General features: G+C 43.4%; 3 protein-coding genes across 3 annotated transcripts; 2 read left to right on the top strand and 1 right to left on the bottom strand.

Moving 5' to 3' along the window:
- Positions 1–72,268: 72,268 nt before the first annotated feature.
- Usp31 (ubiquitin specific peptidase 31) lies at positions 72,269–139,367 on the bottom strand. The gene is made up of 16 exons (XM_052199943.1): positions 138,572–139,367; positions 107,271–107,408; positions 106,201–106,289; positions 106,024–106,116; positions 105,144–105,279; positions 102,798–102,942; positions 97,946–98,123; positions 95,009–95,120; positions 94,453–94,547; positions 92,566–92,643; positions 91,673–91,802; positions 86,038–86,157; positions 83,610–83,835; positions 77,896–78,054; positions 76,346–76,498; positions 72,269–74,342 (listed from the first exon to the last, which is right to left on the bottom strand). The coding sequence occupies exons 1-16, from the start codon at positions 139,187–139,189 to the stop codon at positions 72,769–72,771; spliced, it is 4,044 nt and encodes a 1,347-aa protein (XP_052055903.1). The 5' UTR covers positions 139,190–139,367; the 3' UTR covers positions 72,269–72,768.
- Positions 139,368–167,099: 27,732 nt separating this feature from the next.
- Scnn1g (sodium channel epithelial 1 subunit gamma) lies at positions 167,100–196,878 on the top strand. The gene is made up of 12 exons (XM_052174849.1): positions 167,100–167,416; positions 169,169–169,487; positions 171,364–171,554; positions 172,747–172,850; positions 175,680–175,843; positions 189,453–189,551; positions 191,405–191,522; positions 192,332–192,410; positions 192,498–192,555; positions 192,741–192,802; positions 196,066–196,141; positions 196,498–196,878. Exons 1-12 carry the CDS (start codon positions 167,100–167,102, stop codon positions 196,876–196,878), a joined length of 1,968 nt encoding a protein of 655 aa, XP_052030809.1.
- Positions 196,879–235,138: 38,260 nt separating this feature from the next.
- On the top strand, positions 235,139–235,447 carry LOC127680207 (cytochrome c oxidase subunit 6C-2-like). Its single transcript, XM_052175786.1, has one exon. The coding sequence runs from the start codon at positions 235,139–235,141 to the stop codon at positions 235,445–235,447; it is 309 nt and encodes a 102-aa protein (XP_052031746.1).
- The last annotated feature ends 52,911 nt before the right edge of the window (positions 235,448–288,358 follow it).

The raw sequence follows: 288,358 nt of genomic DNA, 5'->3' as shown, positions 1-288,358 counted from the left end.
TTCTAGCACTCACATAAAAAGACAGGCATGGTTGCATCTACCTCTAATCCTAGTACTGGGAAGGCTGAGACAGGGGGATGCCTGGGGCTTGCCATCCAGCCACTCCAGCTGAACTGGTACGTTCCAAGTATAGGCAGACCCTGGGTTAAAAATGAAGGCAGAGAGGAATAGAGGAAGACACATGACTTCAACTCATGGCCTCTGCATCTATGTGTACACCTTATGTATGGGTGGGGAGGAGGAGGAAGAAGAGGAAAAGGGGAAAGAGGAGGAAGAGGAAGAAGATGAAGAGAGGAGGAAAAAGAACCAGGTAGCTTCAGATATTAAATGTCTTGAGGGCAATAACAGTGGAGAAGGATAAAGGAGTACCCGGGAGGGAGAAAGAAGGAGGCTTCACGTGGGACTTCTAAGGGAATGTGTCATCTCTAAAAACCAGAAGAATAATTTCATGAGAATCCCCAGGAAAGGGATAGAAAAGTAGACCAGAAAGAGCTTGGTCTGCTCCAAAATAGGAAAGAAGCTGGCTCCATTGTGGTGAGTGGGAGTTAGGGAAGATATCACTAAAGAAATAAGCAAGGGTCAGACTGTGTAGAACCTTTGTAACCATGGAAACAAGGACTTGTAAGAAGGGGAATGACATGATCTGATTTATGTTCTTTAAAATCCATTCAGGATGCTCAGTTCAAAACAGATTTGGGGAATGTCAGCATGAAAACAAAGACCAGTGAGCCGTGGTTGTGGTCCAGGCTTACAGACCAGGCTGCAGTCCAGGATGAAGTCCAGGCTTGCAGTACAGGCTGAAGACCAGGCTGCAGACCAGGCTTGTAGTCCAGTCTGAAGTCTCGGCTGCAGTCCAGACTTGCAGTCAGGCTGTAGTCCAGGCTGAAGTCCCGGCTGAAGTCCAGGCTGTGGTTAGACTGCAGTCCAGGCTGCGATCCAGCAGACACGAGAAGTGGGCAGACTCTTACATTTGTTTTGGGTGCTAGGGCATGCTAGATAATTAAGTTTGGGGCATAAATTTAAAAAAACAGATACAAGGCTTAGACTAGACTTTGACCACTGTGCCATGACCCGAATGAACATTCTCTGGGCTTGTATTCATGAGGCAAGAGTGTATGGTGAGAGATAGGGGCCAGAGGAGGAAAAGGTGAGTCAGGATAAAAGAAGCAAAGTCAATAAGTCAATCAGAAGGATGCCTCAGATTTCTAAGAGCATTATATGTACATTTGAAATGTGCAGTCATGGGGTTGAGACAAAGCCAAGCAGCCCAGGTGTGAGATGCTCTCCTGAAATGTCCCATTGTGTGGGGCACATGATGGCCTGGCCTAGCCACTGAGAGGGGTCTTTGTAGATAAATGAAGCAGGAAAGACAAAAGGGCAGGAACATTTGAAGTTGTATAATGAGTCACAAGATATGGGATTTACACAGGCTCAGACAATAATGGAAGAGAGAGAAGAAGCTGGTGGATGATTTAAATAGGACAATAGACAGGAGAGGCTCTACCCAATATGGAAGCTACTAGCTACATTGGCCATAGGACCCTTGACAGAGGGAGATCTGAACTGAAAGGGGTCTAGTATAAATTATACATGGTTTCTAAAGGCAGCATGAAACATGAGGACACATAACAGCTCATCAATAATTTTTTTATTGATTATGTGTCAACACAATTATATTTCCTATTTACTGGATTCAATAAAATAGATAATGAAAAATAACTGTAATGGATCATTTTAAACACCTTACTGTTCTTGGAACCTTGTAAAACTGACAATGGTCTCTTCTGCTCTATTTCTGCCAAGCAAGGCCAAGCAACAGGTATCCCAGAGTTAGGAAAATGTTGAACAGGGTAGATGGTGACGGGAAGTCCTGGGGTGTTTGATGGTTGAAGAATGGAAGCTTGCCACTTTGAAGAGGCATAACGGGCACTGTCGCTCACCAGGCCAGTCAGGCCACACATAGAACCTGAGCACTTGAGGTGTGGCTGATCTGAACTGAGACACACACACCCCAACCCCCCACCCCCCCCTGAGGTTCTTCTTTGAAAAGACTCCAGGGTCATTTAAAGTTAAAAAAAAAAAAAATAAGAATGAATGGGCAGCCCTAAGGTGCACGAGATGGAAGGAAAAAGCACTTTATACCTAGAGAGTCTGGTCAGGAGGCTAGAGGCCCTCTGGCTAAAAGAGCAAATGAAAGCCCATGCATCAAGGAGAAAGAGTGGAAAGTTTGAGGGAGTTTGAAGTGGGAATTCCAGGGGGCACTGAGAGAATGATGGAAGTCAGATCTGAGAGAGACAGACGGAATGAGGTAGCCAGTAATGTGGACAGCTGCATCCAGGCTGATGGCAAGTGTTCTAGAAGACTGTCTCCCGGACATGAGCAGTGACATCACCTGTGTGGCCTGAGAGGCCAGGCCCTTGGAAGCCAGGAGCCCACAACAGATGCCACCACTTGACCTCAGTGTGCTGGTGCAAAGGAGGGGGGGGCGTTTCTGCTGTTCTCACTGACTCTGGGAGTTATTATAAAGCCAACGGTCATTAATATTTATTTTTTAAAGGATGGCCGCATAATGAGAAGTACTGGGAGTAATTAGAACCTAGGATGCTGCTGCTGCTGTTGTGAAGGCTGAAGAGCTTCTCATTAAACAGATCAGGGAGAGGAGAGATTGGATCGGATGGGTAAGGATGCCTGTGGGCGTGTCGGGAAATGCTGCTGACAGGAAGCTTTAGGAATGCTTACTCGGGACAATTTGCTCACACAGAGCTCCGGTTCCTCTATGATATGGCTCTAATGATGTACGCAGGAGAGTTGACACACCCAAAAGAACTTGGAGAGATCTAGGAGTTAAGTACCTCACAAGGCCACCAATAAAAATGAAACACACTTTTATATCTCTTTATTTGCTAGTGTTTGGGGTTTGTGTGTTTTTGAGAGATGATCTCATTTGGCTCAGGCTAGCCTCCAACTTCCCACGTAGCTAAGGATGACTTGGAACTCCTGATCTTCCTTGCCGCCACCTCCTGAGTTCTGGGGTTTCAGGGGAGTACCACTGTGCCTGGTTTATGTGGTACTGGAGATTGAAGACAAGGTACTGTCTGCACTAGACAGGCACTCCACCAATCGAGTCACGTGCCCAGCCCATCACCCCATGCTTCTATGATTTTATCATTTCTATTATGTGCACATATTACTTTTATAGGCAGAAATATACATAGTATGTAATTTGAAGTTATACGTTTCTCAAATAGAAAAAATATGTGTTATATTTGAAACTATGCATACATTCTTTAAAACTCAACATAAAAGAGGTTTGAGTTCTGAAATACATGGCAAGGGTTGGCAAACTCTCTGTAAAGTCTAGAGTATCAGTCAGGGTTCTCTAGAGGAACAAAGCCAATAGAATATACACAATTACAGAAGGGGATTTATTGCATTGGCTTCCCCAGGCAGAATCTAGATAGTCCCACAGTGGCCCTCGGCAGACTGAAAAGCTAGGAAAGCCAGGATCTGCTCAGACAAAGCTGGAAGCTAGAAACTAGAGCTTAAGCTGGAAGCTAGAAACTAAGCAAAAGTATGACTTACTGCAAAGCTGAAAAGGCCTGGAGAGGAGTACTGTGTATAGTCACCAGTGTCTGCTGTCTGCATCTGGTGGCCACAGTAAGGACACCTACTCTAGACCAGTAAACTTGTATGTGTCAGTGAGGGTCCTGCTTCTATCTGATCCACGCAGGCTCCCCAGTCTCACAAACACCAGGAGGTATGCTTATCTGTTTCCTAGCCTTCTCTGAATATGGTAGTTACTAGTTTACTAGTAGTAACTAGGATAGTCACTAGGAGTAACCTAGTGACACCAGCAAGTGAGTATCTGAGTCTTTCCTGGCTACACAGTCAGTGCTGAAACAATTCAACTCCAACACTGAAATGGAAGCAGCCATGGACAAACATGAATTCATGAGCATGGCTGTAAACTGACCTGTAATGTGGGAGGTGGCAGCAAGGAAGACCAAGCTAAGTCATTCTTAGCTACAAAGGCAGTTCATTAGTTTTTTTTTTTTTTTTTTCAAAAAGAGGCAGCAAGCTCAAGTAATCTCTAAGTAATGAACATGCAACATGTAACAGTAGCCAGGCAAAGACAACACCACAGGCTTTCTCTCCTATGCTCCAATTGCTTTCATAAACCCTGGCTGCAGTTGTGCTATAAACTACAGTTTTAAAGAACACAAAGATGATAAAATGAAACATGGGGTGGGGGCTGAAGAGATGGCTTGGCAAGTTTAAAGCAGTGGCTGTTCCTACAGGGAACCCCATTTCTGTTCTCAGCACCCAGATGGCGGTTCTCAACAATCTGTAACTCTAGTTCAGGAGATCTGACCCTCTCTTATGGCCTCTGAGGACACCTAGCACACACATGGTACATATATGTACATGCAAGAAAACACTCATACACAGCAACAATAAATAGGTGGATTTGTAATCAATGAAACAATTATTTTGAACAGCCCGGAGTGACAGACACTACCTACATTATCCATAAAATTAGCTTTGGAGCTCCCTAAAGAGTTTTCCAACCTCCCATGAGCATGACCCATCACTTTTAATAACAACCCTAGAGGCTATATCAAGCCTGGGGCTATCTCTATTCCTTCTCTAATGGATTCCTAGCACTGGTACCACAAGTTCTCCATAGATGTGACTGGATGAACGAATGAAGTCCACACTTTGTCTAAGACTGATTCATCCTCCTGGGCTTTTTAAAGGGGCTGAGAGCTGGGGGTGCAACCCAGAGCATTGTGCTGAACCACTGAGTTCCAGCCCCAGCCCCAGCCCCAGCCCCAGCCCCAGCCCCAGCCCCAGCCCCAGCCCCAGCCCCAGCCCCAGCCCCAGTCCCAGCCCCAGCCCCAGCCCCAGCCCCAGCCCCAGCCCCAGCCCCTAACCTCTTAATCCCATGCCATCCTAGCACTCTCAAACATTTGGACACAGTGAGTCTTTCCTCAAATCTAGCACCAACAAAGCAATACATCTATACTTTATTGCTCCCCAGGTGTCCTAGAGTTGCTATTGCTGTGCTGAAACACCATGACCAAAGCAGCTGGAGGGGGAAAGGGCTTACTTAGCTTACACTTTCATATTACTCTCATCACCGAAGGAAGTCAGAACATGAACTTCAACAGAGCAGGAGCCTGGAAGCAGGAGCTGATGCAAATGTCATAGATAGATACTTCCCACTAGATTGTTCCCCATGACTTGCTCAGTCTGTTTTCTTATAGAACCCCAGACCACCAGCCCAGGAATGGCACCACCCACAATGGACTGGGTCCTCCTCCATCAATCACTAATTAAAAAAATGCCCTACATCTTAGGAAGACATTTTCTCAATGGAGATTCCCTCCTTTCAGATAACTCTAGCTTGTGTCAAGATGACACAAAACCAGCCACATGAGGAAGAAGGAAAGGAGAAGTTTAGAAGTTCGAAGATAAAGAGTTCATAAAGATAGAAAACAAAATTCTAAGATCCCAAGATTCCCTCTGTTCAAAATGCGAGGACCATCAAGGTGACACAGCATTCTCATGATTGTAGCTCCTGCATAAAGAGATCTTTGTCACAGACTTAGAATGAATCAAAAGGAAGGTTACTTTGGGATCTGATATAATCATATCACATAATCACACTAAGAACCAAGTGTTTTCTCAAGCTGGTAAAAGGATAAGCCATAGGTTCAAAGAATAAGAAAGACTTAGGGTACCTCCAGTGGCTTTGCAGGTGGAACATCTAAGCATAGGGACCACAACCTGGCAACCTGGAGGTAACAAGGACCCTGGCTGGCAGGCAGCAAGAGAATTGGGACCTCAGTCTTACACTCAAAAGCAACTAAATTCTCCCAACAATGTGAGTAAGCTTAGAACTGAATTTTTCCCTAACACCTCTCTAGAGGTGAGCCCAGAGTAATCTTGTGAGACCCTAAGTGGGGAATGTAGCTGAGTGCACCCCAAATTTCAATCTGCCAAGCTGTAAGGTTGTAGCTTGGTGTTTTCATGAAGTTTGTGATAGCATGTTCCACAACAACTAAAGTTGCTGCCATCAAACCCTATCTAATAGACAGGAAAACACAGGATTTCCACAAGGTCAAAGTTACCCACTCCAGAACACAATAATGAGATCTCCCAAGACAGAGCATGTCTGCCCCAGACCCTATGTTCACTTGTAAACTCGAATCCCTAAAGGAGGATTCACTCCTTTTTAAGACACCTTCACATGAGACAAACCGAGAGCCAATCAATCTGTACCCATGCCGGGAGGAGAAGACTTGGGAAGGAAGGACACAGAGATAGACAACATTATCAGACAGGGAATAAAGGCTAAGAAACGAGCCACCGGAGTCTTTAATAAGCCAGAGAGGAGCCTGGGCGCCAGCAGTGATGCTGACTCTCTCCAAACTCCCAGCTACTCTGCAGTACTTAGCACACCACAGGGTAATTACACAGACTAAATGTCCCCGGGCCTCGCCAGCCTCATGGCACAAATGAGGTCGCATCAGCATTTATACCCATAATTAGCTCACTCAAATCCCTTCTTATTGACTGAGTTAGTTTAGAGCTTGAGATACATTGCTGGAACAGAGAGACACAAATACGCAGTAGTTCAAACAAAAATGAATAGGAATTCATTTCTCTCTCATATCACATCACAAGGATGGATGGTGGTCCTGGGAAACTCCTCTCTACTCAGTCCCTCAGGGTTTTAGGTTTCTATTACCTTGTCCCACTGTCCTGTATGATACTGCTCTCACCTATATCAGGGCTCATGCACCACCACCACCAAGTTCACTTTCAGCTCCCAGAGAAGGAGAGTAGAGAAACTCGAAACCAATCAGTTTATTTTGAAATGAGTGATCTGTCCTGCTCACATTCCATTTGCAAAACTATGACCACACTAGCTGCAAGGGAAGCTGGGAAATGTAGTCAACTCTAGATAATCTGCAGAGCTCTCGTTCTAGTTTAGATATGAGGTATCCCTCAAAGGGGCCTATGTAATGAAGGGTTGGCTCTCCAACTTGTGCCGTGGGAGATAATACAAATTTTTAAAAGGAGAAGCCTAGCCAGAGGAAGTGGATCACGAAGAGGTGTTTCTATGGGGGCCCCTTCTCTTTCTGTATCCTGGCCATGGAATTATGACCTCCTCTCATAATGGACTTAAGTATCTCACTCTAAGATAAATTCTTCATTGCCATTCTTTTTGTCATATGTTCTGGTCACTTCGGCAAAAACCTAACTAATGTGGTCCTATTACTCAGAAAAAGGAAAGAGCACATTTTAGAGCAATAAGGGCACTCTGCTGTGGTGCACAGCAAGGCAGGCTCTTGAAATGGGATGCTGTCTGCTGACATAAGGACTGCCCACCATTGCTGCCACTAAGCCTGACAAGGGCCAGAAGGAAGCGCCGAGAGCAACATCAAGACTCATGCAGGAACCAAAATGATTAGAAATGAAAGAGTGTCTCTCACCTTCACACCTCCTCAGTCTATGGGCTGAGCCTGGGATGAATCATCTTTTCTCTAATCCTGGATATGAATCCTTAAGATGATTTCATCAGGACCAATGGGGTGGCTCAGTGGGTGAGGGTGTTTGCCGCCAAGCTTGACAACCTGAGTTTACATGAAGGCGAGAGCCAACTCCCACAAATTGTCTTCTGAGCCCCACGCTCACTGTCATGGTCTATGCACACATGCACACACCCCTACATAAACACACAAATGTAGGGGAAATGACCTCTTGCTCTCTTACTCTCATGCAACCCACTCACATAAAAAATGTGGAGTGGGGTGGTCCCAGACTCTGTGTCTAATCTTAACTGAACACTTACTTCGCAACCTCAAAGTTATTCACTAAAGTGTCTTGTGGAGACTAAGCAAATTAAGCGAAAAGTAACAATATAGACTCTTGATAAATATTAACTAGAATTATTTTTCACTCACAGTTTTATGATTACTGTTGGCTACCACGAAGCAAGGAGTGTGTAGCAAAAAAGCTACTGTTGGGGGGCTGCAGATGTAGCTCAGTGGTAGAACATGTGCTTAGTAGGTACAAGGCCTGGGTTTCAATTCATGTCGCACACATAGAAAAAGAAATTAGCGTTATTTTTGACTTGGAGACCCAAGATTTCACTTCTCAAATGGTGGCGCCAAGAGTTAACCCCAAATTCAGGCAAACAGATTCCCAGCTGGCAGTCGAAACTGGCATGGCCACACCCCTCTAGGGCTGTTTGCTGGTGGTTTTTATCTTATCATAGCAGAATTATGGTTATAACCAGGATGTGAAGGACCAGGAAAGAATGCTTGGGGGTGATAGGGTCCCTGCAGGCGTCCACAACCAAAAATGCCTTCTGGGGTAACCCATTAGCCCCTACCTCAAGCCAGACTAGATCGTGAACCTTGGAGGCACCTCAGCCAAATGCTCCCAACAGATGGGAAGTATTGAGTGGCAGGGATGCAGCTAGGCCTCTGCAAACCCTGAATAATAGTGCCTGAGTTTGAGAGCCTTGGAATGAGCTATTTCAGCTTGGTTAGCTTTTTAGGCCATTGCAAAGAAATTAGATGTGGAGGGGGCAGGTGCCGGGAGCAGCCGCTGGGCCTGGAACAGTGCCATACCACCTGCGACGGGAGAGAGTCGAGGCGGAAGCTCATTAACCGTCCCCGGATCATTACCTCCTGCTCCCCAGGGACACAATCACTGAGTGTGGACTTTCAGTTCTAGAGGTCTCTCTTCAAGGGTCCCTGTGGGCCGGAAGCAGGGCTCTCTTCCCAAGAACCGGTGGTGCAAGCAAATCTTCCAGAGACAGCCACCGGTAATTACTGTTTGGCAGAATATCGAAGCCTGCTGCTTATTGAAAGCATTGCCTGCCCAGCTGGGGGAAACTGAGGCTGGGGCTCAGAGAGGTAAATGGACTTACCTAGGGCATACAGTTTGAAAGCGGCCAAGGCAGAGATTTAAGAAATCTTTCTGGCTCCCCGATCCATAGTCTCAACTGTTACACTGACTGGAGTCTTGCAGCATAGATTACGATAGTTCCTATAGCCAGTGAGGGCTTACAAGAGTGAACAGATCGGCCCTCCATCGTGGGCAGAATCGAAGGGGGAGTGGCCCGGGAAAGCTGGTCAGGGCGTGGGACTTTATTCCAGGGGGCATCAATGCTCCTTGTTCAGTACATAGTCCATTCACGTTTATTCACGGAGCGTCTGGGCCTGGGCCTGGAGATGGAAAGCTGAATGAGATCTCGTGGACAAGGCAGGAGACGCACAGAGTTAACTCCTGGGCCAATAACCTCAGAGGATGCTGGGAAGGAAACAGACAAGCAAGATGATTACCCTAGGTCATTCCTGAGGATAGGTGACAATTGTCTGCAGGTTGTATGGCGAGCAGTTACCCCAGGGAAGACCCGGGAACCTGGACATCAAGACAGGAACCATCCAGAGTTCCAGAGTAAGAAAAACTGAATACTTTGAGATCTGATAGAAGCCATGGAGTGGGAACTTTAACAGGATAGGAAGATGGATGAGAACACAAACAGACGGGAAGGTCCCTTGTCCCTCCCCACCCCAAGACCAGATGTCCCTTCTGTCTCCTCTGCCCCCACCACCCCCAAAGGAGGGGAACCCAGGGCTCTGTGAGGCAATCACTCTACCACTGAGCTACATCCCAGTCCTGTTTCTGAGTTTTTATTTTGAGTCAGAGTCCCTGGATTTCCCAGGCTTTGAACTCACTGCAGAACAGGAAGTGCTTGTACTTCCTGCTGCCTCTGTCTCCAGAGTGGCTAGGGTTGCATGCCTGAGCCAGGAGGTCTGGCAGCACTCCTGGGTTTCTTCAACAGGTTTGCTGAGCAGTCTCTGAGCTTCAGATGCTTGTACAGGCCTGGACACAAAACTGTTGCGTAACCAATGTTCTCTGAACAATCTTTTATGTGCCCACTCCATAGGCAGTATAGCGATTGCTGACAGAGTTTGACTGTCAGCCCATCTGGCCATCTTGCAGTCAAAAAGTTTCTCTTAGCTTCTACTGAGATTACAGCCACGGTTTAGCTGGCCTTTGTGGTGGATAGGGGGTTGTTGGCGTCTTCTAGCTGCCTACAGCTCCAGAAATCAGCACAATTCTGGACCCTCGTCTGCCTAGACTCTTCTCCCAGAGCTCTTATGTGCCTCTAACTCTCCTAAATCTTGTGCTCCAGCAACTTCTATTCCCTCCTGCTTTATTTGTCTGAAGGGTTCATTCCATCACACTGCTCCACACTGTTTACATATTTGCCTTGCTCATTACCTACTACCCCTGCATCACAAGAACACAGCTCCACAGGCAAACGATATTTGTTGCAGAAACTAATGATCAAATGAATGAATGAATGAGTGAGTGAGTGAGTGAATGATATCAGAGCAACTTAAATTCTCATGGGACAAGAACTGAACCATAATGTGTCTGCCAAACAAACCGGTTTTCATTTCAATTATCATATCCACCATTTGCTAGCTAGCACTTCTAGAAGGAAGCCATTTCGAGGAGTATATTAACTGTTTAAGCTTTGGCCTTGTTATCATTTTTAATTCCTGTTGGCAGGTCTGGAGACATGCTGATCTTTCAGAGTTTACAGCCTTAATCACTGCTGTAGCTTTCTGTGCTACTTGGCTTCATCTATGGAACAGAGCCATCTAGCGAAAACCTCAACTTCCAACGCCTAGGTATTTGTAGCTTCCCTTTTCAAAGGCTGAGTTTAAATTAGTAAATCTCAGTCTTTTGTGTGAATGTGACTGGAGTGTGTGTACATTCCTGGGCTCAGGGAATCTTGGATCCTGGGCTACAGACCCCCACAGTGGGAAGCATTTTAAGAAGGATCAAATGATTTATACTATGCGGATGTGAGGGACTGGAGGACCACATGAATAGTATCTTTCCAATTTTCTCAGCAGGGGGTTAAAATCCTAAAATGGTGGGTAATTGAGTATAAGAAGATGGGGGACGCCCCACACGAGCAGTATCCTGACTGTTCCTTCACTCGACAGTGCCCTACCCCACCTCCTCCCTCCTGGTTGGTACCCAGTCAGGGAGAAGAGGGGGAGGGAAGAGAGAAGGGGGTGGATGAGTGGGGCCAGGAGGAGAAGAGGGAGAAGGGCTGCAATCAAGATGTAAAGAGAATTAATTAATTACAAAGTAAATGAGGATAATAGTAAAAAAAATTAAATTATTCTGACAATGATCTGACAAGTAGAGTAAGAAGCAGACCCAGGCCAGGAGGCAGCGGCACATCCCTTTAATCCCAGCTCTCAGGAGGCAGAGGCAGACAATCTCTGTGAGTTGATGCTGAAAGAGGAATTCTTCTGACCTAGAGGTTCTCTTTAGTGGAGCTATCGGGTAGACAGCCTGGTCTACAGAGTGAGCTACAGGGCAGACAGAGCTGTTACTCATGGAAAGCTTGTCTCAGAAGAAGAGGAAGAGGAGGAGGTGGAGGAGGAAGAGAGGAAAAAGAAGACAAAGAAGACTCAAAAGCAGAAGCCTCTGAAGGAAAGCATACCTGTAGACAAGAGCTTGCTACTCATTAGAGCCATCTCAGGTCACACAGCCCATTCCTTCTTCCTACCCAGGGATCAAGATATCCAGGGTAAAGCCTAGATTAGCTTCCTTGGGTCTCTGGTAATCTTTAGAGCTGTGGGTTACTATTGACTCCTGCAGCTGAGCAGAGCTGTGACTGGTAGGAAAGTGGGACACACAGCAAGCAGGGCCCTTTCCTACTGGGTCTACTACAAGTAACCAAAGTGATCCTACAACATAAGTAGATGTAACAAGAAATAGATCTAAGCAGACCAGGGGAGGATGCTTCAGCCTTAACACAGAGAGAGGCTACGGGTATAGAGAAGAAGAGATGGTACCCCTTTGTCATCCTGCTTCTGCCCCTCTCTCCAGCCATCGCTTCTGATTTTCTGTACTTGTTTCATTCTAAGACACTCTATCTTGATGTGGTAGGAAAAAGAAAAGTCAGAAATGTTTTTGTTGGTGGTCCTTTCAGAACTAAGAGTCTCTCTTTCTTAATATATATGTTCATTGTTCTAAAAGGATTTTGAAGGACTGAAGAGATACTTCAGTCAGTAAAAGTCATGTAAGCATGAGGATCTGAGTTCAAATCCCCAGCTACCCTGTGAAGTCCTCGGGCAGCTCTCCGTACTCTCCCTCCCCTGACCCTGGGTGTCCCCTCAGCAAGTGAAGAAAAGCATACAGGCAGCTTGCTTTCCCCAGTCTCTGCCCCATGCAGCAAATGTGGGGAGTCCCCTCCCCTCTCTCCTTCCCCTAGCCCCTCTGAGAAGCCTCAAGGAGCCATGAGTGCCAGCTCGAGTAAGACAAATGGTGAGAACTCCCCAGCTGCGATGGTGCCTAGACCAGCACTTCCCAGATAACCAGGTATAGCTGGCATCTGTCCTTGGGAAAAAGAGATTGGGGTCCCATGCTTAAATCATAGAGAAAAAAAGGCAATTAGAGGCCACAGACAGTTATGGCCAGCCATAAAACTAGTACCCAATAGCTTCACTGAAGAGAACCTCTAGGTCAGAAGAATCCCTCTTTCAGCATCACAGTTTCTACCCTGTCAAATGGTATCATGTCTGAATTACGACTCCCCTAACCCGCCTTCCCTCCCCCTTTGCCCTGAACATTCAAAGAATTCCTAACTATTCTGACTATTCTGTATATAAAGTGCCTGACACCCAAACTCGGGGTCGCACTCCTGGCCTACATTGTGGCACGGTTTGCGAACTGGATCGAGACTCAGGAGACTCTAATGTTACATTACAGCGGACAGGGCAGTTCTTGAGCTCCCCTGGGTTTCCCGCAGAGCCGGGTCATAACAGCTGTTAAAAAAAAAAAAAAAAAAAAAAAAAAAAAACAGATGTAGTAGCACGTGACCATACTCTCAGCTCTGTGGAGAAACTAAGACATGAGAATCCCTGGAGATCACTGACCAGCCAATCTGGCTCAACTAATGATCTCTAGGTTTAGTGAGAAACATTATCTCAAAACTAAGGTAGAGAGCAAACTGAGACATTGACCTCTGACCTCCATGTGCATGCACACATGAACACATATATATGCCACACATGTTACACACACACACACAGGTACACACATGCATGAGCACTCACAGATACTCTCTAAAAGGATTTGGGCTCAGCTCGGCTTCCAGCTCTCCTGGACTTGTGGAACTGGTGGGCACTCACGTGATTACATGCCCCACTGTACGTGTGAGCTGCAACATGGATTAGTAGTATTGTATTGAATGCTCCTGGTTAACACGCTAGACCATTCCACCATAGTCATCCAAGATGCCTGAGCTCCAGAAGTCAAGGTCATAGAGTTTTCTCTCAGCCAGGTGGAAACAAGGGTCAACGTGTGATCTTAGGCAAAAGCCTTGCCTTCTCCCCTCTTCTCCCTCCACTGTCCCCCAGCACAGACACTCAAAAGAACCTTTCACACATGCTTGAGAATTAACAGAGTTCAGCCTGTTTGCCCCAGTGATAACACTGCACAAATAGTCCTGGACACTGGCACAATTCTCCATTCTTTGTAGACTCCATATGTATGTGTTCTGGTGTGTTCTATGCATGCAAGCCTATGACATACGTTGATTTGTGTGACCACCAATACAGCCAAGACCCTTCACCACAGAGCCCCAGTGCGGCCTTTTGCATCTAGGGTCACCTGTCTCCTCCTGAATTCTCCATGCAGTAGCCACTATTCTTCCTGTTGGTATCAGCAAGTGGTGGCTGCTCCAGAAAGACTACACCAGGCCAAACAGTTCCACATGAGGTTCATTGAGAGGAGAAAGGGCAAAGGTGGCAGTGGAAAGAGAAGAAGGGAAGAGAGAGAGAGAGGGAGGGATGTTCCCCTTATAAATGGATGGTGATGTGGTCACAGGTAGAGGTGAACCCAATGGATTCTGGGAATACAGTGGCTGTTGTCTTGGCAACGGGTGTGTAGATGGCATTATTGCCTACATGATGTCACAGGTTTCAGAGGTCCTGGTACCCGCATTCCTCCCTTATTATTATAAAGAGAAGAAAAAAGGGAGGGGAAGCCAATGGTGAAAAGGGAATGAGGGCACTGTGTCTCTTAAGCTGCTTCCTGCTGTCTAGGGGCGTCATCAATTTTGAGGTGTAGCTGACTTTCATCATTGGGATCTACTTGGTAAAAGTTCTCATCAGGTACCTCTGTGGACAGTGGTCCTTCTGTGGGCACTGACTGGTAGGCCTGTAACAGGAACTGATTAATAGTTTGGTTAACCATTGAAGGAATGTAGAAACAAGATTAATGAGGCAGAGAACAAACAATAACACTAGGAGATGATTAGAAAAGGCGTTAAAAAAGGGAGTATCCACTTCCATATAGGGTTTTCAAAAATCCCAGAACTGGAGGTCTCATGATCCCTGAAATTCTTTATGTCTAACTGTAGCTCCTGGATTTTATTTCTCACTATCCCAGATTAATTGACGTAGAAAAAGCATTCTTCTTGAAGGAACAGGCAAAGACCACCTTCTTTAGCTCTTAGGACATCTAGGCCCCATCAGTTCTTATGCACCACGGATGCCAAAGAATTGATCTGTTTCTGGATAGTAAGCACAGTTTCAGTCATTTCTTGGAGACTGCTTTTAAACTGGGAAGTGAATGTATCATATTGGGTGGTGGAAGTCATTATCCCTGCAATTCCAATACCAATACCTACAGCTATTCCCATAGCAACCAAGAGTGGCACAATCTGAACTCTTATGTCGGGCAGCTATCCTTTGCCTGGATTATTCTCAGTTCAGAGAAAAGGAGTACCAACGTGCAAACTACTGACCAGCTGGTGGTGACAGCACCACAATGAATTAATGTGTTCTGGACTGCAGGGCATTGTGGCAGAGATAAGTTCAGGCCCCTGCAGCTCTAGCTGCCTCATCAGTTGGCTGTTTCTCTCGGAGACAATAGAGTCATCTGTCTTGTGAGATCTGCAGTGGACAATCCCAATAGCTGTGGGGAAATGGGAGGCCTTTAGCATGGCCATAATGTGGTTTGTGTTGGTACCAGGACCTCCGAAACCTGTGACATCACATAGGCAACAACGCGACCTACACACCCGTTGCCAAGACAACGGCCACCATATTCCCAGAATCCATTGGGCTTACTTTTACTTGTGACCATGTCACCATCCATATATAAGGGGAACGTCCCTCCCTCTCTCTCTCTCTCTTTCTCTTTTTCCCTCTTCTCTTTCCGACATCACCTTTGCCTTTTCCCCTTTCAATAAACCTCATGTGGAACTGTTTGGCCTGGTGTCTTTCCGGAGCTGCCACCGCCTGATGATCCCAACACCTCCGTCCTCCATTTCTGACATGTCAAGGATGTTGTATAGTAAGAACAATGTACCTGGAGCCTCCCTGGATTGACATGGGGAATTTGCACTCAGCATAACTTCTTTGGGACTCAGCCTAGTGGCTAACTATAGTGACACCTTGTTCCTTATGTGTTTAGATTGCTGACTTGGAATTCACAGTACAGATGAAGTATGGATGGTCCACAATCTGTTTAACTATTTGCCTATAGAGACCATTTGGAATGTTTCCAATTAGGATCTTTATAAATGGGACTGCTATGAACATTCATGGACAGGCTTCTGTGAGCATTGGTCTACACCTCTCTGGGACAAATAGGACATTGGCTTTGTAGGAAATTGTCATCCTATTCACCACCAGCAATGACTAAGGCTCCTTGGCCCTCTATACCCTCAGCAGCATTTGATGTTATCACTGTTTTGTATTCTGACCCATAGCAGTAGATGAGCAGTGTCATCTCATTGAGGTCTAATTTGCATTTCCCAATGGCTAATGATATTGACTATCTTCTCACAAACTTTTGCAAGGGATTCAATCTTGAGATAATTTTCTCACCTAATAGATGAAGAGTTGAAAACTAGGACAGTAATATTTACTGTTGGGGGGGGGGCGGGTTGAGTTCCAGAGAAGATTCCATTGTATGACTCTCCGAGAAACACTGGGAGCTGGGGAGACGGGGATCGGGTAAAGCGCTGGCAGCGCATGCACGATGACCTACATTCAAATCCTCAGAACCCACAGGAGAGCAATGTGCAGCTGTGCATGCCAGTAACTGCAGTGCTGGGGAGCAGGGACACCGGGATCCTGGGAGCTCACGAGCAAGCCAGCCTAGCAGAAACAGCGAGCTTCCTGCTCAGAGAGAGCAAAGGACCAAACACAAGATGGGGAGAGATGAAGGAAAACATCCTGACATCACCCTCTGGTCTCTACATGCACCTACACATGAGGACAGGGGGTGTGTGAATAGCTATAAACTATCAGTAGTTTGGGCATGGTGGGCACACCAATCATCTCAGCAGTAACAAGAAGATTGTGGGTAACTGGTGTCAAGGGCATTTCCTATTAAAAACATTAACTGTCAGTTACAATTCTTGTGGAGAAAACTAAAAGAGAAAGGCCACAGAATCTAATAGAACCCCGCTGGGCTACTGTTGAGAATCCTCTCCCCATCCTCCCTTTATTCTCACTATACTATAGGAATAAGAGCATCATTTAACATTACAAGATACCACAAGGGTGAGATGGGTAAGGTTTGGGAGGAATTAACACCAGTGGGCGCTCAGTTCTCTTTTTCCTGGAGTTTGTCTTTTTGGTGGCTCCGATTAATCCTTTTTCTCTGAATTAGTTTCTTTTCAAAACTCCTGAGAAAGAGTTTATACAAGGAAGCACTTACTTTGGCTCTTGCTCCAGGGGATATGGCCCACTATGGCAGGATGGGTGTGGCATGGGTGTGGCACCAGGTGGCTGAGTGTACACCAATGATAAGATTCTCCTGCTGTGCTTGCTTAAGCCTTTTCAAATCAGGAAATAGTGAACCTGGGGCAGTCACGCTTCCCACCTAAAGTTTCCATCTACAACTCCCCGGAACACTACCAGCTGGGGACCAAGTGTCAAAGCACACAAGTCACTTTCATGTGAACTATAATGTCACCCCGCTGACCTTTTCTGCCTCTCCACCCATCACCCTCCAGTCACCAGAGCCTCTGCTGGGACAGAGCGTGGAAGGAATCCCAGCGAGGACTCTTCCTTCGAGGGTCACGTTCCATAAGGGTCCCCACTGTTCCCAGAGAAGAAATGAAGGGCTTGGCTGTGGAGCACGATGAGATCACATTTATCTGAGAAGCTTCCAAATGAAAACTAGCATTTGTAGTTATTGCATTTCACCTCCAAATTTGATTACATTTCTCCCCGCTGTAAATCTGCCTTCCCTTCTGCCAGCTTATTATTAAATCCGGGATAGGGTTGGTGGATACGTAAAAATCTCCATCTTGGCTTTGACATCCCAGGAAGTCAGGAACCAATTACAGCTGCTGAGCTCAGGCCCTGATGAATCACAGAGCAAGGGATGGAGGAAGCCAGGACCTGGAGGGAGGAAGCTGTGAGTTAAGAAACAAGGGCCAATTAAACAAGATCATCCATTTTAATCTGCATGTTTTGTTTCATATTCACTATAAACAGAAATGTGAATGAGGCTTGCTCATTTGTTTGTGAGTGGTGTGGGGGTTTTGAAGACAATGCAGACATTTTAAATGGTTTCAGACTCTGTCCCAGGAAAGAAATGACAATATGATGACCTGTCCAGTGGTCGGCAGCTCTCTTACAGATGTCAACAAAGGCCACTGACCCATACTTTGGGGTATCTGGGTCTAATGAAACCAGCTCCAGCTCTGGGAACAGACACCTCTCTGGTTGAGTCCTGGCGTCACCCTTCAGTAGGTGCTTTACCTTAGCCAACGTGTGAGAAGCTTTGCCATGCCTCTACTCCCTCGTGAGACAACAGCACAGCAGCCTGCCTGTGCTGGCTAAAGACTGAAATGCATAATGTAGCCAAGATGCCAAGTCCAGGGCCCAGCCAGATATTCAGTGGTGTTTGGACAGGGACTTCCAATTGGATAGATGACCCTAGATACCTAGTTCAAATAGATCCCAACTTAATCACTCCTGCCTTCTGGAGAGAGCTTAGCTTCCAAGACAGTTGAATTTTACTTTTTTTTTTTTTGATATTTTTTTATTTACATTTCAAATGTTATCACCTTTCCTGGTTCCCCCTTCTGAAAACCCCCTATCCCATTCTCCCTCCTCCTGCTTCTATGAGGATCACAGAAGCTCCTTATAGCTTCCACCCCATTCCCATCCCCCCACCCTCGATTCCCCTATACTGGGGCATCTATGGAGCCTTCATAGGACCAAGGTCTTCTCCTCCCATTGATGCCTGACAAGGCTGTCCTCTGCCACATATGCAGCTGGAGCCTTAGTTGATGGCTTAGTCCCTGGGAGCCCTGGGGGGTCTAGTTGGTTGACATTGTTTTTCTTTCTATGAGGTTCCTTCAGCTCCTTCAGTCTTTTCTCTAACTCCTCCATTGGGGATCCTGTGCTCAGTCAAGTGGTTGGCTGCAAGCACCCACCTCTGTATTTGTAAGGCTCTGGCAGGGCCTCTCAGGAGTGACCGTATCAGGCTCCTGTCAGCAGGCATTTCTTACTTTCTATGGTGGGCTTGCTCTTGTTCCTCTCCTATGGGTAAACAGGTAATAAAATTCAGCACCTCGGACAGCGGGGATGCTGCTGCCTCCTTACCGACATCGATGGAGGTCTGTCCCTTCCAGACCATCTGCAACTGCTGCTATTCAGCTCATGATTCAAAGACATCCTTGCAAACTATAAATTTGATTGAGTGCCAAGTCACAGTCCTATAGCTCTGACTCTCGTCAATGGAGGTCCTTTAATTCCAAGTTCTTATTTCATTTTTCCAGGTTGGGACAGAACCTAGGAGAAATTCCTAATTATCTGCTTTGAGGTCTGTTCTATAGGTGAGATATTGGATTAGGAAGAGTGAAGCAAGAGTGCCATGGATGACCCCTACACGCATGTCACAGATGTACAGCTTGGTCCTCACGTGGGAACCCTAACAACTGGAGCAGGTGCTGTCCTTGATTCCTTTGCCTTTGGACCTCTTTCCACTAACTGGGCTGCCTTGTCCAGCCCCAATAGGAGAAGATGCACCTAGTCCCAATGCAACTTGATATTCCAAAAGTGGATTGATATCCATGGGAGGTCTCGTCTTTTCTGAAGAGAAAGAGAGAAGGGATGGGGGAGGGGAGATGAGCGGGAAGAACTGAGAGGAGAAGATGGAAGGGAAGCTGTGATCGGGATATAAAGTAAATTAACTAACAACTAATTAATTAATTAACTAATTAACAAAAAGAGTACCATGGGTGGAGAACTAAGATAATTTCTGACAGTGGTCATGTTGGATGAGGCAAAGAGACAAGTGGGAGAACGCCTACCACATTCAATAGCCAGGAGAGTCAGGAGCAGAAAGGAGCAACATGCAATGACTGAATCAGTGTGGTTCAGACAAAGACCATAAGCAGTGAGTGGACACAGCACAGCCTCACCTGGGCCAGCCCACCGAGATGCTCACCTAGGAAGCAGGGGCCAGAAACAGAACAAGGCTCAGACTAGTAGCTGAGAAGGAGTGTGACAAAAGCTAAACATTTGTCTACATTCCATCCCTCCACCGCCATCACTGTCACCTAGGATGTGGGAGGAGAGGTAGTGGTGGCCATGAGCATCATGGGGGTTCCCACGAGAGGAAAACCTCAGGCTGCTCTCTCACTTCATTCTTGGATTCCTCATACTACGACAATGACTGGGCGGACAAGACAAAACTTGTGAGAGATCTCTAAGTCACAGGATACACCTGAGAGAGTCTCAAGAGATGTGCTAGCTTTGGGGTAAGTGGGGGTGGAGGAATGTCTTGGCCTTCAATCCAAAAACCGGCAGAAAGCAATAGCCAGGCACAGCACACCTCTGCTTGGCAGCAATCAACACCTGCAAATTCATTTGCAACATTTGACTCCTAGGAACACCTGATCCTCTGGTCCCTGCATAGCTGATGTTGTCCTTGAAACTAGAATGCCAGCTTCCCAGGGAGAAGCTGAGACACCAACAAAAGCAGCTGGCAGAAGTCCCCAATTGGCCCTCCCTCTGTCTTTTGCTGAAGAGGGCCAGTTTATAGGCTGCTTCCTCCTTCCCTCCACACCTGAGGTTCTCTGTGGCACACAGAACACATCTGAGTAACCAAACTGAAGCTTCAGGTCAAAGGAAGGAACTGATGCCTGATTATCTCTGATTCTTTACACTACTGCTTCTAGATCTTAGCTAAGTCATACTGGAAAAGGTTTCCTAATTACCGCTCTCTCAATATTTCTCACAATATGACTTGGAAGAAATAGCCCCTGTGATCTTCCTTGAAATGCCAGCTCTTAGGGCCCATCCGTACCCTATGGAAACTGAGGCTGGAGTTAGGGCCAGCCTCTGAGCAAGCCCTTGTTGATAGAAACTCCATGAAGCTCCATGAAAAAGCTCTAGCTGTGTGGAAGTTTCTCCAGGCTGATTGATGATTGATTGATTGATTGATTGATCAATTGACTAGAACTTAATGGGGTGAAGACTGAGGAGATGGCTCAGCAAAGTGCTTACCATGCAAGTATGAGCACCTGAGTTCAAAACCCAGAACATACATCAAAAATCAGATGTAATAGTCAGTCTTGCTGGCAGGATCATGCCTTCACCGGCACTAGAGTGTACTTCTTCAGGATTCCAGCATATACTGTAGAAGTGGATACATTCAGCCTTGCAATCATTGGAATAGTTGGACCATAACTTACAAGCCACTCTGATAAATTCTGTTTCTGTAGAGAGATTCATCCTATGGGCTCCATTTCTCTAGAGAACCCTAATATATTCCTATAGTAGTAGATTTCCATACGATTTTTGAAAGATCTTTAGGGTTAGTCATCCCTCTCCTTCCTCCTTCCTCTGTCCTGCTCTCCAGTCCTCCCCTCACTTAACCCTTCCTATGCCATTATTTCCTTTGCCTATTCATACTACTGAATTCTATCTCCCTTGCCTTGAAAGCCGTGGCCCCTATGTCTCCTGACTAATTTCCTGACCTCTATGGGATTCCCAAATGAAGCACACATATATCATGATGCACAGCTAACATCTAAAAATGGGAGAGAACTTGTGACATCTGTCTTTCCGGATTTGGGTAACCTCACCCAGAATGATTGTTTATCAACTCCATCCATTTACCTGTTCTACTGACTGATTTTGTGTGTCAACTTGACACAGGCTGGAGTTATCACAGAGAAAGGAGCTTCGGTTGAGGAAATGTCTCCATGAGATTCAGTTGTAAGGCATTTTCTCAATTAGTGATCAAGGGAGGAGGGCCCATTGTGGGTGGTGCCATCCCTGGGCTGGGAGTCTTGGGTTCTCTAAGAAAGCAAACTGAGCAAGCCAGAGGAAGTAAGCCAGTAAATCGCATCCCTCCATGGACTCTGTATCAGCTCCTGCTTCCTGACCTGTGTGAGTTCCAGTCCTGACTTCCTTTGGTGATGAAAAACAATGTGAATGTGTAAGCTGAATAAACCCTTTCCTCCCCAACTTGCTTCTTGGTCATCTTTGTGCAGGAATAGAAACTCTGACTAAAACACCTGTGAATTGCAAGTTTTCACTTTTCTCAACAGCTGAATACTCTATTGTGTGAATGTAGCACATTTTCATTATTCATTTATCAGTTGATTGACATCCAAGCTGTTTACATTTCCTACCTGTTACAGATACAGCAGAATGAACATGGATAAACAGACATCTCTGTGCTAGGATATAGAGCCCTTGAGTATATGCCCAAGAGTAATAGAAGTAGACCACATGGAATGTCTATTTCTAGCTTTCTGAGACACCGCCACACTGATTTCCATAGTGGCTACACCGGTCTGCAATCCCACTAGCAGCTAATAAATGTTCCCCTTTCTCCACATCCACACAAGCATTGTCATTTGGGTTTGTTGTTTATCTTCATTTTGAGTGGGGCAAGATGAAATCTCAGAATAGTTTTAATTTGCATTTCCCTGATGGCTAAGGATGTGGAGCATCTTAACAGTATTGTCCAGCCATTTGCTCTGTACCTTTTGAAAACTCCCTATTTGGTTCCATGCCTCCATTTTTAACTATGTTCTTTGTTTTCTTGGTGTTTAGCTTTCTTTTGGGCTATCAGGTAAAAACCTTTTCAATGTATTTATTTAACAAACAAAAAGTAAGAATCTCTTCAGATAGCATCTGAGACCCACACAGAAATCTCCCTGCTTGGCTGTGACTTGACTGCCTAATGTTCTCACTGAGGGTTTCTGGCAAATGTGTGGATGTATAACTTTATTTTCTTCTATGACCAAGGAAATTTCATGTAATCTCCCACGGTGGAACAGGTCATGAGGGCAAATTGAATCCATTTCCTGTGCCATGGTCATTCTATATGTGGCTCAAAATAAACTCTCTTCTTTCCTTTAGAGCAACAACTGTATTTGGAAGGACATCCTCTACAGATGATTTGGGAAGCATGCTACAGTATGAGAACATCTTTCTACAGGAGTCTCAGAAAGAGGAGAGAGAGCTAAAGCTCCACTCAGATGTTACCCTCTTTGGTAGGCTCCATCCTAGAACAGTGGTCCTCCAACCTAGAACAGTGGTCCTCAGCCTAGAACAGTGCTCCTCAGCCTAGAACAGTGCTCCTCATCCTAGAACAGTGGTCCTCAGCCTAGAACAGTGCTCCTCAGCCTAGAACAGTGGGCCTCAACCTAGAACAGTGGGCCTCAGCCTAGAACAGTGGGCCTCAACCTAGAACAGTGGGCCTCAACCTAGAACAGTGGGCCTCAGCCTAGAACAGTGGTCCTAAGCCTAGAACAGTGGTCCTCAGCCTAGAACAGTGGTCCTCAGCCTAGAACAGTGGGCCTCAACCTAGAACAGTGGGCCTCAGCCTAGAACAGTGGTCCTAAGCCTAGAACAGTGGGCTTCAACCTTCCTAAGGCCGCAGCCCCTTAAGACAGTTCCTCATGGAACCCCACCCATAAAATTACTTTTGTTGCTACCTCATAACTATAATTTTGCTACTGTTATGAATTATAATGCAAATAACTGTTATGCAGATAGATGGTCTTAGGCAGCCCCTGTAAAAGGGTCTTTCCACCCACCAAAGCGGTCACAACCCACAGGTTGAGAACCACTGCCCTAGAAGATTGTCCAATGGTCACCTGGCCCGTAGTCTCCTAGATTAGGTTCGTATTTTCACTACAACAAAGAATGTATATTGAACAGTCTTTCACCTGCATCTTCATAGACCAACACAAGAATTTCTCCAGAACACATTGTTAGAAATAGAATTGCTAGAGTGGATAATGTACACTGTGAGATGTTAATATATATGCAAAATGGACTTACTGAAGGGGCGCATAAGCTCCCATTCCCAGCATAGTAGAGGAAGACCCGTGCTGCCCCCCCCCCCTTTCCCCAGGACTCTCTCACGTAAAGGAAGTATCTCATTTGCCCTTCCATCCGAAAGGTAGAGAGGATGCTGTGTTCTGATTTGCATTTCTTTCAGCAGGAGGCTGAGCACCTTTTCTTATGGATATCAGCTGTTTCAGTGCTGCTGCTTCCTGGTTATCTCTGTTTGCAACAATCAAGATGCCTGACTCTATAATTCAGAAAAGAGGAAAGGGGAGAAGAAAACACTAGCCAAAACCTCTTCTGTGAAATACAATCTCTCTAAGGACACAGAAGTGTAGGGTCAGGTGTAGGGTGAGAGTTTTGCGTAGGGCAATGACATTCCAGAACAGGGGACATTTTACAGGGAATGCTATAGCCGTGGAAGTCCCAGACAAACCCTAGTGAGGTGCCACTACACTGAGTGGTTTGCTCAGGGCACAAAACAAGGCCATGCCATCCTTGTGTTGGGGCTCCCAAACCACTGACCCCAACCCAGGCTTCCCTCTTTGTCTGAGGCACCTGTCCTACAAAACCCAAAGATAGCCAGCAACACTAAGTTTGCGTAATTGCTGTCTCTCAGTCTGCCCAACTAGATAAGAAGCCTCTTTGCTTGTGGCCTTTAGCACACAGCCTTATCACTGATGCAGGCAGAGTTGGTACCTAGATTTGGACCAAATATGTAATCACAGGGCTAAGGAAGGAGCAGAGCTAACACTGCAGCAGCCATGGGTTCCTAATCTACAGGAAATGGGAATTTATAACCCTCCATATGCAAACCTGACATACCCACTCATTACACATCTCAGACCACATGTACAAGCATCCACTCATCCCATGCCAATAACTTTTCCAGTGCAATCTACTTTTAACTTCCATGAATTTTGGAGTGGGCAAGCTGAACTCTAATCCCCTTGTCTCATTACATTTCAGCCCTATTACTTCAAAAAATAGGTCTTTCCAATCAATGTTCTCGTGTGTGTGTGTGTGTGTGTGTGTGTGTGTGTGTGTGTGTGTGTGTGTGTGTGTAAATGCATGGGAGTATACAGGTACACACACCATATTGAAACCAGAGGATGGTGGATATCTTTCTTCTATCACTCTCCATCTTATTCCCTTAAGAAAGGGTTTCTCCCTGAACTGGAAGTCACCTAGTTTACCTAGGCTAGCTAGCCAGCAAGTATCTAAGATCTGTCTCCACTGTCTAACTGCTGGGGTTACAGTCATTCTCAGCCATGCCTGGCTTTTTTTGCATGGGTTCTGGGATCTGAGCTCAGTTCTCATGGTTACACAGGAGTACTCTTACCCACTGAACTATCTCCCTAGCCCTATTCACATCTCGTAAATGGAGCCAATACCACAGCAGATCAGTTGGGTATGACAAGAGCATAACAAAGGAAGACAAACAGGTTGGCCATTCTTTCTCTAGTGAGGATAAGAGCCAGAACCTGAGCAGAATACACAGTTGCCACAAGATACCAAATGACATCCACTTCTGGGCTGAGGACCATCAGCATGGCATTCAATGGGAGCTCAAATGTGCTGCATACTCCCTTCTCCTAAGCCTCTGTCCATAGTTTAATGCTGAATGTACTGAAACAGAATCCCATGTTGTGTGGTAATGGCTGTGTCTACCTCCATTGGGCAAATTCACATGAAGACACTATACTGGCTACTTGTAAGTCCTAGTGTTACTGTGGCTCTTCTGGTCTCTCCTGTCCCTTAGGACATAGAGATTAGAGACTTTGTATGGGCTTACTCCAACAGGGCATCTGAAGAGCAGATCTTTTACTCTATGAATCATAAATCACTCACAAAATTCAAAGCTGATTCTCGTTGGCATGAGGTCTCTCTAAATCCAAATACAATGCAGATGAACTGCCAATTAAGAAAGTGCTTGACCATCACTGTGGATTCAGGAACACCCAGATTCAGTTACTCACAAGCCCAGTTTCTACCCTGAAACTGAAACACCTTTGCCCTGCTCTGGCCTCCTGCTTTGAGAGATCCCCAGGATCTCAGCTGTGAGTGCTCAGGGAGGTCCCCAGGCCAGGCTCTAATCCTCTCTCACCACACTTCTGCTCAATTAAAAGAAAAATAAAAGATGACTCCAAAGTGCCCACTGTACTCCCAACCCTACAAATATCCAACCCAAGGGAGAACAGGTCTAATATATTCTGAAATGATTTGCATTTATTTGAATTTTAAAATAATAATAATTCTGCAGCATTGAGCTGCAGAGAGAAATGAGGTGTGAATGCCTCCATAGAAGAAACCAAAGCCATAAATCGGGAAAGAAAGGACAGCAACAAGGGGACCTGTATTCTAAATGCTCAGATGGCTGGATAACCGCCAAATGGGTAAGGACCATAAGGACTCTGAGCTCATGTGGTCAGGATGGATGGCTCTTATTTGGATCTTTGGTGTTAAACTGGACAAGTGGTTCTGGAAGAAAGGGAACTGCTAATAATTAAACTGCAACATGTCTGCACAGAGCTGTGTTAGGTTGGTGAGACTGCTCTGAGGGAGAGACACTTACCAATAAGCCTGAATTCAACCCCTGGGAGATAACTGACCCCCTTAAGTTGTCTCCTGGCCTATCCATGTACCACCCCCCCACACACATACATATATACATACACACAGGCATCTACATGCACATGTACATACATACACACTCCATTGACTACCTGACACATGAGACTCTGGAGTAATTCTATAGCTCTGATAATATGGACTATTCTCAGAAAGATATCATCCCTGATAGCCCTATGTGGTCCCTTTAACCTGGCTTATGATGCCACAAATATAGCTCTACCCCACTCCCCAGAATGTAAAGGTCATATGGGCTCCTGGAGCCCCAGGTTATCCATCCTGCAAGGCAGTACCTGGGATCGCTCCTAAACCAGGAGATCCAGGGATGATCTACCTACTTCTGTCCTCTGGAAATCCCATTTGTTTTGTTCCTTAAAACAGCAGGTCAGAAACATAAGAGGAACCAAGAGGCAGACTCCAGAAACCAACAGAGGCGATTAGCTTGGGGGCTCTGGTGAGGGAAAGACCACCAAGTCTTCAATTTCAAAGAAACAGATAATTTCCGAGTCCTAGATTTAAAAAGAAAAGCTAGGGGTGTCAGAGGTAATGTTCAGTCTTTAATAATAAGGGCCTGGGTTCAAATTCCCACATAAAAAGCTCACATAAGTAACCAAATCAAGCAGACCATTGGAGAACTCTGACCAGGTAGCCTAGCAGAAGTGATACGCTTCAGATTCAAGGAAAGACGGTCTCAAAAAGATAGGTAGAGAGTCTTAGGAAGATGACATCAACCTCTGGCCTCCGTATATGAACACATACACACACACACACACACACACACACACACACACACACACACGAGAGAGAGAGAGAGAGAGAGAGAGAGACTAGAAATGAATTTTCGCACAAACTCTCTCACTATAAAAATGCTGTCTGAATTGTTTTGAATTATTGCTATGTGTGAAATTTGGTGTGTCAGCTTTATATGCACAGCGATGTTCCTGATGGGAATTTTTCCACATGTGACAACTGTCTCAGACCAAGGCATACCATCCATTACCCACTTACTTTGGTTCCTGTTACTGTGATAAACAACATCACCAACAGTAACTTGGGGAGGAAAGTGTTTATTTGGCTTACATGTCCTGATTACAGTTCATCAGGAAATGAAGCCTGGCCAGGGACTCCAGGCAGGTACTTGGAGGCATGAACTGAAGCAGAAGCCACGGAGGAAAACAGCGTACTGGCGTTCTCTCCATGGCTTGCTCAGACCGCTCTCACTTATACAGCCTAGGACCAGCTGCCTAGGGTGGCACTGCCCACAGTGGGTTGGACCTCCACATCAATCATTAATTAAGAAAATTCCCCCACAAACTTGCCTACAGGCCAATCTGATGAAATCATTTTCTCAATTGAGGTTCCCTCTTCCCAGGTCCAGAGCATATTTTTTTCTTTCCAACTTCTATCAAGTTGGGAAAAACAAAACAACAACAAACACTAACCAGGACAGGACAGTCACCTGTTTCTTGTGACATCTTTTCCTCCACTTCCATGGTAGCCCCTATACTTCATTCACAATGGAGCTAGCCTCCCTGCTGCTTGGAGACTCAGACATTTTGAAGACACTTTATGCTGCTGCAAAGCAGGGTTTTATGATCATTGTTCAATAACACTGGTCCATAGCAGAACAGCAGACAATGCTGTACTCCCAGTGGAGATGGCTTCAATGCAGAAGAGTGTTACCCACATAAGCAGAAAGGTTGTGTAACCGCAGGCTTTTCTTACCTGTGCCCACATTCCTGAAATAACAACTCTGAGACTGAATTATTATAAAATAAATACCTAGGCCTAAAGCTTCAGTTCATTCCTGCTATCTCATAACTTAATTAACCCCTTTATTGGTTTTTGGCTCATTCTAGAGCAATGGTTTTCAGCCTTCTAACCCACCACCCACCAGAAGTAGTGGAAAAGAAAGGATACAGGGGATATTGTCCTGTTTAAAAATTGTTCTTTGCAGAAAATCCCATCTGCATTGTTGGGCAATCAGCAGTTCAGTTCACAGGTCCGCAGCAGCAGCTCGATCCACTCATGAAGACTTCATGGACACACCAGCAGCCCGGTTGGGTAGAGTTGGGATAGCAAACACAAATCAGCAGTGGTGGCATGACCTAGCAGAGACAGCCAGGCCTCAGCCAAATTGGCACGAGTCAGCAGGAGGAATCAGGACCAACAGGGACACTAGGAGAAGTTCTCTGTGGTGCCTCTTTCAACAAAGCCAAGGCCAGCAAAGATGGGCAACCAAGAAGCACTGCAAAGCCAGCCAAGTCCCCCTCACGGTCCACTGAGTCCTATTTATACTCCCTCCAAACATCACGTGTCCTCCCCAGATCTTATCTCACCATGTGTCCTGCCTCAGCACATGAGTCTGTCTTAGCAAAACACCCCATGAGTCAGTATTGACTGACATCACTCTGCCAACCGGCTAGTCTGTGGAAGCAGCAAGAAATAGCAGCACACCACCAGAAGTTTTTTGGTTTGTTTCTCTCTATGGAGTCCCAACAAATGGAGCTCAACTACTCAGTGTGAGGCAGACCAATTCATGCGTGTTGTTATCAAAGTATCCTTCATCACATGTCCTTTCATATGCTTGCTTTAGTGAAACATCCTTCCACCTGTCTGCTTCAGCTAAATGTTCCTTCACTAGTCTACCTTAGTCTTTCACCTGTGTCTGCTTCAAGAAAACACTTTTCCATGTTTGCCCCAGCAAAACATCTGACACACCTAATTTTCCAAAGAACCCTTAAGTTTCCACTTCAGGATGGCATACACATGTGGTACCTCTAAGAGTTTTCAGGGAGTGAGGCCAACACACAGGAAAACCTAGTTGAGGGTGAATGTGACAAATTCTCTGCATACTATTTCAGCACCTCGATGTAGCCGAATCTTACACTGAACCCAGCCAGTACTTTTCTATTGCCTAAGCCTCATGATTCTCATTTTGTTCAGTTCAAACTGAGTTGGGTGTTCTGATCCTTGAAACTCCCAAGACCTGCTTACAGTGGGACCCTGTCCAGACCCTAGCCCACAACACTGCACGGTCCATGCCTGGCTGGCTACATTTGTTGTTGCTGTTGTTGTTTATTTTAGATAGAATCTTGCTATACCCAGACAGGTTCAAAATCCCAATCTTCCTGCCTCATGCTCTTCAGTGATGCCAGGCATGTGCCACACTTCTTGGCTACACTGTTCCAGAGAGCAGGAGAGGTCGCTTCAAACAGAGGAGGAGATGCCAAGAGGGAATAAAGGAAAAGAGAGCTGGGTTGACACCTGTGAATCCTGAGGGGCCTGGGTAGGAGCCTGGCTGCAGGGATTCAGCAAAAGATGGTATCTTTATCCCTGAGTGTGACTACGGTGCCCCAGGAGGTATTTAAACAGTTGCAGCAAAATGACGCCTTCCCAAAAGAGTCTGAAGTTATTTCTAAATCCTCAAAGCTGAGCTGGCAAGGGAATTTTGTTAGACATATTTATTTTATAATCCAACATCTCACAAGACATCCTGAAGTTTCATCTAAGCTGCTTTTCCCTCCCAGCTGAATTCTCATGTTGGCTCTTAGACTAAATAAATAAATAACCCCCACAATTCCCTGTCACTCTTGTCCAAACCAGCTTAGTCAACAGCCTCATGTCTGGGCTCCATCTCACCCTCCTTATCTAGTGATGGATGTACCTGCCTTCTGTTCCCTTCCTCCCGGTCTGAGCTGAGTCTTCTTGGGACTGAGCCTTCATCTGCCGCAGTCAAACCATCTATAGATCATCACAGCCCCAGGTCTTCATTGCAGTGCAAAAGTTCAGTCCTTACATTTCCATTTTTATGCTCTCTTTGTACTGGTTCCTTACTGGACAGCAGCGTAAATGGCTGAGTATCCAATCACAATAGGACATTTAGTTGATGGCTTGTCTAACTCTCTCAGTTATACCGTTATATATGTATGTTACACAGTGATGCTTTGTAGCTGTCACTGAGGAGACAAGGCAAGGGGACTAGGGTAGGATTCAGATGAGCCTGGTTTTACTTCCTGCTGTTGTCCCCTTTGCTTTGGGTTGAGCACAGAGGCAGAACCTCTGAAGCAGTGTTGGGGAAAAGCTTAGAGAGATGATGTCACTCAGGACCTTGGAGAGGGAGGGGTTTGAACTATGACTTACTGGAAATGACTCCGCCTTTTTAGCTGTCCCATAGAAGGTGCTGGCTCTCAATGTTAAATGCTATTTTATGGCCTAGAGAGATAGCTCAGCAATTAAGAATGTTTGTTGCTTTCTAAAGGACCTGAGTTAGGTTTCCAGCATCCACCCTGAGTGACTCACAACTACCTGTAACTTTAGCTCCAGGAGGATACAACACCTGGTGTCTGCGGGCACACAGACACACATAGATAACAATAATAAAACTGAGTCTTTAAAGTTAAGTTAAAAGCTGTATTAGCTGGACAGGGTGGCACCTGCCTGTAATCCCAGCACTTGGGAGGTTGAGGCAGGAGGGCCATAAGTCTGAGCCCAGTCTGGGCTCCATAGCAAGCCATGTCTGAAAATTAGAGCAGGGATAGAATCTGGCTCCTCTCTTTCTCTCCAAGGCCCCTCCCTGTAGTACGCCCTTCAGTCTCCCTGATATATGGCCACGTCCATCAGCTCCACATGGTCCTTGCCTCCCATTTAGTTCACTGATAAACCCCCTCATTAGTCTTTGGCATTTGTCTGAGCTCTCCAGACTCTGGTTCCTACAGCAGCCTCCAGACTATCACATCCCTCCTTTTCCAGATGCTTCTGTAGCTCTCAGGTCTCCCAGCAAACAGCAATGGTTCTGTCAGACAATGCCATCCACGCTGTCTTCTGACCTCATCTCTGGGTACCTTCCCCTTCACTGCTTCCTGTACTAACTACTCTGCTCTCCTAACCATTCTTTCAATTTCTCCCATGCTTTCTCCAAGATTTCCCATTAGCTCTTCTCTTCCACAATGGTCTCTAAGCCTTGATGTGTGTGTGTGCGTATTTGTCTGTGTGTGTGTGTGTGTCTGTGTGTGTGTGTGTGTGTGTCTGTGTGTATCTCTCTGCGTGTGTGTGTGTGTGTGTATGTGTTAGATGTCCTTTTTGTAGCTGAGCATTCCACTGACAATCTACTCTCTGCACTTTAACCAGCTATGAGTTTCTTCATTAACTGTCATCTATTACACAAAAAGACTTCTCTGATTAGATCTGAGAGCTAATCTGTGGGTATAAAGATATAAATTTTGAAAGCAGTTTGACACTATGTCCAGTTAGCAGAATAATCGCAGTAGATTCACCCTTTGGGACCTGTGAGCTCATCGGTGATTTGTCTTGGACAGATTTACAGTACCAAGTATCTATTTCTTTCTGTGGAGCAAGACTCAAGTCCAATCAGAAACCAGTTGGTTATCACCATGCCATGTGTGCCACTGTTGCACCTGTGGGCATATATAGGCATACTGGTCATTACTATAATTCACAGGGCTCACAGATGAGGGAAACTATTAATGACTTTTCCCCAGCACCCCACCTCTGGCAGGCCCTACGAACAGCACAAATTGGACTCAGTGGGTTATTTTGCTTTTTAAAGAGAGAGCACAAACTTGGGAAGATGTGTGGGATTGGGAGGAGAGGATCTGAGAGGAATTAGGGAGAGGAGCTGGGGGAAGTAAAGATAATAAAAATCTTTGTAAGAAATCCTCAAAGAATTAATAAAAATATATCTTCAAAAAACTGACCTAGCCAGGTATGGAGGTACAATCCCAGCACCCAGGACGTGGGGGCAGAAAGGTCATGACTTGGAAACCAGTCTGAGCTATGGAGTGAGTCCATCTCAACAAACTGTAAGTGTTGTGTGGTTTTTTCTTTTATTTTTCTCTCTTTTTTTATTTGATATTTTTTATTTACATTTCAAATGATTTCCCCTTTTCTAGACCCCCACTCCCTGAAAGTCACATAAGCCCCCTTCCCTCCCCCTGTTCTCCCATCCACCCCTTCCCACTTCCCTGTTCTGGTTTTGCCCTATACTGCTACACTGAGTCTTTCCAGAACCAGGGGCCACTCCTCCGTTCTTCTTGTACCTCATTTGATGTGTGGATTATGTTTTGGGTATTCCAATTTTCTAGGCTAATATCCACTTATTAGTGAGTGCATACCATGATTGATCTTTTGAGACTGAGTTATCTTACTTAGTATGATGTTCTACAACTCCATCCATTTGTCTAAGAATTTCATGAATTCATTGTTTCTAATGGCTGAATAGTACTCCATTGTGTATATATACCACATTTTTTGCATCCATTCTTCCATTGAGGGATACCTGGGTTCTTTCCAGCTCTAAGATCAAGAATTGACAAATGGGACCTCATAAAATTACAAAGTTTCTGTAAGGCAAAGGACACCATCAAAAGGACAAATCGGCAACCAACAAATTGGGAAAAGATCTTCACCAACCCTACATCAGATAAAGGGCTAATATCCAATATATACAAAGAACTCAAGAAGTTTTAGACCCCAGAAAACCAAATAACCCTATTAAAAATTGGGGTACAGAGTTAAACAAAGAATTTTCACCTGAAGAACTTCGGATGGCTGAGAAGCATCTTAAAAAATGCTCAACTTCATTAGGCATTAGGGAAATGCAAAACAACCCTGAGATTTCACCTTTCACCAGTCAGAATGGCTAAGTGTTGTGTTTTATAGAAATAAAGAGAAAAGGAATATGTTTAGTGGATGTGCAGTCAGGTGTTGGGGAATGGGTGCCTCTGCGGGCCCATGCTGAGACATCCCTTCCCGAGGACCAGTCATATGCCGGTATAGTATAGAATAGAGTTTATTCAGGGCATGGGGAAGGAAGATGAGAGAGTAGTAGGGACAGAGAAAGGCAGAGAGACAGAGAGAGACAGAGACAGAAAGAGACAGAGTAGAGGAATAGAGGGGTAGAGGAGTAGAGGCTGGCCATGAGCATGTGGAGAGAGAAGGAGGAAAGGAATGGGGAGAGAGGGAGAGCAGGAAAAGAGGACAGAGTGAGAGCAAGAAGGTAAGAGAGATAGGGAGGGGCCAAGTAACCCCCTTTATAGTGAATCAGGCATACATGGCTCTTGCCAGCTAACTGTGGGGCAGAGCCTAGACAAAAAGCTAACAGAAATCATACCACACATCCCATCCCCATGCTTGCTTTTTATTTTCTCCAAAGATGACTGCTATCCAACATGCCTTTTAGTTTGTTTTGATTATTATGTCCCTTTCCCAAATGTTAGTTCCATGATAGCAAGGGTCCTTGTATTTGGTTTCACTGCCAAAGCTCAGAATTCTAACAAAATCCCCAGCACTAAGTAAGTGTGCAAAGGAATATTTTGTAGTGAATATGCGAATGCTTGTAAGCACACATAGATGGATGGTCTGCTGTTCATTGCTGTCTATACATTCCAATGGACAAGCTTAAGTCTAGACTAGGAGGCTTGAATACACTTTTACTTTGTGGTTAAAGACTCTAGGCATTAAAGAAGAAATATTCCTATCTTCCCAGCACTTGGGAGACTGGTGTAAGAGACTCATGAGTTCAAGGCCCTACACCATGTAGAAAGTCTCTGCCTAAAGAAAATGAGGTGGAGGAGGCAGGAAGACGAGGAAGAAAAGGAGGAGGAGAAGGAGGAAGAGGAGATGGAGTTGGTTAAAGGCAGAAGAGAGAATGAGCCTTAGCTTTGGGCTCCTGAGGGCCCTGCTTCAGAGCATCAGCAGAGAACGCTGAGCCAGGGTGGTCTCTGACAGCAGTAGCAACAGAGAGACACCTCAGGAAGTGACCAGGGAGCCACTGGCCCCAACCAGCTTGGAGGTACTCTAGGATTCTGAGGGTGCCCTTGGCAACAATCCAGGAGACATTCCTGGAGAAGAAGAGGGAAGCTAGGTCAGAATGGATTACGACATTCGTGTGGTCACACAGTTGGTTTATCACTGGCCAGGGTGACCAGGGTGACCCTCCGGCAAGGTCCACTGAACAACACCCACTTGTGCCTTTTCAGTCACCCAAGTTTCTCACGGGAAAGCTTCCTTTTTATTATTTTATCTTTTCATTAGCTTCATGTTCTGGAGCCTCCCTTGATTCTAACGTTGATTCATTCGTCAAAATTTGAAAGTCCACACATTTTATGTCTTGACGGCTGTGTCAAGCCACCCGCTAGAAGCCGATTTACACTGCCCCTTCTCATACCTGATATCGAATCCCCCCTCCCCCGCAGGGGAGCTAAACTTTCCAGAGACGCATCTATTTTATTTTATTGATTTAAAGTTCTGCTTCTTGATTTGATTAATCAATCCCGCTGGCTTTTTGCTCCGTGATTAATGTGTGCCTCTTATCTGCATTAATTGCTTTCCCCCTCTGTACTTTCCCTCTGCTGTTTCATTTTCTACTTATTTTGACTTCTTAATTCAATTATTTCCCATTTTTAAACATGTAAGTGTGTTTATTTTAGTAACAGCAGCTTTAGATTACATTTTTTTGCTAAAAATAAAAACATTTTTTTCTAAAAATCATATAAATTTGTATACAGGGTCCTATTGTCTTGAATATCTAGTCTACCATAGGAGTATCGATTTCCACTTTAATAAAAAGCATATTTTATGTTATTTAATTTCCAAGCAGCTCTCATCTGTCTTTAGCCATGCTCTTGCTATTAATGTGATCAGAATGAACATTTGTGCATTCTTTCTCTGGACTTTTATTTTTCAGATAATAGTATAATTACATCATTTCTCCCTCCCTTTTCCTCCCTACACAGCCTCCCATATATCCTGCCTGTTCTCTTTCAAATTCATGGCCTCTCTTGGCATTGTGATGATATATGTGCATGTATCCTCACTCTCACCTGCTCCATCTCTGTAATGTTACTCATGCGCAGGCTCTCAGGGCTGACCATTAGGTCCCAGATAACCAGCTGGTGCACTCTTCTCTGAAGACCATTTCTCCCACTGTCACGACTTCCCAGTTCCCCGTAGTTCTTTAACCTGCATTGCAGCCAGGTATGTCTATTGTTATCCTGTTCGGCTCACCTTTGGGCAGTCATGATAGTGGGATTATGGGTGTAGCTCCTGATATAACTAGAAGACACAATCTCACAGATCCTCTGTCTCTTCTAATCTTCCCACCCTCTCTTCTGCAATGATCCCTGAACCTCAGCTCAGGGACAGGAGTTGTTTTGTACACATATCCATGAAGAGTGGGCGTTTGCAAAAATTCCTGATTGGGAAAATTGTTATGGAATTCTCCATAAACTGGTACAGATACTGTGTTAGTCAGAGGAGGGCAAGTACAGCTGCAATAACAACCAACTTAGAAAAAGACAGTGACTTAGAGAGCAAGGGTTAGTCCTGCTGTGGACCATGTTCACAGAGGATAACGGAGATTCTCATCACCTGGAGCTGACCCGATGGTCTGCCTCAGCGAGTCCCTCCATGTTCAAAGAAAGAGCCTGACATTTAAAGACTTCCATGTCCATCTCACTGATCCAAGAAAACTCAGACGCATGAACCCAGCAGACACAGAGGCCTTATCCTGGGAAAGTAGGTTCCCTGAATCTTTGTGCCCAGCAGACGTTTCTGCAGGACTGTGGAGATGCATCCTACTGAACCCCAGGACTGTCTGGCAGTGTTCGCTGTGATCCTCTCCACCCAATTTCCAATCCCTCACCTCCCATCCACAAGTAGCCAATGGGACTCAAATGTAAGTGGAAGCCGGGGCTAGCCACACACCCCAGTGGGCTGAGGTGCTTGCCACCAAGCCTGACAACCGGAGTTTGAGCCTCAGGATCCATATGGTGGAAGAACTGATTCCTGCCAGCTGCCCTCCAACATTCACACATGTACTGTAGAACATGTGTCCTCATACACCTACATGAAACATGTAAAGTGTCCCTTTAAAACATTTTCAGTAAGTGGAAATGAATTGGGGGTCCCGGGGACACTTAACTCTTGATACTGAGATTATTTTGCCTCCCTATGGGAAGAAAGCCAAGAGAAAAGTTCAACTATTGACCTGCTGAGCTTCAAAACCAATACCAAGTGTCTACCCCCAGATTCTCATAGGAAGAAAAACTAAACTCTTGCTTGCACAAAGCACCTTGCTTGGCTGTTCGCTTTCATCTGAAAGCATTTCTGCCTGATAAAAGAACTCAGTGTGTAAACAAGATGTCCAATTCCCATCTTCAGTGACTAACAATCCTTTGAACGAATTCTGGGGATGACTTAGAGAATGCTAAATACACCTGCAGCCTCAGAGCGGATTGCCTAAGTTTCCAGCCTCTACTGGTGTACAAAACTGTGAAATAAGATTCCTAAAATATGGAGTTGCCAAACTGAGTGACTGGCAAATGATGACCTGTTGTACTTTCTATTTAAATATGAGATTTTCTGTAAAAATACATCATTTTCATTACAAAATATATTTTTCAAAGAATGTATTTCATCAAAGTTGTATTCATACCAACTCTATTTTAGCCACCTTTCTGTGGTATTATTGATTCATTATTGTTTCTTAAATTCCTTTTGAACAATTGAGATATAATTTGCACATAATATAATTTGTCCACTTAAAGTGTCTAATTTGTTATGGTTTCTAATACATTCGCAAAGTTGTGAAGACACCACTTGTGTTAGTTAAGATTCTATTACAGTGATGAAACCAAAGGATCCTGAGGAGGAAAGGGCTTGTTTAGCTTATGTTTTAGCACCACAGTTTACCATCCAAGGAAGTCAGGACATGACTCAAGCAGAGCGGGAATCTGGAAGCAGGAGCTGGTGCAGACGCCATGGAGGAGTGCTGCTCACTGGCTTGCTCCTCATGGCTTGCTCAGCCCTCTTTTTTATAGGACCTGAACCAGCAGCCCAGGGATGGCACCGCCCACAATGACCTGGACCCTCCCCTATAAATCACTAATTAAGAATATAGCAGCCGGGCGGTGGTGGTGCACGCCTGTAATCCCAGCACTCTGGGAGGCAGAGGCAGGCGGATTTCTGAGTTCGAGGCCAGCCTGGTCTACAGAGTGAGTTCCAGGACAGCCAGGGCTATACAGAGAAACCCTGTCTCGAAAGAAAACCAAAAAAAAAAAAAAAAAAAAAAAAAATCAAAAAAAGAAAATGTTGGAAACCCTGCCCTAATCCCAAACCAATACATTTCGCTAGAAAAGGGGAAACCATTGGAAATGTAAATAAAAAATATATCGAATAAAAAAAATAAATTTTTTTTTAAAAAAAGTTAAAAAAAAAAAGAAAAAGAATATGTCCTATCTTATGAAGGCATTTTCTCAACTGAGGCTCTCTCCTCTCTGATGACTCTAGTGTCATGTTGACATAAAACTGTCCAGTACAGTACTCCAGTCTAGTTTTAAGGGTTTTTTTCTTTTTTTTTTCCGATGTATTTTTTATTTACATTTCAAAATGATTTCCCCTTTTCTAGCCCTCCCACTCCCCGAAAGTCACATAAGCCCCCTTCCCTCCCCCTGTTCTCCCATCCACCCCTTCCCACTTCCCTGTTCTGGTTTTGCCCTATACTGCTACACTGAATCTTTCCAGAACTAGGGGCCACTCCTCCGTTCTTCTTGTACCTCATTTGATGTGTGGATTATGTTTTGGGTATTCCAGTTTTCCAGGCTAGTATCCACTTATTAGTGAGTGCATACCATGATTCATCTTTGAGACTGGGTTACCTCACTTAGTATGATGTTCTCCAGCTCCATCCATTTGCCTAAGAATTTCATGAATTCATTGTTTCTAATGGCTGACTAGTCCTCCATTGTGTAAATATACCACATTTTTTGCATCCATTCTTCTGTTGAGGGTTGTAGCCTACAGGAAGCCCTCTGTGCCTTGAGGATGGAGAGACAGCTCAGTGAGTAAGAACTCATACTGCTCTTGCAGAGGAGGAAGTTTGTTCCCAGCACCCACAGGGCAACTCACAACCATCCGTAACTGCAGTTCCAGGCAGTCTGACACCCTCTTCTGGTCTCCTCACACCCTTGCACTCACATACCAGCATATGCACATGGACACACCTAATTTCCCTACATATTGCTCTTTTCCCTCCATATTGGATGAAAGGTTGTCATTTTGATACAAGTTCTGTTTTCTTTTTTTTTATTAGATATTTTCTTTACTTACATTTCACATGTTATCTCCTTTCCTGGCTTCCCCTCTGAAAACCCCCTTTCCCATCCCCCCCTCCCTGTTCACCAATATACTGGGGCATCAAGGCCTCTCCTCCCTTTGATGTACAAGGCCATCCTCTGCTACATATGCAGCTGGGGCCATGGGTCCCCCAACTCTTTGGTTGGTGATTTAGTCCCTGAGAGCTGGGGGCAGGGGGAGAGTACTGGTTGGTTCATATTGTTGTTCCCTCCTATGGGGCTGCAAGCTCCTTCAGCTCCTTTGGTCCATTCTCTAGCTCCTCTTTTGGGGAGCTTGTGCTCAGTACAGTGGTTGGCTGAGAGCATCCACCTCTGTATTTTTCAAGTACTGGCAGAACCTCTCAGGAGACAGCTATGTCAGGCTCCTGTCAGCACATGCTTGTTGGCATTTCTTATACTTGTATTTGACTGCTTATTTTTGTTGTTGCTACTGATGGTAATTTGGGACAGGACCTCATTCTAACCCACAGAAGTCCTCCTGCCTTAGCCTCATAAGTGCTAGGATGAAGATGTGAGCCACCGGACACAAGCTTTCTTCTTTTGAAAACATGGGTGTTTGTGGGCAAAGTTTTCTGTTTTAGCTACATCTCATATAGTTTGTATGTGGCACCAAATACTCATCTCCAAGTATGTTGCAACTTCTTTGCGGTCTTGTCACTTGCTACTTAATCCCCACAGATCTGTGAGTTCTCCAAATTTCTGTTATTGATTTGGAACTTTTAAAATTACACTTGTGGGCAGAGAGGAGGGAGTGCACAGGTCACAGCGTGTCTACAGAGAGGACACCTTTCAGGAGTCAGTTCTCTCCTTCTACCACATGGGCCCCAGGATAGAACTGGGCTGTAAGATTTCAAAGCAAAACCTTTTGTGCGCTGACCTATCCACTCACCAGCTAAATTTATTTGATTGGTTGGTTTTGGCCAGGGTCTCACTGACAAAGCTCATGCTATCCTTGAAGTCCCAGTCTCCTATCTTGATCTCTCAAGAGTTCAGAGATTATAGCTGTGTACCAACTCACCCCACTATTACCAACTTCTAATCACTCCATTACGAGAATATATCATATGTGTCTAATCCCTTTAAGTACACTATGGTTTGCTTTATGGGGTGCTGTATGGTCTCCATTACCAAACTTCCTAGGTGGTTGGGAGAAGAACATGTACCCTGCTATTGCTGGGTAGAGCGTTTCATAGCTGCCTTCTAGAGTCTAACTCCAGGGACTAGTTCTAAATCTAGCAATCAAGAACTACAGTGTTGTCAGACTTCAGTTTCCATATTAATCTTCTACCTAGTTGTTCCATCCTAGTTGAACCCACCGAAAGTGAGGTATCAGTGGTGTCCTTGCTACCTTCATGTGGACAATACATGATACATACCTATATTGTAATGTCATGCTGGACTCCAGAAAAAAAGTGCACAACTCAATGTCAATCAAAATAAAACTTTTTAAAAGACAGGGTAGTAAAGTCTCCAAATCATTTTTGTCAAATTACCTATTTCTTTCTCAGTTTGGTCCACGTCTACTTCATGCATTTGGAGGCTCTGCGGCCAGATGAATACATGATTGGCATGCCTTCCAGCAGGGTCAGCCCTTCCAAAGCCTCGCCTCCCAGACTCTGGCTTTTGATTGAAAGTCTTCAGCAAATCTGTCAGTGTCCTCGCTCCAGCTTTCTTATCTTCTTCCTGTGCGTTGACTTCCGCCTTACAACCCATCTTTGTGTCCAAAGTGCATCTCTGTCAACAGCATACAGCACCGCGTTTCCCAATCCAGCCTGTCAGAGCTGCTTTGTTCTTATTGGGTTACTTACTTAATCCATTAACATTTATGAATACAGCTGAAACCACAGATTCCTGAATGCTAACTTCTTTGTTTTGTTTTGTTTTCTGGAAAAGGCGCCTCAAAAAAGCTACTTATATGGAGGTGCCATTTGCTTTTCACTGGGAACGTTTGTCTTTTATCTTTATGCAAAAAATAATAATTTGGAAGATATATGCCCTTGGGTCATCATCCTTCCTCCTCAAAACCCTGAGAGCCTTCAGTATTCAGCATTGCTGGGAGCAATGCAGTCCCACATTATTTGTTCTTGTAACTGCCACATATTATGTAATTGGGTTTGGTTTGGTTTGGTTTGGTTTGGTTTGGTTTGGTTTGGTTTGGTTTGGTTTGGTTTGGTTTGGTTTGGTTTGGTTTTTGAGGCAGAGTCCGGTTTGGTTTTTGAGGCAGAGTCTCTCATAGCCCAGACTGGCTTCATATTTGCTATGTAATTGAAAATGACCAAGATTTTCTGAGCCCCTCCCTTCTTCCTCACAAGTACTGGAGTTATAGACACATGTATAAACCATCTGTTTTGTGCAATTCTGAGGACAAAAATGCCTGCTAGGCAAGTACTCTACCAACTGATCCACATCACTAGTCACTCATTTTTTTTTTTTTTTTTTTTGATACAGGGTCTTGGTGTGAACCTCATTCTGTCCTGGAGCCTGAGATGTTCCTGCTTCCAGCATCTATATACTAGGATCACGGGCTATGCTCTGTTTCTCTAACTAAATGCTTGTATCAAACATGGTAAACTTAATACTAACAGTGGTTACCTGACTAATGCTCTCCTGGTTTAATGGCTGTGGGGGCTGAGGGACTATGGTGGTTTAAATAACTCATATTTAAATGCTTATGGAGTGGCATTAGGAGGTGTGGCCCTGTTGAATAAAGTGTGACACTGGGGTGGTCTTTGGGGTTTCAAATCCCCAGCCAAAAGAGAGTAGGTCTCTCTTTTCCTACTGCGTTTGGATGCAGATACAGAACTCTCAGCTCTTCTCCAGCACCATGTCTGCCTGCATGCTGCTACGCTTCCCACTGTGATGCTAGTGGATTAAATCTTCAGAAAGAAGCAGAAATCCTGAGCCTTAACTGTAGACTGGAAGCACAGCATCGTCCAGGCTTCACTTAAGACTAATTTCATCAGAATCTCCTAATAAAAGTTCTGTTACTTTAAATCTGTACTTATTTTTATTTAAGTATATGTATGTGTGTGCCTGTTTCCCTGTTTGTGCACCACACACATGCAGGTGCCCTGGGAAGTCAGAAGAGGGTGTTGGATCTCCTTAGATTGGACTGACAGGATTGTGAGACACTGATGTGGGTGCTGGGAACTGAACCTGGGACTTCTGAAAGTACATAAATGTTAAGATAACTACTTAACCTCTTCTTCAGCCCCAAGATTCTGTCAGTTTTCATCCCTAAGGGGATTCTGGTGTGTCAGAGGAAAGATACTTGGGGTATTCACACTAAATAAAATACAACCACATTTCCACAAAGGGAATAAAGGGTTGTTCCTTTCTGCCCCATCAGTTATTCCTGCTAAGATTAAAGGTGTATACCACAATCCAGCTGCAGCCATCCTCATAAAGGAAAACATTTCATTGTGGCTGGCTCTCAGTTCAGAGATTTAGTCCACTATCATCACAGTGGGAAGCATGGCAGCCTGCAGACAGACATGGTGCTGGAGGAAGAGTGAGAGTCCTACATCTGAATCCAAAGGCAGCAGGAAAAGAGAGACCCACAGGGCCTTGGTTTGCATTGGTGGGGATGAGGGCCAATTCATCTAATAAATTTTGTACTACACATAATGTGCTCATCCTTGATAAGGAGATGGGATGGTGTGTGTGTGTGTGTGTGTGTGTGTGTGTGTGTGTGTGTGTGTATGCACGCACGCCAGAGGTCAATTTCAGGTGTCCTCAATCTATCTCTACTTTGTTTTCCAAGGCAGGTCCCTTACTGAACCTGAAGCTCCCTGTTCAGCTAGATGGCTTGCCAGCTAAGCCCTGGGTTTCCTCCTGCCTCTACCTCCCAGCACTGGGATTACAGGTGTGTGTCCATGCTGGTTGGTTTGTTTATTTGTTAATGTGGGTGCCAGACAAACTCAGGTCCCCAGGCTTGCATGGCAAGCACTTTGATACCTGACCCATCTCCCCAAACCTTTCCCAAGTCAACAAGGCCCCAACTCTCTCCTCAAAGCTCTAGCCTTATGACTTTTTCAACACGGCACTAAGCTAAATCTGTGTTCTATGCCTTCTTTAGCCACTCACCTTGGAAAAAGACAAATGGTGACAGCTAATGCAATTAATACATTTGTCTTGGTATTCTACATAATGAAACAGAGCCACAACTAAGAAACAATTCGCATGAAATCACCAGGTGACCTCTGGCGTGCATACACACACACACACACACCATCCCATCTCCTTATCAAGGATGAGCACATTATGTGTAGTACAAAATTTATTAGATGAATTGGCCCTCATCCCCACCAATGCAAACCAAGGCCCTGTGGGTCTCTCTTTTCCTGCTGCCTTTGGATTCAGATGTAGGACTCTCACTCTTCCTCCAGCACCATGTCAGTCTGCAGGCTGCCATGCTTCCCAACAATTTGCTCTAGGTCAGAAAATGCTAAGGTTGGGATATGAACACAGAGCACCAGGCTTCAAACTTCAGCCACTGTGCCAGAGCGTTCCTGCTGCAAAAAATGGGGTTGATTCCTTCATCTTCTATAAGTCTAGAAGAGGAGCTGGGTACAAAATGGCATCATCCAGGACAATGGTTTGTGCAGCGTCTAAAGATGCTGAGAAACTTGAACTCTACATCCCAAGGTCTAAAGCCACAGAAGATGCTTCACGCCACCAAGTCCACTCACCCGTTTCCCCAGGTGATTCTACTCTGGAGCCTCCAAAACATCCCCGCCCTAGTCTGAGTTCTCAGACGGGGTTTCCTTCCTTCTCTGTACCCAGGCATCTCAGCAGACACAAGCCGCTCATCTGTGACCACAGTGGCTTTGGCTCCCACCTGGCAGGTGGACATAGAGTGGGACACGGGTGGAGTTGCTGCTCTGGGCAGACTCTCTGCCCTCAGCCCACAGGGAAAGGCTGGCTACTGAGGCCCATTATCCTGGGCAAGAGGGCTTGGGAGGGGCTCATTCAGGGAACACAGAGGAGCTGTTTAGTAGAAAGCACTGGTGAGCGTCACCCTTTTGTTATTCCCTCTCTGCACTGTCACTCCAACAAGCTCTGCCTGACACAGGGCATTAATTTTTCATGGTGCCCTACTGCAGACACACAGATTGGATTGGGGCGATGATGAATGGAACTCGGATACAACTGGGAGTCCAGAGATGCCAGGCTACAGTAGGTCACATCATGCTCCACCTCAGCCCCACGACACTGCGGCCCGGCTGCTGCTTACATGCAGTCCTGTGACTCCACAGAGCCAGAGTTGACTGCTGAGGGGAGGGAATACAATATCCTCAGCTGGTAACAGGAAAGTTGATTAAGAAAAATTCACTCCCTCTATCTGGTTACTGATCTCCTGTTTATCTTCATTTGAACCATCCTGGGTAGATGTGTTTTAATTGCAGGCCACTTCCATTCTTTTTCCGGAACCAGGCAGGGCATACATTATAAAATAAATAAATGATTAAGAAACATCTAATTATTGTTATTAGTTTCTTACTTGGAGGGACTTCCAAGCTGTTGCTTATTAAAGTCATTCATCAAGGAACCACCGTGCCCTTTCCGGAGGCATTGCTCCCAGGACCGACTTGGGACTGGCTGTCTCACGCTGTACGTGGGGCTTAATAAACATGGGCAATATTGATGGCTGTGAATTCCTCCCTTAGCCTAAGCGCCAGTATGATGGATTGATGCTTCCTAAACATGGAGACTATTTCTCTGGCCATTCATCAGCCCTACCACAAATACAGGTGTCAGCCTGAGCCGACGTCAGACTCTAACTGCCTCCCCCAGAGCACAGGAAAAGAAGCCTGCATTTCCCACCCAGGGACCTCATCAATTTTGCATGCACTGCAGTCCCTTGACTTGTTAAATATTTATAACAATGTCATTATTTACCAAACAAGCTACCCAGCTGCGTCAGTGCCCCCCAGAGAAAAACTCGGAGTGTAGAGCAGGGCCCTCCCTCTGAAGAACCTTCAGGATAAGGGTGGTTGGCTCTGGCAGGCAGGTCTCTCTGCCTTCCTTCTAATGTGTGTCCTAAGGAATCTCTAAAGCTTTGGGACAGGTGGTTGCAGGGTTGCAAGTCAGCCCCCAACTGAAGATCACAGCACTATGAGAGTGAGAACAGTTGAGCCGTGGTTGGTCCTGGCTATTGGGGTAGTCACAATGACCTTCCTCCCCAGATCTAGCCTTCATCTATTCTTTTCTGTGACACCAGACAAGAGCTGTGTGAATCTTCCTGGCCTTGGAAGATGATAAGCCTTTAGACAGCAAAGACCTGACTCATTCTGCCAGGGTTTCCTGAGCACTGACAGAGGCAGGACCCGGAATGACTGGAATGAGGGCATGTGCTTGTTTCCCCAATGTGTCCCTCCAGGAGCCTCCCTGACAAAGCCCATCTGCCTGGCCCTAGTTGGAATGCCACTTCAGCTTCCTTGCCGCTCTGGTATGGGTTCTAGACCAGTGGTTCTCAACCTGTGGGTTGCAACGCCTTCGGGTGAATGTTGGGGGTAGAATATCAGAATGTTGGGGGTAAATATCCTGCATACCGGATATTTACATTACAATTCACAACATTAGCAAAATTATAGTTATGAAGTGTCAACAAAAATAACCTTATGGTTGGGAGTCACCACAAAGTGAGGAACTGTATTAAAGGGTGGTAACAGTAGAAAGGCTGAGAACTGCTGATCTAGAGCCAGCTCCTGCTCAGTGGGAAGGGACAGAAGATTCTGAGAGCAGATGGGATTCTGAGATTCATTTACTTCCTGATGGGTGGGGAGGCAGGGAGGAGTTAGGGAAGGAAAATAGTGATCAGTATATATTATATGGGAAAAAGGCAAGCAAGCAAAGAAAAGAAAGGAGGAGAAGAAAAGAGAGGAGAGGAGAGGAGAGGAGAGAAGAGAAGAGAAAAGAAGAGAAGAGAAACCTAGGTGGGAAAAGGTCCTATTTTTTTTCATCTAGATGTCACATTTTCAGAACTATGACAGTCACTAAGGACAAATTTGGAGACAAAGCCTGATGTACTAAGAAGAGCATAAATACATACATACATACATACATACATACATACATACATACACACACATACATGTATACACACACATACATACACACACACATACATACATACATATACACATATATACACATATGCACATGTACATACACACATACATACATACACACATACACACACATATATACACACATACATACACACATACACACATACACACATACACACACACACATATATATACACACATACATATACACACATACATACATACATACATACATAATACACCCATACATACATACACATATACATACATCCCCCCAGACCTTGATGACACAGGTGAGGGACCAAGCTTCCTGGCACCTGCCATGCCTCTGGACTTCCAATGTAGAGTTTTTGTTTTGTTTTGCCTCTTTTATTGAAAATAGATTTTTGTCATACAATATATTCTTATTATGGTCCCCCCTTACTCCTCTCAGTTCCTCCCCACCACCTCTTAGCCTGATCCACACCCTTTCTGTATCTCCTTAGGAAAAGAACAAGCATTTAAGGAAAAATAAATGGAATATAAAAAGATAAATAAAACACCAACAAACCAGAACAGGACAAAACTATCAAACAAGGAAAAAGAGCCAAAGAAAAGGCACAAGAAACGTATAAAGATTCAGAATCATACTCAGGGTTCAAATACACAGGCTTCCCTTAACAACACAAAGCCAGAAGACATCAGATAGTGCAAAGGACCTGTAAGATGTGAACAGGAAAACAATAAAAAATAATAATAATAACAGCCCTGCTTAGCATTATGAGACAAAGAAGCTCCAGAGATACCACTGAGCTCATTTCGTGTTAGCCATCTAATGCTGGGCATGCGCCTGCCCTTAAGAGCGGTTTGTTTCCAGACTGAGACCAGACTCCTATGGAGAAAAGTAGTATTTCATTTTTGAGTGACTACTAATTGGAGATAGCTTCTGGGCTAGGGATGGGGCGTCACTCTCCTATCAGCTCCAGGACCCCACCTTGTGCAGAGCACAGCAGGCCCTGTGCATGCCGCCTCAGTCTCTGTGAGTTCTTATGTGCACAACAGCCCTGTCGTGTCTAGAAGCCTTGCTTGACTTCTTGGTCCTCTATTCCCTCTGGCTCTTTCCGACTTTTCTGCAGTTTCCTGAGAGCCCAGAGAGGAGAAATTTGATGGAGACTTCCATTTTAGGGCTGAGTGTTCCAAGATTGAAGAGAGGTTTTTAAGCTTGTCCTTTACCCTTAGAATTTCATGGTAATATTAAAAAAAAAAAAGCCTCATAGGCAAGACCCACCTGGATGGATGATGACTCCACAATCTGAGGAGAAATGGGATGCTTCCATGGCCAAGATATATGCTGATGAAAGTGAGGCTAGCCACTTCATAAAGGAATCACCAAGTAGTAAAGGTCATGATCAATGCCTTGTTAAGCCTTCAGAGGCACTAAGCAAAGTACTCTACTGTTTTGGGATCTCCCCTCTCCCCAAATGCAGAACCTTAATCATTTCATGAAAAGATATGCGACAAGCCCTAATTTGAAAGACATCCTGTACAAGTGGCTCAGACACTTCAAGTGTCAATGTCATGAAAAGTCGAGAAACCACAAGATAACCAGATGTGATCTGTATCAGAGATGGGTCCTCAGATGGCAAAAAGAAAACAACAAAAACAAAAGTAAAACATTAGAAAGACAAGCAGGTGAGATCCAGCTGGAGTCTGCATGACAGCAATGGTGATAACATCTGTCTTTGACCTTTGCACTGTGGATACACAGGCTGCCCCGGGGGAAGCATAGCAAAGAACATGAGGGAAATCACTGAGTAATTTTCACAACTGTTCTATAAATCTGAATGCTTCTTCACTATTAACAAAATATATGCCCAAGAGCACACTCTAAATTCTGTTAGTAAACTGTACAAATTTTATTAACTTCTGAATTTGATGTAGTAAAAATTCCTCAGGGATCACACAGAAAAGGACTGTATCGAGTCTCCAGGAGTACCCTTCTGGAAACCATATCACCATAAGCACTTGTATATGTTACTACATTTTCCTGTTTAATTGTTGAGTATTGGCATGATAGATGAGTAAAACCATGAGCTCAGACATAAAGCCACTCAAGTTCAGTTCCTAGCCGAGATCTACCATACATTGTCTCCGTGGCTTACCATTATTTACATTATCAGGACCTCTGCATAAAATTAAAATAATGGTGCCTCCTTTGGTTGGACAGTCAGTTACCTATTGCTAAAACATCTGCAATAGCAATTATCAGGGACAAAATAAGAAGACAAAAGATGTACTTTCATGGTAAGCACATCCCACTGTTAAGGTCAGTGGACAAATCAGCAATTTCCAAGTACACAAAATGCTCTAAAGTAAAATGCAGCAATGAGCTGGAAAACACCAAAGGAAGAGGCTGGATGCACTGGACTTGGAGACCCAAAGACTTAGAGGTTTCATTTGAGAAGAGGAAGCACTTGCCAGGTGAACATCAGAGGGAAAGGTTCCTGGCAGAGAACACATCTAGGCCCGAGCCCAGAACAAAAAGAGCAGCTCCTATCAGGACTGATGAAAAGGGTTTTTAGCATCTGAATTTTGGTGCTCTCCTATCTTCCCCAACCCCCATGGTAAAATCTAGCTCTTCATGTCGTGCTATTAAGAGGTGGTGCCTTGAGGGAGTGACCATCTCAAGAAAGGATAGTCCTTGTTAATGAGATACTGATGTTATCAATGATTGGGGTGGTTTCAATAGGTTTGGCCTCCGTAGACTCATGCGTTTGAATGATTGGCCCACGGGAAGCAGCACTATTAGAAGGTGTGACCTTGTTAGATAGGTGAGGCCTTGCAGAAGGAGGTATGCAAGGAGTACTGGGGGTGGGCTCTAAGGTCTCTCTATACCTAAGCTCAATGTAGTGTGGAATTCCAAGTCTCCTCCTGGCTGCATTTGGATCAAGGTGTAGAACTCTCAGCTCCTCAAGCACCAAGTCTACCTGAATACTGCCATGCTTCTAACCATGATGATAATGGACTGAACCTCTGAAACTGTAAGCCAGTCCCAATTAAGTGTTGTCCTTTATAAGAGTTGCCTTGGTCACAGTGTTTCTTCACAGCAATGGAAACCCTAAGTAAGACATCAATTACTTTATAACTAATATGTTTAAGGAAACTGTCCTTATAAAAGTGATGCAGTAGCCTGGGCACACATCTTAAAGACACTAAGAGACCACAGATGTCAACCTAGACTACTATACCCAGCAAAACTTTTAGTCACCAGAGATGGAGAAAGCAAGATATTCGACAATAAAACCAAATTTAAGCAATATATATCTACAAGTCCAGCCCTACAGAAAATACTAGAAGGAAAACTCTAAACCAAAGAGGCTAACCCAAGAAAACACAGGAAATAAATAATCCCATACCAGTGGAAACTTAAAGAAGGAAAGCTCTCTCTTCTCTTCTCTTCTCTTCTCTTCTCTTCTCTTCTCTTCTCTTCTCTTCTCTTTTCTTCTCTTTTCTCTTCCTCCCACTCTCCCTCTCCCTGCCCTCTCACCACAACCACCACCACCACCACCACCACCATGAAAATAATAGGAATTAACAATCATTGGTCATTAATATGTCTCAACATCAACGGACTCAATCCCCTAATAAAAAGACACAGCCTAAAGGTTCAGACACTAGGATTTATATCCTAGTAAATAAGGATCTATCATTTTGCTTCATACAAGAAACAAACCTCAGCAATTAAGATAGACATTTCCTCTGGTTAAAGAGCAGGAAAAAAGGGTTTCCCAAGCAAATGGACCCTAGAATCAAGCTGAAGTAGCCATTGTAATATCTAATAAAATAGACTTTCACCCAAAATTAATTCAAAAAATGAGAAAGGACACCTCACACTCAAAGGAAAAAGCCACCAAGTAGACATCTTAATTCTGAATATCTATACCCCAGATGCAAGGGCACCTACATTTGTAAAAGAAACTTTACTAAAGCTTAAATCACACAATGAATACCACACATTAATAGTGGGAGACTTCAACACCTTACTCTCACCAATGCACAGATCATTGAGACAGAAACTAAAGTTAAGAAATAGTGAAACTAACAGATGTTATGAATCAAATGGACCAAACAGATATCTACAGAACATTTCACCCAAGCACAGAAGAATTTACCTTCTTAGCACCTCACAGAACAAAACTGACTATATACTCAGTCACAAAGCAAGCCTCAACAGATAGAAAAAGACTGAATAACCCCTTATATCTTATCAGACCACCATAGATAAAAGCTGGACTTCAACAACAAGAGAAAGCCTATAAACTTATGGAAACTGAAAAACTCTCTACTCAATGGCCACTGTGTCAAGGATGAAATGAAGATATTGAAAACTTTCTAGAAGTCAATGAAAATGAAAGCATAACATACCCAGACTTATGAGACATAATGAAATCAGTGCTAAGAGGAAAGTTCATAGCAATGAGTGTATTCATAAAGAAATTGCAGAGATCTCATAATAGCAATTTTAAAGCACACCTAAAAGCTCTAGAACAAAAAGAAACAAACACACCCAAGAAGAGTAGATGGCAGGAAATAATCAAAATTGGGACTAAAATCAATAAATTAGAAACAAAGAGAACAATACAAAGAGTTGGCTCATTGAGAAAATCAGCAAAATAACCATACACTTAGTCAAATTAAATAAAAGGCAGAGAGATAGCACCCAAATTAACAAAATTAGAAATGAAAAGGGAGACATAACAATAAACACTGAGGAAATCCAAAGAATCATTAGGTCTTTCTTCAAAAGCCTGTACTCCACAAAATGAAAATCTAAACAAAATGGACAATTTTCTTGATGGATTCTAGTTATCAACGTTAAATCAAGATCAGGTAAATAATTTAAATAATTCCTCAGAAATTAGAAGCAGCCCTCAAGTCTCCCAACCAACAAAAAACCAGGGCCAGATGGTTTTAGTGTAGAATTCCACCAGACTTTCAAAAAAGAGCTAATGCTAATACTTCTCAAGAAAATCTCACAAAACAGAAACAGAAACAGAAGGAACATTGCCAAACTCATGCCATATGTGGCCTTTTATGAGGCCACAGTCACACTGATCCCTAAATCACAGAAAGACTCAACAAAGAGAATTTCAGACCAATTTCCCTTATGAACATTGATGCAAAAGTACTCAATTAAATATTCATGATGAGCTAGAGAGATGGCTCAGTGGTTAAGAACACCAACTGTTCTTCCAGAGGTCCTAGTTCAATTCCTAGCAACCACATGGTGGCTCACAACAATCTGTAATGGGATCCATTTTCCTCTTCTAGTGTATCTGAAGATAGCTAAAATGTAATAATATAAATTAAATAAATATATCTTTTTAAAAAATACAAACTGAAGTTAAGAACAACACATCAAAAAAAAAAAATCATCCACCATGATAAAGTAGGCTTCCTCCAGGGATGCAGAGATGATTCAACCCACAGAAATCTATGAATGTAATCTACCATACAAACAAACTGAAGAAAAAAAACATGATCATCTCAGTAGATGCTGAAAAACCTTTTGAGAAAATCCGACACCCTGTCATGATAAAAGTCGTGGAGAGTTCAGAGATAAAAGGCCCATATGTAAACACAATAAAAGCAATACACAGCAAACCTACAGCCAATATCAAATTAAATGGAGAGAAACTTTAAGCAATTCCACTAAAACCAAAGATAAGACAAAGCTGTCTACTCTCTCTGTATTGATTCAATATAGACTTGAAGTTTTACTAAGAGCCATCAGACAACTAAAGGAAATGAAGGGGACACAAATTGGAAAGATAGAAGTCAAGGTATTGCTATTCACAGATGGCATACATAAGTGACACCCAAAACTCTACTCATAAACTCCTACAGCTAATAAACGCCTACAGCAAAGTAGCCGAGTGCAAAAATTAACTCAAAATATTTAGAAGCCCTCTTTTCTATAAATGATAAATGGGCTAAGAAAAAAATAGGTAAACAATATTCTCCACAACAGCCACAAATAATATAAAATACCTTGATGTAAAATCTAACCAAGCAAATGAAATGCCTGTATGACAAGAACTTCAGGTCTCTGAAGAAAGAAACTGAAGAAGATACCAGATGATGGAGAGATCTCCCATGCTCATGGATCAGTAGGATTAACAAATGGCCATCTTACTAAAAGCAGTGTACAGATTCAATGTAATTCCCATCAAAATTCTAACATAATTCTTTACAGACCTTGAAAAAAACACTTCTCAACTTCATATGGAAAAAAAAAACCCAGAATAGCTAAAACAAAGAACTTCTGGAGGTATCACCATCCCTATTTCAAACTGTACTATAGAGCAATAGCAATAAAAACTACATGGTATAGGCATAAAAACAGAATGGTTGATCAAAGGAATCAGATTGAAGACTCATATATAAACCCACACATCTACAGCTACTAGATTTTTGACAAAGAATACAAAACCATAAAATGAAAAACAGAAAGCATTTTCAACAAATAGTGCTGGTCTAACTAGATGTTTTCATGTAGAAGAAGGCAAATAGATTCACATTTATCACCCTGTACAAAACTCAAGTCCAAGCAGGTCAAAGACCTTAACATAAACTGGATATACTAAATCTAATAGAAAAGAAAGTGGGGAATAGCCTTGAGCTCACTGGTACTGGAGACAACTTCCTGAACCAACAGCTTAGACACTAAGATTAACAATTAATAAATGGGACCTAATGAAACTGCTTCTGTAAGGCAAAGGATACTGTCAATAGGACAAAATGGCAGCCCACAGAATGGGAAAAGATCTTCACCAACCCTACATCTAACAAGGGCTAATATCTAAAATATATAATGAATCAAGAAGTTAGACTCCAACAACCCAAATAACCCAATTTAAAAATGGGATACAGAGCTAAACAGAATTCTCAACAGAGGAATCTCTAAAGGCTCAGAGGCACTTAAATAAATAAATGTTTGACATCATTCATCAACAGGGAAATGCAAATCAAAACAACTCTAAGATCCCATCTCACACCAGTCAGAATGGCTAAGATCAAACACTCAGGTGACAGCAATGCTGTGAGGACCAAGGGGGACACTCCTCCATTCCTGGCAGGACTGAAAACTTGTACAACTTCTTTGGAAACCAATCTGATGGTTTCTTAGAAAGTCAGGGATAGTTGTACCTCAAGACTCAGGCTATACCACTCCTGGGCATACATTCAAAAGATGTTCCACCATCCCACAAGAACATTTGTTCAACTATGTTCATAGAAGCTTTATTTGTAAAAGCCAGAAACTGGAAACAACTTAGATGTCCTTCAACAGAAGAATGGATAAAGAAAATGTGGTACAGTTACACAATGGAATACTACTCTACTATTAAAAACAAGGACATCATGAAATTTGCAGGCAAATGGATAGAACTAGAAACTATCATCCTGAGGTAACCCAGACAGAGAAAGGCACACATGGTGTGTACTCTAAGTGGATAGTAGCCGCAAAGTACAGGATAACCATGCTACAATCCACAGACCCAAAGAAGTTAAAAAACAAGGAAAGCCCAAGGGAGGATGTTTGAATCTCACTCAGAAGAGGAAATAAAATAGACACCAGAGGTGGATAGAAAGAGTGAGAGCTGAGTGAGAGAGGGGGTAGAGAAGGGAATGGGGTGGAGATCAGGTGTGGGGAGAGCAGAGATGGGGGTGAGGGGGCTGGGAAAGAGAAGGGGAACTGGTGGGGAGGGGCATCTCTGGGACAAACCAGAGACCTGGACTAGGGAAGCTCCTGGTAGGATATGGGGTGGCGCTAGCTGAAGACTTCTAGCAGTGGGGTATATGGAACCTGAAGCGGCCACCCTCTGTAGCTAGGCAAGACTTCCCGTAAAAGGAGTGTTACACCAACCCACCCCCAAAACCTTCAACTCAAAATTTGCCCTGCCTATAAGATGTGCAGGGATAACGATGGAACAGAAATTGAGGGAATGACCAACCAATGGCTCACCCAACTTGTGTCCAATCTTTCGGGCAAGAACCAATCTCTAACACTATTAACGATTCTCTGTTTTGCTTGCAGAGAGGAGCCTGACATAACTGTCCTCTGAGAGGCTCCACCCGGCATCTGACTGAAACAGCTGCAGAGACCCACAGTTAAACATTAGCTGGGTGGAGCTCGGGGAGCCTTGTGGAAGAGGAAGGACTGAGGAAGCTGGAGAGGTCGAGAACACCATAAGAAGGACCTACAGAGCCAAGGAACCTGGGCCCAAGGGGGCTGACAGACTGAACCACCAACCAAAGAGCATGCATGGACTGGACCTAGGGCCCCTACTCACATGTAGCAGATGTGTAGCTTGGTCTTCATGGGGGTTCCCCAACAATTGGAGTGGGGGCTATCTGACTTGGAACTCTGTTGCCTGCCTTTGGATCCCTTTCTCCTAGCTGAGCTGCCTTGTCTGGCTTCAGTGGGAGAGGATGCACTAGCCCTAAGGAGATTTAATGTGCCAGGATGGTTTGGTACTAGAGGGGGTGTGCTGTTCTGAGGAGAATTGGAAGGGGAAATGGGAAGAGATAGAGGGTGTAACTGGGAGGAGAGGAGAGAGAGGAGCTACAATGGAGATATAAAGTGAATGAATGAATGAATGAAAATGAATAAATAGAAAAAAACGAGTGATATAGCTTCTTTACTCTTTTTATCATGAGAGGGCATGAGACAGGTATTACCTATAAAAATGGGCTCTTATCACTGTATCTACTGATGCTTTTATCTTCCCAATCTCTAGAACTGAAAGTGAAATATTTCTATTATTTACAAATTACTCAGCCAAAGGCATTTTGTTGTAGCATTGGGATGGACTTATCCATATAGAGTTGGGTAAGTAGACAGATGTACATGGTGATACAAGAACTTGGACTGGAGACCATGGTAATTGAAATATAGTTTCATCAGTGGAGACAGAGGGTAGACTTAGCACATAACTAGGAAAGAAGAGTTGAATAGAGCCCACATGGGCTCTAGCCCATGGTCTAGCTATAAAGAAAAGATTTTGTGGAAGAGAAGCATCAAGGACTGTCAGGATGGACGATGTTACTTACTGAGGCAGAAATCCTGGGCTCTAGAAGTGTATGGAGTGTGTGGGTGTATACATCTATACTTTTAAAATACTAATTCCAAGCCAATTATTAGCATTCCTTATGTCTTTTGGGCACTTAGGAAAGGTTTTATTTTGTTGTGTGTTTCTGGCTTGATCATTGATATACTTGGCAATGTTCCACACATTCCTGCTGAAAGGCCAATGGAATGAATGTCTAGTCTAGGTTCAATGACCTGGAAGGACGTGGAATCTTTAAAGGCTCCTACCTGCTTTCAGTCATATTAGCTCCCATCTGCCAGCCCAGAAACGGGGTAAGTTTTCTTTAGAGGGAACCATCAACACCATCCAGAGCCTCCATGGTATTTTCTAATACACTCGTTAGCATTAAATCAAAAGACATATCTCACTGAGTAAAGTTCTTGCCACCAAGCCTGACAACCTGAGAGAACATACACCTGAAATATGTCCTCTGACCTCCATACGCATGTAGGGGCATGTCCCTGCCACAAAAAATTAAATATGAGAACAAATTAAAGCATGCCAAGAAGTGGAACAAATGGGTTATGGAAGGAATGCTCATGGGACTGAATACTAGTGCCATAGGCACAAGCTTTCAGGCAACTGCATCGCCTGTGATCACTAGCAGCCACCTGGGGAACAGCGCCAGACACCCAAATCTATAAATAACCCATGGAAATTCTAGATCTGAAAACATAATCACCTAAGTGAAGATGAAAATACAACGAGACAGGTCTCAGAACAGACTGGACACAGTTAGGAGTTGACAGATTTGCAAATGAAATAGAGGATGCCCAGTTTAATTTTAATTTCAGACAAACAACAGAAGCTTGGAATAAATATGCCCCACTTGAAATTTTAGACATTCTAAAATGTATCCACTGTTTATGTGATGTTCCTATTTAATGAGATACTCCTTATTTTACTGAGAAAGATCAGACACAGCTGAAGACTCATTCTGCTAGAGATATCCGGAATAAAGAATATTTTTAAAAGGATGAAAAAATCCTAGGAAGAAAACAAGTAAAAACAAATGAGACACCTGAGACTTGGTGAACTGTCTAAATCACATGAAGCTGAGTCCTAGAATGCAAACATGTGCCAGAAGTGATATTTAAAGCAACAAATGGCTAGAATGTTTCCATGTCAGATTCACTTCCTGAGGAATAAAAACAAGAAACACACAGCTTAGCCCATCAGAAGAAAGCTAATGGAAAATGAATCCCTTCAAAGCATCCAGGAGGAACTGCTCCACCCATATTGTCCGAGGATGAGAAATAAGACTGATCACAGACTCACCAACGGAAGCAGCCCATGGAATGAAGATCAAAGAATATAATCTCCAACCTAGAGTTCTATCCTTGGTGAAAATACCCTTCAAAACTGAAAATAGGGTCCAGGTTAGTTGACTCTGGTGGTCTTCCGTGGAACCCCTATTCTCTTCAGGGCCCACAATCCTTCCTCCCATTCTTGCGAAAGAGTTCCCAACATCTATCCATTGTTTGGCTGTATCTGAGTCAGCTGCTGGATGGAGCCTCTCAGAGGACAACATGCTCTTATTTACAAGCATAACAGAATATAATTAATAGTGTCAGGGATTGGTGCTTGCCTGTGGGATAGGTCTCATATTGGGCCAGTTATTGGTTGGCCATTCCTTCAGTCTCTGCTCCATCCCTCATGACTGTATTTCTTGTAGACAGGATAAGTTTTGGGTAGAAAGTTTTGTGGGTGGGCTGATGTTTCTATTGCTCCAATGGGATTCCTGTCTGGCTACAGGAGGAAGCCTCTTGACGCTCTGAGTCTGACCACCAACCAAAGACCATATATGGGCTGGGCCTAGGCCTCCCTGCACATATGTACCAGATGTACAGCTCGATCTTCACTGGAGCTGAGCTATCCCAAAAGCTCTTGCCTGTTTGTGGGATATGTTCTTCTAGCTGGGCTGCCTTGTCTGGCCTCAGTGGGAGAGGACTTGCCTAGTCCTGCAAAGACTTGATGTGCCAGGGTAGGGTAATACCAGGGTGCGGGGGAAATCCACTCAGAGGAGAAGTGAAGAGGGAAGAATTGTGGGAAGGAGTGACTGGAAAGGGTGCAGCAAATGGAATATAAAGTAGATAAGAAATAAAAATAAATAAAATAAAAACTGAAAATAGGGTGAGGATGTAGCTTAAAGGTAGAGTGATTACCTCATTCCTGCATATCTGGGAGACTCATCCCAGATACACTGGGGGTGGGGCAAGGGCTGAAACACAAAGGCTACACATATATAAACCAACCAAGCAGAGAGTGAGAAGAGCAGATAGGAATGACGAACAGCGGCGGAGCCTGGTGTTCTGGAAGATGCAAAGATGAGTAATGCTGTGGAGATGATGGCCAGGATGGGAGAGGACAGAAGAGGTGAGGATCAACTCCCAGCAAGGAGAGCGTTGGGGTGAACAGAGATGGTTCTGCTGAGGACAAGCAGGGCTACAGCACATTTGCATGTTGTCTTAGTGTTTCTACTGCTGTGCTAAACACCATGACCAAAGCAGCTTGAGGAACTAACTATAGGTGTATTTCATCTTGTGGCCCAGGGAAATTATGGAACTCAAAGCAGGAACCTGGAACTGGTGCAGAGGTCATGGAGGAGTTTGATCAGCCTGCTTTCTTAGACAACCCTGGACCATCAGCCCGGAAGGTGGCACTGCCCACAATGAACTTGGCCCTCCAGCATTAATCACTAATTAAAGAAATGTTTTACAGAGATGCCTAAAGGCCAATATGGTGGGAACATGTTCTCAGATGACATTCTCTCCTCCAGTATGACTCAGCCTGTATTAAGTTGACAAAATCTAGCCAGAGTATGTCAGTAATCAGGAAATATATCCAATATCCAACTAACCTCTCTCTCTCTCCCTCTCCCTCTCCCTCTCCCTCTCTCTCTCTCTCTCTCTCTCTCTCTCTCTCTCTCTCTCTCTCTCTCTCTCTCTCTCTCGTGTGTGTGTGTACGCACACACGTGTGTTTGGGGTTAAATCTACAGCTTTGAACATGCTAGTAACACACTCTACAACTGAACTACATCCTTAATCTCTGGACTGAAAGATTTACCTCCCAGAATAAAGATTTTTGTTCCAGTTCCTTCCTTCCTTTCTTTCTTTTTCTTTCTCTTTCTTTCTAGTCCCTTTCTTTTCTTCTTCCTTTATTTCTTCCTCTCTCCTTCCCACTCCCTCACTCTCTTCTTTCCTTCCTTCCTTCCTTCCTCTTCTCTCTCTCTCTCTCTCTCTCTCTCTCTCTCTCTCTCTCTCTCTCTCTCTCCTTCTTCTTCTTTTAACTATAAAGAAACTTTTTAAATTAGAAAATAGAAGATCCTTGCTGCTATTTGGTTCTTGGTAATGCCTAAAGCAGATACCCCTCAGTCAAAAAGGTTAACCATCTTTTAATGACAAAATATACAGTGATCAATAAACACAAATGATTTCCTCTTTAAAAATATAAAGACATTTCTAATTAAATAAGAACTGAGCAAATGCACCATTAACAGAAGCCTAAAAGTAAAATGCTAACAGGAATTCTTCAAGCAAACCGATCCCAGGGTGAGCTACAGACAGGCTTGAGAAGCAACGAGAGCAAACATCCCGTCAATCTAGGTGAATACTGACTGTGATGTTAGTAGTGTTAAATGTAGATGAAGCGAGAATCTGTGCACATAGCAAATGGTCAGAAAAGGCAAGAGAATCCAAGTGCTGCCCAGCCCTGAGGGTGAGAATACAGCGTTATCTCAGCATATAGGGTGGGGGTAGGTAAGCTAGGAGTCAGCATGAAGTACATGGTGACACTGTCTTTAAAAACAAAATGACAACTAAAATCAGAGATGGGAGCAAGGTTTGAATATGAGGTCAGTTTGACAAAGAGTAAGAACACGGCCAGGCTAGGTATCTTTGGTGCAAACCAGAGGACTCAAGTTTTTATCCAGCCTCCAAGTGAAAATCCAAGTGGGGTGTCATATATAACTGCACAGGCTCCCCAGCACTGGACAGAGACAGAGATAGAGACATCCCTAGAGCCTAGTGGCCAGCTAACTCAGTGAAACCAATAAGAGACCATCTCAAAAAGAACGGACCGGGGAGCAGCTGGGACTGGAGTTTTGGTCGCCATTTGCATCAGGGAACCAACCTCCTGCACACAGCCCGCCAGGAGATAGCGATCTCCCAGCAGTGACTTCACTTCTGAGCCCAGAGGGGAGATCTCCACCTTCTCTCCAATATCTCTCTGGAGAGAAACAGCTAGGAGCACACAGGGCATATGAGCAGTGGAGCAGCTGGCACAAGAGCCTTCCAAGCCCCATTTACATCAGGGATCCAGGCAGCTCCACAGCCTTCTGTGCACAAACCTGTGCAGAAGAGAGTTGGTCTCCCAGGAGTATGGACACAGGCTTACAGGCCCACAGGAAGGGCAAACTCCAGCCAGAGACAGTAAGACCAACTAACACCAGAGATAACCAGATGGTGAAAGGCAAGCACAAGAACTCTACCAACAGAAACCAAGGCTACATAGTAACATCAGAACCCAGTTCTCTCACCACCGCAAGTCCAGGATACCCCAACACACCGGAAAAGCAAGAGTTAAATTTAAAACTGTATCTCATGATGCTGATAGAGGACTTCAAGAAAGACACAAATAACTCCCTTAAAGAAATACAGGAGATCATGGGTCAACAGGTAAAAGCCCTTAAAGAGGAAACACAAAAATCCCTTAAAGAATTACAGGAAAACACAAACAAACAAGCGAAGGAGCTGAACAAATCCGTCCAGGATCTAAAAATGGAAGTATAAACAATGAAGAATCACAAACAGAGACAACTCTGGAGATACAAAACCTTGGAAAGAAATCAGGAGTCAGAGATGCAAGCATCAACAACAGAATACAAGAGATAAAAGAAAGAATCTCAGGTGTTGAAGATATCATAGAAAAACATTGACTCAACAGTCAAAGAAAATGCAAAATACAAAAAGCTCCTAACCCAAAATATTCAGGAAATCCAGGACACAATGAGAAGACCAACGCTAAGGATTATAGGTATAGAAGAAAGCGAAGATTTACAACTTAAAGTGCCAGTAAATATCTTCAACAAAATTATAGAAGAAAACTTCCATAACCTAAAGAAAAAGATACCCATGAACATACAAGAAGCCTACAGAACTCCAAACAGACTGGACCAGAACAGAAAGTCCTCCCAGCACATAATAATCAAAACACCAAATGCACTAAACAAAGAAAGAATATTAAAAGCAGTAAGGGGAAAAGGTCAAGTAACTTATAAAGGCAGGTCTATCAGAATTACACCAGACTTCTCACCAAAGACAATGAAAGCTAGAAGATCCTGGGTATATCTCATACAGACCCTAAGAGAACACAAATGTCAGTCCAGACCCAGCAAAACTCTCAATCATAACAGATGGAGAAACCAAGATATTCCATGATAAAACCAAATTTACACAGTATCTTTCCACAAACCCAGCCCTATAAAGGATAACAGATGGAAAACACCAACACAAGAAGGAAGGGAAACTACACCCTAGAAAAAGCAAGAAAGTAATCTTCCAACAAACCCAATAGAAGGTAACCACGCAAACATAAAAATAACAGGAAGCAACAATCACTATTCCTTAATATCTCTTAATATCAATGGACTCAATTCCCCAATAAAAAGACATAGACTAACAGACTGGATACATAAACAGGACCCAGCATTTTGTTGCATACAGGAAACGCACCTCAGTGTCAAAGACAAACACTACCTCCAATTAAAACAATTTTCCAAGCAAATGGTCCCAGGAAACAAGCTGGAGTAACCATTCTAATATTGGATAAAATTGACTTTCAACCAAAAGTCATCAAAAAAGACACAGAAAGTCACTTCATACTCAACAATAGAAATTTTTTCTATGTCTATAATTTATTTGTATTATTTTTGTTGAATTTTTAATTTTAACACTTTTCCTATATATTTCTTCCATTTTATCAGAAATATTTTACATGTAATTCTTCAGTTTTTTTTTTTTACAAAATGTTTCTACTTCCCTCAATTAGTTTAGAAATGTTCTCTATTTCTATAGGTTTACCTATAATTTTCCATGAAAATCTTCAATTCTAACACTTTTTCCCACATATTCCTTCAATTCTATCTGAAATATTTTTCATGAAAATCTACAATTTTATCAGAAAATATTTCCACTTCCTTCATGAATTATTTTAGCAATATTTTCTATGTCTACCATTTTATTTGTAACATTTTCCATGAATATCTTCAAATTTAACCTTTCCTATACATTAATTCAATTTTCTCAGAAATATTTTCCATGTAATTCTTTAGTTTTTTCACAAAATATTTATACTTCCCCTCTTCAATTAACTGAGAAATGATCTCTAGTACTGCCTTTTTAGCTATATTATATGAAATCTTCAATTTTAACACTTCTTTATATTTCAATTTTTTTCAGAAATATTTTAAATTAATTCTTCAGTTTTTTTCACAAAATGCTTCTACTTCCCTCTTCAGTTAGTTTAGAAATGTTCTGTTTCTCCATTTTATCTATAATTTTCCACGAAAACCTTCAATTTTAGCATATTTTTCTATATTTCTTCAATATTGTCAGAAATATTTTTGTGTATATATTCAATTTTATCAGAAAATATTTCTACTTACCTCTTTAGTAAGTTTAGATATTTTTCCTATGTCTATCATTACCATTAATTTTTCCATGAAAATGTTCAATTTGCACTTTTTCATGTTCCTTCAATTTTATCTGTATTATTTTCCATGAAAATCTTCAATTTTATCAGAAAATGTTACTACTTAACTCTTTAACTAGTTTAGAAATTTTTTCTACCATTTTATCCCTATTATTTTCCATGTAAATCTTCATTTTTAACACATTTTCTATATATTTCTTCAATTTTATCAGAAACATATTAATCAAAATCTTCAAATTTATGAGGAAATTTTTTATGTGCTTAGTCATTTTGTAATGATAAATTGCTGTTTACCTTTTTACTATTACTATTTTCCAACAAATTTTCAATCTTAACACCTTTTTTCCCTATATTTCTTTAATTTTATCAGAAATATTTTTCATGAAATTCTTAAATTTGATCAGAAAAATTTTCAACTTGCTTTGTCAATTAGTTTAGAAATGTTTTCCATGTTTCCCTTTTTATCTGTAATAATTTCCATCAAATATTTCAATACTTTTTCTATATATTTATTCAATTTTATTCAGAAATATTTTCCATGTAAATCTTCAATTTTATCAGAAAATATTTCTACTTACCTCTTCAATTAGTTTAGAAATGTTTTCTATGTTTACCATTTTATCTGTATTATTTTCTTTTTTTCTTTTTTTTATTCGATATATTTTTTATTTACATTTCAAATGATTTCCCCTTTTCTAACCCCCCACTCCTGAAAGTCCCGAAAGCCCCCTTCTCTCCCCCTGTCCTCCCACCCACCCCTTCCCACTTCCCCGTTCTGGTTTTGCCGAATACTGCTTCACTGAGTCTTTCCAGAACAGGGGGCCACTCTTCCTTTCTTCTTGTACCTCATTTGATGTGTGGATTATGCTTTGGGTATTCCAGTTTTCTAGGTTAATACCCACTTATTAGTGAGTGCATACCATGATTCACCTTTTGAGTCAGGGTTACCTCACTTAGTGTGATGTTCTCTAGCTCCATCCATTTGCCTAAGAATTTCATGAATTCATTGTTTCTAATGGCTGAATAGTACTCCATTGTGTAGATATACCACATTTTTTGCATCCACTCTAACATCAAAAATGACAGGAAGTAACAATCACTATTCCTTAATATCTCTTAACATCAATGGACTCAATGCCCCAATAAAAAGACATAGACTAACTGACTGGATACGTAAACAGGACCCTACATTTTGCTGCTTACAGGAAACACACCTAAGGGTCAAAGACAAACACTACCTTAGAGTAAAAGGCTGGAAGACAATTTTACAAGCAAATGGTCTCAGGAAACAAGCTGGAGTAGCCATTTTAATATCAGATAAAATTGACTTTCAACCCAAAGTCATCAAAAGAGACCCTGAGGGACACTTCTTGCTGGTCAAAGGAAAAATACAACAAAAAGAACTCTCAATCCTGAACATCTATGCTCCAAATGCAAGGGCACCCTCTTTCGTAAAAGAAACTTTACTAAAACTCAAAGCACACATTGCACCTAACACAATAATTGTGGGTGACTTCAACACTGCACTTTCCTCAATGGACCGATCAGGAAAACAGAAACTAAACAGGGACACAATGAAACTAACTGAAGCTTTGGACCAATTAGATTTAACAGATATATATAGAACATTCTATCCTAAAGCAAAAGAATATACCTTTTTCTCAGCACCTCATGGTACCTTCTCCAAAATCAACCATATAATTGGTCACAAGACAGACCTCAACAAATATAAGATCGAACTAATCCCATGCCTCCTATCAGATCACTATGGAGTAAAAGTGGTCTTCAATAGCAACAAAAACAACAGAAAACCCACATACATGTGGAAACTGAGCAATATTCTATCTGTATTATTTTCAATGAAATCTTCAATTTTCAAACTTTTTTCTCTATATATTCTATTTTGTCAGAATTATTGTCCTTGAAAATCTTCAGTTGTGTCAGAAATTTTTTATATGTGCTTGGTCAATTAGTATAGATATATTTTCTATGTTTACCAACTTATATTATTTTCCATAAAATTCTCCTTATTTTAACAATTTTCTATATATTTCTTCAATTTTATCAGATCACTGTGTGTGGACCCTCTATATTTTCTAACAGCGGACTTTAATGTAATAATCACATGCACAGTTAGCTTTTATATAATAATCATTTTACTTTAGTTGTCATATAAATAAAATGATTTTTAGTATTAAAAAAAAAGGTGGGGCAACTGAGGACCTCTGCTGCCAACCTCCAGCCCTTCATGCAAGCACACACATCCAACCACATGCACATGTACACTGACACATGAACACACACATACATACCTATATATGCACAAGTGCTTAGTGTTTTAAAAGAATAAAAAAAGCAGATATAAAGCAGATGAGAAGGTGGAAGGGTGGAAAGAAGGTAGCAGTCATATTAAAAACTAAAAAGCCAGGTGTGGTAGTTCACACCTTTAATCCCAGCACTTTTTTTTAAAGATTTATTTATTATATGTAAGTACACTGTAGCTGTCTTCAGATACTCCAGAATTTTATAGTAAGTGTAAGTATATCCAACACCCCATTAATGAATAGCTCCTCGTGAAGACACCTTACCTACATCCCACAGGTGAAGACTCCCAGGCACAGAAAAGTTGAGTAACGTGTTCAGACTGTCCAACCATCCAGTCACAGTAGCAGGCCTCAAATCTAGCTGCGAGCCGCCTCTGCATAGGTCGCCCCTCCTGCAGACTGTACCTGGGTGCTCACAGCAAGCTCCTAACTCACCTCTCAGGTGCCACATTGCTGTCATGGTGACTAGAAAATGGCTTAAATTGGATCTCATCTCTTCTCCCAAATTAAACTCTCCCTAATTGTCATTTACTTGAGAACAAAGGAGGCAGGTCCTATGAGGTTCCTTTAGAATGATCACACATTCCTTTGTTCGGTTGCTTCTTACCCTGGCCAGGAAGGGCTTCCTGTGGCTTCTAAAAGTAGTTTCCCTTGTGTGGAATGAGAGCTATCCTGCCAAGTCCTCCAGGGTTAGCACTTCTTCCATCACTATGGTTACAGTGATAGCTACCACTCACTGAACATTTTCTCTCCATGCCCAGTACTTAAAAAGCAGGCTCAGGCTTAAAAGACATCATTCCCCTTTAACCTTCATGATTCTACCCCACAGACAGGATGGTTGACTCAGACAAGTCAGTCAGCCAGTAGTTCAGGAAGTTACCATGGGCCATCCTTTAAGAGGAAGAAGAGGAACCCATCTCCCTCAAACAGGTATGGCAGCAGCTGATTGAGTGACATGCAGAACATATGATAAGGAAGTAGACTGTGACATGGACTATAAGTCTGAGAGGGTGATCCAGGAGGACTTTGAAGAAAGACTTGGGGAGATGATGTGAGGAGGGTGAAAAAGTGGACTGTTGCTTTGTCTCAGAGCTGGCAGGCAGAACGCTTTGAGGGACAGTGTGGAGGGCAGGGCTGAAATGTCACGTGGCTACTTTGACCCTGAGACTAGACAGACCCTATTGCTGGGCCACAGAAGATGGTGCTACAAGGGGCCTGGCTCTGCCTTGGGGTGATCTTCCCCCATGTGGTGATGCATGACTCAGAGGCCAATGAGGCCCATCCACATTTTACACAATCTCTTGAGGCTTATTCTAGGAGACAGACCAAGTCCTAGAATTGGATCTGAGTCTCTATTTTTCCCTTAAACACAGGGAAGGCCTAGGAAATATGACATGTCTAGCCCTAACTAAGTATTGAAGTCTCATATAATCTTCAACTCAGGAAAAAATAGAGGAGCTGGAGAACTGACTCAAAGGTTAAGTGCACTTGTTGCTCTTGCAGAGGACCAGGTTCAATTCCCTGTCCCGACAGGGTGGCTCACAACCACCTGCAACTCCAGTTCCAAAGGGATCTTCATATCTCAATTGGCACCCAGGCATATACATGAAGCAGTAGGCCAGGCATTCATACACATAAACAAACAAACAAATAACAAATTTAGAAAAGAATGGAGCCGTTTAAACCAAAAGAGCATGTTAATGACATAGCCCTGAAAACTATAAAGAACGGGGTGATGTTCATTGGGCTAAATATGTAAAAATTGTCTCCAAGAGAGAAGATCCCTTGTTCTTCCTGTATAGTGAATGTTGACAGGGAGAGAAAAATGTGGTGAGCTATGATCTAGGGAAGACAGAATCTCAAAGCGCTCTGCAGGAGATAAGTCCCACCCACCAGATCAGTAAAAGTCCTGGACAACTTGGAGTCACAGGTTTTCAACCTCTTTCTATGGGCTTAGGCCTCAAGTCTCTCACGGGGCTTTAACACAAAGGATAAGTAGACCAGGCCAAGGGGCTCTGCCATGCCTTTGCTTTCTTCAGGAAGACTTAAGAGGCTAAACATGTTGTGGAGACTCTAAGCATTCAAGTATTTGAAAATAATCCTCCAAATACAGCAGACAAAGCGGTCCTTAAATATTTGTGCAAATATTAGATTTATATATTATAGATGAACACTTATACTCACGATGAAACCTCTTTAGTAAACAGTGTGCTGTGGTTAAGCTAAAGGAAAAATTTTACCACTCCAAACTAGAGGGGGAACCAAGTGCTATTTTGGGTCACCCTGCATGTGGTCTACCCCAACCCAGCCATGATGCTGTGCTTTGGAATGGAAAAATACCTGCTCTATGGTTCTTACTGGGAGCGGTGGCTGGCTGGAGTATTACCAGATGAGGAATCCCTGCTCAGAGAGGTTATTCTCAATTCACCTCAGGCAATTCTACTCTCAGATGAGAAGTTTAAAATCGGTAAACTGGACTTAAAATACATCAGAGAATGCCAAGCTCTATTGCCCCCAAGTGGTCATAAGTGATATAACAGCCCCACTAGAGAGAGCTGCTGGCAAGATAGTTAGGGGAAAACAAAAAACAAAACCAAACAAAAACAACTAAGAAGTCAGCTACTGGGGTGCTGGAGAGATGGCTTGGTGGTTAAGAACACTGGCTACTCTTTCAGAGGGCCTCGGTCCAGCTCCCACATAGTGGAGCGCAGCCATCATTAATTCCAGTTCCAGGGGATCAGAGTTACCTCTAGCCTCCCCACCCCTCCACACACACACCCTCCCTCCCGGCCCTACACACCAGCACACAAGTGGTGCACTTACATACATGCAAGCAAAACATTCATACACATAAAAAAATAATAAAGTAGGTACTGTGTATAAGGGTGAGAGAAGGCTGAGGAAAGGATGTTTTTATGTTACAGCTTCCTCTTACAACCAAAGAACAATGGGAGTCTGCTGGAAATGGGGCGGAATGTGAGCTCTTCCACGCTAGCTCTGTGGCCCAGGACAAACAGTCTCTTATCTCATATAATCGACGTCTGGGAACACTGAACAAGTATAGATGTGACCTTTTTACACAGTAATTGCATGGAGAGTTGCCCAAACTGCATGGTAGCATCTTATAACTTGATGTTTTACCTGAAACATTGCAATTTTAAAGCATTTTGTTAGAGAAACCTATGTAGTACAAATACTAGTCGACATTTAAAAAAACTGGTTTGGCAAGGGGGAAAAAAAGGAATATGTCTTGAAGGCATCATGTAATAAATTTATTATGTTTTGTTACATTTTCCAGTTTTCTCTTAAATCCAACTGTATACTATACAACCAACTGCTGTCTCAGAAATAAAATGTTTTCAACATAAAAATATAAATTCTGCTTCTTAAAAGTGCGTACACCTCGAATAATAAAATATACAAATAAATAACAGAAGGCAGTGACACACCTCATGCACTTGGCCTAACATAATTTAAAATGTAGGATACACTTTCTTCCAGCCTGCAGGAAGGGTACTCTGCCGTCCTTTTACTGCAAAATTAAACTTAATATAGAGCTCACTAGTGGTGGCTCATGAGTGATACCAAAGCACTTTGTGTACAGTGACATGACATGCAGCTTTTAAGACAACTGGAGAAATACACGCCGGTGCAAACACAAGAGAATCAAAACAAAAAACAAAACAAAAACAAAAAACACATTTTGGTAATGGGGCCTGAACTCAATTTTAACCAGTGGTGAGAGGCACAGTTGGTAAGCAGACCTACAGAACACAAATGCCTACATGAAAATCCAACAGAACCGCAAGCACAGAAACACAGCCCCCCAGTCTGGAATAGCACCTAGCAAAGTTCACGCTGCAGAGTTCATAGCAGCAGAGAGCTCGACTCTGGGAGGCTGTGCCAAAGCTGTCCCAGCGCTGATGTTTTCCTGGTAGCCTTAAAATATGAAGCATGTCAGATAAACTTTTTGTAGGCAGCCTGATGCTTAGTGGGATGAGGACACACAGCACAGTGGATTATTTGGAAGATGGTACAGTGCACCTGGCTCACCACAGATTAAAACCAAATTTCATGTGCCTCTGTAGGTAACATATAGTACCACATTTCTGGTGAAGTATTACATGATTTTTTTAATTACATGAAAAAAAACAAGGGCTCCAAAATAATTTGAATTAAGTGTTTCACATTTGTTTCAAACTAAAAAGAATTCCGGAACAAAATTCCGAGTAGGGAAGACCTAGAGGCCCAGTGCTGCCTGTGGTTGACAAGGGTGCTGTCAGAAGCTGGGCAGGGTCTGCAAGGCTAGGCAACTTTCTACTGTCTTCTATCACATTTTTTAACCTGGAGCGACTTCCCTCTGCTGCATGGCTTGGTGTCTGGAGAGAGGCCCTGTGAATTAACTCAGACCCCTCAGGGCACTTTGCCTGCCACCAGCAAGTAAGAACAATCCCTAGACACACCAAGCATAAAACACATCATACTTCCAAACTGGGCCTTGAAGTCAGAAAGACCTCCAACACGCACACCGATTCTAAGCCAAGAATTGACACCTTTTACTTTTCTTGTCCAGAGCAACTGGGGTTCTTCCTGAGTACCCTGCATGGCAGTGATGATTCTCACCATAAACTGTTGGCAAAAAGATGGTATACCACATCCTTCAATTCTGACCACAAACAAGAGAAAGTCACAGAACCCAGGCAGTGCTAATTGGCATCAAAAGCCTGGGAGTTGCCCAGGCATTCCAAGTCCCTTGGTGATACTAGTGACCTCAGGCAAATCCTCCAGAATAGGCCTGGAGAGAGTCTATATATGAGATCTGAAGACACCTTACATATGCTATGAAACTCCTGTCCCTGCCTCTGTCCCAAGGGAAACAATGGTTTTAAATAAACGCGAGTTGGATCTAGACCCGAATCCACTGTACAACACTATCATATATTCCACACGCTTTATCTTACTGACACCAGTAGGTGGGATGCTCCCAAATCTTCTTTAGCAGCTCCAAGTCTCTACAAAAGCACTTAAAAATAGTTAGCACTATGTAAAGCCACACCACTCCATGTGATGACAAAATAATACTAGAAGATATAAAAATTAAAATCTATAGAAAATGGCAGGTTATTTCTTAGAACAAAATACTTTAGGAAAGTCTTTAGGCTAAATACAGTATATACACCAGTGTATGTTCAACATGTCCAATCCACTCCTGCTTGCAAAATACTATTTTATAACACAATCTTACCAATGGCCAAAGAGATTGGCAAAGAAACAGATGCAAAGCAACCTAAACTCACATTCATGTTCACCCGCACTGATGATTAAGCCACATTTTAAAAATTACAAATTCAAAAATAGAACTCTAGAATCTAAGAGTTGTCCCTTTTCTAAGACTCGGTGTTTAGTGTAGTTTCTCTGTATGCTTTTGAATCAGTTGCTTGCATAGGTAGTATGAACGTGCTTTCTGAGCTAGATGATGGGCGTGCACAATTGTTTTCTTTACTCAAGGATAAAAATGATTGGTCATGCTCAAAAGGCAGCTGCAAAAACAGCTTGGGGTCTGATCAAAAGGTAGCATGGGACACTGAGCAGTCACTGAAATAAAAGTGTCATGTCCCACCTGAAAGGAGCAGTCAGGTTAAACACCAATGAAGCCTTTTTAAAACTAAAGCAAACGCAGCCTGCATACTAGCAGCTGGATTGTTTTTATAGTAGGCACTGGTTTGTCAGTAAATTTTGCCTTTTTCAACTCCAAAATATAAGCATCAATGTACCTCCAAAATGTGTTTTAAGGAAACTGTGCTTATGATTTTCAACCTAGCTCAAAATCCAACCCAGAACACTATCTTCATATTCAATGACAAGCTACAGAAGAAACTGTAACTTCAGCTAATTAGTAATCTGTCAAAATGTATTGTGATGTCACATGTCCATTAAAAAAGGATATTTGGAATGAGCTTTGTTCATAACTTTAATTCACATTCCCTTAAGCTGCCACTACTGCTCCCTTTACACACCAATCCTATTAGTTTTATTATAGTAAATTTAGAGGGACTGACAATGCCTCCCATCCCTCAATAATGTCCACATCCATCTCATACAAATACAGAGGGTTATTGCATTTTAACCACTACGCAGTACAGACAGTTCAGTGTGAAGCAGTGATGAACAAGGACACTTTAGATTTCCAGATTTTAGCTGGCCAGAATTTACCAGCTTGTTTCTGCTGGTAACTATCGCTCCTTGACACTAATTTGGTGTCTTCCAGGATGCCACTGCTGAAGCTTTCTATTTGCCTCTATATGCAAAGCGGACCCAAATGAATGATTAAAGAAGGATTCCATGTGTTCAAGGCAACCTGACTGCTGCACAACTGTGGCGCTGCACAGGTCTATAGGTCTGGCACAGCACTACTTACTCTCAAGCTGCTTTTCATTCCAGCATGAAAAAACACAAATGCGGTTGGCCAGGGTCTTAAGTGACAGGAGTGCATGAGCTTCGTGCTTCCACATAATCTGAAGAGTTGTGAAGGCAAGGTGGAAGGGTGATTTGAGGAATGGTGTAGCCTCGTGTACACAATGTTTACAGGAAAAGAGAGCAAGAATAAAAAGGATTTTTATTTAACAGCAAAACAACATTACCAATGCATCACACTGTTGGTTAGTGCTGTGTGCCTCGTGTGCCCTAAAAGACTAAGCGGAAACTCTGGCCTACCATCTGAGTTTGACCCCAAAGTACACATGCTCACTATGCCCAAATCACTGGGAGAAAGATTTTAATAACCAAGTTCCTAACCCTGCCACAGAACTGAATGAACTAAGTGATATTATTCTCATATGCTATTTCACTGCAGACAGCACCTTCAAAGTAGTATTTTCTATGTCTTAAATATATCCCAGTAGTTGGGAATTAGATTTTACCATTTACCAACCTCACAAGCATTAACAGCTTCACAGCCTAGACAATGCCATGACACTTCCTGATTTTTTTTAATTGAACTAAATATGAAATAAGCACTAAACTCCATATGCATGTAGCTTTTAGATTTTATTATATTATAGAAAATGTATTTCTAGATCCCATGGAAAAGTAAAGACTAGTAGAGGATTTTCCTGTTTTGTTTTATTTTTAAAAACAAAATATGCAGGGAAGGGAGGATCTATTCCTACTGCATTCAAGAATAAAACAATATAGTACTATGAAAATTAAACTAGTTTCTATTCATCTTAATTATGGCAAAACAGCTTGTTATTAAAATTCTTTGTCTTATCACACTAAATTCTAAGACTGTTTCAGAGGCTCAAATCACATAAATGCCCAATTCCTGATACTGATGGTCTCAACATTTGGTGCTTTTTCAGAAAATAAAAATAAAACAAGATTGGTGACTAAATACTGACAGGGCTCACCTTGTGCCACTGAAAAAATGATGACACGCAAGGCAGCTGTCACCTCAGTCACACTAAGGCAGGACAGAGAGCTTCAATGCTCTGGGAAGCTACAATGGGGCATGGGAGCAGGAGGAGTATAAAAGCAGCCAGTACAGGACCGAGTGTCGTGGGTACTGGCTTACACACACTGGATTGGGTAGAGAGCATTGTGGTTATATGCACAAGGCTGAACAACTAAGCTTCAAATACCACAAGAACTGAAAGTCCCAGCCACCCTCAACCTGCAAGCTACCAGCTAATGTCCACATTAGCAGCAAAATAAACTTAAGCAACCTACTGGAAATATTTCCTAAGAGGTATTCCTAAAAAGAACAATAGGACAGTGTAGAAATCAAAACTGCATGCACATATGCACTGCAGTCACTTCACAGAAATACTGAGGAGGGAGGCCTGGGAGCCATGAGCCTTAGAATGTAATAACTACAAACTCAACATGCTGTATCTAATGACAAAATGATAAATGCTATTTTGAGAATCACAACCATGATTCTCTTGATATTAAAAGATAAATAAATAAATAAAGGGGATACTAAAAAACTGAGCTGCAAAGTATTTCTAAGAGATTTCTACAAGTCTTAGAAAACTGTGTTTTATCTCTGAGAATTCAGTGAGGTTCCCCTTCTCATATAAGAATGTAATTTGTAACTACATGCCGGGGGAAACATACCAGACTGCTTCTGAACTCTGGATCAGAGATTCCCTCTTCAGAACACAGTGGACATAACTAAGCTACTGAAACGCAATCAAAAGGAAGACTGACTCCAGATCCATACTGCATGTACAGCGCTCAGCCTCACCTACCATCAGCATATCATTAGTGACTCTTGGCAAGAGGCAACTTCTTTCTTTTCCAACCAATAAGACAAGGCAGTGAACATGCACACAAGAGGCAGTATGAGATCCTCAATTTCTAACAGAAACAAGCAGCATCAGGGAAGGAAAATGGTACCAATTCAGGCTTCAGCTTGGATTAAAATTTTTTTCTCTGTGACTCTTTCAAAGGCATTCTGCTACAGTTCAAAATTCCAATGGCCTTACCTAGCAAATTGAGAATAAAAAAATTAGTGACTGGCTGACTATTCAAAATTTGTTAGATCTTAGAACATATACAAGGAGTCAAGACAGGCTATCTATAACTTTAGATATGAAAGTAGCAAAGATTTTATGCCTACCTGTAAAGCTTCTACCTGTGGCAGTAGGACACAGTTACTACTCCATGTTGCCTTCCTCTCTAATCCATTTATTAGTAATGTGCATCCATCCTAGACTAGCTGAGTATGTATACCTGAGAAACATTAGTGTTAAGATATTGCCCTTACAAAGACTGGCAGATGGGGCCAAAGTGCAGAAAGCAAGTTTTCCCTCAGTTTATTTTGTTGTTAGCATCAGTTTTGTTTTTTTTTTTTTTTTTTTTTGTTGGTTTCTTTAAGCTCCTGATGCTACTCAACAATCCACATGAAGATAAATTCTGCTCACAGGAAACCCAAGGCTGACAGTTCATCTGTCTATACACTGATAGCTTAATTGGTTCACAGGCTTCCAAACCCTAGTGTCCAACAAAGTCATCTGAGTTCTCTAGAAAGAAATAAGTATGATTGCTAATGGGACTATCCAGATTATTTTCTATAATTATTCCAGTTAGCTTGGTATCAATGCTTTGCCTATGGCTGTTATTTGGTTCAATGGCAGAATAAGGCGACACTTTTTTAACAATTTGAATTACACACACACACACACACACACACACACACACACACTCATACTCTCACATAGTCAGGCACATGACCCCAAAAAAATACAAAATAAAAGCATAGAGGGCTTTGGTGTGGGAGAGGAGGGGTTCTAAATAAATAAACATCTGTACAGATAAAACACCCGATTGCAGAAGATCACTGAGGTTTTTGAGAAGGCCGTGCAGAGGTTTGCATGCTAGAAGACAGCTTTTTGGAGCCTTTCTCAGTGGTCGACCTGCTACTGGGAGACAAGGGAGCTCCGGAATCTAGCTGGGAAGACTTGGATCTGCGAGCAGATAGCAAGGAATGTTTAGCAGAAGCAGGGTCCTTAGAGACAAGCTGTTCCTTTCCAACTGCATTTGTGTTTGGCTGCTGTGAGCCTGGGGGCTGATGGCCTTTCTCTGCCTTGTCATCTGCAGTGTTCTTACTGACTGACTTGACAGAGCTTCCACCAGCCTTTTTGGATAGCAAGGTTGTCTTGCCAAGATCAGTTGACCGCCGGGTTTCTTTCTGTCTCAAAGCAGACTTAAAGAAGGACAGTCCCTTATCCTCAGACTTGCTGTCCCTCTTCAACCCAGAGCGCACACTTGTGCTAGGTGAACGTAGGCTGGCCATGGAGGAGCTCCGGACGTGTTTGCCATCAACTCTGCTGTCTCCTGCTCTGGCCTGATTCACCCGAGGAGAGTTGGGTTTGGAGGTGGAGGTGGAGGTGATGCTGGCTCTGTCAGAGCCTAAGCTTTGTCTGGAACCCTCTCTACTCAAGCTCCGATCAGAAGTCCTGTTCTTCCCAGAAGGGAAGGGGCCCCTGGTAGCAGGGACTGGGGCTTTTTTGGCAGATATGGATGAGGAAGAATAAGTAAAGGCGGAAGCAGACTTTTGCTTCTGCGGTGAAGGAGATGACATGGATTCCTGGGACCTGGGGGATGATTCTTTTTTAGGTTGGGTAGAGGAGGAGGACGAATGCCGTCCACTTGTCCTGGAAGAATCTGCTTTGCTCCGACAGCGGGCAGGTTTCATGGAAACCTTCACAGGAACAGGAGAAGAAGGGGATGGACTTGAAAGAGAAGATTCCTGGCTAGCCAAGGCTGGTCTCCCCTTCCGCGTGCTCTTCTCTGGCTCAGAAGTGCCTTTGGAACTAGGGGATCTCTTGGTTGTGCTCTCTGGCTTCTTAGTGAAGGAATCTGAGTGGCTTGGAGGTTTCACCTCTTTGACTGGAGAGCTGTCCACAGAATCACTCTGGTCCACATAAGCAATCTGGTTATTATTATCAAAAGGATCAGAGACGGGGGGCAAGTGATCCCCTTGTGCTCGGTTTTTGCTTGGTGTGTCTACAACACTGGAGTTCAATTTTCCAGAGTCTGAGTCATCTTTGAACACACCTTCCATGACAGCCAGTGGGGCCCGGCCCACAGCCTTGTGCTCTCGTCTATTGTGACTGTCACTTGGTTCCTGGTGGCTACCAGAAAGGTTCCGCAGACTACCGAAGCAAGAAATGGAGACTTTGTCATCACCTGCCTCACCAATCCTTTCGAGGGTGGAGGCAGATCCATGGATTGGAGAGTCCCCTGAGAAGCGGGAAGGAGAATTGGAGCGCATCTGCAGCTTGGCAGACAGGGACCAAGAGGGCCGCATGCAATTTTCATTGACAGCTAAGGGGCTGGTGACGGAAGATCTGGATGACAAGCTTTGCCGCTGCACACTTCTCACGAACGGTCGAGTAGAAAAGCCTCCTGCATGGCAGAGAAAATTCTGTCAGGCTAAACCAACAAAAACATTTAGTAAGACACTGAAGACAGGGCAAGGACAAGCCTGGTATAATGACAGGACCGCAGCCTTCAAAGCCAATCTATGTGCTAGAGTCAAGGACAGCTGAGTGCTTTCAACCTTTTGCAGATTAGTTCCCTTATCCACAAAAAAGGATCATGCTAACTCTGAAGGCAGCAAAATGTTCTCCATGTATGTCATCCTACATTAGAGGCAGCAAACTCTGTCAGAATGTCAGGCAATTGCTCAGCTATGGCTTATTAACATGAAAACAGCCACGGGTGGCACACAACCAAGCATGAATGATCGTGTTCTAAAAACTTTGGGAAAACCAGCCAACCACATGTGATCTGCAGACTGCTGGTCTAATTAGAGAATTAAATAAAATCTTAGAATTTTGTGTCCAGCAAAGATCCTGGCACTTCCAGGTGTTCACTAAACATGGGCTGCTAATCCAACTTCTTCGTCTTCCTGAAGGACACCTGGGGCTCACAAAATAAACTCCTTGAACAAAATGACACAAGAACCCATGACCCCCATTGTATTCCTTATAGAAGTAAGTCTGTAACAGGTAACAGTAAAAGGATATCAATGGAAAAAATTATAGCCTTGGATAGTGTACTGGCTGGTTTTGTATGTCAACTTGACACAGGATGGAGCTATCACAGAGAAAGGAGCTTCAGTTGAGGAAGTGCCTCCATGAGATCCAACTGTGAGCATTTTCTCAACTAGTGATAATATGGGGAGGGCCCCCTTGTGGGTGGTGCCATCCCTGGGTTCTATAAGAGAGCAGACTGAGCAAGCCAGGAGAAGCAAGTCAGTAAGAAACATTCCTCCATGGCCTCTGCATCAGCTCCTGCTTCCTGACCTGCTTGAGTTCCAGTCCTGACTTCCTTTAGTGATGAACAGCAGCATGGAAGTGGAAGCTCAATAAACCCTTTCCTCCCCAGCTTGCTTCTTGGTCATGATGTTTGTGCAGGAATAGAAACCCTGACTAAGACAGATAGATATAATACATGCTACCTTGAGTGACTGGCAAGTGGTATTTCCAATGACTTAAACCTTCCCAAGACAATTCCAAGCTGAATTCTGTATGTACCTGTTACTGTAGCTATGGTCTTTGAGACTCCTAAGAGTCACGTTCCATTCTAGGTGACCACTGAGCATAACTAAATGATTATGCTTAAGAAGATATTGATTTTACCAAATGGACTGTTTATCTCCTTGTTTCACAAGGAAAAGAAATAAAATGTCAAAACAGATAGAGCCAGAGCCATGCCACAGCTCTCCTAGTTTGGTTTAATTTTGGCTCCATTTCATTTTCTCAGAATTATCCACCCCTAGAAGTTAAAAGCAACTCAAAAATTGGCAGCAGAGTGAGCCTCCTTGGAAGGTGAGTCACTGTCTTCATTACAGAGGCTGAGCTCACCCTTCTCTCCTCTCCCTCTACAAGCTCTAAGTGCTTTGGCTACACAATCCATCCCATGCCACATGGGGTTCCTTAGAATACTAAGGGCTACCCTGTCAATACTCAAGCACTAAGTGAAAGGTACCAAGAAAATAACCAAAAGCAAAACCCACTTCAATACTTAATCAGATTTTGCCCAAAGCTGACATTGTGACTGTGTTTAGAGCCAAGTCGAGCCAAGGGTGTCCTCACTAAGCAGAGAACACACTCTACAGGAGACAGACCCAGGCACGGGAGAACACCTGATTCCTTACAACCAAATTTAACAAAAAGTCTGTGTTACTAAGAGTTAAAGCTCTAATCTGTATGCCAGAATATAAAAGTGGGAAATAATAAAGTGAAAGAAAAAAGCCCTGAGTCACAGAGAAGCCACAACCCAGCCCTGCACCCCATCTCTTTTGAGTTCCCCAGTCTCCTTGGGAAGATGCTGCTCCGCCTTTGGACCTGTGCTTTGTCTGTGCAGTGCCACTTTGGAAATCTGATACCAAGACCCACACCTACCATCGTCTTCACTCCTCTCCCCTGTCATCTCCACAGACTCAGACAGTGACGCCAAGGACGTGCGTCTGGAGGAGGCTGCAGAAGTCACACTGGCTTGCTTGCTTCCTGGGAGCCGGCTCACCCAGTGCTCACACAGAGAAGAACTTGTGGAACCTGCAGAAGAGGAGACAGTCCTGAGGTCAGCTAGGGTCCTGTACTGCACTCATCCTGTCATGGTACTGACAGTCAGGCCAGAGACTTATCTCCTTGCCCCAGAGTTAAGACATACCCCGGAGCTGAGTATCCCTAGCAAAGATGAAGAAACTTCAGGCAACTCCTGCATAGAGAAAGGTTGTGAAAACAAAATGCAAGTAAAGAATAAATGTTTCCAAAAGCAACACCTAATCCTGGCAAGGACATACATCCACTCACTCTACAAGGATTCACCAAGTACACAGCTCTGAACACTAGCAGTACTACTGAACCACCCAGAGGAAGAAGAATGACAATACATTGTTTTTCTTAGCTTCGATGTCCTTTGGACATTTTTAAGACACACACACACACACACACACACACACACACACACACACACACACACGGTAGCAATATAAATTTAGTGATTGTCCTGTCAATTCCAGGAGTAACCTTATATTAGAGCAATACGAAGCAGCCTGCCTCAAACAGACCTCAAGAGGCTGTTATTTTTGAGTACATTTGAGACACTGGAGAGGCCCAAGAGTATAAGAGTTCCCTCATCTAGTCAAGTGAGCAGCCTACCCACTGGGTAGAGCTTGCTTCCTGCAGGGGTGAGTCTGCTAGAGTGAAGCTTCCTTCAGCTGTTTTGAGCATACCCCTGTAGAGCCTTGGAAAGGGACATAGGTCACCACTTCCTGCCTTCCCTAATGATATTTATTATTAGGACAATTCAAGCTACCCTATTTTTCTCCATATTCTGCAGTAGGAAGCATGCATCCATGTTGTGTGGGGGTTCATTTCTACACTTACTAACATAATATATTCCATCTCATCTGTAAAACTAACTCCTTAATCAGTTAACAGTCATCAGTGTATACCCTAACAGAAGAGATTACTCTCACTGTAGAGAAAGAACTCTTTCTTTCTAATGGTCCTTTACTGTTTACAGAATGCTTTCACAAACTTTCACAATGTTAAAACAGCCCCACTGAGTAGGTGCTATGACCACATTCACATTAGATATGATCGAGTGGCTCAGATGGGACATGCTCCAAGATAAACTAAACAGATGTCAGAACAGCACTCAGGCTGTTAACACTATTCCTCCAGGTACTTACCCAACACATAAGCACTATGAATGGTTTGGCTAGGCTCTGCCCCACCTCTGTGTGAACTCTGAACTGCTGCTGGTTCATGGCAGTTTAGAGTCCACCGAAACTTCCTTGACTGAAATTATATCAGAGCCCAGATTAAGTGAAATTGTAAAAATTAATCTTGTTAAGCTTTTAATAATAAAGCTTTCTGAGACATCTTCTGGACCACGAATTACAACCTCCTGCTCAATGAAAAAAAACATCCAAGAACTAGGTTACCTGCCACCGAGCTGTTGGCTGACCATGATGGGATAGCTGTCCGCCTCTGGTAGAAAAGGATGTAAGCTGTCTGTGTGCACACCTCATCTTCTGACAGCTGCTGTACGTCGCTATCATCGAAGCAATACCAGAGACCATCCACGGAGTTCTTACAGTACGCTGCCAAGAAGAGCTCACTGTCAGCACCAGGAATGCTGTACCAGGTACTCTATCTACAAATACCATCCTTTATATTTTATTTATATAATTAATTCAACAACATTTTAAATTGCCCACAGTAACAGAAAAAACAAATCCAAATGTTAATTTATACCCAGGCAGAATGTTCTAAGAAATCCCTAAGTATTCCAATTTTATAACAGTTTCATCTCAAAAAACTCGTGCTTCTAAGTATAAGTAGGTCTCACCGGGAACCTTTTTTTTTTCCTGCTAGAGACACTTAACAATGAATGAAAACACTTTGTCACAAATGGGTGGGGTGGGGCCAACAACATCTAGTGAGTAGAGGCCAGGTATGTCCTCAATGCATACAAAGCATTATACAACAGAATTATCCAATCTCATTGTCAAAAGGCAGGGTAAAGAACTTTGACTTTTGTTTTTGTATTACTTTAGTGTTTATTAGGGATATAAAATAATATGAAAGGCCCACTGGCTGATATCTAAGATCTATCATAATCTAAACATCTCATTTAATCCTGAGATTTGTTATTACTACAAATTACTCCACAATAATTTGTACATTATTACATAGGCTCAAAAGACTACTTATGGTGCTGGAGACAGATCTCAGCTGGTAAAAGATCAGACAAAGAGGAGGCTGTGAGTTTGATCCCTAGCACCCAGCCTAGTCAAATTAGCAAAACAGAAACAAAAAAGCCCCAAAAAGACATGTAGTGGGTGCGCCCAAGGAGAACCCCTGGCCTCCACAGACAAACTCCACAAATACACCCATATTACCCTCATACAAAGCCTGCCTAGCTCATGGCCATGCAACAGGTGGAGGATGAGGATAAGGCATTTGTATATGGCATATGAGGACATGGCATCTAATCCTTTGGCTTGTACTTACAGCCCTACCATACCCCACCATTTTCCTTCAGGGATAGCCTAAACAATTTCTATAAGTTCCCTGGAAAACCTGAGAACAGAGAAATTAAGAATACATACATGGAGTCTTCTCTATAGTTGCAACTCTAAGCCTGAGATAAAAATAAAGGCAATTCAAGTATCATCGAGAAAAACAAAAAGAACCCTCAAAAGCCAATAAAAATATAAAGTCCGGGGCTGAGAGTACAGCTCAATAACAGACTATGTGCCCAAGAACCTGGGTTCAATCACAAACACCACAGCTACCCCAAAACTAGGAGGGCATGGCGCCAAGTCATGCTATCAGACTAGATCGAGGAGGCTCAGGAAGCTTGACCTGGAAAAGTGCATTACTACCACATTTCTAAAATATCCATTGACTGAACACAGAGAAGTGCTGAAATATTCAGACTTAGGACGGCCTTCAAGGACAAGGCACATACAATTCTGAGGACACATTAGGCCACTTCACTTTTGCAAGTATGGAACCACAAAGATGAAAGGGACCCAGGTGAGGAATTGCTGCTAGCTAGACAGATCCCAAAAGAGAAGCAAAGGCTACAAATGTTGGAGGGAGGTCATGTGCAGCTACCAGAAGCAGAGAGAATGAAGTGGAGACATCACAGCAACAGCACTGGCTGGGCGAATGGTGTCAGACTAGGCGGACACACAAGCAGCCCATCTGGGAGGAGGCTGCTATTCTGGAGAGGTGAATGGGAGCAGAGCTGCACACTGGGCACACCCACCAGGAGACAGAGTAACCTTGTTCTAGTTCAGTGTGGTCTGTTCTTGATTGTGGCATTGAAAGGCCACATGATAACTAACAAATAAGCTAACTATTTATTTTATAATTCTACTTGCTTTTCTACCTACCACTACCTTCCATCGGGTTTTCAAGGACAGAGCTACTCAAGTTCTGGCTCAGGCACTGGCATCTCTCCACAAAAGGACGCAACAAAACAAAGATAAACATTCAAAAACATCTAGCAATATGATATGGTGGTAACATTTATGTTGTATTTTTATAAAATTGGCTTATGAAAGATTGAAATGCTAAAATAGAAAATAGCAAGGCCTTTGTCTAAGAAAACTGAAAGACTCTGTTCTAAAATCCTTGCAAAAGTTAGCCATACATGTACCATGTAATTACAGAAAAAATACACCAAAAATATTCTAGTAAAAACTTAAAAAACAGTATCTTCAGCTAAAAAATGCCATGAGGTAGCTCACAGGTAAAGGTACTTACAGACTATTTGATCTCTGAGCCCCACATGATGGAAAAAGAACAACTCCCTCACACAAGCTGTCTTCTGACACCCACATGAATTGCCATCCCTCAACACAAATAAATGTAACCAAATAATAATAATAATAATATAATAATGCCAAGGATTGTTTTCTATAAACTGGAACTGTAAACATTTAGAGATGAGACAAGCAATGGTTTACTTTAAGAACAAAGAAAAAAAGGAGAGGCTTGGGGAGACCCATCCATGTGTGGCACATGGTGGTACCCTCCCCCCAGCCCCCACTGCTGAGGAGGCAGAGTCAGGCAGATACCTTAGGCTCAATGGCCATCCTAGCCTACTGGCAAGCTTCAAGAGACTATCTCAGAACAAGTTAGACAAAGCTAAGGAAGAACACCCAAGGTTGTCCTCTAGTCTTCAAACATACACCCACATACACACATAGAACAGGAAAAAGAGAAATAATATAGTCCAGCAGTTCTCAACCACAGGGTCATGACCCCTTTGAAGGTCAAACAACCCTTTCATGGGAGTCACCTAAAACCTTTGGAAAACACAGATATTTACATTATGACTCGTATCAGTAGCAAAATTACAGTCATGAAATAGCAATGAAAATAATTGTGAGTGGGGGTCGCCACAATGTGAGGAACTGTATTAAAGGGTGGCAGCACTAGGAAGGTTGAGAACCACTGATACAGACTATGTGAGCACATCCTAGGTAAGGGGCAATGAGCAGATACACTCACTAATGTGCTTCACAGACCCAAGTAAAGTTATCTTAACCAAGTTCTCAGAGCTAGGAAGATAGGTCTATAATCTCAGCCAAACTCCTTTCACTTTTCACTAAGTTACACGGCTTCCAAGGGTATTCATGAGGTTTCCAAAGTCTGTTCTAAATAAAGAACAACACAATATTCTGAAATCTTACACTGTCCTATTTTCCCCTAACAATTTCTTGCCTATACAGTATGTAATAATAGGGATATATTTTGCAAAATGATTTCTTTACCAAAGCTGAAGCAGAGTAAGCAGCAACCAGGAATGCTGTACCAGGTACTCTATGCTGGTGAAGGCGTTAATACAGCAAGTACTTAGTAAATTTCAATTACTTTTAAGTCCTTCCATTTTAAGAGTAAAGAATATATAATCCCATGACTATCCCATGTCTATGTATCTAAGAACATAGACATTACTAGCAATGTCAGAAAACCAAATATCCAACTAGGCATACAATCATTATACAAGTGGCTGCTGTAAAAATAGATAAAACAACAAACGTTGCATTGCCATCTAAATAGTGTTTAAACACAAGTACAAGACTAAACATATTTAAGTTATTAATGTCTTCTGTGACGTGGAAGCACTGAGGGAGCCTCTTTTTTCCTTGCAATTGCTTCCCAAACAAGTGAAGCCAAACTGTTTTGTCAAGAACACACCCAGAGGCTGTGTTGCTCCTCTCAGAAATAACTGCTGCCAGCTGAGTTAAACTCTAAGGGTTTCAAGAATGAGCAGTTATTATAGCTGGCTGTCTCCCTGCCCTCCTGCCCTCCTGCCCTCCTGCCCTCCTGCTCTCCTGCCCTCCTGCCCTCCTGCCCTCCGAGAGTGGAAGAGAGCAGGTTGAGAGAGCATGCATGGCAGGGAAGGCCAACAATCACCACTACTTTGCCAATACACAAGGGAGTCAGTTGCTAACTGCTAGAAGAATCTCAAGGATTTTAAAATACCATCTCGCAGATATCCCCACCCCACTTCATCTCCATCTACCATTAAATGTCACTGGCCAGGATTAGAGTGCCAGGGTCTTGTTAGAAAAGCCATTGCACCGATAAATTAAGTTCATGAGAAGCATGTTCATCAAATATATTTAAGATAAAGGATACACAATATGAGTCAACTAATGGTATTTCCCCATCAATCCTTATGTAAACAGAAGTCTAAGTGAGAAACCCTAAAATCTGCCTTTACATGGTTCATACATGGTCATGGTTCATATATGCCCTTAATTCAAGACTCAATCTCAAAGAAATAAACAATCAAATTTCAGAAAAAAAAGTACGTACAAGAAGAGTCATCAACATAGATTAAAAGTTTAAAAACAGAAACTAAAGGGCAATGATTAGTAGTCATGTCACTTAAAGAGAAATACATTCTGAGAAATGCAATGTTAGGTAATTTGTCATTAGAATATCAGTGTAACTACCCAAGCTAAGAGGTTACTGTATCATTAAGTAACATCATCATTACTGCACCACCATAAAGGTATGGCTCTCACTGAGAGCACAAACAGGTTTTCAGTCTCAGGTAGCTTCTCCTGCCACACCCTCACTCCACCCTGGATTATTTCCACTACCAACTATTACACACACTGCACTGCCCTTGAATTTTATTTGTATCTACATCTCTGCCTACTTGTTTCTACTCCTAGAAGATACATGATGGAATTTAGTCACCTCTGATCTGAGTCCACTGCAAGCTAACTACAAAGTGTTTAATATTTATGAGTAAAATTCACCAGTATAGTCAGTGTAAAATAGCAAAAAACTATGAAAAACATTAAACATATATCTCATGTATTGACACATTACTATGGTTGAACCTTAAAGACACTATGCTCAACAAAATATTGCAGTTACAAAGAACTACTAGTAATATGTGGTCCCACATACAAGAGGCACTTTGAGTAATAAGTTCACTGAGACAGACTGTGATGGCTGTCAGAGGCTGGAAGAGAGGAGCATGAAAATTACTCTTTAATAAGTTTCTGCTTGAAAAGATGAAAAGGTTCTGGAAATGGATAGTGATGGCCAACAATATGGTCTCAATGCCACCAAATTAGACACTAACACTAACTAAAATGCTAAGTTTAATCATGTGTATTTAACCATGATTTTTTTTTAAATGTTAGTAACTTTTATCTTGATAGGCCTGATAAGCCTATTTCACAATGACATTGTTTCCACCTTTTTCTCCATCACATGCTGAACAGAGGTGCTTTTATAATACAAAGTAAATCTACCCTTAAAAGAATAGATGCCATGAAAGGGGCTCATGATCACTCTAAGTTAGGGAGATGCTAGAACCTCAAAAGCATTGCATAGTTATGATGGGGAGGCAGCCAGGTAAACAAGAGAGGCTCCTCAGCTGTCTGTACAAACATTCTCCAGTCAGGTCTGCTTACTACTAGATGAATGAACTCGGAAAAAGAAGAAGCAGAGTCATGCATTTGATCTTGGACAGAGATCTGGAGGATGAAGCTGTTCTCGGAGCTGGCAAAAGGCACACTGGAAGACAAAGGGAGGATGGAGGTTCAAAAGCTACAAGCAAACAGCTTGAAAGAAGCGTCAGTACAGACACGCAGCCTCTCGCACTGCAGACCTGTGTAGTGCCCCCCTTGCATGGTGCCATGATGATTGCACACAGCATACAGGTCATAGATGTAGTCCTCAGGGTCCCTCCCGAGTCCATAGGGCCGTCTCCATGGGGACCAATGAGATGGCAAGCTCCAGCTGCTCTGGCTTCTCTTAACCACATGAGGTGTCATGTCCAGGCCAGTCAAGGGGAACTTGACCATGTTCTGAAGTTTCATACGCCTGTCTCCTTCCTGTTGCAAGAAGAAAAACAAATTCTGATGACATTTTAATGCAGGCAGATGGAAGATCAGTTTAGCATGAAATGTGGGCCCTGCCAGTTAAAACACTTTAAATCACCTATCTGATATTTCTCAAGACACATAACAGAGAAACAGACTAATAGTGTGAACTACAGGACAAGCTTTAGTACAACTTAAGTAGGACCAGTGAGGGCCAACCTGAGGGGAAAGGAACTCTAGATTTTCATTTATCTGTCAAGGCTTTGGGGGAGGGATAGAAGCAGGGAGCATGCAACTTAGAAGCAAAGAGACAATTTCAGGTGGTTCATCCTGACACCCCTGTCAGATGTCTGAAAGTTTAACTATGTAAAGGGAAAACCCTAATACCTAGCATGGGAGAGGCATTCAATTAACAATGACCCTTTCCACTCTACTTTTCCAGCATGTACATCTACTTAGATAAACTTAGTTATTTAGTCAACAATCTGAAATAATCTGTATTTTCCACTAAACCCTATAGAATATCCTTGAAATATAAAAATCTGTTGAATGAATATTGTCCCTGTTTTCTATGTCCAGGAGAACATTTAAAAACTAATCAGATATGGATGTGACCATCCTAAGGCTTTATGAATCTATTATAGGAAAATACACATTCATAGGAGAAATGCTTCTAAATGAGGGTCAGGCTAAAGACCAGGGACCTTTCTTTGTAGTGTAGAGAGAAACACTTAAGTCTGTAGGGAGGAAGTGATATCACTAGAATTGTGAGTGAAGAACTGTAAGCAGTGTGTAAAACACATAGGAAGGACAGAGTTGTAGCGACTCAGAAATCAATTAAAAGACTGCAACTGCATCAGTCTGAACAATAAGAGAAAACCATTTAGTGGCAGGGTGACTGGAAGCAGGAGAAACACACAAGAAATCCATGGAAAAGCCAAATCAACTTGAACAAGTGGCTATCTAGATTAGAGTGACAAGAAGGAATGCCCAAGATGACACTGGAGTTTTGAGCCTAGGATTCTGGAAGGAAAAGGTGAAGGAAATCAGTTAGCATTAGGAGAAAACAGAGAAGGCTCAGGCTAGACTGGAAACCTCAGTCAATCTCCACCTGCAGAGCCCATGCGGGATGCCCAAGGCAAATGACACGTTTCATTACCACAGAAGCCCAATTCTGAATCTAGAAAGGTTTCGGAATTTGGGATAGTCCCCTAAGTTCCACCTTAGTGCTTAGGAAAACCCAGGACTGAGGACAAGGTGTGTATCATCCGTGCCACTCCTTCTCTATCTTAGGTCTTCACATCTCTCCATCCCCATTGCTATAATTCTGTCTTAAACCAATAGTAGCCTCTATAATGCCCACAAAACTTGCAACTTTTCATCTGCTAACCACCCAGCAGCTGAAATGATCACTTCAGAACATGTATTTGGCAATTGCTACTTCTATTCAAAGCTCTTCACTAAAACCTGACTCTGCCTACAAGGGTTTGCTTGAACAGCTGCTCTCTACCCAACTCAGCTCCCACCACCACCCCATCTTCTGGAACGTGTTATGCCACTGCAGGCCCCAGGCTCAGTATAACTGCTTCCTGTCACATGAAGACACAGACCTGCTTCTCATCTAGCAAACATGTACTCATTTTTCAGGCACAAATTCTCTTAAATCTAGGCCACAAAGACTCGCTAAGCTTACCTCTCAATCTCTCTTACAATGTGGCTGTATAAGACATTCATCACCTCAAGTCACAGATAGACTTTTGGGGAAGTGACTCATAAAGCAGTTTAACAAAAAGCACATGTTTGTATTTATGACTCACCTCCCCAACTACATAACAACTGCTTAGAGCAGGACAACACTGCTTATTACATTAGGTAGAAATACAATTCTACCTCTTTCACAAAGGATCACTTCACAATCCTAAAGTAAACACACTAAAATGTAAGCAAAACATTTACAAGTCTAAAGCAAACCCTCAAGAATAAAGTAAAACATGTGCATGGACTACAATGTTCAAGACTTAAAGGATGACAAGATACTCAAAATTTTCTTTAGAAAACATGACCGTGGATAGGGTCAGTCAAACAAGTATGGACACATTCAGACAGCATCAGTGGGTGAATACAACAGGGCCAACCAAGAACCTACACGAGCCACTAAGAGAGGTCAAGAAAAACAAGGTCACGTTAGCTTTTCCAGGGACAGGGTTTTCTCACCTGGCGGAATCTCTTGAGGTGTATAATAAGCACATCAGGCAGAGTCCACAGGCTTAATGTGATGCTCCCCTGCTGCAGCTGCTTGCAGTGTGGGCACCGCCAGGCATCATCTGGAGCAAGCTGGAAACAAGGAGCAGGACTTCCATTAGGCATCACATAATGAAAGCCTTTGTCACAGCAGACAGCTGGACTACTTTCTTGCCAGGGCCTGGTATCACCTCAGCATCTTTCTGGAAACTGCACAGGAGGACAGCCAGTTGGATAACACAATCACAAGTAGCACCTGGCTGGTGTGGACACTGGATGAATGCTAAACAAACCTCCCTCAAAGAAGAATGACTAAATGCCCTTTTACAGATGCACCCTACAGTGGCTATTCCTGGTTGTCAACTTGACTATATCTGGAATGAACTACAATCAAGAATTGTGAGGCTCACCTATGATCCTAATCTGGAGGCTCAGAGAAACAAGTTTCTGACCTGGATCCTTGAAGCATAGTAGCTATGAATTCCAGAAGATTAAGACAAGGAGATCTCTGAGGTCATCTGGGATTAAAGGCATCTCTGAGTTCAAGGTCAACTGGGATTAAAGGCGAGGTGGCACACGCTTTTAATCTGGGACACACCCTCTACTGGAGACCTACAAAAGGACATTGGAAGAAGACTCTCACACACACACTTCCTTGCCTGCTTGCCTCGTGGGACTGAGCAACTGCTAGATCCTTGGACCTCCATCCACAGCTGCCTCATGGGACTGAACAGCTCCTAGATCCTTGGACTTCCATCCACAGCTGCTGCTGACTATTGTTGGGGAGTTGGACTACAGGCTGTAAGTCATGGACAAATTCCCTAACTATATAGAGACTACCCATACATTCTGTGACTCTAGAGAACCCTAACACACCACAAGCCCAGCATTGCCTCAAACTGTAACTTATCACCTTTGGATCAATACGGACTTTCTTGGTCTAGACCATCTTACCTTAGCAAAACATACTATTGCCCACCAAGGTGGAACATAGGAGTCTATGCCAAGACCCAGGTCCCTCCCATTTTCTTCTTCCTTTCACCCCACGTCCCTCTTCTCCACACTAACCTCCATGAACACCACGGTACTTCAAGTTCTTACTCATTCTTAGCCACACTTCCTGTGTCCTAACCCTTCTCTCCTCTGGCAGCCCTGAACTGCTCTAGGCAGTCTTTCCCATATGCTCTCAATTAGCTCTTCCAAATATTAGTCCAATACTTTATAACCAAATATAGCATCTCTAAATGGGAAAGTTAGGGAACGTGTCAACTTAGAGGTGTCAACTGCATGAGAAATTCAGCCTAGAAAGACAACATCTAACCTGGGGTCACGCATGGGAAGTAAGGAAATCCTGGAAATGGAAGACAATTCCCACCAGAATAGAAGAGAAAGGGTCAAAGTCACAATCTTGCAAAAAATGTCTGTTTTAAGAGAAATACCCAGGGCTGGAGAGATGGTTCAAAGGTTAAGAGCACTGACTGCTCTTCCAGAGGTCCTGACTTCAATTCCCAGCAACCGCATGGAAGCTCACAACCATCTGTAATGGGATCCAATGCCCTCTTCTGGTGTGTCTCAAGACAGCTATAGTATATTCATCATATAAATAAAATAAATAAAATCTGAGAGAGAGAGAGAGAGAGAGAGAGAGAGAGAGAGAATACCCAACCTTAGAAGTCACGAAGTTCTAAAGATACAGCCAAAAAAACTGGAAACCAGAAGCATTCCCTTTGTGTAAAGCCGGAAAAAGTGATGAGAAATGTAGTCATTAGTTTCATGCATGGTAAGGTGCTCAAATGAAGCCTGAGCAGAGGCCACTGAAGAAACCAGTATCCACACTTCAAGTCAGATAAACAAGGAAAGCCTTTGAGGGGCAAAGGGGCTACCAATAGTAAATTTGAATCAAACAGAGGAGAAAGACCAGTCTGTTAACTTAAAAAGTGAAACACATTTGATAAGATCTGTTTTCATGATGATGCAACTCAATCATGTTCACAGAAAAGATTGGTAGACAAAAGGGCAGAAACTTAGATAAATAGGAGTGATCAGAAGGCCAGATGAAAGGAACCAAAATTATCATCTAGTAAGCCCACATCTCATGTGGCATATCAATACTCCCCCTCATGTGGCTATACAGTCTCACATGTGTGTCAAAAGTAGATTTCTGTCTGTTTAATCCTAATATATTATAAACAGATACTTTCATGAAGTGTAGTATTGGTGTCATAATATCTAATCACTGATAGATTCTAAGACATTTCTCTGGTTTCTGTACTGACTATAAACTGCTGGAAAGCCCCTAGGCCTTGTGATTGCACTCTGAGAATCCTTGGCCTATGAAGTCTTCCTGGCAATGAAGGTACTTGCTCTACATCTACAGATGTCCAGTCAGTCTTACATAGGTCTTCCTCATGGCAAGATAAGATCACTCTCTTCGGCTTTTCCAACCTTTAGATTATGTTCCTTGTATTAGTCAGGGTTCTCTAGAGTTACAGAACTTATGGAATGTCTTTCTATATTGAGGGAATTTATTGTGATGACTTCCAGTCTATAGTCCGGCTAACCAACTAACCTGGACAGGTTAGTCTGTCCAGCAGAGAAGTGGCCTAGGTTAAAGGTGTGTACCACCATGCCTGGATCTGGAACTTGCTTTGTCCCAGGCTGACCTTGACCTCAGAGATCTCCTTGCTCAGTGTCCTGGGATTAAAGACCTGTACTACCTTGCCTGGGCCTAAGCCTTTTCATTGCTACTATGCCTCAAGATCTCCATCCCAAGATCCAGGTCAGACACTTGTATCTTCCAGCCTTAAGAGCTGGATCACAGGTGAGCTCTTCAATTTTGGATTGTAGTTCATCCCAGATATAGTCAAGATGACAACCAGGAATAGCCATTATATTCCTTACATAAAATTAAGACCAACAAACCTCAGTCCAAGAGTCCCCAATTAATTATCATATTCCACCCCCTCAATGCTTCCTTCATCAAAATCTTCTCGGTGTCTCATCAGATGTACCATCCCCTGTCTCTCACCTGAGTCCTAATGTGCTGTCCTCATTAACAGTACACACCTGAGGTGACGAGACAGAGAGACCAGCACCAGCACCAACACAGTTTTAGCACTGTTTCTAAAGCCTCCCTGGACAGAACAATGACTCACACCCACATGATGCTGCTCATCAATACTGAGCCTGAAGACAGCTGGACCCCAAACTATTGTTACACAACCACCTGCTAAGTTCCACCTCCTCCTCTATATCTCTACTATTATTTTTGGCCCCAAACTGAATTCCCCAAGTACCACATACACATTTCTGTACAAATGTATTGAGCACATCCTATGGGCCAAGCACCTCTCTCAGATACAAGGATATTTAGTGAGAGACAGATAAGTCACAGCTCTAACTGGGGCTCAAACTACCCTAACTCTCTCCCTCAGCTCTTGTGCTCCTGCCACACTGGTTGCACTTGTTTTCAACTATGCTAAGCTCCTTCCTATCCTAGAACCTTATATACTTGTTTTCTTGTTCTAAGGTATGAACAACCTGAAGGCAAAGCTACTGTCTTGCCTTAAGTGTCAGACTACCTTGTGCAGGACCCAGTACACTCTAGGTACTTGACAAACCTTTAAATGAATGAGCCTCTAGAGTAACCTCTCCTGCCATCACAAACTCCTCAATCCAGGCCAGCGAGTTGTTTTGCAGATCCAATACTGCCATTGGCACATCTGCTAACCCCAAAGCTTTGTATTGGTTTCAAACGCCTCTCAAGTCAATTTTTAAACACAAATAGTAAAAAAGATAGGATGAACCAAGAATCTTCAATCAACTAGTTCCAAAGCCAACTGGCTGCTTTTAAATTAAGCTAAAAAGTGATAAACATATGTCTTTTGATAAACTATTTTTGAAGTAACATGCTACAAACGGGTTGGGGGGAGAATTCAGTGATATTCTAAAAATTATTTCCCAATATTTGAAGAAAATTAATATTTGTTATTTCTAATTATTTGTAACTAGAAATTTTGTAATTTCTAATCCTAAGGTGCCTAATTCCATATGTACAAAAGCAAAGGGTGAAATAATGGTCAAAATTAAGATCCTACTACAGCTTAATACAAGTGCTCCCCAAAAGCTTATGCATTTAATATTTGGCCCCTACCTGGTTACACTATTTTTGTAGGTACTGGAACCCTTGAGATGGATCTAGCTGGAGGTAGTAGGTCACCCATCATAGAGCTTTGGGAGTATCTTTTTCTTGGTCCCTTTTGATCTTTTTCGTTGTTTCCTACCAACCACGGAGGCAAGTAGCCTTCTCCTCCACATACTCCCCATCTCCAGGATACTCTGTCTCATGACAGACCCAGAATCAACAGAACAAAGGACTATGGCCTGAAACCGGTAACTAAAATAGATCTTTCTTTCCCTCTTAAGTTGTTTATCTTGAATGTATCAGGCGTTCGTTCTGTCACAGCTATACAAAGACTAACACAAATCATGAACAGCAACAAAAGACTGGATGAACTCTACACACACTCTGGTCAAGATTTCCTATAGGCCTGGGCCCCACTGAGATGTATCTATCCATCTACCTGTCCATTTAACATTTAAATACTTACTGAATCCCTTCTGTATGCAAACCATTCTGCCAAGTGGCCAGCACACAGAACATGATATATCTGTTGCTCTGCACTAGAGCCACAGTAGTTGAGGCATTTTCGATGGAGTTTACACAACTAAGAAACTTAATTTTTCATCTTATCTTAATTACTCAATCTAAATTTCATTTAGATACTGACACCTGTGATTACTGTACATGTGTACTAAATTAAGAAAAGCTGAGTGTGTTGGCAGCCACGCCTGTAATCCCAGCATCCAGGAGGGAAAGGGAGAGAGAGGACTGCCTTGAGCATGAGACCATCGTGGTCTACATATCAAGTTTCAAAGAAGCTGGGACTACATAGTGAGACCCTGTCTCAAAAACAAAAACAAAAAATAAAATGAAAAAAGAAAAAAAAAAGAGAAAAGTTTTCATTATTAAGGAAAAATAATTAAAGAATTCCAAACTGAAATGAACAAAATATATGTTATTTAAAAAAAAAATAATTACAAAGGTTCATTTCTAGAGCACTCTGTGATGGTTTATATATGTTTGGGCCCGGGAGTGGCACTCTTAGGAAGTGTGGTCTTGTTGGAGTAGGTGTGCCACTCTAGGTGTGGGCGTTAAGACCCTAGCCCTAGCTGCCTGGAAGAGAGTATTCTGCTAGCAGCCTTCAGATGAAGATGTAGAAGAACTCTCAGCTCCTCCTGCACCATGCCTGCCTGGATGTTGCCATGTTCCTGCCTTGATAATAATGAACTGAACCTCTGAACCTGTAAGCCAGCCCCAATTAAAGGTTGTCCTTAGAAGAGTTGCCTTGGTCATGGTATCTGTTCACAGCAGTAAAACCCTAAGACAAACTCCAAATACTCAAACATTTAAGTTACTCCTTATAAAAGTTCTAAAGGGACTAACACTAAAAATGCCCACTTAAATATGTGGAGCCTGTGGGACTGAAAATTCCTGGGGCATGATGAATCTCCTCACTGTCCTCTTGTAGGCAGGCCTACATCTTACCCGTTCCTCTTTGGTGTAGAGTTGGAAACACTGTGATAAAGTGCAGGTCTGTGGCTGATGATGCTGCTCCTTCTGCAGACGAACACTCTCTGCATCAGGGATATACTCATCTTCGGTGTTTACAAACAAGCTGCAATTCAGGGGAAAGCACCTTTCAAAGAATGTCTTATAAGAACATTCACAGACACAACAACAGTTTTTTAAAGTAGCTATAAATTTATAACCCAATAGATCAAATAGGAGTCATTCAACTCTTCGACATTCCAAAAAGTTCTTGGAAATGTCTCCATCAGCAAAGTTATTTCAAAAGATGACTTAGAGTTAGCTTGTTAATTGTTTTAAATTAAATTATGTGTATGTACATCTATCTGTGTGGATATGCACATGTGAGTGTAAGTCCTCATGGAGGTGAGGTGTCAGATCTAAGCTGGACTTACAGGCTGTTGTTAGCCACTTGACACAGGTGCTAGGAACTGAACTTGGTTCCTCTGCAAGAGTAGCATGTGCTCTTAATCAGAACTACCTCTCTGTCAGCGCTGCCTAAACCATTCATTCTTGTCCATGTATCTAAGGACATGTATTTGATACAGGTTTACTAGTTTACAGCCATACAGTCCTGGACACACCTGATCCTGTCTGATATAAGCTACAAGAGCTGATGAATCTTTAACAAAAAAATTAAATAGACTAACCTATATGGCAGTTAATGAACATATGGCTTTCCCCTCAGCAGCAATAAGTTTTCTAAAGTTTTCAGCCTTGGACAAAAGTTGGGAAAAGAATAATAAACGGCTTCAATTAAAACACACTTCAGATACTCAGCTAATGGTAAGACTTGTATACTCCAGAGCAGGAGAAGGGGAGGGGGAAAAGGAGGAGGAGAAGTAACTTACAAATCTTTTGTCTCCTTGTCCCATTCTACTACCAGTTTCACATGAGCTGTGCCACCTGGTCCACAGGACTTTAATGCCCTAAAGAATGAGAGTGGAGCCACATATTATTTCTAAATGAAAGCGTTTACTTAAATATGACTATATTCTATCTAGAATTATAGGAAATCTTTATAGTTCCCCCATCAGAAAGTCTTTAATGAAACCAATGTAGCCTGATTTTCTAACTAGTTTACAAACAGAATGAAAATCCATAAAATATGCAATACAGAAATAAAGAGTATAAGAAATGTAGTATCACCCTATAGGTTTTCTTGTTATGTGTTATCTTCCTAACGTCTGTCCAGGTCTGACCCATACAGACTAGATGCAGTTTCTTATGATCAGGCTGCTCTCACACTTGCTCAAGCCCACCCCACTATGCCTAATTTATGCCCACGTCAACTCTTCTGTGCCTTCCTTCTCTGTAAATGCACACTAGCCAATTCACCGGTAATCACCATTTTTTGAGACACTCATCACTAATGTCTAAAACCAAACAAGACAATGTTTGTTTAAAAAAAAAAAAAGAGGGGGTGGGGTGAGACAGGATCTCATATATCCCAGGTCTCAAATCACTATGTTGCCAAGAACAGCCTTCAAATTCTGACCTTCCTGTGCTGGAATTATAGGCATGCATCATCATACAGAGTCCTGTGCTTTTCAACAGTATGTGCTGAAAAGAATCTTCACAATAAAAACAGTACAATTTTTCCATATTTGTGTAGCCACATACGGACAGTCTATAGAAATATCTGCTAGTACAATAGATAGTATAAAAGTAATAGAATAATATTATGTATAAAAGCACAGGGGTAGCAAAGTAGAACAATTAATTCCATCAGAGGAGTAGGACCAAGTAAGTGTTTTCTTAATAAAGAAATTATGGACAGCAGAAACCATCCATGCAAAGTATATATATAAGACAATGTTATGTGTTCAAGCACTCACCAGTACAATGACAACAAAGACAGGTTTGCTATAGTGGAGAAAGACACCTGACCAAAGATGAGTAGAGTCCAAACTGTGGAGCATGGGCTTTACCTTCTAGACCACAGTTACCAGGTAATGACTACAGCATGCCTAGAACATTACCCCGGAACACTTCCATCTTGGTGAATTAAGAGTGTAATTTCTTTATTTATATTTATGAATACATGCACATATATACATACACATATACATACATACACAAACATGTAAATGAATGTCTGTGTGTGTGTGTGTGTGTGTGTGTGTGTGTGTACCCCCTTCCTATCATGAGCTACTCTACTTTCAAGGAAGAGAATACTTCTGTGCTGGCTAGTTTTATGTCAACTTGACATAAGCTAGAGTCACTGGAGAGAAAGGAAGCTCAATTGAGAAAATGCCGCAATAAGATTGGGCTGTAGGCAAGCTTACAGGGCATTTTCTTAAATTAGTGATTGATGTAAGAGGGCTGAGGCCACTGTGGGTGGGGCCACCCTGGACAAGTGGTCCTGGGTTGTGTAAGAAAGCAGACTGAGCATACATTAGGAGCAAGCCAGTAAGCAGCACTCCTTAGGGCCTCTGCATCAGTTCCTGCCTTCAGGTTCCTGACCTATTAGTTCCTGTCCTGAATTCCTTTAATAATGAACATAATGCAGAAGTATAAGCCCTCCCAACTTACTTTTGGTCATGGTGTTTCATCACAATAATAGTAACCCTGACTAGGACAACTTTGTACCTACCATGAATCAAAAGCAACACAAGTACTTAATTTCTACATGAGCTTAAAGAACTTGAGACACATGGAAACCATAGCAGACATCAGCTATTACTTTACGTAGCACATGTAAGTTTCTTGAAGGTAGTTTTATGTTTGTCTATTACCTTTCTACTGTTGGGTGGCACAAGGGCTGTTCTTCCTGAGGCAGCAAGTAAGTTATTCCCACGACACTGACCACACGCAAACTGAATGGGCACACCTGTATCAAATGTCAAATGAGAATTAAACTGGAGCATTATTAGTCAGGAGCATGTTTCCAAGCGGAATTTTCAAAACAGATCAGACAGGCAGCAAACAGCTCACCTTGCAAAATACTTTTCCACTTTGAATATAAGGCACTCAAATACAACTTATTTATCAAGTATGTGAGCATTCCATTGCTTTCACTGGACACTGATTTAATGGCTTTCTATGAATACCTTAATACAGCAATAGTAATTTTTAAAATTACAGAAGTTCTATAGTGTCTTCACGCTGATCATATGGACTAGATTGGCACCATAAGGAAACACAGCAATTCAAGGGGAACTTCTGAAACTCCTTTCAGAAACTGGAGATAAATTCTCATTTTTGAAATCCTAACCAAAGCAATTTCACTGCCCTAGTTGCTGCTGTTGAGTGAAAACCATGCTCTATGGGGACATCTGAGCGCTTACAAACCTGAGTGCTGACAGCAGGCCTCAAGAAGTACTTCATCTTCTCCAGGATCTCCTTCTGCAGAAGGTCCCATGCTACTGTCTTCTCTAGGTGTAGGACGAAGGGCAGGCCAAACCTACAACATAAACAATGGGGTCACCTTAAAATACAGTAATCCCCTTAGAGTTGCAATCCCCTAGACTTAGTCTTTTTAGATTGGATCACAATCTAACTGGTTTTAGGACAGTTCTTGAACAGAGGAAAAAAAAAAACTAACATGGTCATTCTCAAAAGGAGAAAATAAAGTCAAAAGAACTGCTTAGATCTCTCAGGTTAACAAATGGCTTCTGTGGAGCAACAAGGAGGCAGAGACCATGAACAAGAGGCATGAAAGTGGACAGGAGCATAACCAACTGTGTAAATCAAGACATAAGGTATCAAGAACAGGTAAGACCAGAGGGTCCAAGAAGCATGCAGCCATACTCTGGTACTGACAAGAGGGGCACTGGCAAGCAAGTGGTACTTGAAGGCAGCTCCTAACTAGGGTAGAAGCCAGCAGGGCTCTGCCAGATTCCTACACCACATAAAACCAGAGACCATTACCTAGTTCTCAGGCTCAGCTACATCTGAAACCACCAAAGAAACACCAGAAATGAATGTTGCCCAAGCCAGCTCCAGAGATTCTGGAGAAGTATGTCTGCAATGAGACCTAGCACTGAGGCCTTTCTGAGGAGGCCCCAGGTAGTTCTAACATGCAATTAGAAGTTGAAGACCGGGAAAGGGGCTTATGTGACTTTCAGGGAGCGGGGACCAAGAAAGGGGAAATCATTTGAAATGTAAATAAAAAATATATCGAATAAAATAAAAATACATGGGGGGGGGGAGCTGAAGACCATTCTGGTTCAGCTTTCTGAATGTCTCCTCTATATATCCAGATCAGTTGCAGACCACACTCCCTCAGTATGGAATTCCCTCCCCACCTTTCTATATTCTCTCCTGCTTATCTGCATGAAACTCTCATTCCCCATGAACCACAGCACTAGCTACTGGTTATAAACATGGCCTGATGTTCCATCTGCCTCCATGTGCTGTCTAGGTTGATGTCAACCAGATACAAGCTACAGTCATTTTGGAAGAAGGAAATTCAATTGAGAAAACGCTCCCATCACACTGGCCTGAGGGGCATCTTCCTGATTAATGACTGCAGTGGGAAAGCCCAGCTCATTATGTGATCTGGTAGTCCTAGGAGGTGCCACAAGAAAGCAGCTTCAGCAAGCCATGGTGAGCACATCAGTAAGCAGCATTCCTTCATGGCTTCTTTCTGCTCCCGACCCTGACTCCAGGTTCCTGCTCTGGCTTCCCTCAGTGATGAAATGTAACTTGTGAGTTGTATGATGAAATTAACCCTTCACTCCCCAAGTTGCTCATGGTTATGGTAGTTTACCACAGCAACAGAAACCCTAACTAAAACAGCAAAAGACTGATGGCAAGAAAGAAATTTACTACCTTTGTGGCCTAAACAGCCAATTACGTAGAAAACCGAAGCAGTCAATGCAATAATGACAAATCTAGCTAAAAGATGAACTCTAATGAAGACTCAGGAAGATGCAGAGTGGTAAAAATACCATGAAAATCATTGCTAATGACCATCTATGGGTTTACACACCACAGTAGCACTGAAGCTATTTGCCTGTAAGCCCCCATGAATCAAACAACTTCCTATCACAAAGTAATGACTCTACTCTTAAGAGCCTGGTGCCACAAAGGGGTTTTCATTGGTATAAATGCAATGAAATTACCATATGCTCCCTTCCATTCTGTACCTTAAACACATCATATTTCTAATATGCACTGGGCCCCATACACATGACCTCTCCCCAGATGCTACACAGCTCACTCCTCCTCCCTGGGGCACCATCCATACTCTGGTTCACACGCAGACCCAGAGCCTTTACTCATTCACACCTTATCATTTTAGTCAGTGCCAGTGTCTTCAACATGGTGATAACTACTTGAGGTTAAATGTATTTACTTGTTTTGGGTTAGCCTGTCCTAACTAGGATACCAGCTTCATGAAAACAGGGAACCTGTCTATATCCCCAGAGACTATAAGCATCAGCATTTTTGTTGATATCATTAATAGATGTGAAATAACATTAATAGATCTTTTATGTTTATGTTACCACCCAAGGAACTTATATCAAAGTGAAATTAATGGCTATCTTGACTAGTTTTTTAAAAACCAACCAACCAAACAAACAAACAAAAAACAAGTCCTTCTCCTGAAACACATTCATCTGTTATCACTCAGGTGACACTTCTATGATAAAGCTATTTTGAAAGATATTCTATAGTTCCCATAAATTCTTAAAGAAGGCAACAGAGAAATCTGAGAGAGATTTTTGACTCCCAGATTTCTGACCTACAGTGCTCAATGAACGATGGTACTATTTGCCAAGACAGGAAATATTGGAAGAGAAAGATAATGAGTTTGGTTTGGGACATAAGTCTGAGGAGGGTGTACCATCCAAACAGACATAGTAAGATATAGTTTTAAGATACAGGTTCAGAATAGCTTTATACACATAGAATATAAGCTCTCAAAAGCTACGAAAGTCTTACAATATGCACCTTTTATTCAGATTCTAACTGTAATTTTGTAGTCTCTCCATTCCCAACCCAATAAATTAAATCAACATATATGAAGATTACTTCTGAATATAAGAACCAAAAATTAACTGCAAGTGGGCATGATGGCACGTGCCTGTACCTCCAGCATTTGGGAACTGAGTTAGAGGATCGGGAGTTCATAGGTAACCTGGAATACACTGTGAGTCCCTACCTCAAAAACAAAGCAAAATTACCATTAAAAGTAGATTTTTCATCCCTGCTTTCAAAAACTATTTTAAAGCATTTAGCCTCAAAAATGTCAGTACTTATTGGGTAAGAGCTGGTTCTTACCTTTTCCCTTGTTGTCCAGTGCAGGCCCGGTTACATACAAGCAGAACAATCTTGTCGCTTGCCACTCTTGTGGGCAAGTCCACTCGCCCTTGTTTTGCTGCTGTTGGTGCTGGGGAAGACAGTCTGTGATGATCCAAGCCAAATTTCAAGTGGTTTAGATTGTTGTTTAAGTGAATGCCTGAAACAAAATAAAAACAGCTCAACTTAGCTCTTCAAGATTCTTCTTATTCATTTATTACAAAGACTAGAAATAAAAATAATTAAAAAAAAAAAAAACTGTCATTTCGGTGTGCGCCCAGAGCTGATCCTGTACCCAACAGGAAAGAGCTAGTCTCCCAGGAGTGCCAACACACCTGTGAGCAAAGCTAAGACCACCACTCCTGCTCAAATTCCTGGCTCAAGAGTAATCTGCCCGGAGCCATCAGGCCACAGGAACTAGGGAACAGCTGGGGACAGGAGATTTCCATCCACACCCCAGAGCTGACCCTGTGCCACAGCTCTCCACACCCAAATAGATTGGACCAGAAAATAAATTCCTCCTGTCACATAATAGTCAAAACACCAAATGCACAAAACAAAGAAAGAATATTAGGAGCAGTAAGGGGAAAAGGTCAAGGAACATATAAAGGCAGACCTATCAGAATTACAACAGACTTCTCACCAGAGACTATGAAAGCTAGAAGATACTGGGCAGATGTCATACAAACCCTAAGAAAACACAAATGCCACCACATACCCAGCAAAGCTCTCAATTACCATAGATGGAGAAACCAAGATATTCCATGACAAAAACAAATTTACACAATATCTTTCCACAAGTCCAGCACTACAAGGGATAATAGATGGAAAACTCCCACTTAAGGAGGTAAACTACACCCTAGAAAAAGCAAGAAAGTAATCTTTCAAACCCAAAAGAAGATAGTCACACAAACATAATTCCACCTATAGTAACAAAAATAACAGGAAGCAACAATCATTATTCCTTACTATCTCTTAACACAATAGATTCAATTCCCCAATAAAAAGATATAGAGTAACAGACTGGATACCTAAACAGGAGTCTGCACTTTGCTATATACAGGAAATGCACCTCAGTGTCAAAGACAGACACTACCTCAGAGTAAAGGGCTGGAAAACAATTTTCCAAGCAAACAGTCCTAAGAAACAAGCTGGAGTAGCCATTCTAATATTGAATAAAATCGACTTTCAATCAAATGTTATCAAAAAAGATAAGGAGGGACACTTCATACTCATCAAAGGAAAAAATCTACCAAGACAAACTCTCAATTCTGAACATCTATACTCCAAATGCAAGGGCACTCACATTCATAAAAGAAACTTCACTAAAGTTCAAAGCACACATTGTACTTCATATAATACTAGAAGACTTCAGCACCCCATTCTCATCAATGGACAGATCATGGAAACACAAACTAAACAGAAACACATTGAAACTATCAGAAGTTATGAACCAAATGGACTTAACAGATATCTATAAAACATTACATCCTAAAACAAAAGAATATACCTTCTTCATAGCACCTCATGGTACCTTCTCCAAAACTGACTATATAAGCGGTCACAAAACAGGCCTCAACAGATACAAGAAAACTGAAATAATTCCATGCACTCTGTCAGATGACCATGGACTACGGCCTGTCTTCAACAGCAACAAAAACAACAGAAAGCCCACATACACATAAAAGCTGGACAACACCCTACTAAATGATAACTTGGTCAAGGAAGAAATAAAGAAAGAAATTAAAGACTCTTTAGAATTGAATGAAAATGAAAGCACAATATACCCAAGCTTATGGGACACAATGAAGTACTTAAGAGGAAAACTCATAGCTCTGAGTGCCTCCAAAAAGAACTGGAGAGAGCACACACTAACAGCTTTACAGCACACATGAAAGCTATAGAACAAAAAGAAGCAAATACACCCAAGAGGAGTAGATGGCAGGAAATACTCAAACTGAGGGCTGAAATCAACCATGTAGAAACAAAAAGAACTATACAAATGTGGGGTGGTGAGCTGAGCTCAGGCTTAAAACCAGCAGGTTAGTGTCTAAGGCAAGGGATGGCAGGTGTTTGGCCACGCCCTCTAGGCCCCTGGCTCCTGTTAAGTAGCTACAGCCTCCTACAAGCCCCCAGGAACTGGTTCTTTGAGAAAATCAACAAGATTGATAAACCCTTAGCCAGACTTACCGGAGGGCACAGAAACAGTATCCAAACTAACAAAATCAGAAATAAAAATGGAGATAAAACAATAGAAACTGAGGACATTCAAAAAACTCAGCAGATCCTACTACAAAAGCCTATATTCAACAAAAATGGAAAATCTGGATGAAATGGACAATTTTCTAGACAGATACTAAATACCTAAGTTAAATCAGGATCAGATAAACCATTGAAACAGTCCCATAACCCCTAAAGAAGTAGAAGCAGTCATTAAAAGTCTCCCAACAAAAAAAAGTCCAGAACCAGACGGGTTTAGTGCAGAATTCTATCAGACCTTCGAAGAAGACCTAATACCAATACTCTTCAAACTATTTCACAAAATAGAAATAGAAAGAACATTACCCAATTCATTCTATGAAGTCACAGTTATGCTGCATATTCTCTCTTGGAGATGGAAGGGTTTCTGTCTAATCAGGAACCTGTCACAATTTCTTTCAAAGAGGACTTCATAAGAGATTTGTTTTTCTACTTCTATCATGTTTAATGTTCCAAATAGATTTTAAAAACTGGTTGAGTGCATATTACTTTTAGCTTCAAAAGACATCATATATATTTAGGAGGCATTTAACTATTATAAATTATTTTGATGACTTAAAAAATGTCAATACTGAGTTGTATATTTTAAAATAAATTTTATTAGTTTAATAAAAAATTCAAAAAAACCCCTGTCATTTATAATTTAAACTACAATTTAAAATAAGGACACTCTCTCTATAAGATCACTCATTTAGCCAATAGGCTAGGTATCAGCATCCATTGTTTCCTTTAAAGTAGGCTTCCCTATCTTTTAAAACTGGAAATTAGAACTCTCCATGATTCTAAGTCAGACATAATTTTGAAGAGCAAGTTTACTAGAATGATCCACAAATACAATTTAAAGTTAGATCCAGTAACCAGTAATCAAACGCATTCCAGAAAAAAATACAGACAACATTTAGAATCATCTACGAGGTTTCACTAGCAGGTTTTTTTTTTTTTTTTTTTTTTTTTTTTTTTTTTTTTTTGTCCCTGACTATTATAGCAAGAGATGAAACTGTACTTACTAATCAGGAGCTATTGTGAGAACATAAGTACAATAGATCAACCCATATTAACAAGAACAAAAATGCCTGACAGCACAAATCTTCAGTGTCTTATAGCAGAACTTCCTGTTATTTAGGGCCATCAAGTTCTTCATATCACAAGGCTCTGTAGCTAATCAATGGCAGTATCTGTCAATTTCTTTACTCTTTCCAAAGAATGTCAGCTAATGAAAGGCACCCCCATAAGGAGAAGAGGCTTTTCTGCCAACACCACCAATAATAGTAACACTAGAAGAAAAAAATAGAACAGCTTACAAACAAACATTCACAGCAAAGTTCTGGCAATACATAAGCAGCCAGCAACATAAGGCTTGCTGTTAAGATGCAGTAGCATTATAACAATTTGAATGACAAATACAAAGCTAATATCAAAATAAATTTCTGATAGTTTAAAAAAAGCAATCACTAGAAATACAAAACCTGAACTTTACTTAAGCTGCTAGAGGGTACACATTTTAGCATAAATACGACAAAGAAATTCCAAAGGAAGAGTAGGTATCACTTTATAACCAACAGAACAGAAGCAATGACTGGAGTTCTGCAAACCAGAGGAGCTAGGTAGCCAACAAGTCCTTTAAAGGCCGATGTACTAAGTTTTGGTCCCCAGCTAAAAGTACTACTAAGAAGCAGAACCCACTCAGGACATAAGGCTTCACTAGAGGAAGCAGTCGCTGGGAACATATTTCTACTCATTCACTTGTCTGTCTTTGTTGGTACCTGACCCTGTCCAAATGTGTTTTTTATTTAGTTACAAAAGAAGTTGGGGCTATACTTTCAGTTATGTATTTTTTATTTTTAATAATTAGTTTTGAGATTTCTCTCTTCTGCTTTTGTCTTAAATTTATATTTTTATTTATTATTGAGCACAGGAACACAAATTCATGTGGCAATAAGATAAACAGAAAAACAACAAAAAGAGAATAAAATAAGGAACAGTGATTTATTAAAAATAATGGTATAAAAAGAAAAAAATTCACTTGACTGAATGGGAAGAAGGGCATCTAAGGATCTAAGTGCAAATTCATGTCCAAAATAGAAGTCAAATAAAAAAGCTGTTATTAACACTTAACAAAAGAAATTAGCCTTGTTCTCTGAGTAATGTGAGGAAGGATGGCTTTACAACATGTTCAGTAGTTTCCAGTAAATTAGGAAAGGAAACAGAACAGAGATATTAAAACCCAAACACACATATGTGACTAGAGTATTCAAGTAGCTTAAAGCAAATAAGGAGAAAAGCTGCTGAGATGGGCCTCTACATAATGTGAAGGCATGTAAAGAACTGTGTATAACAGGCAGGTAAAGAGCCAGATGTTCAATATAGAGGAATCAGATTTGGTGTTCAGAAGGATCACTAGTAGCAATAAAATATATTTTATTGAAAACAAACTAAAGATAATAAAAAACTAAAAAACACAACAGTATGTGCACTTAATCACAATTTTTAAACTTGTATACTATCACATAACACATCAATGTCCACAGTGGTCAAATCTGTAAGCTAAGGTGCATTCTATAACACGACCATTTACCTCTTTGACTGAGAATTCCTTCGGGCCTAAATATTTCTGGAGTCTCAAAGGCAAAAATGCAATCACTTTCATGAACCGTCTCCAGGTCATCTGTGTCACTAAAGGAACGATGGAACCCATCATAGTACATTTCTGTTAACACGATCTAAAAAAAAAAAAAGGGAAAATGTGAACAGCTGTGTAACTGGAAATTCAATATAAAATGATCTTCTAATCCTACGCTGACCCTCAGAAGACCTTCATGTTGGAAATGTTCAGTTAGGGTTATTAGATAGCTTCTAGGGTCATATTAGTTTCTGGTAATGAAAGACTCTTAGAAGTATATAGAAGTATAATAACCTTTGCAACTGTCTAACAATACACTCTAAAACCAGACCACTTATGGCACTAAATCCAGAGTTCCTCCAAGTTTGGAGATAGGTGATGATAATAACAGAATTACTTATTCTTCTGTTTCACAGAAGGAAGACGGCAACAGAGACCTGCCTAAGGTTTCTTACAATCCATATGATTTCAGTCTAGAAAAGAACAATCTATATCTGAATCTAAGACATTCTTTCATATCATTAAATTCACCTCTTTTCAGATTAAAAAAAAAAGTCAAATGACCATGGTTACCTATATTGGAATATGTAAAATCAATCAATTCAAATGTCCAATGCTAGAAACTAGTTAAATGCAGCCCTACTTACTTGGAAAGCTACTAGAAAGGATGACCCACATAGTGTCTGTATTATGAAGCCAAACCCTAAGTAGACAAAAAGCTAAGAACAATGTGTGCAAATAATTCTGTTAGAAAAGACTGTAGGATACTCTCAGGTAAAAAAAAAAAATCTAAATACTACATAACACAGCACTAAAGTTAGTAACCTTGTTTGCTTGCATTGATGCTTAAAGATACTTTTAATTTCTAAGTTGTATTTTTATGATGAAACAGAAAAACAAAAGGCAGGAAAGAAACCATGGCTACATTTATAGCTTCTACTACATGTTCAGCAGTGTTGTCCAGGGCAAAAGTACTAGACTGGACAGAGCTAGAGAAGGTTCCAGGTATCAGCTGCCATCAACCAGTCTTGTGACCTTGAATGGGGCCTTCTTCAATGGGGTGAAGAGGCACCATTGGGCACCAACTGCCAGTCTGCCCCACTACCACCCCACTAGTACCAACCAAGTCCATGAGGTGGAAAGACCTATGATCTGTTTCACAAATGGCCCTGGGGAGCTCCTCCCACATTTCTTTCTAAGGAATTTAACGCTTATGCTACTTTTCTCCTGGTACACATGGAAGTATAATTCACCTTCCAGAAAGCTGAGCGCTAAAGCAAAGTAGTAATTATATTATCAATTTATACCACATGTGAAAATAGTGAGACAGCTCTGAGGCTTTAAAGACACAGCTGCATCTGCCTTGGATGCCAAGACCTCTCCTCTCTCTGCTCTCCCCTCATCCTGGACAGAAAAGGAATCAAACAGCAATTTAAAGAAAGTCTATTTAAACACAGTCTATGAAAATAGAAGAGATCTGCTACATTAAAGCAACATAGCTTTAAATGTAATTGCCCAAATGGGGCCAAATGAGGCCAAAGAATACCATTATTATTCAAGTGATTAATTATATAGAAGTTTCCAAAAGCTATCTAGGGAAAAGCTATTTCATTGGTAAGTCATCCTTCCTTATAAATCCCAAGAAATGTTTCCTGTGATATTTTTCCAGTAAAAACTACGTGTGAAATATATTAAGTCACTGCAAGCCAAAAGTCAACTTAAACATAACTATTTATCAAAGATATGTCCCTCTCCCAAAAGCGGAAACCCAATTTTCCCCTATCTAAACAAAAGACTCTGATCTTTAAGTAAGGAAACAAAACAGGCTGGCAGATGTACCTCAGGTACAGTGCACTTGCTTGCAGGAGTAAGGCCCTAGGTCCAAACCCCACAACAGGGATAGAGAAGAAGTACAACAATCATATGCTTCAGACAGAACACCATCCTAGAGAGATGCCCATTCTCACCACCAAACCAGGCAGAAGGGATTGATTCCTAAGCCTCTCTGTTAAATGCTACAGCAGTGTGAAAAGCTAAGTAATCACACTTTACAAACAAAGCCACAAGATCTTACATAAAGCAGTTTTTCCTTTTATATATACAATTAATTGAGGCAGGAAACAATTTTCTATACACTCTATTTATTCTTTGAGTCTGGATTTCCTCCATCCATCTGCCCCTCAACACTAAATGCAACTGGTTTTAAATTTCAAACATGGTTAGCAACTGGGGCAAAAAAAAATCCATATAAGCAGAATGCAACACTTGACTCAGGTGTAGTTTGGGCTAGCAGGTTATTACCTGATCAGTGGGGATCTTTGTCTCTATAGATACAGCTTCCCGAAGTCTGGCAACAGTCCCAGAGAGAGGCACAGCCACACCGATCCTCATGCAATGGGAACATTTCCCTTGATACACTACAGTGACATAGAGAGGCCTGTACAGATCAAAGTCAGATCTTCCCATTAGTTACTTATTTTAGCTCAAATATAGAATAGGTGAAACAAACCTGACCTGAAATTAACACAAAAACTAAAATGAGGCCTGAGACATAGCTCAGTTCCCTAGCATGCACACACGGCCCCGCCTTCCCGCAATATGACATAGAGCATATGCCTGCCCCTGCAGCACTTGGAACCTGAAGGCAGGAGAATGAGAGTTCAAGGTCACTCTCAACTATACAAGTTTGAGGCCAGCCTATGATAAACAGGAGGATTCTATCTAAAAGGGGGGAGGAAGGACTTCCCCTTTATCTGGAAGCCAAATGAGAATAGTTCATTTAAACCTAACTAAAAACTACTAAACAAGTTGAAAGAACTTTGAAAAAGCTATTGTCATAAAAATATTTTCAAAAATAACATAGTCATAATTGGTTCTGTCTTTTCCTTCAAAACTGTCTAACTTCTGCAAACTCTTTAAGGTCTAAAATAAGTACAAGCAGGGTCTCCAGAGAATCTAGGACAACCAGTTTTAAAAAAACTATGGCATGGGCTTGCCTCTCTCATGTGCCTGCTCAGCTTGCACACTCCAACAGGCACTTAGCTTCAAGAATTTAACAAGGCTTGTGTTCATTACTATTACACCTAGTACTTAACTAAATACGTGAAGAGCCTTAACTGAGGCTACAGAGGAAGAAGTACCCTATCACAGCAAGCTGTTAATTTTACACATATATTCTTACCTTGTATGGGGTAAAGGAATAGGCAACGAAATGCACAGGAAAGGGTCAAAAGTGTTGCTCTGTTTCTGACAATGAGGACATGTCAAAGAAGATCTTTGAAAACAAAAATGTAAAACATTCACATTAAGATCACACAGAACTACGTCAGGAAGTCAAAACCTGTCATTTGCTCCTTACCTGTACTGGGCTTGAAAAAGTTCTTGTACAAAAGTGCTACACACAGGAAAAGATGGTCCCTCAGGCATCATATCTGTCTCTGATGGTGGCTTAAAAAAAAAAAAAAAGTAAAATTCACAGGCCGAAAGCTGATCATAATATGTCACAAATACTCGAAATACTCAATGTCCTTTCTAAGCTGAATATGGAACCAAGATGCTCTGTAAAATACTGTGTTAAAGTACACAGAACCCAGTTCACATGGAATCATTCCTTCAAACAGGCTACTGAACATCATGTTTATCACTCTCTATCTGTTGAGAAACTGGCCAGCTCTTCCCTAGGTTGTTTCAATCTTTATCTTGATGCTTAATCCACAGTTTGCTTCATATTCAACTTTCTAATGTCCCTAACTACTAAACATCTGTTACCATATGTAGAGAACATTGTATAGGATGTTAGGATACAAGGACGAGTAACACAGTGCCTGGCCTTGAGGCTGTTCCCATATAGTAAGTCAGCCATATCTACCAGTTATATGACAATACATTGTTCAGGAACAAAAGGACCTTAAATCAGAAGAATCCACCAAGTTTCTAAAACTAGAAATTTTGAAATACATAAGAGACATCACAAACTCAAAAGTTTCCTGGGGAAATAATCTTCCCATGATATGAGCCACTTTATCATATTAAGGACACACGTAGAGAAGTTGAGTAAGAAATGCTGTGTCTCAGTAGGACCATCTGGACTCAGTGCCTAGGCTCAAATCCAAGTCTAACGGTAAAGACACTCATACATTTCCTTTCTGGCTGTGTTATTTGTCCTACTGATTACAAAGTATGTCTTAATGGAATAGCAAGCAACGGATCCCCACCTCGGCCCTCCATTAGACTGTAAGGTTGTCTTTACCTTACACTGCCAGCACAATAAGCAAGAAAAATATCTCATAAAGTGTCCACTTAGCTTTATACACACACAGAGCTAGTCACTAGTTAATGTAACAAGCCCAATGGGTATTTGTGAGAACCCTTCCTTCTCTCTTTTCCCTCTCCCTGCTCCCTGACTGCCCCGGGGAGACGTGCACTCACCTTCAGAGGAGGCTGGCCACTCTGCTTTACAGCATGATTAAGATCTTCATGAACTCGATCCAAAAGCCATAGCAGGAACTCCTGGGCATCATGTTGGGAATTTCCTCGATACTGCAACGCATTCTTTGACACAATACTCTGTAAGTAAATAATCAATAAGACCAGTTGTGAGTTCCTGGCTCTAAAGACTATCATAATTCTGAAAGAGGAATCTAAAATCTCAAAGGTGTCCCAAAAAAATTCCAGAGAAACAAAACCAGAGGAACATCCAGATAAATTAAACCAACAGCAAGGTACTAATGTTCACTTCTTAGCTGTGAAAGGACTCTTATGCTATTTTTGTTGACTTTTCTGTAAATCTAAAATTATTCTAAGAATTAAAAGTTTAGGAATATATATTTTATATTAATATAGTGGTTGTACAGAGAAGGTGTTGTGGAAGTAGAACACAAGCTAGAGAATGATGAGTTGGAGGATAATGATATCTCAAGTTATGTCACTTAAGCCTTAAAGGGTAAAGGCAGGAATCAAGGGGGCGGGGGAGGAGGGAGCAACATATTTAAAGAGACAAAGTGGGAAGAAAGTATGACACCTTTATGAAAGACTTAAGAAGTTCAAGAGACCTGAAAATGCAGGTCTGCAAGGAAAAGCAAGACGAATGAGTAAAGTCAAGACCAGCTCAGGAAGAACTTAAACTTAAAAAGCAAATCAAAATGATATAGGAAGCCAGGAAATGGTTTTAAGTGAACTGGCTAAGACCATGTGCTCTGAGAAGAGAAGATGGACTAGTCTGAAGTAAAAGGAAGTGACTTGTAGGAATTGCTACAGAATAATGCATGCAGATTATTTTATATATAAATGAGACAAATAGCACTCCAACTTTAGCAAGAAGTTTTTAATTTGGCGTAGGGGGTGGTAAACAGTAGAAAAGTAGTTGGGAAACAAGCAAAGAAAACATGAGTCTAAGACAACACTGTGAAGACATACATGAAAAGGCAAATTTGCAAGAGATTTAGAAATAAGTCATAATCAACAGAATCTGTGGCCAATTAGAGACTTAGGAAGTAGGCCTCCATGCCATCCATGCCTGCTCAGATATACATCAATACAGATGGAAAAGGAGGAAGATGATAAGTTCTCTTTCAAATCCACTATGCCTAAAGCTCTGTGGTTCCTCTAAGAAGAAAACAGAGTAGACAACTAAGAAAGTACCCATGCAGGCTCAGTGCAAAAGTCTACACTAAAAACAAAAACACAAAAGTCAACAGATGAGTGGTTGTAATCACAAATATCAGTGAGATGGCCCAGTGATATCAGGAGACATCAAGCCAGAGGAGAAAACTCAGAAAACGCATAGATTCAGGTATGGGAGGACATCAAAGGAGACTGAGAAAAAAAGAGCTGTGGCCAAGAAATCAAGAGCATAATGTCTAAAGAGCCAAACGAAGAGATTCATGGGGGAAATGGCCTACCAGGTAAAGAATGAAAAAGAAAACCAAACAAATGACAAAGCAACTAAAAAATAGATCCAGGGAGATGGCTCAGCAGGCACTTGCCATGTAAACCTGGCAACCTGAGTTTGATTCCCAAAACCCATGTAAAGGTTAGTGGAGAGAACAAAACCAACTCCAAACAGATGTCAGTGTGTGCACAGATGCACACACACACACACACACACACACACACAGAGAGAGAGAGAGAGAGAGAGAGAGAGAGAGAGAGAGAGAGAGAGAGAATGAATCACAAACTGCCTGTTTTATTTCCAATCAGGAAAAATAATAAAGACCAAAAAAAATAAAGAAGAAACAGGTTATAATTTAATTGTGAAGAACCATTAAAGCTTAATGACAGTTACATGTAAGTAACAAAAAAAAAGTTGATTATAAAATATTTTGAGATTTGGTTTGGGAGGAAGAGTCAAAGAGATATAAGAAATAATATATGTGACACGAACAAAACTCACCAGGAAACAAAGAGAGGGAAGCCAGGCATGGTTGCTCACATCAAATTATCTCATCAGTTGGGAGTCTAGGACAAGAGGACTGCTGTGTATTCAAGGCCAGCCTGAACAACAGAGACTGACCCTGTCTCAAGAAAAAAAAAAAAAATAGTGGAGGAAGGACCTGATAGCAAACAGAGCTAGAAGAATGCAACATGGATGTCATCCAGAAACAACATGCAGGGAACAGGTATAGAACTGCCTTCACTACACTAGCCGACTTCTCCCAGCAGAGGTCGACTTCTTTCTTGGTCTATTTCTGCTTATTTATCTATCTTCATTGATAAACTGGTCTCTTCCCTGTTGGCCTAATGATTAGGATTCAGCTCTCCTGATCTCTGCCTTGCCACTGTAAAATGTGTTGTTTTGTGGCCTTCTGTTCCTTCACCTAGGAGCTTCAAAACAAAGCCATTGGCATGTATCGTGGAGATGAGTGGGTAGCTGGTGATACTAGGTCAGTGGAGCTAAAGAGAATACCAGAAATTTCATTAAGGTTTTTTTTTTTTTTTCTTCTGACTTAGGTAATGATCAGGAATAAACCTGAAAATAAAAGGCCACAGAGTTCTGAACAAGCTGAGTTTGAGGCACCTACGTATCACCCCAAATATGGCTGCACATGGCTCAGGAAAGAGATCTAGGAGAGTAATTTAAATCAGAAAAGCATATGACTATAAAATGAGCAAGAGAACTGCGCAATCAGTATTTACTGAAAAGAGCGGCCACCAGGCCAGAATCTTGACAACATGAGTCTAATAAAAAAAAAAAAAAAAAAAAAATGAGACTGGTCAAAGGAGTTCACACAAACTGAACCTCAAGGAGATTAAAGCAACAATGCAAAATACCACAGAAAAGTCAAGTAACACAAGCACTGGGGTGGTCATCCTCTAGGCTCACATGACCATTTGATCTCTGTGAAGCAAATATCTATCACAAAGGAGTAAAGGAGAAGACAGGTAAAGAAACAGAACAGCTTCTACTGACCATTCTCCAGATCCCAGAAACTGAGCTGTACAAGCAAGGAAGAATCTGTGACTACCTAGAGAGAGGCAGCTAATGGAAAGGAAAGATCTGAAGAACATTCTTCAGCTCAAAGAGAGGATATTCAAAAAGTAGAGGAATTCTCCTTAAACAGATTAGGGGTTCGAGCAACAGAAACAAGCAAAGATAGAGATGAACTACAGACAGGAGGAGATACGGGTTCCACCAGTTTGCATAGTTTGCTTTATAGAGGAAACAGAGAACAACTAAGAGGTCTTATGGATCATGGGAGAGATAACAAGTCTTACAGCATGTAGCTATGTCATAGCAACTGTCAGAAGCACAGCAACACTCTATTCTAAACACACTCCTATTTTCTTCAGCTTGAATATCCCAGAAACAAATTAACCAAAACCACAACCTTCATTATGTATCAATGAAACTTTACACACAGAAGCCTCTAAAATTCCAGGACCAGGTCAACATTTAATTTATCAAGATTGCATTGAGTTTGCTTATGGTTCTTACAACTAACACTTCAAGTCATCTGGACTTACCCACCAATCAGTATGTACCAAGACACTGTACTAGGTTGTTTAGCAAGACAGTTGTCAAGCAAGACTGAACAGGCAACTAAACTATATCAAACCTAAGTAGGACAAAATCTATCCTGGATCAATCCCATCCTCAATCACCATATCAGAAACTGAAGGAACTGAAGGAAAAGAAAATCCCACTGAACAAACAAAAAAGCTCCTCTTTCTGCCATGTTTAGCCAAAGACACACAAGGAACTATTTATCTTACCTCTTCCCTAGACAAAACAAAATACTTTCCCTAGACAAAGAGAAAAATACTTTGGTGTGTGCCTCAGGGGGGGGAAAAAAAAGCAAGTTACCTAAGTGCCACCAGCTACCAGATATGTCTGATTCACTGAATAAGCAAGTAGGAGAGAACCTGGTGGTCAAAATCTTTAACTGTCTCAACCCCTATAACCCTGGCATGAGATTTCATCATTTTCCAAGTCATATCTAATCTTATCTTGATTTGCCTTTTAAAATTCTTTTTTCACTATTAAGTCTTAATCTAGTTAATGTCCTAAATTTAGTCACTGTATTTTATTTTTTAAGTTTTTTTAAAAGATCTATTTTATATATGTGTCTGTCTTCAGACACACCAGAAGAGGGCAACAGATGCCATTAGAGATGGTTGTAAGCCACCATATGGTTTCTGGGAATTAAACTCTGGGCCTCTGAAAAAGTAGTCAGTGTTCTTAACTGCTGAGCCATCTCTCCAGCCTTTAAGTTTTTTTTTTTTGTTGTTGTTTTTGTTTTTTTGTTTGTTTGTTTGTTTGTTTTTGTTTTGTTTTGTTTTTCAGTGTATCTTCTGCAGCTATTCTTTTTTGTGTACTTTTTATTTTTTTATTTTTTTATTCGATATATTTTTATTTACATTTCAAATGATTTCCCCTTTTCTAGCCCCCCACTCCCCGAAAGTCACATAAGCCCCCTTTTCTCCCCCTGTCCTCCCACCCACCCCTTCCCACTTCCCTGTTCTGGTTTTGCTGAATACTGCTTCACTGAGTCTTTCCAGAACAAGGGGCCACTCCTCCTTTCTTCTTGTACCTCATTTGATGTGTGGATTATGTTTTGGGTATTCCAGTTTTCTAGGTTAATATCCACTTATTAGTGAGTGCATACCATGATTCACCTTTTGAGTCTGGGTTACCTCACTTAGTATGATGTTCTCTAGCTCCATCCATTTGCTTAAGAATTTCATGAATTCATTGTTTCTAATGGCTGAATAGTACTCCGTTGTGTAGATATACCACATTTTTTGCATCCACTCTTCTGTTGAGGGATACCTGGGTTCTTTCCAGCATCTGGCAATTATAAATAGGGCTGCTATGAACATAGAGCATGTATCCTTATTACATGGTGGGGAATCCTCTGGGTATATGCCCAGGAGTGGTATAGCAGGATCTTCTGGAAGTGAGGTGCCCAGTTTTTGGAGGAACCGCCAGACTGATTTCCAGAGTGGTTGTACCAATTTGCAACACCACCAGCAGTGAAGGAGTGTTCCTCTTTCTCCACATCCTCTCCAACACCTGCTGTCTCCTGAATTTTTAATCTTAGCCATTCTGACTGGTGTAAGGTGAAATCTCAGGGTTGTTTTGATTTGCATTTCCCTAATGACTAATGAAGTTGAGCATTTTTTTAAGATGCTTCTCCGCCATCCGAAGTTCTTCAGGTGAGAATTCTTTGTTTAACTCTGTACCCCATTTTTTAATACGGTTGTTTGGTTTTCTGGAGTCTAACTTCTTGAGTTCTTTATATATATTGGATATTAGCCCTCTATCTAATGTAGGATTGGTGAAGATCTTTTCCCAATTTGTTGGTTGCCGATTTGTCCTTTTGATGGTGTCCTTTGCCGTACAGAAACTTTGTAGTTTTATGAGGTCCCATTTGTCAATTTTTGATCTTAGAGCATACGCTTCTGGTGTTCTGTTCAGAAACTTTCTCCCTGTACCGATGTCCTCAAGGGTCTTCCCCAGTTTCTTTTCTATTAGCTTCAGAGTGTCTGGCTTTATGTGGAGGTCCTTGATCCATTTGGATTTGAGCTTAGTACAAGGAGACAAGGATGGATCAATTCGCATTCTTCTGCATGCTGACCTCCAGTTGAAACAGCACCATTTGTTGAAAAGGCTATCTTTTTTCCATTGGATGTTTTCAGCCCCTTTGTCGAGGATCAAGTGGCCATAGGTGTGTGGGTTCATTTCTGGATCTTCAATCCTGTTCCATTGATCCGCCTGCCTGTCACTGTACCAATACCATGCAGTTTTTAACACTATTGCTCTGTAGTATTGCTTGAGGTCTTGAAAAACAGTTCATCTTTTGGGATACCTACTAAGTTATTAATGAATAAGCCCTAGGGGTTGATCTTTGTGAGAATGGGTGAGTGCTCTAAAACACATTAGAAGGGCAAGGAAACAGTGAGAAAGGCAAAGTACTTATATAGCAGTATGTCACACAGGGTTCAGAATGCAGCCTTGATCAAACAGTACTGTGTCCTTCATCTATTCCCTCACCTTCACCTCCTCTGTGGAGGCCCTTTAGCCTACCTATGCAAATCTGGCAACAGATCCTGGAAGACAAACCCTAAGGTCTTTACCTTCTGACATACTAAAAAGCCTCCACTTTAACTCCTTTTTGCTCCTTCCTTAGAAGGATGAAGTAGGGATATACAGGGACTCTAGTGAGGGCAGAGAAAAATTATACAGATTCTATTTTGTGCGTTTTCAAAACCATGAAGAAGAGATTTATTCTGTGGTGCTACATGAGCTGAAAACAAGGAAAGGGAAGATATCTAAAGCACAGCTCACCAACCCTGGCTACACATCACGGTCATCTGGGAAACAGCCAAGTCAAACCAGAAAAACAAAGTTCATATCCTGACAACAGCAGAGATGCAACATTATTAGTCTATGGCATAACTTGAGCACTCCAAGTTTTTGTCAAGTGTAATGTTTTTTTTTTTTGGTGACTCTACTTCTAAAGTGAAAAGAGACTGAGACCAAATAGGACTAGGCTGGAAAAGCTCTGATTTCACTTTTTAAATCACCAAATTTTATGAGACGCTCAAGAGGCCCCTTCATAATTGTAGTATATCACTTAAGACAATATTAACTGTCAAGATTTACTGGGTGCATATACTGTATTGGGCCCAAATTAATTATGGGTGTTATTCCCTACAAAATCCACCCTGAGGAAAATTCCATGCTATGGTATTAGCAGTCGGAAACAGTGTGATGGTTCACACCTTTAATCCTGGCACTCAGGAGGCAGAGGAAGGTGTTAAGATCTCTGTGAGTTTAAGGCCAACATGGTCTACATGGTGATTTTCAGGTCAGCTAGGGCTATGTAGAGACCCTGTCTCAAAACAAAAACAAAATCAACAGCAAAAATAAAATTTGAGACAGCTACAAAGTAGCTTGTGCAAAGCAAACACTCAGTCTTAAGACAGTTCTGTCTAAGACTTTTCATTGACATATAAAGCATCCTGCAACAATTGTAACCCAATGTTTCAACTGAGGCTCACAGAGGGCTTAAATTCTCTCACACTGAATGTCAATTGTGCAGACAAAAATGTGTTTAGAGACTGAACAGCTATACTCCCTGTAGGGTTCTGGAAGTTTATTTGTTAATTTTAAATAAACCTTTGTTCATCTGTTTCCATTTTATTCTCAAGTGCATTCTTCCTATAATAAATGTAACCTAGAGGGCCAGTGAGAGGGCTCAGCAGGTAAAGACAACTGCTGGACAAAACTGATAACCTGAGTTCAATTCCTAGAACTCACTAAAGGTAGAAGAAAAGAACTTACCAAAAAATAGGCACTTAGGCACATGGGAATGAACGCACACGCACACACATAAAATATAACCCAAGACAAACAAAATATAACCTGAAACAAAAATGCAGTTTATCTAATGGGGACAGTATTTTAAAAGTTAAGGAGGTGGATCTCCCAGAAGTGTTGGCACACCTGTGAACACAGGTTAAGACCACCACTTCTGCTCAAATTCCTGGCCCAAGAGGACCAGCCCATAGTCATCAGGACACAGGAACCAAGGAACAGCTGGGGACAGGATCCTGCAGGTTTCTCTCTGCACCCCAGAGCTGACCCTGTGCCAAAGCTCTCCATACCCAAATTCATCCCAGAGAAAATTGGTCTCTCAGGAGTACTGACACACAGGCTTGCAGGAGGGACAAGCCACAGTCGAGACACCAGCTAACACCAGAGATATCCAGATGGCAAAAGAAGATAAGCATCAGAAATCAAGGTTACTTGGCATCATCAGAACCCAGTTCTCCCACCACAGCAAGCCCTGGATACCACCACACACCAGAAAAGCAAGACTCTGATTTAAAGTCACATCTCATGATGATGATAGAGGACCTTAAGAAGGACAAACAACTCCCTTAAAAAAAAATACATGAGAACACAGGTGAACAGCTAGAAGGCCTTACACAAAAATCCCTTAAAGAATTAAAGGAAAACAAAACCAAACAGGTGAAGTAATTGAACAAAACCTTCCAAGATTTAAAAATGGAAATAAAAACAGTAAAGAAATCACAAAGGGAGACAACCCTGGAGATAGAAAACCTAGGAAAGAGATCAGGAATCATAGACACAAGCATCACCGAACAGAATACAAGAGATAGAAGAGAGAATCTCAGATGCAGAAGATATCATAGAAAACATTGACACAACAGTCAAAGAAAATGCAAAATGGAAAAAAGCTGCTAACCCAAAACATCCAGGAAATCCAGGACACAATGAGAAGACCAAACCTAAGGATAAACAGGTATTAAACCTAAGGATAAATAGAGTGAAGATTCCCAACTTAAAGGGCCAGTAAATATCTTCAACAAAATTATAGAAGAAAACTTCCCTAACCTAAAGAAATAGACGCCCATAAACATACAAGAGGCATACAAAATTCCAAATAGATTGGACCAGAAAATAAATTCCTCCTGTGACATAATAGTCAAAACACACACATAATAGTCAAATGCACAAAACAAAGAAAGAATATTAAAAGCAGTTAAGGGAAAAAGGTCAAGGAACATATAAAGGCAGAGCTATCAGAATTACAACAGACTTCTCACCAGAGACTATGAAAGCTAGAAGATCCTAGAAAGATGTCATATAGACATCTTTGTGTCTCCCCTAAGGGAACACAAATGCCAACCCAGACTGCTATATCCAGCACATCTCTCAATTACCATAGATGGAGAAACCAAGATATTCCATGACCAAAATGAATTTACACAATATCTTTCCACAAATCCAGCACCACAGGGATAATAGATGGAAAATTATAACACAAGAAGGAAGGGAAACTACACCCTAGAAAAAAGCAAGAAAGTAATCTTTCAAACCCAAAAGAAGATAGCCATATGTACTGGCTGGTTTTGTGTGTCAACTTGACACAGGCTGGAGTTATCACAGAGAAAGGAGCTTCAGTTGGGGAAGTGCCTCCATGAGATCCAGCTGTGGGGCATTTTATCAATTAGTGATCAAGGGGGGAGGGCCCCTTGTAGGTGGTACCATCTCTGGGCTGGTATTACCATCTCTGGGCTGAGCAAGTCAGGGCAAGCAAGCCAGTAAGAAACATTCCTCCATGAACTCTGTATCAGCTCCTGCTTCCTGACCTGCTTGAGTTCCAGTCCTGACCTCCTTTAGTGATGAACAGCAACATGGAACTGTAAGCTGAATAAACCCTTTACTCCCCAGCTTGTTTCTTGGTCATGATGTTTGTGCAGGAATAGAAACCCTGACTAAGACACCACACAAACATAATTCCACCTATAACAACAAAAATAACAGGAAGCAACAATTACTATTCCTTACCATCTCTTAACACCAATAGACTCAATTCCCCAATAAAAAGATAGAGTAACAGAGTGGATACCTAAACAGGAGTCTGCACTTTGCTGCATACAGGAAATGCACTTTTTGTGTCAAAGACAGACACTACCTCAGAGTAAAGGGGTAGAAAACAATTTTCCAAGCAAACAGTCCCAAGAAACAAGCTTGAGTAGCTATTCTAATATTGAATAAAATAGACTTTTTTTTTTTTTTTGGGTTTGGTTTTTTTGAGACAGGGTTTCTCTGTGTAGACCAGGCTGTCCTGGAACTCACTCTGTAGACCAAGCTGGATTTGAACTCAGAAATTCACCTGGCTCTGCCTCCCAAGTGCTGGGACTAAAGGCATGAGCCATCACCGCCCGGCTAAAATAGACTTTCAACCAAAAGTTATCAAAAAAGATAACAAGGGACACTTCATACTCATCAAAGGAAAAATCTACCAAGCACACATTGTACCCCACACAATCAAAGCAAGAGACTATCCCACTCTCATCAATGGACAGATCATGGAAACACAAACTAAACAGAGATACAGTAAAACTAAAAGAAGTGATTGCTCAAGTGGATTTAACAGATATCTATAGAACATTTCATCCTAAGACAAAAGAATATACCTTCTTCACAGCACCTCATGGTACCTTCTCCAAAATTGATCATATAATCAGTCACAAAACAGGCCTCAACAGATACAAGAAGATTGAAATAATCCCATGCATCCTATCAGATCACTACAGACTAAAGCTGGTCTTCAATAACAACAAAGACAACAGAAAACCCACATACACATGGAAGTTGAACAACACCCTACTAAATAGCTTGGTCAAGGAAGAAATAAAAAAGAAATTAAAAAACTTTTTAGAATTTAATGAAAATGAAGGCACAACATACCCAAACTTAAGGGACACAATAAAAGTAGTGCTAGGAGGAAAACTCATAGCTGTGAGTGCCTCCAAAAAGAAATTGGAAAGAGCATACACTAACAGCTTTACAGCACACGTGAAAGCTATAGAACAAAAAGAAGCAAATACACCCAAGAGGAGTAGATGGCTCCGGGCTGAAATCAACCAAGTAGAAATAAAAAGAACTATACAAAGGATTAACAAAACCAGGAGCTGGTTCTTTGAGAAAATCTTTCCTTCCTTCTTTCTTTCTTTCTTTCTTTCTTTCTTTCTTTCTTTCTTTCTTTCTTTCTTTCTTTCCTTTCTTCCTTCTTTTCCTTCCTTCTTTCTTTTTGTTCCTTCTTTCGTTTTTTCTTTCAAATATAGTCTAACAGGAGTCAAACTGAAAAAGGAAACTTCAGTTGAGAAAAAGTCTCCATCAGATTGTCTAGTAGGCAAAAAATCTTTGAGCATTTTCTTGACTGATGATTTACTACTGCAAGTGCCATCCCTGAACGACTGTAATAGGAAATCAGTCTGCACAAGGTAGTAATTCTAGTACTTCATGACCTCTTCTTCAGTGCCTGCCTCCAAGTTCATGTTTGATTTCCTGTCCTGTCTACTACCTTCATAATGTAATTAAGATACAAGATGAAATAAACTCTTTCCTCTCCAAAATAAAGGAAAAAATGAAATTATGAAAGTAATTCATACAGGTAAATAGATGGAGCTGGAAAAAATCATTCCGAGATCAGTGCCTTGTCCAGTCCTCATCAGAGAAGTTTCCTCTTGCAGGAGATGGGAACTAACAGAGACCCATAGCTAGATGATGTGTAGAGAGTGGAAGGCTTTGGCATACTCAGTCCTAAATGTGGTAACTTCATGAAACCCCTCCCCTCAAGGCTCAGGAGTCTGTAAAGAATAGGAGGCAGAAGATTGTAAGAGTCAGAAGTGATGACTCCAAAGAAAGTATATCTTCCAGGACTGAGACCTAATGTATATATGACCTCCCAGAGACTGTTGCAGCATGCATAGCATGTGCACAGATGGGGTCTCAGCACTTCAAGGGGGAAATAGTCACATGTTCCCACAACCCTAAGCAAGAAGCTATGTGCATGTGATGCCTGGACAGATGGGAAATCATTTTCTCCAGTGTAGCCATGCTGGATATGTTAAGGATACTTCAGCACAGGACCCATGATCAATTATATTTTTTCAACATTTTGTCTCATTTTGCTTTGTTTTGCATTTTTGTCTTATTGGCCCTTTGCTTGTTACTTTTGATTTCTTTGAGTGGTGTTTCTTAGGGTGTTTTGGGTTTGGTTTGGTTTGGATTTCTTCGCTCTGAAAGAAAGGGAACATAAAGCTGGGTGAATAGGTCATTAGGAGAATCTGTAAAGAATTGGTGGTAAGGGAAAGTGGAATAAAAATATATTGTATACAAATGTTTTCAAGAAAAAATAAGTATTGAAAAATCACTTCATATCTTACTGAATCCAAAGATGCTCCTAAAAAATACAAAAACTAAAAAACAAAGTAAGGAGGCATTCAGAATATTGAGGAGAACCAAATGGCAGCATGTGACTACGTCTCTGTCCAAGATCCTAAGATTCTAGAGAGCAACCAGCACACTCACACTGGTCAAGCTGCTCTGCCCGAACAGATTCATGCTCACTGCCCTCTGCACAGAGGAAGCTGACTCCAGGTCTAGTCAGCTCAGCTCACCACAATATGTTTATATATCCCAATTAAGTAACAAGCAAATCAAAAGTGTATTCTTTTCTCCTCCTTGGTATTTCCCAATGCAATGTACAATTCTGCTCAACTATAGTAAAACAAGGCCATATTACTTTTTTTAAAGGAAGGTGAGAAATTTTGGCTTAGAATTTAAAAGCAAACACCTAAACCTGACACAACAAAATGATCATCATAAGGGAAGTATATCAGTCATAAACAGTTAAGCATCAAAAAAGAAAACTGAAAAAGTCATCTAAATATCTAAGGAACTAGTACATATTGCTTCCACAGAACATAAAAAATGTTTTATTTTAAAAGCATCAAAATGTACAATTTAAGTTTACACAATTTAAAAGAACTGGTACCTTAATAAAGCATTTAAAAAAAAGAATTATAAAGCCTAAAACTAAAATTTTCTGGGGCAAAGTGACAGCTGCTGGTATAGAGCAACTGAGGAGGTAAAGAGAAAGAGAACTTCATCTACTCACTGGCTTCCATAGGATAGGAATACAGCTAAGTGTCCTAGGAAGAGAAAAAAGAGCAGCAGCACCAGCTTCCTATTCAGATAGAAGGAAGCCAGAGAGAAGCATAATCCTGACAGTGCTTCTTGAGGCAGAAGCAACCTATTCTACTTAGGAGGCTGAATAAGTGGGAAAGGCAAAGAGTCGGGGAGAAAATGGCAAGGCTAACCTCACTTAACTACCCCTAGGCGCAAACATGCACATATAATTATCCCTCTGGGGACTGGTTCCACAGCATCTGTGGATACTTAAACTACAGATGTTTAAGTACTTTATAAAATAAATGGCCTAGTAGTTCCATTTAGCCTATGGACATTCTAATATAAATTGATTCTAATATTGTATTGTATTGGTATACTACTGTATTGTCCAGGAACAATAATTGGGAGTGGGGGATTCATACACAGTGGATACAGATATGCTTTTCTCCTTTCTGGAAAACACAGACTACCAGACAATGGACTATATTTCACAGGGAAGGAAGAAAGACAGACAGACAGAGAGAAGACAGACAGGACAGATGTAAGCACATGCATGAACGCACGAGGGGGGAGGTACGCACTTACAAACACACACACACACAGCATATACCCTCCTGATTTTGGAGACACTGACCTGTGTTTCTGACTAACCTTTTTAAACAAGGAATCCAAACTATTGTAAAAAGATTTCTTGCTTTGAATCCTTTTGCTTCTACTGCATCTTTACAGCTGAAACATCTATTAGGAGTAACCAAGAGATGTTATTCCTGAGCAACTCCATAAAGTTTCACTATACATCATACATTTATAATGCCACAAACCCAGGGTAAACCCAATAAATCTTAAACGGCTTTTAAGTCACAGGTTATGCATCTCTCTCCACACCCCACACTGCATGCTTGACAGTCAAACCAGGCCAACTTCCTCAGGCTCAGGGAGACAAAGTCTCTCTGCTTGTTGAACCTCACAATGTGATCGCATTAAAACCAGTCCAGATAATGAGCCTCCAACTTTTGTTCCTATCAAAAGACAATTTAGACTCTTCCCACAGCCTAAGTCTGGTCTGGCCCAATCTTGATCAATTTTATTTTGATTAAGTCTTGGTCATCTCACTAAAGAATGAGGACACTAAATGGAAGTCTGTGGATACTTAGCAAAGGGAAGCCTGTGGAGTCAGAATAGAATGATACCTAAAGGCAAAATGTTACCATCACACAGATACACTTCCACTTTCTAGACTTGGTTGGTGGCAGGACACCTGCCTCCTATATATGATATTCTGACACTGATCCCCAGATCTGCATTAAGCCTGTAAAATGGTTTCCACTTTGCAACATAAAAGATTCCTTTTTAAACTTCAACAGAGCATCATTTCCAACTGCTAGAAGACGGCCATCCCTGTAAAACTTGGTAACAACTTGACTTAAGGTAACTTCTGACAGGAATGTCACCATTACTAGCCTGAAGAAATAAATAAAAGATGTATGTAAAAAAAAAAAAAATTCATCATGACTAGAAGTCACTTAAATGTTCCCAAGTAGATACTACATATTGATGAAATGAGCTAAAAAATGTTTATTGGACAAAACTACTCAAAATATAATATGAAATAGAAATTGCATAATGCAAAATTATACATACAAACATAAATAAATACATGGATGGATTAATATCAATTATAATGTAGATATGTTGGAAAGGAGTTTGACACTCCTTTGCCAGTTATGCAGTTACTATACAACCAGCAATTCTACTCCTAGTATATAACCAGAAGAAATAAAAACACACATCCATTCAAAAACCTGTATACAATGTTCTTAGTAGCACTATGTATATAGTCTTTGTCTTTCAAAGGAAAGGTAACATAAATACAAGTGAGGAAGGAAGACACATACCTGAAATACAAGCATTTGAGAGGCTAAGGTAGAAAAGGCAAGTTCTGAGCCAGGCTGCCTAATGAGTTCCAGGCCAGACTAGGTTACAGAAACTATCACAAGAAGCCAAACCAAACTCACAAACAAAACGGGCCATTCATATATAATTATTTTTGTTGGGCAAAGAAATAAAGTAAGATACATGCTACAAAGCAGTGAGCTTTTAAAGCAACACACTAAATGATAGAAGCCAGAACACAAAGGCCAAATATCACAAGTTTATGTGAAATATACAGAACAAATATGGCTATGGGACAAAAAGCAGACAAGTAGGGCTACAACGATGGGGAAGTACAGTGACCACTAGTTTTAAAGGTCTTAAGGGAATGTAGGTTTCTGGAACTGTGGTGGTTGCAAAACCCCTGAAAATCTCAAAACCTGTTTATGTCCCTATACACATAAAATAAGCAATTTAGTATATGTACTGTGTCTCAATAAAACTGATTTTTAGGCCAATATATACTTAGTATCTAATTTGAAATAAAGGTAAAGGAAAGACAAAACTAATAAAGGAGAGATGCTGCCTTTGTAAAGGATAAAGCCACTAAGGGGGAGCAGAAGCCTCCAGAGCGCTGGCAACTTATTTTTACCTGGGTGACAATTCACTACTTTAGGATAATCCATCAAGCTGTACACTAATGACCTGTACATTTTTTGCACATATGCAATGTCCTATAAAAGCTTTAATGTTACCTTCAAAAAAGACACGCACACACACACACACTAAAATGTCTCACTTCAGCTATACTCTCTTGGACTCTAGCTATATGTATGTACTTCCTATAGATTCTACTCACTCTTCTACTTAACTAGGAGCAGATCAGAAACTGTCAAATACATGTGTGAAGCAGCAAGTGACAGACTCCCAGGGACAGGACACAGAAAGAGAATATGAACCATGAGGCGAACTGGTACAGAGCAATGGGAGCAAGCACTACTAGAACCTTTCACCTGAATGGCCCTAAAGGAACACTCCATGTCAAAGATGAGAGATCTCAGCAACTAAAGTTCGTATCAGAGAACTCTAATCAAAAACAGCACAAGTGTCTAGGAAAATATGCACATCATGTGATCCAGCCATCCATTTAAAGAACAAAAGTTTAAAATCTTCAGGACAGTTGGTGTGTAAATAAAAAATTTTTAAGATCATATATTGGCAATTCAATGGCACAGAATACATCACACTGAGAATTACCCACAGTAAGTCATCTAATACCACAACCTATGAGTCTAATTACATATATATGGTAAAGAAAGAAAAGCTAAGAAAACTGGAGCTCAATGGCCTGCCAAGATCTCAACTGCTCCAGCATTCTGATGAGTCAAATGTTTAAGTTCACAGCATTTTCCAAAGGAAAGGAGTAGCCTTCAACTGTGGCCTTCCTTCCCCTCGACCCAGCATGGTCTCCAATGAGACCAAATAAGAAGTATCTAAGAAGTCACGGCTACAACACCCAATCACTCTTCTAACTTCACAACTGTGAAAAGGCAGCTGAGTCCTCTCACATGAATAAAGAGCACCCAATACTCAGTTTTCGATCAACCAGAAAATGAAGCCTCTTTCCATTCTTTCCTGCACTATTAAAATTCCCAAATTACCTACTCACAGGTATTTCCCAGGATTAGTAGTTGACTTCAAAGGAATTTGTCTTTTAATTACTGAGGTTTACTAAAACTTCCAACAAATAAAGATTAACACAGGGAAATTTACCAAATTGTCACTGAACTTTTAAAAGGGGACTCTTATGTTAGGGTAGATTGAAGGGTAGTCCAACTTAATGTGTTTTTATAACTACTAAGAACAAATCTACACAGGAAATATGGTCTTGCCATTACCATTCTCCTGCTCGAGCCATGGCCCTCGAAGAAAGGATGAATGCCCTTCCCTATAGTTTGAAAGAGGATCTTTCTGTTCCAGTGATACTCAGAGCAAAGGGCAGGACTAGTTACCATATGGCAGCAGAATCATGGGATGACAAATCTGTACAGAAAATGCTCTTTGCATAATCTATAAAGCAAATAATAACTGTACAGATATGCCTTACAATATTTTAAGGAATATTAAACAATCCCCTATACAGGATATACTATTGGCACTGTATGCTCCTCACATAAGAAAACAAACACACACCCATGCAACTACTACTTACCCAGGCCAGGAAGAGATCAATGCAAACCACATTACATACATCTACTTGTATTTGAACAGTGGACGAATAAATCATAAAATTTAGAGAGAAAGGACATGATGTAAGGATCAAATAAAAAATGCTAAACTTTTAAACAGATCTACTTTGCAGAGTTGCCTTCATAAATTATACATAATAATGAAAAAGTAAACTTTAGACAGCAATCCCTCAAAATCAAGTGTGAAACAAAACAAGATTTTAACTTAGTAACCAATTGACAACAAAACCACACAGGGAATTACTCCGAGTGACCTTCAATCACAGTAAGGGACCCAGAATTCGAAGGATCTATGCTGTAGACATCAGAAAGTGATTCAAATGCCCCTTGTTAGCACAGTACTGGATTGTTACTATAATAAGTGCCCCGTGTGCAACAAGAATGTCCATGCTGTAAAGAGGATCTCCATCAATGGAGAAAGGAGACTCAGAGGTTAAGCCCAACAGAGACAAAAGTCCCTAAAACCCTCAACTAGAATTTGCATTCATGATCTAGCTTTAAAGCCATACATTCCGAGAGTGTGCTTTCTCAGTACCATTTGAACTGAAGAGCCAGGACTCCTTAAACAAATTGAATGAATCCAGATCTGGTACAAGAAATATCTAAAATAAGCTAGGAACATCCTAACTTCCTTACACTCTGGTTTGCTATTACCAACTACAAGTATTGTGTCAAAAGGACTTATCCTATTGGCCAAAAATAACCAAAAATTTAAGTATCTACAAGGCTACCAGTAGGCAAATGTAGTGGCACATGTCTCAGCACCTGGGAAGACAAGTCAGAGAGACTCCCTTGAGCCAATGAATAAGGGGAAACTCTAAAGGCAGGGGATGGGATGAGTAATTATGACATTATGACTGAGAGAAAATAATATTAAGCCTATGAGTTCATAAAGTTACAAAACCCAATTCTTTTTAAAATTGGAAGATAAAGAGATAAAATTGGAAGATAAAGCATGTAGTCTTTATTTTACAAAATATGCCATTAGGATAATCAAAGAGGATAAGTGTCTCTGTAAAAATATTCATAACTGAAACATAAAAAAATAAATGCCAGAATTCGTGTCACCATTCTTCAGCCCTTAATGAATTAATGGAACAGGGAATAATTATCAACAGCTGCCAATATTACAAAAGACACAGCCAAAGAGGACAGATAACCTGAGGAAAGCTAACAACACCACTGACATTAAGGGATCACCACAAAGGGGAACTGTAATCTTCTTAAACTGTAGACCTAACAACATTTTACAAGAAATATGGACAGAGAAACATTTCAGCTGAAGCTCCATGAACACATAAAAAAAGACTACTGAACCTCCAAAGTAGAACTCTTCAGATCATGACCATAGGATGCAGAGACCAGCACCAAGCACTTACCAAAAACATGTACAGATAAACAGTAACTGCTAAATTTAATACTGTTTTAATGGAGCTGTTCCTTTAAGATAAAAGCATTTAAAATTTTATAATTATTAATTTATTGTATGTGATACAGAGTCAATTACCTCCTTCTACCACGTAGTTTTCAGGAATAAAACTTAGACTGACAGCTAGTGCCTTTACCCACTGAGCCATCTCACCAGCCCATAATGTCTTAGAAGCTGTTTTAGATTCATTTTTTCTAGTACTTCATAAGTACTACATTACATATCAGTTCAAAACAATTTGACATTTTATTTCATTGTGTGTGTGTGGCGCGCGTGCACGTACGCACACGCACATACACACGTTTATTGTATGGGATGTATGTGGAAGTCTAAGGACAACTTTTAAGTCAGTTCTCTACTTATAAAGTGAGTTCTACTCAGGTTATCAGGCTTTGCTGCAAGTGATTTTACCCACTAAGCCATCTTGCCAGACCCAGTTTGAAATTTTTAAAACTTTGTCCTCAAACACAAATTATCTGAAAAGCACTGATGAATAGCATGAACAGTTCCCACAACAAATAAATTACAAGAAGAAAAAAACAAAAAATTATGAAAAAACTAAATGACTTAATCCACTAACAATTTAGGACCTTATTCAATCCTAATATATATAAACTGTAAAAAAAAAAGAAAAAAATGTGTGTGTGTGTGTGTGTGTGTGTGTGTGTGACAGAGAGAGAGAGAGAGAGAGAGAGAGAGACAGACAGACAGACAGACAGAGAGAGAGAGAGAGAGAGAGAGAAGAAATACATACAGACACAATATACAATGATTTTACAAAATCCATGTTATTTTTCATAGGTGGATAATGGAACAGTGATTTTTAAAACACAGAACAGATACTAAACTAGTAATGGACCAAAAACTCTTGGAATTCACTTCAAAAGCCAGCCAAAAAAGGCTATGGTTATTAAATAATAACAGTCATCAAGTGGTAACTAGCAAAGCTGAGAATCAGGCACATATGGGCTCAATAGACTCACCTCACAAGCTAGATTTGTTACTTAAACATAACTGAGAGAACACAAGTACCACAAGAGTCCCATGAAAAACGCTGCCTGCTTTCAATGAAGGAGCTACTACTATCAACCACTGGGGTAGGGAACACTTTAAAGTGGGCCTTGAGGAATTATGTTCCCTGGATCCACAAAGAATAGAAAGTGGGGCAGGCCAGTGGGGGAAAGTGCCTGAGGAAAACAATACTACCAGATCTCTTTTCAGGCACTGTATTAAGCATTTTACAGATATTTCTCACTTATTCATGGTATTGACTTTATGAAGAAAGCATTTTTTCCCTCTTGTGAGGCAGAATCTAACTATATCCCTGGCTGACCTGGATGGTTAGCTCTCTGTTGCCCAGGCTAGCCTCAAGCTTAGTGATCCTCCTATCAAACCTCTCAAAGCCTGGAATTATAGGAATAAGCCACCATGACACGCAAGAAAGTATTACTATTATACCAGGATCATAAAATAAAATTCAACTAAGAGGGGGAAAGTCCCTTGCCACAGACCTCAGGATCTGAACCAAAGTCTCCTAGTCTTTATTTAGCCCTTGACTAAAGGGGATTACATCATGAAGAAGCTTAAATGCTAAGAAATACACACTGCATTCTGTATGTAACAGGAAAGGCAACAGTGATGTTTGAGATGAAATGGAAAGTAAGCTCTAACAAGTCTAATCTGGCAGCATTACAAACTTGGAAGTGGCAAAGTTTACAAATGAGGAAGATAGGATGACTATAGCAATTATATAACTAAGATGTAAGGTGGCCAGAACAAGAAGAGCTACCAAATGCCTTCCCTCAAAATAACTCCCTTACCTTACTGGAAGTCACTGGTCCTAGGCCACATCTCTCCTCTGCTTCTTCAGCTGCAGAAATGGCAACTTTTCAGTCAAGATTGCACAATGTCCTAGCCCAAGGATCCCACAATGGAACACTAACCTTAGGTATGCTCTACCTAGAATAGAATTATTACCTCTCCATATTATGATACTCATTTGACAGCAAAACACTGTATACTGTATATCTGACAGTTGGAACAGCCTAAGCTTCATGCCAATGACACACAATAAATCAAGGTCCTTCACATATAAACCATGGGCAGACCCAAATACAAAATACAGCATTCTATTCCACTTCTTCTATAACTTTAAAGATAGTTATACCTTATGTAACTTGAAGGAATACGTTTCAGAGTTTTACAAATTTGACCAGTATTCCTGCTGGAACCTTATCTGATCCACCAACATAAACACTGAGACTAGGATGATACCTGGAAACCTACAAGGTCCACTTGAGAACTTGACCTGAAAGAGCAGTTCAGTGATCAAGTGCAGCAGTGAAAGGCAGCACATCTGATGCCCAAGAACTCTCAAACCACACAGGGTAAGAGGAATGGCTCCAACAGCCTGTTTGATCTCTGCACTGTGGGTATTTAGTTCAAGGAAGGTACTTTAGTTGACAGCAAGGACCTGTGTTATCCTGGCCATTATTTCTGGGACATGTACAGGGTACTAGTTTTTACACCTACATTCTCAACCTTCCTAATATTGCAACCCTTTAGCACACTTTCTGTACTAACATAGCACTTTCTGTGCTGAGGTGACCCCCAACCATACAATTATTTTCATTGCTACTTCCTAAGTGTAATTTTGCTACTGTTATTAATCATAATGTAAATATTTTGGAGATAGAGGTTATGCCAAATGAGTTACAATCCACGGGTTGAGAACTACTGTCCTTCACTAAGCCCTCCTTATGCCTTCCTCAATGCTCAAATACATGCAGAACTGTGATCTAGCTCTGCTGCTCACCAGCACAGAATCCCAATATCCAAAACAAAACTTTAAGACAAAAGTAACAATAACCCCCCCCTTTTTTCTGAGCTGCTGTAAAAATCTTAAATCGAGCATGAAATCACTCCATAAATAATCTGGCTTAGCACAGACATACACATACACACACACACACACACACACACACACACAGAGAGAGAGAGAGAGAGAGAGAGAGAGAGAGAGAGAGAGAGAGAGAGAGAGAATGAGAATTCTCATGATTAAGTTTCTATGTTTAATTTGTACTTATGTATACAGGTGTCTTCCCCACATGTATACATGCATGCTTGGTTCCCACAAAGCCAGAAGGGGGCAACAGATCCCCTGGGACCACAGTGTGAGACACCATGTACGTGCAAGAAATTAAACCAGGTATTTTTGGTGTTTTGGCTTTTTTAGAAGAGCAGTTAGTGCTCTTAGCTCCTGAGCTATCTCTCCAGTCCCATGACTGTTTCTTAATGCTCCCTTAAAATCAGAATCTACACCTAGTTCTTAAAGATTAGAAGAATATCAAGAGTTAAACTGTCCTGATCTGATGATAAGCATCAGCATTCTTTTAGGAGGAGCAGATACCAACAAAGTCATTGTCTGACTAGCCCCATGGAATCTTCTAAAGCATGAGTTATTTGTTTGTGGATGTACTGTTTGCTCCATCTGAGCCAGACAACTGGAGGGAAGAAGCAACAGATGTTCAGTGACTGGCCAGTTCCTCTAGGCACTGCCTCAGTGCAGGCACAGAACAATGGCTTCTATACAGACAAGGAACAATCATAACACAAAAGACTCAAGATAACCCCATGTACTCCCGGCAAAAATGTTTGTTATAGAGAAAAGAAAAAAAATTATTTGAAGAACAGAGAATGAACAATTAATAACAGAGCAAATAATTTTTGAAAGAAGAGGCAAGAGATGACAGATTTTACTCAAGTTTTTAATGACTTCTCTCCCACTAGTATTAAAAAAAAAATTTAAAAAGGGTTGGACTTTTTTGTTTTGTTTTGAGTATGTGGAAACTATGAGGTCATTGTTTTCCAGAGATTTTACTATAGGAAACAGCTGTGGGGAACTATACAAACAGAAAACACTGCCCCATTTAGTTACCCCTCATTGTGACAAGGAAATAAAAGGACAGGAAAAATCCATCAAACCACACATATCAAATAGAAGTGGCCGAGTCAAGGCAAAATCCTGAAGCACACAAAAGAAGATGTAAAACAATTCGTTGGGAATAAGCATCTATGTTATGTCAACTATGTTTGGGTTAAGGTGTTTGTTCTATGGGCAGACCAGACAGGTCAGTTCTCAGCTTTCTAACACTGTAGCCCTTTAATATAATTCCTCATGTTGTGGTGACCCCAAGCATAAAATTATTTTTGTTGCAACTTCATAACTATAATTTTGCTACTGTTATGAGTCATGTTTTCCAATGGTCACTGGTAGCACCTGTTGAAAGAGTCATTTGGTACCCCTCAAAGGGTGTCTCAATTCACAGGTTGAGAACTGCTGATTTAAATGATCCACTTTGTACAGCTCCTGAAAATGCAGCAATGAACAAAGTCAGCTTTTGCCTAGGTTTCTAAAGTTCAAATACAACTAAATTCATCCCTCACCTCCAAAACCATTTTCCACTTTACCAGTCTTGAAAAGTGCCACCCCAAGATACCCTGTCTCAAGAACCCTCCATATTATTTCCAACTTGTCCTACCTCATCTTTCCCCTGTATAGCTGCCAAATACTGTGAACTCACCTTGCAGTGCACACTCTTCACACATTTAACTAAGGAAAGAAGCAAGAGACAGGACAAGACATGCAGCTCCTTACCACCAGACTGCTTACGGGAGCCTGGTGACAGGAAGTACACCCTTCTGCACAGCAACTCATTCTCTGGCTTTATTTGCTCATAAAGTCCTGAGTACTGAAGCCTGCCACTCCATCTCTGATTTCTTCCCTGCTCTCTGAAAGTTTAAAGCGTCAAGTGAGGTCTGCTCCAAGTCTTTGACAGCCTGTCCACACTGCTAACACTGCTAATACTGCTAACACACTGCTAACACTGCTAACACACTGCTAACACTGCTAACAGTCTAGGCTGTAAACTGTCCTTAGCTATGGCTTCCTCAGTTCAGATTAACCAGTAGTGTGCACATTCCACAAACGAGGAGCAGTAACTTGATACTGAATAAGACATAATTGCTGCCCACTGCATAGAGGGAACTGGGTAAAAAAACAATGGGTTCAGAAATCTGAACCCCCTTGTCTCTGGATAAGTTCTGTTTTTCAACAGTTCATACAATGTAGAAATTATCTGGGCCTAAGGAAGAATCTACAAATAACTGCACCTGATCCTGTTATCCTTTGAGGAACAGATGGTTCTTTACTATCTCAGTTTCGTCTCAGTTATTAGCTGATGCAGGCTTTCTCACTATATCATAATTATTTGCCATTTTGTTGAAGGCTACTGATTTTTGTCAATGGCATACAAGTACTCAATAAGGATAGTTCTCTGTCCCAAATTAATATAGATATTTAATGTTAAAATTCACACAGAATAACTTTTTTAACTTGACAAAATGAGAAACTTTAAAGAACATGAAATATCTGATACCGCCGTAAGCAATATTTGATATCAATAGAACTGATGAAACAATGCAAAATTCATAACTACATCAAATCCTAAGGAAGCCTTCAGAAGCAGGGTGACCATAAGATTGGATGAGAACAGCATCCATTAGCACTTGCTGAGTACTGTATGCAGGCCCTCTGCCAGGTTCTTCTCTAATTTATTCCAAAACAGGCTTAGGAAGTAGATATACTGTCATCTCCTTTGCAGATGAGGAAGTGAAGCCCAGAGAGGTAAGCCTCAAGGTCTCACCATAATTAGAGGAGTAGGAGTAGAAGAAAGACCACTAACTTACAGCTTACCAAATTACACAAGCCTCAATATAAATCCACACACACAAGCACAGTCACCTCGAAATTACTAAAAAGAGAAATGTTTGGAACATAACAGAAAAGGAAAAAGTATCAAAATCAGAGTAGATAGCATAACCAAATGGAATTTATACCTGCTGTGAAATGTAGTTACAACATATTAAACATCAAGCAATGTAAAATACCACACATTTACAAAATTCGGGGTGGGGGCAGGAATATCTCAAACTGATACAGAAAAGAAACATTTTACAAAACCAAAACTCTTTCAATGAATTAAGTGGGGATTGGGGGGAGGATCAACAAACTAGGAAGAAAAGAATACTACTGCCTCAGGACATAGGCAAGCCCTCTCAATGGTAGAAGCCTGAAAGCATCACCTCTAAGACCAAGAAATGAGACTAGGATACCCAATTTGCAATAAAAACAAATATAAATAAGATAAAAATAAAATAAAAAAGCTAAAACTATCAAAATTGGAAAGAAGCCTATCTATTTCACAAATGAAATCACTTTTATGTAGAAAAACTAGATACCAGGAAAATCTGCTAAAATCAGATAGCAAAGTTGCAGAATACAGAATCAACATGACAAAAGTATGTCGATGACACACTTTTATACCCTATTAATAAACAATCCAAAGAAAAAATTAGCAAGTCTACCTATTCAGCTGAGACTGTAGCTCTCAATTCAGCAGCAGAAAACTTGTTTGATATGTGCAGGTCCTGGATCCCATTACCAAACCAAAAAGAGCTATTCTTTTCACAATAGCATCATTGAGAATAAAATACCAGTTTTAATCAAGGCAGAAAAAAAAACCTGTACTAAAACTCAAAACACAGCTGAAAAGAAAAAATGACATAATTGGAGCTGCCCCATTTTTATGAACTGCAAAATTCAGTATCATTATAATGACACTGCTACCCAAAGCAGTCTACTGGATGACTATAATCCCTATCAAAATTTTAACAGCATTTCTTTTTCAGAAAGTCCTTAAGTTCATATAGAATATCAAGAGACTCTGAAAATAAAAGGATCTTGAAAAGGATAAAGGTGGGGGTATCACACCAGATTTTCTAACTTACCACACAATCATAGTAATCAAAATAGTGTGTCACAGACATTAAGACAAACATATAAAACATATATTGCACATATATATAAAGAGTCAAATTGTTGGCAATGATGAGAAAAAGATAATCTCTACATGTGTCTCAAACCTATCTCCTCTCTCCAGTGTTCTCACCCAGTCCGTCATAAAAGCCTACTGCCTGGTGGTCTCCAAGCTTGTTTTCTGCTCACTATTCAGCACCAGAATGAACATTTCTGGTTTGAACACAGTCATGCCAGAACACTGCTTGAAACCAGTAACAACCAGCTTTTGCTCAGAATGAAATCTAAATATTTCATCTTGGCCTATAAGACCCTGGGGGACAGTAAGACCTGTCCCTTTCCAGCCTCATCTGCCCCACTCTTGTGCCTCCTTGCACTGCTAACAAGACTTCTAAATACACCTCCAAGTCTTTCCAACAACATAGCCTTTTTGAGTCCATTTTGCTCCCAAACCTTCTGGCAAACTTATTATTCTCACACATATACCTTATCTTTTTCTTAGCTCTTAGGATTTAAAATTTCACCAGGCAGTGGGGTCGCACGCCTGTAATCCCAGCACTCTGGGAGGCAGAGGCAGGCAGATTTCTAAGTTTGAGGCCAGCCTGGTCTACAGAGTGAATTCCAGGACAGCCAGGGCTATACAGAGAAACCCTGTCTCAAAAAAAGAAGAAGAAAAAGAAAAAAAGAATTTAAAATTTCTTACTTATCAGTATTGACTGACTAATGTGTGCCTCCTCTGTGACAAGTTCTGAGAAGGGACCATTGTTGCCTACTGCCTTTATTTTACCATTGCTCTATCATTTTATTTAAACACTATATACCCAAAGAGTAGCTAGCACAGTGCCAGGAACTCCAATTTGTAGAAGTGTTAACTCCTGACAGTGAATTCTGACAGTGAACTAAAAGATCAATCAGTCTTCTGCTGATATTTCAACTTACAATCTGGTCCTTTTCTGAACTCCTACTGAACCTACAATTAATAGTTCAAGATTGCTTCCTTATAATAGATAGGTCCTCTGACAGCAAAAACTTTGTTCCATAATCTTTACACTAAATCCTCTATTCCCAACCTCTCCTCTAAACTAGCTCCTTTAAACACAATAATTGAGCAATAATTGGTGTGGTTAAAGCAGATGCCATGTTTTAAATGTGACTCCCAAAGCTCCTGTTCTTGAAATGTAATCCCCAATACAAACACTGAGACCTTTAAAAGCAATTAGGCATAAGGGCTCTGCCCTCAAGAATGGATAAATGTCATTATCAGGAGTAGGTTCCTGATAAAACAAGTTTACACCGCATTATACCCTCCTTCCTCACCTCCTGCAAATTCACAAGCTCTCCATCTTCTGACCAATCATCTTCTGCCATAGGAGGAAGAATCAATCCTCTTTGACAGATGTGGGCCCCTCAACATTGGGATTCCCCATCCCCAAAATTTTATGAAATACATTTCTTTAGAAGTTACCCAGTCTATGTATTATACTAGCAAAAAGAACCAGAACATTAGCAAACACTGAATTCTATAATTGTCTGTGTATTTCATTCCCCAAGTAGCCTTCTTAGGCAATTTCTTTCCTGCCTTCTGTGCCTGATAAGAAGTGATATATATCAGCTCATGCATTTAAAGAGTCTGAAAGGGTTGTTTTTAATCACGAATTCTGTAAGCGCCTGATCCTCAGGAGCAATGGCATACATTCAAAACAGGCTGCAGATGACCTTATTTTCACTACAATTCAGCACCACAGTCTCAGAGGGAAAATATGCTGCTCGCCTCAGCATGTCCACTAGGCCTGCTCAAGCACTCCACTGAGCCCTGTCATGTCAGAGGCTCGGTAGATAAGGCCACTCCAGGCCAAGTGTTTTTGATTTCTGCAAACTTGGAAGGCGCCTCCAGATTACTCCTATCAGTAGATCACTCTGCTGCAGTTGCTCTTTGGGATCGTGATTTGAAAACTGAGCCTATGAAACGTACCTATCTTGGATGAAAGGGGATCATCTGTCTTTTTTTACACTTGTTACAAAGAGGACTGAGTACTAACAAAAGCCATTCCTAAGAACCTGAACACTCATGCTCTTGGTAAAACTAAAGCAATATGTTGATTCCCTTTTATAACACCAGGATGAGTATTCAGATTTCAAAATAATTTATTTACCTTACTGTTTTATAAAGAAAGCGCCTGACACAGGGTTCTGTCCAAATTTTACCCTAGTGAGCATGCTTGTACATACTCACACATGTACACACACACTCTCTGTGTGAACACACGTGTACCAAATCTACAAGGTAAACAGGCTATAGGCTGGGAAAGTTAGGGAAGTCTGTGCTAAGGACAAACTGCGTCTCCATCTCAGCACTTCTGATATCTTGGGCTGAGTGATGGGGGGGGGGGGGGAGAGAGTTCACATTGTGGCATACAGACTCCCTGAAATATACCCAGTAGATGCAAAAGCACTCTCATCCCATGTGTAAATGCTAAGTATATCTCCTAAGATAAGACAAATGTCCCAGGGGGTGAAAGCTATGTGGCACGGAAAAAGGTAAAAATGCTCTCATCAGAAACCAGTACATGAACAGTATCAGAGCATTAAGACACATGTTTAAAAAAAAAATACAGGCTTCAGCTAGAGAACTTTCTTGAGGCATATCAAAGTAGGGCCAATTTGTCATTCTAGCCAATAAAACTCAACTTTTGCAACTATAGTGCAAAGTAGGGCCAATTTGTCATTCTAGCCAACAAAACTCAACTTTTGCAATCATAGTGCAACCAGAAGCAAAAAAACCCAAAATAATAAAACTAAAGAAAACAAAAAGCATATCTACCTGGCAAGTTCTTTAAACTCAAATCAGTGTGGTTAGAAGGAAGAATTCTAACTGAAACTTACACAGAGAAACATGAGTAACCTGGAAGGCTTAACACGATAAGATGACACTCAAATCCAGTGAGTGTTTTTCTAGACTTTAAGGCAAAATCAAGAAGGCTAATTGGTTCTATTTCCTCTGCCACTCCAATCAGGTGATGGCTGCCTGGAGCCAAGAACTGAGGAGGACTCTGAGATTCAATGAACTGCAACACACAAATAAGTATCCATGATGACCAGACATGGATCAGGGACAGACAAGATCACATCTATCTCCAACCAACTCTCCACAGAGAGCAAGAGACAAAAAGAGAGGGAGAAAGGGCAAGGGAGGAAAACAGAAAGGGAGAAGCCCTACACTCTCCTACCTTATCAACTCAGGCTCCCAACTTCCCAGAACATCCAAAGCATCCCACAAAGCCCTTCACAATTTCTTCACGATTCCCCAAAGGCCGTCTGCACCACTATGGCTGGTCGTAGTGCAACCAACTACCTAGTGTCTCTCTCTTTCCTCAAAGCATATGCAATTTTACATTACCCCTTATCACTTCCTGACCCAGGAAACTTTGATGCCTCCTGTTCAGTGATGTCCTATCATCTGCTCCTTGAAGTCATTATTCAAAGCATAATCCTTAGATAGGCAGCAGCGTTATCACCTGGGAGCTTGTTGGAAAAGCTAACTTCGAGGCCTCACTCCAGCTAATCAGAATTCCCTTTACCACAAGATTCTCAAGTGAGCTATAAATGTGAGTCATGTACAAGTTCAAGTGCAAAGATGAGCTCTCAGGGAACCTAAGTCCCACAGGAATCTACCCCTCATAGCAAGTGTCTGGCCCATTGTAAATGAGGTCATTTGGGTGGGCTGCCTAAGAGACAAAACCCTATTCATCTGCTATATTAAAGCAGGAAACCAAAACACCTGCTTCTAGCCTTCATGGCGGCCAACTGACAGGTATGTCACTCATGATGTCAGCAGAAGTCTACTGGGGGCTCCTAGGAGAACATTTATTTCTCTCATGACTTCTTGTCTTCCTACTGGAATACCAGTAGGCACCACAGGTGCCTCTGTCAGACAACCATAAGTAACACACACAGATGAAAATCCCAAGAACAGCTAAGGACAACAGAGAGGAAACAGAACGGTCTGCATCAGTAGTGGGTCCATGAACTCTCCAGAGAACCACCAGACTACAGTGCCAGCCTGTTCAACATTCCTACTTCACAAGGCTCTCATTAAGGAATCTTCTTCCTGATGCTGAATGCATTCCTATGTGAGTAAACTGTTACTAAAAGGAAGGTGAATTAATGAATACACACTGAACTGTACTGAAGTTTCAAAAGATTACAGTGTTTCAAACATGAGGACTCTCAAGAATCAGCTCAACACTGCCAAATATGCCTCTAAAGTCTTTATTCTTCTAAAAGTATTGACCCATTTCTGTTAGTAGCTTAATGGATGTAAAAGTGAGCACAACCTCATAAAAAGCAATGGAAATGACATCGAAGAATGCATTCAACTTTGCCAAAGTATACCTGTCAATCATCCTGCACACCTTGAATTACTAACCTATCTGCTTGCTCTCATAGCATATAGATACAGAAGGGAGCAGCACCTCCTAAAACCAACTGCAATGTTCACATGCTAAGAAGCTGACATACCAAGAAAATGCAAACTTCGCACTAGAATCCTGCCTTGAAAACCTCCCCTCCGCTGGGGTTACCTGTGGGTAACTCTAAGCAAAGTAGAGGAATCCTACAAAAAATGTTGTTCTCCTAGTTTTTTGCTTTGAGACTTCTACCATGAATCTTTGTTTCTCTAGTCCTCATTCCAGACTAATATTTCCATTCAAAATTTCAAGATCAAACAGCTAACACTTTTTTCTTTTTAAGCAATATAAATACATTATAAGCAAAAACAACTAAAAAGGCAGTGGCAGTGCTGCTCCTCAGCAAGAAGGCAGGACCCAGCCAAGGCAGACTCCTCAGCTGCATCATCACTCAGTCCTGCCATCCCATGAGTACTTAGAGAAAAGTATTTTAGAGAGAAACTTGATAGCACAATGGAAAACCAGTACCACTTGCCATAAATAGAAGTCAAATAAAAAAAATTCAATAAAAGCATAATAACCTTATTAAATTTAGCTACTGTTGGACTGACAAACATGGCAACCTGAGTTCAATCCCCAGAACCCACATAAATGTAAGAGAAAACTAACTCCATACATTGTCCTCTGACCTCTACACAAGTGCCACACACACACACCATGCACGTGTAAATAGTTTTTAATGCTGTCTACCAACATCTCTAAACTTGAAACATTTTCTTACTTTAAAAGAGTGGAGAGGGGTAGGTTGATCCCAGCATACAGAAGGCTATCAGGAAGATCTTAGGTTGAAAGTCCGCTTTGGCTGGGCGGTAGTGGCGCACGCCTGTAATCCCAGCACTCTGAGAGGCAGAGGCAGGCGGATTTCTGTGTTCAAGGCCAGCCTGGTCTACAGAGTGAGTTCCAGGACGGCCAGAGCTATACAGAGAAACCCTGTCTCGAAAAAGAAAGTCAGCTTTGGGCTACATAGTGGGACTCTGTCTCAAAATATAAAGAAGGCTGGTAGACAATCAAAGAATGGGGGTAACTATCAAACTGAGGACTTCTAAGCATGAGGAAATGAGGGATGGAAAGCAAAGACTTATTTTTCACTGTCCAACTCCATTCTCGATAATATCATACCCATATCCCACCTCAAAGTATCCCTTATACAATCTCCAATTACCTCTCTGCTCAGCTTACAGTAAGACCCCAACTCCTTAGAATAGCCTAAATGACCCTCGTCATCTGGACCCGCAAACTCCTTTGCCTCCCAACCTCATCCTCTCAGTACGTGGGCAGCTCCACCAGCAGCTGCAAGCCGGGGGCCAGGACCACCTCCTCCATCTATTACATCAGAGGGTTCTGCCTTCTTCAAACAACTATCGATAACACCTGGTTCACTTTACTTAAGAATAAGAGAACAGTACTACGCATGTACGATCCTAGACATAGCTGAAGCACTTTATGTATCATACTGAACCCCCAAAAAGTGCCCAAACTGGGTAATCTCGCTGTCCAGCGTAACCTGTCAACTTGCTTTGAGTAAATACCAGGTAACCGGGAGCATAAAGCGGCTAGGTCATTTACTACTTAAGAAGCAGAAGCCGGAGTCGAACCCAGAGGGAGACTCTCCCACCAATACCCGCTCCAGAGACTGAAGTTCCCTGAAGGCAGGGTCTTGGTCCTGGCAGCACCCATCCCCAAGGCGGATCACAAGACCTGGCGCCTATGTTCTGGCGCTCGGGAGCCAAGCTGGCTGGCTGGATGGTGGGAGGAATGCGTTCCTTTGTCATCTGGGTTATCTTCCAGAACTCTCTGAGCATCCAGCGCAGAAATCCTCCGGCCCGAAGAGGCCGAGCCCAAGAAGCACCGGAGCTCCAAGGTCCCCCCGCCCCGGGCTCACCTTGAAGTCTCGGCTGTGCTGCGGGGTGTACTCCAGCGTCCAGAGCGCCCGCACCAGGTGCGCCAGCTGCTCGGTGACCTCGCCCTGGCCGTGCGGCCCGCGGCCCGCCGGCTGCGACTCCGACTCCGGCTCCGGCTCCGGCCGGCCCGCCCGGTACTGGCCCAGCGCCAGGTACTCGGCGAAGAGCTCGGTGTTACTGAGGCACTGCAGCGTGGCGTTCATGAAGCACGTGTTGCCGTGGTTGCGGAGCCCCGCCACGCCGGGCACCGGCTCCGAGGCGCAGGCGGGAGGCGCGGGCGAGGCAGGCGGCGGCGGGCACGGAGGCGGCGTGGGCGCGGAGGCCGGCCCGGGCGGGAAGCAGCTGCGGAGGCCGCCGCGGTCCGGGGCGGCGCCCTCGGAGCTGAGGTGCGAGAGCGTGGACAGCGTCTTGAGGACGCGGCTCATGAAGCTGCCCACCGAGCGCGCCGACGACGGCGACGAGGGCGCGGCCGGCCCGGGGCCCCCAGCGCCGCCGCCCCCCGCGCGGCCACTCCGGAACAGCCGCTTGCTGAACGAGCGCTTCTCCTTCCCGCCCGCCGCCACCGGCGGCCCGGGCCCGGGCGCCGTTACCTTGGACATGGCGCTGGTTGCCGACGCTCATCACCGCGCCAGTCCGCCCGGGCCGCGACTCCGCCACGGCCGCCGCCGCATCCCGCCGCCTGCGCCTCACCCGGCCTGGGGGGCTTCGCGCCCTACACCACCTCAGAGCGCCGCGGAGAGAGCGAGCGAGAGAGCGGCGACCGAGGGGCGCGCGTGCGTCGCGCGGCCGCCCAAGTGGGCAGCTCACGTGACTCGTTGGAATCGCAGCCCCGCCCCACACTGAAGCTGCAAGGCCGCCATATTGACTGTGGGAATAGGGCTGTCCCTTAACGCTAATGCAAGGACTCCTGGCTCAGGGCGTGGTTCTGCGTGGTGAAGTTCAAGACTGGCCATGTTTGGTATGGGCACAGTCTTGTACACTAGGGCAGGCACTGGATGGTGGATTTCAGGGGTGGGTCTCCGTCTTTGCTTGTCAAATGGAAAAGATCTAGAGAAAGTACAGAATTCAAGCTTCCATGAACTGATAGATACAGTTTTGTCTTGGTCCAGGCGAGTTACCTCAGCCTGGCTCCCGAGGGACTACCGCGTACCACCCAAACGTGGTCATAGAGCTGGCACTTTCTGGTGGGCTTTTCTTTCCGGATGTTCCTTGGGAGTCTCAGCAAACTAATATTATTAGAATTTGCCTTACTGAAAAGTTTTGTAAAATACAGTCTTTAAATCTACTGAGCTCTCCCTTTAATCCCTCAGTACACTGAGCATTTACTCATTCATTCATTCATTCAATAAATAGCAGCTAGACACTTGCAGTTTGCCAAATACTGTACTAAACTCTAAGGATACTCCAAGACTGAAACTAACTGGGTTTCCCCTTGCCTTTCTACAATTTACTCATTCATGATAACCTCTGTCTTCCACACACTGTGCCAATCATGGAATACTGTCCTTAGTCTTCAGTTCAGTGCCTTTGATATCTCATTTAAACCCAAATTTGGCTCAAAGACTTAAAGCAAGGGTCACAGATGCACTATTATCACAGAGGCTAAATAGGTCATAACAATGAACAAAGAATCCTGGTGAAGGGTCGGTCATCTGCTGATCGGTCATACTTCACATGCCTTGGGAATACAAGAAATGCTGTGGACAGTGGCGACCTGCTAATTAGCACTCTTCTAAAAAGATGGCTTTCACTCACCTCCAGTCAGTTGTTCCCGTGTGAGAATGAGGGCTTAGTGTTACTGGATCATCTGATTTTTAGAGAAAAGGTGGAAATTCTATTTTTAAATGTTGGTTCAATTTTTAAAAAAGAAAAAAGCGCATAGTGCATGGGAGAAGAGTGTGCATTGAGGCTGCCTTCTACTCAAAGCCCACTGGTTCCTGACTCTCTCTCTCTGTATGCTCTCTTTGCTGAGAGATGAGCCTGAGTCCTGGTTATGGCACAAAGGAGATATTGGGAAAGAAAGCCCATAACATTTTAAAGATAGAAAGGCCACCCTACAGCCATCTCAAAGCAAATAGTTTGGCCTCTAGATGTCTATTCAATAGTAAATATGGTATCCTGTAATGATGTTCTTGGTTTGCTCTGAATAGGCTCACATCCCCTCCACTTCTACCTCCTAATCAAAACATCTATCCTAGCTGTACCTCTGGCTCCTTGCAGCATCAGAAAGAATGCCACTTGATCACATTAGAAGCTGAAGCCTGTGGCCCTCCACCTTGGCACACATGCTTGCTGCTTCTAGTGATTTAATCCCAATTGGGAACATTTACCCAAGCTGATCCATCAGCTCAAGGTATCTTTCCTTGAACTTCCTCATTTAGTTCGCCTCTTTTGATCTCTAAAATCTTGCCTTCATTAATTGCATTTCTGCAGACTCTCTTAGTACCTTTTGGCCATACCATTAACCTGACCCTGTTGGAATTCAACAGACAATGAGCCACCAGCTTAGTTGTTTTCTATTGCTGTGAAGTTACCACGACTGAAGTAACTGGTAAGAGAAAGTACTTAATTAGGGGCTTGCTTACAGTTGCAGAGCTAGTCCACCATCATCACTGTGGATAACAAGCGGGCAGAGATGATGCTGAAGCTGTAGCTGGGAGTTTACATCTCATCCAAAGGGTGGAGGCAGAGAGAATGAGAGCAAGAACAAGAATGTGTGTTCGCATGCATATGAGAGAGAAACAGAGACAGAGAGACAGAGAGAGACAAACAAAGACAGAAACAGGCTGTGCTTAGTATGAACTTTCAAAAACTTTCAGCGACACACCTCCCCCAACCAGGCAACACCTCCTAGGTCTTCCCAAAACCCAAAACAGTTCCACTAATTACAGACCAAGCATTCAAATGCATGCGCTTATGGGAGTTCACCTTCATTCAAGCCACCTTGTAGGCTCAATCCACAAGACCCTCTCCCATTTTACTCATTAAGGATGCTCAGGTAAGATTGCTTACTCTACATGAAAACATCTAAATTACATCTGAATTTCTGGAGGGATATCTGAGAACTGCCTTTCCAAGCTCCTCCTACTAGTTTAGGCTTATTAGTCTCTGAGAATACTAAACCCATCCAATCCTGGCTTATCCAGAACAGGCTTTGAAGAGTCCCTTGTTAGAGTACTAATACATTGTTGTTGTTGTTGTTGTTGTCGTCCTCCTCCTCCTTCTCCTACTACTATAATTTTATTTATTTTTATGTGTATAAATATGTTTGCCTGAATGTATGTCTGTAAATCACATATGTACAATGTACTGGAAGTCTTAATAAACACTGGGCCATTAAGAGACCTCAGTTCAATTCCTAGCACCCACAGGGCAGCCTGTGACCCCAGTCTCAGCCCAGTATGTTCATTCTCAAGATTTATCTGAAACAACATTCCATAATAAATATCGCACTGCCCTCCCTTGCACTTACCAAGGAAAACACAACTGAGAAATAAGAGCACCGTGAGGAGCATCCTTGCCTATGCTTTAGTTATTCTTCAACTATCCTTGGGCTGAAACTCATGTCAGGGAGCTTGTGCATTTTACATACTGTCAATTTATCTCAGGGCAGGTTTATCAGGCAAACAATGAATGGAGAACACAGTTCTCATCCCACCAGGAGATAGTGCTGACTTAAGGAGAGAAAGGGGGGAAGAGGAGGGAGAGAAGGAGAGGGTAAGGAGAGGGAGAGGGAACAAAACAGATAGCATCCCCATTCTTAGGAGTCACAAGACCAGGTTTAAACAAGTTAACACAATTTAATGCTGGAGAGATTTGGGGAAAGTCTGTTCCTTTGAGAATCAGCTTTCCACCTCTGGAAAGGACTACTGATGCCCGTCTTCACTTTCGGGTGGATAGTCACATATTTGATAGTGTATTAAAGTAGACAGCAATCCATTTTAACAAACGTGAAAAGAAGTGTGGTGGTTTTCGCTGGCATATTACTATGCTTTGAGATGAATAATCTTGAATACAAGCTGGGCTTTTAGGTCCTAAACATTTAAACCAACTTCCAGTTTGGAAGGGATACAAATTAGGGAAGAGATCTCAAGCTTGCACTGTGGGAAATAAAAGAGAGCAGGGATTAGGGAGAGTGTGTTCTCCTCCCCACCCCTGTTAGCTAGAAGCCAGGAAAGTGACCTAATAAAGACCAATCAGGTGTGCCTCCCCACTCTCAGACTTTGAACTTGTAGAAACCAGGTGAGTTGGAGGTAATGCTTTAGATAACTAAACCCCATTACTGTGCATTCATCAGGGTAGCATCAGTGAGGGGTAACGCCAGGCAAGGCTGCAGCCAGTGTCCTGCTGGCCACATTACTGGCAAGTTCTTACTGGTGTCTGCCTCCCTGAGTTTCTGCCCAAGCCTGTTTCTCCAGCTCTGTTTTCATTGTGAGCTAACCTGATAGGCTTCCTATAAATTCCTTTATTGCTGAAACCAACTGGTGTCCATTTCTTTTGTCTGTAATCAAAAAAACAACTAGCAGTGCCTTTTAATTAGCAATTTTTAAATTTATACTGGTGTGAGTTACCTATGGGCATTTGCATTCTTCTTTCCTTTTATACATGCTGGCTTACAATAGTGATTTGCATATAAACTGTTATTAATATTTCAGTTTTTGAGGGTAGCCTGGTCTTCATGGTGATCCTCCTGCCTCAACTACATGCTGGAATAATAGACATGTGTCACCACCCACTTTGTCTATGTTGAACCATTTAGTTACCTTACAACCATGTTTCAGTGTTTCCATATCACATACACTATTTTATTTATTTAATTGATCCATCTCTTTTATAAAGATGATTATTTATCATGCTTAGACAAACAGCTTTTTCCTGCCCTGAGATCACAAGAATGGTAAGCTGTGTTTTTCTTTCATGATCTTATAAGAGGTTTCCCCTTCACTTTAATGTCAGAATTTCTGGAATCCGTGTGTGTGTGTGTGTGTGTGTGTGTGTGTGTGTGTGTGTGTGTGTGTGTCTATGTATGTGTGTCTGTGTGTTGTGAAAATATGAGGTAGGGACCTACTATGATTCAAATTACCTTTGACTTCCCAAAACTCGTGTTGAAGTGTGGCACCAGCATGGCCATGTTGGGAAGGCAGTGGGAAGGGTGTGGATCCTAAGTGTGGAACCCACACAGGGACTAGGACTTTCTCAGGTGAGCTCCTGCTTGTTCTCATAAGAATGGATTAGTTGCCATGAGGGCAGGCTACCCTGGACCAAGTGTGGACTCTCCAGCTGCCTTGTGCTTCTCTTCCATACCCACTCAGCCTTCTACTTCAAGTTGAAGCATCTGGGAACCCCACCAGAGACTGACAATGTTTCTCAGACTTTCCAGGCCCCAGGAGAGCCCTGATGATGCAGCTCAGTTTATACAGTGCATACCTAGCATCCATGAAGCCCTGGATTCCATCCCAATGCCTTATAAACCAGGGACGTGACTCAGTATACACCTGTAATCCCAGAACTGGGTAGGTGAAGGCAGGAGCATCAAAAGTTCAAGATCATCCTCCACTACATAGTAAGTTCAAAGGCAGACTAAGATAGCCCCTGCTTCAAAACAAACTAAATCAATTTTTTTTTTTTTGTAATTTACCCAGACTCAAATATTCCATTATAACAAGAGAAAAATTCTAAGATAGAATCTTACTTTTGGTCTATTTCACAGCATCATTAAAAAAAAAAAAAAAAAAAAACACAGCTCTCCCCATTGCTTTAAAACTCCACTTTCATCTCAATTAAACTCTATTTATTTTTGTTGTCTTGGGGAAAATGCTGTATGCTATCAATATGTCTCTAGGTTTCAGAGTAATATTGATTGAGAATATATTGAAGTATTTGCTAGGCCATGCTCCCTTAGTGTTATCAGTCTACTCAGCCTCTCAGATTAATTTAATCCTTTGGAGCCTACGTTATATAGATTAATTTAGGAAGAAGTCACGTCATCACAGTTTCTAACCTACCTGAGAAAGAAGTATGTCATTTTAAAACCATAGAGGAAGAGGGGAGGATGTGGCCCAGTGGTAGAGCATAGCCCAGCATTATATGTGTGTATGTTGTATACATGTGTGTATACATTTTTACAGTGATGTGGGCACATGTGTGCAGTTGCACGTGCTTGCACATGTGGAGGCTGATGGTAGATATTCTCTTCAGCCACTCTCCCCCAGGCTCACAGAGGAGGCATCTCTAAATTGAACCAGAACTCATGATATGTGTAGTCTACCTAGCTAGCTTGCACCTGAGATTCCTTATCTCTGCCTTCCGTGCATTGGAACTGGGAGCAGGCTGCTGTGCCCACCCAGCATTTATGTGGGTTCTGAAGATCTTCACATGTGCGCATGTGCAGAGCAGTGCTCTGCCTTCTGAACCACCTCCTCTGCCCAGCCCTGAGCCCCTGCACTGCCAAAACAATTAGTAAACTACAAAATAAAATAAAATGAAAAAAGAAAGCCATTACAGGGACTTTTCTCCTAGAGACACAGTGTCTTTATAGGTCCCACACAATAGGATAGCTGTTTGTCGCTATCATAAACTGGACATTTTTGTGAAGTTTACCAACATTTAAACAGCCACCTTTGGTGAACTTGAGTTCTTTTTCATAATTTTTGGTTGATTCATGAGTTTTTCAGGAATTCATATGAATGCATGAGCCAATAATCTTACCTCTTCCTAAAGCCCGTCCGTCCCTGTCTCTTGCCTAATTGTCCTTCCAGGGCTCTGTTTGTAACAGTAAAGAAATGGAAGAGCCTACATTATTGGCCACGCGCCCAGGGCCTCGCCATTAAGCTCCTGCTGGTTTGGGGCTGATATATATTATTTATTGCCTTAAAGTGGTATCCATTTATTTCTACTCAGAAAGGATCATTATCAGAAATGATCTTAAACTTTATCAAACACCTTCTGTGTGCCCATAAAAAATGGGCTTGCACTCCCTTTTCCTTTGACCTTATATAGCCACCAGAGGTACAAACAGCAGGTATGATTAGGAAAGGTCTCCCACCTGCTCCTGTGTGTGTTCAAATACAAGCTGGCCGGTGGTGGTGCACACCCATAATCCCAGCACTCTGGGAAGCAGAGGCAGGCAGATTTCTTAGTTCGAGGCCAGCCTGGTCTACAGAGTGAGTTCCAGGACAGCCAGGGCTATACCAAGAAACCCTGTTTCAAAAAAAAAATCAAAAAAAACCAAACAAAAACAAACAAACAAACAAACAAACAAAAACCTGGTCTTCCGCTGGTGATATTGTTTTGGAAAGTAGTTGGTGCCTTAGGGCTCAGGGACCCCAACCTTGACAACCTTGACAGTTAGACTTTAGCCCCACTTCTAATCCAGTTTTCCACTTCTTCATTTGCTGGATGAGAAGAAGCCAAGCCACAAACTCCAGATGCAACAGTTGGAGCCACAGCCCAGGCACTATGCCTCCCCTGGCAGGACAAGCCATAGCCACGAACCTAGACAGGCCCCTCCTCCTTTAAGTTTCTTCTGTCCCATGTTGAGTCCCAGCAATAAAATAAGTAGCTAACACAGAAACATTTTAAATCGCTTTTACTAATTTGGGTTTGGGACTTCACTGGAAGAGTGTATCAAACTCTTTGAAAAGCCTGAGAATCAGATTTGCAAATCCAAAGAAGAAAACACTGGCAGGACTCAGCTACAGAAAATGCTGCTTTAGATGCCATTGTTGGACTGTAAAGGAAATTGGTGCCACCGAGACACACAGTCACAGAGTGTAGTCACACTGTGCATTCTGCAGCCTCCGTGAATACCCTTGAATAATCTGTAGTTGTCTCTGGACTCTTGCAGCCTCTTCAGGATAGCCCAAAGAGGAGGCATCACTTTGGACAAGAGATCTTAGGTCTGGCCCCTGGCAGCTGGGACTTGGAGAAGGGAGCATCACCTCCCTCCAGCCCTCATGCTAAAGAAAAAAGTGCCCCCACCTCCAGTGAAGCTCCCCTAAAGTCAGATTATTCATTGCTGGAAAGCCAAAATCAGCACATGGTTGGGGAGAGGTGCCTATTTCTTGTTAATGTGTATGGTGGGGTGTCTGCCTGTCAGTCTACTATCCTTCGTAAGTTTCATTCAATCTTGCTAGTTCTTTAAAACCCAACTGTGATGCATCCCTATTTTCTTTGGTTGGGAATCATTGAAATGGTTTATCTTCAAAGATTCTGAGAACAAATGTTTTCTAAGTTTTAAGCCATTAATACTGCTGTATCTAAATTTCTGCCTTCTCCTTTTAGGTTAACTTTAGTCCTTTCATTTTATTTTCTAGAAAATGTCCTAGATTTTCCAATTCATTAGTGAAATCGAGCAAAGAATGATTATTATTATTCTGTCATCTCTTTTGGCTCAAGGCCACAGAACTGAGTCAGACACATTCCTCAATTAGAACTCTCACTGGTGTCCTCAATCCATGTGCCTCTCCTTCCAAGGCCCGTCCTGCACCTCACATTGCAGCCGATATGACAGCTGTACCCATCTTCCTCTGAGAGCCTTCACACTCCTCCTCATATCCATCCTCCAGCTTCTGCATACTTTGCTTCCTTTTGATAGCCAAACATGTCTCTCTCTTCTGAGTGTTGCCCATAGGCTACTGGCAAGCTAAGAAAAGGACACAGAGGGAGCCAAAAAGATGCTTGTCTCTCGGGGGTCCCCAGCTATTGGATGTTGGACACAGGAGTGTGGAAGCCATCTTCATTTTCTCCAGTTGAGACAAGTTCAGATGAGTGGCTCATTCCAGAGCTCTCTGGATGGTTAGGATGCAGGAACTCTTTCCAGGACCTTGCTCTAATCCCCTTGTCTGAGGAGTCTTATTGCTGTGAACAGACACCATGACCACTGCAACTCTTATAAAAGAAAACATTGTATTGGGGCTGGCTTACAGTTTCAGAGGTTTAATCCATTAGCATCATGATGGGAAGCATGGCAGAATCCAGGCAAACATGGTGCTGGAGAAGGGGCTGAGAATTCTACATCTTGTCTGAAGGCAGCAGAAGGAGACTATATTCTACACTGGAGCTTGAGCATAGGAGACCCCATTCATGATGGGAAGCATGGCAGAATCCAGGCAAACATGGTGCTGGAGAAGGGGCTGAGAATTCTACATCTTGTCTGAAGGCAGCAGAAGGAGACTATATTCTACACTGGAGCTTGAGCATAGGAGACCCCATTCATGATGGGAAGCATGGCAGAATCCAGGCAAACATGGTGCTGGAGAAGGGGCTGAGAATTCTACATCTTGTCTGAAGGCAGCAGAAGGAGACTATATTCTACACTGGAGCTTGAGCATAGGAGACCCCATAGCCCATCCCAATAATGACACACTTCCTCCAACAAGGCCACACCTACTCCAACAAGGCTGTACCTAATAGTGCAACTACCCATGAGCCAAGCATTCAAACACACAAGTCTATGAGGGGCCTGACTAGTCAAAACACCATAGTATCTATGTAACTATTGGTAGTGTTCATTTTATTTTGCCTGTTTGTACCTCTGTGAACTATATCCATATCCATTCAGTACCCTTGGAAGCCAATAGAGGGCACTGGATCCCCTGGAACTGGAGTTGTAAGCCACCACTGGGAATGAAACCCAGAAACTTCATCTTCTAGAAGGGCAACCAGTGCTCTTAACCACTAATCTCCAGCCCACAATGGCTGTTCTTAACTACTGAGACACCTCTCCAACACTATGTTGTTGTTTTGCTATGCGATGGATAAACCCAAGGCCTTATGCATGCCAGGCAAGTGTTATAAGAGATTTTAATTGCATTCTTTTGTGTTTCTCTATCTGCTTTTACATTTGTCCTCTATTTATAGTAACACCAGTTATCTGCTTTCTGTCACCCCCAGAAGTTTTCTCTTAAAATATATTTATGCCTGACATGTGGGCTAGAGTTGATGACTCACTACCAAAGAACTAACAGTGAAAAGGGAGACAGACTAGCTTGACAGTAGAACCCTGGCAGAACCTGCCTGGGCCAAGAGAGCAAGGTTCACACAAATAGCCAAAGGCGCCATGATGTCAAGGGTCCCCTGCAGGGAATGATAGAGATACTCTTATTGATGGTCTCTTCCCCAAACCATAAGCCAAGTCTGACAGGAGGGAAATCTATAGCTGGGGACACTCTTTAAAATACCTACTGAGGTTAGGAAAATCAAAGAAAGCCTGAAAAACATCACAGTGCTGAGAAGACCTGGAAACAGAATAACTCAATACACCATATTTTCCAGAAATAAACTCTGAAACAGAAAAGGGATATTAGTGAAAATTGAATGAATTACAAGTAAAATCTAGAATGTAGCTATTTGTGCTATGATGGTTTGAGTGAGATTTATCCCTTAAAGGTTCTTGTTAGGGAAACTTGATCCCCAGTGTGGCAGTGGTGAGGGGATAGAGCCCTTAGGAGGAGGAGCCGTAAGGAGGTCATTGGAGGTTACCTGGGCTTAAGGCGTCAACGCCTCTCTGGAGAGGCTGGATTATGGCTTGTGTGACTGGAAGTTCTCACAAGAGCAGGCTCCACACATGGCATGATTCCCTCGCTTTCCTGCCGTGTTGTGATATAGTCTGCCACCAGCCACTGTGCTGCTAGAACTTTCCAGCCACCAGCATTGTGGGCTAACTAAAACCCCTTCTCTATATGCATAGTCATAGCCCAGCATCATGTATTCTCTTATGGCAACACAAAACAAACTATAAATGTTAGACTAGTGTGAATTTCATGGTTTAACAAGCGTACCATGGTACGATGGTATTTTAGTCAAGTTCCTGAGGCCGCGATGAGATGCTCTCACCAAAAGCAGCTTGCAGCAGTGTGGTGGCTATTATTGGTTGTCAGCTTGACAACATTTGAAATTAACTAAAGTCCAAATGGCTGGGCCACCAGTGAGAGACTTTAAATTAAATCATTTACAGTGGGAAGACCCACTTCTCCTCCAGATCTTTTGTGGTGGGAAGATTTACATTTAATCTAGATGGCACATTCTGTTGCCAGCCTCTATAAAGAAGACAGAGGGAGGGTTCTTTCATATTCTCTCTCTCTCTCTCTCTCTCTCTCTCTCTCTCTCTCTCTCTCCCTCTTTGCTTGCTTGCTTCAGCCATCAATAGCAAGTCTATTCCTTCACTGGAACCTCCTTCTTCAGGATTCTCATGTATACTGAAGACCAACTGAGGCATCCAACCTTGTAAACTGAACAGCTACTGCATTCTTGAAACTTCTGTTTGTAGACAGCCATTGTTGAACCAGTTGGACCACAGCCTGTAATCCACTCAAATAAATCTATGTCCTGTATATATATTCTATAAGTTCTGTTCCTCTAGAGAGCCTGACTAATACAGGGAAGAAAGAGGTTTGTTTCAGTCTATTGATGAGAGAAGTCAGGACCAGAACTCAAAAAGGACCTTAAAGCAGAAACCATAGACAAACACTTCTTGGCTGGCTCATAGGCTAATGTTTAGCTGGCTTTTATATAGAGACCAGGCCCACCTGCCAAGGAAATGGTGCCACCCACAGTGGGCTGAGACCTCATTCATTAATCATCAATCAAGACAGTTCCCTTCAGACATGCCCACAGACCATTCTGATCTAGGAAATTCCCCACTGAGGCTTTTCTCAAGTGATTTCTATGCTCTCAAATTGACAGTTAAAGCTTCTAGGACATGCAGTTATGTGAGATTAATATTAGAAGAAGATGAAATGAGAATACAAGAATTTACTGTGTTCTTTTTTGCAAATATAAAATGACTGCAACATAAAAAGTCCATTATGATGCACTTAAGTTGGCCTGCTGTTGCCTGCCTGTAATCTCAAATACTCAGGAGGCTGAGGTAGGAGGATCACAAATTCAAGGCCAGCCAGCTGCAGATGGAGTTGAAGCCAGCGTGGGTATCTTGTTGATACTCTGACTCAAAAGTAAATGTTAAAAGAGGATCAAGGATGCAACTTAGTGACAGAATGTTTGCCTAGAAAAAAAAAAGATACGTTAGTTGCCAGGCATAAAAGCACTACTTGTTCATCCCAGTGCTTGAGAGAGGTGGGAGGATCAGAAATTCAAGGGTAGCCTTAGCTATAAAGTAGATTTGAGTTCAGTCCTGGATCATGAATCCTGTTTTAAACAACAACAAAAATAAGTAAATGAAACAAAACATTAAAAGATAACATTTAATGTTTAAAAGAATGGTAGATTCCAAAATATTGTTAACTGATGTAATAAGCCAAACACTGTGAGAAAAACTCAGAGAGCATTAATTCCTGAGGTGGGGGAGGCAGCACCACAGCTTGGCACTTGCAGAGACAACTGCTATGTTTATTGGGTATGAGGATAGTCAGGTCTTTGAGATCACACAGGTCAGGAAGGAGGAATACAGTAAGTCATAAGAGGATGGATTCCTTCTGGTACTCCAGAGACCATTTCAGGAGTCAGGAATAGCATGATACACTCCTGAAACTTCTAGAGCAGCAATTCTCAACTCTCTTGTGGTGACCCTTGACTATGAAATTATTTTCATTGCTACCTCATAGCTGTGCTTTTGCTGCTGTTAAGAATTACAATATAGCCGGGCTGTGGTGGCACACGCCTTTAATCCCAGCACTTTGGAGGCAGAGGCAGGTAGATTTCTGAGTTCGAGGCCAGCCTGGTCTACAGAGTGAGTTCCAGGACAGCCAGGGCTACACAGAGAAACCCTGTCTCAAAAAAAAAAAAAAAAAAAAAAAAAAAAAAAAAAAAAAAACCTAAAAACAACAACGACAACAACAAAGAATCACAATGCAAATATCTGTGTTTTCCAATGGTTTTCGGTGACCCCGTGAAAGGGCCATTCCATCCCCCATAGAGTTATGACTCATAGGTTGAGAACTGTTCTAGAGTCTTCCAAAGATCAGACAGAATTCCATCTGCCTGAGAGACACTGAAACTTCACGTTAAGAGAAAAGATAAAGGCTCTGCTTTTTTGTGCAAAAATAAGAAAAATTTGAGAATCCTTTAAGTATAAGCACTCAGCAAACACTGAAGTATTCATCTCAGTACCTGCTCATGATTCCAATATGCAGCCAGGAAAATACAAAGAGTTTTCCGTTTTAATGATAAACAGCAGAACACATGCAAATAAATAAATAGGTAGCGTTAATTTTTGCTACTGATAACTGATTTGAAGAAAAATAAATCAAGGGCTGGAGAGATGGCTCATCAGTTAATACTGCTTGCTACCCAGTCCTAAGGACTGAAGTACAGATCCTAGCACCCCATAACAAGCCAGATACCATGAGCACACCTATACCACCAGCTCTGAGGAGGAAGCAGAAACAGAAGAATTATTAGGTGGCTTGCTGGCTTCTTGCCTAGCCAAGAAAATATCAGCTCTATGTCCAGGGAGAGGCCCCATCTCAGAGAAAAGGTGGGGGGGTGAATGAGGAAGACACTCGGTTCCTCTTCTGGTCTCTGTACCTGCATACAGGTCTATGCACCTGCACACACACTCACATAGATACATGCAAGCAAATAAATAGGTCTTGAGCAAAGTCAATAATTTTTTTAAAGATACTAAAAATAAATAGTAGCACATTGAAAAGCTCTCTGTGAGGGGCACACTAGGACCAGAAACTGCTGTGGGTATCTAAACCACCACAACACACAGAGGCAAGAGGACGATGTGGGGAATGAGTTTGGCATCTTCCAGTGAAGCCAGTTGATCAGTGTGGATGCTGTGAGTTGGCCAAATCAGAAGATAACCCGAGTCACGGAGCAGGAGGCACCTGGGGTGTCAGATACAGCAGGTTTGTACGAAGCCCAGAAGGCCAAAAAGCCAGAAGACACAGAGAAGGGACTGTCACCATTCAGGCATGATGTACAGGACCATGGGTAATTGTCTGATTAAGAAGTGAGATTGGAGGATAGAAAAAGTTCTAGGAACACAACATAAGCATGTACCTTTTTCTCTCCCCCTCGCCATTTTACTAGGACTAAAGGGAAAGACAAAAAAGATAGCAAGCCACAAAGAAAGATCAGAAAAATAAATGAGGCCAGTGACTAAGACACTCTACAGGAGTTCATCCGAAGCAGAAAGCAGGCGGGTAGATGGTGTAGTCAGTGAAGTGCTTGCCTCAAAGGCATGAGGACCTGAGTTCCATTCCCCGGGCCCATGCTCATGCTGGAGGACGGCCGTGCTCATGGAGTGGTGGCACAGACAGGTGGATCCCTGTAGCTCATGGGCCAGCCAGTTGAGCTGCAAACCAGTGAGGGACCGTCTCAAAGGAAGTGGTGGCATTTATAACACCCAAGGCTGTCTTGTGACCTCCACATGCTCACTACAGAGGTACACGCACACAAGTACACACACACACACACACAGAGAGAGAGAGAGAGAGAGAGAGAGAGAGAGAGAGAGAGAGAGAGACAGACAGACAGGCAGGCAGGCAGAGTCCTCTAAAATAAAAAAAAAAAGAGGCCAAAAAGTCACATACAAAGTGAAAAATCAGAATTTTATCAGACATTCAAAAACAAAACAGAAGATTAAACACAATGAAGACAAGCGCTCAAAATAAAAAAGAATCCTATTCCCAGCCAGATGGTGGTGCACGCCTTTAATCCCAGCACTCAGGAGGCAGAGATAGGCATATCTCTGAGTTCAAAGACAGCCTGGCCTATAGAGTGACTTCCAGGACAGCTAGAGCTATACAGAGAAACTCTTGTTTAACATAACAAAACAACAATTTTTCAAGCTAGAATTTGATTTCCAAGCTAGCAACTAAGCATAAGGCTGAAATAAAGTCATTTTCATGCAATTGTGTCAAAAGATGTAGTTCCTGGGCTGCCCAGATGATGCAGTGGAGAAAGTGCTTGAGTCCCCAGGGACCATGTGAAAGTTAGGTGTCCCTGCATACATTTGAAACTCAAGTTCTGGGGAGCAGGGACAGGTGGGGCCTGGGAACTTGATGTTCATCTAGTCTCACCAAAGCAATGAGCTCTAGATCTATTGAGAGACTGTTCCAAAAGGGGAAGTATAGAGGAAGACACTTGGTGCTTATCCCTGACCCCCTACAATCCATACACACATGTGCACTGACCCCTACAATCCATACACACATGCGCAGTGACCCCTACAATCCATACACACATGCGCACTGACCCCCTACAATCCATACATACATGCGCACTACAAGTGTACAACTCACTTCTTGATCAAAACTCTATTGAAAATCATAATTGACTGAACCAAAAGGTTTAGTTTTAAAGTCTAACCAGAGAGCCAGGATACAGAAAATCCAATAGAGTGGCTAAAGAAAAGTACAGAGTACTTAAGAAATCACAAGTGTAGACTGTGTATGAGTCCAGAAGACTCTAAGGGGGATGGTTCAAGTAAGGAAGGTGGGGAACAGTGTGTCTGGCTACAAGAAAGAGAAAGTAGCAGAATTTTAAAATGCTGTTGAACAGATTGGAGAGAAATGAATACAATGACAGAAAACAATGCAGGCAAAAGCAGTCCATTGTGGCCCTAAGGCAGAAGTAATCCACTGTAGCCCTAAGGAAAATGCAGGAGCTGAACAAGAGAAAAAAATGTGACTACAGTGCATGACTCAGATCAGCATTGTAGACATTTACGTGGTCAGTTGTGTCGGACACCTCCTTAAATGGCCCTGTGACAGTGATGCTGGCTCTGTGAAAGAGATGCCCCATGCTCTACACCAGCCTGCTGTTACCCAGTCCTCCTTGGTGCCAGTTTCTCTTCATGGCTTGCCAGGAGAATATTGATTGTGCTTGAAAGAGCAATGTACCAGCAGAAAGTCTTTATATATATACATACATATATAGAAATAGCCAGACCCAGTCCTAGTGACCGACATGGAATGCAAGTAGACAAAAAAATTCAGGGATTCTAAGAAAGCACCTTTTTTTGAGACACAGTCTGTCTATGTAGTCCTGACTCTATATAAAACAGGCTGGCCTCAGAGTCAGAGATACACCTGCCTCTGCCTCCCAAGTGCTGGGATTGAAGGCATGCACCACTTCATCCAGCTGGGGGCTCTTTTTTTTCAGTTTTGGTGCATGCACTGTACTATCTTTTCTCTGCCCTCTTTCCTCTTCTCCTCATTCTTCTCCTTTTCCTCCTCTTCTTCTTACTCCTCTGCCTTATCCTCTTCCTTTTCTTCATCTTCTTCCTCCTTCTTTTCCTCCTCCTCCTCTTCCTTTTCCTTCTTCCTCCTCTTTCTCTTCTTCTTCCTCCTCCTCCTCATTTTCTTCTTCCTCTTCCTTTCCTTTTTGAGGCCTGGTAATACTACAACCATCTTGTGATCTTGGGGGTGATGACCACAGGCTAAGAACAGCAATGTCAATGAGATCAGGAGATGGGGGTCTCTGTAACACTTTTGGACAACTGCATTTACTTCTAGGCAGGAGTAAAACCAAAAGGAAACACTTTAAAATACAATCAGAGAGGGCTTGGTTGCTACCACAACATTTGGGCCACTCTTGCACTAGAGGCCATATTTTCCCAGGCAAGTCATCATCCTAGATCTGTCAAATAACTAGAAATAGATATGAAAAGACACATATAAGGTCTGCACTGAAAATTAAGAACATTGTAGAGAAAATTAAGGGAACCTACGTAAGTAAAAGAATATACCATGTTCATGGTCAGAATATACGCTATTATAAAATGAGCACACAGAGCTCCTTGAGCTTCCCCTCATCCTCCAGCCAAGGCAACGCCTTACACAATTAAAGCACAACATCTAAACTAGGAGATTTATGTTGGTCAATACTGTTGACCAAACTCAGGTCTTACTTGATTACTACAGTTTTTTTTAAAAGATTTATTTTAGTTGTAAATGTCTGTGGTGTGTATGGTGTGTGTGTGTGTGTGTGTGTGCTGGTATGTGTATGTGGATATGCACACATTAGTGCTGGGACCCTTGCAGGTCAAAGGTGTCGGATCCCCTGGAGCTGGAATTACAAGCAGTTGAGTGTTACCTGGTATGAGTGCTGGAAACCAAACTTGGGTCCTCTGCGTGGACAAACCCTGATCCACTTTTTCATCCCCGGTTTTCACCAGTGTTAGGATGCACACTTTGTAAATATGTAGAGATTTCTGTACTCATTCTACAACCAAGACATAAATCAGGCTTGTCTCTACAAAGAAATTCTCTCCGATCTCACCCATTCCATCTGGACTCCCTTCCTGGACCTTATAGCCACAATCTGTTTTCCATCTCTGTGGTTTTGTCAGAGGTTTGACCAGATTTGATCTCCAGCACCCACGTAAGTGCCAGGTGGGCAGGCATGGTGGCTGCCTAAAGTCACAGGACTTGGGAGGCAGAGATGGGCAATCTCCACATCATAGTGTCTAGCTACAGTAGCTTAGTGGAGAGTTCTGGGTTTAGGTGAGACTCTGCCTCAGTATACAAGATGGAGCTCAGTTGAAGAAGACGCCTGAGACCAACCTCTGTCTGCCATATATGCAATGGGCATATGAACTCAAGTGTGCCTACACACACATGAACACACACACACACTACATATACACACACACCAAAAAATGAACGTTATGCAAATGAAGATGGGATTAGAGAACATTTGGAGTTGTGCCCCACCCCCACCAAACACGTATTCTTGAAGTTTATCCAAGTCATTGCGTGCTTTACTTCCACGGTCCCTATTTTTTGTTCTTGACTAATATCCCATCGTTGTGCTGACGTTTGGTTAATTATTTACTTACCTATTGAAAGATGCCTGCGACATCCATGATTTTGCTTAGGTAATAAAAATGTTATTTCTATAACAACTTTTAAGTCTGAAATAATAGATACAATTGTTAGGAATAAGGTAATTTGTATTGGGCACATACTAATTAAGCAATATTTTAGATTTTGTCTGAATTATTTAACATTTTATGATTAACATAATTAAAAAAAAAAACAAGTACAGGGGACGAAAAGATAGATGGCTTAAGTTCACTAACACTTGCTGTTCTTGCAGAAGACCTGGGTTTGACTCCAAGCACCCACATGACAGCACAACCACCTGTAACTCCAGTTCCTGGAGCTCTGAGGTCCCATGGATACTGCATGCATGAGGCACACAGACACATATAAGCAAAACACTCACATACATGAAATATAAATAAATGTCCTGAATGCATGAGGCACACAGACACATATAAGCAAAACACTCACATACATAAAATATAAATAAATGTCTGTAGGGAAGCAGATTTAGGGAATACATTTTTAAAATTCAAGTGCGTTTCAATTTTTTAAAAGATGGAAGCCAGCAATATGGTTTAGTGGTAAAAAATGTCTGCTGCACAGGCCCGACAGCCTGAGATCCTTGGTCCCTAGAACTCACATAAAGGCAGAAAGAAAGAATTGGCTCCACAAAATTGACATCTATGCATATCCTGTGGTGTGTGCCCCTCCACACAAATTAAAATGAAAAAATCGAAGCCTAAAAAAAGAAATGGTTGAAAAGATCAGTAATACCAATTGGAATAGCAAAATTCTCTTTTGATTTGATAATCTAAATTAATAGCTCTCTCTAAGAGTTCACTTCAGAACATGATAAAGCTCAGTTACTTATGAAGTGAGCTGTTGGTCAAACCATTTCGCTCCATCAGCTTCATCAGGAGACAAATAGCAAGCCAGGGATTGCATATATGTCATTTACATTACATATTCACATAGTATGTATATTGACCCGACATATATATATGGCCAACTAGTCAATGCCCCCTCCCCCCAGAGCCAACCAACCAAATCACTTACAATTGAATGAATGTTCACTGACATTGTTTTTCCTCCAGGTCCAGAACTTTCTAGGCTACATTCTCACTCTGATCCTTCCTTGTTACTAAGGCCTGAGCCCAGTAGCTCTGTCAGTGCTTTTTAGAGCAATTAGTCACTTTCCTTTCCATTAAAATGAACTTCCCAGTCCCAGCCTCCTGAATGCCTGATCTCCCCACATCCTCCATCCCCCCCCACCTCTTCCCAACCACAACCTTTCCCTTAATCACCATCCTCTCCATCCTCCTGCCCCTCCTTCTTGCTCCCCCCATCCTGCTGACCCTACTTGCCCTCTTCTCTGTCCTTCTTCCCACAGCACCCACCTCTCTCTATCCAGCTGTGCCTTTTCTCTCCAGACTGTAACTACAGTCTAATGCAGTGCAGTATGGCCACAAATTTACTACATAGCCAGACCAAGTCCTTAACACTCAGGTCTCTGTTGCCACTGACCCAAACCACAGGAGTTGTTCTCTAATCACAAGGGAATGAAAGCAGAAATTCAGAGAAGAAAATTGGGGAATGGCAAAATCATAGAATAAAGAAGTTTTCCCCCCAACCATCTAGATCAAAAGGGAATTTCCACATGGGAAATTAGAAAATCCTTTGAGACAAGTGAAAATGAATATGCAGAACATCGGGTGGAATGAGATGTAGCAGAGTTATTAGAAGACTTACTGCTGTGAGCACCTACAGTAGAGAAAAGAAAGACTGCAAATGAGTAATGCAATCATCTACCCTAAAACACAAGAAGAAAGGAGACGCACAACAAGACGTGTAGGGCCCTGTGGGCCATTGTAAGGACTGCGACCTTTGTAAACCTTGAATATTTTCTTGCTTCTCACACCTAGAGTGGGGAAAAAAAATCTAAGAGGAACAGGTCCAGCTGGTTTAAGGCAGTGGTTCTCAACCTGTGTGTCTCTACCCCTGTAAGGGGTTTGGTCAACCCTTTCACAGGGGTCACATACCAGATACCCTGCATATCAGATATTTACATGATGATTTGTAACAGTAGCAAAATTACAATTGTGAAGTAGCAACAAACTAGTTTGTGGTTGAGGGTCACCAGGAGGAGCCATACACAAATCCAGAGCATTAGGAAGGTTGAGAACCCCTGGTTTAAAGGAAAGTAAACAAGAACCAGAAAGCTGGCTCAGAAGGAGACAGCACTGCCACCAAGCCCGAGGAACTGAGTTTGATCCCTGGAACCCACGTGGTGGAAAAAGAGAACCTACCCCTCCAAGTCAATCTCTGACCTCCACGAATGCACCCATACCAGTGTATGAGCACACGCTGGTATAGACACACTAGCACAAACACAGACACAAAACAAGTAAGTGTTTTGAAAGGGACTCGACAATAAAATCAATACTCAATACCCACAACTTCCATAATTGCAAATTCTTTTAATCCCTGAGATATAACTCTAAACTCAGTACTGAGGTACTCATAGGGAGATGCACAGAGCAGCATGCATTCTCCTGTCAGAGGTAAAAAATAAGGTCATCTTGTCATCAACTCTCATACTTTATACAAATGTTCCTTTTATAGTCTCACTAACACCATTTTTTAATTTTTATCCACACACTCACTGCTTGCAATGCCTACCCCTATGAAAAGATGGCACTAAAGTGCATCTATAAGATAATGATATTGCTTACCAAGAAAATATATTATGTAAACTTCATTCAAAAGTGAGTTATGTTTCTGTTAGTTTCAAGTTCACTGTTACATAGTCAACTGTATATAGTCATGCATGGATTACTTGATGAGAATGTTGCACCAGAGGCTTTCAGCAACTAAGTTCTACATTTCACCTTGGGGAGATCATTCAGTATTGGCAATCGATGTGTGACAACTCTATAAGTCATTAAATAGCAGAGAGTTAAGAACTGATGGCACAGCCAGGTGGTGGCGGCTTTAACCCTAGCATTCAGGAAGCAGAGGTAGACAAATCTCTGAGTTTGAGGACAGCCTGGTCTATGGCATGGGTGCTAGGACATTGAGGGCTACACAGAGAAGCCCTGTCTCAAAACAGACAGAGAGTTAAGCTGCCTGATTGCACATTTCTAGTTATAAAGGCAGCTTGACTGTGGTTGACTTTATCTATATTGACCTGATAGACTGACTGGAGGATGTCAGCTCAGCCCCTTCATCCTTCTCATCGAATCCGTGTTCCGATTGTGAATACTGTTTTGTGGTGACCCGTCCCCTTTTAGAGACCTCCTGCATAAAAGCCCTGAGAAGCTGGGAAATCGGCCTGGTTGCTGTCCACGGTGCTGATTGCCTAAAGCCTGCTTCCTGCGGGTGAAGCAGCATCCCCACAATGAATGTAAAGGCCCCACCCAGTCCAGAGCTGGCGAGATGGCTCACATGTAAAGGCACTTACGGCCAAACCTGACATCTTGAGTTTGATCCCTAGGCTCCACATGGCAGAAGAAGAGAATACATTCTGAAAATTGTAATATGACCTCCACACATGTACCATATAGCACTCAATGGCTAAGAGAACTTGTTGCTCTTCCAGAGGACCCAGGTTTCAGTTCTCAGAACTTATATGGCAGCTTACAACTATCTGTAACTTTACTTCCAGGGGATCTGATACCCTCTTCATCTGACCCCCATAGTAAAGCTACACATGTGGTAACAGACGTACTTATAGGCAATACATTCATACACATAAAATAAAGAATAAATAAGAACATATTTTAAAATCAAAGACCCTGATTCTGACTCCCCAGTAATCAGTTTCTAAGAGACTTCATCAAAGAACAAGATTGGACAGATAAACTTGCTCTCATCCTATGGGCACAAGATGACATCCACAAGAACCAAAAGCCATTGTTCTAGAGTGAGGAAGAAGCCAGCGTGGGAGCAAGCCTCTTTATCCGACAGATTTGGATAACAGATTCTTTATTCCACACATGTCTAAGCCCTTGTCTAAGCAACCTTATGTGCCTTTTAGTTGCTTCTGATTCTCCAGAAGCTTTGTCTCTCCTCATAGCTCCTGTAATCTCCTGAGACCCTGAACTCCTATACTTACCTCAGACCTCTATATCTATTGTAGGAAAATGTTTCAGGTGGTATTGATTTTAGGGAAGGTGACCCATGAGATCAGAGAAGCCAGGGGAATGGAGGGTCTCAGTGAGACTGTTGATGTTTGTGAGTACCAAAGGAAACTGGGCTCAGCAACTAAGAGCATTTGCTGCCAAACATGATCACCTGAGTTCAGTTCCCAGGATCCACATGGTGGAAGGAGAACATATAGTTCTGAAAGCTGTCCTCTGATTCCTACTTGTGCACTGTGGCTAGCGTATGCCTGCCTGCCTGCCTGCCTGTGCATGCATGTATATAGGCTTTATATTTAAATAATTGGTCCCCAGAATTTGGAAGGGATTAGGAGGTGTGGCCTTGTTGGTAGAGGTGTGTTACAGAGTGGGCTTTGAGGTCTCACTGGCCCATGCCATGGCCAGTTAGCTGTCTCTGCTTCCTGGTGGTGGTTATCTCAAGATGTGAGTTCTCTGCTACTGCTCAGGCTCCTGCTTCCCTTCCATGTGTGGGCGCTCCCGCTGTGGTGCGTGTGGACTCGCCTCTGAAAGTGTAAGCCCCAATAAACTATGTTTTTCTGTAAGTTGCCTTGGTTGTGGTGCTTTATCCCAGCAGTTAGAAAGTAACACAGACATCCTTTCATTGTAGCCTTTAATTTTTAAAATGAGTGTGTGTGTGTATTTTTCTGGCCTGGAATTTGCTCTGTAGTTCCAGTGGCCTTTGATTCATGGTGGTTCTCTTGCCTTAGCTTCCTCCCAAGTACTGATTATAGGAGTGACCCACTCTGCCTTGCTAATACACACCCATTTTAACAAAACAAAGTAACATAGATTGATAAAAACACTTGCAAACCTCTATTGAGAAATACCTTCTTTTGAACATATATATTCTTTAATACATGTATGTTTTAACACATTCTTATATGACAGCTATACACAATCTACTATTATTATGGTGCACGGACTATTTTACTCCTCTACCTTTTAATTGTCCCTGTTGTTATGTGAACTACACTGACTGAGTACATTAACATGGGAAAAATCCCACTAGCAGGAATTTATTCTAAGGACCTAATTAGAGATATACACAACATTTTATATAAAGAATAGTTTGTATTAGTAAATACTTAGAAACAATATATGTAGCAATAAACTGAGCAGGTAAATAATTTGATGGGTTCAAGTACATGTGCATAGTGTCTGGGAAAGCTGCCCGCCATACCTCAGGAGATGAAAAACACAGCTCTGCTATAGTATGAGAACAGACCATGCAATGCCGTTTTGGTTTTTTTTTGTTTTTTTGTTTTTTTGTTGTTGTTGTTTTAAAAAAAAATCTCAACACATTTGGAAACAGTGTATATTAAAAACTTCCGACTGGAGAGGTGACTCAGTATTTAAGGCCATGTGCTGCTCATCTAGAAGACCCAAGTTTGATTCCAGCACCCACATCAGGTAGTTTCCAACTGCTTATAACTCCAAGGGATTCAATGCCTTTTCTGGCTTCTGCAGGCACCTGAACTCACGTGAGTCTCTCTCTCCCTCCCTCCCTCCCTCTCTCTCTCTTTCTCTCTCTCTCTCTCTCTCTCTCTCTCTCTCTCTCTCTCTCTCTCATACACACACAAAATTAAAAAATGAATCTAAATTAAAAACTAAACCCTCATAATATGCAATATATAACTGATACATGAGTATGTGTGAATTCCAAATAATAATTGTCTTAGTTAGGATTTCTAGAATGATAAAACATGATGACCAAAAGCAGCTTGGTGAGGAAAGGGTTTATTTCAGCGTACACTGCCACATAACAGTTCATCGCTAAGGGATATTGGGGCAGGAGCTCAAGCAGGGAAGGAATGTGGAGACAGGAACTGAAGCAGAGGCCACAGAGGAATGCTTTTTATTGGCTTACTCCTCATGGCTTTCTCCCTTGCTTTCTTATAGCACCCAGGGCCACCAATCCACAGTGAGCTGGACCCTCCCCAATCAATCATCAACCAAGAAAATACACCACAGGCCTGCCTACAGGCAAATCTTATGGAGGCATTTTTTGAAACTCTTCCCAAATGAGTTAACATGTTAACAACAAACTAGCCAGTACAACAATTCTACCTACTAATACTTATTTAGGGAGGGATGCACATAATTATGTTAATTATTCACCATGAGCACTGATTGCAAGAAATAATGCTTAGGGATTTTAGGGGATTTTTCCTTACATTGTTCTTCAATAATGTTTGACATGTTTCTACCCACCAAAAGTTGTGGTCTTTGGTCAGGCAAAAGAGGCATCTCGTGGAAAGCCGGAAGTCCAGACTTCTGAGACCCGTGCCACGCTATTGAATCAGAGCACAGGCTGGACTCAAAGTCACTATGTAGCTGAGGATGGCCTTGAGCTTCTGAGCCTCTTGTCTCACTTCAACCCCAGATCTAGCACCGTAAGCATTCGCCACCACATTCAGTTTATATGGTAGTGGGGATCAACCCCAGGGCTTCGGTTACGTCAAACAAGCACTCCACCGACTGAGCTGCAACCGCAACTCGAGAAGCTGCATTTTAACAAGGTCTGTAGGTGAGTATGAACATATTTATGTCTAAGATGTTTTTGTTCTTATTAACACCCCGTCTTTGGTGGGGCCACGTTTCTTCCCAGCTCAAAGGGATTATAACTTGATACCTGTATTGGATCCCTACCAATTTCAGCGTTCTAAACTTGTTTCTAATAGTCAATTTGTGTGAGTCCCTATAGAAAAACAGCTGGCAGGTCCAAAGAATGAGTGGTCTGGTTAAATAGCTCCTGTTGCCCACAGCAGAACTCTAGAAGATGCTGAAGCAGCCGCATGCTGCATGCTTGCATATCCTGACCAGGTCGGAAGGGTGAGGGGTAAGAGGCTGCCTGGAATGTTTGCTGAAACCCGGATAAGAGAGCTCCTGTGATCCCAGCCGGAGTGAGGAGACTCTGCAAAGTACCTTGGAGCTGTGACCCAGCGGGAATGCAGGTTGCAGAGTGGCCTCTGGGAGGCAGCAAGCACGCATGGTGTCGCTGCAAGAAGCAGCGCAGCCCTGGTTGAGGCGCGGAGCTGACTCTGGACAGCAGATGGCACTGCGGGGTCGCGGCTTAAGGTGAGTCAAGTCGGGGTTGGCCCGGGGAAAACACCTGGACAGGTATGGGAGGAGTCTGAGTGGGGAGGAAACTCTAAGGGCGGGGCCTGAGCCTGACCCACGGGTGCTCCTGGCCGTGCCACTTGGAGATGCTTGGCTTTATGAGGCCAGAAGAAGAGGAGCGTCTCCAGACTGTATACAGGACAGCTGTGACCCTTCGGATCAGAGAGGTAAGCCCAGCCGCGTCGGGTCAGTTCGATTCCGGGGTTGAGCAGCCACGGGGAGCGGTGGCTTCCAAGAAAAAGATTATTCTCTCTACGGTGGCGGGATGCTGAGACATTTCTCAGAGCTTGGCTCGTGATACAGAGCTGAGCGACAGGCGTTTCTGAGACAGTGTGCGTGGGAGGAGCGCATCTCGGATCTTCTCTGCCCTGCTCACCCACTTCCGAGTCTTGAAGAGCATGCATTTGACTGCGACTGTTCTTTCAGCCGCGGGAAAGCTTTTCTTCAGAGGTGCCTGCTGCAGAAAGAATCAAGCACTTGAAGCGGGCTGATTGAAAGCGGAGCTGTGACTGCAGCGTTGAGATAGCTGGCACGAAGCAGGTGGCTTTTGCCTCAAAACTGTGCCAGGTCGCTTCTCAGATTGTAGAGAGTTAGTTTAGCTCTGTCCCAGGGCCTTGAGTTCTGGCTTCTGAGGTTCAAGCTATTTTCGAATAGAATGTGGCATGGCGGGAATCAAAACATTGTCCCCGAACCCAGGCTTTAGGTGCCCAAGTTCTAGGATGAACAAAGTCTCACAAACGTGTCATTCCTCACCAAGATTTAGTCTTCTGACAGGGACGGAGGCAAGGTTTTGGGGCAGGGGGGGGAATGAGAGCAGGTGTCAGGAAGAAACCAGGAACCTGGAATTTCAAAGAATTATTTCGTTCTTTCATACTGTGTGGCCTTGGGCATCTCTGTGGAATGGGGATAGTAATAATACCTCATTTAGTCTGTAGTGAGAATTAAATTAGGTGCAAATGTTGGACTAGGAACCCTGGGCACGGGTACATCTGTAACTGACATCGGCCATTATTCTGCAGCGGCTGTCATCTGCGACCTCTATCATTATTTAAGCAATAACAACACTAGTGTGTGTTCTTGGGTTCAAATCCTAGCCACTTTTTATTATGACCTTGGGCAAGCTACTTAGTCTATCTGTGTGTCTCCGGTTCATTTGTGTAATAGGGAAATTATGATATCTACCTGAGAAGATTGTTGAGAGGATTCTGTGAGCTAACCCTTTAGATGAGTCCTGAGTGTATCACTTCAAAGTCCTCTAACAAATCACCAGATTGAATCAAGTCCCATCATCTAGTAGAGCTACAATCTTGCTTTGCCTTGGAGTTGAAATATTTGTGAACATTTTGGGGTCCCCTCACATGACTGGTTGATCCTCTGCAGAAGAGATGAATGGGAACCCCAAGAATCCAGAATCCAGCTTTTGGCAAACATCTGGCAAAGGGAACCATCCCTTTCTTTCTTTCTTTCTTTCTTTCTTTCTTTCTTTCTTTCTTTCTTTCTTTCTTTTTTCTTTCTTTCTTTCTTTCTTTCTTTCCTTGTTTCTTTCTTTCCCTCTCTCTCTTTCATTTTTCATTTTCTTTTTGACAGACTGCTATAACATAACCTTGGATAGCCTAGAATTTGATAACTTGATATATAGACCAAGGCGACTTAAACTCACAGAGATCCTCTTACCTCTGCCTTTTGAGTGCTGGGATTTAAGGTGTGCCCCACCATACTCCACAGAATTTCCCCCCAAAGGACGACATTTAAAAAAAAAATAAATCACACTGTTTGCCAAGGGGTTAATAATTTTGTCAATAAGAGATCGTTTTTCTCAACCTAGAAAAATCATGTAAGTCAGTGGGTGGGGCAGATTATGGGGGTGCAGTCTGGCTGCTCTGACCACCTCACCACTGGCCTCTGTTCTTTTGTACTATAGTACTTGTACTTCATTCCTTTGTACTGTAATCCTTAAACCCACAAGCATTGTAAACTTGAGAGCTTTAACCCCCTCCTAACTTTCCCCCAACCTTGGACCACGTTTCTTCACTTCAGGATGGAAGAAAACTAATTCTGCCTAGAGAACTTGATGGTGACATCATTAGGTTAAGCAAACTAAGCCACTCTCAAAAAGATGTTTTCTCTCATATGGAGGACCTAGATTTACGTGACAGAGCGAGAGGAATTAAAAGAGGGACCGTGAGCGAGGAGACAGAGATTGTGTGTGTGTGTGGGGGGGGTGTCAAGAACAGTATACAGGTGGCATGAAAACAGAAGGGGAATTATTTAGGAGGGGGAAGGGACCCAGCAGGTGCAATGAGGGAGAGGACAAATTGGAACAAAGTATAATGACACATAGGCATGAAAATGGCAAGTTTAAAAAACCCCACTATTTTATTCACCATCTTCAAAACGAAAAGAAATTGACGGGACCATCAAAGTCCTTGACTCCACATAGACGTAGGAGCCATACTGCGTATCTTTAACAAGTCACTCCACCTCTTTGATATGGAGATAGCAGCAGTATATCTACCTCACCTAATTGTTGAAATATATAAACTACTGTATATTTATATACAGAGATTACATAATTATGAGGCTGGTGATTCTACCCATGGTACAGTGATCTACTGTACAATGTACTGCACATTGCTAGAATGAACTCACAGTGTGCTGCTTCTGCAGGTGAGATGTAACACACACACATGTGAATGTGCTCACTCGTTTCCCAATACCCCCCCAAAGGCTGCCATTGAATCAAGGTACCTTCTCTAAATTAGGTAAAACCAGATCAAATGGCATGGTGCCTGCAAGAACAGAGAGGCCAGCAGTCATGGTGCTGATGTGACACCAGGTGCTATTGACCACAGTAAGAAGAAAAAAATGAAACAGAAATCATTTCACTTATAAGAAAGCAGCATGGAGGAGAGTCAGGGAAAACATGGTCAGAACGAGATCTATAACGGCTGATGGAAAGTTGTGGGAGATTTCATCAACCAGCAACACCTTGCCTGACATGTGCTCTGTGCAGGAGGGACATTTCATAGGCACCAGGAGACACCGTAAAACAGGAGGGCTGTTCTCAAGAAGTGGCCAATGGAAACGATAAGGCACAGGTTATAGTGCCTCTGCCTGATAAGAGAAGTCTGGTCGGGTTGCTGAGAGGGCACTTGCCCCAGGAACTCCAGGGAAAGGTCCTTCAGCCAGTCCAGCCAGTATGTGCAGGTTACACATTGCCCTGCCCCCACAAGGCTAGGCCTGGGGGCCTTAAGAGGAGGAGGCAGTTGTGGTGGCCAAAAGCAAATATCCTGGAGAAGGGGCCAAAGGCTCAGAACGCAGCCTGTTCAGCCCATAGAAGAAAAAGGCCTCTAAGAACTCGTGCGCTTGATGTTTTCCAGTCGCAGGCTCCAGGCACAGGCTGACAGGCCTGTGCTTGCTAGCTAGCTCACCGACTTGGTTCCTCTGTCCTTTCAGAACTCTGCAGGCTGCAAAGTCCTGTCCTCACCATGGCGCCTGGAGAGAAGATCAAAGCCAAAATCAAAAAGAATCTGCCTGTTCGAGGCCCCCAGGCACCAACCATTAAGGACCTGATGCATTGGTACTGCCTGAACACCAACACCCACGGCTGCCGCCGCATCGTGGTGTCCCGAGGCCGCCTTCGGCGCCTGCTGTGGATCGCGTTCACGCTGACCGCAGTGGCCCTCATTATCTGGCAGTGCGCCCTCCTCGTCTTCTCTTTCTACACCGTCTCTGTCTCCATCAAAGTCCACTTTCAGAAACTGGATTTCCCTGCCGTCACTATCTGCAATATCAATCCCTACAAGTAAGAGACTGTCCTGGCATCTGGGAGAGGGAAGTCTGGCCTCTCATAGATGCCAAAGCCCCTCCCCCAGTGTGGCAGTTTGAGTGCCACACCAACTTGCTGACACAGGCTTTAGAAATTTGATTTGATCGCCAAGATCGGTTTCAGACCTGCATGTGTTCAGTTCAATGGCTGTGTCTACGGCAGGAAGGCAGAGGAGGCTGCTTCACCAGTTCTGTTTGGTGACAGGGCCTGAAATGAGGTTAGCGCCTGCCTCCCCCAGACACATGTGTAGCCCAGCTGAGCCTTCCCGAGTTCACTCCCTCACTCCCCCCCAAAGCCAGGCTGACTCAGAAGTGACACACAGGTGACTTCCGGAAGCACCCTTGCTACCCTGACCCCTTGTCTCAGTGAGCCCAGCCCAGTAATTGAGCTCCCAGGGCTCTGGACAGGATCAACCCTTGGTGCTGCCCTGTTGTCAGTGGCAGGACCTGTTCTAAATGGGTCATCAGAGTCCTTGGAATTATGGGAAACCCATCTAAAAGTCCAGTCAGAAATGCAGCAGACTTTGTCAGAGCACGATGCAGAGAGTGGGGCGCAGAAGAAGCGAGACTGGCCAGAAGCTTGTTCAGAGGCATGTATTGAAGGCAAAGGTCAAAGCCAAAACCGGGCCTCAGACTCCTTCTCTACCTCCAAAGTCTCCTCACAGGATTCCTTCTTTCCTCTCTCCAGTCTCAGCTTTCCCGTCCTCTTTCTCCACCAATATTCAAACCACAATCATTTACTCAGCCTTTGCAAATTGTCAGACATTTTTTTTTTCTGGGGCACAGCACAGAATAATCCTAACACATTCTTTGCCCTGGTGGAGCTTATACTATGAGGGAAGTAAAGTATTAACATATATTTATGCTACTGCAAATAATAATAGCGGCCCTTTCATTACCTATGTGCATATATATTTCTTTGAAATTTTTAACATTATTTATATACTTGGAGAAAGAGCCAGATTGGCCTTGAACTTTGATCTTCCTGCTTCAGTCTCCCAAGTGCTGGCACTGTAGCTATGAGCCACCATACCCAGCTATATTTCTTATGATTATAATAAACAAGTTGAGCACCCCCCTTTTTTTTTTACAATTTGTAAAAAATCTTCATCTTAAAAATAATCAGGTTAGGAAACTGAGACAAAGAAAAGCTAAGAAACTTGTCTAGGGTCACGGAGTCTAGGAGGGGGAACTTGAAGAAGGCAGGGAGTGTGAAGCAAGAGGGGGAGGGAAGAGAGAGCTATGAGAGAGGCTGGGACCATTTGGTATAGTGATGAGTTAAAAAAACAATATCATTATATCTCATGCAGCTAGTTCTTGTTCTTTTGTGAGCTTGGGTGTTGTCAAGGTGACAGTCCAATCTCTTGCGTCCCAGCGCTGGTTGGAGGATGTCCGGCAGGCAGAGGCAGAGTGGAATGGGTAGAAATGGAGCCTGACCCTGTATGGTTAGAAGTATTAATGTAGCCTCACTTTTCTGCTTTATGGGAGGCACCTAAGAGTCGACTCCAACTCTGGTTGGGCATCAACCAAGAATGAGTAGGTAGAAGTGGCAAAGGTGGGGAGCCAGTGGCCATTTTGGATGGAGTAAATGGTGAAAGGCCCCATCCCTTTGGCCAAGGGACTGGTCAGGAGACATAGGGCTGACACACCAAGATGGAAGACATGAAGAAGCTACAGCACTATGCTAGGGGTCTTTCTTCTCCATGACATTTTCTTTCCACTTTGATAGGTACAGTGTTGTGAGTGACCTTCTGACTGACTTGGACAGTGAGACAAAACAGGCCTTGCTGTCCTTGTATGGGGTCAAAGATGTCCCAGACGGTACAGCTCGGAAACGCCGGGAAGCAGGATCCATGCGCTCTGCCTGGGAAGGCACACCACCCAGATTCCTCAACCTGATCCCACTGCTTGTCTTCAATGAGAATGAGAAGGGAAAGGCCAGGGACTTCTTCACTGGTCGGAAGCGGAAAATCAGTGGGAAAATCATTCACAAGGCTTCTAATGTCATGCACGTTCATGAGTCGAAGAAACTGGTGGGATTTCAGTTGGTAAGATTCACTTCCTCACAGTTCATGGGTTTGGGGGAGATAAGGGAGCTGGTAGGCTCACAGTCTCTTCTTGATCATTGCAGTTATTACGCCAACTGTAAGACTTATACCTTGTTAGAATGAGTTAGTGGCTAACTGAAGCCAGCTCAAGCAGGCTTCAATATGGAAAAAGTCTTAGGAAAGAGCCATTAACTCATAGGGCTTTTTTTTTTTAATTGAATATAATCTTCATTTACATTTCAAATGCCAAAACCTTTCCCGGTTTTCCCCCTCCCCGAAAATCCCCAACCTCTCCTCCCATCCCTGCCTCCAAGTATATGCCCCCTCTACCCGACCTACTCTCACCTCCCGCTCCCTCAATTTCCCTTTGTTGGGGCCTCTGTTGAGTCTTCACCAGACCAAGGACCACTCCTCCCACCGATGCCTGACAAGGCCTTCCTCTGCCACATTTTTGGCTGGAACCATGTGTACCCCTTGGTTGATGGTTTAGTCCCTGGGAGTCCTGGGGCGTCTGGGTGGCCGACACCATTGTTCTTCCCATGAGTCTGTAAACCCCTTCAGCTCCTCCGGACAGCCCTCCAACTCCTCCATTGGGGACCCCACACCCAGTCTAGTGGCTGGCTGTCAGCATCTGCCTCTGTATGTTTAAGGCTCTGACAGGACCCACATAAGGGCTTTTTAAAGGACAGAAATTTAGGGAAACCTAATGATCAAGAAGGGAGCAAGACCTGCTGGGATTCATTCAAATACTGATGTTGAATTACAGAGGCCATTTTTACTCTTTCTGTTAATGCCTAAGATACAGATTCAATCTTGGGATTCTACTTAGCCAAGCTTGGTGGGGAGGGTATCTGATTACTCTCTGATAGATCATGGGTACAGAGCCCCAAAGAAAATGCTGCTCAGATATCAGAAAGGGGAAAATAAACTACTGCAATGCACCAGGGTTCCCAGTAGTACTTGCTTCCATGAGATGCCTTGGCTAGGCTTCTAATCTCCCCCCCCCCCCACACCCCGCATCTCATTCAAGCAATAATAGAAAGCAACTATTCACTGAAAGTGAATTCCATTATCCTCCTGGACAAAGTCTAGCATCACTGTGCCTTTACCTGCCACCAGTAGAGCAATGACAGGGACTTTTCTTCACCTTAATAGTCTTGATGATGAGACTTTTGAATCTAGCCATATTTTCTAGCAACCTAAACAAATTTTCAACAAAGAAAAGGAGCCTCATCAAAATTACTGGGACCTCGATATCCTCCTGGTTCCATTCTAAGGATATTTACACGATTCTCTTGATACCAAATTCTTTGGACATTTGTCCTTTCAGGAGACTTTCCAAGCTCAGGATGATGAAAATGCCTGGAATGTTCCATGGCCTCTCTAGAGCCCTCATAATTAAGTATTTCAAGCATGAGCCCTTCCAACTGCTTGCTGTGTGCTGGGAAGGTTGGTATTCCAGCTAACATTCTGTCAGTGGCACACTCCATACATTAGTGCCTGGTCTGAGATCCTGAAAAGAAGTAACATAAGAGTCTAGAACCCAGATTTCTAGACTGTGTCTATGATAAGAAATGGGGGGATTCAGTAGGAAGACAGTGACATTAATCAGCTAAATCCTAAATATATTGGGACCCTAAAAACTGATGTTGCTTCTTGTCCAGTGCAGACAGTAAGTAGGAAGCCATAGGAACTCACCTCAAAGTCCTGCTTTGCTCTCTCTTTCATCCCTGAGGCTTGAAGTTGACCTCTTCAAGCTCCCAGAAGTGAGAGGAAACCGATCTTGTTCTTAAGGACCTACCCTGGCATCTGTCACTGACGTCAGTCCTTCTGATAACACTAGGACTGACAGGCTGCTGTTCCCTCTTCTTCACAGTGCTCAAATGACACTTCTGACTGTGCCACCTATACCTTCAGCTCGGGAATCAATGCCATCCAGGAGTGGTACAAGCTTCACTACATGAATATCATGGCACAGGTGCCTCTAGAGAAGAAAATCAACATGAGCTATTCTGCCGAAGATCTGCTGGTGACCTGCTTCTTTGATGGGATGTCCTGTGATGCCAGGTCAGGAGGAGACACGCTCTGAGGACTAGAGGCTCTAAGCTCAGGTTCTTTCCATGTATCTGGAGCTCACCTGTAGGCCTTGAGAACACTGACTCTGCCCGTTGGAAAATCACAAATTACAAGGGAGCTAGGTTTCAGGATCACTTGGAAACTGTCCCTGGCATGGAATCATGATATCTTTAAAAACATTAAATTACCTGTAATAACATAAGGTAGCCAATAGCATGCACGTAGATTTGTATATTACCGTGATGTATACCTATGTCTGAGAGCCACTACTCTGATACAGAAGAAGAAAGAAGGGATGGAGGGACAGAGAGATGGAGGCAGGCAGGCAGGCAGGCAGATAGCCAAGTGTTTATATTTTGATCAATCTGCTTTGAATATAATAATTAGATCCCTGGTGGTGACTATGAAGTTGATGGGACATTACAAGGTGATCCCTCTAATCTGAAAGGTTTAATTATCTTCTTTTTTTGTATTCTAAGCCTTTCTGGCCCTTCTATATGTTAATATACATATTATTCCATGCAAATATCGAGTGATTAGGATAATCTCACCCTGGGAGTAAAGAAATGACATGATGGCCAAAGGATGGGACTCCTTCTCTGAAGATCATTTTCATAGAGCTGAGAGTTTGAAAAGCTCCATGTGTTGGCTGAGAAATTCAAGGGTAGAAGGATTTGAGTACCGGCATGTGACATGAAGAATACAGTATCAGGGCTGAGGATCCAGTTCAGTTGATCAAGAGTTTGCCTAACATGCACAAAGCCCTGAGTTCCACCCCTGGGGATGGTGGTACACACCTCTACTCCCAGCGCTCAGGAGATGGAAGCAGGAGTGTCGGATGTTCAGTGTTATTCTTGGCTATATGATGAATTTGAAGGTAGCCTGAGACACGTGAGACCCTATTTCAAAAACAAAATCAAATCAAATCAAAATAGAGACAGTGGAGAGAGGAATACAAGGGAGAACAAAAGCATAGTCTAATTATACATCAAGGCTTGCCAACCCTAGAAAATGAGGAGCCTGTTCATTTCATCCTAGGGAAAATGGGACCAGTGAGTCACATGTGCATCCATTATCTCAAAGGAAAGCGTTCCCCATTAACAGAATGCTTCCTGACTTCAACTGAGATACACAAGGGCAAGTCCCAGCCCAGCTCTTTCTTAACCTTTCCCTTCCTCCATAGGAACTTCACGCTTTTCCACCATCCAATGTACGGGAACTGCTACACGTTCAACAACAAAGAAAATGCCACCATCCTCAGCACCTCCATGGGAGGCAGTGAGTATGGTAAGGAGGCCTGCAAGGAAGGAACCCATGAGTAGCTATCTTGATGGCAGCAGTACACATGGGGACACTTGCACCTCCCACCCTCTCCACCTAGCCCTGAAGCAAAGGCATTCTTTCCCTCTCCCAGTGCATACACAAGCATCCGTGTTCATTCTTTTCTTCGCAATGGGCGTTTACAAGCATCCGTGTTCGTTCTTTTCTTCGCAATGGGTGTTTTCTTCTCTGATTTCTTTATCTTTGGGAGAGCTATAGGGACACTGCTGGGCTTCCTTCAACTGACAAACCACTCTTGCTGGGGTGACTAATCCTGGGCAGGTGGCATCTAAACAGGGCTAACCCCAGATGGGCTGAGTAGGAGATTAGCGGGCAGACACACCTTTAGCTTAGTTAAGATGACAGATTCTGGAGCCAAACCCCAGCTCCGCCTCTCACTGTGTGACCTTGGTTATTGTCCTTCAACTGTAGACTGAGAACAATAACAGACCTCCCATACTCATTATTCAGAGCACTTTGAATATGATATGGAACATACTCAGGCTACCATATCAAAATGCTATAGTTTGGGCAGCATCACCAATAGATAGTAATTTCTCATAATGCTAAAGATTGGAGGGTCAGAGTCAAGGCCCTGGCACTTGAGGATTCAGATAAGACTCCTTTCTCTTCTCGGTCACAGATGGCTGTCTTCTGCATGTATCCTCACACGGCCCTTCCTTTGTCTCAAGAGGGTGTTGTGATGTCTCTCCTTTTTGTAAGAACACCAGTCCTATCACATTAGAGCCAGGACCTTAAGACCTCATTGATCTTTAACATGGAGGCTGGCATTTCATCCTGAGAATCTGGTCTAGGTAGGGTACACCCACCAGCAACACACACTGTACAGACAGCCATCACAATCCTTTATGATAGTTCTCTTTCTGCTAACTTCTACTTGGTAAGGAAGGCAAGACTGGCAAATTGGCTTGGTTTCCTCACAAAAAGATATCCTCTATATCTTTTCTGTGCTGCTGAGGATCCAACTACGGGCCTTGCATGTGGTAGAGAAAGCACTGTGCTGCCAACCCATGCTCCCAAACCCTGTTTATTTTGAGATAGAGTCTCCCAAGGCAGCCCAGGATGGCCTCAAACTTGTGAGTTTCCTACCTTGGCCTCCTGAATACTGATGGTTCAGGCATGCCTGCAGCACCATGCCAAGCCAATAGGAAATCTTGAAAAGTTCAATGCAAATAGAACTCAGTTTGTTACACAGATATGCTTTCGTTAGGAATAGCTAGTCTCTGTTACAGGGGAAATCTGCACTCAGAATCCTGTCTACCATAACTGTGAAGCCTGGCCCCTTTCCAAGATCATAAGAAGCTGTGACCCAGAGAGCAAATTGCAGTAGCAAGAGGCTGGCTGGGACCTGAGAGTAGAGGGGCAGAGTCTTGGCTCTGCTGTGTGGCCTCCAGTACACCATATCCCTCTCTGGGCTCAGTTCCCTTATTTACAAACAGAAGAGGTTAGAATAGCTCTGAGGTTCTCATCTTTCCATTCACACAGAGCAGTCACTCATTGGTTCATTTAGGAAACAATGGTTGTCTCCTATATGCTGGCCCCAGTTTGAGGAGCTAGGTATGCAGTGGGGAACAAGACAGTTGTGTTCCTGCTTTCAGGGAGCTTGGGTTTCTGTGGAAAGAGAAAGCAGGCAGGGACATGATAATTACAAAACCAGTGGGAGGTGGGGGGAGGAAGCAGCAAAGGCAGACAGAGAGTGGCTGGTCTCAGGAGAGGGGTGTGGGCTGGGAAGGGGGTGCTCAGAAATACTCACAGGAGCTGTCTGGGACCTAGAGAAGAAAATGAATCCAAGGTGTTCTAGAAATATAAATAAGGTGTATCAGTTACTTTTCTGTTGCTGTGATAAAACAACATGACCGAGACAACTTATGAAAGAAAGCATTTAATTGGGCTTACAGTTCCAGTAGGTTGCAGTCCATGGTAGTGGAGCAAAGGCATAGCAGAGGCATCGGCTGGGAGCTACTATCTTGAACTGTAAGCTCATTAGGGATGGCAGGAGGTGTTTGAAGCCTCAAAGCTTACCCCTGCAACACCTCCTCTGACAACGCCATAAATCCTGATCCTTCCCAAACAGTTCCACCAACTGAGGTATCAAATTCAAACATCTGAGCCCATGAGGAACATTCTTACGCAAACTACCACATGAGAGCAGTGTGCTTGGAGATCATCCAGAAAGGGAGGGGGTGGCATGAGTTGAGGATGAGCCTTGGATTGGGCTACATCTTCATAGCCTTGACGGTGGCAGGCAGGGCAGGGCAGGCAATGGCATTCCCCTGTATCCAGAGAGATGCAGCTGAAGGACTTCAAGCAGTGATCTGACCTGATTTCCAATTTCTAAAGTTCCATATGGCAGCTGGGTACAGAACATGTCTTGTGTAGAGAACAAGAGCAGGAGAAGGAAAGAGTTTAAACCAGCAACCAGATACACCATCACATCTTAGCTCTTTCCTAGTTCTACCTCCGCAAGCAGCCACAGCACTGCAGGTACCTTTGGATGCCCAGCGCATCTTCCTTTGTCAACAACCACATACTTAAACGTCTCAGCCAGTACCTTTACATTGAACAGGAACTTACTCTTAGCCAGCACTATGACTGTAATGTGTGTTTGAACTACTCTTGAACTTGCAACAAGTCCTACTGTCTTAGAGATTCCAGTCTGGTATTCACCTACCTAGTACATTCTGGAAGTCCCTGGGTCTTGGATTGGAGGGCCCCTAGACCTCTGGGGACTGTGTTTTCTAGCCTTTGACCACAGCAAGCTGTTCTGTATCCCAGGGCTGCAAGTCATCTTGTACATTAATGAAGATGAATACAACCCCTTCCTGGTGTCCTCCACTGGAGCCAAGGTGCTCATCCACCAGCAGAATGAATACCCCTTCATTGAAGACGTGGGGACCGAGATCGAGACAGCAATGTCCACTTCCATAGGAATGCACCTGGTAAGAGGATATTCACTGGCTTGTGTTTAGAGGGGAGGACTACTTCTTGTTTTGAATGATGTCTAAGGAGGTACAGCTCATGGAAAAGGATATTGTCTTCCACAAGAACAGGGATCTGTGCTTTTCAGTGGCTACTGCATTGGTCATTGCAGGAGTCACAGTCAAGTTCATGTTTGCATCTTCTGTGTGGGTTATCAAGCACAGGATGGCACTTAGGGAAAGAACCTAGGAGATTCTCTTGTTAAAAACAGAACGATGCACCACTGTTCATGGAACCAAAGCATTAGACACTTGCTATAGGTTTGTGAGTCTTGTAAAGAGAGCAGACCACATTCTTCTAGGATACCTACAGACACATGGAGGGCATGGCAGCAACCACTTACAGGCAATATAAAGTCGTGGGGTTTTCAAATATCTGTATACCATCGCAGTTCCAGCAATTTCATTTCCAGCAATTTCATATCATTTACCAAGAACCCTTTCTACCCTCAAGCCTTTGATGTTCTGTGACCTGGAACCAGGCATTTTCTGGAACCTACACTCCTATAAGGAAGCATATATGAATCCCAGACATCAACCAACATAGCTTAGTATTTCAATCTTAATCTTTGACATTCTGACAAGAGAATTATATCATTATATCCACTATAATTTTTCTTGCCTTTTTCCTTAGTGGAGGTTTTGTTTGTTTGTTTGTTTTTTGGTTTTTTTTTAACCTGCTTGTGGTGGATAAACTAGACAAACCATCTCTTTATGAACTATTTATGTCTTTATTTGTATCTATGCTTAATAGCTCACTGTAAACTTCTAGCCTTTGTGAATCATAAACTTAGTCTCCAAAGCAGTAGTCTCTAAATCCAGTTGGCCATCAGGGCCAGATTTTCTAACCTAGACTCTGAAAGATGGACCAAAGATCAAAGTCTTGTGACGATCAGTAGTCAGTGCTATCAGGAAATGTGGCTTAGAAATGTACATGATTCTCAACCGGGGGTTAGGAGGTGATGTGGTAGCCATTCAGGGTTTGATTGACACCCATCATTGATTCATCCAACAGTTATTTTTTTGAGTACTTCACAAGTGCTATGCACAGGGGAGTCCAGAGGAGAGAATCAGCAGTGAGAAATGATGCAAATGACAAACTATAATCATCATGTGCTATGAAGGAAGAAAGAGAATGGGCATAGTGGTCTGTGTCTATTACCCTAGTTCTTTGGAAGCCAAGGCTGAGGAGTTCCAGGCCTTCCTGGGCCACATGGAAAGACATTACGTAAAACAAAACAAAACAAAACAAAACAAAACAAAACAAAACAAGAGGCAGGTGGTAGGAGGGCTTTAGAAGAACATACCCTGGATGTTTTGGTCAGTTTTCTGTTCAAATACTTAAAACTGGATTGTTTCTAAGTAGAAGCTTTTGTCTGGCTTGTATTTTGGAGCTGGAAAGGCCAGCTTGGCTGTAACCATTGGAAAGAGTCTTCGTGCTGCACCATAGTAGGATAGGGACCTCACACAGAGAGTGCTCTAGCTCAGGTTGATCTTCTTTTCCTTTAAAGCTACTAATGCTGTCATCGAGACCCCCTTCAAGCCCTTATATCCCAGTGATCTTCAAAGACCCCAGCCCCAAATAATAGCATGTGGTTTGGGGGCTTAAATTTCTGACACGTGGATTTTGAAGACATACATTGGAACTGTAGCATTGGGATACTGACTCAGGGAAGGTGAGGTTCAAGAAAAGCTTCACTGAGGAAATGTGATTTAAGATTTACTGGTAGGGATGAGAATATAGGATGGCGGTGGTACACAGGACACCTGTTGCTTCAATGTGATGATAAGGAAACTGTTCTGAGAGCCATCTGGTGATAAAGATGCTCTTAGGTGCTAATTGCTTAGGACCTTTGTTCTAATGTAAGAGACAGATAATGTGGACAGCTTGGGCTATATGAATACCAATTTCCCAAGGAGACACAAATGTTTTGAGTCTTCAGCATGCTTAAGTGAGGAATTGGAAAACCTGGTGTACCACTAATTTGTTCACTGACAAGCCAAAAGCTCCCAGAAGACAACAGTGGCCACTTCCACCCAACCTTCTTCATGCTGTTTTTCTGTACACCCTCAAGACGGACTTGGACTTTTCAACTCATTCTTCCCTTATTCTTTCATGGGCTCTCTGCCTCTTGCCTCTCTCACACAGCTTTTGCAAATTGTTGAGCTAAGTAAGTTTGCAGAAGTTCAAAAGCAAATGGATTCCACCCACCCTCTGGGTCTCTGTTTTGAGCTTGGAAACACTCACCATATCGTTAAGCAAACATTCTCTATACTGATGGTGGATAAACAAGGATCTGGTTGAGTTTTCAGCTACACCTATAGAAAATCAAAGTCATGTAGCAGGGTCAGTCAGCCAGAGGTATGATTGATGACCGCGCAGAACAACAACAACAAAAAGACAAGGATTATGGAGAGGTCATCAGGGAGTCACTAAGAATAAATCCAAACAAACTAGACTTCCTTTTCACATTTTTCACGTTTATTTGTTTGTTTACTTATTATTTATTATTGCTGGGTGTGTTAAGCTGATAGACTTAGGGAATTGGTCAACAAACATTTTTTTGTTGTTTTTTTAAAGGCCTTTTGGATTTAACATGTCCAAACCTCTGAATATCAAAAGATGAATCCAACCTTTAAGACAGGAAGACAAAAATCAACACACCAGGGCTTGGAGGAAGCTTGCTGGTAGAGCATTTGCCTAGTGTGCATGATATTCTGGGTTTTAGCAACACATACACACATGCATGTACACACATGCTCACACACACACACACACACACACACACACACACACACACACACACAGATTTATGATTGATTGACCAATCAACATACATCTCCAACATAGTGCTTATGTCTAGGGAAACCTGGATCCTGTCTGTCTCACATCCAGTCTTAGAACATAACATATCCACAGTAATTTCTAGGATGAAGAATTCTGGAATGAGTGGATAGAAGAAGGGAGGGGGGGTAAGAAGGGAGGGATGGAGGGTGGGGGATGAAAGGATGAATGGATGAATGGATGGACAGACAGGTGGGCAGCAGGATGAGTGAATGGGCAGACAAAGGCTATTGAAAAAGCTTCCTAAACAATAAATTTTTTTGAAGACTCAGTTCCTGGCAAGCGATGTCAGGAAGGACTAGTCCAAATAGAGAGTGGGGCAATTACAGCAGGGCCATAGGTAGGATGTTAAGCCACACAGTAAAGCCTTTTTAACATTGAAAGCTACATTGAAACAGTGGCACATTCCTGTAATTCCAGTATTCAGAAGGCTGTAACAGAAAGAGCAGGGGTTCCAGAAGATCACTTTGATTAAAATCCAGTCAATATGCTGGATTCACAGCAATCCCAGAGAGAACTCTAAAGACCTTCATTCAATAGGACCATCGCTATGAAGGTGAGCCAGAGCCAGAGTGAGGTGCAGAGACACTGTTAAAGCAGCAGTGTTTGACAGCTGATGCATGCAAGAAAGGCTGGGGAGACTACATGGATATTTGGATCCTGGATGGGCTGTGGGGGCAGGTCAATGTCAGACTCAGAATTCAGGAATAAAACAGGAAGTGTAGAGAAGATTCAAGACTTGCCCACCTTGCTGTGTCTCAAGAGCAAAACCGGATGAAATTAAAATGCCCAGTAAGGAGGCTGGACAGGTGGCTCAGTGGTTAAGAGCACCAGTTCCTCTTCCAGAAGACTCGGGTTTAATTCCCAGCAACCACGTGGCTGCTCACAACTGTCTGCAACAGTTCCAGGGCATCTGGGACCCTCACACCTACATGCATGCAGGCAAAACACCAATGCGCATAAGATGAAAAGAAATAATTTATTTTAAAAACTATCCAGTAAGTAGATACTTTGAACCTGCAGTTCAGGAGAAAATTTGGGAGATAATTCTAGACTTGGAAATAAATGCCATCATCTAAGATCTGAAACAGAATCTTGAACATGAACTGTTCAGGGGACGAACAGAGAGGAACAGAGAGGCAGAGAATCAGAAGCCAGGAAGAATCTGTGTCAGGTAAATGGGAGGGAGCATCAGGAAATTCTGACAAGTGTGCTTGAGAGGTCAAGCAAATGAAAGGTGAGAGGCAGGCGTTCTCTGAGTGAGTCTGGAGACCAAGAGGGCACTGGAACTCTTTGCCAGGACAGCATACAGTGGAAGAAGCGGAACAGAAACTGGAGTACAATGTTGAAGGGAGTTGAGGAAGTGAGCAAGGGTGGATTATTCACACCATGAAGGTGGAGGGTTGCATCACGGAGCAGAGAGGTAACTTCACTGTATTGCAAACCCAACATTTTCAAGTTGCCCATAAATTCTTTTCACAAAGAATCTCAGGGATTTAGGATTCATGGTGTCTGGCTTTACACTTTAGTTATCTAATCTCTGCACCTCAGTGACCCTGCCTGTAAAATGAGGTGGTAAGAAAAGGTTGCTTTGGGGCTGGTCAGAGTTCAGTGAGTCAATGTCTGCTAGGCACTTGTGTTATGTGCACTACATGCTTGGCACATAACAAATGCTCAGAAAAACATATTAGCATTACTGTTCATGTTTTAAGAAAAAAGATGTGGCCAGGCATGGTAATGAATGCTTACAACCCCAGGACTTGGGAGGTGGAAGAAGTAACAGATTTGATGCCAGCCTTAGGGTTACATATGGACACTTGTTTGAGGGGAGGCAGAGATGTTAGGGAAGGCTTATCTTTTCTTTTTAATAATCCCTTCTTTTATGATATAAATATACATTGATGATATATGTCTATATTACTATATAACAATATACCATTGTATCATATATGAAGAATACTAATTTTACATATATAAAATAGATGAATTTAGTTGTATGTGTTGAAACCGTCTTTCCTAGTCTGTGCTCTCCTTTGAGTGTTCTACAGAATTTTTCAGTGAAAACCACTGAGTGTTACACAGGCACGGCCCGTTTCCTCTCCTTTGTCAGTATGTTTATTTAGGATTTCCCTTCTTGGATATCAGATACTGAAGTGAATTTTCTTCCGGTTACTTTACCACTTCATTTACTACTTTACCCAGCTTGATTTCTTTTCTGCAGGATAAAAAGTAGAAGCTATATTTCTTTCTCTACAATTTTTTTCAATCTCTTAACTTCATATTTTGAGCAACTTTCTACCATTAATTAGGAACACAATTTGTTTTGCAAGACAAAGAAACATTTAGTTTCCTTTATTTAATCTGTTTCAGTTGCTTTTCTCATTGTGAAGAAAAACATAGCATAAAGACAAAAGCAATACAAAGAAAGGATTTAACTGGGCCTCACAGTTTGAGTATACAGTTCGTGACACAAGGGAAGGGACATCAGCAGGGCTGGGAGGCTGTGGGTCAGTGGGCCCAGAGCCAGGAGGCAGAGGAGGAATGCTGGTGCTAGGCTTGCTTTTTGTCTGTCTCCTTTATTGGGTCTGGGACCCGAGCCTACAGGATGGTGCTGCCCACATTCAAGGTGGGGTTTCCCACTTCAGCTAAACCTCTTTAGAAACATTTTGACAGATGCCCACAAGAGGTGTGGTATCTTCTAGGTGTCTCCAAATGCACTCAAGTTGACAGTCAAAATTAATCATCTTGCCACCCATAGTTGCAAGTAAGGAAAAGCCCTGCCATTGTCTTTTCTAAGTTTTAAGTTTGTTGATTTATATTATTAAAATGAAACTTTTTTTCTGAGTTACTCTAACTTAAAATATATCACCTGCATCTTCCGTGGTACTAGATAATCCTCCAGTTTCAATGACATTGAATTTTGTTGTATAAATGTTGGCATCATGGTATTCTAAGTTTCTATAGTATACAGTTGTCCTGTAGCATTGGAAGGAAATTGCTTCTAAGACTCTTCACTGATACTGACATCCATGGCACAGTATTTACATACACTTCCCTATATGCTTTAAATCATGTCTAGATTACTTATAATATTCAATATCATATGAATGCTATGTAAATCATTGAAAAAATATGTAGATGTTCATTATAAATGCATAGTCTTAGGGTTTCTACTGCTGTGCTAAAACAACACGAGGAAAGGTAATTTGGCAGAAAGGCTTTCTTGCATCTTTTAGGTTGTATTCCATCATCCAGGGAAGTCAGGTCAGGAAGTGGAGGGTAAGAGCTAAGGCAGAGGCCATAGAGAAGTGCTACTTCCTGTTGTTTTCTCTCTCATGGTGTATTCAGCCTGCTTTCTTTTTTTTTTTTTTCTTTTTTTTTTTCAGCCTGCTTTCTTAAGCATCTGGAATCACCATGGGGGCAATACACACAATGGGCTGGGCCCTCCCACATCAATCACCAATCAATAAAATGCACCACAGACTTGCCTTTATGCCAATCTTATGGGGCACATTCTCAATTAAAATTCCTTCTTCTCAGATATCTCTAGCTGTGTCAGTTAATATAAAATCAGCCAGCAATGCATTTCTCCCAGCATTTCCTATTCATAATTGGCTGAATCCTTTGAAGATCAATCTAGTCCCTGTATAGAATGAGGTCACATTTGCATAGAGCCTACACACTCTCTAAATATGAATACAATGTAAATATTACATAGTTATGCTGTATTATTTAAAGAGTAATGAGAAAGGAAGGATCAGCATATGCAATAGAGATAAAGTTTTATTTATTTATAAAGACTTGTTTACATGTGTATATGTATGTGTGTGTGTGCATGTGTTCATACACGTACAGGTGTTCATGGAGGCCAAAAGGTGTCAGATTCCAATGTGAATTTCCCAATGTAAGTGCCTAAATGTGAACTATGGTGCTAAAACAGTATGAGCTCTTAATAACTGAGCCATCTCTCCAGCCCCAAGATAAAGTTTTAAAACACATTTTCAACCTGACTATATGTTACTGTTTCATTCTATCTATCTATCTATCTATCTATCTATCTATCTATCTATCTATCTATCTATCTATCTTCTGCATTGGTATTCTAGGCAATTTCTCTACCAGTAAGATACATCCCCATGTCTTTATTACTATCATCATCATTATATTTATTTTGAGACAAGGTCTCACTATGTAACCCAGTTCACCCTTGAACCCACCAATCCCCATCTCAGCCTACTAACTACTTGGGATACAGGCAGTCTCATACCCAGGCCCACTGTGTACTTTAAGGTTATAAGTTCAAGGCCTGCATTCTATGTAACAGAAGGCCCCCTGCTGTTGCAGTAAGACCTGTCTGTTGGACTGAAGTGAACCAAGAGGTAGTTGGTATTTGAAAGGTGAGCTGAGGCCAATGAAGGAATGCTTGAGTCACCAGGCAGTGAGGACACTGATGGGACAAGATCTATAATTTAGGCAGGTGAGTACAGGGTGGTAGAGGAGGAGATTCCGAGGAAGAGAAAGTGGGGCCAGGAGAAGAAATGGGTGACTCTCAATACTCCCAATGAGGGACGACGTCAGGTCAGACGGGAATAAGAATGAGGACTCAGCTGATTTGAAGATGCCTCTCTCTATCTCTTGATGACAGAAACCAATGCAGGAGACGTTTCTAGAATGAAACTTAGGTTTCTAGCTTGAACAGCTGGATAGACTAGAATGCCATTAGCTAAGATGAGGAGGTTTTATGAGGTGGGGAGATTCTGAGCTCAGAGTTAGACAGTATCACTTAACTTTTGCTCCTTATAGACCATCTTCAAAACTAGTGGCTTCAAGCCATCACCAAGTATCAGGTCAGTCTATGGGTGGACTGTGCACTGGGTTTATCTGGGAAGTTTCTCTGATCCAGACCAGACTGTGTTAACCTCAACCAGTGCTGGTCATAGCATGTAGGGTCAAGTACTAGGTCTGCCAGGGCACCTTGTGTCTCTTCCCTGTGGCCTCTCCTCACCAGACGGCTGGCTGGGACATGTTCACATGGGTGTCACAGCCTCCAAGGTCAGCAAGAGAAGGCTAATTCTGATGTGCATGCACTTTTCAAGTATCTGCTTGTATCAGGCTTGTTCCTCACCATCGGCCAAAGTGTGAGTCATGTGACCTACCCAGATTGGTTGAAACCACTGGAAAGCAAACTTTATCTCTTTATGAGATGGCAAGCCTTGGCTAATCTTTTGCAAACTCCCACAGGCATGGTATGTTTAAGAAATTGGAGGGTGGGCTGTGATTGGGTTGTAAAGTGAATAAATAAATAAATAAATAAATAAATAAATAAATAAATAAAATAAGAAGGAAACCTGTAAAAAAGAGATTTTGCTAAGATATTTAAGCTGTGAGAGGAAACCTAAAATTGTTGCAGCTTGCTTAGAGGAAAAAAGGTATTTGTGGACCACTGAGGCAAAGATTACCAGTGGTCAATTAGGTCTCAGCAGACAGTATGTCTGTGGAAGGAAACTTAAGGATAAAAGGGTTTCTTTTGGCTGGAGGTCAGCTGTGGGGACACCAGTTGCTTGTGCTTCTGCACTGAGAGAGGATGGGTCATAAGTGGACCATACACACCCTCTCATAATTAAAAGTGACCTTTGTGGCGAAGCTCGGTGCTAAGTACTTTCTTAGCACTAGGTCTGATGAGTACTCACACCAGTAAGCAGAGGCAGAGAACAAAGAGGGACTCTGCACTGGAACCACAGCCTTCTCTTAGCAGCCATATGTGAAGCTCTCTGTGACTGTGATATTGAGGTTTTTTTTTCCCCTGGCAAAAACTCAAGTGTTCCATTTTTAAAGGGAACAAAAACAATCTCAGATCAAATACATTTCCCCTCACAGAGCAGGGCTTGGCACCAGTATCAAAATCCTTCTTCAGAGTAAAATTAAGTAAATAAACAATTCAGCTTACAAAAAGTTCTGAGAGCTAGGAAAGCTACACCCTGAATCACCAGATAGGGGGACATACACCTGCAAATGCCCCACTCAAGGAGCCAAAGCAGGAGGATTACAGGTTTTAGGAATTCTGGGGCCGCATAGTGAGACCTCGTCTCCAAACTAAAAGGAAAGGAAAGAGTGGGTAGGGGACAGGAAGGCAGGAGTTCCCTAGTCACAACCCGGCTCTCTAGTTAAGAATTCAGAACCCACAGTGATGTCCTGTGCTACAGGGCAGGCTTGCTGTTCTCCCTCCCCAGCAGGCTGTGCAATGCACTAGGAGGACTTTGCTCGCTTCGTCCTTAGAGAAGAGAGACTAAGCGAGACCTCACTGTACCTTGTTTTATTAGTCGATTTTATTAGATGTTCAATGAGTTGGCATGTTATCTTCCTTATTTTCTCCTTGCTGTGACAAAACACGGACTGGGCAGGCTGCGCTCATCCCACGCAGGGGCAGGTGCTGGGCTGTAGGGAAGCTGCAAGACACTGCTTGGGGGGTGGAGGTGGGGAAGCACGGTCTGAGATGTGGGGAAACTGAAGCTGGTTTGGGAGTCCCCAGGCCTGCGACAAGGCCAGGTTCTCAGACCCTTGACATACGGGCACCCCAGGAGTCACAGAGGAGTAGGAGCTGAGAGCAGGAGTTTCTTTTATGTGAGGAGCATGGCACGCATTCCAAGTCAGGAGTCTGGCAGGGAGCTGGAAGTCCCCTAAGCCTCTGGTATGTGCCCATCTGAGTCTCTGGGTCTCAACCTGCTCCACCTTACCAAACTTTCTGGCAATGTTTGCCATCCTACAACCCACGAGGCAACATGAGGATAAAATGGTTTATTTTGGCTCCCAGTTTGAAGATACAGCCCATTGTGGAGGCAGGGATGACCGGCAGGACTGGCTGGTCACATTTTGTCCTCTGCCATGAGACACAGAGATGAACATGGTGAAATGGTGTAGCTATATTCAGATGGCCTTTCCTCCTCAGCTGAACATTTCTGGAAATATTCTCACAGATATACCTAGAGATGTGTTTTCTAGATGATTCTAAATACTGTCAGGCTGACCATTAAAATTAACCGTGTTGCACAGGTAAGAGATTACTGTAAGCATATTGTAAATTGTTTTCAGAAAACAACCCTGGAGCCTAGGGAAACCAAGCAATTCAGTCTGGGGTAGCATGGTTAGGATTGGAATTCAGATTTATTCCAACCCCATGGCTCCATATCTCTGACTGTATACTAGTGAGCCTGTCACTACAGCTTGTTTAGGGATGATTGGCCATTGGCTATCATGTGGTTGCTGCAGAAGGGGTCCCCGAGGAGGGCTCAGAATCCTACTACCTTGGTGTATGGTCAGATAAGACGGTCAGAGGCAGGGTTAGGTCTTGGATCTGCTTCTATGAACAGTCCAGCTCACCATTTCAGACACATCCTCTTGGGACTAGATGGAATGAGGACATTCCTTCTGTAAAAGAGAAAATCTTTTGTCCTCAAGAAGTCTCACCCCAGAATGCACGTGGTGGAAACAGATTGTGGTCTTGCTCTGGGTAGGCTGGGTGACCATTTTGCTTACTGCTCAGCCTTCTGTAGGGCCCTGCCTGAGACAGACATAGGTGTAGCACAGTTTTGAGACAGGCAGCAGGAGCCAGAGCTCCACCTTGTGCAGCCTGGGTTCTTTTCACAGACCTTTCTTTACCTGGGTGAAGCCAGGAGCTTGACCTTCCGCACAGGGCAGGATCTCAGGAGCAGTCAGTATGAATCAGATCTGGAGGTGTGTCAGGACACACCTGGCAAAGTTCTTCCAGCTGAGTCTGTCGGAAAGACCTCCGCCTATTAGAAATGAGTGAGGAGAAAGCCCTCAACCACCCAAGGCGCCCATGGGGATAAGCAGCATTGCAAATAAAGATCACTGGGTGCTGAGACATCATTTGGATTCTATGACTTCTGTGCTTTCTCAGGACTCGTGGACTGCCCGAGTCCCAGCCACCTTTGCTGACCTCTCTCAACTCACCTGAGCACACAGACCCCCTTACCTGGATGCCAGGTGGTGTTCCTGCTGCAGCATGCAAGCAGAACCTGTGGCCGACTGGCTCTGTGCACACTGCCTCAGCAAGATCTTGGCCACCAAGATTCTAAGGAGCTTGCAGCTTGGAACAGCCCGCAGGGTGACAAGGAATAAAGGTGTCCTTGGACAGAGCTACTGTTTGGATTCTCTGTATCTTATTTCTCAGCCCAGCCTTGGCAAACACTAGAATCTCTAAATGGATTTGCCATTCAGCTTGAGTCCATTGATTCTGCACTGGCTGGAAACAAGCTCATTTGTTATTAGTGTATTAGTGAAAAGAACAGGTTGCAAAACAGTCATGTATATCTGTCTGTCTGTCTGTGCATCAGGATGAAGCAGTCACTTTTGCCTTTGCTTGCTTGCTTCTGCTATTCCAAAGTTTCAAAGTGAGCATGGCCAATTGCCCTTCAGGAACTCGCAGTTAATTGAGGGAAACTAATGGGTCAGTAGATGAATTACAAAACAGAGAAAGAGCAGCCCGTGGCCGAGCCGCTGGTCTGACTCTGTCTGTGTGGGTGCCTCTCCACTCTTGGTTTTGCCCAGTCCTCTTTCTCTCTTTTAGAAATGAGCCATCCTGTGCCTCGTTAGCCCTGATCTACAGCAATAACAATATGCGTGGTTGTATGGGTGCACACATGCTTTCTCACATACAAGCCGACTGCAGACCCTCGCTCTAGGCTGGCTACAATTTTTCTTTAGGATTCTTCTAAGAAAGTCGACATCCAGAACCAGAAGGCAAGAAAATGGGCCCTGTCACAGGGACAGGAACCTCGGGCATCTCACACCCACAATGCTTCTGCCTAACCTTCCAGTCCCCCTTCCAGCAGATAACAGATGGCTCATTACCATTCAGAAAGCTGAATCCAGGTTTCTTAGCAGGGTAGTGGGTTTGCCTTAACTCCTTCTCTGGTTCGTTGCTGGAGATCTCTATCCCTGACCCCTGTGCTGGGAATTGAACTCACACAGGTTAGATAAGGGCTCTACCACTGAGCTACATTCCCAGCCCCAGAGATTTCTCTCTTTTGCCCTGTTCCAGGTCCCATGGCCTTTCTACCTCAATCTCTGCTGCACCATCTGTCTGGCACTCAGGCCTCAGTTCTTCACAAAGCCAGCTCCCTTCTGCCATTTTATATTGAGTCAATGTAACAAAGGTGCCTTGGGAAGCCATGTCGGGAAAGCTGGTGATACAGTCTGTGCTCCAGTCTCATTTCTTTGCTTTGAAAACAAACAGAACAGAGCAAACCCACCCTGAGCACAAGCAGGTGGTGGAAGGAAAGACGTATTTGGTTCCTAACTCCAAGCTATAGTCTATTGTTTCAAAGAAATGAAGGGACCTGAGCCCGAGTCGAGTCACATCCAGTCAAGAGCAGTGAAGAGCAAATGCACCGCTGCCTGCTCTCTGCTCAGTTACCCCCTCTCCACTCTTCCGCCATCCCAGCGCCCCAAGCGGGGAGGGTACCACATACATTCAGGACAGGTCTTCCTACTTCAAGCAATGATCAAGACTCCACCTTCCCACACTCATAGCCACAGACCCACCAGAGAAAGACAATTACACGGTTGAGATTCTCTTTCCTGGTGCTGCTAAGTTGTGGCAAGTTGATATTTAAAACAAACCATTGTAGGCCATAAGAGAATTTACCAGAGAATAAAAGCAGAGAAAGAGAATGTATTGAAATACTTTGCAGAAGTATGGTGAGTGGGGTCCCAGAGAGGGTTCACATCACTCGGAAGGGGTGGTGAATGGTGCTTTTATAGCAGTCAAGTTATTTCATTTTGTACTGTAAGACTCTTGTGTAGGCCCGTATCTGAGAGGACAAACAGACCTTTCCTTATCTTATTGAGTAGTAAATTTTACAGTTTTTCTGTAACAGATAAGGTACATGGGATAGTAGAAGCTAGGCTCTCTGTGTTTACTATTTAAAGCATATTAATTTTGCTCTTAGTTTTGGTCTTTATCTCTACCAAAGGGCCTTCTCAGAGGCCTTACTGATCAGTCTAAAAGGTTGAAAGTCTCATCCTCTTAAGCCTCTCTACCCAGTGCCTTTGAGCATTATCTAAAATTATCTTATTTTAAAAATTCAAGTGTGTGTATGCAAATGTGAATGTGTGTTTGTGTGTGTGTGTCTATGTGTGTGCGCGCACACACATGACACACTGATAAACATGCCACAGGACACATGTAGAGTCTAAGACAACCTCAGGAATCTGTCATATTTCAGACTAGATGGACCACAAGCTTCCAGGGAGCCTTCTGTCTGCCTTCCATTTCCTGGTCAGGGTGCTATGATTGCAGGCACAGGAGCTACTGTGTCCAGCTTTCTGTGGGTTCTAAACTCAGGGATTTAAGCTCAGGTCTTCACACATATGAACCAAACACTTAATCCACAAAGCCTCATCCCTCCAGTCCCATTTGGTTGATGAGTAAGCTAGTAAGACAAGGTGTCTCACCGGCCATCTGGCTGCCTACCCTTCCTGCATATATGCTCAGTGAGAGCAGGGCGCTGGCCAACTTTTCTCAGTGTGGATTTCCCAGTGCCTACAACTGCACCAGACACCTACTAGGCAATTGATAAACTTAGGTGTGTAAATAAGCAATCCCCTAGTTCAGGGGGAATCCTCCCATCTGGGTCCCTAGGACCACATAGATGATTATGTGCTATGGACGACATAGATGATGGTATGCTCTTCCCATTGCAGACAGAATCCTTCAAGTTGAGCGAACCTTATAGCCAGTGCACAGAGGACGGCAGCGATGTGCCCGTCACAAACATCTACAATGCAGCCTACTCTCTCCAGGTATGGCATAACCTGGGCCCTCATCTCTGACTTGTGGCCTGGATCCAAAAGATGATGTTATATCTAGGCTGAGGTGTGCCTGGGACCAGGAACTAGGGTGAGGATATCTGGGGTTGGTCCAAAGACCTCAGGTACAAATGACGCCAGCTGATTCCAGTCTTCTTCGGTCCTCTGTAACCAGAGCTTAATTGATTCACTGAGGTTTGTGTGGAACACAATGTACAAGGCAGACAGGTCTAATGCTAAATGGGCTTTGGCAAAGGATAGACGGAAGGGAAACCTCCAGCAGCAGACACTGGCTGAGGGGGTCAAAAGTTTGGCTTCCAAGTTCATTTGTGTCCCATGATTTGGGGAGGTTGTACTCCCTTGACAGTCACACTGGGATCAGTGTGAGCTGGTTGGCAGCTCCGGGACTCCTCTGGGTTGCACACTGATTGCTCTAATCAGAATGACATTAAAAAATTAGGAAATGTTATAAGAAAAATCTATATTTCTAGCTTCTCTTAAACAAAAAAGGAGAGGGTGAAGAATTAGTAGTGATCTGGGATCTGGGAGTCCATGTCCCAGCAGGACAGACCGCAGGAGGAGCCATCACATTGAACAAGCTATATATTAGCTGATATCCTCAGATCTGATCCCCATAACATAAGACATCACTGGCTCTACAGGCATTGCAGTTTTCAACCCTTAAGTTCAGTGAGTGGTGGACTGTTACAGCAGCTCTCGCAGGCTGGAACTCTGAAGTCAGCCTCTTATTAGGATATTAGAAAGCCCACAGATATCATCTTGACAGAATAAAAGGACCAAAACAGGGGATTGGAGGGTGGGAGGGAGGCTAGAAAGATGGCTTAGGAAATAAAGCACTTGCCTCAGAGAGCATGGGGACGTGAGTTCAGACTCTCAGAACCCCCAGGAAAAGCAGATACTTGCTTGCAATCCTACCAGTGGGGAGATGGGACATAGTGACAGGTGTGTCCCTAGAAGCTCACTTGGCCTATGTAGCAAATGAAGTTCCAGGGCCTTTCTACCACGTGACACCAAGGGGCGTGGGGAAAGCAGAGCAACTACTAATCCACCCAGTCCTAAGGGTCTAGGACTCAGTTCCCAGTCCTCCACACTGGATCTCGCAGGATTAGGACCACAATACCCAGAAAGCTTCTAGTATAGGGTAGGGGATTCAAAGGCCTGCCATTCAGGCTTACATCACAGCATTTGGGGGTTTGCTTTTGTTTTTTGTTTTGTTTTTCCCCTAAGACAGGGTCTTATTTTGTAGCTCAATATATCTTTGAACGTATTATGTAGCTCAGGCTGGCCCACCAAATCCTGTGCTCCTTCCCTTTATTTTCTGAGTGCTGGGACATCTGGCCCAAATGTCAATTTATATCTGTGTAACCTCAGGAAAAATTACTCAAATCTCTGCTGTGTCTTTTTGCCTCTTTTGGATAAGTATAATATTACTCCAAGAGACTGTGTGCATGAAATATATGAACATATTAAAATATGTGTTCTTATCACTAAGCTTTACCCAGGGCATCTTTCTTATGAACTCACCTTGTGGGGATTGGGTAAAGTCCATTTGGTTACAGTAGGGGACCTTGTCAGCAGGCCCTCTCACACTAACAGTTCCTCTTACCTCTTGGCTCAGTTCTGATGGAGGCTAGAAGGTTCCATGCTGGGCATCCTGGGGGTAAAAAGTGGTCATAGAGGTTAATTTTTTTAACCTTTTCTTAAATTTTCTATATATGTGTTATGGACAGTGTGCTCAGAAAGGGCTTTGGGATGAGGGATAAGCAGGCAGGAGTTTGTAGCCTCTCCCTACGAGAAGGTTAAAAACATATGGTATTCTCTTTCAGATCTGCCTTTATTCATGCTTCCAAACAAAGATGGTGGAAAAATGTGGCTGTGCCCAGTACAGCCAGCCTCTGCCTCCAGCAGCCAATTACTGCAACTACCAGCAACACCCCAACTGGAGTGAGTGCTCTCACCCCCAGCCTTGCACACCCCAGCACGGGAATCTGCTTGTCCGAGCAATGGCTTACCCTGTCAATGGCTTGTCTTGTGATGCTCTTGAGCTCCTGTCTTTATTGCCTTTTGCCTGAAAAGCTGTTAAAGGCCTTTTCTATTACCAAGCCTGGCGTGGACTGTACTTTTCAATTCTGTACTGAGTGCTACGTCCCAGCCTGTGCTGATAGCTTGCCTCCATAGTCAACTCCAAAAGGCACTGCTGATAGCACTCTTTCACACAACAGAGAGCTAAGGTTCTGAAAGATTAAGTCACTTTCCTGAGGACACACAGGCAGGCAGTCACAGAACTGAATCCAAGGGCTGCCTAACCTCCCCAGCCCCCTCATGGTGTTTGTTTGTTTGTTTGGTTTGTTGGTTTGCTGGTTTTGGTTTTGGTTTTTCAAGACAGGGTTTCTCTGTGTAGCCCTCGCCATCCTAGAACTCACTCTGTAGACCTGGCTGGCCTCAAACTCAGAGATCAGTCTGCCTCTGCTTCCTGAGTGCTGGGATTAAAGGCGTACGCCACCACACCCAACTCCCAACTCATATTTTTAACCAGGAAATTATATCATTCCTGACGTCACAAACCAGTACTTGTCACCCCCACCCCACCCCAACCACCCCATCCCCTACTCCCGAATGCCAGAAAACAACCCTCAGCATTTTGTAAAAGATACACATAAATAACCAGTATGAGATGGTGGAGGCTCCACAGGTGACCCTAGGAAGGGTGCTGTGCCCCCAAAGTTCATACCATCTTCTCTCCTGTCCCCCAGTGTATTGTTACTACCAGCTGTACCAGGCCTTTGTCCGGGAAGAACTGGGATGCCAATCAGTGTGTAAGCAATCCTGCAGGTGAGGAGACCTGAGGGGCAGGGTTGGGGCAGGCAGGGCTGTGCTAGGCCAGCAGCTTGTGCTCACTCTGTACCTTTCTCCCCACAGCTTTAAGGAATGGACACTGACCACCAGCTTGGCCCAGTGGCCATCTGAGGCTTCTGAGGTAAGCTCTATTTCCACTCCCTGCCACCCCCTGAGGCCCTTGGTGTCCTCAACTATTCTACAAGGGGGGTGCATAGTTCCTGGGTGGATACACCTATAGTTGCCAAGGCCAGAGACAGGGTGTGTGTGCAGGGCTGAAGAAGGCAGTGGGTACCCTTAATCCCACTCTTCCTTTCTCCATCACAGAAATGGTTGCTGAATGTTCTCACCTGGGACCAAAGCCAGCAAATAAACAAAAAGCTCAACAAGTAAGTTTACCTCCGCCCAGTTCCCTCTGCCTCTGTCCGCCACAGGCTCTGGACCCTGAGCTTGCTTCCTCATTGTCGAGCCCTCCCCTTTGTGTCCATTCAATCATTTAATCAACAAATATTTACTAAGCTCCTATCATGAGCCGGGCCCTGCTCTGACTTTTGTTTGACTGTGATCCACCATACAAAATACACTTTGCATTGTGGCCCATTGAGTCTATAACTGGTATAAAGCATGCAACAGTATTTCCTACATACCACTGTTGTTTTACTAGATGGATATGGTGTCAAACTGACATGGAGTTAGAGGAAAGGGGAGGTAAATGCAAGAGGAGTTAGGGAGAGGGATGAACAAAATACTCTATATTCATGAAACTCTCAAAGGAAAGCAGTCTGTCTTAAAAAGACACCAAAATGAGGCATGGGAAATGAGACCTGATTATAAAAACTATGTGGAGATTGCATTAGCTTGGAGGACACTAATTTTTAAATTGCATCTAGCACTGTGTCAGAATTTACTGAGCAGTAAAACCTATCTTCCTTTGGGAGTGTGGGGTTTATGACCTTGCATAGGCAGCTTCAGATGCAAAAGTTTAAATTGGCCATCAGTACATTCGGTTCTGACTATGGAATTGGAGAAAAAGAAACAGTTTTAGGCTTTTGGATCATGACGCCAGTTTTTTCTTAAATTGAGCCCGAATTTAAATATTTGATGATGTAAATTTAGGTTGTTTCCAGTTTGGGGATCTTAAAATAAACTGCTCTAAAAGAAAGCAAACAACAACAACAAACAAAGCACTTGGGCTGATTTTCAGATGATACACAATGCTCCGGCCAATAGTTGTTTGTAAAGAACAAACCTATTGTTTACAGTTGTCTTTCCATACCCTTTGGGGATCTGTTCCACAACTCCACATGAATACCAAAATCCATGAGTGCCCAAGACCTGTATGCCAAATGGTACAAGTTTGCATATGACCCACCACATCCTCTCACCTGCTTAAGTCATCTCTAGAGTAGCTATGATGCCCAATGTGATGTAAATTCTATGGAAATAGCTCATAGTAGATTGTTCAGTCTAGAAACAAATCTGTGCCTGTTCAGTTGAGGTGTAATTTTTTTCTCCTCTCAAAAATTCCCCTCCATGGTTGGTTGAACATATGGATGCAGAACCAACAGACACAAAGAGAGGGTGGGTTTTCATCCTAATTGATCACCATACACCAATCTGATTGGTTAGTGCCCATACCATCTCAACTGACAAAGATTTTGGATATGCCTTTCAATATATTATATTTCTTTGACTTTTTTTCCTTTTTGAGGTTTTTTTTTTTTTTGACATTGTGTAGCCCAAGTTGGTTTCAGTGAATGACCTTGAACTCCTAAGCCTCCTGTGCCTACCTACCAATTACGGGGATTGCAGGCATGAACCACCATACCCAGCTTTGCCTAGCCTATTCAGTTATGTAGCAGATACTTCCATAGTCCATTAAAACTTGCTTTGTGACTTGCTGGTGTATCCTGCCTTATATAAATAATCCCTTTACTACTATTCTATCTTCTAAATCTACTTGGATCTTTTTCACAAAGAAATTTATTTCTGAGATACTTTTAGCAAAAGTTATCTATGCCAGAGATTAGGAATCTCAGAAGATGGGGACAAAGATGGGAGAGATTAGATTCACCTCTGCAACTCAAGGCATGTAAATTCCCACTTTGGCCATTACCATGTCCCACTTTAGGGTCTTACCCAGTAAAAGCCAATCTGGTCTCCAACCCAAAGCCTCCCATTAAGGGCCAGGTGGTGTGTGAGTTGTTGGGGGAATGTGTGGGCATCCAGGTGACCCAAGCCATCTAAAGGTAAAGATAGAATTAGCCCATCAGTAATCCCAAAACTTTGGAGCCAAGGCAGGAGGGTGGAGGGCTCAGGGCCAGCTTAAGCTACTCCTTGAGAAGCTGTCTCAAATAAACATAACTAATAAAACAGCAACAACAAAACAGAAGGAGGCTGAGCATTTGCAACCAGTTGTTGCAGATGAGTGACCCCCAGCCAAATCTAGCTCCATAAAAGCGGTCCTTTATTTTCAGCTTTCCCTGAGAGATGAAATGTGCTATGAACATGCAATGTCCAATCTCTCATCACATCAAATGGCTACGTAAGAGTAAGGACTGTGAAAGGCATGAGCCTTCCAGCTCACCGCTGCCCTCTCAGGAGAGTTTAGAATGGTAGTTTAGGGCATGGCCTTGAAGCCAAATGGGTCTGTCTGTGAACCTGCTCATTCAACAGTTATGCCGTGAATGAACCCAACCTGTGTCTCATTTTCCACATTGGTATAGTAGGGATTAAAACACAGCTCTCTACCTCGGAGAGACATTATGAAAACTGCATCATTCACTGCATCTTCCACCAGTCTTTGGCAACACTGAAAATGCCTAATAGACATTAGATGCTATTACACTTAGGATCACTATTACCTTAGTCTGCGCACGTCTCTCACTTGCATCACCTACTAGTCTCCTATATGAGCCTGAGACTGCAAGTGAACAATTACCAATGTCAAAATCTGATGCGAGCGTGGCTGGGTGAACTGGCTTCCTCTAGGGGCAGAGAAACAGGTTTTTTGTTTCGTTTTGTATTTTAGTGAATAGGTGCCCTGAGATCCAGGTCTGTCTTAGTGTTTGTTCCTGCGACAAAACACCATGATCCAAAAGCAAGTTGGGAAGGAAAACATTTATTTGGCTTACACTTCCTCATTGCTGTTCATCGCTGAAGGAAGTCAGGACAGGAGCTTCAACAGGGCAGGAAGCTGGAGGCAGGAGCTTATGCAGAAACCATGGAGGGTGCTAGATGTTGGCTTGCTCAACCTGCTTTCTTATATAACCCAGGACTACCAGACCAGGCATGGCACCACCACTATGGGCTAGGACCTCCCCGATTGATCAATAATTGAAAAAAAAAATACCTTACAGTTGGACTTCATGGAGACATTTCCTCAGTGGAGGCTCCTCCTTCTCTGATGACTCTAGCTGTGTCAAGTTGACACACAAAACCAGCCAGTACAAGGCCCAAGTAGGAAATGCACCCTGAGGCATAGAAAGAGACCCAGAGACCAGGTCCTAAAAGTCTGAGGAAGTTCAGAGCACAGGTCATGATAGAGGCTTGGGCAAGAGAGAAATGACAGTCATGCAGAGAGGAGCTAGCCACCTGGCAGGAGGCCAAGCCTTCCCACCCACCTGAGTCCCACTTGTTGGAATTTCTGCAGGACTGACCTGGCCAAGCTCTTGATATTCTACAAAGACCTGAACCAAAGATCCATCATGGAGAGCCCAGCCAACAGTGTGAGTAGTCTGTTTATCCAGCAAGTTCCAGGTCCATCCATATGCCTGGCTACCTAGACTAAGGTAGCAGTCAATTTGTAAGGAGCTGACATGATGTGGCTTTGCTGTCAGAGGCCAACCAGGACTCAGAGAGGAAGCCCCAAGTAAAAGGAGCCAGGCCTGTGGTTGAGACCAACTGGGAAAAACTCCCTCCTCCCTCCCCCGCCCAGACAGGGTCTCACTAGGTAGCCCAGACTGGCTTTGAACTGGCAACCATCCTTCTGCCCTCGCTCCCTGTGTGCCAGATTGCCAGCATGCGCCACCACTCTCAGCCAGGAAAAGTCCATCTTGAAGTTATAGCATGCTTTCCCTTGTAGATTGAGATGCTTCTGTCCAACTTTGGTGGACAGCTCGGCCTGTGGATGAGCTGTTCAGTCGTCTGTGTCATCGAAATCATCGAAGTCTTCTTCATTGACTTCTTCTCTATTATCGCCCGCCGTCAGTGGCAGAAGGCCAAGGATTGGTGGGCCCGTAGGCGGACACCGCCCTCCACTGAGACTCCCTCCAGCCAGCAGGGCCAGGATAATCCAGCTCTGGATATGGATGATGATCTGCCCACTTTTACCTCTGCTATGCGCCTGCCTCCAGCCCCGGAAGCCCCAGTGCCTGGCACGCCACCACCCAGATACAATACCTTGCGCTTGGACAGTGCCTTTTCCTCCCAGCTCACAGACACTCAGTTGAACAATGAGTTCTAAGCCAGGACTGGAAAACTATCATGGTCTGAGGAGACTCTTTTCCTGATGCAGATGGTCCTCCTATCCTCACTCTGGCTTTTGATACATGAGTACCAGGATATCCTGCTGTGAACAGGATAGGGCATGGAAATCCACAGAAGAACCTGATGGGATCTGCCCCAACAATCATAACTTCCAGAATGAGCTATATTTTGCAACCTGGACTCAGCACTTATAAGCTAAAGAGCCAAAGGCCAACAGTGAGCTCTTCACAGGATCCTGAGAGAAAATCGTGCTTCAGAGCCCCAAGCTCAGGAGTTTACCCACAATAACCCTGTACCTCAAGCACATGATCTTGTACCTCAAGCACATGATCTTGAGTAGCAAGGCTGGCCAGATATTGCCTGATGGGTGTAACAGAAGAAAATAGCATCGTCCTTGGAGGTTGCTGACCTCAGTCATTGACACTGGGACAAGGTGTCCTCTGTGCCCTCAGACAGACAGTTGGCCTGGAGCCCGGGGATCATGTTTGGTGAGGGCACAATAGAGAGAGTCCAAGGGGTGTGGTAAGATGTCCCCACTCTGAAAGCAGGGTGGGGCAGTAAAGAAGGGCCAGTTAAAAGGCATAGCTGGACACTCCTGCCAAATGGTACTCCCATAATCTCAGCTCAAGTGGTGCGCTGCAAGCTGTACCAAGCACTTACATAAGTTACTCTCGGGCATAACAAACACCAGCCTACAGGTCAATTCTTTATTTTGCCTTTGTCCTGAGAGTATACATATGTGTTAGAGTGTGTATATGAATGTGTGTATATATATTTGTGTGTTTATAATTTTTATATAGCTAATATATACATATGTATATCAAAAAGATAATATTTTGTGACTTGTGAAAATTATGAGATTCAAATGTTAGTGTTTATAAATAAAGTTTTATTGATAAGCATTCATGCCAATTTATGTATAATTTGTGGCTGCTATGAAAGCTGAGTTAACACAGTTGAGTAACTAAAACATTGGCCTTTCCCAGAAATAATTTGCCAGCTCCTAGTCTAATCCAATAAGGGTGCATAGAAACTAGGGCAGGTTATTTGCTCAAGATGACTTAGCCAGGAAGTTACAGATATGGGATTTGAACCCAAGAAGCCTGCTGTGCCGGCATGAGCACCCTCATTCACCTATCCTGAATGCAATCCCTGCATGCATTAAGGATGAAGCTGATGTCACTTGGGGAGGAAAGAGGAGGAGGCTAGATTAGGATCTAGATTAGAAGGCGGTCCTTCATGCACAGATCAGAAAGACCTGAATTTGAGACTCAGTGACACACAGGGACAGAGACTAGTAGTGTGCCAACACTTCCAGTGTCCTCATGAAAGAGGCTGTGGGGATCCTACAAGATGCAGTTCCACCCCTCCCCATGACTGTGCCCAGAGTCACCACCTCCACCACCGGTTCTCAGGGGATCAGCTAACAGGAAGGAGGGCATGATGAGTCTAGGTGACATGGCACTCCCCTGGGGAAGTGAGCTGAAGCACTCTAGCATCTAGGACATAAGCTTGGCTGAGCTCCTGGTGGCTACAGCTGGTGCTGACAGGGGACATGCAGCAGAGGCTCACTTGGGCACCGCTCAAAGGAGAGCTGGGGATTGTGTCCTTAGATTCGTGGAACTGGCCAGCTCTGGCATGATGTCACCAGCAGGAACACATCCAGCAAGGCTGGAGTTGCTGCTGGGTGTGTCAAAGGTGAGGCCGACAGCATCGGGCTTAATTGTCCTCTAGTAGATGGGTGCACACACTTCTTGGCTCCAGCCATCTCCACGCCTGCTTGACTCCCACAGTGTCGCCTTTTCTCCTTTGCCATTCACCCTTCCAGGACAGGTGCAAACGTCACCACCTCTGCCAAGCTTTCTCTGGTCCCGAGAAGGGGAAGCTTTTATCACTGCACACTGTTCACCCTCTGGCATAAGTTTTCATCCACTCATGTCTGTTATTAGATCATGAACTCTATGGAGATAAGAATAAGGGCTTACCCTTCCATACCCAGATTGAGATAGGACTGAATACAGTGTTGATATTTAATTGTATGAAGCTTATAAGAAAAATGATAATCTGGTTGGCAAGTTGGCTCAGTGCTGGTAAGGAACTTCTGCCAAGCTAAATGACCTGAGCATAATCTCCGGAACACACACGTGGAAGGAGAGAAAGGACTCAAGCTTCATCGACCTCTACACAGTCACCTCTGCCTGTGTGCCCGTAGAAAACAAACAAAACACAATAAGAATGACATGGTTTTTCAGCTCTTATTTGCTAGAGATTCTGCACAGTGCCTCACACATCACCCTCTGTAATGCTGGCCCCACGGATGCACTTGCTAATAAACTGATGCACAGAGATTTCTCTTCCAACCACACAGCTGACAATTCATGAGCCCCGCCCAATAGTGCCTGAGGCTCAGCCACCAGCCACCCTGCTAACTAACTGCCTTTCACTCAGAAGCTGCCCCTGAAGAAATCATCACTGGTCTCTGGCTTTAGGTCCAGGGGCCTTCTTTTGCCAGGACAGGGGGCATGACAAGCCCATGGCCCATAGAGCATCTCCTAGTGATTCAGACTCCCTGGGAACCTTCACCCCCAAAGTTGACATTTAATAAAGACTTAAGTTTTTTCAGACTGGAAATATAGCTCCCTTCTTGAACTACTTGCCTAGCACATAACTGTCCCTGGGTTCAAACACTAATAAAGCCAGGCATGGAGGCACATACTTTGAGCCCCAGCCAAACTAGGCTACATAGTAAATTCAAGGCCAGCCTGGGATAAAGGAGACTTTGTCTCAAAGAAAAAAATTAAGACTCAGGCTTGTCTGAGATAGAAACTCAGAAGAGTCGGGCACGGGAGGTTTGACTGATGTAGGAGTTAAGACTGTGGACTGGGATACCAGGGAGGAAAATGGTCACTTCCTCAGTCAGAAGATGAAGAGAAGCAGCAGCTGCAGCATGTGAAGTTTCCAGAACAAACAGCAAAGTAACATAGGGCTCTCTACCCACTAAGTCTCTCCTTTTCATCCCTACTCCAGGGCATTGCAGGAGGATGTCTCCAAGAGACAAATGTGGCGCATGGTACTTCCCACTTAGATATCCCCACCACCTTGGCCAGGGTTCTGTACTGCATCTAGGATGAGGATGCTAAGTGGCGGGAGGGTTTCACTGCCACACTTGCCACACACTGAATCCATCTGACTAGATACAGACGCTGCCAAGGCTTATACAGTGTACCTACCCTTGACCTAGCAATCCGGACTCTCACCTGGTGTTGACTAGCAGAAGAAGACATCCCATTTGCAACTGGGCAAAAAACAAATTCCCGTTCCATGAAAATGGTCTTTAACACTTCAATGTTGTTGACCACTTTGTGCATTAGTGTGTGCATGTGTGCATGTGTGTGTGTGCGTGTGTGTGTGTGTGTGTGTGTGTGTGTGTGTGTGTGTGTGTGTGTGTGTGCAGGTGGCCCAGAGTTTGATGGTAAAGTGAGATCCTCAATTGCTTTTCACCTAACTTTTGAGAAAGGATCCATGCTAACAAAGACTCAAAGGCAAATTCAAGAGCGTCAGAACAGACTGGCAGCTGCCCAGAGGAAATGGATGCTTGTGGTTTAGTGGACTTCGGGTTCCCACTAGGGAATGTAAAAACATGTTGGAACCACACAGAAGCAGCGTTTGTAGGACATTGTGGATGCGTGGGATGCCTCCAAACTTCAAAAGAGTTGACTTTATAGAATGTGAATTTTACCCCAGTAAAATACTCGAAGGAAATCTAAGAACAGGCACAAAGACATATCTATAATCTTAACTGTTGGGAGGCAGAAGGATCACAAAGTTGGAGAAAAGACTAGGCTATATAATAAAGCCCTGCCTCATATGTATGTATGTATGTATGTATGTATGTATGTATGTATACATGCGTGTAACTATGTATATTTAAAAAGTGAGCTGACTTAAAGAAAAACTACAAATGAGAGTGCAAACAGAAGCAATATGCCCTGATTACAGAAGCCAAAAGAGTAGAAACTTCTGGGTGCCTGATGGGTGCTGAAGTGTTCAGAGACACAGAGGACATGTGGATACTGGCTGGTGAGTGACTGTTTCTCATCCTGAATGACATCACGTGTAGGTGTGTGCTTTCCTGTTAGATTCCACAGAGATCTCCTATGCATTATGCTACAGAGCATGGATCTGCACAACTTCAAAGGGGCTGGAGATATAGCTCAGTCTGTAGAGTGTGTGCCTTACAGCCATGAGGATTGGAGTTTAACTCCCAGGACCCATGTAAAAAAAAGACAAATACGATGGCACATGCTTGTAACCCCAGCTTTGGGGAGGCAGAGATGACAGGCAGATCCCCGGGACTCACTGTCTGGTTAGGCTAATATACTTGGAGAGCTCTAGACTAGTGAGGCACCCTTTCTCAAAAAACAAGGTAGATGGCTCTAACAGAATGGCACCCAAGGTTGGTCCTCTGCTCTCAGGTGTGCATGGATATGTACACATGTACACATATGCATACCAGTGCACAGCTGGGCATATGCACACACACACACAGAGAGAGAGAGAGAGAGAGAGAGAGAGAGAGAGAGAGAGAGAGAGAGAGAGAGAGAGAGAGAGAGAAATACCCCCTGCTTTCTCCCCCCCCTTCTCCAGAGAAGTGGTCCTGAGAAATAGCTGTGTATCCATCCTCTGAGCCCTGGGAGCATCTTCTGCCTGTCTGAACTCTGGCTCCAGTATATCCCAGCAAACTGAGAAACTATTCCAGCCCCTTTTGTCCCAAGGCAGGACCAGCCCAGGGTGGAGAGTGGCCTGGACCAGCAGGATTCCTGAGACACGTGCTATAATTGCAGGCTACCAGCTAAAGGAGCCTCATTGTGTCCAACTGGAAAGGAGGGGCAGGAGGAGCAGATGAAACCGACTGGATTGTTACTTTTCCTTCTCTCTCCTTCTGGAAAATTTCCAGGGATATTCCCAACCTCCTCTCCTCATATCTCCAGTCAACCCTGCTAAGCATTTGTTTGGCAAACTCTGTTAGTTATCCTGTAGTTCTGCTTAAAACTGCCTGCCTGGACTCAGGGATGGACAGTTGTCTTTGTTCTTTTTTTTCCAGGGTTAAAAATATTATTGTTAATTAAGTTATTTATTTGCTTTCCATCCCAATAGGCCTTCCACGGATATCAACCTGGCTTGGTGTATCAAGTTGCAGTAAGACTAGGTGCATCTTCTTCCATGGGGCTAGACAAGGCAGCCCAGCTAGGGGAAAAGGGTGCAAAGGCAGGTACTGGAGTCAGAGATAGCCCCTGCTCCCACTTTAGGAGTCCCACACGGAGACCCAGCTTTGCAACTCTTTTATAGCTGTAGAGGCCTAGGACTATCCTATGTATGCTCTGGTTGGCAATTCAGTCTCTATGAGCCCCTATGCCTTTTGTTCTTCTTAATAACATTATTAAAAATATTTTACTTGTATCTACACAAAACTAATATTATAGTAGAGACCTATTCTGAAAAAAATTACAAAAGCTTAATTCAGTTTGAATTAAGAAAAGAATAAATGCTCTATTTTTGGCTTTCATTGCTGAAAAGTCCAACAGCCTCTAGCATCGGGCACAGCTATATGCAGAGCCTCAAACGTGAGCTCGGGACCTCCATTCACCTCTTCTCGCCTGTGCTCTCCTTCCTTCACCTCGGTTCCACCCCAGAGTCTCCCACACAGTGTGTCAAGACCACGTCACAGAACCAGCACGTGGCCACCTCTCAGCACCCCCAAAGAAAAACAGATTTTCTCCTTAAACAATTCCCAAGCCCAGACTTACTAAGTAAGCTGTATTCGTGCATTCGGGCCATTGATGCTTCCCTGAATCAAACAGTGCAGCCCAAGAACGCAAGCATGATAGGCCAGGCCTGGAGTCTGCACTTATTCTGAACAGGAAGGGAGCACCCTGAGCTTTAAAGGGAACACAGGAAGCGGGTAGGGTAAGGAGTGACACATAGGACTGATAGGGAATGGAAAACTGAACAAAGCTGGAAGGAGAAAATGCAGGCCACCATTACTCCAGGGTGACAGGTCCCCATAATATGTCACGTCACCATTTTTTATACCACTCCAGCTTGGAGGAACTCCTAAGCCAAGAACATGAAAGTGATCGAGGTACAGACCTAGGAAGGCAGAGCGAGGGCATTGGGTGAGAAAATGCCGGCCTTGTAAGACAATTAACCTAGGTCTCCATCAACCTCAGAGCAAACATCTAAGGTTTTAAACCTGAAACTACTCACCTGTAATCGATATACCCATCATTCTTCCTCCTACCCATCTATTTATCAGTGCATCCATCCATCCACCTATCCACTCATCCATTCAACTATCCATCCTCTCAACCATCTATGTATCCATTCATATGCATTATGCAATTATCCAACTACCCACCTATCCAATAATTATTTTTAAGCCCTGAAGTTGTACTATCTGGGTTCAAATCCAAGTTGTCACAATACTTATAACTGTGTGACTCTGGGTAAGCTACTTGGTAAGTACATGGCTCCAACTGTGTTACATAAGATTACTTTAAGCCAGGTCTAGTGTCTCAGACCTCTAATTCTCACTGCTCAGGAGGCTAAGCAGAGGACTGCAGTTCCAGGAATTGCCTGGAATACAAAGTGGGTTTAAGGACAATTTAGCTACCATCAAATTGTCCTATGTTTAGAAAAGAGAGAAAGGGAAGGAGGAAGGAAGGGAGGGAAGGAGAAAGGGAGTAAAGGAGGGAGGGAGGGAGGGAGGGAAATGGTAAAAGAGGATGGGAATAAGGCATAGTGACAGAGCATTTGCCCAGCAAGTATGAGACATGAGGTCCACTCCCAACAGCTCAAAAGCACAATAACAAATAAACACACATATGCGTACACACGCACATGCACACACACACACACACAGACACGAAAAGAAAGAAGACAGTTACTAGGTTCTTTGCTGAGGGCAGGGCTCATGAAAGACTACTGGTGGAGTTTTCTTTGTGTGTGTGGGAGAGGAGTAGGTGTGGGTGTGTTTGCAGGTTGGGGTGTGTAAAGGTGCATGTGTGCACATGTCTGAAAAAGCCAGAGGTCTTGGGAGAGTCTTGGGTGTCATTGCTCAGGTGTCATCCACCCTGGTTTTTTGTTTTGGTTTGGTTTGGTTTTTGTTTTGTTTTTGAGACAGTTGGGTTGCATTGACCTGGGGCTGACTGATGAGCCTAGGCTGGCTCACCAGAGAGCCCTAGAGATCCACTTTCCCCTGCCTTCTTGTTGCTGGGATTGTGTACCACCATGCTTGAAATTTGTTCTATTTGTGTGTGTGTGTGTGTGTGTGTGTGTGTGTGTGTACTGCATATGCATGTGTATTCAGGCTCACCTGCCTGTGCATGTGTGTGAAACCCAGAAGTGAATATTAGATATTTTCCTCTATTACTCTCTACCTAACTTTTCAGACAGGGTTTCTCACTGACCCTCAACTCACCTATTGGCAGTCTTGTTGACCAGTGAGGTCCAGGATCCTCCTGCCTCAACCCTTCCCTCAAATCCTGGGTTACAGATCCTACCACCACACCCAGCTCACTACACGGATGCTAGGGATCTGAAGGAAGGTCTTCCTGCTGGTGTAGCAAACACTGACACGCAGTCATCTCCCCAGCTCCATGCCTGTGTGATTGTATGGAGCTGCAGACTGTACTCAGGTCCTCGTGCTGAGTGGCAAACAAGTAACAAGTTGAGTCACCTCTCCAGTCCCTTGGCAGAACTTTTAGTGTTGAGTTTCTGTTGTTAACAGATACCTTAACACATACCAGATGTTGGTAAAGCAACTTACAGGTTGTTTTAGGCAGGCCACTATTTTCTTTTTCAGATGATATTTTCTTTTTTTATTAAACTAATAAAATTGATTTTAAAGTATACAACTCAGTATTGACATTTTTTAGTCATCAAAATAATTTATAATAGCTAAATGCTTCTTAAATATACATGATATTCTGAAACTAAAAGTTAATATGCACTCAGCCAGTTTTGAAAAATCTATTTCAAACTGTTATTTGGAACATTAAACACTCAACCAGTTTTGAAAATCTATTCCAAACTGCTATTTGGAACATTAAACATGATAAAAGTATAAAAAAAATCTTTTATGAAGTCCTCTATGAAAGGAAATTGTGACAAGTTCCTGATTAGAAACTGTTCCATCTCCAAGGGAGAATATGCAGCATAACTATGGCTTCATAGAATGAATTTGGTAGTGTTCCTTCTGTTTCTATTTTGTGAAATAGTTTGGAGAGTATTGGTATTAGGTCTTCTTTGAAGGTCTGATAGAATTCTGCACTAAGCCAGGCTGGTTCCTGGGCTTTTTGGGAAGGGTGGGATACTTTTTTTTTTTAAAAAAAGATTTCTTTATTTTATGTATATGAGTACACTGTAGTTGTCTTCAGACACATCAGAAGAGGGTATCAGATTACATTGCAGATGGTTGTGAGTCACCATATGGTTGCTGGGAATTGAACTCAGGACCTTTGGATGAGCAGTCAGTGCTCAGACTTTTAATGGATGCTTCTGTTTCTTTAGGGGTGATGGTATTATTTAGATGGTTTATCTGACCTGATTTAACTTAGGTATTTGGTATCTGTCTAGAAAATCGGCCATTTCATCCAGATCACTATTTTCTTTTTGTATTGCTTCAGGCAGGTTTTGGGCATAAGAATTGTTGGGACCACAGTGTATTCTGAGACTTCCTGATTTGAGAGTTGGGGGAAGAGGAGAAGGAAGGACAGAAATATTTAATTATCTTTAACCTAAAACAAAATATTAAAGGCATTTCTGGTGGTGATAGTTTCCTTCTGCTGTTGGCTTGAGAGTTCTAGTATTAATTTATTATTACCAAACTAAATCTCTGAGTATCTGCACACACATTACTTAAAATCTAAGGAGTGGGCAGAAAATGTCCTTCCTCACTGACAGGGGAACTTGTGGAAACTGGTGATCTTACAGAGCCTCTTGGGAGCAAAGACAGTGTCTGTATCACCTCCTTCCTCATGTGGAGAAACTGGGGACACAGAAGCATTTAATGGTTGGTTGATAGTTGATCTCCAGATGGAAAATAAAATTTGGCTTTCTGGACCATGACCTGAAGTCTTGGCTTTTGAAGGTGATTGCTATATATTATCAGGTCAAAGAAGATAGCTGATACTCAGACACAGTTTCGACATGACCCTAAGTCTGAAGGGAGGGATAGGATCAGAGATAGACCAGGGGCTTGAGCCCAGGATCATCCTGTGATGGAGGGGTGCCCAGCCCAGACGGATTCAGAGCTCAACCCAAGCCTCACTGGTGTCTGGGTGACTGTTCTGCTGGCTTAAGGTGAAGTTTCTCTACCTGTAAGCCTTCCTCCTGGTAGCTTTTGACATTCTCTCAGACCCTCTCTCACACAGCCTCAATTCTGCTATTTGAACCTCTTGGCCTTTGATAATCTTCCTTTGATTCTTGCTCACACCCCCTCCATCCACACCTGTACTCATCTCCCATCAACTAGGACCTAGGTTTGTAGAAGACTCTAGCCCTTACTGCCAAGTTTTCCCTTTATATTAAGCTTCTCAGGGGCAACAGACCCCAGTTCATACTATCTTTGGCAAATAAACACAGACGAAGATGTGGTCCATTAATTTAAATGTGCAGACATATCTAGCTTTAAGAGTCATAAGGACTAAGTGTTTGGTAAGCCATGGTATAGCATGGGATGATTTCCCAGTTTCTCTGATTTTTCCTGTCAGTCTGTCTCAGACCACATCTCTCCACAGGTGGGAAAGCTTGCCCCACACTCCTCCAGCCTATGTTACTTTCATAATTCATACATGTCAAAGAAAACGTGGTCCTTCCTTCCAGACTCATCAAGAAATTCTAACTGGTCCAGATGGGTCGTGTGCCTCACTGTAAAGCAATCAGAGTGGTCAGAGAATGAGATGCTGTGATTGGCTGTGTCCCTATTATATTCCCATTCTTGTTCTGGGTGAGTTTCACTCAAGTCACATGGATCCCCAGAGAATAGTAGCTGAGCAAACAAGTACAAGTTCTCATCTTGAGCAAACTGTACTTGAACTTTCAATGACCCACTCAGTCAGGAGACCTCACAAGTCTTTGCATTCCTCAGCTTTCTGTGACTTTCACCCTCATTCCTCAGTAGGTATCTACACACAAGGCATTCCCTGGAATGTGAGGCACCTCCCATCTTGTCTCCTTCTGCACTCTTTTCTCCTCTTGACCCACACCGAATCTCTCAGCTGCATTAGCCTTCCTGCTCATCAGCTCTCTTCGATGGCTTCTTCCTACTCCAGACCCAGAGCCTAAAGACTTCAGCTCTTCTCTCCCATACTTCCCTGCCTTTCCTCACAACCCAGACCACTATAAGCAAGACTTTGCCATCCTACTAATGTCCTCATCAGCTACTGGGAACATTCATATAATGGTGCCAATCAACCAAGTACTTATTCTGGCAAGAGCAGTGACTTAGCATAAGTCTTTTCAAACTGTGATATGACTCAGACCTGAAATGCAGGTTCTAATCTATTCAATGAGGAGAGATGTGTGGTTCTAGTCAGCTGCAGTGTGCGGTCTAGGCTGCTGTCCTCAGAGATGCTTGGAGCAATTGGAGCTTGGCAATCCTTCAGCTCAGTGCTCTTTGAGAACAAGCCACCAGAGGTACCTCTTGCTGCAGAGACTATCCTGTGCTCTTCCATGGGCTTTCTTTTTCAGAAGGTATACTGGAGGCTAACAGGATGATGCATGGCTTTAACAAGTATGAAGTGATCCTTACCTTTTGGGATGGTTGGAAAATAATGCTTTCTCATGTCATGTGGTTTAAGGGACTCACAGCTTCCAGAGTTCTCCAGTGTCTACAGTTCTAACCTCTCCTAGACTCTTTAACTCTCAGGTTAGTTGACTCCACCCAGTGGGGCAAACTCAAAGTGGTTTGCATGAAAGAGATAAGCCTGCCTGTAACATTAATGATAAGCCTTGTCTTTGTTCATGTCCTTCCTATTCTGGAGAAAGAGACTTCTTATCTACCTGAACTCATCCTGTCTGCTTCTCTCAGTCCCCTTGCTCTGTGACAGATCCATTTCTTTGGGGGTCTTCAGCTCTTCTGTAATTGATGATCTAAGTTCAAATTCCTATCATGCATGTAAAAAGCCAGACATAATTACACACACACACACACACACACACACACATATGTGTGCGCGCAAAACCTATAGCTCCAGACTAGAAGAGGAAGGAAGAACAGTAAAGACAGGAGGATCACTGGGAACCTGTGGCTAGCCAGCACACCCCACCAAACATTGATGTACTCCAAGTTCCATGAGAGACCCTGTCTCAAAGAAATAAGATGGTGTGTGATAGAAGAAGACACCCAATGTCCTCCAGTCTCTGCTTATACTCAAGGCACACACCTGCATATATAGACATACACACACACACACACACACACACATGCACACACAAGCATGTCTGTTCTGAAATTATTTGAGATTATGAATGAGTTGCAAAAACAGTATAAGGGATTCTTATACACACGGTAGTCAGTTTATACTAATGTTATTGTCTCCTGAAACTATAAGATGTTTGTTCAAATTAAGAAATGAGCACTGGCTGGGCGGTGGTGGTGCACGCCTGTAATCCCAGCACTCTGGGAGGCAGAGGCAGGCGGATTTCTGAATTCGAGGCCAGCCTGGTCTACACAGTGAGTTCCAGGACAGCCAGGGCTACACAGAGAAACCCTGTCTCGAAAAAACCACAAAAAAAAAAAAAAAGAAAAGAAATGAGCACTGATAAAACACTGTAGACTGAACTACAGATAGGAACATTAGTGGAATACTATACAGTGATGTTGTGGGAAATATTTAAAAAAAAACAAACCTGAACATCCCGGTGCTTGGGCAGGCCACTCTCTGCACCCAGCTTACTAAGTTCCCATTGGCAGGTTGCTACCACGCCAGCCCAATGCTTCAAAACCCCCATGACCTTTGTGGTACACCTCAGGCAAACCCACGCTTTGCCACCATACCTTTCTCTCTTGAACGCAGATAAGAAGCCGTGTGAAGGAAAACTCAACACAAACTTAGTTTAGAAACAACAGTAACTCAGTCGCTGGGCACAACTAAAATCCTAATCTTGTAAGCCTTATTAAATCTAAATCCTGCGGTGGTGAATCCTGACAGATTTGCCACCGAAACTGGAAAGCACTAGTAATTACAACGGGTCCTCACACTATCCCTGAACAAAAGGACCCTAACTCTCTCCAGCTTCCTCTCTTCCTCCGTCCAACACAAAAGTCCCGCCTACTCGTCCAGTGATTGGCTCCTTTATTCATTAGGGGATTGGTTCACCAGAAGTCACCTGAGTAGTGACTCACTCCTTGTCCGCAGTCCCTCCCAGGAGAGTGAAATTAGCATCAAAATACAAACAACACCAGGCCCATCCACAACACAAAGAACATTTTACTATTTTCTCCACTAATGTCTTAAAGGGGTATGTCTTTAATTCTACCATGATTGTATCCATTCATTCAATAATTAGAAAGTAGAGATATAAAAGGAGATAAGAATCATGGGAACCAAAGAACTTTGCCTAAGGCTGCAAGATGAATTAGCTGATGAAGCTTTTTGCCAACAAGGTTGAGTTCTAGCCTCAGGATCTATATGATAGAAAGAGGGAATTGACTCTCCCAAGTTATCCTCTGACCTCCACATACATACATGGCATGGGAGACATACATACATGACATTACAGACATACACACACATAAACAAACAAACTAAATAAATCCAATAAAGATTTAAAAGAACATCAGTATCTAACTATTTGCTTTTCTTACCATATTGGGTAAACACACACAACAAAAAATATATATTAGTTGTGCCCTATAATCTATTTTCCACTAAATATTATACTATATTGTCATCCATGTTAGCAATTATAGCTTTAAATCAATATTTTTATTTTATCAAAATTTAAAACTTTGCTTACTGAAGACCTGAATTTGTTTCTCAACGTCCCTGGGATATTCACAGCCACCTCTAGCTCCAGATTTAGAGGTTTTCCTCTAGCCTCTGAGGGCACAAACACACACACACACTCACAAACACACACGCACACTAACACAGACACACACATACACAGATGCACACACACACTCATGCTTGCACACATACACATACTCACAAACACACAGACACAATAACAGACACACTCACATAAAAATAAAGAAATAAATCTTTTATAAAATTGTAATCTTCAAACGGATAATAGAGTTAGTTTCAGGGTTCAATATTCAAAAAGTAGACAAGGGAACTTAGCAAAAATCCTTCTCCTATCCCTATCTCCTGCTCACTCAGTCCTCTCCTATACTCTTACAAAGACTAGAAATTGTTAATGGTGGCACCCCTCTAAAATTCCCAATACTAAGGAGAAGGAAACAGAAGGATCCCAAGTTCAAAGCCAGCCTAGGTATTTAGTAAGATAATACCTCAAACAAACAACAAAACAAAACGAAATGTTAAAAGCGATTGGCAAATTTGGGGATAAAGTATTATTCTGCTCTGCCAGTCCTTGAGCTCTGAAACCATGATCTGTTTAAAGGAGCCAGAGTTAGCGCACAGCATGCCTCCTCTCTTGCCCTTTTTCAGTTATTTTCTTAGAGTAAGTGCCTCGGAGTCTATCAAAGAGTGTAGACTTCCAGGGTTGAGGGCCTTTGATTTCAAACTTCTCTCCATAGAGACTGCACATTCCTTCTACGCACCCAGACCCACTCAGGTTATCAGATTTTAGCAGGCACATAAAATGTGGAATTATCATTTTAATCTGCATCTCTTTGGTAACCAGAGGAGTTGGGGTAAGGCTATTCCATATGTCTTATTTGTGGGAAATGACCACATAGGCCCTCCTCCTCCTTTTTACACCCACTGACTTTTCAACTCCTTACAGTGCAGTCTTCACCCAGCTGATCTTACACCAGGACTCCACAGCATGAGGTGCTGCACAAGCACCCAGGCAGCTGAGCTCTTGCCAGTCACACCCTATTGAATTTCCTGCCTCTGAGCATCATTAACCACGCTGTGCCCCTATCCTGAACATTGCAGACCAGGCCAGTCTGTTGAAAGACTTTTTATGGCTGTTAGATTGAATCTGTTTTTGTTAAATCTAGTTCTGGTTAAAAAAAAAAAAGTCAAACAAACAACCACAACAAGACAAAACCAGGTTCTCACTATATGGCCCTGGCTGTCCTGGAACTCTATATAGACCAGGTTGACTTCCAGTTCACAGAGATCCACCTGCCTCTGCCCCCCAACTGCTGAAATTAGAGGCATGTGTCACCAAAGCTCAGTTGTCTTCATTAATCCTCTCCTCTAGCCACCCAATTTTGTGTTTTCTTTTAGTCCTTCAAAACAAGATGCCCAAATATTCCTGGATGTTTGATCTACTTCTAGAAGGTGCTCAGCTGGCAAATGTGGTCATGGAGGAGAGTAGAGGGGGCAGAAGAAAGAGTGATGGGAGCAAGGGGGGTTCTACTGTAGCCTATCTTCTCTCATATTCGGTATCTACATTTAAATTTTAAGGGTCTTAACTTTGGCCCCTCAGTATTCGCAAGAAAGCAGGGTATGGAGATGCACATCAGTAACCTCAGTGCTGGAGGGTGGAGACAGGTGGATCCCCAGGTCTTGCTGGCCAGCCACTCCAGCTGACAGGCTAACCCAAAGTTGAATAGAAGACCCTTTCTCAAAAAGTAAACAAGGAGGAGGGAGGCAGAGGAAGAGTCCCATAGTTGACATTTGGCCTTTACATACATGTATGGACACAAACACATGCCTAGGCATCCACACCTGCACATGTCCATATATACCACACACACTAAAAAGTTATAAACTTAAATTATATGAATAAGTTATCCACACGTCTTAGTGTTCTATTGATGTGAAGAGACACCATGGCCATGGCAGCTCTGATAAAGGAGACCATTTAATTGGGGCTAGCTGAGAGTTCCAGAGGTTTAGTCCATTGTTGTCATGGCGGTATACATGGTGGCACACAGGCAGACAGTGCTGGAAAAGTAGCTTGAGAGCTTTACATCTGGATCTTCAGGCAGCAGGAAGAGAGAGATATTGGCCCGGCTTGAACGATTGAAACCTCAAAACCCAGCCCCAGTGGCCCACTTCCTCCTCAAGGCCACACTTTCTAATCCACTTCAAGGAGCGCCCCTCCCTGATGACCAAGTATTCACATATATGAGCCTATGGGGGCCATTCCTATTAGAACCACCATAATAATTTATATTTTATAAATCACATTGAAACAGAAAGATGATTTGTGGGATCGAGTAGACTAGAATGAGGGGGTAAGGACACAGAGAAAGTAATTGGGGTGACTATTACTAAAGTGCAATGATCTACATGTATGAAGAAGTCATGAGGCTCATTATTTTGAATAACTAGAAAGTAGCAAAAAGAAACAGTCACCAGTCATTTTCCTCTTCATGGAGGAAGCTTCTTCTCCCCAGAGCTCCCTGAGTCTCTGTGGCAGTTCTTCCTCTCCCCTCATCCTGGGAAAACACTCATCCATTTTAACCCTACAATTCTACCCTTTCGAAACTATTTTTAAATGAAATTATGCAGGTGATTTTTAAATCTCTGGCTTCTTGCACCTAGTATGATATGTGGAACAGTCTTCGTGAGTTGAAAGGGCTGGACTTGAACTCACTCTGCAACCCAGGCAGGCTCAGCTTGCAATCCTCCTTCTTTTGCCTCCCAGGGAGCTGAGATGAGAAGACTGTGCCACCATGCGAGTCCCCTAGTAGAGAACATTTGTTTCCAGTCTTCGGCTGTGACAATATCCTTGAACAAACTCTTTATACACATGTGTAAGCATTTCTGCTCAATAGATTCCTAGAAGGGGAATCCCGGGGCCAAGGGGTGTGTGCCTTGACCATTGTAGAATGCCCATTTCCCCATACCCTCTCCTACACGGTGCTAAACTTTTCCACTCTTGCCAACTTGGTAGGCCTTCTGAAAAAGTGGCCTGAGTGGGCTGAGAGCTTACATCTGCACAGAAATCCACACAAGGATATTTATAATAGCTTTATTCATAGTTGCCAAGCTGGAAGCAAAATTGACAACAATCAAGATAGCTTCCCTAGTTGAGAGGATAAATAAGAACACAATGGAGCAGTGTTCAGAGCTGAAAAGGAATGCACTATCAAGCCATGGAAAGGCACGGAGGAAACTCAGTTGCCTACAGCTAAGTGAAAGAGGCAGCCATCCAACACTGCAACCGTGTGGCTTGCTGGAAAAGGCAAAGCTGCGTCAACAGGAAGAGAGAGATGTTGCCAGGGAACCTTGGCGGAGGGGAGGGGAGGAATACCAGAGCACAGAGGGTTTTAACAGTAGTGAGACCACCGTTGTCCCGCCATTGGATACAGACAAGCAAGAGTCTAACATTGGCTGCAGGCTTTGGGCTATAATGCTGATGTATCATCAGTGTAGTCCTCCAACCGCAGTAACTGCTTCTGGATGGGGAACTGGAGTGAAGAAGGGGTCTGTTCATGTATGGGGGACAGGATGCATGTGACAAATCCATATCCCCTCTACTCCTTTGTGAACTCAAAGCTACTCTCAAAATTATTTTCAAAAACTGATACCTCTTAAGCCAGGAGGTGGTGGCACATATCTTTAATCCCAGTCTCAGGAGGCAGAGGCTGCTGGAACTCTAAATTCAAGGCTAGCCTGATCTGTAGATTGAATTCCAGGACAGCCACAGATACCCAGAGAAATCTTGTCACATAAACAACAACAAAACAGACAAGCAAACAAAAAAACAAAGACAAACAAACAAAAAAAAAACCAAAGCAAGAAACTGGTATCTTTTTGTGATTTTGTTTGTTTGCTGCTGTTCTCTGAGTATTTTGCTTTTACTGTTTTATTTTTCTCCACTAAAATTATTAAAAGGAAAATATTGAAAACAGTCCCATTTTTTCCATTCCCTTAAAGCATATTTTACAAACTTATCTTAAAAATTTACTATGCTGGCTCGCATTGGGACAATTTTACACAAGTATATAACGTATTTGAACACATTCTTTCTAAAAATCACAGTACCTCTTTACTGATCTCTTTATTTTGTCTGCTATGGATGAAGCTGGGAACACTTTTAGAATTTAAAATACAATGGAATTTCCAGTATATTGAGAGTTTTCTTGGGGATAGCCAATGTAGTACATCTTCCTGATCTCACTCATCTTTTTCTGATTACGTTTCCTTCACCATCCTCTTTCATGGAATACCCTCTATGCCCATCCCTAAAGGCAATTCTTGATGGCTTGATCTTCTGGGCCCTCCACTCTAGGCTGCATTCCTGACTTAACTCTCGTTCTACATCTTTAAGTAACTCTTAGGGAGCCTCAGCTCCACATCTCTTCTCAAGACTCTGCAGATATCTTAAACTAGTCTCTACTCCTACTGCTTACTGCTCCTACCTGACACCCTCCCTATCAGCTGGTAGCCTCCCCTTCATCCCCCCAAGTTAGTAAAGCAGAAAACCTGAGAGTCATTCTAGCTTCATGGTTATAGTTTAGATCTTACTGTTTCCCCCAAAGGCCAACATGCTAAAAGCTTCATCCCCATGAGGATAGTCATCATTGGTGACAGAACCTTTGGGAGCGAGGCTGTGGGGAGATCTTTGAGGGTGTATCGTTGAAGGGGATTGTGCCCACTCCATTTTTTTTCTCCTGGCCATGAAATGAGTGACTTCACTCAGTCGTGACCTCCTGCTGTGATGGGCTGTCTCACTGCGAACCAAAATCAGTGGGGCCATCAGAGCATGGAGTGGTACCTCTAAAACCATAAGCCCACATAAGTCTTTTCTCTTTATAAGTTGATTGCTTCAGGTTTTTAGGTATAGTGATATTTCTATCACTATGTTGGGCAACATAGTCACCAAGTTGGCCCAATCAATTGAACAAAGGCACCCAGGTCTGGGGAAGGTGTCACAAATTGTGTATAAGTGGTTCTTTCAAACATCTTTTGGGCTAGTCTGCTCAATTTGATCCCCAAGGATAGCTACTTACTAGTTAAACCTAGCTTTGTGTTTAAAAGGCTATCCAAAAGATGTTTTCTGCAGGTCATAGGAAAGAAAAATGAATTGGATTTTAGGAGTAAACCAAGCCTTAGTCTTTGAGTAAATCAAGTCTTTTTTCTTTTTCTTTCTTTCTTTCTTTTTTTTTTCCTGTCAGACAGGTAGCAATTCCCTGTCTGTGTTTTCTATGACATCATTCAGGTCTAGACAATGAGATTGATTGCTTTATAAAAACAACAGGAACAAAAAGAACCAAAGAACTCAAACAAGATCAATTTGGAGGTAGTTATTGTTTTTGAGGACAATCAACAGTGAAATTATTTGTCATATGTTGTGATTTTGATGTCATATGATGTGGTTTGTTGGGCTGGGGGTGTTGTTTTGGAACAGTGTTTCTCCCAAGGTATTACAAACTGGTCTCAAATTCACAACCTCCTGTCTCGGCCTCCGGCATGTGGGATCACAGGCATGTGTACACTCAGTCTCACAGTGCAGTTAATAAATGCATTTGGGATCCAGCAAAGATATCTAGGAGCCGCCTGTTACTATGGGATATTTTTTGCAATTAGAGAAGATTGGCAAGCTGGGCGGTGGTGGCGCACGCCTGTAATCCCAGCACTTGGGAGGCAGAGGCAGGCGGATTTCTGAGTTCAAGGCCAGCCTGGTCTACAGAGTGAGTTCCAGGACAGCCAGGGCTACACAGAGAAACCCTGTCTCGGAAAAAAGAAAAAAGAAAAAAGAAAAAAAAAAGAAAAAAAAAGAGAAGATTGGCTGCCACTTAAGTTTCTTTCATTTTTCATCTGAATAGCAGCACCCTTGAGCTTCATCTCCAGTCGTAGTGTGCCAGAGAAGATACAGCCGCAATGAGACACAGGGATATCTGGGAAAGAATTGGAAGATGTTTGCAATGTGCTGTTATTGGCTGGTACGTGGCAGGGGCTGGGGGAATGGCTGTGTATGTACCTCCAAAGTGGAGCGAAAGTTTCACTCTTCTCAATTCTGAGAGGAGTTAGTGTCAACATTCATTAAACCTTGACTGTAATGCAGGACATATCAACTACACTCAGTAACACACTTGGTCCTCCCCTTGGCTCTGCCACTAGGTACTGATCTTAATACCATTGTACTGGAAGGAAGGAAGGAAGGAAGGAAGGAAGGAAGGAAGGAAGGAAGGAAGGAAGGAAGGAAGGAAGGAAGGGGGCTCTAACAACTTCAGGAACTTTATGTGTTGCAGGCCAACCACAAACTATGGAGACTTATTACTCCACGACACTTGGCACTGACTCATCTGTGGAAAGCTCCAGGCACAGAACATCCAGCCACAGACAAAGTGTTGTCCTGTGCCCAACTGAGATTTCTCAGCATAACCAAAAATCACACAAGGCATGAGAGCATATGCCTTTAATTCCAGCACTCAAGACCCAGAGGCAGGCAGATCCATTCATTCTGGACGAGTTTGGTCTACACAGAGAGCTCCAGGCCCTCCGGAGTTACATGACAAGATCGTATTTCAGAAACAACAATAAAAATCAGAGACTTTGCCGGGTGTTATAGCACACACCTTTAATCCCAACACTCAGGAGGCAGAGTCGGGTTTACCTCCAATGTGTTCAAGGCCAGCCTAGGCTACAATGAGAGCTCCAGGACAGCCAGGGCTGTTACACAGAGAAACCCTGTCTTGGAAAAACCTAAACCAAAACAAACAAAACAGACAGCTTGGGCATTACCTATCTCTCTGGCTCACTCCTTGACATTGGCCTTGTATGCAAAAGTGACTTCCCAGTGGCTCCTGTTGGCCAGTTCCAGGACACCAGCTCTGATTAGGAAAGCATAGTTTCTTTCCTGTTACTGTATCATGCCTCCTGGGCCTATGGCAGTGTCTCATCCCCTGGGGTCCCAACATTCTTTTCTATTCATCAGCCACCTCTGCAAGCTGGGTGCCCTGAAGTTGGCTGTACATTTAACCACTAATAATCTCTGACAGGACTGGAGAGGTAGCTTAGGGAGAGAGTGCTTGCCTAGCATGCATGAAGCTGGGCTCAGTCACTGGCACCTCATAAACCAGGGTAGCCCATGCTTATTATCTCAGCACTGGGAAGGTGGAAACAAGAGTGTCAGAAGTTCAAGGTCATCCTTGGCTACATAGTGAGTTCAAGGCCAGCCTGGGAAACACATAACCCCATATAATAATAATAATAACAACAACAACAATAATTTGTGACATGCACTGGGCAGAAAGTGAAAACACTCAGCACTGTGTTCCATACCTATACTGTGAATGAATGGATGAATTAGTGAAGGGATGGATAGATGATGGATGGATAGATGGATGGATGGGTGGGTGGATGATGAATGGGTGTGTGGATGGATACTGCTTGTGCTCTGTAGTTTATAGTCTAGAAGACAAGTCAGGAGAATTCCAGATGATGAGCTGGCCCAGCATCAGCAAACACATATCTCTAAGAGGACACCATTGGGTTTTACAATGAGGGGAATCTTCCTGGAACACTTCCTGGAGGAAGCAGGGCTAAAGCTGGAGCCTGAGGCTAAGAAAGGGAAAATGAGGACAGAACAACAGCAGGTTTCTGAGGAGAGGAAGGCCTCCACCTTGCAATGGGGTTAACAGGACTTACAACAGTCTAGAAAACACAGGAGAAAACACTGCAAGGCACACGAACTTAGCTCAGACTGGGAGCAGAGGCTGCCAAGCCATGACTTACTGTCAACAAATCCAATCAAAGAAGTAAAGAGCGGGCATAGAGCTCATGCTTGTAATCCCTGCACTGGGGCAATGGGGGCAGGAGGTGTGAGTTCAAGGCCAGCCTGGGTTATATAGTAAGACTGTGACAAAAAAGAAAGAAAGAAAAAGAAGGGAGGCAAAGGAGAAGGTAAAGGTGAAGGGAAGGAGTGATGAGAACCTGGGCATATGGTTCAGTCAGGCTCTGAGTTCATGAGTTCAAATCCCTACCACCCACATAAAAGGCTGTGTGTGGTATGAACACTTGTAATATTTGAGAAAGACAGGAGGATCCCTGGGGCTTGCTGGCCTGCTGACCCAGCAAGTGTCCCTTCTCAAAAACAACAAGACAGAGAGTGGTGGAGGAACAAATTCCATGTCCTTCTCCATTATGTGCTTGCATACACTTGCACACCACTCTGAGAATATACTACACATATACACAGTACCATGAAAAGCCACTGAGGAAGACACCAAGGTTGATATCTATCCTATAAAGGTGTGAGAGGAGAGAGAGAGAGAGAGAGAGAGAGAGAGAGAGAGAGAGAGAGAGAGAGGAGAAGAAGGAGGAGGAGAAGAAAGATGAAGGAGGAAGAGGAGGAGGAGAGAGGAGAAGAAGAAAGGAGGAGGAGAAGGAGAAGGAGAAGGAGGAGAAGGAGAAGAAGAAGAAGAAATAGAAGAAGAAGAAGAAGAAGAAGAAGAAGAAGAAGAAGAAGAAGAAGAAGAAGAAGAAGAAGAAGAAGAAGAAGAAGAAGAAGAAGAAGACTGTCTATGATCTCTCCTGGGAACACAGATTGCTGGTGCGGCTTATGGGGGAAGTAGAGCTTAAGTTTTTTTCAAGTCAGGGGCCAAGGTAGGCAAAATAGGACCATCTGAAGCACGGCCCCCAATAAGGACAGCTGGGTGTGTTAAGGAAGGTGTCATTGCTCCAGCTAAATCTGAGTCCTTCAACAATCATGAAGATTAAAAAAAAAAGAAGAAGAACAAAAACATTTGTCGCAAAGGGAAAGGCCTCGCCGTATCTGCTGGGCTTGAAGCTCCCGCCCTTCACAGCCTGCTGAGTCTTTAATAGGGCAGAGTGAAAGTACAGAATATGAACCTTTCCCTCATTCCTTCACAGGGCAAAAAAATATTTAAACAGAGTTTAACCCATCTTAACAGCCAGCATTGAACAAACACAGGCCTCTTTCTGTAAAGACGAGCAAACAGAGAAGGAGGATCAGATAATTTATAAAGCAGGCCAAAGGACATGGACAAGAGAATTAGAGCAAATGTACCCGGAACATTCTCCCACTGCCCAGGAGACAGCGTTTATGGGAGACCATCTAAACTGTAGTCTTCACAGACTGGAGGCTACTGAATCCCTAAAGCAGTTCTTAACAAGAAAATAATCCAGCTGGATGTGGTCGTGCACGCCTTAACCCCAGCAGCCAGGAGATAGCAGCAAATGGGTCTCTGCAAATAAAAATAAATATAAATAAATAAATAAATAAAGTCAACCTGATCTACAAAGCAAGTTTCAGGCCAGCCAGAGCAACACAGAGAGACCCTGTCTCAAAAACAACCCACAGAACATGAAAACATTCTGGAATTGGAGCTCAAGGAGCCCCAGAAGCAGCAGGTATAGTTAGTAGAATATTAACTATACAGTACAGTCAAGTTGGCAAGCCTAATGAATAGATTTAAATTTTCCTAAAATATAGATGAAAAAAGATAAGGGGGAGAAAAATAGAAACAGATTAAAAGGAGAAATGTGTCATTATTGGTCCCTGAAAGACCAGAGCATAGCAATGGCTCACATGATAGCACATGATTGTGCACTCTAAGACCCCGTCTGCACTGGGGACAGCTGGGGCTATAGTTTCAGTCCAAGCCCATGAAGACCTGATACTGTGGGTTCTTCTCTAAGCCTGAATGTTCAGAGCCGGCACATTAACCCTGAGTCCAGTCTAAGGGCAAGGGAAGAACAACTTATCTCAAAAAGGCAGAGAGGCTAAAGTCTCCCTTTTCTCTCATCTTAATTTTATGTAACTGAAAAGCCCAGAGAAAGAGAGCCAGGTGCATCTTGATCCAGGGATTCTCCCTCCCACTCTCCATACTTCAGAAACACCACCACCCCTTTTTATCCAAAAATGTTCTCAAAATGACTCATACAGCCCAATATTTATATCATAATAGTTCAGAAAGCCTGAAAAATGAATCCACCGCAGCTAAGCATGCATTCACCCCTAAAACCATGAACATGTTAACTATAGAAAGGGTATCAAGCATGTATATACATATTTTAAAACAGGCCCACCAGTTCTTTTATCCTCCTTCTTTTAAAAGCTGGGTACCTGTTCCTCTTTCTTAGCCTTGGACCAAGCTTACAAACTCACTCATAATCAATCAGATGCAGAAGACGTCATTGGGGGTACAGCATCTAAACCTACATTTACGTCATAGAAGACAGTGTCACCTCTCCTTTGCTCACTCTGAGAGTGCTGGGTCAGGATACTGAGAACCCTCCATCGGCTCCGAGGACGTTGATAAAGGAATGAACTCAGAACTCCAACGTGGCTGCCTCTCATGAATAGGACCTCTTGGAAATGACTCCTCCAGCCTCAGGCTCATCTTCAATGACCACATGAGCCTGGACCTCCCAGCTGAGCTGCTCTTGATCACCCGACTCACACAGACTCTGAAGATGATAAGCACTTATTGCTGCCACTACGTTCGAGGACTCTTCATTATGCATCTCATAGGCATGTGAATTCTGTACCCTTCCAGTGTATGGATCTTAACTCTCTCTTATGGGTGAGTGAAGTTATTTACTCTGCCTTCCACAATCTGTCTATCAGTTTACTCTTATTGCTAGATAACTAGATTGTCTCCCTATGTTGGTTTCTGGTGCTATTACAAAATGTCTGATATAAATAACAGAAGGTGCAGTTTTCAAAATCATGTCCTGAGTCACCTGCTTCCTAGAGCCAGACCACACTACCAGTTTCCACCACATGCCAATTGTCTTAGTCAGGGTTCCTATTCCTGCACAAAACATCACGACCAAGAAGCAAGTTGGGGAGGAAAGGGTTTATTGAGCTTACACTTCCACACTGCTGGTCATCACCAAAGGAAGTCAGGACTGGAACTCAAGCAGGCAGAAAGCAGGAGCTAATGCAGAGGCCATGGAGGGATGTTACTTACTGGCTTGCTTCCCCTGGCTTGCTCAGCTTGCTCTCTGATAGAACCCAAGACTACCAGGCTAGGGATGGCACCACCCAAAATGGGCCCCCCCCCCTTGATCACTAATTGAGAAAATTCCTTACAACTGGATCTCATGGAGGCATTTCCTCAAGGGACGCTCCTTTCTCTGTGATAACTCCAGCTAGTGTTGAGTTGATACACAAAACCCACCAGTACACCAATAATGCCAGTAAATTAAGAACCCATCAATGGATATATCCATTGATTAGGTGAGAGCCCTCTGATCTGAAGTCTTTTAGTAATGTCACCAATCTAGAGACCAAGCCTCCAAACATGAGCCTTCTCTGGGGACACTTTATATAGCACTTCAACTCTGCATTGATTATAAGGCTGTGCTAGAATGAGCAAGCATGTATATGTCCCTGTGTGCATATGAGATTGTTAGGTAGCACACACTAATGTTTTTCTGGATAATGATACCTTGGCCCTTAGGGGAAACACTGGAAGACAGCCCATGAGCCATGTTTGGCAGGGTCTCCCACATCTCTGAAAGCATCCACACTGTCAGATTTTCATCCTGGACTTCTAGAACATGAAGGGCACTTCAAGTGCATTTTATTTGTGACAAGTCATAAGTATTTTCCTGTCACCAGACATTCAGGGCCCTCAGCCACTCTGGGCACAAACATCGTTGGCTCACTACCCAGGTCTTTCCTCTCCCAAGGGGTTTCCCATGATCCTCCACCCCTAAGCAAATTCAGTTTTTCGTCACTAACCAGATGGAATACCAAGAAATGCCTCTGTCAACCAGCTGTTTCCTGGAAGAATGTGGGCTCTGAAGAGCAAGCTGCCCTTACCTTCTCTCTCTTCCCCTCTGCCCTCAGGAAGTGTGACAGCCAGCCAATAGAGAGCTTAGCCAGAGTACAGACTCTTCCACTAAGGGAACCTAAGATTTCAGTCCTCTGGAGAAAAGCCCAGTGGGACAAAGGGGAACAAGGTGGAAGGGGTGTGCTCAGCCTTGGACCAGCTTCAGACCCTGGGCAAGACCCATGCACCCTGTGAGTGTTTTGAGGGCCCAGCCAATAGAAACAGGGGGACAGGGACTAGCTTGGGTTTCCCTCAGAGCCAGGCTTCCCTCAAAGGCCCTGGGACCAGCTAAGGCCTAAGCAGGGAATATCTGCTGTCAGCCTAAACTACACAATGCTCTGCCATCATGCAATCTTATGGTCTGGAAGTGAAAGGTCCCCAAAGACTCAGGTCTTTCCTGCAGCAGTAGTCAGAGGTGACTGGATCAAGGGACATTAAACTCATCAATTATGACGCCATTGATGAATGGGCTCCTAGAGTACGGGGCCTGATTAGAAGAAGAGGGTGGCCCGGGGGAGGAGGGGCATTTCCCTAAGAGTCATACCCTGATCTGACCCTTTCTCCTTCTCTCTGCTTCCTGGTTTCCACAAGCTAAGCAGGTTTCCACCACAGTGTTCTGCCTGGCCACAGCTCTGAGAGCGCCATAGACACCTTGAGCCAAATGAATGTTTCCTCTTTTAAGCTGATCTTCTCCTGTGTCTTGACACAGCTCCACAAAATGACAAACACTCCCAAGGATGGGGTGTCAGACTTGTGTGGGGCAGTGTTTATCAGTGTTCGATTCTATCATCTCCACAGGCCGATTCTTTAATGCTATAACATCTACTTGATAGAGATTTCTCATTTTCAACACATTTGCAAATTTATAAAACCAAAACTTGTTCATCGGCATCAGTTGTAAAAAAAAAAAAAAGTAGATATAGATTAGGATAAAAATGTACAGGGTTAGTAAGCGCTGTTCAGTGCTGCCATCTTTCTATGGAAGGGGGAGGAGCAGCAGCCAGAGTGTGGATGTGTCAGAGGTCTCTTCAGCACCAAATTCAGAGTTGCTCTGTGGTTCAATGTTATTCTGTGATGATAAACCTCTGCATGAATGAAGTCAGTAGCTTTTGTCATATATATTCTCATTTTTTTCATAGTCATAGTAATAGCTGTCCACGAGTGGGGCCTCATTCTCAGCCGCCATTGTGTTTTAGTGTGGCTTAGGTTGTTCTGAATAGAATGTGAATGGCTTCTACTTGGCCTGCTAGAGCTCCAAAACACCGGGTGCTGCTTCCTGCCTACACCTCCACCTAGCACTATTACTTCCTGTCTGACACCAAATCCTAACACTATTACTGAGGCCATGTTGTATGTACAGACAGGAGTCTGGCATGGCTGTCCTCAAGAGACTGTACCATCAACTGACTGAGACAAATACAGATACTTATAGCCAACCATTGGATTGAGGTTGGGGACCAATATGGAAGAGTTAGGGGAAGGACTGAAGGAACTGAAGGAGATTGCAATCCCATAGGAAGAACAACAGTATCAACTAACACATTATCAATTCCCAGAGACTAAATCAAAAACCAAGGAGCATACGTGGGCTGGTCTGTGACCCCAGGCACATGTGTGGCAGAGGACCACCTTGTATGGCCTCAGCGGGAGAGAATACACTTAATCCTGTGGAAACTTGATGCCCCAGAGGAGAAGGATGCTGGTGGGGGGGAGGTGCGGATGGGTGGCCTGGTAGGGGAACACCCTCTCAGAAGCAGGTGTGGGGGTGAGGAGGAAGGGGATAGGAGGTGAAGAATTCAAGGAGAGGGGACCAGGATGGGGACAATTTGGGGGATGTAAAGAAATAATTTAATTTTAAAAAATCTTCTTGAAATTCACATGCTGGAGAGGTAGAGTGGCCCATGTGCTGATGAACAGCATGGAGAGCTGACCCGCCCCCAAACAGCTGAGGAGGATTAACTAACCACAAAGGCACTTCCATTTCATCATTGCATGCCCGGGTCTATTTGTTACAGCTGCTCAACCTGCTGTAACATTTTTTTTCTCTCAGTGATATTCAATTCAGCTTACATAGGTTACAATAGCAGGGATCCAGAGTCAACAGATCCAGCTGTGAACCCTGGCTTAGCCACCAGCTATAAATATAAATGTGGGGTAACTGATGACCCTTTCCGAGTCTTGCTACAGTGGGCCTCACCCCCAAGACACTCAAATAGAATAGTTTGAAATATAAGTGAGAAATGTGCTATATATTTAATTCATTTCTCAGTCAAGTATTTGTGCTGTTTTGGTTTAGTTTGAGATACTGTGAGTGTTATATATGTATGTGTGTTAGTGCGTGCATGCTCATGTGTGAGAGTGTGTGTAACTGTGTGTGTATGCATGTTAGTATGTGCACATACATGTGTGCATGCACATGTATGCATGTGTGTACAGATACATGTGTATGTATACATTTGAATGTGTACTGGTGCATGCATGTGTGTGCATGTGCAGGTGTGTGTGTGTGTGTGTGTGTGTGTGTGTGTGTGTGTGTGTGTGTGTGTTTAGGTTCATAGGTGTGTGCCTCATACCAAAATTGAAGGATAACCTCAGGTGTCCTTCCTCAGGAGCCACCCTAGGTTTTTTGTTTGTTGCTTGAGATAAAGTTTCTCATTGGCTTGAAGCTTGCCAATTTGAATAGGATGACTGGCCAGGGCATGCAAGGAGTGTGCCCGTCTCCACCTTTCCAGAATTAGGATTACCGGCACATACAACATGCTTTTTACAGGCTGAGCCACCTTTGTGCCCTGGGCCTTGGCTTGTTTTATATTTTAACATTTCTGAAATCCAGTATTTAGTTTATGAATGTATCAACTATAATAATTACTGGGTTTGTTTTTGCTTTTGTTTTCTTCTCTTTCTGGGAAGCACTTGTATACAAATGGTGTGGATGGCATCTTGGAGCTGAGGAGAGGAGATAAAAGTCACAATCAAGACCCAAGAATGAGCAGCTACAACCAACTAGAGCAGAGGCTGCAAACAAAATGCCTGGTGACCAACTATGATCCCTGTGCGAGTTTCCACTTGCTGGATCACTTGTTTTTAAGGTTTGTTTGTTTGTGAGTTTTTGTTTGTTTAGATTTTTTAAAAGTCTTATGGCCATGTGTGGAAATGTACATGTGGGTGCAGATGTTTCCAGAGACCAAGAGAAGTACCTGTCAGATCCCCTGGCCTGAAGCTGAAAGCTGCTAGTCACCTGTGGTAGCTACTCAGAACTGAACTCCTGTCCTCTGCCAAAGCACTGCATGCTCTGAACTGCCGGGCCATCTCTCCAAGCCCTCGCCAGCTTATCTGAATAAGTTGCCCCAAACAGAAAACTTCATATCCCTATAACCTTTTTTTAAAAAAATTATTAACTATGACTTCACTGACCTTCATACCCTTTGGGCAGTCACCAGCCAAACCCAGCACCTGGGTTTGTAGAAACCACTTTTCCAACAAAGAAAGAGAACTTCAGACCAATTTCCCTTATGAATATCGATGCAAAAATACTCAATAAAATTCTTGCCAACCGAATCCAAGAACACATCAAAACGATCATCCACCATGATCAAGTAGGCTTTATCCCGGGAATGCAGGGTTGGTTCAATATACGGAAATCCATCAATACAATCCACTACATAAACAAACTCAAAGAACAAAACCACATGGTCATTTCATTGGATGCTGAAAAAGCATTTGACAAAATTCAGCATCCCTTCATGCTTAAAGTCTTGGAGAGAACAGGAATTCAAGGCCCATACCTAAACATAGTAAAAGCAATATACAGCAAACCGGTAGCCAGCATCAAACTAAATGGAGAGAAACTTGAAGCAATCCCACTGAAATCAGGGACCAGACAAGGCTGCCCCCTTTCTCCTTATCTTTTCAATATCGTACTTGAGGTACTAGCTCGGGCAATTCGACAACATAAGGAGGTCAAAGGGATACAAATTGGAAAGGAAGAAGTCAAACTATCATTATTTGCAGACGACATGATCGTCTACCTAAGTGACCCAAAGAACTCCACTAGAGAGCTCCTACAGCTGATAAACAACTTCAGCAAAGTGGCAGGTTATAAAATCAACTCAAGCAAATCAGTGGCCTTCCTATACTCAAAGGATAAGCAGGCTGAGAAAGAAATTAGGGAAATGACCCCCTTCACAATAGCCACAAACAGTATAAAGTATCTTGGGGTGACTCTTACCAAACATGTGAAAGATCTGTATGACAAGAACTTCAAGTCTCTGAAGAAGGAAATGGAAGAAGACCTCAAAAAATGGGAAAACCTCCCATGCTCATGGATCGGTAGAATCAATATAGTTAAAATGGCCATTTTGCCTAAAGCACTATACAGATTCAATGCAATACCCATCAAAATCCCAACTCAATTCTTCACAGAGTTAGAAAGAGCAATTATCAAATTCATCTGGAACAACAAAAAACCCAGGATAGCTAAAACTATTCTCAGCAACAAAAGAAAATCTGGGGGAATCAGTATCCCTGACCTCAAGCAATACTACAGAGCAATAGTGTTAAAAACTGCATGGTATTGGTACAGTGACAGGCAGGCGGATCAATGGAACAGGATTGAAGATCCAGAAATGAACCCACACACCTATGGCCACTTGATCCTCGACAAAGAGGCTGAAAACATCCAATGGAAAAAAGATAGCCTTTTCAACAAATGGTGCTGGTTCAACTGGAGGTCAGCATGCAGAAGAATGCGAATTGATCCATCCTTGTCTCCTTGCCCTAAGCTCAAATCCAAATGGATCAAGGACCTCCACATAAAGCCAGACACTCTGAAGCTAATAGAGAAGAAACTGGGGAAGACCCTTGAGGACATCGGTACAGGGAGAAAGTTTCTGAACAGAACACCAATAGCGTATGCTCTAAGAGCAAGAATTGACAAATGGGACCTCATAAAATTACAAAGTTTCTGTAAGGCAAAGGACACCATCAAGAGGACAAATCGGCAACCAACAAATTGGGAAAAGATCTTCACCAATCCTACATCAGATAGAGGGCTAATATCCAATATATATAAAGAACTCAAGAAGTTAGACTCCAGAAAACCAAACAACCCTATTAAAAAATGGGGTACAGAGTTAAACAAAGAATTCTCACCTGAAGAACTTCGGATGGCGGAGAAGCATCTCAAAAAATGCTCAACTTCATTAGTCATTAGGGAAATGCAAATCAAAACAACCCTAAGATTTCATCTTACACCAGTCAGAATGGCTAAGATTAAAAATTCAGGAGACAGCAGGTGTTGGAGAGGGTGTGGAGAAAGAGGAACACTCCTCCACTGCTGGTGGGGTTGCAAATTGGTACAACCACTCTGGAAATCAGTCTGGCGGTTCCTCCGAAAACTGGGCACCTCACTTCCAGAAGATCCTGCTATACCACTCCTGGGCATATACCCAGAAGACTCCCCACCATGTAATAAGGATACATGTTCTACTATGTTCATAGCAGCCCTATTTATAATTGCCAGATGCTGGAAAGAACCCAGGTATCCCTCAACAGAAGAGTGGATGCAAAAAATGTGGTATATCTACACAATGGAGTACTATTCAGCCATTAGAAACAATGAATTCATGAAATTCTTAGGCAAATGGATGGAGCTAGAGAATATCATACTCAGTGAGGTAACCCAGACTCAAAAGGTGAATCATGGTATGCACTCACTAATAAGTGGATATTAACCTAGAAAACTGGAATACCCAAAACATAATCCACACATCAAATGAGGTACAAGAAGAAAGGAGGAGTGGCCCCTGGTTCTGGAAAGACTCAGTGAAACAGTATTCAGCAAAACCAGAACGGGGAAGTGGGAAGGGGTGGATGGGAGGACAGGGGAAGAGAAGGGGGCTTACGGGACTTTCGGGGAGTGGGGGGGCTAGAAAAGGGGAAATCATTTGAAATGTAAATAAATTATATCGAATAAAAAAAAAAAGAAAAAATTATTAACTATGACTTCACTGACCTTCATACCCTTTGGGCAGTCATCAGCCAAACCCAGCACATGGGTTTGTAGAAACCACTTTCCTACCTTCTGGGAGACCTGCTGTCTACCCACCCACCCTTGCAGCCTCTACAGGCATTCCACTGTAAGATGAACAGTAATGAGGAAGTGACTGTTGTGTGTTTCTGCTCTTTTCTCTAAGTTGTGAAGCAGTCTGGTGAGTAGAGCAGTGTTGTGTGGTGCTGCGGGCTTCCTGCACAGAATGATAGATGCACCTGGGATCTGGGACAGAGGGCCGTGCATGTCAACAGCAAGGGAAACCATGACCAAGACCCCTCTTTCAAAGCTCAGACCTGGCGTGGCTGTCTCCCTCTTGTGATGCTGTTTGATGGACAGACACAAGTTCTTCACTTAAAGATATTCCAATGTGTCCCATGCTTGCGTTTTGATCTGCTGGGGGTAGCGATGGCATCTGTGTGCTGGCTACGCGTTGACATCCATTGTCCTTTTGAAATGTGTCAGCTACATCACACGCCTTCCCCACCCACTCTTCTTAGAGATGATATAGCTGCAGCCGTGTGACACAGCTCAGTCTTTTGAGGCACACAGATGTCTCTTGGAAAGAAAGGGACTTATAGGAAGTCGTCGATTTCCTGCCAAAATGATTGGCTTGTGACTGGTCCTTGTCTTCCTTCTCTTTGTGCATCGATGCAAGTTGGATATGTGGAGCTACAGCAGTCACTTTGCAACCATAAGGCAAAGTTCAAGAGCGAGCACCACAATGACATAAGCAATGGTGATCAGCTCCTCTCCTTACTACATTTGCATGGTTAATCTTCCTGTGACCTAATGGTACCTGTACCCCTTACCAGATGCTTACAACTCCCATTCTGGATTTTCCACTGAACATTTCTTTCTTAGATTTATATATTTTATCGTGTGTGTGTGTGGGGGGGGGGTGCTTGCACGTATGCCTATGCACCACGTGCATGCCTGGTACCTGCAGAAGTCAGAAAAGGAAATCACAGCCTCTAGACCTGGAGTTACAGATGATTGTGAGCTACCATGTGGGTACTGGGAATTGAACCTGGGTTTTCCGCAAGAGCACCAGTGCTTAGCCATTGAGCCATCGCTTCAGCCCATCTCTCCTAGTTTTTAGAGCCTCCAAAACCTGAGCAGAGCTTCTGTCTCCATTCATTTTTTTAAAAAACTTGCACTAATACATATTAACCACACATTTATTGTATGTAATATGATGTTTCAAATACAGTGAAATGCAGTGTCTACATATATGCATTGTGTAATGTTTGTATATAAGTCGTTTTCCCTTTTCCATTTGTGTGAGTGTGTGTTTGTGTGATTGTGTAATTGTCCATTGCTCTTCCATCTTATTGAATGGCACACTCAATCAACCAAACCCAGAGCTCCCCGATACAGCTAGTCTAGATAGCCAGCAGCTTGTGCCAAGGACCCCTTCTCCCTGCCTTCTGTGGTTGGAATGACAGGTGGGCCTCCACACCCACCCAGTATTTATTGGACTCTGGGGATGTGAACTCTGGTCCTTGTGCTTACACTGGCAAGTATTCTAACCACAGCCTATCAGCTATTTGGACATAAAACATATCTATTTTATTTGGCATGAGCTGTCAGTGGTACTGCCAGGAATCGGGGGTACTTAACACATCCATCACCTCAAACATTTATCCATTTCTCTGTTGTAAGAACTCTGTTCTCACATTCTGGACATTTAAAATTCCATTCACTTCTGAGTCACGTCGTTCGTCCCTCTGCTCCTCGTTAGCCTGCTTACCTCCCTGCCAGGAATGCCAGAAGGTGTGTCTACATGAGACATAAAATTAATCACACATAAAGAGAACTGAAAGACATTCCAAAACATCGAAGAACTCACTATCAGAGCGCTGCCACTCATTCTGGGAAAATCGACTTGTGGACATAATATAGCCATCTGACAAGTGAACATGTGGAGAGCCAGTGAATGGAGAACACCTGACGTGACAGGACTACTGTGCCCCAGCAAAGGAAGGACACACTTGATAACTACGGGGGCCAAACGAAAGATAAAGAGACTGGGGGGGGGTAGAGACCACAGGAGAGAAAGGTGTGGAGAGACCATGAGGAGTCACCCTGAGCAGGTCGCCAAGGGGGTCTCCATGGGGACACACATGAACCAGGCTGAAAAAGGTGAAGAACCACGTGGCTGGGAGAGAGGCAGCCATAGAGGGTTAGAATAGCTCAGAGCCTGTCCCGCGTAGCTTTAGCTCCATTCAGGAGTTAAAATGAGCTAGAGCAGATATAGAAATGCCAGCAGTTATTTGACTTATACAATAAAAGGAAAAAATTATCACAAATACTGAAAAAAAATCCTCATAATGCTATCACTTTCTTCTGGTACACCATTTAAGGCAGTATTAAACAAAATAGGCAAATCACCTACATCCAAGCAGTTAGTGATCACAGATGGAAAGACATATGTGACAAAAGCCACAAAGGCATGAACAGTCAGTCCAGAAGAAACACATTTAATTAACCAATAATATATATGCTATACCAATAATATATTATACCAATAATATATACTATACAAATAATATACACACATATATACATATATATGTGTGTATGTGTGTATATATATACATATACATATATGCTGGCATGATTAATTCATCCATTGGACAGAAGCCAACCTAATAACATCTGATGTTGCAGAGAATGAAGAGATGGCGCTCTCTGATGGGCTGTTGGTGTACATTGTGCGCTGTGATCCTCGCTGCCTCTATCTTAAGTTATGATACATTGCAACAGGAGCTCTCCAGGCATCCCTAGACTGTTAGACAAATAAAGCTCTTTTTCTTTTTTTGTTTTGAAGCAGATTGCTCCTGTGTAGCACCAAATGGCATTGAACTCATAACTCTCCTGCCATGGCTTCCTACAGGCTGAGATTACAGTATGAGCCACCATACCTAGCTTAAAGTTACTCTGAAAATGCTCAACATATAAGAACAACACTCTGGAACTTTCTCAGGGAACTGGCAAAAAAGTCTACAGTGTGACACTCTGGCTCTCCAAAGGATACTTAGCAGGTCCACTGGATGTCACCAGCCAGTGCCAGTAGCATACCTTGTTCTGAACTGCTACACTCAGTACTATTCTGTGGTCTTCTCCATGTGCTAACCCTAGACCCCAGCATAAGTCTAACCTTGACCTTGACTATCAAGACACAGGGAAATTGACAGTGGCTATCAAGACAACTGAACACTTGAGGGAAAAAATACAGCACAGACACTGGCTGGATTGCTCCTCCTGTGCCTGGGGAAGAAGCTGAACCCCAACCTCAGGGACATTCTACCTCCCAACAGGTCCCTTAGAGTGGTGAAAGCCAAGCCCACTAAAGACTTGCAGATATTAGCCTGAGTAGAAGACACGGCTTGCCAGGGTGCACAGTCTAACATTTGTATCTTTATGATGATGATGCTTTGTCTTCTGATCAGAAAAGTGACATACACACGTGCTAAAACTATTGGAAGCGATCTGTCCAATAATGTTAGGTGGATCCAAATAACAGTCTGAGTTCTGGTGCCCAGAACAAGCAGGCCAGGGAAGGAACACCCATCCTACAGTACATCTTGTACCTGTCTGGGTGTGCCACATGTTATAGGCACTCATTAAATGTTTGTAGAATGAATAAATTAATGTCGATCCCCCATCGCTGTGGGAGATAACATCCCAGAGCATTTGAATGGACTCCAAGTCCCTGTGTCCAGTATTAAAGCTGTCATTCCCACTGGTCAAGCTGACATCTCCTCTTGAGTCTTTGTCCTTACCATCTCTTCCTTCCCTTTTTCACCTGTGAGAGGAACCCACCTCTAACCTGCCCAAGGTCATACTGGCTCCTTTTCTGGGCCTTCTCCCTGCTGACTCTCTATCCCATCTCATTTTATATTTTAGTTCTTTTTCTTAAAAAACAAACAAAACAAACGAACAAAAAACAAAAACAGAAAACCTTTTGTATGTATCAGTGTGTGAATGCTGCATGCATGTGTATGTGCATGTGTGAGCACGGTGTGTGTGTGTGTGTGTGTGTGTGTGTGTGTGTGTGTGTGTGCATGCCTGTACACTGTAGGTACGCATACACGTGTGTATGTACATGAGGGCCCAAGGTCAATATTGGATGTCTTCCTTCGCTTGCTCTCCACCTTTATAGGGCCACTTCCTGTACCTCAAGCTCATTTATTTGGACATGCCTGCTGGCTATTGAGCTTCAGAGGTCTGCCTGCTTCACCTCCTAATGCTAAGAGTTCCAGGCACACACTCTCACGCCAGGCTTTTTACATGGGTCTTCGGGATCTGAACTCAGCTGGCACTTCTTGACTGAGCCATCTTCCCAGCCCTACTTACTATTCTACACATGCAAATATTGTAACTCAAGAAGAGCCAGATTGTCCTGATAGAACATTCTTATAATCTCCTACTCTGGAAGCTCAGGTAGGAGGATTGTGAGTTGAGTAAGGTTGGCATGAAATATACAGTGAAATTCTGCCCCCTAAATAAACAAAAATTACACATGAACATAGACACACATATAGATGTGTGTGTGTGTGTGTGTGTGTGTGTGTGTGTGTGTGCAAGGGCCCATCTTCAGCTCTTATTTCTTTGTAGCTGGCAATCCATAAATATTTATTGATTTCTAATTTCAATATCCTTTCCCTTCTGTTCAGGAGTCATCTATTAGATTCTGTCTTGGGCTTGGTTCCCTAGATCTATCTATGGAGACAAACTTATGTGAAGGGATATGAGGACATCCCCCAAGAAAAACTAATGGGAGAGTTGGCAAGTGGGGTGGGGAAGGCAAGGTGATAGAGCTGGCTATGGTATCAAAGGCGATATAAATTACATGGAGCAACTGATGTGCTGTCTCGTTGCTGGGAATGGAATCCAGTGCCTTCCGTGTTCTAGGCCTAGTTCTACCATGGAGCTACACCCACTTGGAACTCTACATCGATATACAAGTATCCACCTATAGAGGAGACTTAGGACTCAATCCTCTAAGCAAACCTTAGAAACAGTATAGATCTGCCCTTTAGGGGCAGGAGTTTCATATCCACTGAGAGTCAGTCACTGATTGAGGGGCTGGCCTTAAGAACACAGGAGTCTCTAGATATCGTATTTCCGGGACAAGCAGAAAAAGTATGTCCTAGCAGCCTGAGGATAGCCCTTCAGGGAAGAGAAGGACATATTGACTTCAGTATTAAAAAAAAAAAAAAAAAAAGCTCCACACTAAACAAAAAGACAAAATAATCAAGAGAATAGGCAGAATGGAACTGATCAACCCATTACATTTCAGTAGCATTTACTCAGTGTTTTACACTGCAGACCCACCATGGAACTTGCTTAGACATAAACTTAGCCTTCTAGGGTCCAGGTCTAATGTCTTGAAAGAGACACAAGGGCCATAGGATTATGTCTTATCCAAGGTGAGATGTCCAGGAGCAGTGATGGGTGGGAACCCAGAGAAGACTGGAATCGCCTGGGACACGTGCTTCCTGAGTGTGACATGGGCTTTTAAAGGATGAGTAAGGGGAAGAGGGAATTCCTAGCAAAAGGAACAGGATGTGCATAAGAGAGACAGAAGTACACGTTTGTTTGGAATTGGGGAGTAGCTTGCTGTAACCAGAACACAGGGCGTGGGAGAGAGGAGGTCATAAAGTCGGGCTGAGATGGGGAAGAGCCTTTGACACCTGCTAAGAGACAGCGACACTTTAAAATGAGTCTAGCTATGATTAAAGAACTATTTTAGGAACGAGGTGACCACATAAATCATGTACTGGGTACCAGATGTCCTGAAAGGCCAGACCCGTGACCCGATCAGACAGCTCTACTTCTTTAGCACAATGAGTGGTTCAGGAACGGACCGTTGGCATTTCTGGAGAAATCTGCTAAATGGACACATTCAGTGGAGGAAGGCCTGAAGCAATATTTTATTCTAACGGGTGAGGGATGGGGATAAGGCTCGTGTGGCAGTGTGCTTGCCTTGCATTGCATAAAACCAGATATTGTGGCACACTGAGGAAGCACTCAGAGGGAGGTGGGGGGTCAGAAATTTAAAGCCATCCTCAGCTATATAACACCTTGCCTGGGCCCAATGAAACTTAAAGAGAAAGAGACAGAGAGATTGAAAGAGAGATAGTCAAACAGACACAGAGACACAGAGGGACAGAAAGACAGAGAGACAGAGACAGACAGAGACAGACAGACAGAGACTGAGAACATGGAGGCATGAAATGTGGCCTCTTGGAACCCTAGTTCAGTGCTGAGTCCCTCTGGGCATGGCAGCATCAGTGTTCCTTGTGTGACTATGAATATGAGTTAATTCTAGCAGCATATCTTGTTATGAGCCATCACTTTAACGCACATCCTATTATTTTAAAGAGAACAAGGCCAGCACTATTGCTGAGTGTAAATCCTGCTTAGCATGGTGACTTATAAGAATCCCAGCATCCAGAGGGCTGTGGTGGAGGATCCTTAGGGCCAGCCTGGGCTACATGGTGAGATGTTGTCTCAAAAACCAAACCAAACCAACAATAAGCTGGCAAATGTTTCTAACCCAAAATGCAAAAGAATCCTTCCGGGTATGCAAGTAAAGCACTTCACAGTATAGGATCAATTACACCTATGGGTAAAAGACCTCAACGGCAACAGCAACATAAAGTTCTGAAGAACATTGGGCAATTCAGAGCAAGTGGAAAAAGACTGTAATACCACACATACCCCTTTCTCTGCTCCATGTAAATCACTCTGTAACGGGAGCGTCATTTTCCTCTCGGGGTTGAGGTTAAGAGCACTGGAAGCACAGTAAGCTTTGGGAACAGGAAGGAAGCTTTGGTGCTCACTCCCACTGACATCCATCATGAATGTCTGGAGAAGAGAAGGTCCCAGCAGAGCTATTCTGAACTCCCTGTGCCTCCATCAATGCACGCTGTCTGGAAGCCCAGGGGCTTCCGGACCGTGAGTCAGTAAAGCTTGCAAAGTCCGAGTTGCCCCCCGAGTTAAGCATGGCACAGCTTGATTTCTGGGGGAGAAGACCTTACCATCCACATGTCAAGAAAGCCATGGTTCGAGGAGGGATTTAGAGAAATTAAACATTGTTAAACAAGCAAGTTCTGAAGGAAACAGACTAGTCATTCAACTCCAGGGAAAGGGGAACACAAAAGCAGGTCTAAGCGGATGCCCCACGGTAAGGGAGCTTCCTGTAAGAGCACTCAGGAGGGCCTGAATTCAGATCCCCAGCTAGGCTGAGAGGCAGGAGGTAGGGAGATGGACGGGGCTTGCTGGCCAATTAAAAACTCAAGCTCCAATTTCTCGGAGAACCGGCAAGGACGTGGTGTAGAGGGCATTGGCTACCACGAGCTGTTGCCGAAACCACAGCTGCGTGGTCTTCTGGCCAAGCGTCTGCGGCTTCATATTGTTGGCGCATTCACTGTGGCCCTGGGAGTTGCCGCTGCCTATAAGTTTGGCGTGGCTGAACCGAGAAAGGAGGCATATGCAGATTTCTACAGGAATTATGATTCCATGAAAGATTTTGAAGAGATGAGGAAGGCTGCTATCTTTCAGAGTGCTAAGTGATTTCAGAATGCAAAGAATTCTTTGGATTGTGTTCTATAGATTCATGCTGACCTGTGTTCCTGAACTATGAACATGAATATGTGGGCTAAGGAGTAGTTCTTCTCAATAAACAATAATTATATGGATAAAAAAAAAAAACCCTCAAGCTCCAGGCCTAGCAAGAGGCCTTCTTAAGAGGACAAAGAAGGTGCTGGAGAGAGGACTGGGGTTAAGAGCACTGACTGCTCTGCCAGGTTCAATTCCCAGCATCTACATGGTGGGAATTTCCAGGGGACTGGACATCTTCACACAGACATTCATACAGGCAAAACACCAATGCACATAAAATAACAATAAATAAATAATTATTTTTTAAAAGAGGACAAGGAGGAGAGAGAGAGAGAGAGAGAGAGAGAGAGAGAGGAGAGAGAGAGAGAGCACAGAACACTGGAAATCCATTCTGCTCCAAGGCCTATGTATGCACAGGCATTCATACCCACACATACATGTGCATATAAGGTCATACAACACATACACACACTCACACACACACACACACACACACACACACACACACACACTACCAATAAGCAAAATGAGAAAAACATAAAAGTATGAATAGACATTGATAAAGGAAAAGTGAGAAATGGAAGAATCTTAAATGCAAGCTGTTTATTGAAAGGACTAGTCAATACAACTCATGCATACAAATGTGTATGTGTGGGTTTGTGCATACACTTGAGGACATGTGTACGTGCATGCATGTGTATATATGTGCATGTGTGTGCAATGTATGTGTGTATATTTATGTGTATGTGATTATGAACATAAAATCCCTTCTTTCTAACCCATTTCCGTAATCCCCTATCTGCATGTTTTCTGTCTAGACCCTTCTCTCCATTATAACTACTACAGACCTGATAGGCAACGTGTTATCATAGTCAGTCTAATAATGAAATACTGAAGAGCGGAAGTGGTGAAGTTGGGTGCCTTAGTTCCATTTCCTGTTATTTTTCCCACCCTGTCAAAAGCAGCTATGAGAAAAAGGGTTGATTCTGTTCAAGGTACAAGTCCCTCACCTTGGGGACATCACCGTGCCAGGAACTTGAGAAGCTGGTCACATCAGGTCCACAATCAGGAAGCAAAGAACGAACGGCTCCTTGTACTTAGCTCACTTTCTCCCCAAGATGTCCTGTTCTAAGAATGGTTGTCCCTGTGGTTAAGAAGGGTCCTCCCACACCAATTAACATCAGGGGCTCACAGACTGAAGTGGCAGTCACAAAGCCTGCATGAGTCTGTTCTAGGTCCTCTGCATACATGCTGCGGTGGTTCAGCTTGGGGATTTTGTGGGGATCCTAACAGTGGAAGTGGGGGAGTCTCTGATTTTGCCTGCTAATGGGATCCTTTTCTTCCATGTGGGTTGCTTCTTCCAGCCTTAATATGAGGGTTTGTGCCTAGTCTTACTGTATCTTATTATGCTGTATTTGTTTGATATCTCTGGGCAGCCTGCTCTTTTCCAAAGGAAAATGTAGGATCTGGGGAAGAGGGGAAATGGGGGAGGGGGGTTGGGAAGAGTGAAGGGAGGAGGTACTGGAGGAGGGAAATGAGGGGAGTAGAGGGGTTGGGAAGCTGTAGTCAGGATGTATTGTAGGAGAAAATAAAATATTCTGAAGACCGTCCCCCCAGAATATTCTCAGAGGCTCCCCTTAACCTAGATAATCCTCACAGGTACCCAGAAGCCTGCCTCATGACTGAATCTAGAGTCTGTGGAGTTTTCAATGATGAACAACAGGATCCATGGTGCTAAGGATAATTCCTGTGGAACAGGGCGATAGCTTGGCCCACAGGGCCTCTAAGAGAGGAGAGGGACACATGAGGACACTTCCTGTGGAGATGGTCCAGATAAAAGGACCAAACAACATGACTAAAACCCTTCTCAGGGGCAGCAAGAGAGCTTAGTGAGCAAGCTAGAGACCCTAAGTTTGGCCCCTGGAGCCCACATAACTGTGGAGGGAGACCCTGCTGCACAAAGCTATCCTCTGGTCACCAAGTGTGCAGTGGTACACCACACCTTTAATCCCAGTACGCAGGAGCTTGAAGCAGGAAGATCAAGGGTTCAAGGCCAGCTTTGGTTACATAGAAAACCCTGGATCAGAGTCTGGAGAGATGGCTCAGCCCTTAAGAACACTCGCTGCTCTTGCAGAGGACCTAGGTTCAGTTCTCAGCACCCACCCTAGGCAGCTCACAACCACCTGTAACTCCAGTTCCAGGGGATTCAGCACCCCATGCTGGCCACCACAAGCAGCTTCAAATATTGGGTGCATACATATATAAAAGTATACACACACTATGCGCACAAAATAAATAACTCTACAAAAAGAAATGGGTGGCTTCATGTAACTAATTAATATATACATTAAAAAGATTAAAATCAATTAAATTCGTGAAATGTCTCAATTAATTTGGGTGTAGGCCCTTTTGCATTGTCAAGTGTTCTCATCCAAACTGTCTCATGCCTGAGTGTCTGTGTTGCTTTATATTTTTTCAGAAGCACCTCACACAGACTTTTATTAAGTTGTTCTGGGACATCTTTGCCTTTTCTGACTTGTAAAATTGAATGGATGAAAGGATCACTCACCATAGCAACCAGAGCTGAGAAAAGCATGGGGCCATTTCACTTTGGGCTAGGAAAAAAGTAAAAGTCTGCTTTCTAAAATTCCAAAAAAAGACTGGCTGTGTGTGTGTGTGTGTGTGTGTGTGTGTGTGTGTGTGTAAATATATACATATGCATATACATATACATCATATACATATACACATGTATATATAATAAAAAATTATGAATACCATCCCCCCAGAATATTCTCAGAGGCTAACCTTAACCTAGAGAATCCTCACAGGCAGAAGCTTGCCTCATGATCTGAGTCTGTGGAGTTTTCAAGGACCAGAACCCATCATGCTAAGGATAATTCTTGCATGTTTGCTATGCAAGGGTGAGGACCAGAGTTTGGAAGCCCAGAACTTATATAAATGCCTGGTGGACCCGGTGGCTTGCTATAATCCCAGGCTCAGAAGGCAGAAACAGTATACCCAGGGCAAGCTCTCAATCAAGATTAGTCACATTGACAAACTCAGTGTTCAATTGAGAGCCCCTGTCCCATTGAAGAAGATGGAAGAAGATGGTGGATGGTTCCCAGCATCAACCTTGGACCTCCATGTGATGGACACGCACCAACACAAGTGACCATATGCATGTGAACATGTCCACATACCTACTGAAAAAGAAAATTAGGATTAGAAAGAAGCTTTCTTGTTTTTACTAGCACATATTACTACACAGAATGAGTTTTCTTATGACATTTTCATAGATGTATGATACATTTTTCATTTCACCACTCTTATATCTGGGGATCCTCTCCTCCACGGATGCCGCTCTTCTTCCCAGCTAGTCTCACTTCTACTTTCCTGTCTCCCTTTTTCCATGAACTCCTGAGTTCAAGTGATCCTCCTGCCTCAGCTTCTTGAGGAGATATGAGGGTAGGTGTGTGCCACTGTACCCAGCTTAAGAAAGAGGATCTCACTGCCTGGCAAAGGCCTGCAGGAAACCCAGATTCCATAAGGGAAATCAGTAGAGATTTGATGGCATAAGGATCCAACCTTTAGGATGACAAAAAATAACATAAAGTAATGAAAAACTAAGCTGTCAGCTGGAGGAAAGGTCACTCTGCTCCAGGACTCCCTTCATCTCTGGAAACCTATTTGGTCCCTGGTGGCCTCAGTCAGCATTCTGATGTATAACTAACTCTTCCTTTTAAGTCTTTCTCTTTTTAAAGCTTTAGTTTTATTTTTTAAGTCATGTAGAGGCATGCATATGTGCAAGTGGGCACGTGCACATGGATGTATCAGTATGCGTGTGTACACATGGGTGCATCAGTGTGTGTGCACATGGGTACATAAGCATGAGTGTATACACATGGACATGTACCCAAGAGGCATGAGGTGTATATAAGGGTGTATATGCATATGTGCACATAGGGAAATGGACATGAATGCAGCAGTGTGTGTGGTATGTACACATGGACATGTGTACATGAGTACAGTTTGTATATGTGTGTGTGTGTGCACCTGGGCATGTGCACATAAGTACAGTATGTGTATGAGTGTGTGTGTACATATGGGCATGTGCACGAGTACAGTGTGAGTGTGTGTGTGTGTGTGTGTGTGTGTGTGTGTGTTGTACACATGGGCATGCACACATGAGTGCAGAATGGTGTGTTAGCGGTGGGTGGGTGGACTTGTGGATGTGTAGGTGTGGTGTGGGTGTGTGAACAAGTGTAGGTGCTCACAGAAGCATAAGATCCCCTGAAGCTGAAGTTACTGGTGACTGTGAGCTGACCCCCTGGATGCTGAGAGGTGATAGCAGTTAAGGACAGGCGAGCTCGGAGATAGCTCACGAATAAGAAGTGTCATCTGTGTCATGTCCCCCATCTCCTGTTGCTTTTGGTTGATTTTGAAAGTCATCGATTGTGGAGGCCACAGATCTGTGTGATGGTTGGTTGGCTTCCCACTGGCTTTTCTGGAAAAGACACCCCGAATGAAATCACCTACAGGTTAGAAGCTTTCTCCATCCGCCATTCCCCCATCCTCTGGAAGGAGGCAGCTCTCATTTGCTGCCTTTTTCTATTCTCAGGGAACACGTGACTGTTGTATCAGGGAACACGTGACTGTTGTATCAGGGAACACGTGACTGTTGTACCCAATAATTAACTGTTCCAGGAATACAACGGCAAAACTATAAATCTTAGTTGAAGACGTTCTAACCAGTGATGTTAAATCCATGTTTTAAGACAGGGTCTCATTATGTATCCCAGGCTGCCCGAGAACTCCTGATCCTCCTCCTGTCTCAGCCTTCAGTCCTGGGACTGTGGGTATGTGTCAGTACCATGGCTTTAATCACTGACTTTTCTTCAGATTTATAGAATGAAGAATACTCACTCATTGGCCTACAGATAATAGCTGCCCTGGTCAGAAAATGAAGCCAACCAAACTTTTAACAACCCTGGTGTCTGCTTATGCACACTTCAGCTCCCTTTACCCTTTATAATCCTTGCATCTGCACCTCTAGATATGATGGTGTTTGTTGGTGACAGCTGCCATCTTCTTCAGCTTGCTAGATTATTAAGTAAATCTTTTTCTTGACTGAATAGTTTGTCCTTGAGTCACTGGCTTCTTCCAGTGTTGAGCAAGGGACACAGACTCACAGTTATATCTTTAATGCCTAGTAATGACTTTAAACTTAGACACAAAAGAATTCAAGTATATGGACTAGGCTTTCCTGTCTAGCCTCTGAGCCTCGGCTTTTTCATCTGTACATGGGGTTAATGGTGGAATCACCCAACCCAGAGTATAGCCCAGTGCTGGGGGCACAGCCAGAATTAAAGAAAGACTGGCTAGCTCAGTGGGTGTCAGTTTACAAATGGTTTCATCTGAATTGATTTCTCTGTCCCTGCAAATACTTGACAATGGTGTGTTACTATTATAATCAAGAAAAAGGTTGTGTGTGTGTGTGTGTGTATTCTTTTTTAAAGAAATGACTCAAAGTTTAATGTCTAGAGAGACGTCTCAAAGAAAGAGAATGAAAGGAAGACACCTGAGTTGTGGGGCTGGTTCGTGTGTGTGTGTGTGTGTGTGTGTGTGTGTGTGTGTGTGCATGCATGCGTGTGGGGCTGGTTCGTGTGTGTGTGTGTGTGTGTGTGTGTGTGCATGCATGCGTGCGCGTGCGTGTGCCTGTCTGTCTGTCCATGTATGGGGGTATATGTGTAATTTGAATATGCATATTAAATCCAGAGGTCAAGCATAGGTGTCTGTCCTCAGGAACTATTCATGTTTTTTGAAACAAGGTCTCTTATTGGACAATGGAACTCACCAATTAGGGCTAGACTCTCTGACCAATGAGCAGGGTTAGCTGTCTCCACCTCCCCACTCCCACCTCTGTGTCTACAAGTGTGCAGCACCACATCTAAAGTTTTCAGATGGGTTCTAAGGACTGCATATGGGTCATCCTGCTTACACGGTAAGCACTTTTGTCACCAGCCTCCAAGCCCGAGCTCACAGTTTTTGGGGGTGATGTTTGCTCCCACATTCTTCATCTCAAGCAGATTCAAGGAGTTCTGAGGTGGTATGCTAAGCGTGGGTGGCTTCCATCCCAACCTGATGCTGGAGGCAGACCAGCAGGAAGTGACTGAGTCCAACACACACCAATCAATGTCAGGACTTAGGTTTCTACTGACAACTACAGTAGGTGCCTGTCCTGACCTGAGACCTCAAGAACGAGTATACCACAGGGACAACTGAGCTGAATCTTGAACTGTAAAGGCAAAATTCGCTAGATGAGAAGCAAAAGAGTCCAGCCAGAGAACACTCGTAGGCAGACAACCACCCACAGGACACAGTCAGCGGGGGTGAAGGAGGGTGTCCAAGTGACTCCTTGCTGAGTAGGCACACATGAGGCTGGAATACTGACCTGATAGTTGTGGGGGTTTTGAAACAGTGCTGACTCGCCTAGCCCAGGGGAGTTGATTAAAAGCCCAAGGTCTGGGAGAAGATGACGTGTGTCTGTGCCCTCAGAGGCTAGAGGCATTGGATGCCCTGGAGTTACAGACGGTTGTGAGATGTCTAACATGGCTGCTATGAATTGAACTCCGGTCCTTTGGAGGAGCAGCAAGTGCTCTTAACCACTGAGCCACCTCCCCAGCTCCTGGTTGCACTTTCTGATGATGCCATCCCTTGGGTTCTAATGGATTCTAACTCTTCTTTCTTCTCCTCACTGAGAACACTTGTAACTGTGTTGGATGCACCTGGATAATCCAGGATAATTTTTCATCTCAAGGGCAATTGATTGAGTCCCCTTTGCAGCCTTCATTCTTGCATGTAATATAACAAGTTTCTAAATCCCAGGGATTAGGATCCAGATATGTTGGGGATGCTTTTATTCTGCCAACCACGTGGACCAATTGTCATACAGAGCGGGACATACATACCACATGGTGTTTGTCATCAGGAGTCAAATACTCCTCCTCCTTCTTCTCTACCCTGAGCTTTTAGGTTGAGGATAACTGTACATCCTGAGAGATGCCCAGCATGCAGCCTGGGCTCTGGCATGTCGGTGGCAAAGGGAGCCTAGTGGGCTTCCCTGGTACCTGCACGGTCTGGTCATAACGATCTAGTCTCATCTTCTGGTTCTGCACCTGGGCCAGACAGAGGCAGATTCTCACAGAGTTGGGGTTGGGGAGAAGGTAGAGGTGAAAGAATTCTGGTTTCATAAGATGCCACTGAACCCAGCTGGTGCTTTCCCACCACACCTGCCTTCCTAAAAGCAAGGACAATGAGCAAAGTCCTAAAGTGACCTTCCTTTTACGATAACCTCCTCTTCCCTCCCACACCGGGCAAATCTATCCTTTGTCTCACACAGTGGACAAAACAACATATAACACAAAAAGCAGGTGGGAACTTTAAAAACATCCTATGTTTGGGACAACGAAGTCCTGAGGGTTAAAAGCATCAGTTTCAAGGTGACAGGTGTCAGGAGCGTGACGTCTCTGTATCCTGCTCTCTGGGTCTCACTGAGGTACTGAGAGGTCCGAGTGTTTTCCACCGTTACCCTCCACTGACTGCATCTTCCAGCTGTATTTTCAACAGGAGGTTTCTGGTTATGCAATAAGCATCCCAGGATGTGGAAACAGATTAGGCATCAGCCAAAGTCATTGTGAGGTCATCCTCACGGTCAGACTGGTTGTAGGCAACTTCCCGAGCTGTCTGGTCCACACCAGAGCACCAGAAATTTAAAAATGAGTGTTTTTAAAGATTTATTTTTAATCATGTGTGTGTGTGTGTGTGTGTGTGTGTGTGTGTGTGTGTGTGTAGAAAAAAAGCCCCTGTGTATACATGCAGAGACTTGAACTCAATGCTTACTATCTCTCTCGATCACTCTCTACCTTAGTTTTTCAGACGCTGTCTCTCTGAACCTTTGGCCAGACTTCTGCCCAGAAAATCCCTGGGATCCGCTTGTCTCCACGCCTCAGAACTGGGGTTACATTCACACCTCACCATAACTGACTGGTATGCCAGTGTCTCAGTTAAGGTTTCCATCGCTGTCAAGAGATAACATGACTGGGGAAACTCTTATAAAAGAAATTTAATTGGGGCTGGCTCACAGGTTCAGAGGTTGAGTCCATTATCTTCCTGGTAGGAAACATGGCAGTGTGCGGGCAAACACCATGCTGGCAGAGCCTAGAGATCTACATCTTAATCAGAAGGTAATCAGGAAGAGAGACTGGTTTCCAGGCAACTAGGAGGAGGGTCTCAAAGCCCCACAGTGGCACAGTTCCTTCAACAAGGCCATACCTATTCCAACAAGGCCACACCTCCTAATAGTGCCCTCCCTGGGCCAAGCATATTCAAACCACTACCGCATGTCAACACCCATATCTGTTGCTTTAGGGCCCTGAACATCCCCAGTGTCTGTTTTGCCTCTGTTCTCCCCGACAGTGCCATCTGCAACTTGAATTAACCATCCTCTTATAAGTGTGCCCACACCCCTCTGGCTTGGCCCAACATTCTTTTAAGCACATAGAGCTAATCATCATGGCCCTTGGACCCTCAGTCTCTGAATCTGGAAACCCATACAACTTTGAATGGAAAGTTAGGATTGCATCTGAATCCACAACAACTTCGTTTTCTTGTCACTGGTCCCTAAACAACCATTTACACTGGAGTATTATAAGCACCATGGAATGGTTAAGTATACAGAAGAATGTATGTAGGTTAAATGCAAATGTCACACCATTTTATATAAGGGGGATTGAACAACCCTGGGAGTCCGGTACCCATGCTGGGGTACTAGCATCCACTCCATTTGTGTATTTAAAAAATGATGATAGTACCTTTCTTTCTACTGTATTCAATGCAGAGACTCGAACCCTCACATGACCTATACTGCCCCTTTATGTCTTGGCCTCTTTCTGCTCCTTTCTCTGCCCTTAATTCGCAGAGGCCTCCTACAGCAAAATCTCTGCCAGTTTCTCACCCCAGCTGCTCTGGATGATTGCCTGCCAACTTCTAACTACCAGCACTTGCTTTATTTAATTGGGGGAGATTCCTCTAGCAGTTTAAGTAGCTTATCTAGCCCTCCACTTATCCCTACTCTGGAAACAAGGAGTAGATGTATTATTACATGCCAGCTCCATAACTTCACATTGGTGGATCATCCCAGTGTGTGTCCCAGGCTCCCACAGTGGCCCACAGTAGTTTGTTACTATTTTGACAGCTGTGACAGTTAATTTTATATGTCTCCTAGGCTAGGCTGTACCACCCAGTTGTTTAATCAAACACTAACCTGGGTGTGTCCATGAAGGGATGGATGGATGGAGATCACATCTACAAGCCACTGACTTAATGAAAGGAGACCGCTCTTCAGGGGAGCTTCAGCCCATTAAAGGCAAAAGCTGAGGTCCCCTCTCAGAAGAACAGCTGTTTCCGGTTTGCCTGCTCTCCACACCAGCTTATAATATTGTTAGACTACTCCATAGAGAGCGGACTTGCCAGTCCCCAGAATGCATAAATATGTCTAAGCCCATCTTTCATACTTTTCATATATAGGTTGGTAATAGTAGATGATAGTTGCTTTCATGCATGCAAAGATAAAGATGGAATATAAAAAACTAACTGAGCCATAAGATGGCTCGTATCAGTAGTCAGCCTTACCATTTTGAGCTTTGCAGAAAGATGCTACAATATTGCTAAGCAATACAATCTTAAAGGACCACTCAAAGCAGTCCAGTAACTGAGCATTGTGAATTCTTGCATGACTATATACAATGTATCCTTCTGATTCTGTTTCTCACTTACAAGATGGCATCCTTTATCCACTCCTTTCTCTTCCCTTTATCATTTCCCTCCTCCTACTCTTTAACTCCGCAATAAATAACTGGCACAGAAGTCCACTTTTCAGGGTTTGCCTCTGAAGGATCTAAGGATCTTCCGGGCTTCCAAAGTACCACAAAATGTTGCCAGCCTCTGGTAGGGTAGGCTGGGTTGGATAATTTCAGTAGTCTCAAAATAATGGGTGCTACATGCCAGGTGCTAGGCCCTGGGATACTTACAGCAAAGGAATTTTGCATCCTAGGGTCAGGCCAGAGGGAAGAGTGTGGTTCTAGGTTAGATGGTTTGCAAGTCAAAGACGCTCTTGCAGCTGTGCTCTTTTCCATCACTAAGAACCTGAAGCCCTGGAGAGGGACTCCTGAGCCAGGGGTCTAAGCGTGAGAACACACAGGAACGCACATCCCATGCAGCGCTGCACAAGGATTCAGCCTCCACGGAAGCATGCAATGAAGGTGTCACGATAATGATTTACAGGGGCAGTAAAAGACTTCTCAATGTTCTGCCTTTTGGTGACTGTCCTGTAGAGAGTGCTTTTATGTGAGTGGAGCTGTGAAGTCAAAAATAAGAAAAAAAAAGGGAGAATTCATGGGCACAACAAAAGTAGGAGTCAAATTAGTAAAAACATTTTGCTGTTGTCAGAGGAAAAAAAACAAAAATTGCCTTTAATACAAACGGAAGTAACTTAAGTGTCTGCATTTGAGTTGACAGTGTTATAACAGGCTGTAAGATACCACAGAGGTGGGGGGTGGTTCTGGGGCGGGCACACGGGGAATTTTCCACTACCTTCCAACTTCTCCTGATCTCTAACTATTCTACAGCAAAAACTTATAATAAAGATGGTTATGTGCTATATTAGCTGTTTGTCTCATGGCTGTGGCAAAATAACTGACAGGAACAACTTAAGCTTTGAAGGGAGGCTTTACTGTGGCTCACAGTTCCAAGGAGCACAGTCCACCAGAATGGGGAATGCACTGCAGGAGCTGGAGGCAGCTGCTCCCGTTGCATCCAGTCAGGAAGCAGAGAGCAATGAATGCTCGCCTCAGCTTCTTTCCCCCCTTTTTATTCAGTCTAGGACGCCAGTCCATGAAATGCTATCATCCTTATTTAGGATGATCATCCATCTTGGTTAACCTAACCTAACTTCACAGTCTCACCCAGAGATTTTTTTTCCATTGTGATTCTAAATCCCAACAAGTTGGCAGTCAACATTAACAAACACATAAATATATATTATGTATATGAAATATATTATATAATGCATTATCTATAATAGGTATAATATACTATATATTGATTTATAAATCTATTTATATATAATATATACTTATACTATGTTTTATGTTATAATTTATTTATATATAATACACAAATACATATACATATACAACATATACATCATATATATCATATACATCATATACATACACATACACATATACATATATGATCCACTTGGTGAGCCTTTAAAAACATTCACTGGTAATTTTTACTTTTAGAAAAATGAAATAGAAATTCTCTGTATTCCTTTCACTAAACACAATTCAAAGTTTAAGACATTGTGTATAACACTGTTCTGGTTTGCATTCTGTTGCTGTGATAAACACCATGACCAAAAGCAACTTGGGAGGTTTATTTGGCTCATTCCTTAATACATGTTCCATGGCTAGCCCAGCTTGCTTTCTTACATAATCCGTGTCACTTGCCCAAGGCTAGACTCTTCCAAGGTCTAGTTTAAGTCAAGATACCAAAAAGTAGCCAGCACAAACATGAAGGTTAGAAATCTCTGTCGAGAAAAAAAGAGAAATCTCTGTCGAAGGAAGAGCAGCCAGGCTAGGGCCCTCGGCGCACAGAATGCCAGAGTAGCACACCTGGGTTTGCTTTCACCTCATCTGACCACACTAGGGGCTGAAGAACCTGAACCCTGTGAGTGTGAGTTGGCACAGACCAAGGGAACCACCATCAAAAATTTGTGTCTTTATTCCACTGGATATTCTCAGCTCCTTTGTCGAAGATCAAGTGGCCATAGGTGTGTGGGTTCATTTCTGGATCTTCAATCCTATTCCATTGATCCTCCTGCCTGTCACTGTACCAATACCATGCAGCTTTTAACACTATTGCTCTGTAGTATTGCTTGATGTCCAGGATACTGATTCCCCCAAAAGTTCTTTTACTGTTGAGAATAGTTTTAGCTATCCTGGGTTTTTTGTTATTCCAGATAAATTTGAGAATTGCTCTTTCTAACTCTATGAAGAACTGAGTTGGGATTTTGATGGGGATTGTGTTGAATCTGTATATTGCTTTTGGCAAGATGGCCATTTTAACTATATTAATCCTGCCAATTCACGAGCATGGAAGATTTTTTCCATTTTCTGAGGTCATCTTCCATTTCCTTCTTCAGAGACTTGAAGTTCTTGTCATACAGATCTTTCACTTGTTTGGTTAGAGTCACACCAAGATACTTTATATTGTTTGTGGCTATTGTGAAGGGTATTATTTCCCTAATTTCTTTCTCAGCCTGCTTATCCTTTGAGTACAGGAAGACTACTGATTTGCTTGAGCCTTTTCAACAAATGGTGCTGGCTCAATTGGAGGTCAGCATACAGAAGAATGTGAATTGATCCATTCTTATTTCCTTGTACTAAGCTCAACTCCAAGTGGATCAAAGACCTCCACATAAAGCCAGACACACTGAAACTAATAGAAAAGAAACTGGGGAAGAACCTTGAGGACATGGGCATAGGGGGAAAGTTCCTGAACAGAACAGCAATAGCTTATGCTCTAAGATCAAGAATTGACAAATGGGACCTCATAAAATTACAAAGTTTCTGTAAGGCAAAGGACACCATCAAAAGGACAAATCGGCAACCAACAAAGTGGGAAAAGATCTTCACCAATCCTACATCTGACAGAGGGCTAATATCCAATATATACAAGAACTCAAGAAGTTAGACCCCAGAAAACCAAATAATCCTATTTAAAAAATGGGGTACAGAGCTAAACAAAGAATTTTCACCTGAAAAACTTCAGATGGCTGAAAAGCACCTTAAAAAATGTTCAACATCATTAGTAATTAGGGAAATACAAATCAAAACAACCCTGAGATTTCACCTCACACCAGTCAGAATGGCTAAGATTAAAAACTCAAGAGACAGCAGGTACTGGCGAGGATGTAGAGAAAGAGGAACACTCCTCCACTGCTAGTGGGTTGCAATTTGATACAACCACTGTGGAAATCGGTCTGGGGGTTCCTCAGAAAATTGGGCATTGGACACTTCCAAAAGATCCTGCTATACCACTCCTTGGCATATACCCAGAGGATTCCCCAGCATGCAATAAGGATACATGTTCCACTATGTTCATAGCAGCCCTATTTATAATAGCCAGAAGCTGGAAAGAACCCAGGTATCCCTCAACAGAGGAATGGATACAAAAAATGTGGTGTATATACACAATGGAGTACTATTCAGCCATTAGAAACAATGAATTCATGAAATTCTTAGATAAATGGATGGAGCTATAGGACATCATCCTAAGTGAGGTAACCCAGTCTCAAAAGATCACTCATGGTATGCACTCACTGATAAGCGGATATTAGCCTAGAAACTTGGAATACCCAAGACATAATCCACATTTCAAATTATATCCAAGAAGAAGGAAGGAGTGGCCCCTGGTTCTGGAAAGGCTCAGTGCATCTGGGAATACCAGAACAGGGAAGTGGGAAGGGGTAGATGGGGAACAGGGGGAGGGAAGGGGGCTTATGGGACTTTTGTGGAGTGGGGAGCCAGGAAAGGGGAAATCATTTGAAATGTAAATAAAGAATATATCAAATAAAATTAATTAATTAATTAATTAAAAAGAATACTAGGATTATTCACAGTCCTTTAGAAAAATTGTGTCTTTAGATAGAGAAAAAGGAAATAGTGGCATAAAATGTAGGAAACAAGTAACAACTGATTTATCCCAGCAAAAGGCTGTAGACTAACCCATCCTCCAGAGAAGCCCAGGGGATGATGCAAGACCACCCACCACCACCCAAAGACTTCTTCTGGAAGCAGAGTATTTTACCATTGCTTGGTGGTATCAAAATCAGCAGAGACTGTGTGGAGAGCCAGAGCAGCAAGCGGGAGCCTCCTGAGCCTCCCTCTGCATCCCCGGGGTCCACATCAGAACTTCTACATGGAGTCATGCCCTGACCTGGCAAAGGCAAGGCAGTGCATCCCCTCTGCCCCATGGGCCACTGTCAATAAAACAGAGAGTTTAGGTAAGGTCCAGCTGGGCATGGTGGTGCCCACATGCAATCCCAGCATTCAGAGGCCCAGGCAAGCAGATTATAAATTTGAAGCCAGCCTGGGCAACATAATGAGGCCCTGTCTCAAAAATAAAGAGAGCCTCGTAATATAATATGTGAAAATGTGAATATAGTCAAACTCACTCTTCATCCACCAACCAAGTGTGTCTCAAAAGGATAATCAATAGATTGACAAGATGTCAAAATTTTTCTGATTTTTTAAAGCAGCTATAGTAAAAGTGTTTGAATAATTAATTACATGCATACTTGAAACAAAGGAATAAAAAATCCTTGCCAAGGAACTAAAAGACACAAAAGGAACCTACAGGGTCATGTTTGTGCTAGCTAGCTTTATGTCAACTTGGCACAAGCTACAGTCAACTGAGGGGAAGAAACCTCAACTGAGAAAATACCTCTGTCAGGTCTGACTGTAGGCCAGCCGGCAAGGTATTTCCTTAATTAGTGATTGATTGGGGAATGCCTAGCCCATTGTGGGTAGGGCCACCCCTGGGCTGGTGGTCGAAGGTTCTATAAGGAAGCAGGCTGAGCAAGCTCTTTCATGGCCTCTGCATCAGCGCCCATCTCCATGTTCCTACCCAGGATGAGCTTCTGTCATAGCTGTCCTCAATGGGCTGTGATTGGATATGTAAAACAAACAAACCCTTTCCTCCCCAACTTGCTTTTGGTTACAGTGTTTCATCACAGCAATCGTAACCCTGACCAAGACCATATTACAACTAATAAACATATATAGCAACTAAAACGATGAACTCAACAGCTAAAGGTCAGAGGAGAGGATCACCTAAGTAGAAGACAGGACAGAAATTATCCCCTCTAAGAGATGAGGGTGGAGTTCAGAAGTAGAGAGCCTGCCTAGTGCATGAGGATCTGCGTCTGGTCCTCAGCACCATGAAACCGAGCAAAAGCCCTGCGGAGGTCAGAGGAACACAGATCAGTACATTTCGGTAACATGTGAATGATTCATGAGAACAAATCAGTGGTCCCCTAGGGTAAATGACAGGAGTTGTGGCATTGACTTGAGATGGAACAGATGCTGTAAGGATAACTCAAGGAATCTTCTCCCAGTGCTAGTGTTTCTCGTCGTTACTGAACCTAGGCCAATATCCTGATTGAGACATTGCATTACAGCTTAGCAAGATGTTACCGTTGGGGATAAACTGGACTATACCTGTGCAATGCTTAGTGTTGACTGTCAATTTGACAGGACCTGGAATTACCCAGGAGACCAGTCCAGGCACAGCTGTGAGAGGTAATTTTATAACGTAACTGAGGTGGGAAGACTCTCCCTAAACTGGGTGGCATCATTCTGTGGGCAGGAGTGTTGGACTGAGTAAAAAGGAGGAAAGAATCTGGGTGAGCACCGCCTTCATCTCACCCTGCTGCCTGCCTGTGGGTACAATGTGGCCAACCACCTCAAGCTCATCTGCTGTGATTCCCTCCATGATAGACCTGTAACGGTGAGCCTTTTATCATGGCTATGAGAAGAGTAACTAAGACAGCCCGTATCATTTCATACAACTGCATGTGGATCTGTAATTGTCTCCAAGTCAAATTTTAATTTAACTTGAAAAGAGTCAAGCACCTGGATCCCAGATCAAACCAAAATAAATTAGAATCTTTGGCCAGGGACCTTGGACATCAGCATTGCAAAAGGTCCCTGCAGGGAATTCTCATGTACTGAGAATCACTGATTTAACAACACATGATCAATATTTTCCCAGGTCAAATAATTCTGCCCCACAGTTTTCAGTGGCAGTGTCACATTTCAGCATTTGAGTGTGCCAGGATCCATTTAAACAATGCCCTACTATTTGACAAGTTGTTTTCAGTGTACTGCAGTTATAAATAAATATACTTCAAGATTAATGTTTGGACACATCTATCATTATATCCTTTATTAGAGCATGAATATGTTTGGGGTTCTCAATCTATGGTGCCAAGCTGGCACTGGGAAAGGTTGGGCAACGTGCCAAGCTGGCACTGGGGAAGGTTGGGCAATCCCAGCAGTTCCTGTGTATTGTTTCCCCAACACAGGATACTGGAAGCCAGCATCATCTCCATCAGTTATGCCAGTTTTGTGGTGGAAATTTTCTCTTTCATGCTTTGGTTTACATTTCTGAGGAAAGGTTTTTTTCCTGTGTGTTAATTGCATACTTGTGTGTGTTTACTTCTCTGTGAATTTACAGAGCAGTCCCATCTTTCTAACAGTGTAGGCTCCTTTTTCCTCTAAGAGCTCAGGAAGGGAGGCACACTCTTGTCTTGTACGAGGTAAGAATTTCCCATAGGTTTTCTTTTCTTTTCTTTTCCTTTCCTTTCCTTTCCTGTCCTTTCCTCTTTTCTTTTCTTTTCTTTTCTTTTCTTTTCTTTTCTTTTCTTTTCTTTTCTTTTCTTTTTGAGACAGTCTCAAACTCAGTTGATAACCAAGCATAGCCTTGACTTCTGGATCCTCCTGCCTGCTAGAATCACATGCAAATGCCTCTGTGCCTATTACCACGCCTTGCCAGGGATCTAACCCAGGGCTTTATGTGTGATATGTGAGTGCTCTACCAATGATGCCAAGCCCCAGAATTTTCACACACGCTCACACATGTGCCACAATTTGGGGGTTGATTCTTTCCACCATGTGAGGTGGTTGGAATTGAACTCAGGTCTTCAGGAATATACAAACAAAATAATTAAATGGTTTTGTTGTTGTTGTTGTTGTTGTTTAGTTTAGAAAGTTATTAAAGGGGATTTTCTTTGCCAGATGTAAAAGCCTAATACTAACTGCAACAATTAACTAATGTGACATTGGTAAAAAGTGAATAAATGCTCGTGTTAGGAACAGATATCTCAGAAACAGGCACATGCCTACTGAGAACTTGTCATACTTTTTTTTAAAGCTGGTGTTAAAGACCAGAAGGAAAGTAGGAATCACTTAACATGTTATATTGGACAAGCTGGTTATTCAAAAGAAAACAATACCTTTTGTAAAATAAGTCCCAGACTGAGTAAATATAACAAATAAAACCACAAAACAGCTTCAAAAAAGTATAGGGAAATATATTTCATCTTAAATTGAGGGAAACCTTTCTAAAAATACCAGCAAAGGGGAGATTGGTGGATTCTGCTGTAGTGATGGGGGACTGGAGAAATAGCTCAGTCACTAACAAGCTTGCTTTGATTATCTGAATTCAACCCCAAAGCCCATGTCAAAAAATAGCTAGGCAAGGTGGCTTAGCCTTGCAATCCTAGTGCTGGGGAGGCACAGACAAAGTAGTGATCCTAGCCTGCATCAGTAGGAGACCCTATCTTCAGGACGGAACAAACACAAAAGGTGAATAACAATATCCAATATTGTTCTCTGATCTCCACATGGTGTATATGCATACATACACACACACATAGACAGACACATACATACACAGAAAGAGATACAAATACACACTCACACAAATACACAGGCACACACATACATCCACAAACACACATACACATATGCACATATACACACATACACACATGCACATACATGCATACATATACACAGACACACAAATACATAAGCACACACATACATACACAGACATATACATGCACATATATATACATACATACATACACATGCATGCATACATATACATAGACACACACAAATACATTGGCACATACATACACAGACACATATATATACACACATATACACATACATACATGCATGTATATATATATACATATATATACACACAGGCACACACATGCATGCATACAAATACATATATACACACATGCACACACATGCATGCATACATATACATAGACACACACACAAATACATTGGCACATATGTACATACTCAGGTACATATATACACACATATACACATGTATACACATACATACATGCACATGCATGTATATATAGAGACACACACACATCTATACTCATGTCAGTAACCTGGGGGAAAAAGTGCAAGAAAAACACATCATGAACTGTTCTGACTGGCATGTGATTTGAACGTGTCTCCCAAACAGCTCAATGTAATGCTATTAGAGCATGCTGGAACCTTTAAGAGGTGGGTCTTGTGCTGGAGAGATGGCTCAATGCTTAAGAAAGCATACTGCTCTTGCAGAGGACCAGTGTTTGGCTTCCAGCATGCATGGCAGGAGTCTTACAACTACCTATAGTTCAAACTCCAGTTCCAAGGAAACACCTTTTTCTGTCTTCTGATAGCTACACACAGACCCATATATACATGTAACTTCAAAATGAAATCATGTTTTGTTTTGTTTTTTAAAATGAGGTGGTGCTTAGTGTGAGGTGATAGGTTGTTGGGAACACTGTCCTGGGACAGGACTAGCCCTGATCATCTGAGGTGAATCATTTCCATGAGAATGGAAAAGAGCTGGCCTGACTCACCAATCTCTCTGACTTGCCATTGGCTTTCTTCCTTATGTGTTCCCACCATCTCGACATGCTCCACCATGAGACTTTCATCATGGCGGACAGAGCAGAAGTTGGCACCGTGCTGTTGGACTTGCAGAGATGTGAGCTAAGTAGACCTCTTTCTTTATAAAGTACCTGACCTGGGGCATTTTGTTATAACACAGAAATGCACAGATACATAAATACATGGCAAATGTTTCCAGGTATATGAAAACAGGGGCATACATATTTATTCTGTAAAGGCTGTTAAAAAGCCAATAAGGGGGCCAGCAAGATGACTCAGTGGACAAAAATCATTTGCCACCGGAATTTGATTCCTGGGACTCACATGATGGAAGGAGAGATCCAACTCCTGCCAATGGTCCCCTGACCTCCACATGTGTACCTTGCCATGAATGTGCCCGCCAAGGTGCATGCATGTTTTTAAAAACCTTATGCTGGTTTGGGAGCAGGTAGGTAGGACTTATAACATGACACACACATGAACACAAGCAAATGAACAGATAAATAAATATGTAAATATAAACACCATTCAGGAAAAGAAAACTAATCTATTAGAAATTTAAAGGAAGCATCATGCACATGGCATAAAAAGCAGAGCTGACTTCATGGCAAAATGTTCGATCATGAGAAATACAAATTAAAATAATAATAAAACATTTTCAACTTGAATAGCAAACATTTGCACAACTGAAAGGGAGCAAATTAATAAAAATAGCTAACATTTACTGAATCCCACAAGCCAGAAGACCTCTCATGGCAGTAGTACATACTGTTACTTACTTTCTGGCAAATATTTGGAAAGATTGAGCAAACTTTTACTGTTTTTCATACCAAGATATTCTATCATAGTAATTACATTTCTACAACTTAGAAATCATATTGATATATAATTCTCATAGATGGAAACTACAAGCTACACATTAGCAAACACATCCTAACAGTTGCATGAATGTGCTCTAAGGAAACAAAATGGACAACAGATAAAATCTAAATACTTTTTCACATAGTCTTTAGACATCATGAGGTAGGCAGATTGTGAATTCAAGGACAGTGTAGGCTACAGAACAAGACAAGGATGACAAAAGGACAAATGATCCGGGTTTTAGGACATTCATCAACTCAAGGAACCCATAAAATACTGTCACTAAATTTTTGGCTCACAAATAGTCAATATACATTTGTAAAGAAAAATATAAACACAGAAAAAGAAAAGTTTTGGGATATACACCAAAACATTCACAGTTGTCTCTGGAAATAGAGAAGGCAGATGGTTTTAATTTCTCTTATGCAGTTTTCCATGTCTGTAGTTGTCAACAATAAACATGGCTTTGTCATAAAATGCTTATTTTGAAGAGCTTAATAGTCACAGATGGGACTAGAAATATACTTGACAGTGAATGGCATGATTTTCTATAATTATCTACTTTCAAGTGTCTTCAGATGCTGTAATTGTGCAACAATATTTGTCTATCACTATCGGAAAATGCAAATGCCATTTAAACAAATACAGAATTTCTGGCTGGTATCAGGATGTGGCAACTTGCATGTGGATTTTGGCCAGTCTAAACCCCTCCCAGTTTAGAACCCTGGAGAATCCAAGGAAGCCCATGGGATCACAGGTGTCTGAGCAAGCGTCCTGCACCTGCTTAGATCTATAGCTGGGGATGAATCCACCAATGCAGAGGAGAAACTGAGGCACAACTGAACAGTCCGTGATGACCAGAGAGCTGGACTCATGGAGTGGATGGTTTCCTTGAGAATGAACCCTGACAAAAGAGCAAACCTGACCCTGGATCCCTGGATCCATGGATCCACGTGGCACCTGCTGTAACAATGTGAAGTAGCAGTTGGTGGGTAATAATTATCAGGCATTGTGCTAAGCATTGCATGCTCCTGACCCTCATATGAGGTTGTGAGCTTGATTATCTGTTTTTATAACTGAAGAATCTGGGACCTAGAAAGGTCTAGGGCCCATCCCACATCCCCACAGCTAGTGATTGGTGGTATAGTACTTCTGATGTACTGGGTGGATCTAACCTCTTTGCACACTTGGCCAGATTTCCTACTGCAGAGGCCCTCATAAAGGCTTTCACTGGGGGCCAGCCTGGGCTACAAAGAACTGAAGAACCATTAAAGATGAAGATGGAAGTCTGTTTGTGTGAGCTAAGTCAAACCAGAGTGAGGAGAGGAGACAGCTGAGAGGTGACACCTTCAGGTGAGAGAGGGGTGGGGTGGGTTCATGCGGTAGAGTACTTGTATAGTACAAGAACCCTGGTTCAGTCCCCAAACCTTCTAAATGAATGAATGAATGAATGATACAGTTACTATTATTATCTATAGCTATCACTAGTAAAATTACTAGTAAAATTTAAATGTAGAAGTGGAACTTTCAGGTCTGTACAGAAGGGAAAGTCAGAAAAAGGATAAAAGCAAGACCATAGAGTTTGTGAGAAACACAAGGCTAGCGGCTGCAAGCCTCCAGGCTCTCTTGTCCACTGAGGACTCCCAGTGTGGAGCTAAACTCTTTGCAGACTCAACCTCACCACCATACTCCCCACAGAAAGCTCCGAGGAAGACCTTGCTGTCCACCTTGCTCAGAAGAGGAAGACGTTAGGGGCAGGAGGTTATTCCACAGCATGGGGGTGGGGGGGAGCCATCTGGCCAGCCCGCTGGAACCTGGCTTTCCAAATTGCTGTGGTCACTTGTGTTTTTCCTCATCCTCCACCCAAGGTAAATACTTTTGATGAAGGCTGTGCTCCCGCCTTGCTTGGTAGGCCCTCTGGCATGTGAACTTTCTCCGTGCTATGTAGACGTCCGTGTGTAATTGCACATAGAAGTGGAATCACCTGTGTGCTCTCTAGAGATGACTTCTCATTGGCTTGGTCCACCTCCCTCTGCCACTTCTCTCTACTTTCCTGGGTCTCTTCCTGGAACCTACTACACAAATCAGATGAGTGGCCTTTGAATATTTTCCTCCATGTTTATATCATCGTATTATTCCCCATTCCCCAAAACATCCCCTGTCTCATTATTTATACATATGCAAGTTATTCGTAATTTTGTCTTTTCACTTTTAAATATGTTTAATTAAAAATTATGTGTATGTAAGAACATGAATATTTGTATGTGTTTGCATGTGAATGTGAGTGCAGTGTCTCCAATGGACAGAAGAGGGCACCAGATGCCCTGGAGCTGGGTATACAGGCAGTTGTGAGCCATCCCATGTGGGTGCAAGGAACTGAACTCACCTCCTCCGGGAGTGCAGAAAGCACTCTTAGCTGCTGAGCCGTCTCTGCAGCCCCACCTTGTCTTTATCGTTATTTTTATTTTTATTTATTTATTTTTTTTTTTGCTTTAGTGCTGAGCTCAGAGCCGAGGCTGCACATGATAGGGCACAGTCTCTGTCCACCACTCAGCCACATCCCCAAACCAGAATGTTTCCTTTCCTCGGTCAATGAAACCTTTGAAAATCAACTGGTTCATCTTCCATGACTTTAGCTTACTATTCACGGAGACTCTGCCATCATGCACTGGTGGGCAGTTGCCATCTCAGCTTACGGCCATGCTCAAGTGACAAGGACTTCTTGGGACGCATCACACACACACACACACACACACACACACACCAGTGCTTTTCTTCTATAAAGCAGAGTCTATGGAGTAGAGTGCCTCTCAGCTCATACGGGCTTTCATTAGTGCTTTTTAAATGTGACTATGGAAAATAGATACAAGCATAAGTATCAATGTCTCCATTCCAAATTTTAGCTTCTTACTCCTGCTGGGACAAATCAGCAGGAGCCCTCTGAGGCCTTTGTGGTTTGAATCACACAAACTTATTCCCTTAAAGTTTTGGAAAGCAGAAGTCCTCCATGTGAGGTATGAGAATGACTCTGCACTTTCTGGGGTCTCTCAGGGAACCTCTGCTCCCTTCCTTTGGATGCTCCTGTGGCTGCCTGAGGTCCTTAGCTTACAGCTCACATCTCCACTCATCCTTAGTGACACTTCAATCTCTGCATCCTGCTTCCAATGCAGGATCCGCTACCCTCCTCTGGTCCTCTGCCTCTTTGCTATTCAGACCCTCCTGATCACATCACCTTCTAGATAATTCAGGCTAATCTTGTTCCTGGGTCCTTGGTTTAGTTACATCTGCATAGTCCCTTTAGAGGAACTAGAAAATGGTATCTTGGGGAGAAGAACATTATTTGTTGGCTATACCATTCAAATATGTAAGAAATACATCCTTCACACTGACTACTCCCAGAACCCTATGCCCAAACTCCCATGTCCAGTCTCTGCATGTTCTTCTACAGCTGGTTTTAGGAGTGGAGAGAGGTTCAGTCAATAGCACCTGTGCAAGCATGAGGGCTTGAGTCTGGATTCCCAGAACCCACATAAAAGTCAGGCACATGCATCTGTTACCCCAGCACCCTGATCCACAGGTAGAAATGTGACTTACAAACAGCAGATTGAACACCCAGCCATTGGGGAGCATCTGGGATCCTGACAGGTGGGTGGAGGCCCAGGCTGGCAATACTGGGAATTCCAGCAGGTGGACCGGCTGTAGGAACTGTGTCATCAGCTCCCTCCCGGGTTTCACAGGCGGGACTGGGTGTTCAGAGAGAATGGGACCATTGCTGAGAAGTAGGAGGAATTCTGTCCTGGGCAGCTTACCAAAACAGGCACTCAGAACCGGAGAGTACAGCAACCACAAAAACAATTCCACAAATATTTGCTCAGCGGCTGCTACAGGCCAGGTGTGAGCTGAGTGCCACCGAGGCGAGGCAGCCCTGAGCCTTGTTCTCCCGAAGCTCGGGAGGGTGAGCTGACAACTGGAGAGCCTCTTGCTACACAGTGTCCCCAAGGTGGTGGGGAGAGAGGAAGAAGGGAAAAGCCTCTTGTAGAAGAGAGACTGCACTGACATTGGGCGTGACATGGGAGTCAGTTGCAGGATGGGAAAGGGGTCAGGAAGAGCTGACAGACAGGCTGGCTGTAGGACGGACACCAACTAACCACGGTCTTGGCATGTTGAAAAGAAAGGAGTCCCATCTTTTTCTAGAGGCAAACCAGAATGCCAGTGCAACCCCAGGGCTGCCTCAGCAGGGCAACCATCAAATGGGCTAAGGAATTTATCTCAGGGATATAATACCAGCCATTGGGAGGCTGAGGCCGGAGAACTGCCACAATATCAAGGTCAGTAAGAGCTACATGGGGGGAGGGGCGGGTATCCAGGACAGCCTGAGATACATAATGAGACTCTGTCTCAAAAATAAATAAATAAGAATAAGATTAAATAAACAAAACAAAAATAGTATCCAAAGTCACAGAAACTTCAAAATTAGGACCCAGTTTGTCTCTTAGAGTTCTGAGGCCAGGTAGCATGAGGGGATTAGCACATGCCTTTAATCCCAGCACTAGGAAGGCAGAGGCAGATCTCTGTAAGCTCCAGGACTTAGTAGAGAAACCATATCTTGGAGGAAAAGAGGCGGTGGGGATTTAATCTGCTGTATAGAAAAGGGACGAGGGGAACTGGACAGGATGACAGAAGACTGGCTGTTGAGAAAAATTATGGCCTGAACCATAGGAGTAACAGACACCAGGAAATGTGATGGACAGGATCCCAAGTGAATTGGCTGCCAGCAAGATGGAGAGAAGCTGAAGGAGTCCCCTGAGTCCTTGACCATCTGCACAGAACAGCACTCTGCTGCTTACAGGCAGGCTGAGTTTCCCTTTGCACTGGATGAGTTTGTACCACCACCTGGACAGTTAGAGAAAGCATGCAGTACAGTCAGTTACAAATGGGTCTGGAATCAAATCAAGGTTTAGGCTGGTGACCAGAGTCCATGAGCTCATTGCAGAGAGAGGAGGAAAGATAGGAGAGGGTCCATGAGCTCATTGCAGAGAGAGGAGGAAAGATAGGAGAGGGTCAAGAACAGATCACCATGGAATGCCCATGTGGTGGTCATCGAGGTAGGGAATGAGAATAGGTGGCAGGTACAGAACACACGGTGCCAGCACCTAAGGACAAAGGCAAATGAGGGCATGATGTCACAGAAACATGTGTCAACTCACTTTCTGGTGTGACAGCAAATACCAGAATTTATCAGTTTCGTGACTGGAGGCTTGGAAGTCCAAAGTCATGGCTCTGGCATCTGCCAACATCTGGGGAAGGGCTTTTTGCTGCATCAGAACCTGGCAGAAGTATTCCATGGTGACAGACAGGACAAGAACTGTGACTCGGGCCTCTCTTCCTCTTTGTCCACGCCACCACAGCCCCACCTTCATGACCTCATCTAATCCTAATTACCTACCCAAAGCCCCACCTCTAAATACCATTGACATATGATCTGGGGGCTCTGTTTCCAATACATGAACTTTCTGACCACACAACATCACGGAAGTTCAACCGTGTAGAACAGAGAGGCAAAGAAGATGAAGGACTGAAAATTACCTATCACTTTTGGCATCAAGGAAGTCAAGAGCCGACCTCAAAGACAGGACAGAAAGGGAGGTGGGAGCAGAATCATGGGCAGCCTGATTGAGAGCATAGCCTCATGACATGTGGCACCATTGGGGACAGTCATGGGGCATGGGGGATGTCTAAGGAAGGTTGGGATTTGAGGAGCTTCTCCGGTTTGCTTTGACGTGTAAGAGGAAACATCTGGGGGGGGGGGCGGGCTTCTGTGTCTGTGTGTGTGTGTGTGTGTGTGTGTGTGTCTGTGTCCATGTATGTGTGCATCTATAGGCAGGCATGTGCACACATGTGTGGAGACCAGAGGTCAATGTCTGAGCTCCTCCTCAGTCACCTTCTACATTTTTTTTGAGACAGAGCCTGTCACTGGATCTGTTTTGGCAAGACTAGCTGTCCAGCAAACCCTAGGGATCCCCCTGTCTCCATCCCCAGCACTAGGGTTACAGGTGCATGTCACCACTCCCAGTTTTTTGTGGGGGTGCTAGGGATTCAAACTCAGGCCCTCAGGATTATACAACAATCACCTTGCCAACTGAACCATCTCCCCAGTTCCTGATTTGAGGTTTTGAAACAGGTTCTTTCTGTGTGACTTAAGCTAGCCTCAAACTCATGTTCCTCCTGTCTCAGCCTCTCAAGTGCTGGAATTTATAGACTCACACTACCACACACACTAATGAATGAACAAATGGAAGATCCAAATTCATGACTTTATCAAACGCTTATCAATCGCTGCCTACGCATCAGGCAAACGCCTGCCCTGGCTAAGGCAAGTGAGGACACAGTCGTGCCTCCAAATGTCATGAAGTCCTCACCCATGCTGACTTAAATTCTAGGAGGGAAGGTGGCAGGAAATGCACAGGGAATGTGTTGAATAGGGATGGCAGTGGTCTGAAGGAAAGCTATTGGGGAAGCAAAGGAGCATGGAGGGGCACAACTTCAAAGGTGGTCAGGGGGCATTTAGTCAAAGGCGTGACTGAAACTAAGCAAACCACTTAGCTAACTCTGTGGAAGAATGTTCCAGAAAGAACTTGAGAACAAGAAGTTAAAGGAGGTGTGGACTGGAGAGATGGCTCTGCAGTCAACAGCACCTGTTGCTCTTTCAGAGGACCCAGGTTCGGTTTGCAGCACAAACACTGTTCACACCACCCATAACTCCAGGCCCAGGGGATCCAGGGGCCTCTTCTGACCTGTGCTGGCACCTGGCAAGCACATGTTGTACATAGATCTATGCAGGCAAAACACTCAGACACATAAAGTAAATCTTTAAAATATTGGAAAAAAAGAAATATCCACATATTTTGATATCAAGGATGTCGGCCTAAATGGCCAGATGAGGATAGCACAGAATAAAGGGACCATGAGAGGACAGGGCTGGAGTAGCGGGGACACCATGAGGCATGCTTGATGGTGGTGAGATGTTTGTGGGCACTGCAGGGGTTCCAGCAGGGAAGGAGAGGGCTTGGCTTGGCTTCCCAATCTGGATTCTGGGTGGAGACAGAATTAATGCAGAAAGTCTTGGAAACAGATGGGTGGGGGCAGATAGAAGGTGCTAGGTGCAGTGCCCGAGGCTGAGGGAGAACTCTGCAGATGGAGCGTTGTTATGGAAACATGGGGACTTAAATTCCATCCTCGTGTCACAAGCTGCATGCAACAGCACACACCTGTCACCCCAGCACTGGGTCATGGAGACAGGAGGCTCCCAGGAGCTTACTGGCCAGCCGGTCCAGCTAACCAGTGAGCTCCGGGTTAAGTGAGAGGCCTTGTCTTAAAAAGTAAGGTAAAGGGACTAGCAAGATGGCTGCGCAGGTAAAGGTGCCTGCTGCCAAGACAGCTTTCAGTCGCCAAGATCAACAAGGTAGAAATAGAGAACACAGCCAGGCAGTGGTGGCACACGCCTTTAATCCCAGCACTTGGGAGGCAGAGGCAGGCGGATTTCTGAGTTTGAGGCCAGCCTGGTCTACAGAGTGAGTTCCAGGATAGCCAGGGCTACACAGAGAAACCCTGCCTTGAAAAATACCAAAAAACAAGAGAGAGAGAGAGAGACCATGTGACCTCGGCATGCACACCCTGGCACATGCATACCCACACATGTATGTACACACACCCCATGCCCATGCCCACACAAATGCACACATACACACATCCCACACCCATGCACACACAAATGCACACATATACATATCCCATGCCCATGCACACACAAATGCACACATACACACATCCCACGCCCATGCACACACAATCGCACACATACACAAATATAATAATGCAGATGTGTGTGGATGAGTTGGGACCAGGCATCAGCAGCAGAGAGGGTGGGAGGTGACTCCATTCTAAAAATACCTTGAAGACAGAGCCAGCTGGATTAGCTGGCTGTTGGCTGTGAGATATAAAAGACAGGCGTCCAGCTTGCCTCCAGAGTGATTCAACTGACAAACAGAACAAAGCACCGGACGTGCCACAGCACGCTCCAGCCTCAAAACACCTTGCCAAGTAGAAGTCAGACGCAGAAGGCCACACAGAAGAGCTTCTAGCCAGTGAAACACGCAGACTGGGTAAGTCTCACACACAGAGACTACAGGGCTATGGGTCACCAGGAACTTATGGGCTACACAGAGATCGAGTGCTTCAGGTGACAAGAAAATGCTAGAGGCCATGTTTATGCAAGATGGTGGCCTCATGCAGTGCCACTGACCTGTTGCCTTTGAAGTGGTTGAGGGCAGGGGAGATGGCTCACTGGGTAAAGTGCTTGCTTGTTGTGTAAGCATGAGGGCCTGCGCTGGGGTGAACGGCACCCATGTAAAAGCCAGGCGTGGCAAGCATCTCTAACCCAGTGCTGAGGGCAAAGGGGAGAGACTCAGGTAAATCCCTAGACTTGGGTGGCCAGCCAGGCTGAACCGGCAAACTTTGAGTTCAATGAGAGACCCTGTCTCAAAAAGAAAAAGAAAAAAAAAGAGAAGAAAAAAGAAAAAAAGAAAAGGTGAGCAGGCTGAAGCATTAGCTCCATGGTTAAGAGCACTTGTTGCACAGTCTGGCGGTTCCTCCGAAAACTGGGCACCTCACTTCCAGAAGATCCTGCTATACCACTCCTGGGCATATACCCAGAGGATTCCCCACCATGTAATAAGGATACATGCTCTACTATGTTCATAGCAGCCCTATTTATAATTGCCAGATGCTGGAAAGAACCCAGGTATCCCTCAACAGAAGAGTGGATACAAAAAATGTGGTATATCTACACAATGGAGTACTATTCAGCCATTAGAAACAATGAATTCATGAAATTCTTAGGCAAATGGATGGAGCTAGAGAACATCATACTAAGTGAGGTAACCCAGACTCAAAAGGTGAATCATGGTATGCACTCACTAATAAGTGGTTATTAACCTAGAAAACTGGAATACCCAAAACATAATCCACACATCAAATGAGATACAAGAAGAAAGCAGGAGTGGTCCCTGGTTCTGGAAAGACTCAGTGAAACAGTATTTGGCAAAACCAGAACGGGGAACTGGGAAGGGGTGGGAGGGAGGACAGGGGAAGAGAAGGGGGCTTACGGGACTTTCGGGGAGTGGGGGGGGGCTAGAAAAGGGGAAATCATTTGAAATGTAAATAAATTATATCAAATAAAAAAAAAAGACAAAAAAAAAAAAAAAGAGCACTTGTTGCTCTTGCAGAGGATCTGAGTTCAATTCCCAGCCCCCACATGACAGCTCAAAACAGTTTATAACTCCTGTCCCAGGGGATCTGATAGACTCTTCTGGCTTCCTCAAGCACCCGATGCACACGGTACACAGACATATACTCAGGGAAAACACTCATGAACACAGAATGATAAAACAAAATCACTTTTAAAAAGTTTTTTGATAGGTGAGAGTGACTGAGGAAACAACCTGAAGTCAGCTTCCGACCTATGTACACACATGCATGCACACACATGTGCACACACAAACACATACATGCATACATACACATCACTCACACATGCAGGCAGATACACAAACATCTGTTGGTTTTCTTCTTCTTCTTCTTCTTCTTCTTCTTCTTCTTCTTCTTCTTCTTCTTCTTCTTCTTCTTATTCTTATTCTTATTCTTATTCTTATTCTTCTTGACAGGGTTTCTCTGTATAGCCCTGGCTGTCCTTGAACTAGAAATCCGCCTGCCTCTGCCTCCCAAGTGCTGGGATTAAAGGCGTGCGCCACCACTGCCCAGATCCTGGTCTCATGTTCTGACTCTTACTCCCTGCGTTTTTATTACTTTGAAACAGGATCTCACTATGTAGCCCAGTCTGGTCTCGAACTCAGATCCCTTGCCTCAGGCTCCCCCATGCTTAGATTACAGCTCTGTAGTACCACACTATATTTTCACACTTTGGTGTGGACAGAAAGACTGGAATTAGTTCTCTAGTGTGGTGCAGAGAGAAGGACTGCAGGAAGGCTGGTAAGGGCAGCAGGCTTGGAAGAAAATCCTGAAGCTGTGCTGGGTCATCACCGAGGACTGCGTGGGAGCACCTCAGCAGGCTAGCCCTATACAGACACACTGAGATTTCAAGGAAAACACCAGGGCTCCTCAGGAACTCATCTTTCTACTTCCTGGGGGAAATGAACAGAAATAGAACGACGTCGTTAGAGAAAAACAAACAGTTTTCCGTGCGACTCCTCCGAGTGTGTGGACTGACAGATGACACTTTCTCCATTAGAAAGTGCTGCAGCTCTTTAAAACTATCCAGGCGTGACAGGTTTGGAGCCAGGCAGGGCTGGGCACATCCGAAGGCCCAAAGGCTGACAGGAGCCTGGTAACCAGGGTTCCCTCTGCCTCCCCTAAGGCCCCCGGAAGCCAGGCTCACTTTGGCCTTCTAACAGATCTGTTGTCTGGGTCCCTCAGTGCCGATTTGATCTGCTGAGACTTGTCGGTTTGAAGCACCACAACTAGTTGGCAGCGGAACAAAAAAGCAGAACTCGGTGTTTAGAACAATGCTGTGTTGCTGGTGTTCACAGAGAATCAGTATCCTCTGCCGACACATATGAGCCCTGGTCTCCTGCCAGGGCGTTTGCATTCCGAGCCCAGTTCTGCTCACACATGAATATCTTTTGTAGGCATTACAGTTATGAACCCATTTGAATCAGCACAGAGGGGCTAAGTGATCTGTCAAAGGACACACAGCAAGAAAAGAATGAAACAAGAAGCGAACTCAAGTATGTCCTAATGGAAAGCCTTTTGTTATAGAGGAGTAAACACCAAAACTTCCCCCTCAGGTCACTCTATACTTTGCAGTATAAGAACATGTGGTCTAGAGCCCTTCAAGTGACCAGGCATCTCCTGACCAGTCCTTACTACTACTGGGGTTGGTGTGTAATTGGTAAATAATTGGAGCCTAGAGTTTGCTCAAGGACTGAATTGAATGAATGAGAAAGCACACAAGGAATGTTTAGCATATACCAAATGGTATTGTGCTTAGTAGCCAGCAAGTCTTTTTTTCCTGCTAAGCTATGAGCTAATGGAGGGGAGAAATATTTACATGTGTACACTTTAACAATGGAGTTCACCAGTGAAAACAGTCAGGATACTGGTAAAAACACATGGAATCTGGGGTTCAAATCACACCTTCTCTTATCCACCAGCTGTGTGATTTTGAGCAAATGATTCAAACTCTCTGGACTCTAACATTTTATCTGAAAAATAGAAGAATTTTAATACACTCATCAAAGATGTTTATCAAGATTAATGTAAAATAAGACCCAGCAACACCATAGGCAATCAATAAAAATTAGCTGTGTTTCTATAGAGCAACCTCGAAAGAAGTCCCTGCCAACCCTGGTAGTATCAGGGACAGTTTATCCTTGCAGTCAAAAGAGCCTATCTGAACTATTCTCCTGATGAGGAGACAGGGGCAAAGATCAGGAGTTCAAGATTATCTTCAGTCACTAAGCAAGTCCCAACACTGAGCTAAATGAAGCCTTGCTTCCAAACAGCAAGCTAAATTTAAGGGGGAGGTGATTAAAAACAACCAGGGTATATTGTGTCCAGTCAGAGCCATGACTGTTATGACTTCAGGAAGAGGAAAGTACTCTAAGCATTTTAAGCAGGAGGCATTCAATGTGAAAAGGGAGCATTGACTACACAAAGAGCACAACAGATTGGGAGCTAATAAGAGACAGAAAAACAACTCAGAGCTAACCACAGCAAGAAGCTGGCCCTGCTGCTAGGTCTCAGGGCAAAGGGTGTCTGGGTACCCAGAGCACATCCATGCAGAGGGAGCTAGAGCTAGGGTATGACTAGGACAGGGTATGAGCTACAGGACAGAGGAGATGCAGCCTGGTGTGTGTGTATAGAGAGAGGGGTTGAGGGTGGTGTTGAGGATCCAGAAGGGGGCTTGGCTCCTCCCTGTGCCTTCCTGCCAGTCTCCCATTGGTACTTTGGAGTTCAATTTGCCTGAAAGCCTATTGTCCAGCTTGCAGAAACCCCGGGGGATATAGTCTACTGAGGAAGAGTGAAGAACAGAGCTAAGGCAGCAGGTGGGGGCAGGGAAGGAAAGGTGGAAGGGAGAGGACAGGGCAGACACACAGTGAGGTTTGTGTCGTGTTCTTAGCCCAGAGAGAAAAGGGCCAGATGCCTTGAGAATCCAGGCCATTTCTAACAATGCCTGGAGCAAACTGGTTATAAGGAGGAACAAGGAACTCCTTCTGTCCTACTGGGGTAACCCTGCTAAGCAGCAGTGAGAGCCAGCCAGAAGGCATAGAGTTCAAAGCTCTCTGGTTGTCCTGATGGAAGATGTTTGCAATCCCAGCACTCAAGAGGCACAGGCAGGAGGGTTACAAGTTCAAGGCCAGGCTGACTTACACAGTGAGACCTTGTCTCAAAAATAACATGAAATAAAACAAAATAAAACCATTGTCAAGAACACTGACTTCTCAGGAGACCTGTAAGTGGAACTTGATTGACAGGCATTCAGGAGATGGTTCGGCCAGGAAAACCCTTGCCTGTGCAAGCTCGAAGACCTGAGCTGGAATCCCCAACACCACATAAGAAACAGAGTCTGGAGCACAATCCTGAAATCATGGAGTTGTGGCAGTAGCAACAGGAGGATCCCTTGGGCTTGCTTGCCAGGTCAGCCTTGCTGAACAGATGAGTCAGCTTCAGTAAGGGACCCTGGTATCTCAAACACTAAGGTGGAGGACCTGCGAGATGGCTGAGACGGTAAAGGGGCTTGGTGTCAAACCTGATAACCTGAGTGCCATCCCAGGATCCACACGGTGGACGGAGAGAACTGACTTCCACAAGTTTTCCTCCAACTTCACACACACACACACACGCCCGCACACACACACACACTGTGGAGGGTGGGAATGATTGAGGAACTCTAGCCTGTACATGTGCATACATGTACATGCATGTACATACACCCCTCAGACATGTTTATAAATTACATACACACAAGAAAGAAAATCGTGATTGTCCAATTAAGTCCACCACTTTTTAAATGTTGGCAAAGTAGTAGATCTAACTGGAAACATTTGGAAGTGAAATCCAGATGGATGTAGAACATCTCATTGGGCTACAGAGCAAAGAAACTTATCACTGGGGCTCACAGCCACGTCAACAGCCCATAGCTAGCCTGACAGTCCCACTTGCTGAAGTTGCCCCTCACTTGAGTATCAAAAGAAAGGGGCTGTGGGTGTATCTCTGCTGATGGAGCTGCTTTCTAAGCTTGCTCCGGGCTCTGGGTATGACCCCGAGCACCCCTGAGAAAATCAGTGATGGCTGATAGTAACCAGCTAATACTGTTCCCCCAGTTTTGTCAAATATTCATGTTGTTATAAGACATGAACATGAGGGTAATTTGACAAAGGCAGGCAAACTCTTTTTCCTATCTGTTGGAATGTCTTAAGAGATTGTGTTCTGTTTTGTTTAAAATTAACTGTTCGCTCTCTCTCTCTCTCTCTCTCTCTCTCTCTCTCTCTCTCTCTCTCTCACACACACACACACACACACACACACACACATGTGTATATGTGGTGTGTGTGTGTGTGTGTGTTAGGAATGCAAACTTTGGTCCTCTGCAAAAGCAGTCAGGATTCCTAAGCACTGAGAGACCTCTCTGAATCTATTTTTAAAGATTAGTAAGTAGTCACAATGATATTTAAGAGATAAAAAACAAACATGTCACCGGTCTTAGCAGCCATTGCATACAGTCCTCCCTCTGAACATGGCAGTAATTAAGTGGCTACGAATACCTATTCTATTCTACCTCATCAACGAGGGGAACGGCTCCCTCCTAAACGATTACCTGTCAAGTCGGAGGAAGGTGAGCTCAGATTTTGCAACCATGAATGAAACAACCGAGTCAGGCAAGGACCACAGATGGCGGCGGAGCCTCGAGGTGAAAGGTTCAGGAAAGGCTGTGCCGTCACCACTACCAAATTGTTAACTCCCAGAGGAATGACTGGTTATTAGAAAAGCAATGGCCTGACAACAGAGGGTCAGGTTGTCACCACACGAGCCCACAGACTAGTCTCAGCTGCCTAGTGTACCAGCCAGTCACTGTACCCTGGTATGGGACAAAACTCTCAATGCTCCCGGGAAGAATTATGGCTAGCAGCGTTTCCTTACATGTGATCAAACCATGGAATGAGCCCCACTTACAGAACACACAGCTAAGAGGGGGACCAGAGCCACCAACAAAGAGCAGGTCAGCACACATGTAGCAGAGGCCCCCAGCACACATGTAGCAGATGTGCAGCTCAGCCTTCATGTGGGTCCCCCAACAACTGGACCGGGGCTGTCTGTAAAGCTGTTGCCTGTCTGTGGAATCTGCTCCTCTAACTGGGCTGCCTTGTCTGGCCTCAGTGGGAGAGGATGCACCTAACCCTGTGAGACTTGATGTGCCAGGGTGGGGGAATACCCAGGGTGGGCGGCCCACCATCTCAGAGGAGAAGAGGAAGGACAGAGATTGTATGAGGGGGGATGGGAGGGGAAGCAGTGGTCGGAATACAGAGGCAGGGGTCTCTCCATGAGTTCAAGCCCAGCCCAATCTACATAGTGAATTCCAGGCCAGCTAAGGCTACATAGTGAGAACCTGACTAAAATTCTCTCTCTACACCCATCCATAGAAAATAATAGGCCATGCCACACATGCGCTGGCAGGGAGCAACACCCAGAGACCTGCCCACCTCATCCACATGGGTGGGCTGTAGACACCTAGAGGCCCACTTGCCACCAAGCCACGCAGCTCTAGTGAAGAAAGGACACCCGGAGGCCCCACAGCTGAGGGTCACCTGGAGCAGGAGCCACTACAGTGTGTAAGCATGTGGTGGACAGAAAAGCCAACCCTGAGGGCGTGACTGTGGGTGTGCTGCTCCACCACTCCTCTGCCATGAGGTAGCACAGGCTGAGGTGATGCTCTCCTTTCCCTCCCCTCCCCCTCTCCTTCTCCTATGCCCTCCCCCTCCCCCTCTCCTTCCCCTATCCCCTGTCCCTTCCCCTTCTCCACCTGCAACAGTTGGGAGAGTTGGCCTCAGGGTCATGATATTGTGAGAACTAGCCCACTCCTTCCCTGGCTGTAGCACTTGGGAGAGTAGGCCCTGGCGCTTTGACTGGGCAGCACAGTGAGGCTGCTGGAGACATGGGAGCAGGTGAGCTGTCCCCAAAGGCATGAGAACAGGAGAGCTGACCCTGCCTGCTGCATTGCGGTCTAGCCCGAGCCCCGTACCATGCTGGAGAGCTTGCCCCAGCAGGCTGCCAGGCTGACCGGCTCAGCTAGCACTCAGGCCCAGATCCAGGGCTTTGAGCTGGCCCACCCCCAAAATCTACATCATTTGTGAACTGTTGGAACGACTCTGCAGCAGCCTGATCCACAGGGCAACAACAGGATGACCTGAAGGAGTCCCAGTGACTGTAATATTGATGGTGTGACAGAAGCTGGAGACTTCAAACCAGAGCAATGACTCATTACCATGAACATTCGCAAGTGGGACACACTGTGACAGACTGCAGCTTCCATGAAGAGATGTTTTTCTGTGTCGTGTGTGTGTGTGTGTGTGTGTGTGTGTGTGTGTGTGTAGGGGTGAGGTTGCAAGAGTGAAGGATGGATGTGAGGGGACTGGAACATATGAAACAAAGAATCAACAGAAAGTTTAAAAACACTTTTTTAAGATTTTTTTTTAAGCCAGGAACATCAACATGTCCATAACCCTAGGACTTAAGAGGAGACAGGAAGACCCCCCAGAGCTTACTAGCCGGCCAGTCTAGTCAGTCAGCAAGTGTTGGATTCAATGAGAGATCCTGTCTCAGAAAATAAGCTGGAATGTCATAAAAGAGGAAACCCCTGGCTCCAGACACATCCTCACACACCTGTACCACATGTGCACAACATACACACACACACACACAGGTCCCAAACTTACTGTAAATGTTCAGGTACATCTAGCCACATCATCTGATTCAGATGGACATCTTACTTGAGGATTTTTGTTTGGGTATTTTGCTTGGGGTTACAGTTTTCTTTCTGCCGAGGACACCCTCAGAGGATATGAGCACCTCCACAGGAGATGCGCCATTTCTGCTTGTTCTTTGGAACATATCAACAGAGCTGATCATCACCCAGGTGCACCAAGTCATTGGAGGTTGCACAGGATTGAGATTTGAGGTTTGTCTTCTTGTACTGGCTGGACTATAGTCATGAAACAAACTTCCCCAAATCAGTGCTATAGTTTCCCTGAGTCACACAATACAGGCATTTGACTCTTTCTCTTGGTTTACAAGTTGGGTCCCTCTGAGTTCAGCCCTGTATTGTATCTGTCACCTACCAATGCATAACAAAGAATCATATTCAGTGGCTCAAAGAGCGTGTGTTATGTGATGTATTTGATGGGTCTTGAGTCCCAGCAAGGAGGCTGAGATGGTGCTCAGGGGCAGAACCCATCTGTATAGAATGTCCAGAGCCCTGGATTTTAACCCCACCCCCACCCCCCCCATCCCCCCACCCCCACACAAGGCAGCAAAGAAGAAAAAAAACAGGTTCCCACCCAGATTTGGCTCTAGACTTCCACAGAATCAGGCTTCCTGTGGTCCTGACCAAGAGTTCTGGAACTGGGGATGCTGGTCAGTCTTCAGTTAAAAAATTAACTGAGGATCTCAGTTCCTATGCTTGTTGTCTGGAAGCCACTGTCATTTCTGTAGGGATAATCGCTGTGTACTGTGTGGGAGCATCACCCATCAATAAAAAGCCTATGGCCTATAGGAAAGGATAAATTAGAAGGTGTGACATCCAGCAAGGGGGAGGGGGGAGGAGGGAAGGAGGGAGGGAGGGGAGTAGGAGGGACGGAGGCAGAGGGAGAGGGAGAGGAAGAGAGGGAGAGGGAGAGAGAGAAAGAGAGAGGGAGAGGGAGAGAGAGAGACTCTGGGAAAGAGTCTGGTGGGAAGATTTGACATCCAGAGTCGAGGAAGTTGGGCATACGAAACTGAGAAGAGGTAACCAGTTATGTGACAGACATAGAATAGTATAAATGGGTTAATATAAGTTGCAAGCTAGTTGGAGAACAAACCAAAGCTTATGGCCTGGCATTTTTAAATACAGAATAAGCCTCTGAGTCACTATTTGAGCACTGAGAAAAGCCCGAAGATACACAGTTCCCTGCTAGGTGGCCTCCCAACTTGGCAACTTGTTCCTTCAAAGCCAGAGACGGCCCGGGACAAACCACTGTGGCAGTCTGCCTGAGCACTATTCTCTCCCTACAGGCAGTCAAGCTCCTCTTTCTTCAGTGCTGTTGAATTTAGTGGCAGTAATACGTCTGTGACTCCAATCTAAAACCCCATGACTGCGGACGTCTCTGAGGCTGCCTGTCTTAGCATGAGCTGTAAGTTCTCAGCCCACTAGAAATTCTTTCTCTTGCAGCAGACCAAGCCAAGCCTAGTGATCTCAAGCCACTTAGACATGAAACAGTTCCTCTCCCTCCTGGCCCTCTCCAACACTGGGCTCCGACTGCTGCTCAGGCCCAGTCACAGCCCCACTGCAAGGTTATTGCTGGGCTGTTCTTCTCCCAGAGGTCTGCGGGGCTAGTTTCCTTCCATCTATGAGCACCTTACCCCTGGGTCTCCTCTAAATTTAAATCCAGCCCTCTCACTGTCTCTTTTGGCCTGTATTCATGTTTCTCCTTATCAGTTCCTACTTTCTAGAAGCCTCTTTATCTTACTTTCTTGTGTATACCTAATGGGTGCTCAACAATATTTGTTGAATGAATCAGCCCAGTGTCATCTGGCTTTGCCTCACAGCTGAACTGTGGCTCTATCTCCTTTCATCCCACACACAGTGTTCATTATGCTGGAAACCACAGAACCAGGCAGGCAAGATGGCTCAGCTGGAAAATAGTGCTTGCTACCAAGCCTGACTATCTGAATTGGATCTCAGGTCTCACCTGGAGGAAGGAGAGAACAAGTTCCTCCACATATGTGGTCTGATTTATGGCACGTGTGGTCCTTAATATATAATAAATGAATGAATGAATGAATGAATGAATAAATAAAATAAATTGCAAACAGAAACCCACAGAACATTGTTCCTTTTGTCTCATCACCACCCCCATGTCCCCCTCCCCCTCCCTCCAACATAAGACTTCACATAAGACCTTCTCAGTACCATCCCAGAGCCTTTTCAAGGTCTGGTCTTTCTCAAGGTTTCCAGATGCAACCAAAAACTTCCAGAGTGACATTGTTGAGTCTGTTCTCAGAGCATCCTCTTTCCTAGGCCAAGGCCTGGGAGTCCCGCCAGTGGGCAGAGAGAAAGGGTGAGTGGTCAGGTAAGCACCAGCGCCGCCAGTCTGGCTATGGCCTGTGTGATCTTGGGGCTTCTGGTTGCATTTCTGGGAACCAGGGATGGGGGAGGACTGCTGGACTTGGCAGGGACTGGAAGCCTTCGAGGTCACTGCTAGGAAAGAGGGGAAAAAAATCAGACAGAGAAAGCTGAACATCCAAACGCACCCAGGGCACTGACAAGAGCTTATCCTGGGCTAAGAGGACTCTGTGCGCATGCCAAGGCCTTCTATCATATTTCTTGAGTTTTAGAGTGGTTCTAAAGCAACAATGACAACAGGTGACCTGACAAAAATATCTGAAACCTGGACCTCTCCCAACCCCACACTCTTCAGGACTTCGGGCTGCATCTCCACCGTGGTACCGATCTCTCAGATTTTAGTTCTGTTCTGGGGGCTTTGTCAGTCATTGTGTGTGAGGTAATATGGGGAATGAAGGGGAATCCTTTATACTTCCGAGTCCATTTCTTCATCTGGAAATCAAAACCAAAATATAATGCAACCTCTTCTTTGGATAAAGGAGACTTAGCACACGGCACTACATGTGAAGGGTAGTAGGAATGAGCACGTGAGCAGAGGACCGAGGACATGTTAGAGAATGATGGGTGGATAACATAGGGATGTGGATATAGCTTTTGCTGGTGTGATAGTGAGAGTGCCCCACTGCAGACCCCGCGGTAGGGGCGCTGTATCTCTGGGAGAACCTTCTCCAAAGTCAGGACTTAAAATTCCATATTCTGATCATAGCCAAACCTTGAAGTTTGTCACGATTCTACAAATATGTGTCATAAAAAAATAAAATCTAAGCTGCCCCCTCTGCCTTCCCTCTTTTGTAGTTTGGAAAAACAAACAAGCAAGCAAATAAATAAAACATCATAACTAGGTGATTCCTAGATGCAAACAAAAGGATTTCCAAGGTACCTTGGCCTTGAAATGTCCAGAGGGCAGGGTTAACTTGTGGTATGGCTATGGGTCAAACAATGACATGCAAACTTGTTTGTTTTTGCATCTTTCAGGGTAGGATCTCCCTTTTTTCTGGGATTTTGTTTTGAGGTACCAGGGCTTGAACCCCAGGCTTTGTGCTTACCAGACAAGTGTTCTAAAGCTGAGTCACATCCCAACCCTAGCATTTATTCTTATGTTTCACACACACACACACACACACACATATATGAGAGAAAGAGAGAGACAGAGACAGAGAGAGACAGAGAGAGAGACAGAGAGAGAGGCAAAATTCATATATTTGTGTGGGGGGCACCCACATCCCAGCATGTGTGTGGAGGTCTGAGGACAACTACTGGGTGTCAGTTCTCTCCTTCCATCACGTGGGTCCCAGGGATTGAACTTGGGTCATTAGGCTTGGTGGCAAGTGCCTTTACCTGCTAAGCCATCTCGTGAGCTCCTGCTGAGCTAAATCAGGTGCTGTCACCTAAAGGTGAACAAGCAGACACTAGAGCTACCTCCTCCCCACAGGAAGAGTATTTACCTTGTCTTCTACACAAAACAAATTGTATGTGTACTGAACATTGCAGTGATTACCACGATTGGCTCAGTTAATCTTGTATCCTTTCCGGTTATCATTGTTTCCTTGAATTGTGCTATCCCTTTTAAAGCAGGAGGGCTAGCCTTTTACAATAGCATTAAATATTCAATTGAACTTTTATTGGCAGAAATCCACCTCCCAGAACCTGTCGTGGTTCCATCCAGAAATGAAGTCATTCCACAATTCAACCCACATACATTCCTCTAGAGGAAAAAAAAAGAGGTATTCTAAACAAACAAAAACTAGCCAATAGATCCCTAAATGCCTGACTACAGTCTAGGCGCTGCTCTCAGAGCAGCATCCTTATCAGAGAAGAGGAGGGAAGCAGGTTTGGTCAAGCTGTCTTGGAGAACACAGTGCTCTTTGTTCCCTGTGATTGAAATCACAGCCTTAAATTATATCAGGCTTGCTGGGCATGGAGGCATTGTAATCCTGCACTAGAGAAGTGGAGGCAGGAGTATTAGTAGTTCAAAGTCAGCCTTGATGCATAGTGGTTTAGAAGCTAGCCTGGCTAGCTACATGATAGCCTGTCTCAAAAAAAAAAAAAAAGCATTAACAGCAACAACAACAACAACAACAACAAAATGCCGGCTAAGTCAGCAAAGTGGCTGCCATGTGAACATGAAGACTTGAGTTTGGATCCCTAGCACCTATGCAAAAAATGCATGCTTAATTCCAGTGCTGGGGAGATGGAGACAGGTGAGTGTCTTTGTTTGCCTTCTGTCGCTGTGATAAACACTACCATCAAAACAAATTTGGGAAAAGAAAGGATTTATTATATCTTACAAGTTAGAGTCCGTCATGGAGGGAAGCCAGGATAGGCGCTCGAGCCGGAACCGGGAGGCAGGAACTGAAACAGAGAACACAGAGAAATAATGCTCGCCAGCTTGCTCTCCAGACTCAGCTCAGTCAGCTTTCTGATACCACCCAAGGGTGCACTGCCGACAGCGGGCTTCGCCCTGTCACACCCATCACGAAACAAGAAAATGCCCCTGTGGGCTTGCCTATAGGCCAATCTAACAGAAGCATTTTCTCACCTGGGGTTCCCACTTCCCAGATGACCATAGGTTGCTCAGTGGAGAATCTCTAGAGGCCATTGGCTAGCCGGCAAGCTCAGTCGCTGGACTCCAGGCTCAAAGAGAGATCCTGTCTCAAAGACTTAGGTGAAGAGTCATAGAGGCAGATACCTGGGGTCAATCTCTGGCTTCCGTACACATTCGTTCACATGTGCACCTGCACGTTCACACACATACACATACACACACACACACACACACACATACACACACACACACACTTGTCAAACTGCCATCAGGCTATCTGGGGTCCTTTGATACCTCCAAACTCCCATCACCCCTCCTTAGAAATCATGACACCAAACCAATGTGAGCTGTACAAATCTGATCACAACGACCCAGGCCCACTCATCCTAACTCAGGGAACTCATTCTAACAATGTCTATAAAAAAGCCCGGCCAAATGGAAAGTCTTCACAATAACACACATTGGGTTGAACCATATGAAAGGACCATTTTTGTAGGCATAATAGTAATAATTTCCCTCCTGGAGATGCTACAGCAGCAGTTTTCAGAGACCCTTCCAATGGGAGTAAAAAGTCTAACTTCACTTTCATAATGATGCCTAATGACATTGTGTGTCTTCTCAGCCAAGCTAATGGTTGTATTCAAAGTGCAAAGCTGTCAAGATAGTTCTACTGATGGTTCACGCTTGACACCAAACCTGATGCCTAGAATTCAATCCTCAGGACACTCGTGGTGCAAGGACAGAACAGACTCCTGCACATTGTTCTACATGTACATGCACGGATGTACCCACTACACACACACACACACACACACACACACTAAATCAATGAATGGATACATAAACACACAAATAAATAAATAAGTACAATTTTTGAAAGCAAAGTGCAAAAGCAATGGTAAGTGCCTTAATTTGTTTTCTGTTGCTGTTATACAGTTCTATCTAGACCAGGGTCAAGGAGCTGCAACTGGCCTGTTGACAGAATCCCAAGGTGATCCAGGGTATCACAGCAAAGGAAGGACACTCTGTGTACCCAGATACTAGGGTCTCTCTCCTGCCAGCCTGCCTGGCTGCCTGCCTCCCTGCCTGCCTGCCTGGCTACCTGTCTGCCTGCCTGCCTACCTGCCTGCTTTTGAGACAGGACTAATAGCCTAGGCTAGCCCCAAACTCATGTTCTTGTTACCTCAGCCCCTGGGTGACCGGATTACAGGTATGGCCACTAAACCCAGCCCTTTCTCTTTCTCATAAAGCCACCAGTACTCAATCATGGGGCTCCACCCTGATGACTTAGTGTTGGTCACCTCCCAAAGCCCCACCTCTAAATGCAATGGTTGAATTAAGAAGTTGGAACAGCATCCTGACTACACCTCGCAATGGAGATTCAAATCCAGTGTGACTCTCCCATAGAGACAGGCTATCTTTAAGGCATGCCAAAGCTGGGATTCTGTCATTGTCTTATACTGAAACAACACGGGGCAACAGACCAGAGCAGATGCACACAGGACAGTCAAAGGGCCTGTCAGGGAGCCAGGGGGGAAAAAGAGAGTCAGTGAAACGCTAACAGTGCCCTTCTAGAAGTCTCCATCCCAGAGCATTTTACTTATGTCAGGGCATAAGGGATTTGGGGGAAGGGTACAAGTGCATGTGTGCCTGTGTGTGTGTGGGTGTGTGTGTGTGTGTGTGTGTGTGCAGGAGTGAGCATACTGGTGTGTTTTACTAAGAATGTATGTCTGGAGATCAGAGGTAGACTTCAGGGTTCCTCTATCAGTTGCCACTGTCTTTTGAGACAGAGTCTCTTACTGAACCTGGAACTTGCCATTTTGTCTGAAGTGACGAAGCAGTAAGCCCCTAGGATCCACCCGTCAAGCCTCCTCCAAGTACTGAGATTGCAGACACAGGCCACCATACCACATACCTGAATGCTAGGGATACGAACTCAGTTTCTCATGATTACATACCACGCCCCTTACCCCCTGAGCTGTATCACCTTTGAAAGTATTTTTATAGTATCAGTGTTAATGTAACTTTTAGTTATTTTTTTATTATTTATTCATTTTATTCTGACAAGGTCTCACTGTGTAGCCCAGGCTTGCCTCATCCTCACTATGTAGCCCAGGCTAACCTCAGACTCTGGGTCTTCCTGCCTCTTCACCCAAATGCTAAGACTGGAGGCATGTGTCGTGCAGTGTGTTACTTTCTCACCTAGAACACAGCAATGGGAACCCTTGGTGCTGCTTGGTTTTTTGTCAAGTTGACACAAACTTGGGTCTTCTGGGAAGAGGGAATCTCAATTAAGAAAACATCTCTGTCAGACTGGCCTGTGAGCAAGTTTGTGGGCATTCTTAATTAATGATCGATGTGGGGGGGCCAAGCCCACTGTGGAAGCTGCCACCCCTGCTAGGTGGTCTTGGGTTGTAGAAGCCAGCAGGCTGAGCAAACCACAGGGCACAAACCAGTAAGCGTTGGTCTTCCACGGCCTCTGCTCTGACTTCCAGAGCTGCTTCTGGTCCCTCCTTGGCTTCCTTTGAGCTCCTTTGAGCAGGACTGGAACGTGTAAACTGAGATAATCTCTTTCATTGCCCAAGCTGGTTTTGCTTGTGGTATTTATCACAGCATAGAAAACAAGCTAGGATACCAATGTAAATAAAGACTCTGGGGTCTTCAATGATTTTTAAAAGTATAACAGGTGCTTGTGATGCATTCTTCAAGAACTCATATATTAGAAGCATCTGCGGATCCCACTAAAATCAGGGACTAGACAGGGCTGCCCCTTTTCTCCTTATCTTTTCAATATTGTACTTGAGGTACTAGCTCGGGCAATTAGACAACATAAGGAGGTCAAAGGGATACAAATTGGAAAGGAAGAAGTCAAACTATCATTATTTGCAGATGATATGATAGTCTACCTAAGCGACCCAAAAAACTCCACTAAAGAACTCCTACAGCTGATAAACAACTTCAGCAAAGTGGCTGGTTATAAAATCAACTCAAGCAAATCAGTAGCCTTCCTATACTCAAAGGATAAGCAGGCTGAGAAAGAAATTAGGGAAATAACACCCTTCACAATAGCCACAAACAGTATAAAGTACCTTGGGGTGACTCTTACCAAACATGTGAAAGATCTGTATGACAAGAACTTCAAGACGCTGAAGAAGGAAATGGAAGAAGACCTCAAAAAATGGAAAAACCTCCCATGCTCATGGATTGGCAGGATTAATATAGTTAAAATGGCCATTTTGCCAAAAGCAATATACAAATTCAACGCACTACCCATCAAAATCCCAACTCAATTCTTCATAGAGTTGAGAAAGCAATTCTCAAATTCATCTGGAATAACAAAAACCCAGGATAGCTAAAACTATTCTCAACAACAAAAGAAATTCTGGGGGAATCAGTATCCCTAACCTCAAGCAATACTACCGAGCAATAGTGTTAAAAACTGCATGGTATTGGTACAGTGACAGGCAGGCAGATCAATGGAACAGGATTGAAGATCCAGAAATGAACTCACACACCTATGGCCACTTGATCCTCGACAAAGGGGCTGAAAACATCCAATGGAAAAAAGATAGCCTTTTGAACAAATGGTGCTGGTTCAACTGGAGGTAAGCATGCAGGAGAATGCGAATTGATCCATCCTTGTCTCCTTGTACTAAGCTCAACTCCAAATGGATCAAGGACCTCCACATAAAGCCAGACACTCTGAAGCTAATAGAAAAGAAACTGGGGAAGACCCTTGAGGACATCGGTACAGGGGGAAAGTTCCTGAACAGAACACCAATAGCGTATGCTATAAGATCAAGAATTGACATATGGGACCTCATAAAATTACAAAGTTTCTGTAAAGCAAAGGACACCATCAAAAGGGCAAATCGGCAACCAACAAATTGGGAAAAGATCTTCACCAACCCTACATCAGATAGAGGGCTAATATCCAATAAATACAAAGAACTCAAGAAGTTAGACCCCAGAAAACCAAATAACCCTATTAAAAAATGGGGTACAGAGTTAAACAAAGAATTCTCACCTGAAGAACTTCGGATAGCAGAGAAACATTTTTAAAAATGCTCAACTTCATCAGGGAAATGCAAATCAAAACAACCCTGAGATTTCACCTCACACCAATCAGAATGGCTAAAATAAAAAACTCAGGAGACAGCAGGTATTGGCGAGGATGTGGAGAAAGAGGAACACTCCTCCACTGCTGGTGGGGTTGCAAATTGGTACAACCACTCTGGAAATCAGTCTGGCGGTTCCTCAGAAAACTGGGCACGTCACTTCCGAAAGATCCTGCTATACCACTCCTGGGCACATACCCAGAGGATTCCCCAGCATGTAATAAGGATATATGCTCCACTATGTTCATAGCAGCCCTATTTATAATAGCCAGAAGCTGGAAAGAACCCAGGTATCCCTCAACAGAAGAATGGATGCAAAAAAATGTGGTATATATACACAATGGAGTACTATTCAGCCATTAGAAACAACGAATTCATGAAATTCTTAGGCAAATGGATGGAACTGGAGAACATCATACTAAGTGAGGTAACCCAGTCTCAAAAGATCAATCATGGTATGCACTCACTAATAAGTGGATATTATCCTAAAAAAACTGGAATACCCAAAATATAATCCACACATCAAATGACGTACAAGAAGAACGGAGGAGTGGCCCCTGGTTCTGGAAAGACTCGGTGTAGCAATATAAGGCAAAACCAGAACAGGGAAGTGGGAAGGGGTGCGTGGGAGAACAGGGGGAGGGAAGGGGGATTATGTGACTTTCGGGGAGTGGGGGACCAGAAAAGGGGAAATCATTTGAAATGTAAATAAAAAATATATCGAATAAAAAAAATAAAAATAAATAAATAAATAAAAGTCAGACAGGCTAGAGAGAAAAAAAAGAAGCATCTGCGAAAAGATACACAGGAAATGGAACTATGGTTACAGGAAAGAAAGCTGAATGGGCATGAGGGTAACTTTGACCTGAGGAGAGGAGACAGTGGAGGGAAAGGAAGGGTGTGATGAGTGTAGGTGCCCTCAGTCTGTTCTCTGTTGTAAATACCACAATACTGGATACGTTCAAAAGAAAAGTTTGTTTTGGCTCCTAGCTCTGGACCAAGGTCACTAGGTCCTGCACCAGGTGATGTCCTCCTTGTCAGCAGAGCCCCAGAGCCAGGTTGGGTACTCCTGGGAGATCTAGTCAAGTTGCGCGCAAAGGCAAAATGATCATTAATCTGTTGACCACATAGATGAATTCATCTGTTAGCTGAGTAGATGAGTTATCCCACTCCTAAAGGCTCTCCTAATCATCCCTTAAAACACCACCTTCTCTCCTCTTAAAATGGAGGCTCAACTTCAACTTGGAAAGGACAAGCCACGTTCAGCCCCTGGCCCAGGAGTAACTGTGATTACTTGAAGTTATGCCCGGAAGTGTAGTGAGTGGGTGGGCTCACTGGGAAGGAGCCTACTTCCCACACTTCCCAGGTGGCCTGTCGTTATCTACTGTAGAGGTGGGGGTTATATCTCATGATCGGCTGTGAGCAAGAACGTTCTGGGAAGACCAACAGCAGAGCTTCCCTGAAATCCCCGATTTGTGAAATGAAATCTCTGCGTCAGTTGAACAGGGCTGTAAGGATGTGTCACGGTGTTTGTGATGCGCTCCAGCACAGGTGGCTTATGCTGATTGTGGAGGGAGGATACCTGGAGGAAGGCTTTTCTGCACCAATGTAGAAGATGGAATCCCCTGTCGTTGCCTCCCCTCCAAGCCCCCACCCCAACCCGTGTATAGAGACTGGGACTGTGAAGTGAGAAGTGGCCTGTGGGGACCACAGAGGATAGTGACCTGGAGCCTGTCAACTGGAAAGAAGTGGCCTGGGATCCTGACGGTGCAGGTAGCCCGACTAACCCAGGAAGGCAGGCTCCTCCCGCAGGCCCTCCAGGTCGGTCCCGCCCTCTGCGCTCCCTCCGCCTACAGCGTCCCGGGCTCTACAGGTGACCCAGCTCCACCGCCACTCGGACGCCACCACCTTAGCTGCCATCACCGCACACTGGAGCAGCTCCCTAAACAGGTATGACAGCGATCTCCGCGCGCGCACCTGGGCAATGACCGCAGTTCCGTCCCTGACAGCGGCTGAGAACTGGCTACCTAGCCTCAGTTTCTCGCAGGAAGGCGTTAGGGTGTCTGGCCACCACCAAGCTCGCCGGTACTGCGGGGACAGTGGGACTGGACCTGCTGGGGACGCAGGAAGACAGAAGAAAGACTCGCTGAGCGAGATATCCAGCGAGGGTCGCACTTCTGTGGCTGCTGGAGGGAAGGGCTGTGGTCAAGTCCTCATGCAGAGTGGGCGGGGCAAGCCGTAGTTCAAAAGGTGACAGTAGCAAAACTTGAGAGCATCCCGCGTCCTCCTGTCATCGTCGTTGCTGCCAAGCAATCCCTGCTGATTGTGCTCTGTGGGGCGGGGGATCCCTTTTCACAGAGTGGAAACTGAGTATTAGTGAGGGGGAGGGGAGATGCGCACAGGCCAGTCATCTCTGGCTGACACCATTGTAACAGGCAGTGCTGGGGAGGAGCCCAGATCCAAGTCCCAACCTGTCCCGTTCTGGGATTTTTAGCACAAAGTTAACTTCTAGAGAATGTCACATAGCATAGATGTACTGAACACAGGACACTAGGGACAGAGAACAGAACAAATGGGGAGAAACGCATATGTGGGGTTCAGGAAGAAAGCTGCAGTTTTTCCCACAAAGGTCTTGGAACAACTCAATCTGACATGGTCCCTGGATGAGGATCTGGAAAGTTCCATAATGGGACATCTACCAGCAAACAAATAGAAGGGTCTGTTCTTCCTCTCAAACCTTCCTAGTCTGATGTCCCTGTTCCCTAAAGGTAACCGCCATCTTCAAATGGAGCACTTCTTCTAGATGTTCTCAACACCTGCAGGCTCATATACATAAACCCATAGGAAATACGTAAAATATTAATGTCGTGGGCAGATATGTAATGCTAATTGTATAATCCGTCCACACCACTGTGCAATGGTGGCTTACCCTCAACTCCACTTACTCCTTCTAGAACAATCTATGTTGCTGTGTGGACATGGTGCTAACTTATAAATTACCATTTCAGGGTCAGGTTCCAAATTCTTGTTCTTTGTTCTCAACTAACTTCACAGGATATAAATTTGAGGGACCAAGTCCCTTCTTTTTCATCTAACACACGGAAGCCATATATGTGCATACATGTATAGACAGTGCATACAAGTGAGCACTGACATAAGACAGACTCCAAGGCACAGAGACAGGCAAGCCCACCTCTGTGCTAGCTAGCTGTGGTCAAAGACAAATCCACTTCCGCTCTACTTCCAGCTTCCACTGAGCTCAAGGGTCAGGAAACAGCCAGTCCTCAAACGTGTCTGTGCCCAGTGGGCAGAGATGACCCCAAAGGCCCCACTGAGGGGCTCTCTCTGACAGCAGCCAGTGTCTTTCTCACCATCCAACAGGAGACAGAGTGATAAAGAACTCTGGGCTGGGCTGGGGAGCTGGCCCACCTGGTGGGAGTAGTTACTGCTCTTCCAGAGGACCCAGGTTCAGTTCCCAGCACCCCTGTCAACCAGCTCACGACCACCTATAACTCTAGTTTAAGGGGATCTGACACCCTCTTCCAGCCTCTGAGAATACCACCACACAGGGTGCAAACACAGAGAGAACCCTGGGCAGACAAAGCTGAGTGCCTAGTCTCCTGGTTGTGTGCCCCACACTTTCTCAGTCCAGACAGTAGTGCAAAAAGATTATGATCATCCTCAAAGGTCTAATAGGACCATCAGAAGTTAGCTGGAGCCTGGCAGGGGGTACATGCCAGTAATCCCAGTACTCAAGAGGCACAAGGGGAGAAGAGGGGGTGGGGAGCTGCAGGTTCGAGGCCAGCCATGGCTGTATAGCAAATGCTAAACCAACCAGAGCTTCATGTCAAGACCTTATTTCAAAAGACCAAATCAAACAAATCGCATGTTAGAGTGTTTGATGACGGCCAGGCTATCAAAATGCTAAAATTAGAAAGACTCCATTTCAATCCAGTTTCGCCCCTTCTCAGGCCAGGCAGACTCCTGTCTCTGAGCCACAGTTTCACCTTTGTCGAATGAGCTTAATGGTAACAGTCTTTCCAAACTGTTGAGCATTCAGTAGGATGATGAAAATAAAATCCAGGAAGTCTCATTCTGGACAGGGGAGACACTAAGATGGCCCTGTGGTGGAGGCAATGCTGAGCTGCCCCTTGGGAGCTCTTCCATGCCTCCAGGACAGCCAGAGGCCTGAGCAATGGACAGGAGCCAAGGGTATATTTCTCTTCAGAATGCCAAGCCCACCTCACATCAGCGTCTAAACATGCAGTGGTACTAAAGAGGTCCTAGTGTGGTAGTTAGAAAGGCCCTGAGCTAAGAGGCAGAAATGACTTCTGGTGTCCATCTCTGGAATACGGGAGACAGGTGAAGTGACAGAAGCCCAGGGTAAGAGGGCTGAGGAAAGATGGCCCAGAGGTTAAGAGTCCAGGCTGCTCTTGCAGAGGATTCAATTTCCATCACCTACATAGTGGCTCACAACCATCCATAGCTCCAGTTCCAGGGATCCAATGCCCTCTTCTGTGAATGCCAGGCACACATCTGGTACATACACTTAAAATTAAATAAATAGAAAAAAAATTCATTTAAAAAGAGTGTTGTTGCACACCTTTAATTCTAGCACTCAGGAGGCAGAGGCAGACAGATCTTTGTGAGTTCACTGCCAACCTGGTCTACAGAGTGAGTTCCAGGACAGCCAGGACTCCTCAGTTTCTAAATAAATAAATAAATAAATAAATAGATAGATAGATAGATAGATAGATAGATAGATAGATAGATAGATAGATAGATAGATAGATAATAAAGCCTTTGGGCAGCCTTTATGAGATGCACACACACATACTGTATGTGCATGCGTGTGTGTGTGTGTGTGTGTGTGTGTGTGTGTGTGTGTGTGTATGCCTGCTCACATGCTTCTATGCTTTGTATGCTTATGTGTTTGCCTGTGGGGCCAGAGACTGATATCTCATGTCTTCCTCCAGCCTCTCCACTTTGCTTATTGAAGCAGTGTCTCTTACTGAACCCAGATCTCTCATTGATCTGGCTAGTTCAGACCATGAGCTTGCCCCAGGACTCTGCCCCTTCCCTGAGCATTGGGATTACCCATGGCCTCCACACCCTCCCAGTTTGTATGTAGGCTCTGGGATGTAACCTCTGGTCTCATCCTTGCACCGCAAGTGTTTTATCCACTGAACCATCTCCCCAGCCCTACACGTCCTTTTAAAACTGTGAGTTAGCTGATCTGGAGATACGGCTCAGCGGCTAAGGCAGGCATCGCCCTTGCAGCGCGCCTGGCTCTGATCTGATACATTTGGTCTCCTGGGGCATCTGTACTCAAATGCACTTACCCAGACACAGACACATACACACATAATTTTGAAACATGAATCTTCAACACTGTAGGTTAGTTCTGAGATTTTAAGCAGTGGTAGCTTCCCTTTAGTCCAGTCAGGAACCTCCAAGGTCCCATAGTCCCCTGGAGGCCACCCTTATTCTCCAAGCTCAGCACAATGGAAAGTAACAACCAGACTCCAAAGCCATTTCTGTCTCCCAGGTGATTTAGATAAACTGTGCCATTTCAAGTCTCTAATTTGGCTCTTTTGTGACTATTTCCTTGTGGGGAAAACAGAGGTGATATGCAGTGCCTGCCTTGAAGGGTTATTTCAGGTATTAAATGAGTCAATACACTTAAACCGCTCCACTACTGCCTGGATTACCGTAAACAGGACCTCGGTATTCTGGTAATGGCCATGTTCACTGGCCAGATCCTGTTACAACACTTCAAGAAAGGGTACAAAGAGGAGCGAACTCTCTAGGGTAGGCTTTGAAGGATGTACAGGAGTTCTTCTGGGAACAGAATGAGAAAGGGAGTCCACATTTAGGAAACAGCCTTTAAAAAGCCAGGAGGCAAGCCCAGTGCCGTGGCCAAGGCCTTTGATCCCCACACTCTGGAAGCAGAGGCTGGAGGATCTCTGTGAATGTGAGGCCAGTCTGGTCTATTTAGCGAGTTCCAGGCCAGCTTTTTACAGAGGCTGAGGATCTGAGCTCAGGGCCTCATGCGTGTGCCCACTGAGCTGCCTCACCAGCCCTACAGATTAGGTTTTAAATGAGAATATGATTTTTAAAGCAGGGCCATGATGACAAAAGAACAAGAACTGTATGATGTCACATGGGTGAAGTCATCAAGGGGAGGGCGGGGGAGGGGTACAGGCTGTGTTTCATGGTCCTGTCCTGTCAGTGGTGGTGAAAGACTGGAAACGGACAGCAGAGGCAGCTGTGCAAAGGCAGAAGTGTGCTTAATCACACTAAAGTGTGCACTTATAAATGACTTATAACTTAGATTTTCCACGAAGGAAGGAAGGAAGGAAGGAAGGAAGGAAGGAAGGAAGGAAGGAAGGAAGGAAGGAAGGGAGGGAGGGAGGGAGGGAGGGAGGCAGGGAGGGAGGAAGAAAAGATGGAAAGAAGGGAGGAAAGAAGGAACAAAAGAAGGAAGGGAGGAAGGAAGGAAGAGAAAGACTCTTAGGGCACTGGTATATGTAGTTCCATGGCATGTGCAAGACCCTAGATTTGATCCTCAGCAACACACACACACACACACACACACACACACACACACGAGATAACAAGAACAAAACAGAAGCTTGGACCTCAGTTGTCCTGGGTGCCGGCTTTGGTTCTGACACTTGTCAGCTAGTGAACCCAGTTGAGTGAGTCTCTCCCCGAGCTTCAACTCCCCATCTGCCAAATGGGGCAGATAAAGTGCTAGCCTCATCAGCCCTGGACAAACAGTAAGTCATTTTGTGCACACACGGGGCTGCTGCCCCAGGGCCATTACCGGTCAGGCTCAGAGGCGCAGGGCGGCTGAAACCAGCAACTGGAATCAGATCCTAAGACATCAGGTTTAAGTTCTGCACAAGGACAAGAACCTGTTTGACTTCTAGAACCCATGTGAAAAGGCCGGGTATTGTGGTGCTCGACTGTCCTCTCGGAAGTGGGAGCCAGAATGATCCCTGGAGTTTACTGGCCAAACCCTTGGCCTAATTAGCAAGCATCAGTTCTGGCTGGAAATCCCATCTCAAAAAAGAACAAAGTGGTCCATTCCTAAGGAATACCACTCAAAGATGATTCCAGCTTAAGAGTGCACACGCGCACAAGCACGCGCGTGCACACCCACACATTACAGTGATAGTGGGGGATCAAGTCTGTATTTTCTTTTTTTTTTAATTTTTTTTATTAGATATAATTTATTTACATTTCAGATGATTTCCCCTTTTCTAGCCCCCCCCCACTCCCCAAAAGTCCCGTAAGCCCCCTTCTCTTCCCCTGTCCTCCCTCCCACCCCTTCCCACTTCCCCGTTCTGGTTTTGCCGAATACTGTTTCACTGCAAGTCTGTATTTTCAATTACTGACTTTGAACAAGTTAGAAATTATTGTTTTATAACACAGAATGCAATCTGGGGAGTCAGATAAACTCTTGCCAGCTGGTAAGAAACACAGAAAGATGCTTGCTTCACCTTAACGGAGATTCGAATCCAGCCAACCCTACTACTTAGGGGCTTCGAGACTCAGGCAAGTCCCTTAACCTGTCTAGGCCTCAATTTTCCTGTCTGTAAACTGGAAATAATGATTCTCCCCTCAGGATGAACACTCTGAGGGTAAAGAAGGAAGCACTTACCACAGTGCTTGGCTCACGGCAAACCCCGAACACATGTGTGTTATGTAACTAGACTTGAAGTGAACCGAAAGTCGGAGAAGTTGTGTTTTGAGAGGTGTTATTGTTTGTTTCGGTTTATTGTAGCTCCATATTTATTTTGTCAGTGTGTGCGTAGGTACGAATATGCCACCACAGGTGTATAGAGGTCAGAGGACAAGTGACAGGAGTCACCTGTCTCCTGCTGTGTGAGTCCTGGGTATGGAACTCAGGACCTGACAGCAAAGCCCCTTTGCCCCTGAACTGTCTTGCAGGCCCCTCTCTGTTTTAGTTTATGAATCGAGCTCTCACCATGCTCCTCATGCTAGCCTGGGCCCTGGGACTGGAGATGAAAGCTACCACAAAGAGATTATTTATTTTGACACTAAAGATCCTTATCTATTGATGACTTTGAGTTTTCTAGAAGATCATTTGTGACCAGACAGTTTGCGGGACCCTGGAGGCTCTGAGAGGTTCCCAACTGCCCAAGGCCACACAGTAAAAACAACCTGAGTTCAGTCTTCTCCTTCGCTTACCCCAGCACCCCCACACTAGGACAGTCTTAGTCATAGTGGGTGTGGGGATTGGAAATA

This window comes from Apodemus sylvaticus, chromosome 1 (genome assembly GCF_947179515.1).
Source record: "Apodemus sylvaticus chromosome 1, mApoSyl1.1, whole genome shotgun sequence".
NCBI classification, from domain to species: Eukaryota; Metazoa; Chordata; class Mammalia; order Rodentia; family Muridae; genus Apodemus; species Apodemus sylvaticus.
Note: the sequence above shows the minus strand (reverse complement) of the source record. Positions and strands in the feature narration are given on the sequence as shown.

Excerpts from the sequence above, each read along its gene's own strand:
- Usp31 (XM_052199943.1), bottom strand. The coding sequence starts at position 139,189 with ATGTCCAAGGTAACGGCGCCCGGGCCCGGGCCGCCGGTGGCGGCGGGC. Across the intron at positions 92,644-94,452 it reads TGCCACCCAACAGTAGAAAG|GGCATTAAAGTCCTGTGGAC; the intron begins GTAATAGACAAA and ends CTCATTCTTTAG. Across the intron at positions 83,836-86,037 it reads ACCTCAAGAGATTCCGCCAG|GAAGGAGACAGGCGTATGAA; the intron begins GTGAGAAAACCC and ends TTCTTGCAACAG.
- Scnn1g (XM_052174849.1), top strand. The coding sequence starts at position 167,100 with ATGGCGCCTGGAGAGAAGATCAAAGCCAAAATCAAAAAGAATCTGCCT. Across the intron at positions 171,555-172,746 it reads GGGATGTCCTGTGATGCCAG|GAACTTCACGCTTTTCCACC; the intron begins GTCAGGAGGAGA and ends CTTCCTCCATAG. Across the intron at positions 192,556-192,740 it reads GGCCATCTGAGGCTTCTGAG|AAATGGTTGCTGAATGTTCT; the intron begins GTAAGCTCTATT and ends TCTCCATCACAG.
- LOC127680207 (XM_052175786.1), top strand. The coding sequence starts at position 235,139 with ATGGACGGGGCTTGCTGGCCAATTAAAAACTCAAGCTCCAATTTCTCG.